We start from the raw sequence: 223,576 nt of genomic DNA, 5'->3' as shown, positions 1-223,576 counted from the left end.
TAGGACGCTCCGGTCACCTGCGCAGCGCTGGCCCTGCAGCAGTCACTCCCTGCTCCCCCCCCGCCCTCGCTGTGGCCGGAGCCACGGCCAGGACCGCAACGCACAGCCAGCACCGCTCAAATCAGCTGCCCCATTTCCAGGCACCCCAAAGAAACATCCATTTCCCACCCGGGAGCCCCACCTCGGCTGCTCGCGAGGCCTCGTAGCTGCTTCCCCCACCACCCACCCGTCGCACGTGAGCCTTAGTCAGCGCCAGCAGCCGCCCCCCACTCCCCGGGGCGAGGGCTTCACCCCCACACATCCCACCCTGCCTCGATAACAGGCAGATAACGAGAGGCCTCCCCTGCTCGCCTTGGCTCAGCCCCGCTCAGCAGTGAAACTCCTCTTGGCCTTGCAAGAAGCAGGGGTGGGCCAGGAGCGCAGCCCCCATCCCTGCCCCACGCAGCATCCCACGGGGCGGCCGGAGCACACACACCCCGGGCACAGGTGCCTGCCCGCCCGCTGCGGCAGCACGCCAAGGGCAGGGGACACGCGGGCGGCGGCAGCAGCCGGGGGGAAACACCGCTTAGGGCTTTGCAGGGGCCGCAGGAGCCAGGGACACGTCCCCATTCACCGTGGGGCTGGCCCAGCCCAGGGCACCCCGCAAAGCACCCGTCTGCTCAGGTTCACGGGGACGTGTTGACGAACAGATTCAGTTTTCTGCGGGCAGCGCCCATCAGAGATGCCTGTTTTAGGGATGATGTCACTGCGGGGCCAGGAGATCCCCTGCCACCCCATCCTCCCTCGCCTACCAGGCAAACAGGTTTCCCGAAATCCCAGCCCTCTCCTGCAGAAGCGCATTCCTCTGACTCAGGGGATGGGGAGCAGGCAGGAGGGCTCCCCAGCAGACAGGGTGGCCCCGCTCTGTGCCGCTGCAGGGGTGGCCGTACGCCCCACACCACCCCGAATGCCCCAGAGCCCCGAGCTGTGGCCAAGCCACCACCTTCCCTCGGCCCCCAGCCCCACCGCCCGCCGGCTGCTCGCCCGGCTCAGCCAGGGCAGAGGCTTCCCTGAAACTCCCGGCAGCCTCACCCACCGGCTGACTCCCTGCTGGGGAATGCTGCGGGGCCGAGCCGCGGCTCCAGGAGCTCTGCAGCCCCGGGGGGATGGCGGGGGACAGGAGTGCACGTGGCACGGGAGCGTGTCCCAGTGAACACACAAACACAGGGGACACCCCGAGACAGGGAAGGGGAACAGCCCCGCTCACACGCCTGTGTGACCGAGCCTCCGAGGGGGCTGCGGCAGCCCCACGGCCCCTTATTTCCATGGCACACAAGGGACGCGGCAGAACGGGGCCGGGGCCACTCCATGACCTGCCCCGAGGGTGCTGGCGGGCGGCTTCCAAAGCCCCTTTGCCTGGTGGGACCATGGCCCTGTGGGTCCTGGCGGGGTGGGCAGGGGGCCCAGCACAGCATCGTCCGGAGCAGATGAGCATCCCAGGGCTCCAGGACAGCCTGGCACCCGGCCCGGCCATGCCCACGCTCCTTCTCCCCACCACGGAGCCAGCCTGGAGCAGGGGGCACGGTGAGGAAGGGGCAACCGTGGGTGTACAGGGCCTGCGGCTGTGCTCCGCCGGTGCTCCCAGTGCGGGCAGCGATGCAGAGGGCTCCTGGCTGCCGTGCCAGCCCGAGTCGATGGGCTTATACAACAAGCAGAGCATTGATCGATCGCTTCGCTGCAGGCAGAGCCCTGCTGCGTCGGGGTTCCTGGGTCCAGCCCCCCCGTTCCTGCGGTGCTGGGAACAGCCACCCTCCCTGCGCCGATGGAAAATCCGATGAGCTCATGATGAGCATGGCGCCCAGCCCCAGCAGCTGCACGCTCCAGAGCTCCCCGTGCTCCTCAGGCCCTCGGCGTGGGGTGCAACACTGCCATGGCTCCCTCGGGCTGGCCTGGGGAGGGGGCTGCACCCAGCGGGCTGGGGCCCGGCCACGGCTCTAGCCCCTGCAGCGTGCCCAGCACCTTGCCCTGACGCTGCCTGTGGGGAGCCAACGGGGTGCTGAGCACCCCAAAATCAAAGGACAATTACAGCCGTGGCTTGGCCACTGCCCTGCCAGCGCGAGCCAACGCCGTGGGAGGCTGGGTGCAAACAGGGATCAGGACGGCAAACAAACCCTGCCGGCATCTCCGGGCAAAGTACCGCGCGGGACACCCCATCCCACCGGCTCCCACACTGCTCCCCACCCCTCTGCCCCACACCTCCCTGCTCCGGCCCCAGGACTTTGCCCCCGCTCCAGGCTGCTCCCACCCTGCTGCTCCACACGGGGCAGTTTCGGGGCGCACGCAGGGCAGTGGTACTGTGGCCACGAGGGCTGATCTGAACCCCTGCCCCCAAAACGCTCCAGCTGACCCCCGCTAGCCATGGGGCAGTGACCCAGCAGGAACCTGGGGGTGAAGGTCCGTCCCTGCATCCCGCCCCAGAGCGGACGGGTGCGGTACCAGCCCGTCGCCAGCAGTGTGCCAGGGCAGCCACCAGCCCCTGAGCATCTTGCCACGGGGCCGGCATCGCGGCCGGCCGCAAAGCCCCGCTGCTGCAGGACAACCCCCAGTGGGTGCAGGTGACAAATGGGCCAGCAATGGGCTGAGCCCTGCCCTGCCCTGCCGCAGCCCTCGCCCGCTCTGTAATTATCCCAGGCCGCATCTGTAATTAGTGCCCTGATGTCATGGTGTCAGGCCTGGGCAGCCCCACGCGCTCCCCGCCAGCCCCACCTTGGCCTCCGGCCCTGGGGCTGAGGGAGATCCTGGCCCTCCAACGCCGTCCCGAGGAGCTTCTGCCTGGCTCTGGCTACCCGCGCTCCCCACCAGCATCGCTGCTGGACCCCCGTCCCATCCCTGCCCCGCAGCACCCGAGCTGCTGTAGGGCTGGATCCGGCCCTCTGGCCAGTGCAGGGCTTGGCTGCTCCCACTGCTGCATCTCTGCCCCCCTCCCCGACGCTGCCAGCATCCTGCCCGCTCCTCGCCGTGCTGGCCCTGTTGGCTGGCTGCACGGCTGCCACCCTCCTGGGGACAGATCCTGCCTGGGCAGGAGAGGGGCCAGCCCCTGCCCTCCCGAGCCCCCCGGGCTGGGGGTGAAGGCAGTGCTGCCGGTCCCCCGCACCCTCGGCACAGGGAATGCGCTGGAGCAGCCTTGGCAGCTATAAATAGAGCGGGAGGCGCAGGCGTGCGCCGGCTGGGGTACACGTGGGTCTGGGCGGCCGCTGGCCCTCGGCCGGCATGGGGCACGGGCAGAGTGTGGGGCTGCAGCGGCACCCCAGGGTGGGACAGGGACAGGGAGGAGGGCGAAAGCCCCGGGCAGGGCCACTGCCGTCCTGCTGCGGGGACGCACCCAGCCCTGTGCTGGGGGAACGGGAGGGGAGGCCCCACACAGCCGCCGCGGAGCAGCACCCAGTACTTTATTGCAAGCCAGACAACCGCACTCCCCGCGGCACACAGGATGCTGCGCACCCCTTCCCTCCACCAGCACCCCGGGCTGCCCGGCCCCGTGGCCGCCCCCACCTCTAGCACCCGCGCAGGGGCCGGGCTGCGCCGGTGACGGTGAACCGTGCGCTCAGCACCTCTGAGGGTGCCCGTGTCTGCTGGCCTGGCTGCTGCCCACCAGCAAAGAGGGTGAAGGTGCCGGGCTCGAGGCGCCAGTCCTGTGCCCAGACGGCGCGCTGCTCGGCCGCCACCTGGAAGATCAGCTTGGTCTCCCGGCCAGCCGGCACGGCCACACGGTGGAAAGCGACCAGCTGCCAGCGGGGCACCGGCACGGACGACTGCTCCCACCGCAGGTACAGCTGCACCACCTGCGTGGAGGGACGGGAGTCGGTGCTGACGGGACCCCCCAGCTGTCCCCCTGGCAGAGGGGACCCCGGCGACATCTGTACCCCCTACGGCCACATCAGTGCGGAGCGGCCGTGCTCACCTCCTCACCATCCCGCTGCCCCGTGTTCTCCAGCACCACGGACACGGAGAGGTTGGCACAGATGGGCAGCGCTGGGGGGCTCAGCACCAGGTCCCGGTACTGGAAGGTGGTGTAGGACAGCCCGTAGCCGAAGGGGTAGAGTGGGGCCTCCTGCCCGTAGTACCGGTACGTCCGCCCCTCCATGGTGTAGTTCTCCATCGGTGGCACCTGTGGGACACAGGGCCGGTGGAGCGGGGCAGGGCTGGGTGGGCATGGTCAAGCATCAGCCCCGCGTCCCACGGCTCCCTGGCCACCGAGGCAGGGGAGGGCTATGGGTGCCGCCGGCTGCCCCGGCCTTACCTGGTGCATGCCCGCAGGCCACGTGGCCGGCAGCCTGCCGGCCGGGTTGGCCCCCGCCTCGCCCAGCAGGACCCTGGCGATGGCGAGGCCAGCGGCCTGGGCAGGGAAGAAGCACGCCAGGATGGCCCCCACGCCCTCGTGCGCCTGCGCCCAGCTCACGTCCAGGGGCCCCGCGTTGAACAGCAGCAGGATGACGGGGCGCCCGGCGGCTGCAGGGAGACGGCTGTCACCAAGAGCCCCGTACCAGCGCTGCTCAAGATGGCTCCGGGCTGCCCCGTGGATGGGGAACGCCTCAGGGGGGCTGTGGTTCCCCTCCCTGCGCCTCCACCCGCTCTGGGCTGGCCCCGACCCCCGGGACACCAGCCAGCCCCCAGGTGCCGGCACTCTGCCCCAGCCGGGAGCCGAGCCCCGCAGAGCCCCTACCTGCCTGCACGACGTCCTGCAGCAGCTCCAGCTGGTGGCCTGGCAGGGACAGGTCCCTCCGGTCCTTTGCCTCTGTCTCCACATCTGTCCCTGCGTGGGGACAGCCAAAGGACAGCCCCTTACAGCCCGCCTGGAGCACCGCGGACAGATGGGGCAGAGGGGCACCGACCGCCTCGGGGGGCCTATGGGGACCTGTTCCTTTCCCGGAGCCACCCCGGTTCTGGGGCGCTCCCCCTGCCCACGCAGTGCCCACCCAGCACCCTCCCCGCGCCCACCTACCTGTCCCCAGGCAGACCACCACCACGTCGGCTGCCGCTGCCGCACCCACCACCTCTGCCCGCGAGTACTGATGGCACTGCGGCTCACGGCAGCCTGCCGCAAAGCTGACGTTGGCCGGCAGTGTCTCCAGCCCCCTCCTGCACCAGGGAAGAGGAGAGGGCACAGGGGCTGCTGTGCCCCAGGGTCGGGGCACCTTGGGGATGCCTCCCCTCGCCCCAGACCCCAGCGAAGGGTCGAGCGGCTCCAGCAGCAGACCCGGGCAGTGCCCAGGACCAGGGGATGGACGGCAGCACCGTGCTGTCTCACCGGGGAGTGTAGATGTACCGCGGCTCCGGAACTGGCGCGTAGTCCCCAAACAGCACCCGGGGGTTGTCAGCGAAGGGACCCACCACCTGTGGAGGGCAGAGGGGTGAGGGTGGGCACCGGCAGCCCCGTGCCACGCAGCCTGCAGCTCTCCAAAGGAGGGGACACCTGCGTGCCCAGGGTACAGAGCCAGCAGCCCCTGGGTCACCGTATCCCCGCCTCCGAGCGCGGTGCTCACCGCGAGGCGCTTGCCGGGCAGGTCCCGGGCCCGGAGGGGCAGCGTCCCCCGTGCATTCTTCAGCAGCACAAAGCTCTTGACAGCAGCTTCCAGCGAGAGGTTGCGGTGCTCGGGGCTCTGCACGGCGCTCAGGTCCAGGGTGCTGTAGGGGTTCATGGCCGGGGGGTCGAACTCCCCCAGCCGCATCCGCGTGTAGAAGAGGGGCCGGACCCGGTCGCGCAGCATCTGCGAAGACCCCGACACCAAAACCTCGGTTGTGCTTGGCGGGGGCAGCCCTGGCTCCCTGCCCGTGTCCCCGGCTCACCTGCAGCGTGATGTTGCCCATGGCCAGAGCCTGCGGGATGTGCATGAAGACGTTGTTCCTCATGCCGTAGGAGAGCTCCAGGTTGCAGCCGGCGTTCATTGAGGCTGCCGTGCCGGAGAGAAGGGAAACCGCCCGTCACGGCTGCGTGATGCCTGGGGACCCCGCGCCCGTCCCGCAAGCTCACCGACCGCCGTCTCCAGGAAGGTGCGCGTGTAGTGGTGCCCCAGCATGATGAGTTCCAGGGCCCCCTCGTCGCTCACCACGTAGCCCTCGAACCCCCACTCGCCGCGCAGGATGTCCGTCAGCAGCTTCTTGTTGGCGCAGGCGGGAACGCCGTTGATCCTGTCGGAGAGGGGATGGGGCAGCCCGGCCGGCCGGGCACCGGCCACCCCGCAGGCAGCCGAGCCCAGGCAGCCCCCGCCGCGCTCAGTACCTGTTGTAGCTGCACATGAAGCTGTAGGAGCCGGCGCGCACGCAGGCCTGGAACTGGGGCAGGAAGGTGGTGCGCCAGTCCCGCTCCAGCACCTGCAAGTGCAGCGGCAGAGAGGGGTCAGCGCCCGGGGGGCCGCCCGCCGTCCCACGGCCCCGCCGCGCTCACCTTGGCATCGAAGCTGAGCCTGGAGACGGGGATGTTCTCGGGGCCCCCGTGCACGCTGAAGTGCTTGCAGCCGGCGCTGGCCTTGATGTAACGGGGGTGCTGGCCCTGCAGCCCCTGCACGAAGCTGCGGGCCAGCTCCCCGCTCAGGAACGGGTCCTCCCCGTAGGTCTCCTGGCCGAGGCGCGGGCGGGTCACCGCCGGGACGCCCGGCCCCGCACCCCCGCAGCCAGGGCCCCACGGAGCCGCTGCCACCCTCCGGCCGGTCGGCCACGGTCCTGCGTGGCCTGATCCCGGCCTGGGGTGACCCTCCCCAATGCTGGCACCTGGTTCCTGCCCCACAGCGGGTGCCTCATGATGTTCAGGACGGGGCTGAAGCAGCTGAGCCCCGTGTGGTCACCGTAGCGGCCGGCGGCGGCAAAGTCGTTGTGCTTGGCTCTCACCTCGGTGGCGGTGGCGTTGGCCACCCGGTAGATGAGCTCGGGGCTGCGGGGCGAGCACGGGGGTGTCGGGGGTGTGCGGGCGAGGCAGGGGGACCCGTCTCCTGGGGCCACGTCCCGCATCCCCGGGTGCATCCCCGAGCGCTCGGTCCCGCGGGGACCCCTCCCCGGTGCCGGTACCGGTACCTGAAGGCGGCGGCGAGCCCCAGCGCCTGGGGGAAAGCCGTGGCCCAGCCGGGCGCCTCCGCGTCGCCCCGCAGACACTCCGTGTTCCAGTTGTAGGGCGCGATGCCCAGCCGCGGGACGGGGGGCGCGGGGCCGTTCCCCATCGCCCCCCCCCTCGCCACCTGCGGGCCAGCGGCGCTGAGCGGGGGGGTCCCGGGGCCGCCCCCGCCGCCGCCCGCCGCCCCCTCACCTGCAGCACCAGCTCGGCGGGGCTCAGCCGGCCCAGCAGGTCGTCGAGGCGGCGGTGCCAGGGCAGCGCCGGGTCCTGGAAGGGGAAGAGGGGCCGTGCCCCCCCCGGCCCGGCGCCCAGCGCCGCGCACAGCAGCACGGCGGCGGCCCGGAGCCCCGCCAGCCCCGCCACGGCCGCTCCCGGGGCCGCCGCGTTCCGCCGGGCGGGCGGAGGGGTGGCTCGGCGCGGCATGGCACGGCTCGGTTCCCGGGCTCGGCCCGTCCCGTCCCGGTGCTCCGAGGCCACGGGCGATGGGCGCGGCGGGGCGGGGTGCGCTGCAGCCCGGCCCTGCGCCCGCCGGACGGGGCGGAACGGGGCGGGACGGGGACGGGAACGGGGTCGGGGAGGGTCCCGGGGCGCTGCCAGGCCCCGGCCACGCTCCCCGCTGCCCCGGGAAGGCATCAGAAAGCGGCGGCGCCGGAGGAGCGCCAGCCGCCTTCCCCCCGAACGAGCAACCAGACCCCGTGCATCGGGGTCTGTATTTGGGGGGCGGCAAGTCCCGGCCGGCGGCACCGGGGCACCGTGCAACGTGCAGCCAGGCCCTGGCTCCCGTTCCCTGGCTCCGCCGCCGTGGCAGGTCGCGGCGTTTCGGTTCCCACCGGCCCCGAGCAACGTGCAGCCAGGCCCTGGCTCCCGTTCCCTGGCTCCGCCGCCGTGGCAGGTCGCGGCGTTTCGGTTCCCACCGGCCCTGAGCACCTCCCGGCGCGGGCCCGTCTGCGAGCGGGAATCGGCAGAGGCACCCGGCACAGCCAGACCGGTTCCCGGGGACACCCCGGCTGCAGCGGGGCTGCCCACGGCTCCGGTGCTGCCGGCAGTGGAGCTGGCAGGGCCCGGCCCCGGCTCGGGGCTGGGGGGCAGAAGTTGTCCCACCGCTGCTCCTGCCCCGGACCTGGGACCCGGGGCAACGAGGAGAAGGGCCTTCGTTAGCACGCTGTGCTTTAACGAGAGCCACGGAGCGCGATGCCAGCGCAGGTCCCCTGCGTGCCCGCCAGTGCCCGGCCAGCTCAGCACGGCGGGACATTGCCCAGGGACCCGTGCGGTGACCGGGGACATGGTACCTCCGGTGGGCACCTGCGCACGGGAGCAGCCGCGGTGGCCGTGGTTGCACTCTCGGTGCCCGGGGGCCGAGGCTGCTGGCCCTCCCGGCCGTGCTGCCCAAGTCCCACACGTGCAGCCTGGGGACACAGCGCGGGGCTGGGTGGTGGCTCCGGCGTGAACACGCTGGTGGGGCTGCAGCCGGACCCGGCACGTGTCCCGAGGCCCGGCCAGGCGACTCCCCAGCCGGCGAGGGCCGGTGCTGTGTGACCCGGGCAGCCCCCGGGCACACGGCGATGTTTGCTCTGCGGCTTTCTCACACGGCTGCTCCCACAAGACAAACGGCACCGTGACGGCCAGGGTTTGGCTTGGCACCAGGCAGCCCGGGCCCGCGGAGACCTGTGTCTCCACAGGGGTGAGTTTGGTGGCCACCTGGCTTAGGGGGCTCGTGCCCACTCCAGCCTCGTGGCCGTGGGGTTGTGCAGTGTGTGCTGCGGGGTCTCCGCTGCCCCCACCTTTGCGCTCCCCTGGATGTAGCTCCCCAGCTGGGAGATGCACGGGGGGTGAGAGGAGAGCACGAAACGGCCATTTGCCCGCCGGTGCTGGGATGGGACTGGGAGCAGGAGGGGATCCGGCGTTCGCAGGCTGCTCCCCCACGCTTTAGGGCTGGGAGATGGGGGAGCACAGACACCTCAGCACCTCGCTGGCACCGTGTCCCGCTCCTGCCAGGGATGGAGGTGACGCTGGCAGTTCCCCAGCCTGGATCGACCACGCCAAGAGCTGGTATCAGGGCTAGGGGCTCGCAGCCCGCCGGCAGCCGAGCGAGCCCAGGCTGCGCCGTCCTGGGGACGTAGCCATGTAAGGCAATGCCAGCAGGTCGGCCGCAGCCGGTGAGAGCCCGGCTGGCCCCCGCGCTCCCAGCACTGCTGCTCGGCGGTGACAGCGAGCGATCACCCAGTTGCTGGATTCCTGAGCAGCCGGCGGGGGGGTCCTGCTAACGGCTCCCTCTGCGCCCGGAGCACATCCTCCCACCCGGCACGCAGCCCCCATCGCACCGCCCCGGCTGGAGCCGCCCTTGAGCACGGGTCAGCAACCAGCACTCGCTCAGCAACGTGTCTAGAACAGAGACATACCCGGATAAATAAATAACTGCCAGGCAGCGTCCATCCCGGAGCAGAGGCCGGTGCTCGGGTGGCCGCACTGGCTGGGGAGGGTCAGGGGGGGCTCAGTTGCTCCGGTAAATATTTACTGCAGTTGCAGAGAGCCCCAGGCCGGGCTGATTTCTGTGACGCCCCTGTCCTCTGCCATATTTCCCCATGGCCGCGTTTCTCAGGCGTGTCAGACGTGGAAACCCTGCACCGAGCAGCTCCCACTCCCACACCGAGCTGCAGCCCGAGGCTCTGAGCCGGCCCTGCCCTGCCAGCCCAGGGCTCGCTCCGTTCACCCCGGGGGACGCCGGCTGCCCTTGCCCCAGGAACCAGCTTCTGCCAAGACACCGGGGCCGGCGGCTGAGCAGGGAGCGGGGCAGCGCGGGAGCAAAGCGAAAGCAGGACCCGCCGGCCCGGGCGGGGAACCTTTCCCCTGGGCAGGCCCTTGCTTTGCCAACGGCCCTTTCCGTGAGGAGTTATTCATCCAGCGAAAACCCTCATTGCCATCACCGGGGCCGGGCCTCTGCAGCAGCCACCGGGCACCCGCGGGCCTTGCTGGAGGCCGGGCAGGGCCCGGCTGCCGTCCCGCCTTCACCTGGGACCGGTCGCAGAGAGCAGCACCGCAGCTCACCGCCCCCCGGCCGGGCAGGGGTCACCCGCTCCCGGCAAGCACCGAGGGCCGGGGGGGCTCGGGGGCAAGGCTCACAGCGGCCCCGGGGCGGGCGGGCCCGGCCCGGCCCCGTTGGCGGCGGAGAGACCGGGCCCGGCGGGCGGAGGCGCCCCCTGCCGGCGCGGGCCCGGCCCTCGCCCCGCCCACCCCACCGCCTGCCGGGAGCGGCGGTCACATGACCCTCCCGGCACGCCGGGATTTGTAGGCGCCTCGCCGTCACGTGCAGCAGGGCACGCCGGGAAGGGTAGCCCCGCCCTCGCCTGCCGTGACGGCGCGCGTGCGCACAGGGAGGCCGCGTTGCACTCTGGGGCGCGTAGTTCAGCGGCGCGGCCGTGACGGGGCCGGCAGCGCGGCGCGGACTGCGAGTCCCGTCGTGCCCCGCGGCGCGGTGCGGTGCGGTGTGGGAGGCGGCCGGGCCGGGCCGGGCCGGGCCGGGGACGCAGCGGGCCGGGCAGGATGTCGCGCCAGGCCGGCCGCGGCACCGAGAGCAAGAAAATGGTAACGGCGGGGCCGCGGCGCCTGAGGGGCCGGGCGGACCCCGGCGGGGCCCCTGCGCCGCCCGCCCGCGGGGGCAGGCCTGGCGGGCCCGGGGCAGGTCGGCCGCGGGGCGCCCCGCTGCCGGCGGCGATCGCAGGGTGCGGGCCCGGGGCGGGGGTGCCGGAGGAGGCGGAGGTCCAGCCCGGCGCGGCCCGGCCCGGCTATCGGGTCGAGGCCCGCGGCAGTGCCCGGCTCTGCCCGCCCGCCGCTGGGCCGCGCTGCCCGCCTCGGTTCGCGGGGTGGGCTCGGCGGGACCTGCCCCTCCGCCGGCACCGCCCGCCCCTCTCCGGGCCGTCACCGGCGGGCGGGCGGGCGGCTGCAGCGCGGGCACCGGTTGCCCCCTTCCTCCGCCTTTCCCGCCCGCCCCCGGAGGCCCGAGGCGCTCGTCAGCGGTGCGGAGCGGAGGGCGCTGCGCGACCCGCCGGCGGGAGCCGAGGAGCCCCCCGCAGCCCTAGAAGGGGCTCGGCCTAAAGCGTCCCGTACCCGCAGCCGTTCCTAACGGGAGCTCCCGTCACCTGCACGGCCGGGCAGGGAGTGCCCGGTGCTGCGGGGCCGGACAGCCGACTGCCGTGTGTGGGGATCAGAGATCAGGCAGGAGCGGGACACTTCTGTTTCTGGAAGCGTTACAGTCAAAGCGCAAACGCTTTTCTTGCGTCTCTCTCTTTTTCTCCTCTCTAACCCGATTCCGTGTTATCAGTCCAGCTGAACTGGGAAATGAGAGATGCAGAGCAAAACTACAGAGCTGAGGTCTGATTCTGGGTCAAGACGGATCGAATTAGTTCAATTCTGATGCAATGTCGGTATTTGAAAGCAAGTAATAAAACCAAAAATCTGTTTTTTCTCCCTCTTTGGCCATGTTGACGGGCAGGTTCAGGCTCAGCGGAGGACGGGCAGCTGCCCGCTCCTGCCTGCTCTGCACCCCATGAGGAATTATCTTCTAGGGATTCAACTCCTTAAATACAATGATTTTTATTTAAGGAATTGGTGTTACTTCATTAGGATTCTGACATTTTTGTAGCCACAGAACGGTTATATGGTGTTGAGGCTATACACGAGCCTGCAATACGAAAAAATATAAATAGTGGAAGAAGTATTAGGGACTTTAATTCCATTAGATGGACTGAAAATGAAGAGTTCATCTACAAATATGAATTTAGAAGTTTGCCTTGTTATAACGCTTTAAAGTTACCCGAATAGCAGCGTTGCAGGTGAGAACTATGACCAGCACGGGGCTTGCACACTTTGGGGCTGGTAACAGTAGGTGACAGCTTCATGGCTTTACACGGTAAATGACGACATCTTGGACTGGTAACACCCGGATTTCCTCCATCCATTCACCCCCTACTCTCTCCAGCTGCCAAGTGCTGTCTTTACTAAAATTACTGAAATCCTTAATAATAGCGTAACCTTTTTTGCATGTTTGTTAAATTCTCTGCCAAATGTCTGACTCTGCCCGTTGAGCTAAAGGAGACTTCCACCTTGTCGGTCGCTCTTGACTGATGTGAACCTGCGCAACCTTTATCCTTCCAAGGTGAAAGCAGAATTGTAAGTAAAAAAAAAAAAGCAAAGAATATGTCAATTCTTTAGATCTAAAATTGGGCAAAAGTACCAAGGAGCCCGACTGGTTCTTTTCACGTGCTTAAAGCCTTTTGGTAGCTAATTGCTGTTGACCTCGTGAATTACCATGACAAGGTGGAATTCCCTCTGTCTTCTAACAAACCCAGTTTCTATTTGTTGAATGTTGGCGTTTGGGAGTGATTCCTCCCTGTGTTTGTCTTGGCTTTGTGTAAACTTGTTCAGAATGAGGTGCGTTCAGTGTTGTCACTTAACTCTGATGTTGTCTCTTTTCCCTTCCTTTCTGCCTGCCTGCTGCTTTCATTCTGTAGTATTGGTATTTGCCATTCATTTCACCTTCTGCATCTATGCATCTCATGGTAGGTGATAGGCTTTTAATCCAAGATTAGACTCTGTAATGTTTCTGAATGCTAAAACTGAAAGCAGAAATAAATTGTGATGGTTTATTTGTTCCTGAAAACACTTCCTGCAGGTTCTGTGAAAAGCTAAAGCCTATTGTAGCTTTTTGTTTTGCAGCCTTTAATGACTGTGTTAATCACCGGTGCGGCTTAATGGCTCCCAAGAAAATGCACTTTGACATAGTTGCTTCAGGTTGAGGATGGTGATGGTGGTGGCTGGGAGAGGAGACCTCTTCCCTTGGTGTTTAATGCAGGTCTGGCAACCGGGCAAAGAAAGCCCAAGTAACTTTGATCCTAGCCAGGCACAGAAAGCGGATGTGCACAGCGCAGATCTGCTGAGCTGACCTGAAACTGTCCTTGCTGTTCCTCTTCTGGGTCTGAGGAGCTGATTTTAATGTGTGAAGCAAATTACCTGCCTAGGTAACTTTCTAGGGACCAGATGAGTCTTGTTTTTTCTTGGTAGCAGAATGTAATAAATCTGTGACTGGACGAGCATTTTTTGTCCTGTTGAAAGGACCAGAAACGGAGCCTAACGACTGTTGCCCATTTGCAGCGTGTTTATGAAACACGGGTAACAGAGGGCACTTTGAGCCAGTTTGCACCTCTGGGTCAGCGGTTGAAATAAATTCAGGCCCCTGGCAACTGCACGTTTAGCCATCCAGGAGGTGGTCGGTAGCGCACCAAAGGACCTGGAGGTGTCATTCCAGTTCTCTGGGGATGTGCTTGTTGAAGCAGAGAGATGCTAACTGGCAGCTGAGAGAGTTGCTAAGAATGGCTGCAGAGTGTGAGCAGCCTCCCGGCTTGCCTCTTCAGGTCGGATTCAGGACACGTTAATGAGAAATGCTGTGTGTGTGGAGAGAGGGAGAGAAAGAAAGTGCTCAGTCGTTCCTAGTCAAAGAGGATTTCTCTTTCCAAGGAGACTGAAGTTGCTTTGCCAGAATATGACCTGGGATCTCTCCTTATTAACCAGCAAATTCCTTTGAGACAGCAGGTTTCTGTTCCCCCTCTCCGGGCCAGCAGAAGCAGCACTGGACACAGATGCAGCAGTGCTCAGTCAGTTTTCTCTTTGGCTTGTGTTAAATCCCTTTTGCCTCTGTCTAGAACTCGGAGCTCTTCACGCTGACGTACGGCGCTCTGGTCACCCAGCTGTGCAAGGACTACGAGAATGACGAGGACGTCAACAAGCAGCTTGACAAAATGTAAGTGGATCTGCTGCAGCGGAGCCTTGTAGGAGCTTGGCTTCACAGTAGGCACGTCTTTGCGTGCTGCTCTGTGACTAAAAGCCTGGCAGAGGGAATTTTATTTAATACTGATATTTCTCAGATTTAATTTTTTTTCCTCCACTGTCTTCTTTTATAAACGTTGGCTGTCTTTCTAAAGCTACGCTCTTCCCACTCGGTAGCTGTTGCTCTTTGGTACATTCACAGGGGTTACAACATAGGTGTTCGGCTAATAGAAGACTTTCTGGCCCGGTCCAATGTCGGAAGATGCCATGATTTCCGTGAAACTGCAGATGTTATTGCAAAGGTAATCGTCAAAGCACAGCTTTGTCAGGTTTTGCATGTGAGGATAGAGTGTTCGCTACTCACAGGACTGTTCTGAGAGTTTGACTGAGATTTTGGGGAGGAAAAAGAGAGAATTAGACCCCTGACTACTGCTGACTGGTGGGAATTGGGGGAAAGGCTTGGTGTTTTCAAAACCCTTTAGTAATTTTACAAAGATCAAAGCTGTGCTGTTGCTTCATGGGCGCGTTCTTGTTCGTACTCTGTTTGACATAACAGATAGCATTTAAAATGTACCTGGGCATCACTCCGAGCATCACCAACTGGAGTCCTGGAGGCGATGAGTTCTCCCTGATCTTGGAAAATAACCCCTTGGTGGACTTTGTTGAGCTCCCTGACAACCACTCGTCTCTCATCTATTCCAACTTGTTGTGTGGAGTGCTGCGAGGTGCCCTGGAAATGGTGAGCCAACGTCTCTCTTCCAGTGAGATAGATATATGAATAACCAAGGTATCAGCAGATGATACTTTAATGTCTAGCCTGTGTTCGTGACTTCTGTGTTTGCTTTGGACTTGCAATTCGTTCCCAGGAGAAGAGCAGAGCTACAGGAGCGCTCGGCTGCTGTTGCGTATGGCAGCTGTGAGCCCAGAGGTGCTGAGCAAGCCCCTGCATCTCGTGACCCAAGTACAAGCACTAGTATCTCCTTGAATTTTTATGAAGCTTCAAAATCCTCACTTTGTAACTGCTGTGAGCCCTAGCTGGGAATTGGCTGGAACAAGAGAACAGCTGTGTCTCAAACTTAGGAGTCTATTTAGGCTTGATTACCTTGCTTAGCTGAAATTTTTGAGCAACACACATGGAGCAGCAGGACGCGTAGCCCTGAGTGATAGGGTTAATTGGGCTCTGATCTCCGCAGGGAGTCCCGGTTACGCTGTAGGAGGTGCTTTGGCCGAGGTAAGGTGCCCGCTGTCCGATGTGTAGGCCACAATGTACAAGGAGGGCGTGATCTTGAAACATAATGAGTGCTTCCGTCGAGGTCTGCATCGCATGTCATGCCCTCGGAGTCCTTAAGCTGGTGCTTCACGATCAGACGGTTCCTAGAGAAGCTGCTATTATAAGGGAGATCACAGCTCGTCTTTCTCCTCTTCCATCACCTAGGTGCAGATGGCTGTAGATGTAAAATTTGTCCAGGACACACTGAAGGGTGACAGCGTCACAGAAATAAGAATGAAGTTCATCAGGCGGATTGAAGACAATCTTCCGGCTGGTGAAGAGTGAATCGCAGCCCAGTCTCCCTTTGGGACTGGAGGGGACCAGCTGGTTTTGGCCGTTAGCTTTCGTCACAGATCTGTAGGGATATAGCGCTTTCATCACAGATCTGTAGGGATCTAGTGCCCCTGTACATTCAGACTGACTCACTGACTGTTTAAGATGTTGTTATATTCTTCTACTGTTACTTCCATCTTCTGTAGAAGACGATTGTCTAGTTGCTGTTTATTTCACAGGTTCATTCTGAAGCTTTTTCATAAGGTGATGTCTTTTTCGTATTCCCCTGGGGACTCTTTCTACGCGCGGTTTCTAATTGTGACATTTGGTTGTGCGAGAACTACTGCTCAAACTCTGGAAGAGCTCCAGTCTGTTCAAATCTGAATCCATGTTTTATTCCCAGAGTTGCAGACCAAGCTATGAGAGCCCACTGATTTACTGTTAAATGCTGCCCTTAAACAGAGGGGTTTAAAATTCATTCGGAGATAAGCGCATAGTATTTCTGTACACCAAACTGGCTTCCTGCGTTTGATTCTGAAGTTACTAGTAAAATGCGAGCTTGATACCAAGGGGTGATTTGGGAGAGCCGTTTGAGTGCTGGCACCGGCTCGGGGAGGCTCCTTTTCTCGGAGAGCAGTGGCATCATGCAGCGCCGGCAGATCCAGGAGGTCCGTGTGGCCTGGGCCTTTCTGCGGTTTCTCTTCCCCAGCAGTCTCCTGACTCCCCTCTTGGAAGGGGAGGGCGATTAAATTGCAGTGGAGCAGCAGTAAATATTTTAAATGGAGAAAAGGGAAGAGCGGGTAAAATGCCGCCGGTGTTCTACAGCGTGTACAGCCCAGGGGCCGCGTGGCAAGTCCACGGAACGAAAAACAAAACTCAGACTAACGACTGGGAGGTGTTAAATGCATTTCAGCAAGTAGAGTCTGTTCTGTTGGGGCGTATAAACGCTGTGCAGCGTGGAGGTGGTGCTGGGGTATATTCTCGCAGATGTTTAGGCTACAACAGAATTTCCCGTCTTACATAAATTGGCAAGCTTCGGCAGTCTGTAGCACCTGCTGGTCTGTAAAATAAATACACAAAGTAGTGTTATATCTCAAAAAGCAAGATACTGGAAAATCAACTTCCTCTGCCATCCCGTTCAGCCAGCAAATGCAGTCAGACGTTCAGTTCTCAAATCACTTTACATAGCATGAAGGCACAGACCCACAGAGATAAGTAGGAGCTTAAAGTCGATAGCTTACTCACTTCCACAGGAGCTGGCGGCTCAAATACCTTTGTAGGTTTATGCCTGAGTGTAAGGTGAGAGAGAGAAAGCTGCCGCTTGTGCTGCCGTTCATTTAGGTTCTCCGGATGAACGTTGGGTCGTCTGGACTGCGGACGGCTCACCCCGTCCCTTTTTTTGCCCCAATGAGTCCCTTTGGCGGGAGGGTTTGGCTGCCCCGTGTGACGTGTGTCCTGTGAAGGGGCAGTGAGTCGCTGTAAAAGCAGTCGGAGAACGACACGGAGGAACAGTGGCGGCTGGTGGGTTTTGGAGGCAGCGGTGCCACACGGTTGTGTTGCAGAGATGAAAAAGATCCGTCGTTTCTCATCGTTGACGATTATAAATCATTTTAAGGCTGCATTTTAAAAGCAAGCGCATTAAAAGAATCCCGGTGTCAACTCCTTGGTTTCCTCTTGCTTTTTCTTTGGTGACGTGGGTGCTGGTGTGGAGCAGCGGCTGAGCCGGGCTGGCAGGGTGACGGCAGCGCCGCACCAAGAATGTCTGGCTGCTGGCGCGCGTGAAAGCTGCTGCCTGAAGGAAACCTGCCCAGTATTCAGCGCACGGAGGAGTTGTGGCTGGGGGTGGGACTCGGGGGCTGATGGGCAGCGCTGGGAACCCAGACAGTCAATGTTTGCTTGTTTGAGGACTGGCCTTTTTCTGCCCCGGGAACACCCGTGTGGGTCCATTAGCAGGGACTGGCTACCGCCAGGCCACGGCAGCCTGCTGCAGAGCCGAGACGTGCTATTTGTGGTCATTCACAGTGGCAAAAAAACCACCTCAGGAGGCGTCTGTGCCCCCCCTGTGCCACCTCGGCGCCGGGGCTGCTCCATGGCTGCCGTCGGCCACATGGTGCTGCAGCCGGGAGTGGGCAGGCGAGGAATGACAACTGCCGGCTCTCCAGGAGCAGGAACTCGTGCCTCCCTTGCTTGTATAGATGGTGTAAACGCTCCCCGGGAGCCTGCGGTATGAGGGAGCTGCCCCGCAGCGTGCCGGTGGGCATCCCCCCTGCTCTGGGAGGGCACCCTGCAGCCTCGCTCGGCCCCGGGCACTGAGCACCCCCAGGGCTGCGCCCCGGCCACTGCCAGCCCCGAGGACGGGGAAGCAGCAGCTTTTGCAATAAAGTGGCTTTTTCTCTTTGGCTGGAGCTGGCGAGCATCATGTGTCGCCTGCCCAGCCGGCAGCAAGAGCCAAGCCTCGCCAGCCAGAACGGCCCCACGCAGCCCTGACATGCACCCAGCTCCTGAGACAGCCTCCGGGCAGCGGCTGCGCCCGGGGACTGTGTCCCGGAGGGTCTGGGGAGAGGGAGGCCCCGTGTCGTTGCTGACGATGCAGCTGAAAGGGGGTTATTTTGCAACGGTGAGCTCGCACCGGGTCCTTTTCCCTCCTTTGGCAAGCAAGGGAGTGTGCTCGCCCCCGCGGGGAGTGGGTCCTGGGCTCCCGCTGCCAGCCCCCCGGGAATTACGGAGTTGTGCAGTAATTTGCTGGGGCGACTGGGTCAAAACCAGCCCAGACCCTCTGGAAGAACAAAAAGCAAAAATTGCATTAAGTAAATTAAAACTGTCTACTACCGAGTAGCTCATTGTAGACAAGGGAGAATATGCAAAAAGCTCTGTTTGAAACCTACTAAATACTACCATGTGCTGTTTATAGGAAACAAATGGGGAAAGGCATGCTGCATCAATAAAACGCTGAACATGGTTGGAGTTGGACTAAAGCCTTTCCACGGCTCTAGGTTATTGAATACCCTTCACTTTCATGTAGTGCCAGGCCTGACCCCTGGACACATACCGCGAAGGGGAAAGTTGACTTGTGGGAATAATAGACATTCCTGGTGAACGATTTAACCTGGCAGGAAAAGAGGCGACTTTCAGCCTTTCATATCTCTGCGTGGTATTAGAGATGACAATAGCAACAAGTCGAGGGGGGGACGCGGGACACGGGGTGGGAGCACTGCCGGAGAGCAATGCTGCAGGACCCCGGCAGATGGCGGTGCATGGGGAGAGCCCCCCCCCGCGCGGTGCCTGGCCCCTGCCAGCCCACGCTGGGCTCTCGGCCAGCCTGACCACCCCGGACACCCCGTGATGGCAGCAGACGGACTCCGCATCGCCCAGACCCTGGGTGCCAGCCCCAGTGCCGCATCCCAGCCCCATCCCGAGCCTGGGCTCCCGGAGCAATGGGTTGCAGGAGCTTTAGTTGCGGTGGTGCCCGTGGAGGGTGGAAGGAGCTTTTCCAGCCCTTGCCCTCCTCCAGCATCGTTTCCTCCCGCGGGCAAGCAGGACTTTGGCTGGTGCCCTGACGGTGCACACTGGCGGGAGCTGAAGTCCCACGTGTGACTTACCAGGGTCTAGCCTGAGGGTGTAAACCAGTTCACCTCCCCAGTGTGACGACGACCTGGCTGCCACTCCCAGCTTGCCCGGGGTTTGTCGCCTGCTTTGCTGCAGGCTGCCGGCAAGGGCTGTTTGCTGCCGCCCTGCGCTGACCGCATGGCACGGGGCAGCAGAGCTGGCGGCGAGCCCAGCCACAATCCACACCGCCCCGTGCCGACAGCACCCCTCATCCCACTCTCACGCCGGCCTGGAGCCGGGTGGTCCCTTCTCCCCTTGCTGGTGGGAAGCAGAGCTCCCAGCCCCGCCGCTGCCACCTAAACCAGGGGCGGGCAGCAGCCCTGGGCACCGTCCCTTTGCAGACCCCACGGCCCGGCACCCACTGATGGGGCAGGGATGGTGCCGGGAGAGGAGCCTGGATGGGACGGGGGAATCTCTCTGGGAGGGAAGCGTTTCCGGACTGGTGTCCTCATTGCCAGGGCAGCTCCCACAGCTTTCAGCCAGATGTGCTTGGCCGGGGTGCCGGGTGCTCGCTGGGACTGTGCGAAGGATGTTTCACCCACGAGGGTTTGTGTACCGGGGACGGCAGTTCCTCGACAGGGCTGGCACGGTGCTGGCGGCCCCGAGCAGCCAAGGTGCGGGCAGTGCCGGTGGGGACGGGCTGGCACCATCCGCTCACAGCTCAACAAATGGCCCCCTCGAGCCCCCCACGCGTGGGATGCTCAGTCCCAGCCCCTCAGGGTGCTCCAGCCCCGCGTCCCCGAGCGCCCGCTGCAGCCGTGCATTGAAAAACTGTTGGCCGCTGGCAGCACCAGGGCCAGGTGAGAGGATGCTCGGGGTGGGGGTCCCAGCCAGGCACGGATCCGTCCCCACCCCAGGACTCCCAGCTCTGGCCAGCCTGGCCGAGCGTCTGCCTGCGCTTGGCACCACATGGGTACCAAATGAATGGGTTCTCTGCCTGATAACAGTCTGGCAAGTTTGGGTACGTGGATGCTTTTATAAACCTTCCCAGGCCCCTGGGCCAGCTGCAAAGTGCATTCAGCTGACCCGGGAAGCCTGGGCAGCTTGCAGAATCCTTCCCCAAGGCACAGCCATGCTGCAAAACCACTGCCCTGGCCCAAATGTGGTTTCCAAAGCTGGGAATGCCTGCTGGCAGTAGCACTGGGTCAGGGCAGCCCTTTGGTGATGCTCCTTGGCACCCACCCTCATGCAGCATCCCTTGCCGGGGCCGAGGAAGAGGAGGAGGTATCTGCAGTTCCCCTCCTCAGGCCAGGGGACACAAGAGCTGCCGCAGCAGCACTGCTCGGAGCTCTGCCACATTTTGGTGGTGTTCGTTATTTCGGGTGAAGGGAAGGAGGCTTTTATTGTTTTGTGTTTCCTAAGCGGGACAGGCACCCTCCTCCCACGCTCTGCCCAGCTGTGGAGCTGGTCCAGCCCTTTGAAAGTCAACACTGCAGCGAAGGCGTCTGTTAAAGTGCTGGGCAAACGGAAAGGCAATGAGAAACGTCCCCGCTCCCAGGCACAGACTGGCACCGGCAGCACGTGCAGGGATGAGGGGTGCCTGGGGCAGGGACCCTGCATGGGACCCGATTCGTCTCGGTGTCCCCCCTTCCCCCTGCACCCGGTCGGGTCCGTGCTCCCGAGTCACCGCGCGGTGCTTTGTCTCTGTACACGGCTGTTTAGGCAGCGGCACCTCGTGCCAAGCTGTAATGGGAAGGGACAGCCCCGGGCAACGGCGCGACAGTCGCAGGAGAACAGATTGACATCAGCCGAGCCGCGCCGCCGTTCCCAGCCCTGTGCCGCGACCCAGCGAGGATGCTGGTGCTCTCCCGGCCATGAGATGGTCCAGCCGCCCCACCACGCCTCCCATCAGGCAGCCGGCCAAAGACCGTCCTTTCTGCCATTCTCCCTGCGGTTTCGCTGCTCGCGGTTTCTTGTTCCGCTCCACACAACTAAGCCCCAATAATTAAAACCACAGCCGCTATTGTCCTGCCGGCAGCAGCACCGTTCCCCTTCGGAAGCTGTCCTCCGCTGCCCGGCAGTGCAGGACGCGGCACGGGGACACGGTGCCCTGTGGGACCGGGCTCTGTCCGAAAAAGGCGCAGGAGTGCCCGCAGGATGGGGTACGGCCCATGCAGCCGTTTTGCACAACAAACGCTGAAGCCGTAAGCTCGCTGCCATCCCAGAAACGAAGACCCTGGGGAGAGCAGGGGAGCACCAGTCCAGCCTGTCTGACTTTCTACAAAAGATGCAAAATTTCCAAGGGCTGATTACCAAATGCAGCCAGAACTCTGAGAGTCCAGCTCGGGTGGATTTGCCCGGAGGTGGCTTGGGAAGCTGCTGGTCTTCAGCAGCCTTGGCCCGTGACAAGACCTTCAGCTGCGGGCCAGGAAGAGACAGGCATTTTGATGAGAAATGTTTGTTTTCTTTTAAAATAGTTTTAATTGTGGCTTCCAAGGAAGGGAGCTGCTGAAATGGTCTGTGTTTCCCTGAGCCGCAGCAAGCGGGGTTTTTGAAGGGCATCTAACCCATCCCAGGGCAGGAGCTGCTCTCAGCCCATCCCTGCTGCGCCTGGGCTGACTCAGGCTTATGAACCCGGTGATGGAGCTTTCCTCCTCACCCCAGGCAACCCAGCCCCTGCTCAGCTGCCCCCGAGAGCTGCTACTTTCTCGATTAAATCTTTCCTCCAGCAGGTCAAACCTGCAGCGTCCTGTCCTGCAGCAGCGCCCGGGGAGAGTGGCTCGGTTGCTGGTTCCTCCTTTCCCGGTTGTCATTAGCCCGTCTGTTCATCCAGCAACCAGCCGGCCCTGGCAGAGGAGCTGTGAGCCCGGGCCCTGCCAGCATGTGCCGGGGTGCCGGCCGGCCCCGGGAGCCACCTCCTGGTCCTGCACATCTGGGCAGCAGCTGGGGCTGGGCACGTGCAGTGGCACGGTTCTCGGGGGACGCACTTGGGGTGTCCCCTTGGCTGCCGCTAAGGACGGGCTGCGAGGGGCAGCCCTGGGGACCCCCCTTCCCTCCTGTCTCCCCAGCCCTCCGGTACAGGTACTGCCCGGCACGGCCACCACCTCCCCTTGCAGGGTTTGCTGAAGCCCCCAGCGCCCGGGCAGCCCTAGCTCCGAGCTGTGGGATGCTAAAGGTTGCTCAGCTGCTGGCACGGGCTCAGCACATCCACGTGCTCAGCTTCTGAGTCCCGCTGCCTACGGGTGACCTTCCCCGAGCCCTGCGGAGCCCGGCACCGCTGGGTTTGGGGGGTTGTATTTAAAGCACTTGGCACCAGCCCCCACCACACCAGCCCTGCCACCATCGGCACTGCAGCGGCACAGGCGGCACCAACCGGGTGCCACGCCGCAGCCCATCCCCACCGTGGCGAGCCGCTCGCCATGAGCAGGACCAAATGGGATGCCTGGATGGCAGGGAACGGGCTGCAGCTGAGGTTTCCAAGCGGTTAAGTTAATAGAGAGAGGAGCAAAATGATTTGAAAATTTAAAACCAATCCCCTCCCCAAACGAAGTAAAGCCCCAGACTTTCATCTCAGCCCCAGGATCCTGTTGGCTTCTCCCTGCCCATCACACGCGGGCAGCCGAGACGTGGGAGCTCACTCGGGGAAAGCGCTTGCCAGAACAATGTCTCTTTTTCCAGAAAAAAAAATATTGATTTTGTTTCAATTAGTGCTAGCACTGACATCCAAGAGCTCGGAGAGAAGTCGCCGGGCACAGGGCTGGCTCTGCCCCAGGCTGCGGCTCCACATCCCCGTCCCAATGCCGGGCACAGAGCTCCCCACAGCCACCCCATGCCCCGGCTGGAGCCAGTGTCTTGCCCCAGGGCTGGTGCTGGCACCGCAGCCTCTTGCCCAAGCTCCCCAGCCGTTATTGCTCCCCCAGGTCCCGCAGCGGTGAGCCATTGCTGGGAAGGCGCTTGAGCAAGATGCTACCGAGGAGCCGGAGGGGTGTCCCTCACAGAGGGGAGAAACCCAGCGGCTTCCTCGAGCACGGAGCACCAAAACGACCCGGCAGGACCTCTGCCTGCCCGGTGCGGAGGAGCCTGGAGGGAGCAAAGAGGCGATGGGGGCTGCTCTGGGCTCCTGCATCCCCGAGCTCCTGCATCCCCTTACCCCAGGCTCCAGCATCCCCCTACCCAGCACTCCTGCATCCCCCGAGCTCCTGCATCCCCTTACCCCAGGCTCCAGCATCCCCCTGCCCTGCCCTCCTGCATCCTCCAGGCTCCAGCGTCCCAGCCGGGCAGGGCACAGGGAGCCATGTCGTGGGTGCTGGCTGGCCAGGAGCCGGGGATCAAAGCATTAACCGGGACAGCCGGCCAGGGAGCGGAGCCCAAGGAATGAGGAAGCCGAGGAGCGGGTACCCGTAGTGGAAACTGCTTGGCACGGGCTGTGGAAAATGGAGGCCTAGAGAAATGTGACAGCAGGCTGGACTGGCTGGGAGTACCACACAGGCGTATTTAAGCCTTCAAGCCTGCCATTGTTCTCCCCTAATTATTCCCACTCCCTGAGTATTACACCCCATAATTCAGGAAAGCTGAGTAATGGAAGAAACAACAGCAATTTTAATCTCTCAGTACCGGTGGTCTCTACCAAAAAAATGCTTTCAAAAGCTCTGTGGTTGCGACTTCCTCAGTTTGGTGGGCAGCGGAGGGGAGGGAGAGCACGGCCACCGGCCCACGGGTGCTCGGCCGAGACTGGAAGCAAGGAGGGGAGCGGGGACAGGACCAGAACCTTCCTCCGAGTGATGGGAGAGGAGCAGGAGGAACACGCCGGGTGCCGGGAGCATCCCTGCCAGGTACCGTGTGAGCCCCGCGCTGGCAGCCGGGCTGGCTTTGGGGTGATGCCGGCTGGGGGCAGCCCCTCGCCCCCCTGCACCGGGGGACCCCGGTCGGCACAGCGGCTGCTGGGGAGGACCAGAGCTGGGCAAGGCACCCGCCTCGCACCACCGGCACTTTATCTTCTGCTCTCGGCTAAACCACAGAGAAGAGAACTGGGCGTCAGTTTTTGGTCAAAACATGTTTTCCTTAATGGGAACTGGCTTTCAGAAAAGGAAATTCTGATCTCCCTAGAAATGCTCTTGCTTTTCGAGAAAAGCCACTGTGGGTTTGTTCCTTGAGGAGCAAGCTTTGGGTAAACACGCTCCCGATCCTGCGAGGAACGAGACCAGGACTTAGAACTGGCAGCACCCGGGTGCTCTGGAGGAGCCCATGCAGGCAGGAGGGACCCCCAGCCCTGCCCTTGCCCCTCTGCCCGCTCCAGCACCCCCCACCAGATCCAGGCACCTCCACCTTCCCACCAGCCCTGCTCCCACCATGGCTCTGAGCACGAGTAAGGGGAGCGGTGGGTTAAAACGAGCCTCCTGGCTAATTTAGCATCACTTGCCCATCAGTTCTCGGGGAGCGGGGAAGGGAGGACGGGCAGCAGCGCCTGCAATGGGGCCAGAACACGTGCACCGAGCGCAGCTCTCCCGTGCCGCACCACACTGCCCTGGGTGGGAAGTGAAGCACCATGTGCAGGGACCGGGCATCCCTCAGGAGCATCCTGCTGCCGGGGCATCCGCCAGCCTCCCGGGCACATGCTGCTGGGGGGCAGCCATCGCCTCCATCCATCCCTCCCTCCTCAGCTCCGAGCCGCAGTAAAATCACCAAAACAAGCGCAGGTCTGCCCTGCCCCAGCTTTCTGCAGACACAGCAGCTAACCTGTAATAAATTACACCGACCATTTTCCCCTCCCGTTTGAAGTTTCAGCAATAGGAACGCGCAGGCCAAGTAAATAGCGAACTAGCTCACCCAGCCAGGCAGCGAGTTGCCGTACCGAGGAGCCCATCGCAGCCCACGGCAGGGATTGCGCCGGGAGCCGAGGGGACGGAGCCAGTGGTTTTGAGACATGGTTTAGCATCACTTCTCAGCAGCGGATCTACAGTTTTGGCTACACAATGCTCAGCTCCCTGTTATGTTTAGCAAAGCTTTGCTGGAGGTCACATCCTTGCCCCAGGTACAAGCTGGGGTGATGGCTCTGCTGCAGCATCCCTTGGAGCCACATGACAAGCCACCAGCCCTGGGGGACAGGTCACCCTGCAGCCACCCGTTAGGGTTAACCCTAATGACACACAGCTCAACCTGCCGCATCCTCGAGCGCTGCCCCTTGGCGTGTCCCAAAGGCCCCCAAGGTCCCCGAGCATCGCAGGCGAGGTGGGACGGGGTGGCCCGAAGGTGGCCGTGCTGGCAGGGCGCGCTGCCTCTGTGTGGTCTGCAGCCATCTGGATGTACTTACAGCAATACTGCAGCAATTGCGAAAAGATCAAAAATCTTCAGGCCAACCTTGATTCCCATTGCATTTTTTGCATTTTTGAGGACTCGAGTCTAAAACCTGACAGCGGGGAGGGGTGTTGCCTGCGCAGCCTGGGAGCGCTCAGCCCAGCACTGCCAGACTCTGAGAGTGATGGCCGGGCTGCCCCGGCATTGCTGCAAGACCCCACGGGATCCCGGGGAACAACTCCGAGGAAATGCTCTGTTGGGCCCTTTGTCTGTCTGTACCCAACACACGGAGCCGGCTCCGTTTCTGCTGGGGAGGGTCAAGATCCTTGAGACCCTGCTGCACCCCTGGGGCTCCCACTCGCAGCGACAGGAGGGGGCATTTCAAGTCTCCCCATCCTTGGGGCCAGGGAAGACATCAAGAAGCAATCAACACCCACGCCTGCCCCCAGCAATGCCCCTGCTCCCGGCCAGCCGCACCTCCCCTCCCGGGGCTTCTCATCCCCTCTGAAGCTCAGCTCGGGGAAATATGTCCCAGCGCCCGCGCCGCCCTGCCCGGCCCGGAGGAGGTCCTCCCGGCGTGGAGGTGAAGCGATGCCGATTTACCGGCCACATGCCACCTCCATCTGCCCTGGCAAGTGCCGAGGTTTGGACATCTGGGCTTTGGGTGCCCTGCGGCACGGCTGGATCCTGCCTGGGCTGGGGCTGGCTCCAGCCCCGCTCCCGCAGCCAGCCCCAGTGCTGTGAGCCACTTGTTCACCCCTCACTGTGTCCCGAGTGGTTCTGACTCGCCCTCGCCCGAAGTTTCCAGCTGCTCCAGTCCCCCCCAGCCTCTCTCAGCAATGGGAGGACGAAGCGAACGCACCCAAGAGCCGCCGTCAGCACCCACCTGTGTCCATGGGGTACATCCAGCCCCGGCGCCGAGGGCTGCCACAGCTGCGTCCCTGTATTTCCACTGGGAAGAGGAAAGGACACATGTCAGGGTGCTGGTCTCCAAAGGACATTACATCTGTATCAGCAGAAAGTCATTACCAACCCACACTAATTAAGCAAGGCTCAGGCAGGCGCATCCCGCACCCAGCCGGCATGGGTGCACTGCTTGGGGCGGCCTACGGCCAAACGAGCCGGCAGGCTCTCAGCTTTGTTATTGTAAGAGCAGATCAAGGAAAAGACCCTTCTCCACACCACGGTTCCCCCACCCAGCCCAAAGTGCCTACAAGAAAAGTCTCCATGTTGATTTTGGGCTGGGATAAAAGTCAAGCTAGTCAGCTGCCCCACTCAAGGCTGGCACTCGGGAAGGTCACCACAGGGCACCCAGGTTTGTGAACTGGGTGGTGGGTGCTGCATGGCCGGGACTGGGGTATCCGGGGGCAGGCAGCACTGGGCTTTACCCCCGCTTGGGCACAGCTCCCTGCAAGGAGGGTCCTTGGCTCCTGCCCTGAGCCGTGCTTCAGAGGGACCGGCTGGACCCCCGCACCCAGGACCCCGGTTAGTCCCTCTCAGCAGCCTGGTGCCCAGCTGTGGTCTCCACCTGAACGCTTCCCGGGACAGCGCCTGTCCCAGCTCCATCCTGGCTGCTCCCCGGGCGGCTGTGCCTCACCGGCCAGCACGCTGCTCCCCACGCCGGTGCTGCCAGGCTGTGCTCCGGCCACCTCCCCACCCACCAGCAGAGGAGCAGAGCCAAGCCGGGGCTGCAGCAGGGCAGGCAGCCACATGCATTGCTCCCGCTGATGCACAAGTTGTGGCCTTGTACCCCTGCAGGGAGATGGGCCCCTGAGGGTTTTCCAGCAGGCTGGCTCCCTGGCCATCGGCAGAGCCAGCCACTGCCGCAGCAGCCACCCAGCCCAGGAAAGCCCGGGAGCTGCTCCTGCCCAGGCCACCAGCACTGAGCTGGGCTAGAAGGCAGCATCACGAAAGCCCTGTGTAGCAAGAGGCAAAGAAGCTCCCACCAGCCCAAGGAGAGACCCCAGCAGCAATGCCCCCCACCTTACCCAGAGGGAGCAGCCCCAACCCAGCAGCTCCAGCCCCACAGCAGCTCTGGGCTGGGCTTTTGGCCCCTTATACAGGGCATGTGCGGGCAGCCCCCACCCGGGGGGGCCGTCAGCCCCAGGTGTGCCCGTCCCGCTGCCTGCCTGGGGCTGGCCCTGCCTGCACCCTGCCCTGCTCGGGCAGCGCTGCACTGCCGGAGCCTTCCTGCCTCACACAGCACGGGGCCCCGCTGCCCACCCCGCACCGATACCAGTCTTCGTGCACTGGACACAGGAGAGGGAGATTTTATCCCTGGGCATGGAAAGGGTTAAACCGCCTCCTCTTCCTCCCCAGTGGGGTGCCCAGGGCTTCACCCCTGGGATTGCATTCCCAGTCTGACCCAGTAGTGGTGTGCGTTCCCAGTCTGACCTCCCAGCAGCAGCCAGTCCTGCACCGTGACACTGGGGCACTGGGGCACCGGGGCACTGCAGCACCATGGCACCGGGCTGTGGGTCTGGCTGCTCTCACACCGGGCAAGCCAGACAAGCTCTGGGCAACCGGAGCAGCCGGCTCGGTCAGAGCAGCACCGTGCCGACCTGTGCTGAGCCACACGGGACCCCTCGGCACGCCAGGCACGGCAAAGGTGCCAGCCCCAGCACCCGGACACGCTGCCACTGCCCTCCACACATATGCATGGCGCCGGCAGGCTCGCCTGCACAAAAGCTGCTCAGAGAGGTGGCAGCCCCAGTAATTAATCACCAGCTCGGTCCTCATGGCTGGGGTGGCGAGAGGGCAAGGGGGAGGCGGGCTCCCGCTCCTCTGCCAGCCCCTGCCCGTGCTGACTGAATGGTTCAGTCATTAACGGGACTGGGGCTCGTTTGGCTTTTCCCTTGCGCTGCCTGGAAAGGGGCCACTTACTGTTTTACAACTAAAATAACAAATTATTTCATAGAGAGCTGGAGCTGCCAGGAGCTCTCGGGCCGGCCGCGGTGCGGCGCCGGGGCAGGCGGCACAGCCTCCCGCACCCCCTCCCCGGCGCTGGCACAAGCCGTGGCCCGGGGCCGCCCAAGCTGTGCCCACGTGGAGCACACGGTTCCCACCGGCACGGGCAAAGGGGGCACAAGTGATGGAGAAGGAGGAAGGGGAGCACCAGGGGCAAGGGCTGACACGTCCCCATGGTTGCCTGTCCCTATCGATGCTCACCCCCGCCATGGGGACCCCATCCCCTGGTGATGCCCAGGGAACCCCAGCCCCACAGCCGGCTCTCCGGGGGGGTGGGCTCCGTGCACTGCTGGGGGCTGCAGCAGCCCTGTCCCCCGGCACACCGGGCTGGCATCCGCACCCTGCAACCCTGCCCTGTGGCTCTGGGCACCCGGCGATGCCGCCTCCCCGAGCACTCGGCTTCCTCTGGGAATGGGAGGCTGTGCTGTGCCCCGGCTTCCTCTCCCGGGGAACATGATGGGAACCAGCCCGGGTCCCCGCTCCCCTGCCCTGCCCTCCGGAGCTGCTCACGCACCGTCTGGCCTCGCAGCCGGCTCTCCGGGTGCCACAGGACACGGCCCCGCTCTGCCGCCCATTGAGCAGGGCCCCCGCGCCACCTCCCCAAGGCAACCTGCTGACAGCCCCAACAATAGCGCGGCTGATAAAAATCATAAAGCAACAAGTGCACTTCCCCGGGCCATGCCCCGCCGTGGCTGCCCGGCCCTGAGTGCCCAGCCTGGTGCTGTGGGGTGGATGGGGGCCGGGGGGAGCCAAGCCGGGGGGTGGCAGGAGCCTGGAGCCCACCAGGACCTGGGCTTTGTGGCTCTTCTCCGCCAGCCGGACCTCCTCGGAGAATGACCCCCATAAAACGAAGCAGCAGCTGTTTGGTGGATAATAAAACATTATTTTTTTTTTCTCTTTTACAGCTAGTTTACTGCATAAACGTTTCAGCAGCACAGCAGAGCACCGTGAGCAGCAAACCTCCTCTCGTGCTGCTGCTCACTCCAGGTGGGTCGCTGGACCCCCGGGGCAGCTCCTGGACAGGCTGCAGGACCCTGCTGTCATCCCATGGGACGGGTCCCCAGCACCCGTGGGAGCAGTGTGCAGACGGCAGCACCCACCCCTGTCCCTGGTGCAGGAATGGCACAGGGAGGAGGGATGCAAACCGGGAGGGTGACAGCAGCCGGGTGAGTCTGCTCCCAACGTCTCCTCTCCTGAGCCACCCGCCTCCAGGGACGGCTGGGTGCTGCGGGGTCACCCCCACCCCGGGATGGAGCAGCCCCTGGGACCCAGGGACTGTGTTCACCCGCCGGCTCTGGAGGCAGATTTACTAGCTCGTAGCCAGGGGTGTTTATGGTGGGCTGGAATGCGCGCCCCCAGCACGTGATGAATTTACAACGTGCCAACAAGTGGATTTATTCCTACCCCACTGTCAGTGAATTAATCACAGCAGCCACGGAAAGGCTGGAGGCGCAGGGCGGGGAGAGGTGCCCGGAGAGGAAGGCGGTGGGGGGCACGTGGGGCACATCAGGCACGGGGCATCGTGGGGATGGTGCCTGGCTCTGGTTGCGCCAGCCCCGTCGCCTTGAGCTGCGGCAAGCTCTGGGGCTGCCGCGTCCCCTCCAGCGCTCCCGCCGAGCTGCTGTCTCCGGGAGCTGGTTTGGGTCAGGTGAAGCTGGGGAAGCCAGGAGAGGAGCACGTTTTCCAGCTGATTTCACACTCGCAAACGTTGCCGTTCCCCGGGGAGCTGCGTTTTGCTGCCTCCCCACCTGCCCCGACGGGACACGGAGCCCGATGGGTGAGGGCATCCATTGGTAGGGCTGCTCTCGCCGCAGCTCCCGGCTGCCCTCGGGGGACCGTGGCCACGGGCAAGGAGGGCAGTGCTGCAACGCCTCCTCCAGAAGGCAGCTGAGAATTAACGTGTTCAGGAAAAATACAGCCCGGGGGGTCATTCACTGGGAATCTCCCCGGTTCGCTGCCCCAGCACCGCTGGCAGGGCCATGCACGCCACTGCAGGGGCCGCAGGCAGGTTTCCCTGTCACCATCAGCTGCCGTCACGGTGGGCAAGGGATGAGAGCACTGAGTGCAACCAGTGCAGGAGCAGACGCTGCCGCTGTTCGCGTGAACACCATGTCCCTGGGCCCGTGCTGAGCTATTTCAAGCAAGACCCTGCAGCAGTATTTGTGCATCTGTTTTGCATTTGCTGTGTTTAATGGCGATGTAGGTCACTTCACCCCTCACTCCCATCCCGACGCCTCGGCAAGCAAGGTGCTGCCCCGTGCCGGCTGCCTGCGCGGGTCGGGGCACGGCCGAGCCCTCGGGGATGCCCCGCTGCTGGCGCTGGGGCCACGACCCTCCTCTCACTGCAACCCTCGCAGCAGCACGGGGCCAGAGACGTCACTTGCTCCTGCTCCTGCTCCTGCTCTTGCTCCAACTCCTGCTCCCACTCGCCAACAGTGCCCAGCAGCCCTCCTCCTTCTCCTCTTCCTCCTCCTCCCCCCATAAACCGCAGCAGCATTCCCCCCACCGCTCTGTTCAAGGCTTGGCCACGTCTGCTCCACTGGCTCTGGGCAAGCACTTGCCCGGGAAGGGCCGGCAGCCTCTGGGGCTGCCGTGGGGAGAGGTTTAACCTTCAGCTCCTCTGCGGCTTTCAATTCAACGTGCCATTTCCAAACAGAGGTCCCGGGGCCGCCAGCTCCCACCTGGGCTGGCTCTCTGCAGAAAAGGGAGCCGTGGAAACGTTAGGTGAGTGCAGTTTTTCCATGCATATGTATATAGGCGCGGAGTCAGCTGCCAAAGTAAATACAACCCTTCCCTTTCCAAAAATGTCCTCCAGGAATTGTAAAGGATCCTGGAGCAAGAATTCCGTCTCAGATCCTTTATGCTTTCTATTGGGGGAAGTGTATAAACCCGCTTCTTTTTAGCTCTAGCAAAGTCAACGTGCTGAGAGTGTTTTTTTTATGACATGCACCAAAGGCGCTGGGAGCCGGAGCCGTGGCCGTGTGTACCCCGGGCAGGGCTTACGCAGAAAAACAATCCCAGTAAAGAGCTTTATAGCCACTGAGGAATGTGGAACCTCCACCAGCCCGGCCGAAGCTTGCAAAGCTAATTGCTTTGGGATTTACTCTTTGGGGGGTCGAGTCTCCATGGTTGCTGCCTCAGAGGGTCCCAGCTGCCCTTGCGGTTCATTAGGATGCTGAACGGGGAACTAGAGATGCTTTTAGGAGGCTGCAGCGGTTGTGGGGTAAGGGAAGGAGCCATGCGGTTCCCAGCTGCAGCCCTGCCTTCTCCCGTTACAGCCGGGGACCCTTCCTGCCCCGGTGGGGTCCTCGCTTGGAGCCGGCAGTGGCAGTGGTGGCCATGGCGTCCCCATGGCTGCTGTGGCTGCAGAGCCAGGCGCTGTCCCCGAGCCTGGTGGGACCGTCCCCTGCAAGGTGACCCACTGGGACCCATCCCCAGCCCGGGCAGAACCTCTGGGGCAGAAACGCAGGGGGATGCTTTCGGAGGCTGATGCATCCTCGTGTCTCCCAGGGCAAAGGCTGTGGTGGCCGATTGCTGCCGCTGCTTGAAGCGGCACCTCCCGACACGCCGGCAGAGTGGCCGCTCCGGGGTGCTGCGCCCGCGGCCGCCGCAGCCGCTCCCCCAGGCCCCGGCTGGCCGGCGTGTTTTCTTTACTGATCTTTTCTTGCTCATTTAAGTGACTTTGGAAAATGGGATTTTGGCTCTTAAATCGTTCAGGGGCTTTTGAAAATTTGACTCTAAATACTTTCCGAAGTGCATTTGTATGAAGTAATTCTCTCCAACCTCCCACAGTGGTAGTCAGATTGCATTTAATCCATCACTGAATGTTCCCGAAGGCTGGGATCTGGCACCACGCTCCACACGGAGCCGCAGCTCGCCCCGCGCTGTGCCGGCACCGCCGCTCGCTGCCCGGCCTCCTCCCACCCCAGGCACCTCTCACCTGCTTGTCACCGCCTGCAAAGCTGGGGCGATGCACCCTGGCCCCCCAGCCCTGCCCTCGGCACAGCCCGGCACAGCCCGGCACAGCCCTGCCAGCAAGCTGAGCCAGCATGGCAGTGCACCCCGGCACGCGTGGCCGGCGGCACGATGGGGCTCTGCTCAGCAGAAGCGCTGCTGACCCCCGGCCGCCAGCCCAGCGCTGGCCCCCTCCCACCCCCACGGCAGATTTTCCTGCCGAGCACCAAGGGCTGGTTTTCAGAGCACAATTATCCATCTTGCGGAAACATGGAAACGATATTCCAATGCATGGGGCTGATTCGATTACGTCCGTGACCCACCGAAATTAAGTTAAGGCATTTTTCAGCCCTAGATTGAATTATTTCTCCTCCCTCTCTTTCATTCCTCCTGTACGGAGCAGCAGGATGGCTGGGACGGGGCTTTTGAGGGGGAGCAAACCTGGGACCCCACGAGCAGCCCCTGGGTGCAGCAGCGCCCGTGCGCCCAGGCCTCGGTGCTGCTGCGGTGCCGGGGCCCTCGCCGGCTCGCTCACAGCCGCTGGCAGAGCGAGCTCGATGCTGCTCTTTGAGGCGGCATCTCTTGCCCCCCTGGGAGGCTGGGGCCACCACGGAGCCCTGGCAGGGCAGGCGGGCGCGGAGCTGCCAGAGGTTAGAGGCAGCAGAGCCGCTAAATCCCGCGCTAAGCCCGGCTTCCCTCTTCCGCCAGGGAGGAGAGCCTTCAGCAGCGGCTCGGCACAGCCGGCACCTGGCCCTGCACTGCTGCGCCTGTGTCCCAGGACGAGCCGTGTCCGGGGACGAGCCGTGTCCGGGGCGGCAGTGCCGCTGGCAGCCGCGGCTGCGTGCACCCTCGCAGGCGTGATCATCCCCGGTGCCCCACGTGCACCGTTTGGGATGGCATCGCGGGGACACCACCGAGCACGAAGCGAGTGCCCCTGGTGCTCTGGCACAGCCGGGGCAGAGGGAAGGAGCCGGTGCGTGGCCAGGCGCAGCAGGATAGCCAGGGCGGTGTGGCCAGGGTGGTACGGCTGAACCCCAGGCTCCGTCCCGGCGAAGGGGCAGGCATGGGGGCCGTGGAGGAGCGAGCCGGCGTGGGGGCGATGACAGGCGGGAGAGGCCGGCACAGAGCGAGGCTGCAGCCGATGGTTCGCTCTGTGGGACAGAGGAATGTCTGTGCCGGCTAATGAGTCTGCGTGCAGAGGAAATGCTTTGCCAGTGAGAGCTCCTGTTAAACAAGGCCGGTCCGTTTCTGTGGGAGCTGCCGTGCCAGCGGAGGCCCCTCCGTGCTCCGCCTTGCACCCGGGCTCCCCAGCACCGGGGGCTGCAGGTGGGACGAGGGCGAGGGCAGGAGATCCGGCACTGCCGGCGCATGGCAGCCGCAGGGCCAAGACGGCGGCAGAACAGTTTCTGCCAGCAGCCATCTCGCTGAGGCTGTGGTCCCCGAGCGGCAGGTGATGGTGCACCGCGGTTCAGCCGGGCTCAGCCGTGGCCAGGAGCAGCCTCGGGGCTGCTCTAAGCTGCTCACCGTGGCCTGCGGTAGGGACCAGCTCTGGGTGGACCCCCAGCCCTGCCTGCTCGGGGCACGGAGGGGACCCCTGCCCCTGCCTCAGCCCCAGCCCCATCCGCCTGCACGGGGCAAAGCACATCAGCATTCCTGGGAGCAGGGTCCGGCCCTGCAGCGGCCGCTCGCAGAGGGAAGGCATTGAGGGGGGATTAGCCGTCTGATGCCCCCCCTTGCTCAGGCGCTTAATACAGAAAACAAACACCCTTGTGCGCCCCGGCGGCCTCGATCCAGACGGGCTTTCTCCGTGCCCGTTGCCTGAGCAACCCTAATCTGCCTCCCGGGGCACACCGGGGCCCTGCACCCCCCGGGCCCGTGCACCCCAGCAGCTGCGGCAATGCCGGCGTTGTCCCGGCTGTGCCTGGCACGCGGCTGCCAGCGGGACGCCACAACTTCTCCGCCTCAGGAACGGGCAGCACACCGTGGCTGGGAAAGGCTGGAGGTGGGGGCTGCGGGCACCCCGCTCCCCCGGGATTGGGGCACCTCTGTCCCGGTGCGTGATCTGAAACTGTGCCGAACCAAGAGGCAGCAGGACCTGGCTGCACCCGCACCACGTTTCCCTACTTTTCCGCTCAGGGCAGCAGGATTTTTGGGGCGGTGAAGTCCCCCTGCCATAGCAAAGGCAGGGAGCACCTCCTGCTCGCGCTGGCCCTGTGCCTGCAAAGGGAACGGGCAGTGGGCTTGGGGGAGCGTGGGAGCAAGCTGCTCCAGCCCTGGGCTGCCAGATGGGCCAAGAAGGGGAAAGAGTGTTGAACCCCAATCTGCCCCGTCCCAGGGCAGCGTTGGAGGCAGGCAGCACCCACTTCTGGGTGCTTTGCAGACGAAGGGGGCTCTTTTCCCACCGCTGTGGCTGGTACTGCTGGCATCAGCATCCCCAGGACACTGGGCATCCCTGCCCCAGGCGAGGGCAGAGCGGGTCCAGGGGTGTGTGCCATGCCCATGGGACCCATGCCCACCTCGTGGGCTGGTGAGGAAGGGGCCGAGTGCCCTCTGCTCCCACCCCGCCGGCCTGCCGGGGGCCGGGGGGCCGCACTTCTATTGATTTATTTTGCGCGCAGTCTCCCTCCTGCCGCGGAGGAGCGGAGAAGCGCTGCCGGGCTGCGACCTCCGGGAGCGGGGAGGAAGAAAAAAAAAGGGGGGGGGGGGGGGGGGGGGGGGGGGGGGGGGGGGGGGAAGAGGGAAAAGGAAGAAATCGCAGCAGCCAGCCCGGCCCAGCCCAGCCCAGCCTAGCCCAGCCCAGCCCAACCCAGCCCGGCCCAGCCCGGCCCCGCGCTGCCCGCCCGCGCTCGCCGGCAGCGCTGCCCGCTCCGCTCCGCATCTCCCCGCATCTCCCGGCTCCGCTCCGCTCCGCACCGCCCCGCAGGGCTCCGCTCCGCTCCGCTCCGCCCCGCCCCGCACCGGCCCGCTCCGCCCCGCGGCGGGGGTGCCCGTCCCGTCCCGTCCCGACCCGTCCCGTCCCGACCCGTCTCGCCCGCCGCCCGCCGGCGCCAGCCCATGCCCGCCTGAGCCGCGCTCCGCCGAGGTAAGGGCTCCGCTGCTCCCCGGTTCCCCGCTCGCTGCTCCCCGGTTCCCCGCTCGCTGCTCCCCGCGCTCACCTGGGCGTCCCCCGCGGGTCGCGCCGGGCTCGGACGGGAGAAAACCCCTTGAGTTTCTCGGTCACGAGTCCCTGTAGTTCTGATTACTTTTCCCCATGCAGGGAGGAACAGGGCAAGGACGCTTCCAAACGCCTCTTTCCAGGCGAGGTCCACGCCTGCATGCTTTTCTTTATTTCTTTTTCCCTTTTGTCATCCCTTCTTTTTCCCCTGACCCACTTCAATCGCGTGCCTTTTCCAGTGAATCGAACCCAGAGGCTTTGCCGTGTTCGGGAACCGGACAGACCGAGCCGTATCCTAACGTTCAGGCCTTTCTTTCTGCTGTTACGAAATATGTTTGTGAGAACAAAAGTATTTTGGGGAAAGTGCCGTGACCTTTGGGATCGCCGCTGCTGGCACGTCGGTGCGGCTCGATGCCCTGGCCCCGCCGGGAGGTTGTCCCCTCCCGCGGCTGCAAACGTCTGCACCCAACGGTTCCCGGGTACCGGCAGGATCAGGGCAGGTCACCGCGGCTCCTTCCACCAACACCTTGGGAAGTACAAGGTGCTTATTTTATTTGTTTTTTTAAGAGCGTTGCTGTTAATTGGCTCCTGATCTACCAGGTTCCCCGGCTTTGAACATTCCCAGTAAGCCAGGAAAGATCCCCCCTGTACGGTAGCCCCAGGCGAGGCAATAACCTGCCGGAGATATTTTCTCATCTATGGGCAGCTTTGCTATAAGGAACATGTTTAATAAATCATAAGGCCGGTGAATTCCTGGGATTTTTATTGCTTCTGTAAAAATGCAGTTTTGATCCGTCTGTGAGGGACACTGGGAAACAAAGCCGCTCCTTTCAGAGCTGGATCCTATGAATTTAGGACGCTGAGCTGGCGGCGGGGCTGGTGGCTGCGAGCCCCCCCGGGCAGCGGCAGCGCCGTGGTGGGCGGTGGGAGACGGGGGCTGCCGGGGCAGGCCCCAGCCGCGCTCCGGTTTTCTGCCTCTGCCTCTGCTCTTTGAGGGACCGAACATAAACCGGGTGCCCGGAGCCCCGTCTTGGCTTCCCTCGTGCCGCCGGGGCCGCGGACGCGACCGCGTGCGCAGAGCTGAGGCAGCGATGCCAGGGGAAACATCACAGCTGGAAACCCAGCGAGGCTGCGCCAGGCTTCTTCGCATTACATTTTTCCTCCTCGCCCTATTGCCCGAGGGGAAAAGAAGCAACAAAACCCAAGCTGCTAAAAAATGGGAGAGATTCTCGCAAGAAGAATCGCCCGGTTTCCATCAGCCAGGCTGACCCGATCCCCCCGACAGCGGGGCAGCAGATTGCCCCGGCGTGTTTTTGGCAGAGGAATGGAAATAAAGCAATTTTCTTTATCTGCTTGTTCCAATCTGAAAACTGGGGTTTAGGGGTGGGAGCTGAGCTGAAACATGAAAGGCACATGGAAACGTGAACCCGGGAGCTGTCAGGAGCTCATCGGGATTTTGGAAAACACGAGTGCCATGGCCAGGGAAGCTGGTTACAGGTTGAAGTGGGTGGCGGAGGGTGGCTGGCTCTGCCCCAGCTGCCCTGGCTCGAACCGAAAGCCCAGTCTGCCCTTGGCCGCCGAGCTGCCCTGCAGAAGCAGCGGTTTGGTGATCGGGATTTGTCCCCGTCTCCTGCCATGCCTTTGTTTTAGGCTGCGCGGAGCCCGACTGCAATAGCAGAGGCAGGGAGGGAGCTTTTCTTTGTACAGGGAAGCATTTAAATTCTTTACAGTGATTCATATATTCCATTCATATGAAACACAGTCCTGCGGAGTGTGAATGGGGACTGCTGGGGGATTTTTTTAAGGCAATAAGCCCTAGAAGTGTCAAAAGTTATTCACACCTTGGTGAAATCAAGGATATTTCTGTCCGTGGCTCTTGGCAGGGGCTCAGCACAACTCGCCTTGTGTCGGGTTTTCGGTTTCCCACTTGGATACGGTGCGGGGGGAGCGCGGGGGCAGCCCTCTCGCTCCCCCTGCCCAGCGCTGTAAGCGTTTCTCGGTGCTTTCTCAGCCCCCGGGAGGGGCCCGGCACAGGCTGTGCCCGGGGCTCGCGGGGCAGCCCCCCATGCTCGGCCCCACGGGGATTCGGACCCCTGTGGGTGACGTGCCCAGAAAGCCCCCGGGGGCTGGAAAGCAGCGGCATCTCAGTGAGCCCGGGGCTGGGTGAGACGCTGCCCCTCGCCTTTCACCACTCGTGGGGCGGTCGCCAAGGCTGTGACCAAAGCTACAGGCTGGCTGTCCCCTCTGCCCCATCTGCCCCCCATCACGGGGGACGTGAGCCAGCCCAGCGAAGGGACGGGCCGTACGAGTGTCCCAGCTTCGCAGGAGCTGCAGGAAGACTTCACACGCCCGGCGCAAGCGGGTCCCCCTCCATCGGCTGCTCCGTGGCGGCTGTGCCCATTTCAGCGCCGAGAAACCCCTTCCCCTCCTGGACCTTTTTGGGGGTGCTGCCCGGGACAGCCGGGCTGGGACCTCGGCAAGAGGCTCCAAGGGTCAAGCGCAGCCCTGGGGGCACTGACCTGCTCGGGGGGGGGGGGCTGCCAAGTCTCCGTTGGGGAGCATTAGTTTGGGGGGGAAATCAAGTGGAGTGGCTGGGGGCCGAGAGGTGCGGGGGCATCGCCCCGCTGCCAGGATGCGCCCCGGGTGCGGGGCCAGCACCCACGGGGGGCTCTCGCCTCCGCCAGCCGCTCCGGGATGCTTTGAGCCGCTGTAAATCCTCTCCGAAGGAACCGGGAAGACAGTTTTATGGCTGCTGGGGAGGAAGATTAGCAGGGTGTTGTTTTCAGAGCTGATCCATCACGGGACGCAGGCGCTGCGTGGTGCATCCGAGCGCTTGGCTGCTGGCGGGCGGCGCAGCCTTTCCTGTGAAGGTTGAGATAAAAACGCCTGGTTTTCATGTGCTGTCTGCTCTTGGGATCTGTGATGTGAGTGACAAAACCGCCTCCATGGGCCCCGGGCCCCACGCCCGTGCAGCAGCCGGGCTCCTCGCGAGCAGGGGGAACGGCAGATCGAGGGGATTTGGGCAACGGCACCTGCAAAAGGCATTAACCCCGGTGGAGAGGGCGTGTGGGGCTGGTCCCTTCCCGTCCTCACACACTCCCTCTGTCATTCTCTCCTATTTCAGCTTGTCCGCAGCCCGGGAAGGAGCAGAGTTTCCATTCCCCTGCGCTAAAGAAAATGTCTGTGACAATAAAACCTAATAGTTCAGGAAGGGGAGGGATAAAAAGACACTGAATTGCATTTGTCTTCCCCCAGTTTCTCCCTCCCAGCCCCTTCCCTGTGGGAGGGGGTGCAGGCTGTTGGCTCTGTTGGGCACGCACTGGGCTCTGAGCCTCCCCACTCCCCCGTGCGCTCAGTCACCGGCTAATTAGAGAGGCTAATTGACTGCCTTAACAAAGGTGGAGGGGGGCATTGACTCATGCCCACTCCCTCCTTCGCACTCAGGAGTTCCCTGTGCTGGACATTTTGGGGAGAGGGGCTGGGTGCTGCTGCAAACCTGGCTGTGTCCTGCAGCAATCCCGCAGGAGCGGAGCCCTCGGGGGCGGCAGGCGAAGCCAGGGGTGACGTCCCACGCCGCTGGCTCCGCTGGGCTCTCCCCTCCCGGTCAGGGCTCGGCCGCACGTTGCTTCCCCTGCGTGGCGACTTGGACGCCGGCACAGACATAATAAACCGCTTTTCCTTTTCCCCTTGTTGCCGGAGCCGTTCCTGAGCCACATCCCTGGCTGCCTGGCCTCTTCCCCAGGGCTGGCTGCTCTGGCTGCGTAACCCTGCGCGTCGGCTGCAAACTTCAAAGCGATGGGATCCAATCCGGCCGGGAAGGGCCCTCCTGGCTGGCTGGATGGCAGCGCACCGGGGAAACATCGGCGCAGGGGCCGGCGCGGTCGGCGGGATGGTCTGCTCTGCTCTGCGGAGCCCAGCTCACCCACGGGCATCGCTCCCAAGGAGCTGCAGGAGCCGGACCCTTCCCCAGGGCCACCTTCGGCCCCGTACCCCCGTGTCCTCGCAGGAGCATCCCACCAGGGACCCCGCAGCTCCTGCTGCCTGCTGCCTCCTTGCAGAGCTGCCGAGCTTGGCCGGGGTGCTGCAGGCGGGAGATGGGTGCTATCAAAAATGAGGTGGGAGAAAAAAGGAGCCGAAGGCGGCTACGTGAGGGTTTCTGCCGCACCCTCAGCCCGTTAGCTGCAGAGCGCTCCTATGGCCCCCGGCCCCGGTGTCAGCTGAGTTCATGGAGCAACGCTGCAGATCACAGGCAGAAACTGCAGCCAAAATCTGCAGAGCAGCCGGGTCTCGTCTCTGCGACCTTCCCTGGGGCCGAGCCCATCCCGCGGGCCCATCTGGAGATGTTTGTCCTCAGAGGCTCTTCCAGGCGCCTCTGTCCAGGACAGGGCTTGGCAAGGAGCAGCCAGGGAGGAAGACAGTGATCTCCACGTCCACCTGCTGTGGCTGCAGAGAGGCGGAGGCGAGGGCTTTCCCAGCTTGGATATTTTGCACCAAAAAAACTGAGTCCCCGTTTCTTGCATTGAAGTGCAGCACTCCCAGCACAAGCTCTGCCTTCCCCGGGCAGGATGCGGCCCCAGGAATTCCCCAAAACCAGCAGACTTCTGCAAACCTGTTGCCAACCCGAGCGGCCCAGCAATGCCAGACCCCTGGGATCTCGCAGCGCTGCCTGTGCCTGCCCTGCAGATCTCTCTGGCTGTCGCCGAGAGCCTCTTTATTGTTCTTGCGGAGGGTTTTGTTTCACTGCTGCCTTCCAAGTTCCCAGGGATCTAAATTCTAAAGCAGGGTCTTGTCAAGAGCCCCGTCCAGATGGATGAGATGATATTGCTGGTATCAGATGAGATCTATCCCCTGTCTTTATCCACAGACAATGCAGCAGTGGGAGCAAACAAGGATACAGCCTTTCTTCGGAGGCACATTAGCCAAATAAGAGCCTTCTCTTTGTCTTGTATCGAAACCCAAGACCCTGCGGCCAGACCCCCTCACGTAGCTGCCCCGATCCCCGCAGCCACGCGAGGATTTACCCCTTTCGCTGCAAAATCCCCTGTGCCCCAGTTGCAGGCAGGGCAGGGCAGATGGCTCCTGCCCCTTGCATTGCGAGGACGCTTCCTTCCCTGCCCCCAGGGCCGGGCAGGTCTCCGTGCTGCTGCAATGATGGAGCAGTGCTCGGGGCTCTTCTGCTCTCAGGCAAAGAGACATGAACCTGACGCCTGCAGAAGGTGGAAGTGGCTTTGGTTGTGCCCCATCTTTAAGGGAGAGCTGAGTCCGTTCAGCCAAGGATCGGGGCCGTCCGGAGCAGCCGAGTCTGCTCTATGCACAACGTTTGCAGTGATGCTTAAAGCCTGTGGCCAATTCACCTGCTTTCAGATTTCATTACAAGTCCTAAAATTCAGCCCAGGTTTGTTTTAAGAAGTTACTGGAGGCTGAGAGAGCCTGGGACTGATTTATGGCTTCCCATCAAAATCATGTGGTTTTACCACAAAACTTGGAAGCTCTGGCTGCATTTTTTCTTTGGAGATTTTGGCTTTGCTCCAGGCTCGGCTCCGAGGGGCAAGAGTGTGAATCCAGGGTGTGCATCAAGGCTGGAGCATTCGGGTGCTGCAAGTGAAATGGAGGAGATACGGATTGCTGCAAAGAGAATATTTAATGTCAGGACAACACAGCCATCTTTTTCAGGGAAGCACCGACACGGCGACGGAAGGCTTGGCACGGAGGGGAGCTGCAGCAGTTCCTGTGCTTTCAGTGTGGCTTTAATTTCAACACTTGCCGCTTATCACGCTTGCATCCTGCTCACTGTTCAGCGGCTCGATGTCAGCAGCCGAGAGCAACATCCCCCACCGCGCCTGCCTGCCCAGGGAGGCTGTGAAGTCCCGCTGCTCTCCTCGGAGCCCTGCTCCCGGACCCGCGGGGTGAGCTGCTGGTGCCCACCGGGCTTAAATATGTGGGCTTTTGCCAGAGAAGCATATTTTCAGCCTCAAACATGCATTGTCAATGACTGCAGAAAGGTATTGCTCAGCTGCTCCAGCGTCCTGTAAGCCAGCCAGCCAGCGCAGAGAAACAAGCCTACTTTTATTGCTATTTCTTCATATTTCCTGATATTGCCAGTCTGGCGCTCACAACCCACAGGCAGATCCCCGAAGGTCCCGGGTTTGGATTACAGCGGCGATACTTTTGTCTTTTCTTTGCCTTTCATTTCAGATGCTTTGGGCCCCGAAGGGGTCAGGCTGATAAACCCACCCGCTGCAGCCAGGCGGGCAGAGGCAGCAGCCCCCGGGGTGAGCAGCCCGGGCATCGAGAGCAGACCACAAACCAGGCCAGCGTGGGCGATGCGGGGCCGTGCCCGAGCACCTCGGGCGCAGCTGGGGCTGGGGCATGAGGGTCCCGGAGCCCAGCGACTGCTGCGTGCCCACGGACCTCTGAGGGTCAGGTTGGGGGAGTCTCAGCTGCCAGCTCGTGGACAATGCGTGAACAGATGAAAATAGTGCTTTGCGTTACGTAAATAAGAAGGTCAGGGCAGCTACGAGCTGCTCCGGCCACGAGCGAGTGCCGCGTCCTGCCGAGCATCCCCTGGTGTGGGGGCCGGCGGGACAGCAGAGAGTCGCTTTGGGGCTTGGGTGGCTTTGTGGTTTTAAGTTAGTGCCTTTTTAAAGTAAAGATGAAAGGGAGAGCCGGGCAGCGTCGCATCAGTTCCCCTGTCTGCTTCCAAAGGAAGCTGGTGGGGCCGCGCCGAGCACCAGCAGTTCCAATGCTCGCTTCCCAAACCTCTGCTCGCTCCTTCCCACCGCCGGCACAGAAATGTCTGCGCTGCAAACGGACCTTGTCCGTGCCAAACACTGTGCCGTGCTGCACCGTGCTGGCTAGGAAGCACCGGCTCATGTGGCACGGCCCCGGTGTGAGATGCTCGGGTGTCCGGCACCGCTCCTCCGGCCGGGGCGCGTTTGATGCTGCTTGGCATGTCCACCCATACTTTTTTCCATTACGTGTTCTCCTGTAGCTGTTTCTTAAAGACCACGTGTGATGTTATTGCCAAACATAAACTATGAGCTAGGACGAGACCCCAGAGCTCCTCCGAGCAGTTATAAGCAGAGCTATACAACGAGTTTGTAATTATTTTATACCAAGCTTGGTATTTTCCTCCCCCCAGGGGAAGGCCAATAGAGCGAACAAGAGCGGGCCCGTGCCAAGCCGTGCCCAGGCAGTGCTTTTATGAAATCTTGGGTTCATAAGAATTAATTTCATTTAAAACATTCTTTTCGTTTTTCATCAAGCACAGCAAATCCACGGTACTTAGGGCAGGAATGCAGCGAGAGCGCTGCCGGGCAGGCAGCGAATTACCTGCGGCAGAGGAGCCGTGACAGTGGGGTTGCCCGTGGTCCGGACCTGTGCTGGCCTTGGCTTGCTCCGGGCATCCGGCTGGGAAGAAGGGAGATGCTGGAGTGACCATCTTGGACAGAGCCGGGTACGGGACTCCAGCAGCCCCGTCCCATCCTGTGCTCCCAGGGGATGTGGGAGTTCAGGCGCGTTTATCCCCAACGGTCGGGCGAATGCCGGTGTGGCCGTTTCCCAGCCCAGTGCCTGTGTGCTGCGGGGCCATGGCATCCTGCACGGGTGGGACGGGGCGTCACAAATCGTCTGTTTGAGTCCCCTGGCTGGTGGCGGCTGGTCCAGGGATGAAACCTGGCCTGAAACCCAAGCAGGCTTGCTCAGGTGACGGGTTGCAAATAATTCAAGTGAGTTTTGGGGCTGGGGGTACCTGAGCAGTGCTGGGGGCTGGAGCAGTGCTCCCGGACGGGGGCTGGCAGCCGGCGCTCCTGCCTTGGACATGAAGGTGTGAAGACCAGGGCTGTGGGAGAAGCAAACCTCTGTCCGCCTCATTGCTGGGCTGCTGGAGGCATGGCAGGGGGCACCTTTCCAACAGCAAGACCCCTGTGGGGCCAGCTCCTGGGGGGCCCTTGGCATGGGATCGGGTTTGCTCCCTGGGGTCCAATCCCAATTGGAGGGACAGCCCAAAAATCTCATTATTCTGGAGCACAGACCCACTGGAAAGGGCTTTCACTCTCCTCCCTTCAGCCGTTTCCCCCTCTTGTAGCCTCCCAGCAGAGGACCCAGGCTGGCATCTCACATAACATGTCCTCTTAGGATGCAAATGGGCGCTCGTGACTTTGGGCGTGCTTCCCTGGTGACCTCGAGTGTCCGGCCATGAGCGCAGGCGTGGGACGTGCCCACGGGAGTTAGAAACCGGAGGCAGCCAATGGGTCTGGCTGGCTGGTCCCACCGCCGGGCTGGGATTGCTCCCTGCCGCACTCACCGGCACTTCCAGAGAGGATCGCTTGCTGTAAATCTCTGCCTCCCGCCTGGCTGGTGGGCTGCAGGCCTGCTGGGGAGCTGATAGGGATGAGCAAGAGGAGGATGAGAGGGTCTAGTAGGTGTCAAGCCTTACCTTTCATCCCGCTGCGGGGAAGTCCGTGGCTCGCTCTTCCCTGCTCCTGCTCAAGCCCTGCCGGAGCCGGGGCTGCCCTTTCCCTCTGCGTGTTTGCTGCTGACCTGGAGGGAACGGGAGATGGGGTTTGCAACAGCGCAGGGCGAGCTGACGGCCCCCCGGGCTGCGGCAGGGGGTCTGCACCGTGCCCACAGCCCTCCGGGCACCGTCCAGCTTTGGGCGGTGCATTTTTGCTGGCTAGAGGAAGCTCCTGAGAAGGAGAGGTCAGCGGCTCCCCGGCACTGCGCGGCACGGCACGGCACGGCACGGCCGAACAGCCAGGGTCAGCGGGGATGCCCCGGGTGCGCGGTGAGCTGGGCGATGGAGTTTGCCAGCTGCGGTATCAGGTTGAGCCGCATCGCTCCGCGGTTTGCTGGGGAGAACGTGAGAGCGCAGGGCTGGGCGCGCTGTTTATTTTGGTTAAATTGAGTTTTCTCTGGGAGATTGGGGGGCGCGGGGGGCCTCCAGACAAGGGGCTTTTGTGAGCCGGGCTGCAAGCTGATCCCCTTTTGTGGTTTTGCTTTTTTGGATGATACCATTTGTTATTCCAAGAACTACCCAGCAAATGGACCCCATTAGCCGAGTCCCCAAAGCGGCTGGAGCTGGTGCTCGCAGTGCCCTTGTCTGCGCCCACCTTGGGCCCGATGGGAGCCGCTGGGGCCGCGTTACCGCAGCGCCTTTGCCCCCGGATGGTGCCCAGGGGAGATGGGGGGCCGGGGGGCCGGGAGCCGCCATCCCTCCTTGCAGGCTGCGGGGCCACGGCTGTGCTGATGGGGCATCTTACAGGATTAGCCTGGGCTGGGAAAGCCAGTGCGACAGGCAGAAAGCGCCGGGTTTGTTGAATTCCCCGGCACACTCGTGTCTCCGGTGGCATGCTGACAATAGCCCAATTGTGGCCGCGCTGCCGGGGGCTGGAGCCAGTGCCAGGGGGGAGCCCATCCATGGAGCGCCCCTTTGCTCCCTCAGATGGGGCTGGACTCTCACCCTCACCTCCGGCCACCCAAGCTCAGCAGCTCGGCGGGAGCTGCGGGAGTTTGCATCCCTCTCTGCTCTTGGGCATGAGGGCTCTGGCCCCAGCCCCAGCCGGTATTTAAGGTACTTCTCCCTCCCAGCATCCCTGGGGTCCCACGGTGGCTGCAGTTCTGCAGTTACCCACGGCAGCTCTGCAGCACCCCGAGCAGGGCACGGGCACCTCTGTGCCACACACGTGGGTCCCTGGCACTGAGCAGCAGGACCTGCGCCGGGGGCAGCGCACGCGGTCCTGCCGGCAGCCCCTCACCTGCTCCGCGGCAGCCCTGGCACACGTGGGCCTGCCCAGGGTGGCTGCACAGACATAGCGGCAGCCTGCTGCTCTTGAAGCCCGGCCCCGGGGCCGCGGTGCCAAGGCATGGCCATCCCGCCGGGCAGCCCAGGGCTGGGCGGTTCAGCCGGAGCATCCTTGGCCCGCTCGGCGTTACCTCCTACCGTGCGGGGATGCTGCTGGCTCTGTTTGTCTTGGCTCTGTTGGGCTTTTTCCTGCATGCAAGCCGGCTGGAGCTGGGCAGGAGCCAGTGGGTTTATAAATAAAAGCATCGGACACCTCTCTGGGTGGTGCTGACAGCTCCCAAAATAGCCCTGCCGCCCCGCCAAGGCGCGCGTGGCCAGGATGTTCGCAGAGGCAGCCCCGGGGCTGGGTGTGGGAGCAGGGCTCCCCTCGCTCCCCAACTCCCATCCCGGCCACCCTTGCACAACAGCCCTTGCGTCTCCCTCCCCAGCGGGACGGGCACCCACCGCTCCTGCAGCACCGGGATGGGCTGCCCCGGCCAGCCGGGATGTGTCCCTGCTCCCGCCAGCCTCCCGATGGGACATGTCCCCCGGAGCTGGCTGTCCCCCAGCGAGGAGGGATGCCCCAGGAGCGGGCAACGGGCACCAGCCATGCCTGGGGATGGGTTTGCCACAGGGGATGGGTGCCTGTGGAACCCCCTCTGGCAGCGCAGGCATGTGGAAAAGGGGGGTCAGGGCCGGCGGGGACCCAATGTTGCGCTCCTGTGATGGGAGCAGAGCAGCCCTGGGGCACAGTGTGTGCCGGGCACCACACGGAGGGGACATCAGCTGCGGTGCAACGGCCCCTCGGCCAGCTCCGGTTGATGGAGAAGAGCTGGGAGGAGAGTGCCAGCTTTACGGCTTCACCTCCTGCGCCCGGCGCTGCCTGGCCACTCGCTGTATTTTTGCCGCAGCGCTGGCCCGGCTCGGGCAGGGATGGTCGGAGGCCGTGGGACACTGGCTTTGCGCGGCGTTTGTTTTCTGCTGGCGGAGGAAGCCCGGCTCGCCGGGGCCATGGTCCGGCCCTGGCAGAGCCCAGCGGGGACCGTGGGAGGGGGCAGCCAAAACATCCCAACAAAAGGAGCCCGGCCGTGGGCAGGAGACGGCGCCGGGAGCCAAGCGTGGGGGCAGGACCCGCTCCAGGGCTCCTTGTGCCGGCCGCCTCCGCTCGACGCTGCCTGCCCTGCCTGCAGTGTGCCGGGAGGGACGGAGGTGACCTTGCAGACCCCGGTGCCTCCCTTGGGGGCCGGCTGCAGCGTGCCAAGGGCCAGCGTGGACGGGGGGGGTTCCCAGCACCCAGCCACGGCCAGAGCCGTCCTCCCACCGGGCCCCCGCCAAATTCCACCCAGGGCCTGGCATTTCAATGTGCTGTGCCTTCAGAAAACAGCATTTTAATGCTCATGTAAATGAGGTGGAAAATGTCCGTGGGCTTGTGCAGGAAGGCTCCCGGGAGCCCGGCCGTGCCGTAGGCATGCTGGGGTCTGGCTGAGCCCTGGCCAGGCAGCTGGGGATGGGGTGGGATCCTCCGGAGCCCCGCATCTCTCCAGGACTTCCCTGCGGCTGCAGGCCAGCTCTGCTTGTCCCGATTATTTCCGTGGCAGCAGCGAGGCGGGTGCTGCCCGTCCCCGGGGTGGGTCCCGCCAGCCTCTGGGTGCGGAGATTTGGGGTGCAGCCTGACCTTCCCGCGGTGAGCGCGGCTGAGGGGCTGTCACCCCTCCCCGGGCAAGGATCGGGGGGCATTGCCCGCTGCCGTCCCTGTGCCACCCCCAGCCCGGCCAGCGCCTCCAAGAGCCTTTCCCTGCTGCGTTCCCGCACAATAGCTCCCGGGTTGAAGGCTGAAGGGTTTCTTGGGTTTCTTTTCTCTTTTTGTTTGTGTTTTTTTTTTTTTCTAATTGTCCTCTAGAAAAATGGGATGAATAGGTCGATTTAATTTTTTCCCCATGTTTCATTGCCACATGTGAAGGCTCATAAATGCTGGGCGAGCGTGGCAGCGCGGCGCCCGCAGCAGACGCCCAGCACTCGCCCAAGCCGGGGCTGCCACGCGCCCGCCATTTCCTAGAAGGTAGTAACGTGCCAGCGCCTGCCTCGGCTCGGGTCTGCTCCCCAGCACCGGGGGACAATTGGGATCGGCGTTGGGGTCCCTCAGGTGTGGGAACGGGTGCCAGTCCCCTCCCAAGGGCCACGGCAGCCTCCCAGCGCCTGTGCCCAAACAAGGGGGTGCCCCCGTGCAGAGGCGGGGGGTCCTCGCCGGGCTCAGCGCCGTGCCGCTGCCAGCCTGCATGGCCTTGGGCAGGATGAGCCCCTCTTCGGGTGGTGGGTCCCGAGCGGGGACGGAGGGAGGTTCCCGCATGACACAGCCCAGAGGAAAACTCTGCCTGGAAAAGAGAAGCTGAATGTTTTTCCAGCTTGAAGCCTAAACAAAAGGTTTTGTAATACGTGCGTCCCCTGGCCTCAGCTCAGCACCCGGCTCGGCCGGCCACAGTGGCCGGCACAGCCCTCCCTGTCCCCCCTGAGTCGGTCCCCAGCTTTGCACACCAGTGCTCCCAGGACGGGGAATGGCCCTGTGCCATCACCGCTGCAGGCTCCATCCCGTCCTCCGGCAAAACGTGCCCCCGGGTGACTGCAGGGACACGGGGACGCGGGGATGGCCCTGAGCGCTGCCGGCTGCATGTCTGTCTGAGGGCTGGCGTCTCTAACAGAAATAAATAAGTTCCACTAAGAAAATATTCTATATATTCTGCGCTGATTTCCACTGGTGCTTGAACTCCAGGTCCCCAATTTTGCTTGGCAAAGGGTCAACGGTAACAGAGACGCCCAAGGCAGATGCTCTGCGCCTCGCAGGGAGGCAGGGCTGGCCCTGGTGCTCCCGAGCCCTGGAGCCTGCAAAGGTCACCGGCTCCTCGGTGCCTTTCCCAGCCGCCTCGCTCCCGGCACTATCCCGGCTGCTCCTACCGCTCCTTTCTCCGGCCTGGGTCCAGAAGCGGTTTTTCCCCTGGGATGGTCTGGGGCACATGAAATCCATCCCATTTTCCTCTGGGCTGCCCTGGTGCGGTCCGGGTCTGGCTGCTCCGCAGGGTGCCGTGTGCCCCTGGGCAGGGCAGCTCTGCCGGATGGTGCTGCGTCAGGAGAAGCAGGAGCAGTGGGAGATGAGCATGGTTTGTGGGCGCAGGGGTCCAGCCAGGCACAGGCGAGGGGGATCTGGAATCCTTTAAAGCAAATTAAATGAGATACTCGATTGCACTGGAAACTAGGAGCCTGGTAATAAGATTATGGCTTCGGGTAGCGGCCCATTGGCATTCCTTGAGGTTGAAAGCTCTTTGTTTATGACAAATGGAGATGGTGCACGTGGGAACGGTGAGCGGCTCCCCGTGTCCCCCAGGACACAGCACCCGGCTGGCCGAGACCCAGGAACCCCGGGGCGGGAGGGGAGCGGAGCTGCCCCATGGGACTCGCTGCCGCCTCTACCACGGGGCTCGGGGGGAACAGGGGTTTTGGCGTAATCCCCAGGAAAGCGGGGCCGCTGGAATTCCCTGTGAGGCTTTCGGCTCCGAGACAAAGGAAATGTGGAAACTAAAAAAAAAACCAAAAAATTTCAAATTGAAAAATCAAAGCAGCTGATTCAGCGATGTTGAAACATCTTGTGACAGCGGCAGACGAATTTTTTCCAAACAAAATTCTGGGAAAAAATCAGTCTGATTGTACACAACCCGCGTCCGTCCCGATGGAAAGGCACGTGCTGGGGGACGGCGCGGGGGCTGCCCACAGCCGGAGTGGCTCCGGGATGGGTACACGGAGCCTCGCGGTGCTGCAGAGCCCCGGGAGCGCAGCCTTGCCGAGGCTCTGCACCCACCGCGGCGCTGGCCCCGCCAAAACAGTCGTTACAGAGCTCAGAGGAAAATCTGAAATCCAAGCCGGCAGCGCGGGGCCAGCGCCGGCCGGGCAGCGGGACCGTGGTTTATGGTAGCGTCTTGTCAGAGTTTCCACTGAACACCTCAGGCTTGCTGGGATCTCGCATCAGCTCACATAAATTAAATTAAATTATATAACATAAACTAAAATACTGCCTGAAAAGCGTGCGCTCCATCCCCTCGCCGGGGTGTGAATACGTGTAAGCAGCTCCGCCGCTGCTGCCGTGCCAGAAAAGCTCCTTTATGGTGCATGGCCCCAGGGGCAGCAGGGGATGGGGATGGAGATGGGGACCAGGATGGGGATGGAGATGGGATGGGGATGGGATCGGGGATGAGGACAGGGATGGGGTGCTCGGGGCAGCGGGATGGGGAGGGTTCAGGCTGCAGCAGCGGGGGACTGAAGGTCCTGCCGGGAGCCCCCGCCGTCCGGAGAGAAGCCGCTGCTCATTTTCTTTACTGGGCTAATTGAGAGCGCAGCACAGTTGTGTGCTTTAACCCCCTGACAGCCCCGAGTCAAGGCTGAGCTTGTCAGTCACCCTCCCAGGCACGGCGAGGGCAGGGCAGGCGAGGGGCCCCGCCAGCCGGAGGGCTGCAGCCCCCGCTCCTCCTCCCTGCCGCACCACGGCCGCCGTGCCACGACCGCCACACCACGCCGCCTCGCAGCTCGCCCGGCTCCGCCGCTGCCCGCCCCGACGCCGCACCCATGCCCAGCAGGTACCAGTCCCTGCTGGGACGCTCTGCCCTGGGCGCTGCGCTGGGGAGACCCTGGGACGGGACGCGGGCAGGGGTGGGGGATGGCACGGAGGTGAGGGACCACCTGGGGGGATCTGCTGAGCACATGCGGGGTGGAGGGTCACCGTGCCCGCGCCGCCCGGAGGGGTGCCGGTGGGAAGAACCGGGGACTGGGACCCCCGTGCCACCCCGCTGTGCCTGGGGAGCAGCATCTCGCCCCGCGAGCCCCTGCGGTGCTGGCGGGAAGCAGCCGGTGCCGGGCCGCGTGCCGCCGAGGCGAGGGCAGCTTTCGGAGCAGGCAGGGCCGCGGCACCGCCCCGGCAGGTAACCCTATCCCCCCGCGCCCCCGCGCCGCCCGCCGGGGAGGGACGCAGCCGAGGCTCCTGCTCCTGAAATTTATTTTAATGTAAACCTAGCTCTAAGGCAGCTTTTTCTCATTTTTAAACTATTTCATATCAATCCTTGGCCTGACATTTGTTTTCTTTGAGTGCGGTGGGGAGCGTGGTCGGCATTGCTGAGGATATCTCCTCAGGAATCTTGGCAGAGGCGGCTCCCTATCTTTGAAGAAACGGCAAATGCAAAACAGAAGGCAGATATTAGAGAAGCATAAACAAGATTTTCCCCCTGCTAACCCCAGAAGCAGCGCAGCGGCCGGCTCAGTGACATGGTGGCAGAGGGACCCTGTGCCCGGACCCACCGGCGGCACAGCACCTGCCCGTGTTGACCCCCAGGGCAGGCAGAGCGTGGGCCCCCGGCACCACGCCGGGGCAGGTCGCCATCGCCGGCGGCCACACCGTTGTGCAGAGGCACATGGCCAACCCGGTCCCCAAGGGCTGTGACCGACCCGCCGGGATGGGGAGCGGTGGCAGCCGAGGAGCAGTCGCAGCGGGAGGGTTTGCAGTGGGTGGGGGGGAGGCTGGGGCCGCTGGGGGTGCCCCCACCGGCGTCTTACCCTGTTGGGGCTGGGAGCCGGGCTCTGGGGTCACCCCCCAAATGCTGAAACCCCACGGAAATGCTGCTCCGAGGGTGAAGCTGGTTTCACCGGCGTGTTACCGCAGAGGGGTTTTGCGGAGGACGTGCATGGCGAGGATGTGCGGGAGCGCGGGCAGCTGCCAGAGCGTGGGCTGCCCGGCCAGGCAGGCTGCAGGCAGCAGCGCGGGCACCAGCCAGGCGCACGCAGGTTCACCTGAGGGTGTTGCTAAAAAGCTGGAAGAGGAGAGGAAACGGAGATCAAAGGACCCAGAAAAACCAGGGAGACAGGATTTCAACCCCTGACATGAAAATAAAATGACTGTTAGGATAAACACTGCAAGGCAGCTTCCCATCCCAGGCAGCCAGCCTCGCTGGCGGGGGCGGAGGCCGGGGTTATGTTCCTTGGCGTTTCACACACGAGAAGAAGTTTTCGCAGCAGCTCACAAATTTGCCATCATATCTGGGCAGCTGGGAGAGCGGCGGAGGGTGGCACTGGTGAGGAGTGGCGGTGCTCAGCCCGGGAAAACAACGGTGTGGGGGACGCCGCGGTGGTAACGCTGTGCCGGGGAACGAGCTGCCGACGAGTGGCACCAGCTCTCCTGGGGACACTGGGAGCTGGCGTGGGAGCTGCTGTCCCCGTGTGCTCCCACTGCTCCGGAGCCTGTTTCCACCGTGGTGCAATGGACGGAGCGAGTCTGTCCTGCGGGAGGGCAGGCGCTGCCATTGAGGCTCCTTGTTGCAACCGGAGCCGCCGTGGGGATTGTTGCAGGTGGCGAGAGGAGAGCCGGGTGTCGGGGCTGATGAACGGAGGGGCTGGGACGGTGGCGTTGGGCTCTGGGGCAGGAGAAGCTCCTGGACACGGTCACATGGACAGGTCCTGCAGAGCAGCCACTCGCTGCTTAAAAACTAATCCACTGAGGAATGAACATCCGTGGGTTCAGACCTGGCCTCTCCCCCTGTTCGCTCTCAGCAGCTCAGGCATTTCTGCCTCCCCTCCATCCCCTGCCCCAAATTTCGCCCCAGTGATGGATCATTAGGTGCCGAGGAAGTAGCTGAAAACGCTGCTGTGCTTGCCGCGGGGGCCTCGGGGAGAAGGGAAGAGATGCCCAGCTTAGGGCAAGGTCCTCTCAAGTGAGCTTTGAAGCCACCGCAGGGCTCCTGGCCTCGCCAGCAGCTCCCCACGGCAGCGGCTCCCCATGGCAGCAGCTCCCCTAGTCCTGTTCTGGGCTCCCACTGCTCCTCGACCGCCCGCATCCCCCTTCACAGGGGTTCCCTTCCCACGGGGTGCGTGGGCAGGGGCTGGAGCAGCCGCAGCGTCACTGCATTCCCTCGGGCGCAGAAGCCGCATCCCCCCGCGATGCTCGTGCAGGTGCAGTGGGCTCCAGCAGCACCAGGCTGCTCTGTGCCGCGCCATCGCCCCAGCTCTCGGCGGGGAGAGCGTGGATGGGGACATGGGAGGTCTCTGGGGCATCCCTGCCCCGCACGTCCTGGCCTGTGGCACAGGCAGCAGCCCCCTGAGCGAGCTGCCCTGGCCACTGAGCACCCCTGCCCCAGACAGCTCTGGCCTGGACCACAGCTCATTATAATTAAGCCAGTGACCCCAGTATGAGGCTGGAAGTTTAAATGTCTGTGGTTGATGGCCACTTGCCTGCAAATTCTCTGAGATGGGAATTGCTCTCTGCGGGTCCCTCCAGGCTTAGCAGATTTCTTTGCAAAATACCCGTTGCATTAGAAAACGCTGTTTCTGTGCAGGAGCTGCGAGGGCAAAGCGGCGTCTGACCCAGGGACCCCGGGTAAACACCGTCTGCTTCCCACCAGAGCTTATGTGTCCCTGGAGCAGGGCTGCTTTGGCTGACCGAGCCGGTACGCGTCCCTCGGGGAGCGATGCTCTGAAGCCCATGCAGCTCGCTGGGACTCGCAGCCCGTGTCCCTCCTCAGGGTCTCTGGGCAGATGCTCCACATCCCGCACCAGGATCCGGGTGCGAGAGGCTGTGCTCGGGTCGTGGCATGAGCTGGGGCTAACGCAGCAATTCGGACCTCGTGCAGCCTGGCCCTTGCCGCTGCGCCTGCACAGACCCTGCACAGACCCCGGGAGAGGGGCTCCAGACCCTGCCCAGCGGCTGCCGGGGCGGCAAAGGGGACGGGACCCTCCGGCACCACCGTCCTCGCTGTATGCCCCAGCTCCGGCACTTGGCTCTCGCTCTGCTCTGTCTTTTGGCTATCAGGGACAGCATCGCTGCTGCCCCCGGGCAGGCCACCATCCTACCGGGAGGAGGAGGAGGAGGAGGAGGAGAGGGGAAGAAGAAGGGAAGAAAAAAATGAATCCCCACAAAAATGTCTTCATAACAGGAAACGTCTCATAAAATACCTGTGGTTTGGCATGTGTGATCCGACTGGTCAAACTATGCACCTGGCAGGCAACCCTGCTATTAATGCTGCGCACAGTCTGGTATTTCGGTGGAGCTGAGGCTGGCGGGGGGAGGAGGACAGGACCGGGGAGCTTGGGGCGCAGAAACCCTCCGTCGGGGCCGGGGCGAGGGAGGGAACACGTCCCTTGGGTCTCACTCGCCTCCATGTGCACCCGCAGGGACATCCCAGCCGTATTTCGGTGAGGGGACCATGGCACCCCGGGGATGCGGTGAGCTGGGCTGAGCCCCGGGCAGAAACCCGGCGTTTCTGCGGCTTTGAGCCAGGGTTTTCCACCCAGACCCCGGTCCAAGCCAGTACAGACCCGGAGGTCTCTGTCCAGGTCTCCAAACTCCGTGGTGCCCACCATTCCCCAGGGATGGCTTCATCCCCATGCGCATCCTCGGCTCCGGCTGCGGCCGAGCGTGTCGGCAGCGATCAGCCGGGGCTCTCCCGGGCTCAGCAGTGGAGTTTTGACAGCTGGAGGTGAGGGATTAAGCCCTGAGCTGTGACCTGCGGCAGGCTCACGCCTTGCTGCGCTGCCGGCACACACACACGGAGGGTCATTAATCCGCCTTAGCTGATCCCTGACCCGGCGGCTGCGGGATCAAGTGGCAGCACCGACCCTGTTGTCAGCACCGCCACCGGACCCCGGGCTCCTCGGCTCTGGGCAGCGTGCACCGCACGGGCCCCCGCCGTGGCCCAAGTACCGGCCTGACACCGATGCGGGGCATCGCACGGCCGGTGCAGTGGGTCCGGGTGCGGGTCCCGCACGCTCCCCGCTCTCTGCACATCGCAGATGGCTCAAGCGCGTCAGGAGGCGAGTCAAGACAGGGAGAAACACCCAGGTCGGCTTTGCAGCAAGCTCTTTAGCAGCTGCCTGCAAACCAGCTGTTTTATGACCGGCGGAGCGAGCAGAGCCTGGCGTTCCACGGCCTCGTGTTGTGTGCCCATCCCCGGGCTCCTCCCGCCGCAGCAGCCGCCCCCGCCGCAGCCCCCCCCAGCACCAGCTCCTCTCCTGTGCCCCATCACGGCCGTGGGTGCCCTGAGCTTCGCACGTGCCAGCTGGCCCGCGGCTACCGAGAGCAGCTCGGCCTGTGGCCTTTTCTTCAGCCCTCAACCCCCGCCCGCCTCCGCAGTAGTTGCTAACGCGGCAGGAGTTAATTAGCACGGAGCCCCCAGCCTCGGCGTTAATTTGGCTGGACCGGAGCAATACAGATGGACGCAGCCACCACCCGCAGCAAGCCGGGCTGAAGGCACCGCGGGGCTGTGCCACAGGGCGACGCACCATGCTGTGCCATGCCGTGCCGTGCCGTGCCGTGCCGTGCCGTGCCCAGCCTGCTCCGCGCAGGGGCCAGGCGCGGGCGCTGCAGGGGTGGCAGGAGGCTGCCTGCAGATGGGGTGGGGTGTTTTTCTTTCGTCAAGGAAAATGTTTTCTTGTTCCCTTGGCTGACGGGCGGGCGAGGCTCCGGGTCCGTGCGGCGCGTACAGCAGCTTTTGGATCGGATCAGGTGTCATGCATTTAAGGACCAGCTCGTGCCAAGACTCTCCCCGCGCGCTCCGGCGCTGCTCGGCCGAGCTGCTGCCTGATGCCTTTGGCTTTCGCAGCCCGGCCTACGGAAACAACGTGCTCGCTCTCTGCTTCAATAGCTCACTTTTCGTTTTTGACTCGTTTTATTATTATTTTTAAAGCATGTGTAGCGCAAACCAAATCATCTACCTCCCGCTGGAGTCAGTCCAGCTCCGTGTTGGGCTTGGAAAACCTCCCTGCTTTATTTTTTATTGTAAATGACCGGAGGATGGAGCGGCTCGATGGGACACGGCGGCGTCCAAGCCCCACGCTGCTCCAGCCCACCCACACGCGCCAGCTGCTTTCTCGGTGCTTTCTCTTTGCAGTGTCCTCCCGAGCCGGGCGAGCGCGCGAGGTGCTCACCGCTGCTCGCCGCAGGCCGGGGCGAGCTTCTGCTGCGGTTTGCAGAGGTGGTGCCCGTGCCCAGTGCTCCCAGCGTGCGACATGGGGACGGGGACAGGGCCACACCAGTGAGCCTGGGCGTGCGGTTGAAGCGCATCGAAGGCCCCGTCCTGGCTCATCCCTGCGCCCCAGCAAACCTCCGTGGGGGCTGGCGTGGCCCCGGCTTTGATGCGGGGATGGAGCTGGGGTGAGGGCCAGCGAGCGGCACGCCGCGCCCCACACTGATCGCGCTTTTACTGCCGGGTTTAAACAAGTTCTCCATTTTACTGACCTTCAACCGCAATCGCAGATCCCCCGTGGATCACATATATTGACTTAAAAAATAATTAGCCTTGAAGGGAGCAGGCGCGGTGCCTGCCTGCCAGGCCCATAATTAGTATTTAAATAACAGGGGCTATAAATCAGCTGCAGCTCAGCGAACAAGCCCCCGGTTGTGTGCGCAGGGGAAGCGTGCGGCTGCGTTGCTTGCAGGAAAGTCGCCCAGTCTGCGGGCAGGGCCGTGCCCGGGAGCGTTGACATGGATGCTGTAGGGAGAGGGGGACGGTGCGGGGCGGAGGCAGCCCCTTTCCGCTGGGAACGGCCAGGAGCTGCGTGCTGGGAGCACGCCGGGAGCGCGCCGGGAGCTTGCCAGGCCGACCAGCACAAGCCACAGACTGTTTCTGGAGCGACAGGGGCGGCACGGGCTCCGGCTGCCCGAGCCCCCTCGCTCCTGCGAGAACAAGGTGACATTTCTTGTCTCCTTTCTCATGCTTTAAGTGTGAGATTTTTTTTCCTTTTCCCGGAGCTTTCATTGCGTGCCAGGGGTTTTTAACACGTCTGCTCACCGACTGCCAGGGGAGCAGACACTTGCACAGTTAGCGCGGCGGCGGCGCGCTCTGAAGCCGTGCCAGGGGTCTCCGTGCCGCGCCGCCGCACCGGCTGCAGCCGGGTCGGGCCCCCGCTCCCCCTGGAGCCAAGCAGCGCGGTGCTGCCGAGCCCCGTCCCTGCTCCAGCGCCTCGGGGGAACTGCACCGCGTCGCCGGACCCCTCGAGCGCTCCCCCTGTATGAACTCTCCTGGCCCAGCGGCTCCGGCTGGGCTTGGCTTTTCTGCAAGGAGCGGTTGTGTTTGAACTCCGTACCGTGCCGAAGGACGGCAGCCCGGCTGGCCATGGTGCCCAGCCCGGTGTTGCACTGCCGTGGCCGGGAGCCGACCGCGGTGCCCAGGCAGCGGAGCGGGGTGAGCCCCGTCCTGCAGCACCGGGGCCAGGAGGGGCTGCGCTTGGGAGCCCCCAAAGCGTCTCCCCTGCTCCAGGCAGGAAAAAAGTGACTCCTCGTGGGATTTCTGCTGGCCGTACCAGAGCGGCTCCCGGCTCCCGGCCCCACAGGACAACAGGCAGGCGACACCCGGCCGTAGCCGTCATGGGCGCAGCGGCCCCGGCCGCACCATGATCCAGCCGACGTTTGCAACCTGCCCTGGGAGATGAGAATGTTGCACGGCTGCTCGTTGTGATTAATTATCATTTCATAACGCAGGAGATTTCAGGCATGAAAGAGCCTCTTCACAGACACGTTGTGCACACTTTATCCATCATATGAGACTCCAGATGTTTCCATTTTATTCTTATTAAATCACCGCCTAGAGAGCCTGGGTAGCGTGAGGCCTCCTGCCCCGGTGCTGGGCACTGCCACGGGGGATGGCAAAGCACCAGAGACCCCTTTTCCTTGAGGGACAGAGACGTGTGCCTGGGGGTCTCAGGCCAGACTCCCCCCCGTTGCCCCTGCAGCCCCGTGGGAGAGCTGGGGCAGGTGGAACGCCCGTCCGGACCAAGGGAGAACATGCAGGAGCTAAGCCCGTGTCTGGAGACGCCAGGTTACAGACGGCCACCTCGGCGTGGAGCAGGGGCACTTGATTTCACATCCAGCGCGCAGCGAAACCGCAGCCGGAGCCAAAGCAGCCGGATCACCTCATCCTCCCTCTCCCTTCCCTCTGGCTCCAGTTTCCCCCCAGTCCTGTGTCTCTCCAAGGGCCGGGGTCTTGCAGAAGGACAGGGGGACATCTGCAAACGCTCCGCAGCACCCAGCAGCGAGGGGCTGAGCCACCCCAGGGTGCTGCTCCCGTGGCGTGGGCTCGTTGGAGCCGTGAGCCGCATCCTGTGCAAACACCCCAGTCAAGGGGAGGAGCAGGGGTGAATAAAGCCCAGGTGGGAGAAAAGAGCTGGGAAGGGAGGGAGTTAGAGATGGAGGCACAGGGGTCATACCAGGTAAGGAAAACAAATAAATAGCTGATTCAGGGGTTTGTTCTCCTCTTTTATTTAGCAGAAACTGTATTTTTACAGCTGCAATCCCTTAAAATGGGATTCTTTTTCCCTTAAACAAATCCTTGCAGAATAATGCTTCATAAAAATAAGCGTTCCTCTTCTCGACCCTGAAGACAGAAAAACAATAACGCCGGCAAGGCCGTCTCCGCGCCGCCAAGGAGGCTGATGGTGGCTGTCACGCGTGTCCCTGGCTGTGCTCACCCGAGCCACAGCATGGCTGGAGCCTGGCCGTGGCCTCCCCTCCGGGTGCCGCGGTGGGTATGGCACAGCACCGGTACCGCGGGCTCCGGCAGGATGGGCAGAGCAGAGCTCCTCTCCCAGCATCCGCCGTGGGCACCTGCATCCTCACAGGGTCTGGGCTCCATCGTGCCACCAGCGGCAGAGCCGTCCCCGTCCCCTCCAGCCCCCAGCACAGCACAGGGAGCACAGGGGGCCTGGCTCCGTGGGCAGTTACTGGGCAGGAGAGCAGCGGTCAAGGCCGCCTCGTCACTGGAGACCCCCGGCAACCTGCCGAGCACTTGTAGCATCAGGAGCAATCCCACGCCAGGGCTCCCTCCTCCCTTTACTTAATTTGCTTTAATTTGGGTTTTTTTGGGGGGTTGTTTTTTCTCCAGGCTGCAGCTTTTTTTTCACTGCTGCTTCAGCAAAAGCGATTCAGGAAATTCCGATCAAATCCCGGCACGCAGCAGCCCTGCCCCTGCTCCCCGGCGGGAGAGGCAGAGAGCTTAATTCTCATTAATAACCACCACGGGTCAATTATTGCGAGCAGGAGGAAAACCAGCAAAGCTCTTTGGCATCACGTGTTATTTAAGCTTCCGAAAATAAATGTTCTTTGCAAATCAATCTGTTTGCAGTTCCGCGTGTGGAGCTGGCACAGAAAAAGTTGCTAGAGGAAAGGTATATTTATAGAGGGTATTTATTTTAAATAAACAGGCACTTAAGGCAGAGGCTGCTGCTCCCAAGTGCCACAGCCCTCCCCTGGGCTTTCCCGGCCGAGGGCTCCCGTCCCTTGCTCTCCGAGCGAGCTCCCATTGCTGCCCGCAAAGTGCCGCAGTTGAGCCACAAATGCAGCGAGTCTCGGGCTCCAACGTCGTGGTTTTGGTCCAGCACCCACCGAGAGATGCAGCACCCATTTGGGAGAAGCAGCACCCACCCAGCCACTCCTGGGGCAGGCAGGGCTTGGCCATGGCAGCCCGAGCCACCTGCAGGAACCACGGCCAGAGCGCACACAGCTTTTGTTAGAGGAGAACCTGCTCGCTTGAGAGATGCAACAGCAACCCTCAGCTCAGCAGGCTTTGGGTTTCATCCTGCCTTTTTTTCCCTTCTTCTTATATATGTTAAAAATATATAAGGGAAGCCTGACACAGGCATAACCCCAGACAAACAGGTACTGGGGCAGCCCCTGAAAGGCTCTGCTGGGTGCCCGTGGTTAGTCACTGCTCATAAACTGGGTATTGATTGTGCGTCTCCCAGCCGGCACGTGTCGGGAAGGGTAACGCGTTCAGGGCACCTGTGCTCCAGAAAAAAGCAAATTCGAGGGAGTCCTGCTGCTGCTGGGATCCTTCCCGGGTTCCCAGCTGATCCTCGCGGGACAGAGGGCGCAGACGGGGGCGGTGGGTGCCCGCTCTCACTGTCACTTTGTCCACAGGAGCAGTGGGGAGCAGGATGCTGCCGGACGCCGTGGCGCTGCTGGTGGTGGTGGTGATGGTGGTCGGCCTTCGCTCGGCGGCGGGAGGAGGCGCAGCGGGCTACGCCCAAGTGAAGTACATGCAGCCCATGGTGAAGGGACCCCTGGGACCCCCCTTCCGCGAAGGCAAAGGGCAGTACCTGGGTAAGGGACGCGCTCTGCGGGGGCGGTGGAGGAGATGGGGCCGCGGCTGCCTGGGACACCTGGGACACCCGCTGCCTGGGCACGGTGGGAAGGGGCCGTAGCATCCCGCAGCCATCAGGCACTTGTCATCCCCTCGTCCTCGGGGTCGGTGCCCCCAGGGAGCAGCCTGGCATGGCCAAGGGTTGTGCTGTCCAAAGCATCTTTGGCCAAGCACGGAGGGGCCGTTTAGGTCTCCTTAACCGAGTGCAGAAGGACAAGGACGGGCAGAGAGAGAGGCTCAGCAGACAAGTAGAGCCCTTTGCTTGGGCTGGGTGGGCACCCTCGGGTCCCTCAGTCTGGGAGCCGGTGCACAAAGGGGACCCACGAGCCTTTTGCTCCCATCCTCCTGCACGTTTGCTGGTAGCTTTGAGGCACAGCCCAGGCGCAGGAGCCCCGGCACTCGCCGTCTCTCCCTCTCCCTGCTGTTAAACCCGAGCCATCCCAGCAAGGCTTTTTGCACATTTCCACCTATTCCGTTTTCCCTGTCTGCGTTTTACACCAGCTGGGAAAGGAAAGAGGGCCAAGGCCAGAGCCGAGACTCAGCCCAGCGAGGGCTGAGCTGGAGAGAGACATTTCCTCCGTTGGAAAGCAGTGACCAGAAACTCCGCATGTGTTAAATCACTCCCCACCGAGCGACATGTGCCGCACGCAGGGGCAGAGGCGCTGAGGTCCCTGCTCCGCACAGCCAGGCCTCCTGCGCTGCATCCAGCCCAGCCCCAGCCTTTCGTAACCGCCTGCCCCAAGCTCCCCTGCCTGCACGCCATCCCCTGCCTGCACGCCATCCCCTGCCCTCGCTGCAGTCCCGTGTGCCTGCCCAGGGCTCCTTTTATGCCCAGCCCGGCCACAGGAGCTGCAGGTTAGGCGGCACAGGAGGGTCCATCAGTGCCCCACACCGGGGGGGTTACTAGTGTGTGTTAATTGCAGACCCCCTGGGGAACTGCTCAGGAACTCGGGATCTTCACAAACAGCAAGTGTTGAGTGTGACTGAGTTTCTCTGGCACTTCTTGGCTCGTCAGGGCGTCCCTCTGCCAAGCGAGCCCCCAGCACCTCCCCAAGGTGCACGCGATCCTCGCTGCACCCAGGGCAGCAGCAGGACGGTATCTCCAGCTCAAGAGAGGGATGGAGGGAGAGGAGGGTCTGAGCCCTTCCCTTGATACCAAACACAGTGGTCCCCAACGCTCTTCCCAGAGCCAGCCACTGCTGGCAGCACTGCGGGATGGGGCAGTGCTGGGGCTCGGGTGCCCAGACCCACCGGGTCGGTGCTTGGCCCTCGGGATGAGGGAAAAGCCGCCGGAGCCCTCCCCGTGGGTTCGTGCAGACCCAGACCCTCCGGGGAGCTGAAGTCTTGGCTCTGGGAGGAGAAACTGGAGAAGGCTCGGCTGCTAGTGACTGATTTACTGCTGGGCTGAATGGCTTATCAGGAGTTCAGCTCAGCACATATGTCAGAAAACACACAGCAAAACCTGGAGCCGAAGCATGCTACGAGCCCCCCCACCTCCCTGCCCCCTTCCCAGCTGTTGTAAAGCTGCTCCCTGAATCCCAGCCAGAGACAAAACCTTCCAGCATAGTGCAGGAACGCTTCAGCTGCTGGTGGGACTGGATTCAAATATCTCCCTGCTGTTTTTCCTTCTTTTTTCCCCTTCTTCCTATGCATCGGAGCGGCTTGCACTGCCTCTGAGCAGCACTGCCTGCTAACCGTGGCGGAGGAGTGAGTGTGCCGGGCTGCTTGCAAGGTGCAGTTTGGGGTGCGAGCTTTGCCAGGTTAGACCGGGCACGGGTTAGAGGAGACACTGAGGCAGGGCAGAGCATGGGAGGCCCCTGGACATTACGCTCCTAAAACCCCTGGGAAAGGGAGGACCCACAGGGGGATGCAGGCAGGGGGATGCAGGCAGGGGGATGCAGGCAGGGGGATGCAGGCAGGGGGGCAGCTGCAGCCTGAGCCACCCGCTGCGGGGCCACAGAGAGGCAGCTGGGGAAGCTGGTGCCTCCTGGATCCCACCGAGCTCCCATCTCTGCTTAACCTCTAATTTGGCAAGGAAAATCCCTGCTGGCCTTCTGCCCTGCTCGGGGAGCTCAGCTGACTCGCCGCGACGGCGCAGGGCCGTGCCGTGCCCCTGCGGGTTACCCCCGAGCCAGCGGGGAGCTGTGCGGGGCGCCCCCCGGGCTGCCCCAGCCTGGCCCCGGGGCTGGGACCCCCGCCTGGGGGGCCAGGCCAAGCCCCGGGGCTGCGGGGGCTCCCGCCGGCCTGCGGGTGCCATCTAGTGAGAGACAGGGCTGGTTTCCTCAGGGTGCCAGACACCTTTTCTGACCCAAAAATAGACTCCCCTGGAGCACGGAGGCAGCGCTGGGCAGATGTTGCTAAATGGTAAAATGCTAAAAGCATTTAAGCAGATATTTGCACAGTTGGGTTTTATTTTGGCTTGGTTAAAACCATGTCGGTGCGGCGTGCAGCCACGTAAAACCACCGCTGGGTGCCGGCCGGGGCTCAGGGAGCCCAGCATTTCCCCATGCACGTGGGGAGCCAAGCCAGCGGCACCCCAGCTCGGGGCAGCGATAAGGCACAGGCGATGCCCGGGGTGGGCATTTATGCCAGGCGAGCGGTGGAGTTCCCCTCCAGCGACAGTACAGAGGGTTCACCCCGGGGCAGCAGCCTCAGCTGCAGAGGTAAAGGAGCGCTTTTCACCTCCCCAAGCTTGGGCAAGGCCCAGCCTCTGCCTTCAGGGCTGCGCTGCCCAGGAGGTGGGAGCAGGCGGGTGCCGGGCAGCGCCTGGGCTGCTGCTGCCCGGTGTCCCCAGGGCAGGTGGCCCACAGGTCCTGCTGCTTTTAAAGAGACTCAGTCCTGTGATCCCTGCGGGGCTGCTGCTTGCTGCATGTGGGCAAGAGGCTTCCTGGTCCCTTAGCTCCTGCTAACGGAGAAACTTTGTTTGCCGCTTCCATGCTGCTTTGTGCAGTCTGCTGCCATCTCACTGCCATCCCCTCGCACGGCAGCTCCATGTCAGGGCTGCGGCTGGGTCCTGCGTGGAGCTTCCCCACGCGGCTCAGGGCACCCGCTGCCAGGGAAGATGGGATGAGAGATGCAGAACACCGATCCCATGCAATGTCCCTGCAAGCCTGTGAAACTCGCTCTCACGGGACAGGGCTTGGCAGCAGCGCTGGAACGAGCTCAGCCGGCTCTGCCATGGAGCAGCCAACCTCTCCTTCCTGCAGTGTCATCCGGCCGCGCTGGCCAGACCCGCTGCTGACTGCTCGTGACTGGGAACCACTTCCCATCTTGCTGGATTATTCCTTTGCCGGCCAGTTCGCACTGCCGGGTCCCTCCTCCAGGCACGTGGGGGTCCTTACCGGGATGAACGCAGCTCCAGAGGGGCTGTAGGATCCACCTGGACATGTCCATGCTCCTCAGGAGGTGAAAAGCTCTGTGGTGCCCAGGCGAGAGCTTGCAGGGGCCATGCCTGCTCCTTCCCCTTCCCGCTGCCCCAGCTGGCTCTTTGCATTAGCATTCATGGCAGCTTTGTTCATGCTTCGAGGGGAACACATAACCCCATGCTGCTGCTGTGAAATGCAGAGCTCCGAGACATGCGTCTGTGGTAAGACATGGTCTTTTGAAATTGGATACCACTGGGGCTGCAATGTCCCAGTTTCTCTCCACTAACGTCCCTGGTTTGGTTTTCCCGTCTGCTTTTTGGCCGCCTGCAAGTTGGCAGCTCTCGCCTGGCGTTTCTCTTCGCTGCCTTGTGTGAGAGTGTGTGTGCTTTTTCCTTCCTTCGTGGGCTCAGCTGTAGATCCTTGTTCTGGTTCCATGCAAAATGACCTAGAAAACTAATTCTTTTCCAACCATTGCAAGAAGAAAAAAAAAAAAAAAAGGGGGGTGGGGGTAGGGGGGAGAAAACACATTGAAATAATTTTCTGGAGAAAAATTTTTCCAGAATTCAGACCCCAGAAATCTGCTTTAGTGCAACACTTCACATCTCCCTTGCCTTCTTTCCCACACCATTTTCTGGGGTGAGGAGCAGGAGGTTTGCAGAAATCCAGTGGCAATGTCATGACAGACAAGTATTTCCCTAATCAAGACAGCCAAGTGACCTCTATTACAGCCTAGGATGTGGGCCAGGCTTTGATATCTAGATAAGCTCTGAAAATATTTCCATTACCAAAAGAAAAACAAGCAGGCACCAGGCTTGGAAATGGCCAGAGCTAACTGCTGTGCTTAGGAAAGGTAAAGCCACCTCCGATCACCGGGAACGGTGCCCACTGCTGCCACAGTTATTCTTTTCACGTCTCAAATCTCCCCGTATCTTTTCCCGTTGACTGAGACAATCTCTGTGTTGGCGGATCCTGGCGCTATGGGTGTCCGTGCTCCCAAGGCCCGGCTCAGCTCGCTGAATGCCCAGGCTGGGGGCCGGGCTGACAGACCTCGGGGACGCCCCTGCCTCCTCCTGTGTGCCATGCCGGGGCACACAGCCTCGTGTTCTGCTCGCATCCCAGACGGGATCCATTCCCATCCCGGGAACTTGTCCGTACAGATCTGTTCCCAACTGGAATGATCTACCTTGGGCAGATTTGGTTAAAATTTGCCCAAGATGTCAAGGCCCTTTCCTCTGCCCTTCGCATTTCTCATCATAGTCGCACGTACGTGCGACTGCCAAGTACTTCCTTCATTTCAAGCTTCCCAAAACAGAGTTTGTCAGATTTATTCTTTCTCACCCATTCCCGATGTCACATGGGAAGCGACACCCTGCCTGGGCCAGCTTCAAGGAGTTATTTATGCTCACGTCTATGCTTTAAGTACTGAGCTGCGGTGGGCATGTAATCTGGCTCTCCTCGGCTTTGTAGTCTCTCAGCCCATTAGTTTCTTTCTTATATCCGTTTGCAAAAGACCTCTATAAATTCTTTAAATGTCAAGTGGTTACGGCCTATTCCCAGCTGGGCTGACTCATTTGGACGTAACTGAGGTTGCGTTTCCCTTGCAGCTATTGGCTTTTCCTCCATCCTCAGCGCTTTTTTTCTTTTTGGTGAGTTTTTATCTGCCTTGCTGGACACGGGAACTGAGCCAGCGAACACCACAGGCATGTCTTAACCCATACACGCATCACCTCTCTCAAGTACATGTCCAAGATTTTTCTTTTTAATCCAAAAGGATTAAAGGTCTACCGAGGCCCTGGACTCGAGGGATGGGGTGGAGGGATTATCCTCAGTCTTGGCTTGCTCTGTCGCCATCCTCTCGGCTGAGCCCAGGCAGGAGCGACTGAATCCCACGGTGCTTTCGAGGCCGCTGGGAAGTGAGGCAGCAGGAGGTTTGAATCCAGCTCCTAAAAAAACCCCACAGTAGGTCATCACAAAACAACACTGCCAGAACCGACGGCAATTGCTGGTCTTGTTGACACCCTCTGTGGAGAGATGGATGGGGAGTAAGGCTTGGATTAGTACCCTGGGCTCCGGCCAAGGTCTTGCCTCAAGACAGTCCTGCTGATGTGGTGGCCCAGGAAGCCACTGTGGCCATGTTTAAATAAAACCGTTTCTAGAGAAGGGCACTCTTGCAAGTACAGACCCACGCAGCACTGAAGCCCCTGGCTTTAACGCCCTGAGGGCATCACGCACCAGGCACACTCCTCCATCCACCGCCAGCCCCAGTAAAGCTCCGTGTCTCCTCTCTCCACAGACATGCCGCCGCTGCTGCCGATGGACCTCAAAGGGGAGCCAGGACCGCCAGGGAAGCCCGGCCCGCGTGGACCCCCCGGCCCCCCCGGCTACCCAGGAAAGCCGGGCACGGGGAAGCCGGGAATGCATGGCCAGCCTGGGCCTGCTGGGCCCCCCGGCTTCTCGGGCATTGGGAAACCCGGCATCCCAGGACTCCCCGGAAAGGCAGGTATGAAAGGGATGCCTGGAGCCAAGGGCGAGCCCGGCATGCGAGGAGAACAAGGGCCAAGAGGACTGCCCGGCCCCCCGGGGCTGCCAGGGCCAGCCGGCATCTCAGTTAACGGGAAGCCGGGCCCTCAGGGTGGCCCTGGCCTGCCCGGGTTTCGGGGCGAGCCTGGCCCAAAAGGAGAGCCGGGTCCCCGCGGAGAGCGAGGGATGAAGGGTGAAAATGGTGTGGGAAAGCCAGGGTTACCGGGGCCCCGGGGGAACGGGGGCCCTCCTGGCCCCGCGGGGCCCCCAGGGCCCATCGGCATTGGAAAACCCGGCCTCGACGGCCTGCCGGGCGCGCCGGGGGAGAAGGGTGACATGGGCCCTCCGGGCGGGCCTGGTGTCAACGGGGAGCCTGGCCCCATGGGGCCCCGGGGCCCCCCCGGCATCGACGGGATCGGTGTTCCAGGCGCCGCAGGGGTCCCGGGGATACAGGGCCCCATGGGACCAAAGGGAGAGCCCGGGATCCGCGGCCTCCCTGGTTTGCCGGGCCCAACGGGCTACGGGAAGCCGGGCTTGCCTGGCCTAAAAGGAGACCGTGGGCAGCCTGGGGTGCCAGGAGCCATCGGCGATAAGGGGGAACCCGGCGTTGATGGCGAACCGGGCGAGCCAGGCCCTGCTGGCATCATTGGGCCACCGGGCCCGCCAGGGTCCATGGGCCTGCCGGGCAAGCACGGGCTGCCCGGCTCCAAAGGGGACGTGGGGCCAAGCGGGCCCCCGGGAATGCCAGGGATGCGTGGCGACCAGGGCCTGAATGGCTTCGCAGGGAAGCCAGGGGTGCCAGGAGAAAGAGGTCTGCCCGGGTCACTGGGACCCCCCGGCCCAACGGGCCCCAAAGGAGAACCAGGGTTCATTGGCCTCCCGGGGGTGCCAGGATTAACGGGCAGCCCCGGGCCGAAAGGGGATGGCGGGATCCCAGGGCAGCCGGGGCTGAGGGGCCCCTCTGGCATCCCGGGCTTGCAAGGACCCGCAGGTCCCATGGGGCCTCAGGGGTTACCGGGGCTGAAAGGAGAGCCCGGGCTCCCTGGGGTTCCCGGTGAGGGGAAGACTGGTGAGCCTGGCATGGCCGGACCCATCGGCCCCCCGGGAATGCCGGGAACGCCGGGGCTGAACGGGCCACCGGGCCCGCCAGGGCCACCTGGGCCACCGGGAGCGCCGGGGGTGTTCGACGAGACGGGCATCGCAGGGCTGCACCTGCCGGACGGAGGCGTGGAGGGGGCCGTGCTGGGGAACGGCAAGCCGGGGAAGCCGCAGTATGGCCGAGGAGAGCTCTCTGCCCGGATCGCGCCAGCCTTCACCGCCATCCTCACCTCCCCCTTCCCAGCGTCGGGCATGCCGGTCAAGTTTGACCGGACTTTGTATAACGGGCACAATGGCTACAACCCGGTCACCGGGATATTCACCTGCCCTGTATCCGGCATCTACTACTTTGCCTACCACGTGCACGTCAAAGGGACTAACGTTTGGGTGGCGCTTTATAAGAACAACGTGCCCGCCACCTACACCTACGACGAGTACAAAAAGGGCTACCTGGACCAGGCCTCGGGCAGTGCCGTGCTTGAACTCAAGGAGAACGACCAAGTCTGGGTACAAATGCCCTCAGACCAGGCCAACGGGTTGTACTCCACGGAATACATCCACTCCTCCTTCTCCGGGTTCCTGCTTTGCCCCACATAACGGCTGTTGGGCACGTTTCCTTTTCACCCACTTTAGCCATAAACTGTCTTTTTTTTTTTTTTATAAAAAAGTTTTTTAAAATTAATACAAAAAAGAAAAATCACTGGGAAGAACGCGCAAGCCGTTGTCGTGGGACCTTGCTTCACGCTGTTTGATCCATGAGTCAAGAGGGTAATCCGAAAGGAGACATCTATCTTTCTTTCTTTCTTTGGGGAGGGAGAAGGGAGGGAGGGGAGCGACTTCCTCAGCAAAGCGTATTTGGAATAAATTTTACCCTAGTGACTGTACATCAAACACAGGAATGCGCTTGGGAAGGCAAGGATCTGGCTCTGCAGTAAACTGCTCTGTGATCCAGAGAGGGTCGTCTGGAAGACCAGACCCTTCTGGTCTGCAATCAAGTGCCCTTGTTTCCCATTTTGAGTACTAGTTAAATAAATACAGCTGTTGTAATGGATGGTGTATTTGCTAACCAGCACAGGGGTCCTAGGCACTTAACACAAACCTGTACAGCAGCAGAGATCCATGATGGATTGAGAAATTTCCTTCCCAAACCATCAGACGCCCAAGTTTCAGTCTCACTGATGCCTATTTTTTCAGACTGTGCTTTGAGGCAGTCTCCCTGATTCACTCCGGATTCAGTGTGGCTGGATTTATAATCATAAAAAGTGGAACACTTCGCATAAGCACCTTCTTATAAGAAGTAAATATTATTTTTAACTCTCCCCCCCCAGCACCTTTAGGAGTAAAAACATCCAGGCATTGGTATCTGGGAGGATGACAGATGACCTATTCCAAAGCCGTTGAGGGAAGCTGGGACCCCTGTGATGAACAACGATCCTCTCTCTCGGGTTAATTCATCTACTGGCAAGTCCAAGGGATAGTTCTGTCCTGTCTGTTTCTTTGCAGCCCAAAGACTTGCTTGGCCTCGTGAGCATCTTATTCCTTGACAACACAAGGATGGCACTGCAAGCCCGGCTTACGGTGCTTCTAGCCTGGTTTGATAGAAGGTTTAGTTATGCTTTCTTGAAAGTGCCACTTACGGACAACTTGCTTTTACTGTCTCACTATTTCGGGATGTGTAAACTTTTGCATTGGTATCCCCCCTTTCTCTGGGGACCTTTTAATTAAGAAAAAATAGCGTTTGTTCTAACTTTCCATTCAGTCATTTTACAACGGTGCTATTATCTACTTAACAATGTTAATGACGAGTCTAGTGCAATATGTACCTGTAAAAGTGCACCATTCCAGGTGCCAATCTGTGACTTAGGTTAAAAAAAAAAAAGAAAAAAAAATCTCATTTGTCTGTTGTTACCACTTTGTCTCACTAATGCTTGAAATGTTACCGACCTGAATATGAGCTACAAGGTTCTGGGAAAGGTATGCACGGATACTGACCACTTGGCTGCTCTGTCCTTTGCTAAAGGGAGCAACTGAACCCTGTTGCTTTGCAGATTTTCTCATGGTAGAATAGTCATTGCCACTTGCACTTACAGTAAAGCGACTCTTCTCATCCCCAGCAAGTAGCACGCTGCTGAAGTTAATCCACACGCGTTACACTGCATGTCCCTCTGCAAAGGCACATCCCTGAGAAAACAGCAACGATTTGGTCACCAGCTGAGCAACTATTACCCTTAAATTCTCCTAAAGCCTGTTCTATGGCCAAAGAAAAGAAATGTAGCAAGAATGGGACTTGGGATTGTTCTCCAGATGGACTGTACAAGATACTTATATGACTTTTTCTGTTTCTATTTTGTTTGTTTTTCTCCTTAAGCCTGTCCTGTGTTTTAAAACTTCTTTTTAAAAACACACCTATCCCTGAAATTAAGAAACACAAAGAGGACATTGACAGTTGGAAGGCCAGCAGTTCAGGTCCTGCCCCGCTGGGGCCGGGGCTGGCCTATCCCCCTCCCCGGGATTTTACTCCACATAAAGCCACAAGTTTCATGTAAAGACGAAACCTCCTCAAGCCGAAAGGCCTGCCCCAGTGTCCGATCCCACTGGACGTTTTTAACTCCTGAAGGCAGGGGGCTGTCAGGACCATTCGGGTTTTGAGCGTAACAGGTTATTTCCCAGCAGGAACAGGAGCCATACAAAAGGAGTCCCTAAAATTAAAAGTGGAAGCTCAGATGTTTTCTTCAAGCCCAGGCTTGGGAGGGGAGGGTGCTAGGATGGGGCCTGTCTCTCCTTTATTGAAGCGTCTTTCCTGTGGAGAACAGCAACGAACTCGAGCTGGTGCCACGCAAGGCGCCGGCCAGCACGGGGTCTGGCTCCTTCCACCGCGCGGCACCACCGGCGGCGCGTGCACACTACCTGCAGCAGGGCCAGGAGCTCCTCGCGCCCCGGCCACACACCGGGGCGGAAGCTTCATCCTGTTACTCAGCAAAGCGACTTATTTATACTGTGTTCTAACCTACATTCCATCTCTTTTTGTTCTGTTTGGTTTTATTCGAAACTCCTTGTTCTAGCTGGCAAAAAGCAATGACAAAAACACTCGCTGTAACCACGCCGAGACATTAACTCGTTCAGTGCTGTAGATGCTGTTTTGCAATTTCACTTTCCCTTCACGTGCAGAGCATAAACCATAATCAACCTTCCGCAGCTATATAACCTGTTACACTTACACAGTAATTGAAAGGCAAAGATATTACACGCACATAGAGTTAGGCTAGAAAAAACGATGCACAGGATGAGGGAGGCTGTTCACTAAACCGGACACTGTCAGGAAGAATTTTTTTTCTGGAGTACTGAGTACGTGATATTCGCCAGCAGAAAGGATTATTTTCTGTCGTGTGTGTGAGCGCATGGGATTTTGGTTTCAATCACAAAAATAAAAAAGGTTGGGTTGGATGAAGTATGTCTATTTTTAATTATGAAAACTGCATTACAATGTGCATTTTTATATACAAATTCTTACTATTTTTTTTTAAATTTGCCTCTAGTATCTTAATTTCTAACCTAGTATATAGAGGTTTTTAGTTTTGTAAATACTTATTACATGCACTGTCATAGTAAAAGTTGGTTTAAAATGCACTCTTTTTGTGATCAGAAACTGGCCTTCTCTTCAGAACTAAAACTACAGTACTTGATTGTATTGACAAAACATCAATAAAACTTATTGTATAAAAGGTGGGCTCAGCTGTGCCTTTGTCCTGTGATTAATGGGCTTGCTCAGCCTTGCTAGTAAGACCGTTCATACAGACCTCTTGCACTGCATTTCCTTCTCAAGTCCAGCTCACGTCTTCCCAGCAGTCCAGATGATTTGCTTGCTAATTAATATTCTTATGTGAGAAGGTATTGCATGTTTCTTGTGATTAAGGAAAAGATTCCCGTCTCCAGAAGTTCATTTTTAAAAAAGGATGAAATCCAGAACCTTCCAGACTTGCAATTATTAATTTGAGGAATTTAAGCCAAAGTGTTGGGGATTCCCTTTCCCTTCTGTGTTTTTTCCATGACACCTTTTTTTGCTACGTTACACAACCTCGTCTACAGCCAACCTCCGCATCCCGAGAGGCAAAAGCCGTCAGTTCAGCAGCACACAGAAGAAATGGTGAATCACCTGTAAGCAATCACTTTCAGAGACTAAAAGTAAAAAGAATAAAGAGAGGAAAGTACGTTTTCCCACCTGATCTCTCATCTGGAAGAGGAGACGTTACTTGTTACAGGTGAAACACTTCCAGAGAAGCCTGGCTGCCACGCGGGCAGACTCCTTCAAAAGCCGACTATGAAGAACAAGCGATTCTCCTGCTGCAAGTCGCGGGGGCACCCAGCACGCTCCCTGGTCTCTGCAGGATCATCGCACGCTGGACTCCAGCAGCTGAACTCCTTCCGCGGGCTGCTCCTCGCCGCAAACGCCGCCTGCAACGGAAAAGGGCCCCTCCAGCGAACCTCCCTGCAACGCGCGTGACCGATGCTTCCAACTCGCCCTGCTGTTAACAAGAACCACTACTCCGGGACTCTTACAAACTTCAGCTACCCCTTACTGCTCACAGGCAAGAGCGGCCACCTGAAAGGAGTTTTTACAGCAGATTTCCAGTGCTAAAACTCACCCCAAATGAAGCACGAGTCTTGGCTACATGCAAGATGTCTCTATCCAGCACCAAACAACTTCCATTCTGCTTTCTACAGAAAGATTTCAAGAAGCCGTAACAAAGTAGTTTCAGCTTGAGTCTTAAAGTGTAAGTACGGGGTGGGGAGAAATAGCCCAGAGGTTTTCATACGACTCCTCTTGCAATTAGTATGGAAGCACAACTTCATGACTTGAATGAAAAGACGGAAGCAGTGGCTAATTAACAAAGATAACTAAGTGATTTTATTTCTTTCCAAGGAAGTCAGAGCTAAATGTTTTAGTACACATTTAAATTCTGGCCTAAAATGAGCTATATTTTTTAAACAGGAGCTCTTCTGCTCTTCATGAGTTCCAAACGTATAGAATTATAAAGCTGCTTTAAAAGGAAAATATCTTCTTTTAAATAATTCTGTGAATATGTTCACACCTCTGGCAGAATAATGTGAAAAACCTGACATTTTACATCTCAGGTCTGCATCACAATACATAAATATACAGTAGACCAAAATTCCACATGTTCTCAGGACAAGAATTCATTTATACGAGGAAAACCCATTAAAGCATCACACAGAAGACTGGCACTGGAAGGAAGCAGACTACACGAAAAACTGGAACGACCCAGCGCAGCCAGATTTTCCACATGTGCATGCAGCCTGACACAGACAACCACCACGTGCCGATACCAACAGGGAGCGAGCTCCGCTTGAGCGGAACGGTCACTTCCCGGTGTCACAAGGAATACTAGAGAAATGATGGAGAATCACATTGTCACATTCAAATTTATAAACATTTCCATACGATGACTGCTTGCCTCTTTCTTTTTGTTTTCAATTATTAAAAAGCTTTCAACCCTTTTTAGACATGCCATAGCCAAGCTGTTACTCCCCTTTTGACCAGCTCCACTGGGCAAAGGTTTTAAATGTGAAACTCTGGAACAACACAGCTTTGCTAGAATGTTCTTGGCCACCAGTACCAGCTTCAAATGCACAAACTCTTTTAAACTTTGATAAATTCTCCCCCAATTAACCTACCTTTCCCTTTATTTTCAGATGATTCTTACCAAGTACAGAGTTTTAAAACTGTGAGAACTCACTCCTGCTTCCCGCTGAAGTCATTTTTGTCACCGACTGCAGCAGAACCAGGAATTCAATCCTTGCGTAACACTAGGTTTCACAACTATCTGCACCCACAGATTTAAACAGCAATCTCACTTGGTGCTCTGGACATACACAGGACAGCACTAAAACCGCAGGATGCTCGGATTAGGAACAAAGGAGTAGCTAGAGTAGCTGCAGCAATGTGAAAGCCAGCTATGTAAGGGAACACAAAATGCAACAGATCAGGACGGTGCCAGCTGGATCGCAGAGCAAAGGACACCAAAGGAGCAGTAATCAGTTACGCCCTCTTCCAGCAGTAACGATGAGCCAACTGGGATTCTGTCTGCATGCACCAAGGGCATTTCTTAAAATGCCACTAGCAATGCAAAGAAATCCCTTCTCCAATCCCTGGCAGTTTTCATTCTGCCTTTAAGGATGCAAACCTCCCTGGGAGGTCGACCCTGCCGCAGCCTCGCTCCACAACGCAGGTGGTGACCCGTGCCACCACGCAGGACGTTCTCCAGGCTCTCCAGGGATGCGCCTCGCTGATGACTCCCATCTACATCCCTTAGCTGGTCAGCTGAGTGTGAACTGGTGTGGAGCCCATCAAAGCCACTGCAGGACAGGCCACTAACAACTGAAACAAAGGCCACGGCAGACAGGAGTAGAGGAAAACAGCAAGAAAATCAGTGGATTTGGACGCCCACCTAGTAACTGTAATGACAAAATGGCATAATGGTGGACAAAGCAAGAAGCAGAAATCTTATGAAAAACTAGATGCCCCTGTACGCTTCAGAGGAGATGCACCCGCTGTCCAAGGCGCCACATGCAGCCACTTCCCAGCTGAACCGTAACTGAAGGGTATGTCCTCTCTCTTCCAAACCAGCTCGTGCTTCCAGCTCTCAACTCACAGCAGCAGGCGTCCTTCTAGGTGGAAGCTCACCAGCATCTGCAGATGGCGCGGATCCACCACCAGATTTCTGACCAGAAAAGCCGAGGTGACCACCCGCTTCGCCTTCAGAAAACACACTCCCCTTGGGGCTCAGAGCCGCTGGCAGTAGAGTTCATACAAGCTATTTGCCAGCTTCTGTGTCTCTTGAAAAGCTTCACAGCTCTGCTCCCAACTTGGGGATATCTGTTCCTCCCCATAGTAAGCCCCTGCAATGGCTCCTGCCATGGTAGCAATGGTGTCTGTGTCTCCACCCAGAGAGATACAGTAGATGATGGTCCTCTGCAGGTTGCTGTAGTGATCGGGAATATCTGGGTCAGCTTCCATACAGCGCAAGAAGGAGTAAATTGCAGTAGGGACAGACCGCAAAGCAGCAATGCCATTGCCTGTTAACAAAACCAATCATCTTCAGTGCTGCAGAACGCTTGTGTCTGCCTTCCCGTAGCAGCACCTTTCCCTTCTAACTGCAGCTTCCTATTGCCAGTCACTGTCAATAGCAGTATCACTGATTTTATCACGACAAGATGCAAAAGTTTGCATCTCAGAAATCTCCCCGTAGTTCCCCAGTACTACTCACATCCTGCTCACCATCAGCTCCCAGCTACACTAGTACAGTTTGGCAATACACATCTACCCGTTCCCATCCAACGTGAAGATCTGATAGCCATTAAGACAAGAGATCTTAGAATATTAAGAAACGTTATGCATGGTAAGTTTTTCTCAGCAAGACATTTTTTTCCCACCAATACAGAGAGGGAGTCACTGGGTCAAGACTCAGAGAATTACTGACTGGTGAGCACGGGCAGCCTTTCCTGTGCCTGACAGGCAATCTGGGGGAGGACACATCAGCCAGGCTTGCTGAGTTAGTCCTGCTTCCAGCTCTTTGCTAATACTTGTGGTAAGAAAGGTACTTACCTAATTCAAACAATACATCTGCTTTGGGAACACTGCTGAGCTCCAAAAATTCCTTTATTTTCTTTAGGCGCCTTGAAAACGGTAAATCCTCAAATCCCAGCCTGGAAACAAAGAGTACAATGAAGAAGAGAGAATGCAAAGAGGCAGAATAAACTGCACACAGCAGAGTTAGTGCTCCTCACAGCCACTTACGCTCGGGCGTCAGTAAGAGACTTATCATCTGCCTCTACATCTTCCATGTGGCTAATGAGCTGCTCCAGGAAGGTCTCCTTGCTGAGTTCTCCCTGCAGGGCGAGATGCACGGCCAGGGCCTGCAGGATGGCCCCGTTGTAGCCCAGGGAGTTGGCATGGGTTAACTCGGCACTCAGCTTCGCAAACTGCGAATGAAAACACATCGTTAGCAAACCTACCCGAGAGATCACGGTGGGACTCGCCTGACAGCAGGGACTCCCGGAGCCGAGGTGCCCAAAGGAGCCAAGAACGGTACCTTCTTAACATCCTGGACATCAGAATACACCAGCGGGATGCCTGCCACCCTCATGGCACCGCCATTGCCATAGGAGCCTTTCCCGTTGAACTGGGCTCTTGCTGGTTCAAACACATCATTGCACTTGGGGCTCAGGAGCTTCTTGAAGACATTGACAACAGCCATCCCATAGCCCCTGTTGGGTTCCTTCTTGTACTCCTCAGCAAACCTGGCGTGGGCAAGAGAGCAGCAGTTACACAGGTGAGAAAAAACACACGAGATATTTGGTCTGTTACTGAAGTTTGTAAAGAGGTTGTATAAAGCCACTTGATAAAGTGCATTAATAACACGTGGGTAATTCAGGGTAATTCAGTGACAGTCAGGGTTCAAGGGATTCAGTCCTGTAGGGAAAGAATCTGATTCCCAAAAATTGGTGTGAAAGGAGGAAAGAGCGTACAAACATCACCTTTCACAACCCACTTGTTTCCCTCTCAACTTTGCCTTGAAATAGAAGCAAACTGGAAACATTTCTGTGGGTCACAACCACAAAGAAAGTCTTTTGTTCAAGCTCAATGGAAGAGTTTTCTAAACAAATAAATGTTCTCCCTTAAGTGGAACCAAATGCTACCAGGGTTGTGGATTCAAAAGGGAAATAAATCATAAACAAACTGAAGCTGACCTCACTAATATTCACTAACTAAATTAAGGGAAGTACAAACATAAATAGCAACACATAAACATGAAAGGAAATGCTTCTGAAATTTCTTAGCATTATCTTCCACAAAGGTGAATATACACACACGGCTGCAATACAGCATGTCCCATCCTGCTTCATTTTAAAGCAGACTCTGAACTCACGCTAAAGCTAACGGTGCTGCATGTTCCGGGACAGTGCAAAGCACACAATAAGTTACAGGATTAGCCATCGCTTCTCTAATTCTTTTTCCTCTACAAATTAACAATGACTTTGCCATAGCCCCTCTCCCCTTTCACAGAAAATTACAGTGATTGCTTAATCTTAAGAAAGTTTTGCCTTCACTAGTAAATGTCAACACCCTGGCCTCTGAAGCTGGCTGCAGTCCTTACCTCTTGGCCATATCAACTTCATCAAACTCTCGCTTGGCTAGCAGGGACTGCACCACCGACCTGCTCATGGCCGTGTCGTCCGTGTACGAAAGCGTTTCTAAAACAGAAGGTCAAAACATAACGTGACCGTCCAGGGACAAACTCTCCTCCTGTCCTTCTCCACTGTCACCACCTCCCTACTCTCCAAAGCCTAATTATCTGTATAGCTGGAGTTAAAACACTACCAGAAGTTCCCCAGCACTTTCAGCTTGTCACTAGCCACGGTCACCAGAGTAAGACGACACAGAGCAAGAGAGACGCATCCACAGCAAGAATGAGACAGACTGCATTTCAAGATTAATAAGAGCCAAGAGAAAGCGTTTGCTATCCAGAGGCACATACGGACAAGCGAGAGACAAGTCTCTTTCTCAAGAAGTTTACAGCGTACGCTGACAAGCAGAGAAGAGAAAGCACAGTTGCAGTTCTGGACAAGGCTGCAACAGCATCAACTGCCTTTAAGATCCTACTGGAAGGGTTTACAGGGCTTGCTGCACAGCACAGAACCCCAACGCGAATCCATCATCACTTGCTAAGAGTTAAATACCCGTTCTTGTGCTTCTCCTACTCTACTCCTTATCTATTTTTCGTACACCCATTCCTTGCTGACACCCCTGCACTGCAACACCCCGGTTCCCACCCCGGCTTCACTCGAGCGTGAGCAGCGCAGGCTGAGCACAGCAAACCACAGGTCCCTCCACACCAGCCATGTGCGTAAGGAACCGGGAACTGCCCCGGCAGAGCCAGCAGCTGAGCACCGCTTCAGCAAGGTCATCCTCACCCGGGGGGCAGGGGAGGGGGGGCCCCAAACCCCACAGCACAGGGGCACACGCCACAACAGGGCTGGGGACAGCCGTGGGAGGTGTCCCCCGCTGAGCCGAGCCCGATCCGGTGGGTACCGGGAAGGGGATGTGCTCGGGGCCCGACTCCCGTCCCGCTCCCGGGGTTTTCGCCCACCTCTGCGGGCGCTGCCGGTCGGCTCCCCCGCGTCAGGGTGCCCGGGCGCCGGTTCCAGGCCTCGAAGGAAGCGTAGCAGGTCGGATAGCTTCACGACGCTCCTGCCTTCGAAAACGGCACCCAAACAGTCACCCAACAACGCACCGGCCAAACAGCCCCGGAACCGGGCGGGTCCCGGTCGAGGCCGCGCCGCCATCCGCCCCGTGCCTGAGCCCGAACCCGCCGCCGCCATCTTCTCCCGAGCCGCCGCCGCCGCCGCTCTCCTCCGGGCCGCCAGGGGCGGTGTCCGCGGCAGCGGCGCTGCCGCGGACACCGCCCCCTGGCGGCCCGGAGGAGAGCGGCGGTGGCGCAGGCAGCAAAAAAAAAGCTGCTTAAAGGAAGGGAAAGTGTTGATTATTATTATTCCCCCAATTCCTCATTATCAGCATTTAGTCCGAAAGCCAAAAGTCAAATCCAGGCTGCTTTCCACCGGGGCGGATACTAAGCATCATCTCCCACCCTCGGGGAAGAAGAGCGGGTCAAGTTCTGGTCGTGTTGCACGTAGAATAATCCGGCTCGCGAGGACGCCGTCTCCCAAGGAGAGCGTGCGGTACTCGGCACGGAATAAAAACAATAAACTCACAGCAGAATGCAAACGCTGCAATTCAATTTGAACAAGTTCAGTCGCCACGAGAGCCAGAACAGACTCCCAGCTCTCGCTGCGGTAGCTGCGTTAGCTCCGCAGGGCAAGCAGGCAAGGGGAAATCCCAACCCAAACTTGACTTTAATGATTAAAGCGAGGAGATTTGAGTCAGTACGCCCAACAGAGCAGATCTGGCCTGCCGCCACCATTACGCAGTCCCTTTTCAGAGCGCCGCCTTGCACTTTAAAGGGCTTAAAACACTCAAAGAGCCCAGATGGATTCAATCGCCGCGAAACGCTTCCAACACCATCGGATGACAACTGCTCTTAGGGACAGACTCTTTATTGTTTATAACGCTCCTTGGAGTGCAAGAGGCTATAAACATCATAGAAGGGGACAGACAGTTATATAACAGACTCGGAGGGAGGAGAATTCCATTATCCTAACACGACACAGATGTCCGCTTTCCTTGCTACAGAACTGAGTCACCGGTAGCTTTCCGCTCGGTGCGGCTCGTTGCACAACGCTGCCCGGGCGCCCTAAGCCAACTCCAGCTGCCCGTTCTTCAGCGGAGAGAGCGCACGGTTCGTGGTCCGGTTGAAAGTGTCGACCTCTGGCACAAATTTCTCGGCAGGGACCATGAGCTTTCTCCGGCTGTCCATGCACTTGTTGTCCAGCACCAGGGAACCGGCTTTGTAGCCAATATCTGTCTGAATGCGGTGAAGTTGCCTGTAAAGAGCGTCCAAGGCACCCCTGGGAACAAGCAGAAGTGAGAGGAGTTGGGTTCAAGCACTGCATTCACTTCCCGAGTTGGACAGGAAACACCCAGCATCCCACTTTCTGGCAGCAGAAATATCTGTGCAGCATTTGCCTTTGTACGAAGAACAAATGCATCGGGTATTTCTTGGTGCACAGCAGCAGCATTGTTTGGATCTGTGAATAGCAAGCCCACATGCTGCTCCTGGAGTGCAGCGCAGAGACGTGCACCCCCAGCGCCCACGCCAGCCCAGAGCAGCACTTCTATTTCTTCCTTTACTTTTCACCCATTTCCCCCCCCTTTTAGAACTGTCTGTGCCTGGGCTGAAGTCAGAATCAAGCAGGGACCATGGGAACCCCATTCACCCTCCCGCCACAGACCTCTCGTGCCTCGCCTGCACCCTGCTGCCCAGTCCAGCTCCCCCCAAGCCCAAAGACTATTTCCACTCCTGATCTGAACAGACACGAGCTCCAAAACGCAGCTTCTGGAGGTGTGCCAGGTCCGGGGCTGCACATAGCCACGTCCCTCACGTGGGCAACGCTGGGCCACTGCTCCACCCCAGAGCGCAGGAGACTTACTGGGACTCCGCTAGCTTCTGTCCGAGCGCACGGATCGTTCCCTCCAGCTGGCGGACCTCATCTGTCAGCCCGTACTGGGCCTGCAAGGTGGGGAGGGAGAAGGGGACAGCAGTTAAAAGTGGTGTTTTACAAAGGCCACGGTTCTCTCGTTCCCCTTCTAGCCCAGCTGTGACATTTATTCCCTTGCTTTGCTAGGTGACTGTAGGATCCATCGCTCAGCCCCTCTCTAGTTTTCTCCAAAATGCATCCACATTTTTCAGACCCACGCAAGCCCCCATCCCGGCCAGTCCCACCCACCCAGTCCCTCCCAGCAGGGAGTGTGCCAGGCGAGGCTGGTACCTGATCCCGACAGAGCTCCACATCGGGCCGATACGTGCGGGTCTCCAGGCGGGTGTGCGCCACTTTCAGATCTTGCGTTTTCCGCCGCAGATCTTCCTCCAAGCCTCGGATGTCCTCCTCCATCTCAGCAATCTCCTCCAAGGTCTAAGGATAAAGACAGGTATCATGAGGGACAGCCAGGGATACAGCCTGGAAAACATCCCCCATGCATCCTGGGCTTTTACTGTGCTGGGAACGGATTTTAAACAAGGGCTGGTGGGCTTCAAGTACTGAACCCCTCTGCTCATAGATCGGGCTTTTCGCACGGAGCAGGCATAGTGCTGCTGGTGTTTTATGGCCACAGTGGTTGAGACCAGGGGTGAAATAAAAAGGCCAAAACTCGGCACCGCTGCTGAGAAACGCCAGAGCAGCAACTGCAATAGCAGAAGGAGGTAGGATGTTGCAGGGATCATACATGTGCCACTTAACAGCTCTCATGTGGAAACGATGCTCAGGCCAAGTAGCTTTCCACAGAACAAGCAGTCTTTTGCATTCAATTCCCACCCCAGGTTGTGGTCAATAACGAAAGAAGCAACATTTACATTCTGCTCCTGCCATTTCAGTTCATCATAGGCTCTTTCCAGGTCTCTAATCCTCTTGCGCAAAGCAAACTCTGTAGCTACACGCTGAGCCTCCAGCTCGTTGTTTGTCTGAAGAGAGAACAGGCTCCAGTCACACACATCTAGAAGGTGTCTCCCTCCCAGCCGTTGCCTGTGAGGCTGGGACAAGCCTACAGGCAAAACCAGCCGGGTTCTGGCAGCTGCGATGGACAGGTACGTGTCTGCCAGGTTGCTGAGGCTGCTGCAAGCTCCGCAGCATAATCAAGCTCCTCTTTTAAACTAGGAGGGCAGCTGCTCTCAGAGAGGCCCGTGGGCCAATGCTGTCTTTTCCAAGGCTCCCTTCCCCTGGCCACAGCACGTGCCAGCCCGTTCTCCCACACTGGATCCAGAACTTCTGCACCACCGATTCACAGCCAAGGGACTAATTTACCTGTGCAATGGCAAGCACTGTTGCTTCTCGGAGCGCAGTCGAAGCTTTCATTTCTGCCTCAGCATGCTCCTTGTTGCATTGGCTAGTCTGTTCCCACTCATCAAGCGCAGTTGATCTGTGAACACATCAGCAGTTATGAAAATAAGCTGAGTGTTTGCAAGGCAGTTCAAAAGGAACCACCTGCTGCAGGCCAAGGCGGCTCTGTGCAGTACAAAATGATTCAGGAATTCTGGAGGTCACATCCTGTCTGATCTCCTCACTGCACCAGCTGGAGATTGCTACCCCATGGCTCCTGCACCGAGCCCAACATCTGCTCAAACCGGGGACACAGCCAAACCATGCTATGAAATACCAAGCAAGTGAAAATGTGCAGCAACTGCCTCCATAAGCTGTGCCAAAGGCCGATACCACGCTACTAACTGAGTGTCACCTATAGCCAAGCACGAGGGAGGCAGGGCAGCTAACTTCTCTGTTTTTGTGGTGACAATTTAGATAACTCCCAAAAGTCTGTGGCTTCACAATTCAAGAGCCACAACAAATCCCAGAAGCCAGCTCCTGTTCTGAGCTCTCTCCAAAACTGCACCCATCAAGCCAGGATATAGCATGGAAAGAAAAAGCATCCCAGGGCTCTTGCAAGCACCAGCATGGATTTGGCCACACAAGGGCAGGCTCTTTCCTTACCCGTCCGGGACCCGTGTTGGGTTGACCTTGAAGGAGATGTTGGGAGAGTTTACGTTGAGGGATAAGCACACACGATCTATTTCCAATGCTTCCATCTTGCGCCGGTGGTCACAGCTCAGCTGCTGGCGAGCTTCCTGTAAGAGGCTGCAGAAAGCAGGGTTGGAGTCAGCAGCGAGCACGCAGAGGGGAGAGGCAGCTCACAACTTCCAAAGCTTTCATCATCACCTCAGTCATCTTTTTAAAATGAGTGATGAGCTCCTTGCCCTCCCAGTGAGCTGGGCCCAACGTGGTAGAGCAGCACACCTGCTTGGCTGCCTGCCTGGCTCCCCCATGCTCTGCTCTGGCATCGCACTGGTGAACTGAGCTGCCCGCCCTCCTGCCGCGGGGCAGTGACCCACGAGGGATTAGGGCCTGGGAGCTTTAACACCTCCCGGTCACTGATTCATGAACCAAGGCAGGTGGCACAAGATATCTGTCCGGGCCAAAATTTTCCAAGGATGCTTATGAAGTCTCCCTTGCCATGCTCTCCCCTACAAACCCCCAAACCCCATAGACCTTGACAATAATCATCAGCGTGGCATTAGAGGCACATTAAACTGCCGGGGCCAAGCAAGGAGGGCAGAGTCCGGTCAAAAGCTGTGTCATTCGCCTCACCAGAGCTGTTCGAAGGCTTCGTTCACTCTCTGCTGCAGTTCTCTCTTGGCTTTGTCTATCACCTTCACCTCCTTGTGCAGCTCCTCCTCCACAGGGTCCCTCACCACATCGATGGCGCGACGGCTCTCGCGGAGCGTCAGACACTCAATGGAAACATCCAAAGGCAAGTTCTTTGCCTGGAGGGCACGTTCTGCTGCTTCCTTCACCTGGAAGAAGCAGCCAGCTGGGTGTCTCTCCTTCAGGGATGGGAGGAAGGAAGGAAGGGGAACCCACCGATACCCTTGTTAAGAGGGCCTCGCACTGCCTGTCTTTGCAGTTCTGAAACCTTTTAGCAAGTTTGGAATGAAAATTGCGAGCGCCAAACACATTAGTCCTCTACATCTGCTATTTGCATTGGGAATCACACCTTGCTGGGGGCTAACAACTCCAGGAGCAGCAGCCTCTGGGTTTAGAACTAAAAGAACCAGAGAGATGTCCCACTGCTATTCTCTATTTAAAATCAAACATTTTAAAATGATAGTGTTAACATATTTCTCATTATCCTTCAGAGCTTAAAAAAAAAAAAAAAACCAACCCAAAACCAAAAACCAACGAAAAACACCCAGAAACCCAAACATGAGCATGCAATGCACAGCTCCATGAAATGGCTTGGCTCAGCCAAGAACATAGTGGTTTGCTTTCCAGGAAGTCATTTCATCAGGTATGGATCTCAGTATACCTGTGATAAGCCCCCCTTGAACTCCATATGGGCTTGCCCGTTGCAGAAGACAAGCCTCAATTATTTAACATCCCACGTTGAGTGTAAGTTGATTTCCAGCCATCTGTCTTCCCAACATACTTTGGCTAAGGCATCGATTTCTGCATCTATGTCTGCAAGGCATTTGTCCAGGGTCTCTTTCCATCTGTTCACGCTGCTGATATGTTCAGCCAGGCGGGTTTGGTTGTCGTGCTCATCCCATTTCGTCTGGAATTAGAGGAGAAACGCCATTACTTTTTTATATTGCAATTGTGAATCTTGCTGAAGTCTTTCCCTGTTGTCAGGACTGACTGACCCCTGACAGGAGTACAACACGTTGCCATTTGGTCTAATAGTGATTTACACAAAGGGAGAGCACAGAAAACAACTCAAGTTGCAATCACACCCAGGGATTTCATGACAGTACACATGCATCATTGCACATGGGTTTACAGGAAGTAAATGTACATATTTAGCAGGTTCTGTAGAGGTAAAGCCTTCTCCTATTCCCTCATCCACACACCCAGATCCAGACACTCTCCCGTACTCCCCAGCCCGCCATTCTGACAAACCTGGGAGCAGCCAAGCTGCCAAAAGGCCCACCTGGTTGTTGGTTTCGTTGCGGAGAGCTCGGGCTTCCTGCCGGACTTGGTGGGAAGCAGAACGCTGGCGTTCAGCGTCAGCTGAGATGAGATGGGAGTTGGTGTGCCAGTCCGGCAAGGTGAACCGCTGTCCTGGCTTTACACTCAGCGTGGCCATCTCGCTAAACAGGTGATTAAAAGGGAGCGGAAGTTTTTCGTGTTTATTCATGGAAAGACACCAGAAATGGAGATGCATCCACAAACTGGAAAGCTCTTCAAGAGAAAGGCAGCAGCAAGCTCTAACCTGGCATCTCGCCTAATGCAGACACACAGGTCTGCCCAGCCGGGGAAGGGCAGGCGACAGGAGCCACCCTCCGCCCCTGGGCCAGGAGGAAAGCCCTGTCCACCTGTCTCTCCCTGGAGAACCGTGCTGTCTGCAGAGCAACAAGGAGCCGCTCACAGCACCATCTCCCACATGGCATGTATTGAGCTTGGACAAAATGTCTGATTACATTACTGATTCTCCTTTTGTTACAGCTGCATAGGCTCAGCCCAGGGTTGCAGTCCCAGGGGACTTGAAGGCTTTGCAGGAACAGTATAGTTTGCAGCCATCTTCCTTGCTACCCAGCACATCCCTGCAAAACCGGCAGGAATTGCAGAGACCGCTCAACAGGATCAGAGCAGCTCCTGAGGAGACTGCAGGTCCCAAAAAACCCACAGTCAGGTAGAGTTCTGGGGCACACAGACCTCCTGGCTCTGGTATACCCTACATCTGTCCCCCAGTCCCCTCGGGCACCGGTAGTGCGGACAGAGCTCCTTGAGCACAGCCACCTGCACCAAAGGCTGCTGGGGAGGAGAAGCCAGGGAACTCCTAAAGGGAAGGACGCCCTGCAGGCAGGACTTGGGGCTGCAGAACCAGAGAGAAGGCACAAAGGGCTGCAGGGCACAGGGGCCCGACCCCCCAGGTGGAAGGGGGGGAACAGGGAAGGGGCTCAGCCCCCAGCTAGGAGGGTCCCTCACCCTGGCTGGGCGCAGGCAGCCCCAGCTCCTCCGTGCCACGGCCCTGCTGCTCCCTCGGGGCCCATCCTGAGCCCAGACCCGCTCCCAACTCCCTCGGGGCCGGCCCTGCTCCCGGTCCCAGGTCCCGGTCCCGTCCCCGCCAGGCCCCGCTCCCCTCACCACCTCAGGGCCGCTCCCGCCGCCGGGCCGGTTGCCAGGCACGCGCGGACCCGTTGCTAGGCGGCGGCGCGCGGCAGCGGCAGGGGGGGGCGGGGGCTCCTCCGGCGGCGCGCGGCCCCGGGGTACGGGTGGGTGCAGGGCCCGCGGGGCCGCAGCAGAGCTTGTCTCTTTTTATTGCAGTTATTAGCGAAAGTTACCCTGCAAACCGAAGCAAAGCAACACCAAAACCAGTTGTTGTTATTATTATGAAAAAAAATCCCAACAAAATAACCAATAAACGCAAGCGGAGAGGCGGGGAGCAGGTCGGGGGGCCCCAGACAGAGCACCACAACCCCCTCCTAACCCCGACACGGACACGGTGTCACCCGGCCTAACCCGCAGAGACCATCGCGTTCCCACGACAGCTCTAGTTTTGCAGACAGCAGGAGGATTTAAAACTGCCGATCTGAGCACTTCAAGAAGTTCTTCCCTGGTTTTTAAAAAAATTAAATGGCATTAAACCAAATCAAACAGAAAAGGCTGAAAGTAAAATCGTTTCCAGCAGAGGTGTGGCAGCCATGCCTGGTACCTCCCTCCAGATCTCACCCAGCTCCTGACACCACAGCTCAGATCAACCCCTCCATCTCCATTCACTCCTGTGGACACGGCTTTGGGAAGAAGTTAAAATGATGCAAGTCTAAAAAAAAATAATTAAAGTATCACATACGCATTTCAAAAAAATTTATTTTTCAAATGAATACAGTTCGTTTACAATACACCCAGCTTGATGGTATCTAAAGCCAGTAGAGATCCGGTGACTGTTGTGTGTACTATACACAGTCGTACAGAGGTTACAGATGCCTACGAGAGGGAAGGAACAGTGAAAGAAGTTGACATTTTACTGTGCTGGAAAGAAAGCAACTCTTGCAACAGGTAGAAAATTTTGGCAAGAACAATTTGTCTGGAAAGGGAGAACGGGCAGAGGACACCGCTTCTGCTTAGCGAGTACATCTCAAAACACACCGACACATGGTTTCCCTCCCACCCCACATGGTTGCAGCCCACATCCGCAATACAAATAGGCACACATGGTCAAGATGGTTAAGTAAAAATAAAGGCTTTTACCAGTTTGTTTGCCATCCATCTACAATCTATTTGTGCAATGTCTCAAGTCACAGCTCTACTTTATTCTTGAAACAATTCCCTTTTGCTTTGAAAACCCCCAGTACCTTCACGGTGGGAACACATTCAAGCTCCTGCTTAAGCAATGGTAACACCAAAACGAGAGGGGAGCAGTTACCAGCATATGAGAAAGAGCAAGACGTACACATAGAAGGGAATCTCAATCCACCGGACTGGTTTATTAGAATTTTATTCTGAAAAGGAATCCCAAACAGCACAATATTTTTTTTTCAATTTAAACATATGGTATTAAATACGCAAAATTTATATGCATGACATTGCTTCCAGCAGTCTCCTAAACAAATACAGCTTGATCACTAGCAATGTTTATGGCACACACTATGCCACCTGAGCCACCTTCTCCTGAAGATACTTTAATACCCATATTGGCTCATAATCGAATGCTACCAACTACCGTGAAAGCTATAAAGTAATACCTGCCGATAGACAATGTTCTTATCTATGATCAGACACCTCCAACCTAGTTTTTCCCCACAACAAGCAACAACACTATTTATCCACCAATAGGCTACCTGGGGAAGCTTAACGGCTTACACCAAGGGAAGAAACAGGAATATAACAGACAGGAGGATCTGTACCCTGTGAGCCCAAAGTGCGTCACCTAACCTGTGAAACGCAGGATCTGTACACCAGTGTCGCTGGTCATGGCAGTCGGGGCTGGGCAACGAGCCTGTAAAAATCAATATTTCAGACCAAAAACTCGTTCTGCCAACTCTATTGCTGTGCTGAGGCTAGCTTTTCAAAACTGCCTGCAAAACAGACACAAAATGCAACTTTCTAGAAGCAGGTTTTTCTACAGGAAAACAACATTAAGTTGTCCCAAGGCTAGATTCAACACTGAAAACTGCAGAAATGAGAACATTTCGCTGAAGAATAGAAATCAAGTCCAAAGAAAACTAAAAACTATAGCCATAAGAGGAAAGTGATGTACAAAACCAAGTACCCAAAAGAAGCCATTCTTCACTGCAAAGTTGCCAGAAGTCAGAAGACAAACTTCATCTCTAGCAGTCTCCCTCTCACCGAGTTTTTTGGCGTTCAATCTTCCCCACCAGTTAAAGAGCACTACTCAAGTTTCCACTTTGCTGGCACACTATCAGGTTCAAATACTTCAAGAGGTTCTTTAAATTTAGCATTGCTCCAGTGGGTATTACTTTGCTATTACGTCTGAGTGAACACTACCCGGCAAGACATGGATTTTCTATCAAAGAAACTGGTTTTGAATATATTTAAGAGATTTGCAAGTGTAAGCATAATGAAAGTTTATTAGTAACTATTTTAATAGCTAATTTTTGCACACCTGTACTTAAATGGGTTGTGGACCTATGATTTATGGGCTAGCAGAGCCCTAAACTCAACACGTAATCATATTTTTCTGTGTTGCTAGATAGTATTACAGTAGGTATTAATTTTCCAACTGCCAAACGTGTTTGAAAGATCTATATAATTCTCAGCAATGAAAAAAAAAAACTTTCATTTAAATAAACTTGCCCTCTGACAGTCTGTTTTGCAACAAATGGATTACCTTAAAAGAAAGCAACAGGTAAACATCATGGGACCAATCCCAATGGCCTTCCTTGGGCAGAGCTGCGATGAGATATAAGTAAAGAGCACAGGCTCATGTCAGAGACAGACTCCAAACAGAACTGCATTAATCGAAGATGCAAACTTGCAAGAAGGTGCACAGGTTTGTATCAGGAAGTTAGCACTTCCACAACATGGTTCATCCTCAGAACACCTAATAGCTAGCTCTCGTAAGGCGATGTGAATCATCATAAACATTTTCTAGATAGAGCGAAAAATGAGGCAGAATTGTTTACCCAAGGTCAGAGAGGGAACCCATTTCAGAGCCAGCATTGATACCAGAGTTCCTGGCTGGATAATTCATCAATATCTCAAAACGGCATGAAATAACCTGTTTGAAAAGCTCTTCCATTTCGGTCTGAAAATCCACTTTTTTAGCAGCTTTAAGCCCAAACTAGCATCTAAGGACACAGGTGCCTACTTCTGCGCAGCAGACAGTCTACAACGGCTTTCCCTCTGCTAGTACCTCGATATCAGAGGATGGGGGATCTTTCCTCCCCTCGTACCACTTTGCTAACTCTTTCCATACCCAAGAAACCATACGATTTTGTACACAGACATCAGTACCCTCAGCTGCTGGCAAACTGGTTCTTGAAGAATCATCTGTGATGTTTAATCCTCACCTCCATGTTCCCACTTAATCAGACCTCTGCACTGCTCCCCAACATTCACTGGACAACATTCTTCATGTCCTTACAGCCACCAAACGGGGGTAGGGGGGAAGAAGCAATGGAGTGTACGGAAAGCTGCAGGAGCACAGTAAAGAGTGAAGACATTACTGGACAGGCAACATTCAAATAAAGGCAGAATTAATGATTCTCATTAGATAGAGAAACATATCAAGGTTAAATTTTATTTAAAAAGTTGCAAGTCTACCAGGAAGTATGTTTACTTGATGACATTACTCTCCAGAAACCACTTGTTTTAAAAGCTTCTCCTCTCTGGGTAGTTCTAATTCACAAATAATTCAGGGCTCACTGATTAAGTAATTCAACGCAAAGCCAACTCCATTCTGACCAAGGACTTCAAGCTTTAAAAACAGTTCAAGAAAAATACTAACCATACTACCAATGCAAACGCAAGTTTTTCCAGCTCTGTTCTTGATCAGAAAAAGGCACATACTTGCTCTCAATGAGTTCAAGTCCGACACAAACAGTTCAGGACACCTAAGCTAAAGTTTGACGTTCCCATCCATTTCCCTGAAGGGCTCGAGTTGACCACAGCTTACCTGACATCCACCCAACTCCTACCCAGTCCTTTATTTCTACAGGCAGTTGCTTTCATCACCACCGCACTACCACCACCCCTCACATCCAGAGCTGATTCACCTTCCACACAGCTACAGCGTCCTCAACACGGCTAATTCTATACAGGCAGCGGAGGGAGAGCGATCCTGCGTAAGGGAACAGGGAGGTAGGTGAGAGCTGAGGAAGAGCAGAGCAACTGTAGTGCTACAGCAAAATTAACTCTACAACTGCCTGCTGCTGTTTTTCTCGGTAGCCAGGCACGCTTCAGTGTGAACTGCGTGAAAATTGCAACCAGAAATCTATCAGAGCATCTGTGTTTTATGGAGGGGTCAGGTATTGCTCACAAACCCCCTCGGCTCCGTTGTTTCAAATAGCACCGATCTACTGGAACTTGTATCTGTTTCGACCAAGTAAGGTAGCTTCAAGGATAAGATACAAAACACAGACAGTTTGATGTAACTATATAGCTGTTACAGGCACTGCCACCTGCTTCTCAGCACGGTCCTTATAGGAGGTGAACAGGCACTCAAAAAAAAAAAAACCAGGAAAATACTTTTCCCCTCATGTATTAGTTTTTGAAGTAGTCACGTGGGGTCTTTTTGGGTAAACTGTGGATGCAAAGATACAGGTTCACAAGGCTCTAGCAGCATGAGATTTTTTTCAGTATATTCAGCTTTTTCAATATGAAGACAAGTTTCCTCCTTGCGTTTTTTTAGAGCTTTCTACCATTGGTGTAACAGCACAGTCACCACTACCACTTCTCCTCTTCATAAAACATATAGCTGAGCCAGTTCAGTTTTAGGATTAATCCCAGCACGATTTACTATGAGTAACATCAATTACAGCAAATCCTCAGTCTCAAACTTTGCCAGGAAGGACGATGAATTAAAACTATCCATGTGCACTAGGTTGTTGGGGTTTTTTTTAAATTTGAAGTATTTTAATAGTGTCTACATCTTCAGCAGTTTATTAGCTTGTATTTACATTGGATACTTTAAAACATCACGCACCCTCCAATGAATGCAACAGAAACATCCAGAGCATTTCTACTGTAATTAAACCCATGTGTGCTACAGTTCATCATCACCAAGGCAAGACTTCTAGGAAGAGATCTGTGCCCAACAGAAACCAGCATCGGCAGACCCAAGTCCACTTCATTTCTTTTGATAGAAAGAAGAGGCAGCAACTTCCTTCTAAATCTCAACAGCTTCAGTATTAGCTAAATGTAGACAGAAAATAAACTGGTTGATAGGCAAGGGAAGAGATGGAGAGTATTGCTGCAAACAAGCTGACGGTGCAAGGTTTTTGGCCCTTTTTAGTCTAAAAGATAAAAACGCCTACTACTAAAAGGGATAGAAGACACAGTTTTGGCTCAGAATTTAGACTGAAAAAATGCTTTCTAAATCCTAGCCTAACAACATTAAGAAATTGGGAATATAAAATAATTTAACATCATTGCAAGCTTAAATACCAACAAAGTGGCATTGGGCACTGTAATAAGACAAGAAAGTTGGTAACAAACTACAAGAAACATGAGTTCATTTCTCTAAGTTGAATCAGAAGAAATCTACACAGCAAAAAGATACTCGATTCATAGTCTTTGTGGGTAGCATAAGCGGGACTGCTATATTGCGCATTAATCTGACAGCGTCCCTTTCAATAAAGAGGTGCGGGCAACTCCAAACAAGGGTCACTGCCCCACTCTGGGACTGCGTACCCTAAATATTTCATTGATCGCGTCCAAATTAATAGATGTCAAAAAGCTCTGCCTGCTCCTAGGAAAAGTCCGGACACGAACATATTCCTGCAAAGATACCACTTGCAATTAAAGTGGGAGTTTTGCGCTTAAGCTCCCGATATTCAAAAATATCCTGACTGACATCAAGTTGTTCTACATCTTAAATGCCCAAGACTGTATGAACAGTAATAAAATGAACACAAAGTAATTTTAGTTTTAAACTTAAAGAAACAAGGTACCAATTAAAGTAGTCTGTCTATCGAGCTGTTTTATTCAGTCTCCTCTCAAACATGACTAGTTAAGCTGACTCTGGAGAAGAAAAACAAAACATTCAGAAACTTCTCCCACCTAAAAATAAGTGTTAAAAGCAACATACGGACCAGACACACAGACCTATGAGCTGCACACAGATTACCAATAAATATACAGAAACACCACAATAAAGGACAAGGTTCATCATAAAAGAAAAGAGTCCGATAACCGCTATTAAGACCATTACAAAAATGAAAGTTAAGTGTGTATTTTTTGCAGGCATGTGCAAGCACATTACAGTGTAATCAAAGCAGAACTTTGCTATTATTATTACTTTATGCAGCATTACAAGGTTACTGAGGTGCAGTGTTTAATAGTCTAGTCTACAGCTTTTCCTGACCAGAGGAATGCTCACCAAACTCACTATGGACCCACACCCTCTTCAACCGTCTGAGCGGGGCAGCATCACCCACCCCACCAAGCTGTTCCCATCCAGAGTATCAAAACACCCAGCTAGGAATTAGAAGTCCCATTGATACATGCACATCACTCCTTTAAACACACAAGCCACGTGAGGTCTGCTCACAGCAGGACTGACCATCTCACAAGTCTTCAGACAGCTTTCAGTTTGTCTACTTCATCTTTGGGAGCTTGCTACATCTAAGAGACGACATCCTTCAATAGCTATGGATTCCCTTTCAGCACTAATTACATCGCCCCAAGAGTCCCATGCTGTTGCTTCTCCTACACCCCCACCCCCCCCACCCCCTCAATGTGAAGAGGTAAATTGCATTGACTAAATCAAACCCGATTCTAGCCTACCAGCTGAATTTGGTGATCGTTCCTCAACACCTCTCCCTCCAAATGAAAACACCTTCCTGGTTATTCTTGGTCCTGACTCAGAGAAGCTGATGCTTGAAAGTACCTGAAAGATACCATCAAACACTTGGCATTTTCAATAATTTATCTTAAATTTTCAGCCATGTACAACTGGAAAATAAAAATCTACAGCACCATCTTCTAAAAAGGCACTTTCTGAGGACTGTCTTGCTTAAAAAAAATAAAAATCACTCCAAGTTTTAAACAGTGGAACTGATCTGTTTTAAAAGGACCCTATGTTAACTACCCGTGTTAGGTGAGGGGGTACCTCAGACAAGATTTGAAAAGGCCGGGGCACGTGGGATGGAAAGTGGATGGAGTCTCTCCATCACCACCCTTGTTTCTGTAAAACTGATGCTTCGGTATTTTCCTTCGCAAGCCTCTCCCTTGCAATTCCTTCTCCTCCATACGCACCTTCGCCTACGCAGGGACAGCAATTTGGTTTTGTTTTAGTGTTATAGAGATCATGATTCTTGAGACTCTGCTAAGGAGGTAAAATGTAGGATCCTGTATCTATCTCGTTCATACCTCAACTACTGAAAGTACAAAATCTTCTACTAGCAGAAAGCATCAATTAGCTCAAGCTCTAACCACTATCTTTTCACGTTTACAAAAAACGATGAGTGAACTGGCTAAGTGAAGTTCTATTTAAACATGTGGTGAAACAACCCAGTATCAATCTAAAGTACCATCTTTGGGTAGAAAAGACAGACAGGAATCTTTCCCTTTGACAGCCCTATGGATTTTTTCACTAGATCCAATCAACCTGCCAGTAGCAGCCACGGAACTCCACAGCACTGAAAGGGACAGAGAATCTGCCTGGCGTGACCAGAGACTAAGATGGCCATTTAGAAATAACGATCTCTGAAAACTGAATTTATAGTTTCAACGTACACAATCTGAGCTTTTGATTCCTTGGTTATAAAAGTGCTTCGAGTAAGGTTCTAAACCCTCAGTTCACAAAACGGGGAAAATATCAAAAGAGGACAAGATATGAAGAAAGTGTAAAAAAAAAAAAGGCCTCAAGCTTTTTTAAGTGTAGGCTGAGCTTCGAATTTCACCAGAGTGGACTTCAAGACTAGTAGAAAACTAGTATTCGTAGCTGGAATTTGTACAGAAGATGACTATCTGGTATCTTATGTTGAGCATTTTATAGGACAAAAATTTGTACATGAAGAAGTGAAAATAGTTTAGGACCAATAGCATCTTGAAATAATCTGACTGACAACTTCCAGAAACCCATTTTACTCCTGAAAACCATTTCTGTGGCCAAACTAACTTCCAAAAGGATGCCAGAATGAACTCTATAAAAATAACTTTTGGACGCGTTTAACCAGATTACACATTAAACAGTAATACAGCGATCCTGAGTAAAATGGCCACAGCTGAAGTGCCCTACAAAGAAAAAAAAGCTACTTACAGTGGAGTCAGTCATTCTGTTAGCAGATGTCGCAAGCTGAACGCCTCAACTACAAAACGCTCTACTTCTCTCCAAATCTGGATCTACCAGTCGCCAGATCGCAGGTTTCGGCAAGGCTTTCTGCTAGGTTACGAGCTGCATTGCCGCCAGCCCCGGGGAGCGGTTCCTGCTGTTGGCACAGTACCAGCGCTGCAGCTGCAGGTCTGTGGGGCCGATACCCTAAGGCTGCTCCTGCCCCAGCCCAGCGCCGGGGCCCTTGTGCGTGCTCCCACCACGGAAGCGATTAGTGGCACTTGTACTTAACAAGTGAGGTCTCGGTGCAGTCAAACTGGTACAGTGTCTTCGGAGACAGGAACCGTTTTTCTAGATAGGCATAAAACCGAGGCCAGTACGTCTGCAAAGTAAGTAGAACTGTCAGCCTTTGCCCACGTCCCTCTTTGGACTATATACAGACAGCTCCCAGCAAGAGAGGGGGATCTGGTATGCCACTCAAGATTTCCCCAAACAGCACATAAAATTTGAGATTTTTTTTTTTTTTCTTTTTAAAGGAGAGCAGGTACAAAAATAAAAGAAATCCATATACTCTGAAAATATACTGGAAACTGCCACCACAGATGAGGTACCATTTATCCCGACCCCCCACCCCCAAACTGCAAACATCAAAATATATATGTTTTTAAACAAAGGAAGAATATCTGGCTATTTAATCTCAGTTAAAATGACAGCACCCTTTGTTACACTTGATATTTCACACCATTAATTCTCTTTTGAAAAAAAACAAGATATCTAACTAACCTTGATTCCTTGCTTATCTCCTCATTCCTTAGTGCAGTAATTGTCCATCTCCATTTAAATAAATATAGCAGCTACAGCATCATAAATGTGTGGCCCTCACAACGCCAGGAACTTGATATCGTAATACAAATAAGTATCGGCACTTTACGTAGATATTTGCGAAACCAAGAAGAGAGATTAAAACATCCAAATACTCTTCACATGAAAACCAGGTAAAATGCTAGCTCAACAAGTAATTTAAGTCACTTTCCCAATGAAGTTTCTTTAATTTTTTTTTTTTTTTTTTTTTGGTGAAAGTAGCAAGCAAAAAAGCTTCTCCAATCATAGTCACTGAGCGTGGGCAGGATGAGAAGCGTACAGTGTCTTTGAAAGGAGCGTTAAAAGACTTTTTAAAAAGAAGGAATTTTCATCTAAACGCCAGAAATCCACAAGAAGTCTTTGTAAAATAGTTTGTTTTTTTTTTTTTTAAAAATTCTCTATTTTAAAACAATTTTCAGTAAAAAGCCGAACCTGAACCTTTTATAAACAGAACTACTAGCTAGAGTGCTTCTAAGAGAAAACTGTCAGGTCACAGACTAAGAAAAACATTTGAGAGACTTATTCGGAAACCCATCTTGCTCAAATTACTTAGTTACACCAACCTCCCTGCAGCAGGTTTATCTGAAGGCGCTGAAAGGTAAGTGCATTAAGAAGTCAAAGAGCGTGGCTGGCCCAGCCCCGGGTCTGCGGGTGCAGCTGACGAAGGCGTGCGGCTCCCAGGACCCCAGAGACTCTCAGACACGTCAGGGTCCGCCGAGTCGCCCTTGATCACCCTCCCACCCCCTCTCCGGGGACCCCCAAGCCACTAGCCAACTGCCCACCGTCACAACTATTTCCAGTGCAATTTTAACTTTGCAAAGTTAGTCTTTTTACATTATCTTCCTTGGTATTGGGAGATAAAGTATGTATATACACTAACTGTTGAGTAAAGCTCTTTGAGACAGTGTTGTGAACAGCACTACATACATTTCAATACAATATACAAATGCACAAAATACAGTACTTTGTTTTCTGGCAGAGAAAATGGGGGAGATTCGTGCCTGTTGAAGCAAAACGGGCTCAGATTTTAGGCTCAAAATACAGTATCTTGTCAAACAGCGGATTTCATGAGAATGACAGGAGATAAGCTTACTTATACCAACCCACTGGTTTTCATGTGGAGAGCAGGTGGAGTTCAGAAGGGCTGGGATAACAGCAATGCCCATACAAACGATCTGCAGTATATATACTATGAACCAGTGCAAATAAAAACAGTCAAAAATGCAGTTCACGAGTTTACAAAGTGCAAAACTCCCCAGTCCCCTCACTGAATAAATGCTCATCTCTGACATCTTAAATATTGTCTTACCTTTAAAGTGGAATGAAAGAGTCCCATTAATTTGTTTCACATTTCAGTGATTTAACATGTTAGAACTATCCCAGCCCTCTTTATTTGCAAAGTGAAATGAAGTTACCAATAACTTAATTTTAAAAGGAAAGTCATTATCAAAGAGGAAAAAAGCCTAAAAACTTTTATTAATTCCAGACATTTTACTGATGTCAGATAGATTTAACTAAGCATGTAAAAACTTAGATCTTAATAAAAAACCCTTTCCATTAATTCAAATATCCTCCACATTTCAAAGCCAAAAATACGGCCAATTCCTTTGTTAAATCAAAACACTGCAGTGACAAGTAAAGCTTGCAGAATTCTAGAAGCATTTTTGCTATTTTTTTGATTTAAAAAAGGAAAATTCAAGATTCCTTCTGACTATAAAACTTTCCTTTCAAAATTAAGGCTTTTGCTTTGTCCTTTTAAAATCATGGAGGTGTCCATTCTTCCACAGTTAGTGGTACAAACACTGCTTTAGTACAGCTCAATGGACACAGTTTTTCTTTAGAACGCTTATTGCACTAAAAGATAGCAAAACAAGTTGTCAGTTTTTAAAAAATAAACATGGTTACATTTCTAAAAAATAAAAGTTGATGTTGACCATATGTTCTGTAATAATTAAATTAAAGCATTATTATTACTCTAATAAATATAAAAGAAACAAAAGGAAGCTAAACTTCAAAAACACATACATATGAAATCACATTAAGGTGTGAGAGGCAGCAAGTAAACTAGCATTTTTCTTTTTTCCAAAAAGACCTTAGCTCTAAAGTTTCAGTTCTGGTGTTTACTATATGTAATCCCATAAAACGTGAGACATCTGATCTCATGTGAAGCTTCAACATATTTGACTTGCCAGATAGAAAATAATTGAAACTTTTGGACTAGGTAAAACAGCAGCTTTAGTAAATTCACCAGGGAGCAAGAAGAGTTTGGATCACTACTGCCTGCACATAATACCACTAGCTTCTTCGCGTTTTAAAAGGGAACTATTGGAGCTGAGAACTCCAAAGCTGTGAAGAAAGACACAAAGGCAGCAGTTGGCTAAATTATGATCAAATTATTGGATTAGTGTGCAAAACATCTTCCCTCCCCTCAATTTTTTCTAGCTAGTGCTGTACATTCAAATGTACTTGGATATGTTCACATTCGAATGCTTGATGGCAATATTGAGAGAAAGATTCCTCAATGCAGTGGGGTCAAAAACTTAATCTTTTTTTTTTTTGCACACTTCCCTCTCCCAAACAATCACTGTGATTGTTCCTGTAAAGGTGGTTTGCTTTTTTTTTTTTAAATTACACCATCGATTTTTTTATTATTTTTTTTTTTGCAAAGATAGTTGTGCTGCCGAGCAACTTGAGGTAAAGGCATAAGAGGGTTAAACTACAAGAAATTAAAAAAAAAATATGATGGCGGTGCTTCTGCGCCAAAAAAGCAGTTGGCTGGTTTCGTATTGCATAATAGTGCTGTGTTCCTCGATGAAGTAAACAATCTTCCTTGTGTCAATTTAAGGGTTAGCCTCTCGCCCCTGCACAGTGTCAACTTCAGCATGATCGGAGGCACACCCCATAAACCAACCCCACTGGAAACATACATTGTATGTGGCTTAATTTTTCAGTTCTTCCTTTCAGTGAGTATGCTCCCATTTTATTGACTTAAGCGAAGTACATCGTGCGTAAGGTGTCTTGGTGAATTTGTACAGCCTTCGCGAGGGCCTGCGGATCTCTCCCATTGCTTTGTCCTGAAACATGGCTTCCTTCAGCACTGCAAGAACAGGAGAAAAAGACAAGCAGGGCTGTAAATCATATTAATTCAGATCAAAAAGCCACCTTCACATCTCTTCAACATTTAGGAGAGCAACGTGGCAATAGTAATAGAACTGGATACTGAGAAAAACCCACTTGTCTATTCACCCAGCGACCCCAAGGCTTTTGACAAATCCCCTCTACCTTAGCTGCTCAGTTTGTTCATCTAAAAATAAGCCTGTTACAAATATATTGATTACTTGAAGGTTATAAAATACTTCTGACGTACAAAGCAGATTTAGATAAGTGGAAGGCACTTAACATTTGCTTCATTCATGACTACTTTAATTCTAAAGCAAAAAACTAAATGCGTGGCTTGATTCCCTCAGACCATGTCAAAGTAATAAGAGAATACTTCATTAAACTAAACTTAGTTCTTTTAATCGAATGAGTGTTATTCAGTAGAATCCACCAACCCACTCTTGTCTGATACTGAGCAGCAGCTGTCAGGAATTACTATCTTAAGGTTAGTCCCAGAGGTAACAAATATTAACTGCAAAATGAGCAGTAATTATCTATAGTCAGATGGCTTTATGCCTGACAATGGAGCAAAGACCAACAGGGACAAAAACTTAACCACACATTTTCATTTACCTGTCATGTTCTTTGTCCACAAGATGGTATCGTGCTCTGAATGCTACCAGATGAGCATAATACGCTGGTGCAGGTATAGAAACCGATCGTGTACAGCGCACGTATGTGTGGCAGAGCTGGTAAGTCAGCAGCTGAAGTTCATCTGCAGTAAAACAGTTATCATCCCACAAAACATGATAGTGTGAGGGACGGCTGGTACCCTAAGAAGAAGGGAACATCAATTCACTTAGCTGGCTTTTCCATACAGTCAAGTCAGATTAAGTTCACAAAGGGCCAGACTATCTAGTCTGAACTCCTATGTAACAGCAGCCAAAGAAAATTCAGTCTTATGTCAGCCCTAAACGTGTTTACAGATCAATAAGAAGTCTAACATTTACATGATTATGTTACTCTAATTATTCTTGCTTGGAAAAAAACCCACATGCCTTCTAGATAACCCTCAACTATCAAAACCTGCTCCCAACATGACTAAACCATGATTACACCACCTCTTAACTACCTTCAATTAAAAACTGTTTCTCACCAAGACACATTTCCCAGAAAATAACTGCTGCTTTTAATTCCTTCCAATTCCTTAGCACCCTAACTTAAAGTATGAACACTAGAAACGGCTCCAGTATTTCAGAAGTTACCTATAGAGTTCTACACAAAAACATACACTTCCTTACTTCCACACAATGTCATCTTTCCTACAGGTTCAAGAGTTGCATTGCTCTTTGGCATTATGCTGAATCAGATTTTTACATGTCACTCATGTCAAGGGTCCCCCCAGATACACGCTTTCACCATCAGTACTTTAACGTTTCCTTATAGATCATTAACAAGTACTGAATACTGTGTACAGTTCTTAAAAGTACTCTTAGAAGTAGAACTCTTAGAAGTTCTCTATTAAATGGTTGACTTGCACTTACTTTGAAGGACACTCTTTTGGAGTGAACACTCCTCTTCCCTCCTGCTTCCCCCCACAAAAGGTGTGATGCACTAAAGTTAAATCTTAGTGTAACTGAATTAGGTCAATAGCTGTGTTTTAGCCAGGCTAGAAGTCTCTCTTTTTAAAAAATAAAAAAATTATAATGTATCAATTTAGTTGAGACTTCTTTGTGGCTTGCTATATTAAAAACAATGAGCTGCAACTACATCTGGCATTTCTGCTGCAACTTGTATCGATACTGTTTTTTTTCCAAGGGATCAAAAACTAGCTTGCCCAGACCTAGCATAAAGATAGACATGTAAGTAGAGAAAAGCAGCAGCAGTTTTGAACTCCTGAATAAAAACATTGCAATGATTCAAAACTGGAAAAGAAAACATGCCCACCCAACCTAAACAAAACTTGTGACAATGTGGTTAGACTCACATGATAAAAATTTAAAGAGTTAATTTTCTTCCATTTGTAAGCAATATCCTGATACAATTTTTGTCATTAAGTTGACTCTCCACTGTATTGCTTGCAATACCACCACATTGTTGGATTTGATTTCCACAGCCTGTAATTCACTAGTCTGCATTTAGTCAGCAAATAATCAAACACTGCCTTCAGTCTTTCAAACTGTTTACATTTGAAAACTTGATTCAATGTTAATTTCATTATGGCCCTAAATCATAAAAGTAGCAAGTTTTATTATCAGAAATAACAAAGGTACAAAATAAAGTGATCTCTTTAAAATAAACTTTAAAAAGCATCACTTACCATCAATGCAAGTTTTATAGGGTGTAGCAGAGACCACCTCGTAAGCAAAGAATACTTTTAGTCCCACAATATGTGGTATCTCAGATAAAACTGAGCTAAATGACATTTCCCTACTAAATAACTGTTTGTAAACACAAGTGTCACAAAAGGGAGAAAACCAACATGTTCTAAATTCACATTTACTTACAAAGAAACAAATGGTACCTGTATTCCAGCATGGCTACAGAGGTAAAAATCAAACTCATATGGATGTGTAATGTCCGTATCCACGGTTGTTCCAGCTGGAATATTGCCACTTCGTCCAACCTAGAGAAAAGGTTTTGTTAAAAAGTGCAGCTAACAACTGTTTATACATCTCAATTGTAATTAAAAATACAAGTTTCTATTCAACACATGCAAGGTTTCAGCAAATGAAGTGCCTCAGTACTGTCTGAAATGCGTCAATACAGCAGCCTAGGATGTTTGACAAGGACACTGTATGGCTCTCTACCATCTCAACACAGAATATTGCACCTACAGCGCTTTAGAACTTTCAATCTCAGAAAGACAGAAGAGCTGCACATACATTTCTATTTAGAATTGTCAGCTTGAGTTTGGATCGACTCACTCAGAAGAACAGAAAAAAGTTAAGGGTTCCATCATTTTATATTTTCTTCTACTACAACTGCTGTAGACTTGGTCCTAGTTAGTTACATGAATATTAGCTGTAGTTCACTGACAAAGACTGGTATCAATGTGCAACATGATAAAGCCTGATGGGGATTTTTTTTTTTTTTAAACATACTTAAGGTCAATGATTTTTCAATTTGGGGCCACATTTTGTGCTTATCAATTCAACATCTTCCCTGAATGCAAAGACAATCAGATTGATAGAGAAGCCCATGCTAATATTTTCTCCAGGAGCATAAGTGCTTGACATCAAGCTTTTCACATAAGGCTACTATGAGAGAGGGCAATGATTACCCTTTCTGTTCTGTCAGCACAGAACAATCGTGTATGATGTCGCTTCTGCACCACAATATAGGTTATTCCAGGCTGGTAATCTTTCTCCAAACTGATGCAGGCTTCTCTAATGGCTAGCAGTTCATAATACAAAACCTACAAGCACAAGAACAGAATAGTTTAGGTTTTCCTTCCATTGTATTCTACACACAACATCTAATAAACGGTTTGTAGTTAACACGAAGTGCAACTTTGCCACACAAGTAGTAATCTTAGGAAGTACTTAGAAATATATTGTTTCCCAAGTTCCAAGACCTCTCCTTACCAGACAGGAAAGAAGTTGCAACTTTTCTTACCCAACACACTTAAGAAATTCTCTCCTTAAAAGTCTCAATTATTCTGTGGTATCTTGGTGTAAATGTAAGCAACTCCAACGGTACAGCTATTCAAATATGAGAACTGGAGTTGTTATGTAGTAACACAGTCCCTTCAAGAAACCCACAAATGAACCAACCTGTCGAAACTGTCCTTCAGAGACCCCGTCCCTATAGAAGATGATACGCGTGGGCTTGAACCGTGTTGACTTGTAGAACTGGATGAGAAGCTCTCTCACCATGGAGGCTAGATCTTGGATGATTTCCTGCCGGGGTCGCTGAACTCTCACCGTGGCACAGTACCGGCTTGGATGAGCATCCATACTACCTACAACCTTCAGGGGAAGATTACACAGGTAAAGGCTTCAAGATCAAATCTATACCCCAAAAACTTAAAATAGCAAAAAAGCCAAGAAGAACAATTTTCAAGTAAAAGATGCTTACGTTAGAACCACCACCACAGTAACATTTTTCACTGGAACTTGTAGTAGATACAGGTTTAACACCTTTTGAAAAGAGGTATAAAACTTGCCCTCCAAGCACCCCGAATGCATCTGCAGAATTGGAGTCCCCCCTCTGTTGACAGCACACTAATGCATATTCTTATAATCCAGACACAGACTTTTTCTCTTTGAAGTTTTCTCACCTTTTACACAGAGAAACACTTCAGTTTGCCTTAGTTACTTTAAACAAGGACGCAGTTTCCGTAACTGCAATCAATGCCAAGTAAAATACCAAGGGGACAAAATAGGAAGAGAGTGACCAAGCACCCAACCACCACCTTGATCTCCTGGACTGTACCAACACAAAAGGTAAGAAGTATCAAAAACATTCCTGCCAAACCAGACCTTCAGTTACATTTTTCTCCTTTAAAAATACAAAAATTATCTCACATCACAAAGCTACATTATTTCCTTCAGAATATTTTTGCGGAAATACATTATTTAACATGACTGCCATTTTACCTTGATTTAAAAATTAAAGTGTTAAGAAAACAGTCTGAAGTATCAAGCAGTGTTTTTCTTTTAAAGACATGACTTTTAATAACATTGGAAATGTGTACAAAGAACTGGCATAAGCCCTGAAAGATATTTGACATAGACATAGTCCATGAGTTGCATTTACTATTCTAACATTTACCTAAGATGAAAAAACAATGCTAATTTAATAAAACTTACAGCAGCTATGGAAGGCTTCTTTCCATCTCCAGCAGGAGGGTGAGTGACATCGGCTCCCAAAAAGATCACTGGCTGCTGGAACACAGAAGGTCTTCAAAAAGAAAAAAGTGCTAAGTCACACTTGTAGATGAACAGTTGGCGCAAGATTATTGCTCAATATGGGGGTTTGTTTCTATTTCAGCTAAGCTGCACAGAGAAGCCTTCTTATCAGGTGCTCTGGCCAAACCTAAACAATGAAATCTTTGTGCACAAGACGTGAACTTCGAAACTACCACAGCAGTCATTCCAAAATACACTGCCATTTAACTGTGGCATGATTCTAGTGGAGAAAAGCCACAGAGCTACACCTGAACGGTACAGACAGCTTCCTACAGAAACTATCATTCTACAGGATGATTACACCAGTGCTTGGAGGTCAGCTAAGCACCACTTTGGTACTGCATCAGCCATGCAACAAACGGCTGGGTGCAGTAGCACTCACATTATTCTGGCTTACAGGATTTAAGCAGCAGGATGGTCTCCCAGTGCCTTTAAAATATTCTTCCACACACCATTGTTTCACATTTAAACTCTCATTCCAAGCTCTCAGGAAGTCTCAGGCAAGAATTCTTAAGACTTGCACTCCAAAAGTTTTTCTGGCTTGCTACTTTGCATTATGCATATTTCCACTCCAAGAACAGATATGCTCTAGTAAAGGTTAGAGTCAGTCTGAATTTCTAGTCTTCAGGACCAAAATACTTGTGCTTCTCCAGAATGATACAGAAACGAGAAAGATGGGAGCACACGTGGGTTGGACTTCTCAAACCTTCTCACTGAAGGCATCAAAGCAGTTGGAGCACACATTCAAACAGAGCACAGAGAATAGCCAAAGAACAAGTGAGCTGAATTACTCAGCCTATTATAGTGAGAGAAGATGCCTCCAGTATTCTTCTACCCTTATTAACAGCACATTGATATGTCCAACAGTTACATTCTGTGATGTGTTGTATGCTCTTAAACCTGCAAAACCTTCTGATTATGTTAATATTTCAGCATCTCTAGACCTCCAGTTTCTCTTCAAAGTTTTCATACTGATCAAACATTTGAAAAGAACCTTGGCTTAAGACCTAACTCACAGGCTAACAACCACTCAGAGCCCATGCTAGAAGAAATTTACTTCTACCTCAAATATCACATACCATTACCAGAAGAATATTTCAACTTAAAACTTGGCCATGTTTAAATTTTGGGTGCTGAGTAGCAAACATAACCACATCTGTTAAAGCAAAACCCAAATCAGTCTCCACAAAGAGCCTTACCGTTGATGAGGTACAAGGATGTTGTTGATTCCTCCTAGTTTAACATTAATCTTCAGGCACAGATTTGATAGGGTCTGTGGAGATGTTTTAATGACATTCTTGACTTGAACACACTGTGTGGCCATTCCCAACAGCGTATCTCCCACGCGTTTCACCTCCGCTAAGAAGCAAACATTAGGATACAACTTGAGTCCATTTGAAATTATTGCTATATTTTGATCTTAGCTTAAGTCACAATAATTTAAATGTACATACTCTGCAAAATAACTTCCAACTTATCTGCATGCTCAGACCTGCTTCCAATTCATTTTACCTTCAGACACAAAACATTGGTTTCTAATGTCTAAAGAACGGTCCTGAAGAATTTTCTAACATATGCTGGGCAGCAAATTTCTCAGAACGATACTTGACCGAACAGGTAAAGACAGAGGTATTCCCTTACCATACACCGGCGTTTTCCCTGGCAGGATGACAATGATGAGCTGAAGCCCTGAATAGGTGTTCTTGAGGTGTCGAAACATGGGCTCCACACTGTCTGCACCCTGGGCGTATTTACAGAAACAGGGCTGGCCTTGGATCGGCATCCCTGCATCTTTGGAGATCTTGCGCAGCTGGTCTGTGAAACCCCTAAAGATGAGAAGCTTTTTGAATTTTCGCAGTAGCAATACCACACAACAACCAAAGCAGAAGGGCACAGAACTGTGTTACTCAAATGAAGACGATTCCAAATAGCTTTTAAAGCAGCCTTTTAAAAATGTTCATTATGTGGAGGCTGTACAGCTCTGAAACGCCATAGGCCAGAATGGGGAAAAAAAGACGTTTAGACACCTTTAGTACTTCATTCAAGATGCTAGAAGGAACTACATATGAAGCAGCAATGTCACAGGACCAAAACCCCACAGTGTACCCAGGTACAGTGTTTTAAGTGTAGCTTCCAGCAAGGAAGCAAAACAGCTTGGATTCTCTCCCTAACATCTTAGATGATTAAAAGCAGGTAAAATGCTCATTAGAAGTCCTATATTCACATTTTCACTAAGATGGCTTCATTAAGAGAACAGTCATAAGCCTGAACCATGACATGCCTTACTTCAGTATTTCTTCTCTGCATTGTCTCTGTGTTGCAAAGCAAGCTATAGCCCACATTTTGATCTCAACACCAGTATGAAACTGCTTCCCTCGCATGTCCCACACTCCATGGCTTGGGGTTGCCACTGTTCGATTCTGTGGAAACAAAAGCAACAGATATTAAAGTGACTGAAAAAGAAAAAGCCTATGCTATTTTCAGTTTCAGGATAACAAAAAAAGTTTACCATTCAAACTGTGATCCCTGTATTGCACAATGCAACTGAACTGACTAAAATAGTCAGTGTGCATGGGAAATCACTCCTCAAACACTTTAGAAACAAAAGAAAAAGCAAAAACTTCACCCGTCCTCCATACTGCAACATTGGAGCTGGGAGCACGCGTCCTGTCACATGGGCCATCTCATCCCGGACTTTGAACTGGAACTCTTGAACAAATGGATCTGCATCATAATTTGCACTTCTCACCTAGAAGAAGAGTTTTTCCACATTACAGAAGTATCTAATTATAATTCATATAACAAACAAAAGACTAACAGGAATGCTGCAGAAGTGTTCTACAACAATTCCCCTTGTCACTGAAAAAGGCTCAGATTTAACTGCTCAACACTATCAACCTATCCCCAGTGAAAACAATTAATACATGAGATACATTGCATGAGATTTTTTTTGTTCTCTTAGTTACTCAAGTGCTCATTTGTAGTATGCTCATTGAAAAGCATTTTGTTTACTCACAGGATAGATCAAAAAGCATTCTCCTTCAGAAACAAGCAAACCCAAGATTAAACAAATTAATTCATTTTACTACTGCACATTCATATCTTCTGTATTTTCCAGAACAGCCTTATTTTAATTGAAAAATTTTGGCTAATTTGTCAGCTCAAAAAACAGACTGTTTCAAATAAGAGCTATCTGTTTATAAGAGTATTCAACTAAAAATATTCAAGTTGTATAATACTTCAAGTCAGAAAAAACACTCATGTTTAGAGTGTCTGGATTCAGCACCAAGAAAATATATTGGAGTTATCAGCTGAAAACACTTAGTGTGTACTAAAGAAAGCAATCAAATATCTCAAGTACAAGACTGAGGTTCAGGAGACCTAGAATCATTCTTCTACCCCGTTATAGATTCCTTGTATGATTCTGGACAAATCAAGTTGCTCCAGTTTGTTTTCAGTGCCTATTAAAATTAAGTAGAGAGATGCTACCATCTTCAAACTACTAACAGAAAAAAAAAGGGAAATTGTCAAGACCCAAGTCTTCAGAGTCCAGCTCATGATTTTAAAATTATTTAGCACCGCTAGAAATATAAGCATCCTATAATAACCAAAGAAAGCATGGTGTTCAAATATCAACAGGAATCAAGGAAAAGAAAAGTACCTAGAACAAAATCTCACTTTCATGAGTTTGGGTACTAAAACCCAAGTCCATTTCACAAATTTGTCTAAAAACCCTGAGGGCCCAATACAGTAAAACACTGAACTACCAGTCCTGAGTAGTTCCAATACCTACTTGGAAGTAATTGTAAAGATTATAACACAACAGCCTTTACTGCTGGACTCATGCTATTGTTGCAAGCTATTTTAAATAAATCCCATTTTAAAAAGTAGTTAAAATCTATTAAGTTAAGGGCTAGAAGGAAGGAATGAAAAGAATAGCTTGGTCATATAAGAAGTTTTTGCATTCATGTAATCTAGTCCAGTGTCATTTAGCGAGTAGTATCACACCAAACTGAAATTAAAGAACTAACCAATCTGCTTATTTCCTCTTGCCTATCTGGAGCAGATCTCGCTGTGGCCTTTATCATAGTCGATGTCTGATTGTCCGTTAGCTTCTTGATACACCGCTGGCCAGCTACAATGTTACATACCTGAAAGGAAAATCAGAAGCGTCAATACACAATAGGAGCACTTAGAAACAGATCCCAACATACTGTACGTACACAATACTATGCTGTCACTACAAAACACACCCCCAATGTGTTTGAGCAACTGCATACTTTCTCATCATTCTAAACTTTAAAGCACTTTTTAAAATGTAGATAGTTTTTAGTGAAATAAAAGAATAACGAACATGTAAATACGTAAACATGCTTGTACTGCAAAGTGCACTACTTCTTAACGTTTTGCAAAATGATACAGTCTACCAATAACAAGCTGATTTATCAGAGTAAGTTCATTACTTCTAAAGGCAGGTAGGTGTGTTTCTGTTCTTGTCCCACTTGTAGGCAAGGAAGATGAGGGTATTTCAGCTGGAGGTTGTATTTCTCTCTGAAATACTGTGCTACTGTTCTCTCCACAGTCTGGCCATTTTCTAACTGTAAAGGAAAGCTGAAAAGACATAGATTTTAATAAAATGTACAGAAACCTTAGTTGGCAAGTATCAGCATTCCCAAAACTAATAAAATATTAGGTCCTGTTACACCTTCAGTGTTAAGCTATCATACGTTTTATTCTCTGACAAAAAGCATCTTACGTTTGATGACTTGCAGGCCTTCTTGTTACATTACAAACACGGTATTTCCTTCTCATCGTTCCACAGTGAGTCACTTCTACCTTTAGACCTGCACAAAAGTACCAAAAACCCTGATGTTGCAACTACACAAAAATTTGCACAGGAGACACAAGTTGTCTTACAATAGAACATGTTCTAATCCAACAGCTTTGGTGGTCAGCATCGAACAGCACAACATAAATTATTATTCTCTAAACATTTTGCTTTCATTATAATTTGATTTCTGACTAATCAGGTATTATCCTCAAAAACAAATCATAATGTATAATATTTAATGTTCTATGTCATCTGAATTTCTTGTAGCACTTTCATTTAACAGGCACGTGACTAATCTCAGACAGACGGCTGTTTTCACCATATTCTTTTGTTCTCAATGCTGTATACCTCTTAAAACTAGCAGTTCCAATATAATTGAAATTAAAAGGGCAAGACTAGATTTCTACCTTATTGTTCATTTTTCCCCCTAGCTTTGCGTCCACATTCAGCCTGTAATTTTCTGTAATTTCACTGACCAGGTTTAACTTTAGATTTTGAGCAGCTGAAGATCTCGTCTAAAAGCACCCAGCCTACACACCAGAGGCGCACCAGACTTGACTCTCTATCCACAATAATAATGACAGCAACAATGGCAGCTTCAAGAGGCTTTCAGTGGCTATTTCTGCTAACTGTGCTTGCGCTGTCTGTACTGTACGTAGAGAGTAGACTCAACATCTGCTGGAAGTACTGAGCTTATCGCACAAGTGCTGCACAGCATCGACACGCTGTTATGTCTTTCCCCAGTCCCACGGAAGAGAAGGCAGTTGAAAACAGAGCCTTGTTACCCAAAAGATTCAACCTACAGTCTACTAGTAAAGGGTTTTGAGAAAGCAGTTGGGTGACTTGTCCTGTTGAGACTCGTGTGGATTGTGGACCACAGACTGAATACTCCACATGAAATCAGGTCCCTAAGTACCAGATAGCAGATACCGTGTTTAGTTTACTCGGGACACAGACATCCCAAAGAAGTATCAACTGTAGTTCATTGATTCCTGACAACAGTAATTGCAACATTAACGTCAGTATTACTTAGAGGATGGCATAATCAAAAATAAACTACCACTGCCCTGATACAGCATTAAGAGAAGATAAAAAAAACCCCCAAACCAGGAAGCACTGTGGCCAAGTAGAAAAGGGTTGTGAATACACAGATATCCGGAACCCATTCACTGCTTTGTCATTAGTCTGCTGTGACACTACAGAAGGCACTACCCTCCCACAGAGCTGCTCACAGACTGCCAATTCTTTAACGCAGGGTTTGTTTCACTATATGTGATCACAACATCTTGGCTGGAGTTCCCAGATACTATAGTAGTAAAAATAAATATTGACAGCAAAGGTAACCTTTCAATATTGTCTGACTACGGTAAGAAAGTGCCTGAGGCATCCAAGATCGAGCAGAGACAGCTTCTCATTCTCCAGTTACCTGTCTTCCAGAATGAAAACAGACAGGTAGATGTAAAAAGGAGGCATGTTAGGACTACTACAAAATGATTCCTTTAAGGTTTTTTTTCACTAATGACTATTCTGTGAACACATCAGTTTATGACTATAGTTCAGATTTATTTTTTTGCTGTCCAGTATTTCAATATAGTCTAATCTTGCATCAAGTAACACAAGCGTTGAAGAGCAGAGCTCTGAAGGGCCGAGCTCTTTCAAGGCTCCCCTCTCTGCAAATTACACTGGAATGAAAGGATATGGGAAAACACAAAGCAAAGTAGCATATATGGAGTGAAACTACTCAAACCAGCAGCTTACGCAATTCCTTTGCATCCTGGTTTTGGCTGGGATAGAGTTAATTTTCTTCTTAGTAGCTGGTACAGTGCGGTGTTTTGGATTTAGTGTGAGAATAATGTTGATAACACACTGATGTTTTAGTTGTTGCTAAGTAGCGCTTATCCTAAGTTAAGGATTTTTCAGTTTCCCGTGCTCTGCCAGCAAGCAGGTGTGCAAGAAGCTGGGAGGGAGCATGGCCAGGGCAGCTGACCCCAACTAGCCAAAGGGGTATTCCATACCATGGAACATCATGCCCAGTATATAAACTGGGGGGAGCTGGCTGGGAGGGGCAGATTGCTGCTGGGGCATCAGTCAGCGGGTGGTGAGCAACTGCATTGTGCATCACCGTTTTTTTTTCTTGGGTTTTATTTCTTTGGTTTTTTCTCTTTTTTTTTTAATAGTCCTTTTCATTATTATATTTTTATTATTATTACTATTAGTATTATATTTTATTTTACTGTAGTTATTAAACTGTTATCTCAGCCCATGAGTTTTACTTTTTTTTGATTCTCCTCTCCATCCGACTGGGAGCAGGGACGACTGAGCGAGCGGCTGCGTGGTGCTTAGCTGCTGGCTGGGGTTAAATCACGACACTTTGGAATGGAATTTGGCCTTCAGCTGCAAGTTAGCAAGTGGTACTTGTTTTTCCATAAGGCAATCAGTTATTAGAAGTCACTGCAACAGCATACTTTCAAAGAATCAATGACGGTAGCTTTGAAATCAATTTTCACTTTGCCTCAGCATTTAAACAGCGGGAGACGTACAGCACAATACCACTATGGCCTCAGTGACCCTTGCTTATAAAAGGTTAGCCATCCAGCAAGGCAACAGCCACTTACCTCTATCCAGGCAATAAACAACAATTTTTCTTTCCCTCTTTAAGCTACTGGGAACATACCTCATTTTTCATCTTTAATTTCTGTAGAGCTGCATTGTTTCATTCAGGACTAGAACTACAAACAGTGCATACTGCAATTCTCTTGGCAGTCCCAGGGCCCTTCTGATGCGTGCTAAACCAGGATGTTACCAGTTAAAACAAGTCCCTTAGAATTAACTTGGTTGCGTTACCTGGGACAGAACAGATACATTTCTACTCACCCTTTATCTCTTTGGTGAATTTTACCCGATGAGAATCAGTCAGAGGTCTTGGTTGTTCATCAATATTATGAATGTCAAGAACTTCACACATAAACTGAATTACAGGTTGTGCTTTGTAGAAGGCAGTGGCAGAAACTAAAAAGAGCAAAATATTAAGTGAAAAAACCCCAAGTCAGAATGCTGTGAAGCAGTACATAAATGAATGTTTTTTAAAATTCCACGTAACCCTCAGATGTTGTGCAGCACACATTTTTAAAAACAGATTAGCAAGCCTTGCAACAACTAAGTGTACAAAAGCCAGCATAGAGCCCAGAGTGACACATCAGTCTCCAGCACAGTCATCCTGCAACTACTTTGCATTTCCGTGTTTTGAAAGGGTTTTTCCCCAGCTAACATTTATTTCTAGAGAGCTGTAATGTCCCCGAGAGACATTCTCTTTTGACTCTGTATGGAGCTACAAGCAGAGACAGTATTAATATATCTCTACTGAAGACCTTCTAATATGAAAAGCTAAGATTATTCAATATGCAATATAATTTTGTCAATGATACAATCTGCTCAATTACTGAAACAGTATTTGGTAGAAACATGAGCACTATTTTGACTATACACAAATTATGTTAGCATAGTGGTGCGTGCAACCCTTAATCTACCAAAATCTCTTACCCTCCCTGCCTACTAATGACACAATCACATTAAGTGACAATATACTGTTTTTAAAAAGGACAGTTGACTCATTCCATGGAAGGAAGACCATAATCAATCTGCTTGACAAAGTTAAAAGCAACTGAAACCACACCTTTTAGTAAGAAAGGTGAAGTGGCACTAGATATAGCTCAAACACAAGCAAACTACTCCATATGTTTAAAACTTCAAATAGCAACAACAGAAAAGAAATACTTGACAAGCATTTTATTAGTTTTCCAGATCTCATGTACCAAGCCCACCACATCTCTGTGCTAATACAACGAAACATTCTTCAGACATGTGTCACTTTAGCAGGCTGCCAACTTCACATGACGCACTCCGGCCAACACCTCCGGATGTCGGTTACTGAATGAACACAAATAGCTTACACCCCCAGCGACTGGCAGCGTGCAGTTTGTCTCCCACAGCAACACAAGCGACAGAGAGAAACAGATTTTGCAGAGAACCTCTAACAAGTTAAACAACTAGAACAAAAATCAAGCGATGGGATTTGAACGTAATCTTCACAGCCTCAAACCCCAACATAAAGCGATTGCCCCGCAAATCGTAGCTTACAAAGTTCTTAAGTTTCTCATTCACAGAAAGGACTGAAAAATTTCTACTGCAAGAGTTACTACTACACTTTCTAATGCTGGTAAGAAAAACTTGCTTCACAGAAAGTAATAGCGCAGTACATCATAAATTGGTGTAAATTAATACTCTTGTCCTACCTGAATTGTAGTTATCTCTCTACCTAGCATGTAGATACTAGTATTGGTTATTTCTCAGACTGGTAAGATTTTTACATTTCATTTCTCAAACAATAGCTACAAATTGGCTGCTATTTGAAAAGTAATTTTACAAGAACAAACCCATCTGAAGTCACATCAGTATCATCCACAATTTAGGTAAACCAGAACACATGGACTTGCAAATTTTCATCATGAAAGCTCAGTATCATCTGCAACATTTTATTATGCTCCAAGACAGACGCTAAGCACAACTTGACTTAGTGTGCTTAACCTAGCGCAAAAAAGACAGACTATTTACCTTGGGTTTATAAAGCAGACAGACAGTGAGAACAGAATATGAATTAGAGAAAGCTTTAGGCAGCACCTGCATCTCAAATACTGACATTTTTCAATAGGGGTTTAACAACTAAATAGAGTCAGAGTGCTTACAGCACCAAGGAGTCTGACACATGCACCAGTTGATCTCAGATGCATTCATCTGGGGCTTAATAAAGCGGTGCAAAGCAGATCTGATTTTGCATAAGAAAGCCCATCTCAATTAGCCCTATTCACAAAAGTGTTTGTGATACATTTTACAGAGTTTTCTTGGAAGTATTGAACAACACCTACTGTGGACAGCTGCACAGAGACACATCTTAAGCAATTCGCCTGTATTACTGTGGATGTACCAATACAGAAAATGAAGCAGGAAAACAAGCTATGCCAGGCTTTTCCTTCCCATATAGGATTTTTTTTGTAAATATGGCAGGTAAATTTCTGCCAAAACACTGACATGATGACAAATCCAGAAAAAAGACTTGGAGATCTAGGTAGCCTTTGCCATACAGGTCTGGTCTGAACTGGCTGAACAGGAAGCCAATGTATGCATACATACACTTCATTATTACAATCTCACTCTACTATTATCATTACAACTTCTGCAGTAGGCCAACTTCACAATTAATGTTGTGTTTCATAAGGATATTACAAGAGACAACTACTAAATCTTCAAATGGAGCAATGAGACGCAAGTATTTTTCAGGTGAAAACCCCTTGTCTGTAAAGCAATTGAAGTTTGAAAGTTTTCTTATTCTGATATAAATTCTAGCAAAATACCCCAAGCTACTTTAACTCTTTATTATTTACAATATGAATTAAGAAATCAGCGTAGAAGATGGCTTCTGGTTACTAAATCCCTCTGCACAGATGGCACCAAAAGTTATCACCACACAGAAACGTGGTACCACAAACTCAAGCAAAATGACCGAATGGCAAAGTCATTTTTATTCTTAGAGGCATATTCATTATTATCTTTATTCTTAACCCTGAATCCCAACTTACCATCAATATTGAGCATCATCTTCCACATGGCAGGCCGAACAGACTGATGGAATCCAAACCAGACCTCCCTACCCCCACCCAAGGGGTGATCATAGCCTTCTGGAGCTGAGAAAAATGAGCGGCCCACAGGGGTATACCTAGTGAAAAAGATGACCACACTTTTACGCTCTTGCTTTCCAAACAAAAAAAAATCTATAAAAAAAAAATTATAACACACAGCATTTTTTTTGGAGTTTTGTGCACCAGGAATCTGTGCCTAGAACCAAGTTTAAACAATACACTCTGAATGCTTCTGTTCCCATTGCAGTGTTTTTAAATTTAGACAAAACATTTACTAGTTTTAGCAACACACAATCACTTCTAGTTTTTACAACAAATCAAGAACTAACTTACCCCTTCTGATCTTCCACTTCAAGAAAGTATAATCTCCATCACAGCAGATTCTGTACAACAGCATTGTATATACTGCACTGACCCTCAAATATCATTTTGCATGTTTTACTAGGGAACATTTGAATACAATGTACACTGAGAGAAGTAATAACTATGGTGCAAAGAACTAGAGAAACTAATGTTTCTCTCTCAGGTAGAAAACAGCTGCTCATGAACCTCCATGCCTCCTCACATTTCTAATGGACAGGCATCAGTAGAGAGGTTAACATCTTTCATGTTTCCTTAGGATCCAGGGTAGCTGAGGAACACTGGCTTCCCTAAAACCACAAGTACAAGTCATTTTTTTTTTTAAGAGTCAGTTATACCCAACGAAAAACACCAGTGCAAAGCCATCCTACTGCCTAAAGCCAGCAATCAAATTTAAAAAATAACTTTCATTGACCAAATAAAGCAAAATTAATCTGGCCTTCTCTAATGTTTCAGGGTTCTGAGATAAAGAATTACAGACTTTGCTAGGACAGGTATCTAGTCTCAACTGTCTATTTAAAACATGAGAAGCATGCACCATTGATGGGTATATCAATGAATTAAAAAGACTCATGCTTTTAGACAGTCACTGCCATCAAGTGCACAATACTTGGCTCAATTTGAGCAGAAAACATAAAAGCAGTGCTACAGCATACTGTAATCTCTCAGTATTTCAATTAAGGCCTATTATAAGTGTCTCCTGTTTCTTGATCTTCTCAAACAAATACATCACCTGCTCTGGAGTTTAAATGTCTACAGAAATGCACACTTCTACATAATTAGCTTCAGTCTCCCCAGTTCAGCTACCCAACTGGGCTGCACAAGGGGAATGATCATTTTTTCTTTTCACCTGTGAAGAAACAGGGGTGAAGGTCTCCCAGTGGGGATACTTCAGGTAAAGACAGACTGCAGGAAGACAGTGAACCTACTTCATGGAGGGTAGGTGTCGTAGCACCACATCGACAGCATGAACAGGGTTAGTGCTGATAGGTTTGTCTAGTTCCAGAGGCTCAGGCAAGGTTCTTCCTGTCAAAACTTCATGCAGCAAGTGCCAGCTCACCCGAGAAACAAACTTTATTGACACTTTGAAGGGACGATCTTTTCCACCTTCTCCTGGTAATGTCACATCCAAATCCACCTGGGTGGGGGAGGCAGGAGAAAAAAATAAAAAAAAGCAGCTGTTTAATCTCCAGTCTGGTAGCCTTGAGTTTCCACTCCTTCCCATAACTGGGCCAGAGACTCAAAACCTCAGATATTTAGGACACAGCACATTTGATAAAAGTACATTATCAAATGCACAAAATAAAGAGAACTGGGTCTTCACCAAGCAGAAGAGGATCACGTAACTTTTTGTCATGTTGAATCAGAAAACTCTTCATTCCAGAGAAACTGTGGTTTGATTTTTTAACAGTACTTCATCGTAAGACTTGTATTACAGTCTGTAAAACCGAGCATGTAATAGATTTTGCTGTAGAAAGAGGCTACTAAATTCTAGGGGAGGTTCTGGATGCAACTATCACATGCACATTTACATACATTGGAATTTGCAGAAAATACAGTAGAAGGACTCCATTTCAATACTGATAGTAAGATACTTTCAGTTTTTCTGAACTCAGCAATATTAGAAGTTGGGCTTGTTTCTTTTTCTTTCCTATGAAGCTGTTACAAGTATCATTTATTTCCAGTTATCTTACCCCAGTAGTGGCCACAGGGAGCGGATTGGCTGTATAGAGGCTTCTTTTCCCATCATAAACCGGTCTACGGTCCCCAAATATTGTCACTTTAAAATGCTGCACCATTGAGTCCACCACCTCCCTAGAAAAGTTGATATTTGCATTGAAGATGTTTTCAAAGAAGTATCAGACTGGAACCAGCTCCCACACACCCTGTGTTTTGCTGAAGTAGTTTCAACAAACATATTACTCAAGTGAATTAGAGAACACCCACTGGTATTCCAAAAAGGTGCTTCACATACTTCAACTAAAATAGAGAAATACTGAAGAATAAAATCATAACCAATGCAAACGCTCAAATACTGGACAATATTGTTACTGAAATAATTTCAGAAAGTCCTAGAAACGACTGAGGCCTTTGTATAACCTTTATTATAGAAAACAAGGACACACTTACCTTGGAAGAAACTCACAAGCTAGTATTATGAAAAACTAGTACAAACTCACAACTGAAAGCTATGCCAGTTCACAGCAGCAGTAGTTAATTGTACTGTCTACCTAGCAATGGTCATCTGCTCTTCAATTAACAAGGGTTTTGAATTCTGCCTACATGGCATATAAAAATGAGGTACCCTAACAAAAAAGTCTCAGCTTTAAATCCTTAATAATCTGAGTTTTTACAACAAAATCAAGTAAAAGCCTGATCAAATTTGCACACAATTATACATTCTCCTAACTTTCTTTATTATAACTTGATGGCAATAAAGAAAATAGTAACCTGATACAAGCACTGAAATTACACTTGGAAAAAACCACCACAAAATTTTAATCTTACAGAAAAAAGGCTTTTTGGTACAAGTAATAGATGTATCAGATCCAAAGAGACTTTTGCAATACCTCTAACAAACACGCCCTCAGGATTTGAATTCTTTGGGGAATCTTTGTGTTTCAGTGGTACAACATCTGTATCTTACTTGGTACAACGTAACTCCCTTATGCTACAGAAATTAAACACTTTTCTTGAGCATATGCAAAGTAGCATTCTTGCAAAGCAGAAGCTTACTAGTATACTACTGCCTGTCCAGCAAATGTTAGCCTGAAGTACTTCAGAAGATGATAAATACCGACTTCCTCTTCAAGCAAAATTAGTAGCAGTACTTTCACCTCTCAGCTGGGACTTGGGGAAAGGGAAGAGAAATTCTCCATTTCACAGTTCTTTGTGTTACTAAACTCTCAGAATCCAAATTCTTTCACTGGCTAAAAGCACGTCAATGCACTTAAGCAATTTCAAAATATCTACTTAGTACTCAGCTGTGCTCCTGCACAAGTCCATCTTATCTGAAAACCCCATTCTGCACTGGTACACTGCTCCCTTGTAACACTATGCACAGGGCTACGCGTGCAAAAGAAACTATTTCCATAAGTGCCAGCTTGTCGTCACATAATCTGTGACAAAAGCAGAGGGATAAGAGTTAGCGATGAAGAGTAGGGGCAGGGGGGGAGAAAGCAAGAGGCTCTGTAAAACAAAACTCCCACAGTAGAGTTCTCAGCTGTAGCTCTGCTATTCATGTCACACGTACGGCACGCTTCAAAGCAAGGCGTTATTTACCTTCTGCTTTCCAGTTTACAACACAGCGGAAACAGTGGTAAAGAACATCTCTAAAAAGGAAAGTGAAAAGGAAACAGAAGACACTCTAGATTTTAAAGCCTCCCTACAGCTAAAAGCTAATAAAGGTGCAGGTGGATTTTAAAAAAACAGCAACTATTCAGGAACTAAACCCCCTATTTATTCCAAATACAAGCATGCAGACAGGATGTTAGTCAGAAACTATTTCAGAATAGCTGAGACTAGGTAAATCCACTGACTTCTTAGAAATAACTGTCACAGCATGCAAGAGAAAGGGAAAAATACATGTCTAAGGAAAATTCTTCAAAGTAGGTATTTCAGTATACTGATTTCAATTTAGACTAATGAAAGCCATTCTTCTCTGCGTAATCCACAGCACACTATCCAAAGTAATTTATTCAGCAGATACTATATTCTTTTATTGGGCTCATTTATACAAGCTCTTGCAGTTTTTAACTAACATCTGCCACATTTTTACACACATGAAAGTTGGTATAGTAGTATTTTTAAATAACCAATTTCACAGCTCCCTACTTTGAAAAAAAACATATGCATGTAAGATTTACCCTCAGTTTTCAGATTTTACACTACAGCTTATATTAGGATTCATAATTTACATACTGTATTTGCTGTCAAATTTGAAAACAAATTTAGTCTTTCATTTGAAAACGTTTGACTATTAAAGCAACTCGTTAGGTTTGCTGCCTGTGTTCAAATAGTCTTCTCAGTTTACCTTGACAAAAACCAGATGACTGCTTCTACCAGTCAGTAACACAAATAAGGAAAAGCAAGACAGCGTCTTTACTGGTAGAATGGAAAGTTGATGAGCTTCTAGACAAAGTTACACGTGCATCTGAACTACAGCTATACTACGACTAAATTTATGAATGAGAAACCTCAAAAAGCACTTAAAATTAACTCCAGGCTATAAAAAGCACTTCTGGGACACAACCAACCCTCACACAACCTAACAAAAGTCAAAAGCAATGGTTAGATATTCAATCTGAGACTCACAGAAGTTATAAAAAGTTGTATCAGCTGCAAACATGTTCATCAGGAAATCATTATTATTTAGGTAAGCAAAAATATCGATCATTTCACACAGAGTTACTTTACAAACTCAAACCAAATGTTTTTGCCTCTCTCCACATGAACTGAAAACTTCAGAAGACACAGCATTTATCTAAAGCATAACCAACTAAAACAAGCTGTGACAAACATCAATTTTGGTTTTGGAAGCAAGCTTGAAATTACCCTACAAACAGGACCACGGCAGGGATTTTTTTTCTTTTAAAATTTAAATAAAATTTAGTTGCTATTTTAAAACAACTTATTCCAAATGCACTATTTTCAAACATCTGTAGTTTCTCCCACTGTTATGGAAACAACTAACTACACAGAATCACAGACTGCAAGTGTTGGAGCAACCAGAGTTCTTACAGCTTTGTCTCCCTTTGTCTATTTTAATCAAGCATTGCCATACAACAGACAAAAAAAAGTGGTTTTAGTCAACAGATTTTAAGTGAAACAACGTTTATCTTCATTACAAGATCACATCAGAAAAGAATCAGACACACAAAGCGGTAAGTCAGTTTAGAGCAGTTTATATTCTCCTTGTATCCCTATGAGCATGGCTTCATAAGCATTCTTCATTTAACAACACGGTAGTAAGTTAACCTTTTGTAACAGTAAGATTATATTAAATATTAATTCATACAGAACTATTATATCCCAATTTTAGCAATTTATTAGTTTCCTTTTAATTAATACTTAGCATAGGTATTTATATAGCCTTTATAACTGCAGTATGCAACTATCAGGCGAAAAAATCACCAGCCAGAATCAGGCCCTAGCAATATGTTATTGTTAAAATGTAAAGAGGAAAAAATTGCTTTTCAGCTACTTTAACTGTTGAAGCAGATTTCACAAGAGACTAACAAGTAACTCCTCCTAAGAGTTATTCAATGCAGAGAAGAAATACAGGAAATAAGAAATGTTGTAACCTTTAAAAAGCAAAAATTATTATAGCTCTAATGAAACTACTCTTTCTGAGAAGGCTTCTCTGGCTCCCAAAATTTATGAGGTTTAGGACACAATACACAAAGACCATATATAAAAAGCTGTACTAGCAATCTGTTAAGGCTGAAGAATCCAGCACTCAATACGTACAGTTTGTTGGATCACTAAATGAACAGGGATACAGAATATGAAAATATTCTCTCCATTTAACCAGCAATCTAGAAATAAAGTAGCCTAGCAAGGGATTTAACTGGCCCTAATACATAGCAGACGTGAAAATAAGATGAGATACAATGTGCTATACAAAATGCTGTAAGAACAGCGAAAGGACACAGGTGGAGCTCAAACCAAGTCTGACCATTTCAAATATACTAAGCTGATTGCATGAAATATCCATTAACAAGAGGAAAACTAGTTTGTTTGCAGTGCTTTCATACCACTACTCCTAATGGAAGCTTTCCAGCTGAAGGCTGTCTCCTCCTGTACCTACAGTGATGGCTTTTAGTCACTAGCTTCTGACCACAGTACCCAAGTGAATTAAATTGGGGAACCCTTCAGATTAACCAATGCTGCAATGTATCTCAATATGAACTGAGGATAAAAACAACCATAGGAGCAGATTCCTGCTAACTCAAATGGTTCAACAGCCAGTATTGCAACCAAAACAGGTAACTGCCTACAGCTATACCATATTTATGCTGCCCTGAAGAATGGGGATTGCTGCCAAACAGCTCACAAAGTACTGTGACCACTAATGGCTGGCCCACTTCATAGCATCTGGTCACAACCAAACCGAAGAGAACCTGGAAAAGGCTCTGTACTCATCTCACAGATGTTTGTAAGAACTTGCACACAGGTCTCCATAGCATAATGCTCAGATTTTAAGCTACATAGAGACTATATTTACTTCAGTAGGTCCTCTGTTGCTTAAAAATTTCAGTATCAGTATAATTTACAAGATAAATTTCACCTTCTTACCTGTTCACCCTCCGAGGACACTTATCTGGTTTGATATCCACCTCATAGAGGTAGACATCAATCTTTGGGATTTCAACTTGGAAGCAGTTGGCCAGCAGTTTAATGGGTTTGCCCATGGTGCCATAGCCAGGACGTCTGGGCACCATGAGTAGGGGCTGTGCCCCGACGGGTCCTGCGAAAGAAAAAGTATCACAGATTAGCAGATAAGCACAGCAGACAAGCTGTGTTGCAAAGGTACTACTTGCCTACATTTCAGCAGTTTACAAATACATAGGGCTCCTTGCATTTGCAGGTACACATACTCATCTACCATTAAGACTTACTAATGTACTCCCCTTTTTCAGTCTTAGGCAATTCCCTGAACCAAGTCACAGGATGACCAGGCAGGCACCAGAGCCAGCACACTGGAAGATGGGAAAACTGGCTGTATCAAACAGCACACATAAAACAGCGTGTTAACCTATTAAGTTCCAAACAAACACTTGTTTTCTTACTGATGAGTTTCAGCTTCTGTGATTAGCATGAATAACATCAGGAGATTTCCAAAACAAAAAAGCGTGCTTTTCCTTGTAACACTTTACTATTGTGGAAAGCTTGTCTGCCAGACAAACTTCAAAAACAGAAAAAGTTTTACAAGTCTTTTCTGAACACCCTAGAAATAACAAGGTTGCCGCAGAACACAAAATATGGAAGCAGTTCTGGACTGATGTTGTTTGCAATAAACTCTTAATTTCATTGCCATTATTAGCTTAGTCTTGGAAGACAGATTATTCTTGAACTTTGCTGGCTGAAAATGGATAAGTAGTAAAACCGTTACCTCCTGTCTAACTGCACCGATAAAGCCGACTGGCCAGAAGAGGAAAGACTCAGATTAAGACACAGGATTGTAAAACTCTTGATTACTTATACATTAGAGAAGAATACCCATAGTTGCTCAGAGAAACCATCAAAATCTGCAATAAGAGATGGGTATTTTGAAAGTCAGCTAAAAACACCTGTCTAGTAATATATGTTACATTCTCATCTGGTTATCTATTTAATTTACTTTGCATCATTTAGATGAGAATCCTCAGCTCAAGATCTGGGTTACTCACACCTTACAAAACCAAACACAGTAGTAAACATAGTTCACTTTCAAGAATTTCTACTGGTATTTCCAGTTAAAAATATCTCTTTCCAGTCAAGAAACAACAACAAAACCAAAATGCTTTGTAGCCCGAGTTTTAAAAAATTACTCATCATACAAATGTCATGATTTACAGAGCATTCGATTAAGTTAGTTAAAAGTTCTCCCCTCTACTCCTACTCAGTGACGCAGATAGCAATTCCAGCCCACTCATTTTCATAGAAGAGTTAAAATGTCAAGTGCTGGTAAAAATGTCTTTATTTGCCTTTTGATTAATCTCCAGCATTCCTGGGAAAAAAAAAAAAATGCATTATCTTGAAGGAAACCGTGTACTGAGAATAGGTGAACATCAAAGCTAAGTTCCACTGTAACATTTGCCTGGCTCTATCCAGAAACCTAGCAAAAAATTCTGAGTGGGCTTGGCTTCGAGCCATAAGATAAAACAAAAACATAAAACAAAAAGCATCATTTAAAACACCCTCACAGACTATGCTTATGCAAAACTTGTTCCAAGCATCTGTTCTCTTCAACTTTTTCTTCATTTTAATACTGTCACATGAGTAAAAGCAGCTCTACAATTTACTCCAGATATATTTTCAGAATATAAGCATATGCAAGAAGTTACTACTAAACATTTGAGTGACATGAGTGACTCAATTGCTTATTTTAACATTATGAAGACATACATGCCATAGTTTATATTTAGTTCATATCTGTAGGAAATGCTAACAAAACTGCTGAAATAAAGATAACATTAAAAAGGTTGCTATAGCCTGGTCTGCCCTGTCTCCCCCCTACTCCATTTGTTAAAATCATCTAAAATGTAAAAACAGTTGCTAAAATCTGTAAGCACAGAAGAAACAGTCAGTGTGAAGACAATCTTCATGAAGGTTAGGTGAAGAAGTTGAAGTGTATGGAACAGGGAAATACAGCATGCCTGAAATCTTTGTCACCATCTCCTCTGAAAGTTGCACTAATTTGAACTTTTTAACTGAGCACTCAGCTGCTGGAGAGTGCTGCAGAAGAGACAAACCCCTTCAGGGAATGCTATCCCGTTGTTTACCCCTTTGCTTAGATTAACAGAATCCTAGTGATCAACTGCACAGGGGCAAAAACCTGAAACAGAGAAATGATATTCAGTTACTAATATGAGGCAGGGTGCACTTCAAAATCCTGGGTCATAAAAGAAATGCTCTACCCAAAGCCAAGTATGTGAGCAGGCCTCCAACCTCTGCTCCTTGGAAAACAGTGGTGAACAAAACAAGAAAATACCAGTTGTTAGACAAAGGCTTTCTTTAGCCTCACTTATTCAGCTGTACCACACACGGCTCCTCAGGAAACAGCTCACCCTGGCAGAAGTTAGAACCCAGATTTTGGCAAACAGGAATTAAGTGACCAATAAATGAATAAGAAGTGCAGGTCTACACACTATTCAGGAATAATTTTTAAAAAAATCAGCTGATTTTGCCATCATTTTGTGTGATACGCATGCTCCCTTGGACAAGTTAACTTAAAAACAGGAGTATGTTGTAATTCAATTCGGCTATCACTGTCCAAATACACTAGCACCCACTCAGAATATCCTGCTTTCAAAACACACTAAATTGCCAGATTGCATGTTGTGAAAGTCTGTGTCACTGGCTTCAAACCTGTGACTCAAAACCCAATAAAACATAAATAACAAACGACGCTCTCTGAGGACAGCTACTGCTCCCGTATCGTATCAATGACTCACTCAACCTCATGCCTAAGTCCTGTGTCAAGCTCATGGAAATAAACAGACGAACCAAAAATACTGAAAGTAGTATTATTCTAAATAGCACAGAATGACTATGATTGGCAGACAGATTCCTTCATGTTATTTAACCATTGCAAAAACAAAGTCGTTAAAGTTTCAAAAATCTTTGCAAAAGCATTCCTGCAGCATGGCCTGGCTCCGCAGCAGATGGAGGAACATCCAGTCTCTCGGTGCCTCCAGCAGAGGAGCAGCTCTGCACTGTTTGGTTGCCCACAAGTTTTAGAGGAGAAACTTCTTTGTGTTCAAGAAACTATTACTACTCTCTCATTAGAGCATCAGATATCTACACATGCCTAGTATGTTCTTAAAAATCCAAGAAAAAAAACCATAAACCCAGTCTGTTTAGCATGCCAGAATAGTACTCAATTCATAAAACCAGTTAAGTCAAGTCCCCAACATTGACAGTCAACTGATTTATAACACAGAACAATGAATACACAGATAGGAACTAAAACTGATGCTTCAGACAGATTCTTGGAAGGCTTTTATACAGCAAGGGAGTATGTTTCAAGAAGATACAAGCTCCACCACCAAATAACTTGAACCTTCTGAATGTACGGTTACTCATGAGAAAGCATACAGGAAAAACCTGCAGATAAAATATTTAACTAAGCATTTAATTCAGTAATAACACAAGGTAGAAAAAAATAATCTCTTCAGGACCTAAAGGTATATGAATTTCTAAATTATGGTTCATAGCATTTGCTGAAGTCATTATTTATGAACATCCTTCAGCAACGTCAGAAGACTTTTTTCTCACAAGTCAATGCTCAATAAACAAGTAGGAGCAAAAGCCATTACAATATTTTGCAAAACAGACAAATACTAAACCAGGAAAGTTCCATCTGCTCCATTTACCAACAGTGCCCAACGGCGTGCTCTGCACGGCAGCGCACAAAGACCATGGTTTGCTCCCTACCACCACTGCCACGTTTGGAAGTGGGTATCTCGAATCCCTGTTGCATTTCACAGTGGACTTAGACCAGTATTTCCCATGGGCATATACGGGATGTTACTGTTTCAGCCCAACGTGCACAGGAACGCAAGGTGGTTATCTGTGCCTGCCGCACCAGGCTGGGTAACACGTCAAATAACCTACGTCCCATAACCATGTAGCTTGCTGATGAGAGATGGAAGACAGTTTGAAGAGCTTTGCTAATATTTAATCTAGTATTTCAACAAAATCCAAAAAGAGATGAAAAAAGGAATTGTCACTTTTAGAGGGCTTAATGAGGAAACTAATATTTCAAAACATTAAAAAAAATTGCTAAAATGGACTAAGTGTACTGTTTATGAAATACATTCTGAAGAAAAAGTTCATATCTATACTTCTTTTTCAAAGAGCTAAGGTTTGGAGTAACATTAAAATACATGGACAATGAAATTAATTTCAAGTGCGATTATGTGGCACCTCCACCAACAGAACCGTTTACTCCAACAGAACTTGAAAACAGTGGAAATTTGCAGTTGTCAGTATTCAGATCCACAATTTGAAAATTCCCGTTAAAGTCAGATCATATTCCAGACCAATATGGAAGTCCCTCTAGGTTCAAATGAGCTCTGAATCAGAATCTTCTCTTCTGTGGAATTATAGATGTTATAATAAAGATTAAACACAACAAAAATTGACTGTAATTTCTATGGCAATACAGCCAGCAGTATAGAACACATCTGGCGTGCATCCAAAACACAGGCTTCAATCTACCTAGCAACCAAACGAAGCCCTAATCGGAATAAAGCCTGAACAGAAAGAGCAGAAGCACAGAAACCTGCAAATACTTTCAACAAACCATTTCATGGAAAATTTAAGCTTTTGGCATGCAAGACAGTTTTACAGCATGAAGCAAAACACTGGTTTCTAGCAAGATGCTAATAGAAAATACAGATTTCCTTACATGATCTTTTCCTTACAGAGACATCAGTACCAAGCTTCCAGCAAAAAATTATCCTACTGTGGCTTCAGCATTATAAAACCAAAAAAATACTAACAGATGATTACTTAATAGTTTTATTTTTGTTTATAAAACAGTTCTAAATCTCTAATTGAATGGGAGACTGAACAGCCTTAAACACATGACAGAGGACTTAACAGGTAAAATGTTATTTAAACTCTGGCTCAGTAACACAAGGCAGATTTGTCTAACAGATCCTGTCCTCGGGCTGGAGTCTGCACACCGGAGAAAGCTCTCCATGGAGGGGGGAGAGGATGGAGGGCGAAAAAAAAAGATTCCCTTTCAGAGGGCCCCTGGCCTCTGCTTGGACTCAGAGGCCCAGTCTGTGGAGCTCAAAGAAAATCCTACCACTACCAAAAAATAAGTTAATTCTAGATTAAAAAAAATAGATAGGGAAGATTATATTTAAGTGTTGGTTTCAATAATGGAGCTCCTTACTTAGGCCAGAAATCATGAATTGCCTTATTTCTGTAGCTGCAGCCTCGCTGGGTGGCATTACATTATTTATGAGTAATGCAATCCACGTTTTCTAAACATTCCTGCTCGCAATTTAGGCTTTTTTTTTTTTTAAAAGGTTTCAGATAAGTCATGTTAAAACTCATCAAAAGCCATCATTTTGATGCTATGCTCAGTGATAGCCAACTGCACAAGTAAATACTAGCATGCTAACTTGTTCTATCCTAACGAAGTTACAGAAAATACAGTGAAGTGTTTTGGAAGCATAAGATAATAAATGCCTCCGAACCATTAAAAAATTCTAATCATAAAGAACTTTAAGCTCAAAAAAGCAGCTTATACGCACGCTGTAAAGTTAATACCTAACTACTCTAGGAGAAGAGAACATGACAACCCACAGAAACACAGCAATACTTTTCCCTTTAAGGTATTTCCACAGACCAAAATCAGGAAGGTAAACTGACACAATCTTTATCTTGTAGATATACCACGTTTTGCCACCAAAAGAAACCTTTACCAACATGTACTTGCATTTATGCTAAAAAAACCCCCACTTCATAAGAAAATATGCAATTCTTAGCGCACTCATTTTTATTTTCCTGGTTTCATATCTACTGTTTTGAAAACTACATAATTCCTTCCCCATACTCACTAACTTTGAATTGCTGCTATGGAGAGTGAAATGTGCTGTCCATCTACCTGCTACTTAGCTTTCAAATTTAAGATGCAAGCAGTTCCCCTTTTTCCAGTTTACTGCCTGAAAAATATCTAAGAGCAGAACACCAAGATCTGAGACACATGGTCATATTACTGAATTTAGAACCACGCTACCAGAAAGCCCCTTGCAGAATAAAATGCAGTTTTTAACAGTTACTAAACAAAAGTTCTTTAAACATAATACTAAAATTTACTTCACATCCCAAGAAGTTCTGCACGTGAACAAAATTAAAAGAAGCAATAAATTCACAACAAATTTCATCGTTGGCAGAAAAATGCATTAGAGCACAAAGAAATGAGATCCTATGACTGAAGAACATTAAGAACAAAACTGACTTGTATCCAACTATAAACTTTTCTTTAATTAAGAGGTAAATGCTTTGCGTGACAGTTCGGTTATACAGTCTAGTCTAATGAGAGAGAAAAATTACTTCAGTTACCAAGATATCTCTGATCACTTGGCAAGTCACCCTGCTTGCTGCTACTTCTCACTCCAAATTCAATACAAGTCTTAGGACTTTCAGCTGAATTTTCACATTATCCAGTAAGATTGCAAAACATCAGCTGCAGGCTGACTCTCAGCTCTCCGCTGTAGGAATCGGCTGGAGTTAAGATACTGTGGGAGACTGTGGTTCGATTAGAGTATTGTTTAAACACATACCAGATGTGTCGAAAGGCATATAAGCCGTATATTTCCGTCATTTCTTTAAATTTCTACTGGAAATTAGCCCAAGAAATATCCCAACACCTTTATCACTAAGGAAGTAAAGCTATGAGGATGGAACAATTTGTAAAGTTCATATTACGAATCAAACAGCTTCCACTGCAACTCCAGGGGAAAACTTCCATTGTATCTCACATCACACGTGTTCTGGAATAGAATAACTTTTGAAGGCACTTATGATTCATTCCCCTTCCCTCCTCTACCCCACCCACAAAAATGTAACTTTTAATGGTCCTCCCAAATCACTACTCAACACAGAAAGAGAAAAGCAAATTCTCAGCATTTTATCTGCCCAAAGTTTGTATAGAAAAACAAACAGAAGAGTACAGATGTCTGTAGTGCTTCATTAAAAACATATCATACCAGAGTAAAAAAACCAATTTGACACTTTTAACACAAAAAGCTGTGAACTTTGAAGGAACAATTTATGAAATGTAAATGAAGATGTACACAGCACTCTGATTTGACTCAATTATTCCACAGACCATCCTCAGTTCCATGGTAGCACCGTTTTAATATACCTGCCTTTTGTAAGTTTACTTAACACTCTCCTGGTGGAAGTGTGATGCATGACACTGAATTCGATCTGTTACCGACAGCTGCTTTTACTTCACTTCAGCTTTTTACAGTGAGCATCTCATTGCTATTCCTCAGTTGACTTGATTTCACCATAACCCACACCCTGAATAGCCAGCTTCACCTCCTTCTCCTACTTTAAACTATGTTCAAATTATGTGGACTAGACAAGGCATACTTTCTAGATTCCATAGGCTAAGCCCATCACACAAATAGGAAGACACCTACAGCACTGCTTCACCTAAAATGTCCTGGCACACGCTTCCATACTTTACTCCAGGTATACTCACAACCCTGTCTTTGTTTCCCTACTCTGCTTGTTCCACCCCACATTTTCCCTTCACACACAGAAAAGGAAGCACATCGCAAAGTCCTTCTCCCTTTTAGGACAGAACTTTAACCCTTATTTGCTCCGCCAAGGATGGTTTGTGTCCTCCGGTACCGATACTGATGTCTGACGGCCAGAAGGTTCCCCGAAACACGGAACGTTAACATTGCACTTAACGCTTCCCTCATCGCACAGCAGACGTGGAAAGAAACATCCATCACGCTGACCACAGCGCTTCGCGGGCTGAGCCCGTTAGGAGCACTGTCTAATAGCATGCTTTGCCAGAACGTAACGTATTGTAGCCTAACAACAGGTAAACTCATACCAAAGAAAAACTGCTCTTGCAAATCTATTTCTTATCATGAGACAACCAGAATGGTACCAGGTTATAATTAAAGTTTATTTAACACACACAGTTTATGAGCATACCATCTGAATTCCACCAGATTGCTGAAATCCAGCATCTTCCTAAAATAGTTTCAGCTCCACCATATACCTCGTTAAGCAAGGACAATAGCTTAGGTGGCAAGTTTTTCCAGCCAAATCCATCATTAACTGAAATCTCCGCATAAGTTACAAAGGTATCTACACATGAAGAGATGAAAACGCATGTTTTGCATCGACACCTTCAGCCTCATATTTTCACTAGCTGTGGCACCTCCTGAAGCGACAGAAATGGAACTCCAAGTAGCTTTTGACGTGCCCTTTGCCATCCAGCTACTTCACGAACTGCCGACTAAATACTGCCCAAATCTGAACTCCCCTTCCACTTTTCTGTCAGACTTGAAGATAAATTCTTTCGATAAACTGAAGCAGAAGTTCCTTCTCCAACTCTCAAAATACATTCTAAACACAAAGTTTATAAATACTAAGCATATGTTTCCCATACAAAAGGATCAAACGACTGAAGACAAAAATGTAAAGACCGTGGGTTGGCTGCTGTGGAGCAGTACTCCCGAAGGCACGTGCAATTAGCCTTAAAATTCCAGGGTCCAGCGACTAGCTGCACAACGGCTAAATACCTCATCTTTGCCAGGCAGACGATGCTGAAACGAGCACCCATGGGTCAGTGTCTGCTCTGGAGGTAAAGCTTCAGCTCTGAAGGCGGTATCTCAAAGACATCAGCACGGTTACAAGATTATGCAAGCTGGCCTACAGCCGCTGCCTGGGAAACACCAGTTATGAAATACGAAAAATTAATTCTCTACTATTTTCGGCACAGGAAAACGGGCAGCAGAGCAGGACACGGTGCCCGGCTTCCCCCCGGTTACCGGCGCTATACCGCAGGGGCTTCCACGGCTCCCCCCGCGCGGCCGGCGGGGCAGAACTCCTCCCCGCCCGGTTCACCCACGAGGCGAACCCGCACCGCCCGGACCCACCGCTCCCGCACGCAGCTCGGCAAAGCTCCTGCCCTTCAGCACCCGCCGCTCCGCCGCCGGGGCGGAAACCGGGGGTGGGGGGGGGGCGCGAAACACGCGGTGAACCCCCGCTCCGGCCAAGCGGCGGCGACGGCGGGCGGGGGCGCGGGGCAGGGCCGCCTCCCGTCCCCCCCGACCCCGCTGCACGGCCCGCGGCCGAGCCCCGCCGGGCCGCCCCGCCGCCGCCCGCCCTCACCTGCGCTGCCGATTTCCATTCATGGAGCTGGGCGCAGCCGCTCGGGGCTGCGGGCTCCGCCGCTGAGCCGGGCCCGGCGGCCGGCTCGGGGCTACGCTGGGCTGCGCTGGGCGGCGGCCCGCCCCGCTCCCCGCAGGCCGCGGCCCGGCGCGTCGCCTCGGCCGCCCGGAGCTCCCGTCCCCTCAGGCGGCGGCGGCGCGCGGCGACCGGAGACCCCCGGGCGGAAGTTGCGTGGCCGCCCGCAGCCCCGGCTCGCGCTGCCGCTCTAGCCCCGCCGCGCGCGCGCGCGCGCGCGTGTCCCAACCGCCGGAAGTCCCGCCCCCGCGCCGCCGGGCCGCGCGCCCTTTTCCGGGGGCGGTGCTTCCGGGCGCCGGGCGCGCGCGGTGAAGGAGGCGGGGCCGGAAGTGGCCGGTGCCGCGCGGCGGAGGCGGGAGCCGGCGCAGTTGCTCGGCAACGGAGCGGGGGGCGGGAAAGGCGGCGGGAGCGGCCGGAGCCGCCTCAGGGCCGGGCCGGGCCCGGTGGCGGGTTGGGACGAAGCCGAGGAGCGGGGTGAGCCCGCCAGTCAGCGACGGCTCCCGCGGAGCCTGTCCCTGTGGGAGGAACGGCGGCTGGCTGTGCCCCAGCCCCGCAGCGGGACACCGGGCCCGCACCCGCCGTCCTCGTCAGCAGTGGGGCTGAACATGGGCGCCCTCAGGAGTCACACGTCAAAGCGCGGGGCTGGGTTCTTTCCCATTGCCTCAGAGACGAGGATTTTCAACTACAACTAGAACCCGTAACTGCGGTGTTCGCTCTTCCTTCCAGCCGACCAAACGTGCGCTGTGGCAGTTGTCGTGTATGACAGCTTTTAGGGCTTCCAGCCCAGTTCCAAATAAATTACGTTGCTGTTTTTTTAATCCTCACTAAATCTACCAGAAGAAAACCCACGCCTCGGCCTTAGTCACGCTCAAGAACGTAACACTCCGCGAGTGTTTCCCTGTTTGTAGGACGCAGCAACACGCTGGACGGGAGCTCTGGCAGCTGCTGGCACGTTCCACACGCGCTGCCAGGAACGCTGACTGAACACGCTGACTTCTTCCTCTGTGCTGAAAAATCTGGTAATACACGTATCGTGTATGGCTGCAGTGCTAAGATGACTGGCAGCACTGCAAGAACATGGGGACAGAGCTGCAGACTGGGCTGAGGGAAGGGCCTGGAGGGCGAAGCACAAAGCGAGGCAACTGTAGGCAAGGCTAAAATATTAAACGCTGCTGCAGATCATGAGGGTGCACGTGCGAATATGCAGCCTTCCTCCCGCAAGGCTTTAAAACAGCCTTCTCGGGGAGTGAGATGTAAAGACATCTGACAAGAGTACACTCAACTGACTGGAAAACCTGGTAAATGCACGTTATCCTTCGACATTCCCATAACAACCAAAGGATCGACATCAGGCTTGTGTTTATTTTTCCAATTTGCAGAGGAGCTATGAGACTCTAAGTAACTAGGGTTGATGAGAAGAATAAAGACTATGATTCACTACATCAGCATAAATTCAGAGCATATGCCTGCCCTTTTCTCAGTTTTTGGCAGTTTTTAACAATGTTTAGTACCACTTTGTTATAGATTTGATACACAAACTGCCAGCAAACAAGCAGAGGGTGAAACGAGCAAAGCAATTGTGCACGCGTGGGGAAGCGGTTCAGATGCACCAGGCTCAGTGCTGGGTCAGGCAGCGGCACCCTGATCTCTATTTCCTCTGCCCCCGGAAGATCATTTTTGGGGAAGAACAGTATGTTGAGACTTCTCCAAGCAGGTTTGAACCTGCTACTCGTTATGAAGAAATGATGTCACCTTTCCTGGTGGTGAGAGGGGCACTTCCCCAGATAAACAGCTGGGGAAGTACTGAAGAACTGGAACTTTGGGCCAGCAGAAGAAGAGTTTTGAGATTCATAATCCAGATTTCAGAATCACTATTAAGAATGACCATTTGCGAGACTGCCAGCTAAATTAGTCTTAAAAAATGTAAATTTAGTTATCAGGTAAGCTACACAGTGAGGATTCTAAAAGCATGCAAATTAAAAGTAAACGACTAGAATATGCCCTTAACTGAAATCCTGAGAGGGAAGGGGAAACCTGATCACCAAGATCAAGCAGATATGGGGAGGGAGACATCTCTGCAACACGCGCATACCTTGGAGGCATGCAAGCGCTTCTGGTTCTGCAGCTTAGGCCACTGTAATCAGAACCAAGGGCCAGGGCTCAAATGCCCAAATAACATTTGAAACCAAGGAGTCCGACCTGTTTTCCAGGACTTCGGACCCAGCTGCACCAGGCACAATTTTCTGTTATACCTCTCTCAGAGAAACAGTCCTCTTAAAATTGCAAAAGAAGATTTCTATTATGTAGTAGGACTCATTTTAAAAAAGGTGACAGAACCTTAAAAACAGCAGGAGGATGTGTGCAGAATCGGTACAGATGCTCAGTTCGGTACAATACATTCTGCATGCTACCGTTCAAGGAAATTAGCTAGCAAGTACGTGCATGCCATTAGCAAGCACTTCCTTAAAATTGCTTAGCATTATTCAAAAACCCAGCTACAGCTCAACTGCTAAATAATTCACCGTCTAAAGGTATGTCGATACATGTTTGCAAGGTAAAGCACAAGCAGATCCAAAGTATTCAGAGGATGGCAAACAGCCTCCAGTTTTGGACCCTAAGACACAACTGTAAGCTGTTGGCATTGGAGAGGGCTAGGATGTTTGCAAGGAATTCCAAAGCTGGGAAATGTAAAACATACATTTGTCCTTAAAGCACCTTGGAGCCAACGGCCTTTTATAGCCCCCAAAGCACACAACGTAGCTGGAGAAGCGGTATATTTTGACGTACGCTTCTGATATCTAATAACCCAAGGAGCTCAAATTAAGTCAGTTCTCAGACAGATGACATTTTAATAAAAAGTAGAATTGGCTGCCATATTCCAAGAAGTTTTAAGCATATACTTGTTCGCTGAAGTGTTTCTCTCATTAAATTGAAATCTGGAAAGTGAGGGGTTTGGGATCCGCCACAGTATCTGATGCAATTCAGCTACAGTCAGCATTTCACCGTTTGTCCCCAAGTCTTTCTCGAGTGAACGGCCAGGACTGTGCATGTACCTTCCCCACGCAATCTGACTCAGGAGTGTCACCCCAACATATTCACATTGCTTTTATTTAGGTCTTCTGCCAACAGTTACAGGGTAACAGACACTTGGGACTGCAAAGTCAAAGTTGCAAGCAAAAATCAGGACCAAGGCAAAAAAAAAAAAAAAAAAAAATCCACAAAGGCAATCAAATCAAATCAAATATAAATACAATGTTCTGGAGCTCTTTAATCATACCGTTTTCTTTAATAAAGAGGTGGTTATGATCTTACAGTATCTTCTTTTGGCCTAATCCAAGGATTTTGTTACTCTTTACCAGTCTTAATTCCACACATACAAAAAAAAAAAATTGATATTCAACCTTTAAAATATAAGCCATATTTTCTTAATAAAATAAGTTTTGTGCTGCTGCTTGTTTAGTAAGTACTGTACATCAATTGTTCACGTCTATTTAACAAATGGACCATACAGAGTTCAAGCTAAAGCAAAAAAAAAAAAAAACAAACAAAACCCCACAAGAAAAATAACAACCCAAACAGAGTGTCTTGTAAACACCCTATGTACAGTTCAACACTTGCTCGTATAAAGGAGGTACGAAAGGGGCTAGAAATTGAACACAAAAGCACTGGAGTCCTGTAAATTTTCTTTCACAACTATTGAAGTGCAAATCACTCAGGCAAGATATGAATTTCACTTGTTTATTGCTGTCCTGCTGTCTGGCTTCCCTTCCTGAAAGAATCACATTCTTTTCTTTCACACTGATTTTCCAAGAAGAAAACCTTCCGTGAGGCAACGTTGAATGCTTGGGCTTTTTGACACTAAGACATCAGGTCGTACGCTTCCGAATACCAGAACACCCCGACCGCCCCTGGAAGCTCTGGGGAGAGGGCTGCTCTGCCCTCCCGCCCCCGTTATGTTCAGGTAAGAGATAAGGGAAACGAACAGCATTCAACAACTGACAGGTAAATGAAAGTTACTCCTCTTCCCACAAAACTGCATGCACCTGGCGATGTTTCCAGTTGCAGAAGGAACACGTGCGCGTGGAGAAGGCAGAGACTCGGGAGCCATTCGGGATGTCCGTGTGGGGTTTGTGGCTAACTACAAATCCTGATATGTATCCGGGTTAACACCTATCCGCTATGGGTAGCAAAATGCACAGCACCTCAACATGCAGTTATTCGTTTGCATCTCGGACACGAAAAGGGTAGAAATGCTGAATGCTGGAGCCGCGTAGAAGGTACAGTGCATAGTCCATTATACAAAACATGCGGGTAACTCAAACCCCTTCTAAATTTCTTCAAAATGGAAAGAGGGTTTAGAGGGCACAGCAGCTACTGAGTTTGGCTTTTTTATTTATTCAAAACCATGAAAACCCAACGCAGAGGGTGAAATAAGGGCAGAACACGATCTGCAAGTCAACAGCTGAGAGTTTCAGAAGCTGTGAAGCTTTTGTGTAGTTAAAATTGCTGTTAAAAGTAGGTGCTACATCAGCAAGTCTTCATTCATAGTTTTCTATGAACAGCCACCTTACAAATGAGTGCAAATCTTAAAGGTCCATTTTACATTTCAAGTCTCAAGGTTAAAAAAAATTGTTACAGAGCAACAAGCTGTTTCTGTAAATGCCCACGCTATCTCTTTTCAAATGGTTAAAAATGGCACGTGCTATGCCACAGCTACTAAAAGACATTTCAGAATTCTAGACCCAACTAAAACACTAAAATAAAAACCAGAAACCAAAATACCTTTGCCCCTCGCTGCAGAACAGCAGCCAGGTGCTTTCCGTTGTAATGCTGGTGAACAAACTGATTTGCAGAGAGAACCTTGACCTTAGCCTCGATTTTATTCTTAACGAGGGGCTTTCTAACACAAGGTGAGCGGGTACAGCCCCTCTGAGATCATTTTGCTTTCAATGAACACAAGCCAGAGTTCTGAGGATGAGATGGAGAGGTGCTGAATTTGTGTCACTATGCAGGCACTTGTGTATAGGAATGTAGGCTTCTCATGTTGACGCTTAGTGTTGATGCATTTCCTACTCTCTAAAAGCCTTCCTAAGAGTTCACTACCCTACTGACCACGAATAGTTCCTGGTCTCCTCCCCGTCACCTTGCAGATATACAGCAGTGGAGGTTGACACAAGGTGCAAAGGAGAATATGAGCCAAATACTGTCGTCTTGAGGAAAAAAAGGACTGTGCTAAACGTAGGATCTTCACAAAACGTGACATCAGTGGGCTCAGCACTTAGTTTGCATAGCGTATTGATGTCTTCATTTTTCACAAACACGTTGCCCAAAAAGAAAACGGGTAGAGTGAATTCCCGGTGTTAGGACAGATCAGTGGGCCAACATGACCAATGTGGTTTTCGTGAAGGCAAGGCAAGTTTAAATGTCAGAAAGTACAAAACAAAAAGGTGTGCTTCTATCCACACGTACTGACAAGGGGCAGCGCTTGCGGTGGATCTGCCTTGGAAATGCGTTCACGTTTGGCAGTAAAATGATAACAGAGCTCTTCCCTTCAAGAGCTTGGTAGGAGTGCGCGCATCATTTTTTCTCTTGAAGGAAGCGCACACTTTCATATAAAAAAACCCAGATAATCTGCCCACATGAGATTGGTAATGAGTTGCTACTACTGCCCCGCTGTGCATAATGGTCATTCTGTGCAGCAAAATGAGTCTGAAAAGCAGTCACTATGTTACTGTTGGGAAAAAGGCTTTTTTCCTGTTACAAACACAAATCAGTAGGAGTTTCCCCCATGACAATGACAAGGATTTCATCATTCTGACTAAGGAACAAATCTGGTGTGCTTTCAGAATAAAAAACCCTGTGCATGAGATCAGTGATACCATGACACGAAGAGCAGCAAAACCTAGCAGCAGAGAGGGTGACAGTTTGGAGGTGCTGGAGTTGGGGTACGCGGTACTTCGGAAAGCAGCCGACCCGGGCAGACATGTGCCGAACGCACACGGGAGACGGGCGCTGAGGAGTACCCGGCGCTGCACGGACTGCAGTTGGTAACACTCATCGGACAGGAAACGTTAGAAATCTCTGACGTGAGCGCACAGCCTCAGGAAGTGCGGTGATGTAAACTCTGAGAATGTTAATGACTTGTGTATTTTGGCAACAGACTCGGTATTGTATAAAAATAATGTTTAGTAAAAAAATCCCGGTGTCCATCATAAAAATTCAGGAAAAAAAAAAAAAAAGAAAAAGTCAATAGCGATTTCTGTCCTCATGGGATGAAGATGCCCCCATTTGTCAGAAACAGTTTTAAATAACAAGCAGTACATTGGAAACAAAAATGGGTCAGCAGCCATTAAACGTGTCCTATATGAAAGTGCACATCTTTCAATGGAGTTTAACCACCATGAGGTCGTGATCTAACACAAACTGCAACTTAGGACCGTAGAAATTAACTCCTTCCGATGGAAATATGGACCACCATCAAGACAAGATTACTATTTTCCTTACAAGATTAAAAACATTGAAATTTTGCAGCATCATAGTAAGGCACTCACCCATGGAAAAGTCTGTGACTGTTGCTTCAAATGGCAGCAGCTAACTAGCTTTTAACACAAGGAAGACAGTTTTCAGTTCTGAGCTAAGTGCTAGGGTGCCTTACATTATATGGGGGGAATTGTTCGGGGGCGGGGAACTGTTAGTGTTAGAATTCTCCTATAAACTAGTTGTTTTTCCCCTTAACCCATTAAAGCATCTCATATTCTAAAATATTAGTTTTATAAATCTAGTCTTCTGTTTTAAGGCTCTAAAAATCCCCTCCCCCCAACCCCCACAAAAAATACCTACCAGCGCCTGGTGGGCAACGGAGGACCAAATCCGCCATTTCACAGTCAGGAGTCTATAGTATTGCATCTTAAAAATGAAAACCTGCTTCCGCCTCCTGGGAGTTTTATCCCTTCCTTGAATGCCTTCATGTGTTTGGTCAGGTCAAAATTTTGCAAAGCCAGAAAAATTAAAAAAATAATCATCAGTCTCTTCCAATCCTACAAAGGTGTTGGATCTTTCTGTCCCGTGGTGCTGGTCTCCTGCCTCGAATCGACGCTGCCTGCCCTGCAGTGATTTCTCATTGGAAAAAAAACAAGGTGTCCCAATGCTTCCTTTTTTGTATGGCTCCTACAAATCTGAAAGCTTTCTTGAGTGAGGTAACAAAAGTTAGGCTTTCAAGCAAAGTACATGGTACGTAAAGTGTCCTGATGAACCTGCACAGCCTTCGCCAAGGCCTGGGGGTCTCTGCCGTTGCTCTGTCCAGATATATGGCTGCCCTCGCCACTGAAAATCAAGGAAATCACTGCGTAATTATTTCATATTTCCCCCCCCAGGAACACTGAGAAACCCCCCTGGAGATCAGGGTCTGCGAGCGCTGGCAGCACAGGAAGGCATCTCACTGCAGCGTACGGGGATGCTGCACGTGCCGGTGACCGTGCCCGGCACTGCAGAGATTCCGGCACCTCGAGGTGGCTGGTAACGCTCAAACACCCCTGGGATGCTCCTCCGGGCCCGGGATGAGCTCAGGATGGGATTTAATCCTCCTTTACCCCCAGTTCCCCCTAGGCTGGGACCTAAGAGGATGCAGCTACGTGTGGGTCTCCCCCCCTCCAGAAAGGGTCTGCTGCAGCGCTGCTCTGACACGGGCACTTTCAAACACCAAGGCAGGGTGCTCGTGCCCCCGGCCCATCCCTGGGGTCTGCCCTCCCGGGGCTGCGGGCCGAGCCCCCTCACCTGTCGTGCTCCTTGTCCACGAGATGGTACCGCGCTCTGAACGCCACCAGTCGGGCGTAGTACGCCGGGGCCGGGATGGAGACCGAGCGGGTGCACCGCACGTAGGTATGGCACAGCTGGTACGTGAGGATCTGCAGCTCATCCGCGGTGAACCGGTTGTCATCCCAGAGCACGTAGTAATGGGATGGCCGGCTCGTACCCTGGGAAGGAGAGGGGGCAGCGTGAGAGGTGCTGCCTGCACCCAGACGCAGGCAGCTGCCTCGCATCCTCATCACCCCCTCCCCGATCAAAATGACGCGCGGCAGACAGCCTGGGCAGGAGGGATGCCCGTGCTTCCCTAATTTGAGAACCCCACACATGCACGGGCACCACGAGGCAGGAAAGCCCTTAGCACCGAGGTGCAAACCAGCATTAACGCCGCTGCCCCGTGCCCAGGCACTGCCGGTGCTTCTGCGCTGCTGCCCCCGGCTCCCGACGCCGCGCAGCCCACTGCATCGCGTATCGCGCCGGCTCCCCACCGAACCGGGCCAGCTCCCTGCTGTCCTTGCAGGGGGAGAGGAAGCCAAAAAGCCTCCCTTGTGGAAGCAGCTGTAGATTAAATGAGTACAATTTTTTCAGTACGGTTTCTGACTAATCTTGGCTGCCTGAAGAAAGGCAGCTGCAAAGCAAGCCGCCTGCTCCAGGGACGGCTGGCCCCAGCTCTCCCGGTCCACAGCCAGACAACAGGTCCCTGCTGACGACCAGGCGCCCCAGCGAGCCCGGCACGCTCAGACACCTGCTGACAAGCTGCTGAATTGGCCACTCTGAAGGAGGAAAATCTCGTAGGAGAGATCCTTGGCTCCAGGAGAGAAATTGAGTACGTGCCACATAACGCAGCAGCAGTGCCGTCCCGGCACCTGCTCGCCAAACCACCGCAACGGCAGCTTGGATCGAACTGCCCACGTCTCTGGCGCTGGAGGGAGGCTATGACAGGGCCAGGTCAGATGCACGAGAGCGCAATCTGCAACAACAGCCAAAGAAAACCAGCAGCATCACAGCAGCCAGCTCCGCAGCGCGGTACCTGAATGCCTGCATGACTGCACAGGTAGAAGTCGAACTCAAAGGGGTGGGTGATATTTGTATCCACTGTTGTTCCTGCTGGGATGTTCCCGCTCTTCCCAATCTACAGGGAATAGAAAGAGAGATCCAAGCACTGCAGAGTTTGGTTATTTCCAGCTGCCCAGAGCACCGTCTGTAACACAGCTGCCCTGCACCAGGGCCACGGCGCAGGGTCCCCATCTCAGCATCTCAGTTTGAGAGCACCATGCAGAGCTGCTCCCCACGTGCCCGTTAAGGGGGGACAGAAGCAGCTCATCCTGCTCTGCTCCCTGCCCGAACAGGCTTGCTGGCATTTTCTGCAAGCATCAACACCAGGCATGACATGGAGATAGAGCAAACAGCATCAGAAGGAAAGCAGGCAGAGTGAGGGCTGGGCACTGGCCCATCATACTGTAGAAATGAGGATTAAGTGAGCAAAACTCCAGGGATCTCTGCAGAGTGTGCGCTAGAGTCTCTGCCATGAGATACTCAGGCTTTTGCACCCTGATCAAAAACTGTCCTCAGTTCCCAAGATCAAATCTTGAGACTCAGGTAGAGCCAGAGTCTGGTTAGACTAGATCTAACCACTAAATTTAGATCAAATCTAGGAAAAACCACAGCAATCAATGTTACTGCACAGCACACACGAAAAAGCTGTGAGCAAGCAAAGGGTTATTTATCCTGTCATGTCAGCAGCTACAGCTATCACCAAAGCAACAGATGTTTTCAAGCTGACAGAGGCTATTTCAAGAGAGTCACCAGGATCATCAGCACCCAGTAACTCATAATAACAGCAAACAGCTGTCTGGGTTTCTAGAAGCAGCCTAATCCGCATGGATGCGGGAGTCAACGGAGCAGCACGTTTCATTCAAGAAAGAGCTCTCTGCCTGCTAGCGGTGAGCTTTCCCCTCAGCAAAGTCAGGGCTGGCTCTTCCTAAAGGCTTGGGGATGAATCAGCCGCCTCCAGCCCCGGCACCCCGCAGCGCTCACCCTCTCATTCTTGTCTGCGCAGAAGAGACGGGTGTGATGCCTTTTCTGGACGACGATGTAGGTGATGCCAGGCTGGTAATCCTTTTCCAGTTTGATGCAGGCGTCTCGGATTGCTAGGAGCTCATAGTGAAGGATCTGGAGAGACAAGGGCACGCAGAGTGAGGGGACACGCCGGCACCCAGCCGTCCCCGTGCACCATTAGGGAACCCCGCGGGAGCTGGTGCAGCTCCACTGGCCGACAGGGATCTGAGGGGTCCTCACCTGTGGGAGCTGCCCCTCGGGAACGCCGTCGCGGTAGAAGATGATCCTGGTGGGTTTGAACCGGGTGGATTTGTAGAACTGGATGAGGAGCTCCCTCACCATGTAGGACAAGTCCTCGATGATTTCCTGGCGAGGACGCTGCACGCGCACCGTGGCACAATACCGGCTGGGGTGGGCGTCCATGCTGCCCACAACCTGCAGCGACAGAGACAGGCCAGACCCATGTGTTACAACGGGAAGGACAGAGGGGATGTGGGACATTCCCGGCCTCTGCCTGCTTCCAACACCCACAGCTGGCAGTGGGCAGAGCACCCAAGCTCACAGATCAGGAGATGGGACAGCAAATACTGTACAGGCAACTAGCACCCACAAGGGACATCCCTGGCCGCAGCCACGTCCCAGTTTCACGCTCTGCCGTCCCCTTTGCAGTGTTTACGGGAATTTCCAGCGAGACAACTTGGCTGGTGCCACTGAGCGATGTGGCTGTGGGGGCTGTTGCTGCTCTGCCCCTGCTTTGCTCCTCCTGCCCAGCAGCAGAGGGGCGAGGGGGAAGAGGGGCTGCCCTTTCCACCTGCCTAAGCCCTTCTCCCTCCATCCCTCTCTCGAGAGGTTTTTGGCTTCCACAAAGGACTGTGTGACCCCAAACCCTGCTCTGCTGTTTTCGTCAGGGCAATGACACCCCCAGGGTACAAAACCCCACCGGCAGTTGCAATGTCGCTGCTGTAACAGCTGCTGCTGAGCTCTGTATCACAGCAACGCCACGGAGCTCTGCTATCGGCCGGTCCTTACCCCTCCGACTGTGGCACAACTGCCCTGCCTGCCCCGGGCTGCCTGGAGACCCTCTGCCCAAAAGGTGACTGAACCAGGTCAATGTTTGCACAGAGCATCTGCCAGCATCACGTCCCTACGCCCGCCCTCGCTCAGCCGCAGGCAGCGGAGCTGCCCCAGACGGCCGCTGTCTGCCCCGCCGGCGCTGCCGCCTCCCCAGGACACGGCGGGGTCGAGTCACCGCGCGGCAGCCATCGAGCAGGGAGTTTCCATCGCAGCTGGGCGCTCCGGAGGGGAGACCTCAAAGACGTCAGGGCACAGAGGCCCGAGAGCAGCTGGGCTCGGCCGTGACACAGGGCTGGGGGCGCAGCGTGAGTCACGGGTGTCAAAGCAGGTGCTGGCCCACGCTGGGAGACAAATGCCCGGCTGCTTCGCTGCACCACGGCCAGCGGGGACTTCGCTGTGCGGTCCACGTCCCCCCGAGCGGAGGGAAAGCACCGCAGACCCCACATCCTCAGCTGCGTCAAGCCTGCTGCCCCTGCCCTCAGCAACGGTTTCACTTTTGCTTCACAAATGGAGCTCTAGAGTCTGGGCTGCACCACCGGAGCTGATGTGCGCAACAGAAATGTTTCCTTTGGCTTCAGCCACAGACCCCCTTCTATTGTCTAGTTAACAACGGACCAAGGACAAGACCAAGGCCATCTGAAGGCTCTAGCCTTCTCCTCCCCTGCAGCTTCAAAACAGCTTTCATAAAAATCAAGAAAAAAAACCCCACAGTGGTCCTGCACAAAAAAACACAGAAGATGTTTTCAGAGGGGAAGTGCCGCTGCCAGGAAACAGACTGTTCTGTCCCACCCACACCTACAGCAAACAGCCAAAAGCATTTCCCAACCCCTTCTAATTAAGAAAAAGACACTCCTCCAAAGACGCATTTGCATGCCAAGGAAAACCCGAGCTATGAGTCCTGGAAAGTTAAGAACTTAATAGCAAAATGCTGACGTGCTTAATTAGAACAGACGCTACGAGAACCTGACACTCTCCTTCGCTGCAACGAGCACAAGGCAACGTCTTACAGCCTGACGAAGGGCACAAGCTGCCACCCAGCCTCACTGGCACGCGAGCGGCACTTCACTCGATGGATGCTCATTATTCATTTGAGGTGAAGGCAAATCCTCCTCCCCAAAAGGCTCAGAAGAAGCCCAGTCACCCCACTTTCCCCCCATCTCCAAAACCCCAGCTCTCCCGCCTGGGGAAGGTCCCTCCCAGGGCTGCACTGAAGGACTGGGATCCCCAGGGATGACTCCGGCGAGCACAGTGGCCGCACCGAGCTCCCTGCACATCCCGTCTGACGGCACTCGCGGGGTCCGGCACATCACGAGCCCCATCTGCTGGCAGCTGCCAGCTCTCCCAGTGGCTCCCCAAAACCGCAGCTCCTCTGCAGAGAGGCAGGAGGGGATCGGCGACCCGCCACCCCAGGACTGGGATCAAAACACCCGACAGGGCATGGGGCCACCCTCAGAAGTGTCACCATGGGGACACTAGTGGCACAGCCCCTTTATGGACACACGAGTCCGGTTCCAGCTCCTGCATCCCTGCAGGGCTCTCAGGCACCAAGCCTGGCCCCGGACAGGGAACTTACAGCCGTTATGGAAGGTTTCTTCCCATCTCCTGCCGGCGGGTGAGTGACATCGGCCCCGAGGAAGATCACCGGCTGCTGAAAGACGGCAGAGCTGGTGGGAAAGAAGAGAAAGCAGCAGTCAGCTTTTCGGGGCCATCTCAGGGTGATGCACAGCCCAATGGAGGCAAGGAGATCACACAGAAGACATCTCCTGACCTCCGGGCTCTGGCCTGGGCACATCAACAGCTCATTACAAGGCGAGACAGGCTGCAAACCCCCATTTCAAACAGTTACTTTACGCAGCTGCCCACAGACCCCCTCTTCCCCAGGTAAAGCCAGGCAGGCAGCACCACCAGGGACTTGGGGAACAAGCCCCAAAAACGCGCAAGGCAGCAGCTGTACGAACCGCTGGTGAGGCACAAGGATGTTGTTGATCCCGCCAAGCTTGACGTTGATCTTGAGGCAGAGGTTGGAAAGGGTCTGCGGGGAGGTTTTCACCACGTTCTTGACCTGGACGCACTGCGTGGCCATTCCCAGGAGGGTGTCCCCAACGCGCTTCACCTCGGCTGCGGGCAGAGGAAGCAGGTGAACAGACAGGCAATCAGCAACGCACCGCTTCCAGCAGCATCCTCAGGAACGGGGAGAGAAAGCACCGCGGGAGGAGCAGAGCCAGCCCTGCTGAGCCAGAGCAAAGCCCCTCTCCTCTCCCAGCTCGCCCCTGCCCCAGACGCACCGTACACCGGCGTTTTCCCTGGCAGGATGACAATGATGAGCTGAAGCCCTGAATAGGTGTTCTTGAGGTGTCGAAACATGGGCTCCACGCTGTCTGCACCCTGGGCGTATTTACAGAAACAGGGCTGGCCTTGGATCGGCATCCCTGCATCTTTGGAGATCTTGCGCAGCTGGTCCGTAAAGTTCCTGTGCCCAGGAGGAGAAGCAGTCAGCCCCAAGCCCTTCTGCACGGCAGCTCTGCCGCGCACCCCGGCCACCGAGCAAGGTGCAGGGACCCGCAGCTGGAGTGCTGCGGCACAGGACAGAGATGGGGACATCGCATCACTGCGCCTTGCTGTTTTAGAGCATCCAGCAAGCGCACGGCGCGGGAAATGCAAGACCCACACGTGTTAGAGCTGAACCGTCCCCTCTTGGTGCCCTCTTACCCAGGTACTGACTCCTCCTGCAGTGATGGAGCTGTGAGCCGTTCTCTGTTACAAAGCTGGAGAAGGGGGGAGCAGACCCGCTTGATTTCCAGGTGATTTGCAAAGCTGATGCAAGCCTTCACTTACCAAACCGGACAAAGTGCTCAGCCACACTCTGGAGTTTTGGATTGCCAAGGATAAATTTGATGAAGGGAGAGCCAGAGGGAGTGCGGGGCTCCCAGCTCTGCTCCAAAGGGGTCACGAGGAGTGCGGTGTCACTCCCACCTCCACCCAGTTACTGCAGACATAGAGACTTTGAGCTGCTCCAAACCATCCCAAACATTAACCGTGCCAAACACTCAGAAGAGGCACACAAAATGCTCACCACGATGCACCCACTCTCAGTCAGGAGAAACCTGAGTCCCCAGCAGAATCCAAAACCGAGGTGACCATTTCCCTAAATCAAATAAACTGTCCCTGCTCTGTGCCACTTTGCTATCGAAGCAGAGAATGTCTAAGCTACCAAAGCTTTTCAGAAAGCCTAAGACTTCTCTGTAATAAAAACCCGTGGTGAGTTAGGATGCTTCCTACATGAATTATATTGTTTCAGAAAGGGTATTGGGGAAGCTTTTAATTAAATATCCCTCACAACCCCATCTCTCTGAGGAGATTCAGCTGAGAAGAGTTCAAGACAGCTTTAGGGCTGGCAGTATCAGATCACGATACTGCAGCTACCTGATGCAAAGAGCAGATCGAGGAGAGCCTGACTGTCAGCTCACATGTGCCGGAGGGCCGATGTGCTCACTCCAACCTGGCAGGCTTTGTGATGGCTCAGGGACTGTTTGCAGCCAGGATAAACAGTCAGGCACTCTGGATAAACTAACAGAAACAAGACTGAACACCCAGTCCGAACCTGCATCAAATTTGTACCACGAGCAATTCAGATCCAGTGTTAACGATGAAGGACAGGCAGCCCCAGGCTGGGAGCAGCAGGGTGGCCGCACCACGAGCCACGGCTCCCCCACGTCATCCCACCCACGCGGGCTGCCCCTTTCCTTACTTCAGCACCTCCTCTCGACACTGCTTCTGCGGGGCAAAGCAAGCAATCGCCCAGACTTTGATCTCAATGCCGTTGTAGAACTGCTTCCCTCGCATGTCCCACACGCCTTGGTTGGGAGTTGCAATGGCCCGGTTCTGCAAGGCAAACAGACGGTCAGAGCGCTGCCGCATCCTGCCCGGCCCCACGCCGGCAGCCCCGGGGGAGCACCCGCACGTGCCGTGGTTGTGCTCCCCATCGCAAAGCCGCACGCCCTTGCCGGAGCCAACTCCCTGCACTGCCAGCGTCTGCCGCGGCGCTCGGCGATGGGCGATTCACAGTCTCAGCTCCTCAACAGTGATGGAAAATTCACCCGAGCTGCCTTACCCTGAGCATCTCTCTCCGTTCAGCTAACTTTTTTGTCACCAAATGACTCTTGGCTACAACTTTCAGAACAGTTACATTGCAAAAAAGCCAAAAAACCCAAACCCAAGGCACTCTGATAAAAAATTCCAGCTCTAACCTACAAATGTGAAGGTAGCACAAGTTTTGTTCAGAAACAGCATTTTCTGGTGTGAAAGCATCTCTCTGCACAACGCAGCTCAACACCCGGGCAGTGCAGCCCTGCTTACCCTGCCTCCGTACTGCAGGATGGGCGCCGGCAGGACCCTCCCCGTCACCTCCGTCATGTCATCCTTCACCTTGATCCCAAACTCCTGAATGTAGGGATCCAGGTTGTAGCTGGCGTTCTTCATCTGCAGAGGGAAGGAAGGGCCATGGGAGGGAGGGAGACCAACTGCTGCATCCCACGCAGCTTCAGCTGGCCAGGAAACACGGGCACCTAAGGTCATGTTCTCCACAGAGCTGCAGTCCTCTCCATAAGAGGAAGGCAAGCGGTTTAACACAAAGGGCCAAACCCTGTCCTCCAAACTGACCCACAGGGGACCTGATTTTTGAACGCACTGACCAATGCAACCAAGAGCAGAGCCTGCTCCTGAGATTTAAGGCTTCAGTGGGAAGGTTCAGACTGGCAAGAGACTCTTATCAAGAGTCCCAGAAGGAATATCAAATGTCCCCGTCTTCGAAAGCCCAGAGACATTGGTTTGGGTAACAACAGCATCACTAACCAGCTCTGGCCCGGCTGCTGGCAGAGCTGGGTTCCCCTGGCTTGCCCCAGGCTGACCTGCAGACAGAGTTCCTGTACCACAGCCCCACAACGCACAGTCTCCACGTACACCCAGAGCCGGGGTCATTTCTCTAATTTATTTTCCTATTTTTAGTCCCAGCTCCCTTTGGGTCAGGTTCCATCAGCACGAGGACCTGAATTTGCTGCACACAAGTTTCCACGGTCGCTTTTAGCTGGGCTCCTCTATGCAAGTGTCCATTACACACATGCAGGCATCTCTGACCAGGGATTCAGTGAGAAGAGGGGGATAAAACCAAGCCATTAACCGCCACCAGCATCTTCTGAGCAGGTCGCAGCTCTCCAGTGCAGAGCAGCTGAGGAGCAGGACCCCAACAAGGTTCATCACGGACATGACACCGTAACCTGCCATCAGAGCGGCAGCCCTGACACCATCCCTCCCGTCCCTCCCAGGGACTCGTGCCACGTACCAGGCGGCTAATTTCCTCTTGCCTGTCTGGGGCAGACCTGGCTGTTGCTTTTATCATGGTTGACGTTTGATTGTCTGTGAGCTTCTTGATGCACCGCTGGCCTGCCACAATGTTGCACACCTGCACGGCAGGGGAGAGACAGCAGCCATGCATTAGGGACAGGCGAGACATGGGGGACCACGGCTGAGCTGTCCCGTGGGCCCCGCAGCCAGCCCCAAACCAGAGGTGCCGAGCCTGCAGCTGCAGGAAAACGGCATTTTTACAGCATGGTCTCCTCCCTCACTTACTAGAAGCGGCTCTTGCCAGGTCAACATTGAGGCAACTAGTGCCCACGACACATTAGCTGCAGAATATTGTCATGCATCTGCCAGCAAAGGCCACTTGCCTTTGCTTTGCACGGTGCCCAAAAGCCGGGGCGCCCAGCGGTGCGGAGCCAACACTCACCTCCAAGGGCAGGTACGTGTGCTTCTGCTCCTGGCCAACCTGGAGACAGGGTAGGTGGGGATATTTCAGCTGCAGGTTGTATTTCTGCTTAAAGTACTGAGCCACTGTGCACTCCACTGTCTGACCGCTCTCCAGCTGCAGGGGAAACCTGGCAGAGGCAGGACACGAAGGATGCACCTACTCAAAACAGAGACTCCCAGACCTCAAGCACTACTTACTCTGGCTGGGAAGAGAGGGAACTGGCAGGCTCCCACTCCGAGGTACCATAAAACAAAATAAAAAGCACAACAGTGGTATTTTCAGAAATCGAGTCAGGAATACTCTGACCCCAGTGTGGGACTGAGGTCCCTAAATAAAGCTCTCCCTCACTAATCCAGCTAATCAGGGCAAATGTTTATTGCAGGACATGCCACGCATGCCACTGTCAGGTACATAAATACAGCACACTGGCACTCAGGAGGACTTCTGTGCTTGGTGCCCTCCCTGGGAGCCCAGCTGAGCTCCAGGGAAAGGTTAGCTGGCCTCCCTCGGTTGGGGGCAGTGGCTCCGGGGTGGGCAGAGTGCGGGGGGCAGGAGGGGTACATCTCCCTTCAAAACCACAGGAAAAAAAAAAAGTCAAACTTCCTGGCGGCAGGGCTGAGGAGTGCCACGCCATCCATAGCTGGAGCACGTGATACCCAGCCTCACCCAGCACCAGCTGTTCCCAGCTCCATAAAGAGCTCCGGGAAAATGAAGAATTGACCCGATATTCTTTATGGAGCCAAAATTAGACAGGCGAGCCAGCCCAAACACCCTGGCGAGGCGTCACATTCCTCCTACGCTCGCCAAGCCCCAGGGCTGGGACCCAAGGATGCTGGAGCACGGGGGAAGCGGGGTGCATGCGGTGACAGGCGCATGAACCCCAATGAGATACAGCCGGAGATGGGGCTGTGCGATGAGGAAACGTGGCTGTGGCGAGGGAGGTGCCCCCGCTTCGGTGGGGGCTCTGAAGCCTGACAGCGCCAGCCTGAGCGGGCACCGCTGGTTTGGTATCGGGCAAGAACCAGGAGGAGAGATTTTATGCCAGCACTTGGGTTTGTACAGCACGAGCCAAAATTTCTTGTTGTGGGTTTTTTTGGTTTTTTTTTTTTTTTTTTTAATTTCTGGAAACATTGCAGAAACCTGGGGGGCAGACAGCCTGAAAAACATCCCCCCCTCCCCTCCAGCGAGCACCCAGCAGAGAGCACAAGCACAGCCCGTCCTGCCCCAGCACTGTCCCTGCTGCCGCCCGCACGGGGAGGTCTGGAGGGGTCCGCCTGCTCTCCCCCCAGCCTCTGCCTCAAACCCCGTTTTGCTTCCAAGCCTCCCCGGGGGCAATTCCCAGGGCAAACCCCAGTGATGAGCCCTGGAAACACCCGTGGACTGTGGCACCCAACAGCTTGGTGCTGAGGGCAACACCTCCGCGGTACTGCAGTCCCCGTTCACGGGGGGCTGCGGGGAGCAAGGCAGCCCCCCGACACGGAGGGGTGCCCAGGCCCAGCCTGCTCTCAGGCACACGCAAATAATTTCAAAGCAGGGAATCACTTTATCCCCTGACAAAGCTTCTGCTTTGGCAGTGTCTATTTTAAGAAAGAAGAAAACCAAACTCGGAGGTAAAAACTAGGACAATTCCTGGCATGTTAGCTCCCGCCCGCCGCAGCGCGCCGCCTGCCAGACAAAGCATCCTCTGCACTCCCACCCTCCCCTGCATCCCGCTCGCCTTCGCCGCGCATGACACGGAGCTGTGCGAGCCGCTGTGCCCAAAACGGCTGCAGAGCCCCAAAACACATCTCCTTTTGCCATCACAGGCTGGAGCTTCCCATCCAGCTCTCCCTAACGACACCAGCAGCTGCTAAAAAGGAGAACAGCTCAGATTTTTCCAAGGGCATCTTCCCACCCGCCTTACGTCTGGTGGCTGGCTGGCCGCCTGGTAACGTTACACACGCGGTATTTCCTCTTCATCTGCCCGCAGTGGGTAACCTCGACTTTCAGACCTGATGCGAGACAGGGAGACACAGCAGAGTCACTGGTAAAGGCGGGAGCGATTCCCCTTTGCCCAACTTCCCCGGGACACTGCCAACACCTTCCTTAAATAATTAACTGTTTGCAGAGCAGGTATGCTTGCAGACGCCCTATGAAGTGCACGAGGGAGGCAATGGTGCCCCAGGAGACATTTTAAACGTGCAACCCCTGTACCCCCCACCTCGCTGCAAGGGCTGGGTGGGAGACAAGCCACGGCCGGTGGCTGGGGTGGCACCCGGCTGGGGATGGGTCCCCAGTGCTCCCCAGGAGCTCTACCTTTGATCTCCTTGGTGAAACGCACTCTCTGCGAGTCCGTCAGGGGCTTCGGCTGCTCGTCGATGTTCCGGATGTCCAGCACCTCGCACATGAACTCGATTACAGGCTGCGCTTTGTAGAAGGCGGTGGCAGACACTGCGGGACAGATACCATGATGCGTCTCTGCTCTCTCCCAGCAGACGGACCTGGCCCAAGAGCCGGCCGGATCCAGCCTCCCCACACACGCCCAGCCCCACTGCTGCAGTTCCCCAGCATGAAAAATACGTCACCATCAATGTTGAGCATCATCTTCCACATGGCAGGCCTGACCGACTGGTGGAAACCGAACCAGACCTCCCTGCCGCCTCCCAGGGGGTGGTAGTAGCCTTCGGGGGGGGAGAAGAAGGAGCGGCCGACGGGAGTGTACCTACAAACCAGGGCAAACCACGTCAAACGGCACACGCCAGCCCCACCGGCAGCGACCGTGAAGAACCCCCAGCCCCACAGAGCCGCCGCTCGCCCCGCCGGCTCCATCACCCTGTTTATTTCTACTGCAGGAGCATCCACAGCGATCGCACCGAGCGGCACGGCAGGCACGGCCGCCTCCTCCCAAAGACCATCAAGGCCAGTCCCAGCCACAACAGCCTGCCAAGGACAGCCGGTCCCCTCCCCGGCACGCTCGGTGCTCGCGGCACGGCCCCTGCCGCCCCTGGCACCCATCCGCCGGGAGCAGGTACCTCATGGAAGCCAGGTGCCTCATGGCCACATCCAGCGCCTGGACGGACTCCAGGGGGACGGGGATCTGCCCGCTGACCAGGGCCTCGTGCAGCATGCGCCAGCTCACGATGGCCATCCATTTGATGGAGACCTTAAATATCCTGTCCTTGCCTTCCCCTGGGATCGTCACCTCAAAGTCAACCTGGGTGCAGAAGGGAGGGAAGCGATGATGGCATCCCCGCAGGCACGAGGGGAGGAGGTCGTTTTCAGCTGGTCCTTCCCAGGCAGCAGGCAGGTTGCGCTGCCTGCACGGGGCTCGCCGCCCCCTCTTACCCGCTCGTTTCCAATGGGTAAGGCCGTGACAGTGTAGATGTTCTTCTTCCCATCGTAGACTGGCTTTCGGTCGCCGAAGATCTGCGGTTTGAAGTGCTGTACCATGTACTCCACGACTTCCCTACACAGGCAAGCAGGGCAAGAAAGAGGGACAGGGGGAGAGAAAGGTAAGGTTTGTTTTGCCGGTTTCTTTACAGCCCGATACCTTCTGCGACCTGCCCGGTCCCCAGCCTCCCTACCCGGGGCACTTCTGAGCCGCGGGGCACCAGAGAGCAGGGCCAAGTCCCCTGCGCCGGGCAGGAGGGTCCCCGGACGAGCAGCCACGTGCCTCGCCCCGCAGCTCGGTACATTGGCTTCGGCAGAACGAGTTTACACGGCATGCAGGAACATGCACACGCCGGAGCTGGCCGCAAACCCGCCGCGTGTGCCGGGAGGGCGAGAGGGAGCGACTCGCTGCCCGCAGCCGCCGAAAGCACGTGCAGCATCTGCTCACCAGCCTTCGGGGCGCAGAGCTACCCAGGCTGCCGGGGCAGGAGGGGACGGGCAGCGAATAGGACATCAAAAAGAAAAACAAAGAAAAGAAAAGTACGCGATGGCCCGAGGTCTGGGCTCGCTATTTTTAAATACAGGATTGTTGCCAAAATAGCACAGCTGCTTTGAAGAAGCGGGGGACTGTGCTGAGGTTCAGGACCTCCGAGGCTGTCAGGGGCAGGAATGAACACTGCTGCACAAACACGGGCGCTGAGCAGCACTGCGACCCCTGCCACCGTGTCACTCTGATGGTTTCCACTGGTGAAGACAGAGACGGGCACTTATGGAGCCTCCGCAAGGAAACTGGAAGCGGGGGAACGAGTGCCAAAACCTCTAATACTTGCCTTACCTGTTGACTCTGCGTGGACATTTGTCGGGTTTGATATCCACTTCATAATGATACACATCAATCTTGGGAATGTCCACTTCAAAGTAGTTGGCCAAGAGCTTGATGGGCTTCCCAACCGTTCCTATCCCGGGCCGACGCGGCGCTTGAAAGACCTGCTGCAATGGTGGCAGGTATGCGCCTGCAGCTGCGGGGAGAGGGAACGGGTCAGGAGGGCTGGGAGAAACCCCGTGCCCAGACAGACAGACAGACAACGCAGAGTCACAGAGCTCTCCGTCACCACATCCCAAACCAGGAGGTCTCCCACTACTCACGCTCCTGGCAGGAGGTGGCAGTGGCAGAGTTTGGACCAGCACAGCTGGAAGCAACTTCCCTGGGCACCATCTGGCAAGCGCCGGCGCCAGCCGAGCCGTCACAGGGCAGTGCCAAGCCCTCCGCTCCGCTGTGCCGCCACCAGCTGCGCAGATGTCAAACCATCCACCGGCAGATAAATCATCTCTGCTTTGCCTCGGGGAAAGGAACTCATCCAGGGCCACGCGTGGCAGCAGCACAGACCTTCGGAGGACGAGGGACTCCCACCGCCCATCCCGACCACGGGCGCACCCGTGTCCTGGCGTACACCGCAACACCCGTAACTCTATTCCCTAACCAGATGCGGGGACAGAAGGCCACATTTGATTCTCCTGACACCGAAGGACAGGTTGGCTGTACCTAACGTCCACATTAAGAGAGCTTTGAAAGCACCCGCTACGCCGCCGCAAAGCTGCACTTCAATTTCTGTTTCGCGCAAGAAATGTCGCAATATGCAAACAACCAGAACAGCGGCAAGAAGCTCTCCAGCCCTGGTTTTAAAAAGCAAGTAGAACCTCGTATCTGCGCCAAGAGCTCGTCACCGGTCTGCAGCAGCAGCAGCAACCTTCGCCTGAAGCGTGGGAGACATCGGCACACTGAATTAGTGAAGATGCACTTATACCAAGGCCAGCCCTCGCAGGGCTGTGGTGTGTTTTTATTGCCTATCCCTTCCCCGGCTCCTGTGGGAGGAAACCCTCCGGGAGTGGCTCTCTGTGCATCCCCAGCATCCCGTCCCGCAGGATGGCGTTTGCCGACCAACAAGCGCAGAGAGGGCCAAGCATCGCCTGCCCCGCGGCACGGCAGCGACGGCAGCATCAAAGCTGAGCCACGCTGGGCTCCGGCACGCAGAGCGCTTTGTTGTAAGGGCAGCTCCAAAAATAGCCCAGGTCTGACAGCTCCCCAGCGCCGAGTAGGAGGCGGCACCGGACTTGCTGGGTCACGGGGTGAGGAGAAATGGGACGCCGTTGCGAACCCCAAAGAAGAAAGCGCCCATCTAATGCTGCCAAGGGGCTTTGCCACGAACAGTGCCGTTTCGCCCAGTTCCATCTGCCGGCTGTGGCTGGTGGATGCACTCTACCCCCGCCTCCATGCATCTTCCTCCAAATACGTCGCTCTTCAGCTCATGGAATACCCAGGGTCGGTTTTAGCAGGCAAGGGGTTTGCAGGCACCCTCTGCCCCCACGCCAGGGCTGGGGTGGTCCTGCCGTGGGGAGCTCAGCCAGGACGCCCCGGCAGCCTTTGTCCCGCGGCCAGGCCAGCCCCTGCCCCGCTGATTTACAAGCCAGCGCCAGCACAATGGGGAGGCTCTGCCTGGCAGGAGGAGGCAAGGGACCACGTCTGCTGTGGGGAGAGAAATACAGCCCCGCCGAGACACCCAGGACTTCTGCCGGAGGCGAAGCGAGGGGCCGAGGAGCTGGCAGTGGCCCCATCGCCTCTCTCCGCACCGGCTTGCGTGGCGCAGGCTATGGCATCTGCCACCTCCGATAGGAAAGCAGCACTGGCCGCACCGGCACGGAGCTGCAGGTCTGGCCCTCTCCAAGCGGATGCAACGGCCCAGAGACTCTGGCAGCAGGGACCTGCGGACACGTGCGTTTTCCCCTCCATCCTCCAGCAAATTCCGACACGCTGCCAGAGGGAGGATGCCACAAGAAACAGGAAACACGTTATTGCATCTGCACTACGCGATTATTTAACTGCTAGATTTTACAGGGTAACAGCTCGCTTTGGTTTTATACCGGTTATTAACGATGGCATTTCGAACTCGAGGTCACAGGATAACTCAAGTCCCAGTACCTGAACTTTCCTTTTATCTTTAACCCCTCCCCAACGTAATTCTCAACTGCTGTTCCGCAAAAAAAAAAAAAAAAAGCCACATCGATGAGGAAAGCTAGCTCCAGGGAAGTTGCTGATAAAAAACCAGAGAAAATCAAAAACAGTTTGATGAAAACCTCCTACGGATTATGGGAGGTAGCGAAAAAAATCAATCCCAAATCCCCACTTCAAGCAGCGTGGGCCCCAAACCCATAAAGAGGGAAGCACCAGTTTTTCCACAAAGCCCATTATACAGCCTTACTAACGAAGTTCTGGAGATGCAGGGATGGGTACCAGTGCACGGCCACAGGACTGAACTGTGTTTCTAAACTGACAGCACCCTTGGACTCAAAGGTTAGCTTCAAATATTGCCAAAGAAGCATTCAACACCGCTGCTCTCCGAGGTGAAATCTGCTCCTCCTGTCCCTTTCCCACTTTGCCCGTCTCCACCCTTCCCAGTTTGCATCTTCTATCTGTTTCTCAAACCCCGTGAGGTCTCAGCCAGCTGGGCCGGGTGCGGGGAGTGCAGCGTATGGGATATTCGGAGCGCTCCATCTGGGTGGCCAACTGTCCAAGTCAGCCCCCAAACAGCGTCCTGGCTCCAATTTCGGCTCCTGAACACATGGTGCTCTTCGCACCCCTTGCTCCCATCCACTGCCTTTTTAAATCCGAATTTCAATTCCAGGCTAAAAATATCAGAAGCAGAAAAACAGAAGAGCAGCAAACTAAGCTTCAAATTTGCTATTTACTTTTGCACCCCATCTCTGTGAGACTTGTCCTGCCAATGGAAGGCCACCGCATTGCAGGACACCAAGGGGACAGGACGACCCTTGCGAGCGTCCAGGGCCTGAACTGCAGCATTAACTTCTGCAAAGCCAGTCCCACTCCCTGCTCTGCTCTTGCTTCTGCCCTGCGGCAGGAGCCCAGGAGCTCCAAAATCCGCCGGGAGCCCCGAGCCTGAGGCTAACCTGGCCCCGGCGCCTCCTCGGACAAGGCAGCACGGGACTCAGAGCAGTCGGACGAGCAAGATGGGGATCTCCGAGGCCGACGCGGGGCTCGGAACCCCGCAGGCACTCGCAGCTGCTCCGGGACAGGGCGGCCGCCAGCACCCCGAGACAAAAGGCTGTGCCGCGCTCCAGGGGCAGCTCGTTTTCAGAAACTGATTTTCAGATGAGCTACTCGCGGTGTAATTCATGTCTCCACATGACAAACATTTCTTGGCAATCGCCAGCTCCCTGGCTGCAAGCTGCTGCATTTTTAAATCATGGTTTGCAATGAAAGAGGTATTTGCCAGCACTGCTGGAGCCTCCGGTCCCTGCTCTGCCTTTGGAGCGAGAAACCACGCAGCCCACTTGCAAGACTTGCCGGAGGACAGCAGCTCTCCGCTGCCTTCCCTGCAACCACATCAAGGCCAGCACCCGCGGTTTCTCCTCTTCTGGACCTTCTCACCCCCGAGACGATCCCAGCAGCCATGCGTGAGCAGGACAGCACCTCGACATGCCTGTGGCATCCCTGCGGCATCCCTGCGGATGCAGGGGACGCAGGGCAGCAGCCACAGCTCGGCAGCTGCCCGGCGGCACTTCGGTGCCGGAGAGGAGCTGAAGCAGGTTTGGGGCCGGCAGGAGCCGCGCTGCAGAGGGGCGACCGAACGGTCCCGCACCCATCCCACAACCCCGGCGCTGCACCGGTCAGCCCGAAAATAACGCTTTGCCGTACAAACCCTCTCGCCGGAGGATCACCAGATGCTTTACGAATGTAAAGCCTCGCAATTAGGATCATGAATCACGGATGAAGGAGTCAGCCTCCAGCAACGCAAAAGTTGGCTCAGGAGTTTGATGCGAGCCACAAGGTATTGCAAACGCAAGATAATATAAATGGGCAGCCGGGCTGGAGGGAGCAGCACCGCGATGGCAGGGAGATGCTCTGCAAAGACCAGGGCAGGACACAAGACCAGCGTCGAGGATGGGAAAGTTCACCCCTGGGCTGACTCAAGAGGGTTTTATTTTGGCGACCGCAGACACACGGTCCTCGAACACAACGAGCCGGAGCAGCCGCCCCGGCAGCCCAGCCCCAGGCTCGCCGCAGGGGTCGCGCTGCCCGCCTGGAGCTCACCCAGCAAAGGGGGGAATGATAATGACTTTTCCTTTCTAAATTACTTTGAGATCCAAAGATTTTTAAAAAGCCGTTATCTCCCAGTGCCTGCGCACAGCCTGGCGCGGCGGTGCCTACCCGGGACATGGCTATTTATAAGAGCGGTGACATGGGGGCAGCCAGCACAGGGAGAGGGACCAGGGGTGTTGCTCAGCGCCTGACGGGAGCTGCGGCATCCGGCACCTCCGGTGTGCGAGACGGGCTCTCGCCTGGCCTCGGCTGCTTCGGCCCAGGCAGGAGAGACCCCAAAGCCCTTTGGTGAACACGCAGGCTGGACTCAGCCCTTCCTGTGCCACTTCCCTGCCCCAGGGCACTCAGGGTTGTATTGGGTTTGCGTGGCAAGGTTTTGGTAGCGGGGGGGCTACAGGGGTGGGTTCTGTAAGAAGATGCCAGAAGCTTCCCCTGTGTCCGACAGAGCCAATGCCAGCCGGCTCCAAGATGGACCCGCCGCTGGCCAAGGCCGAGCCCATCAGCGACGGTGGTAGCACCTTTGGGATAACGTATTTAAGAAGAGGGAAAAGAAAACTGCGCAACGGCAACTTCAGCCAGAGAGAGGATATGTGAGAGAAACAATTCTGCAGACACCAAGGTCAGTGAAGAAGGAGGGGAAGGAGGTGCTCCAGGCGCCGGAGCCATGCTGAGGCACAGTGAGGCAGGCTGTCCCCTGGCAGCCCATGGAGGTCCACGGTGGAGCAGATATCCACCTGCAGCCCGTGGAGGACCCCACGCCAGAGCAGGGGGATGCCCAAAGGAGGCTGCGACCCCGTGGGAAGCCCGCGCTGGAGCAGGCTCCTGGCAGGACCTGTGGCCCCGTGGAGAGAGGAGCCCAGGCTGGAGCAGGTTTGCTGGCAGGGCTTGTGACCCTGCGGGGGACCCAGGCTGGAGCAGTTTGTTCCTGAAGGACTGCGCCCCGTGGAAGGGACCCACGCTGGAGCAGTTCGTGAAGAACTGGAGCCCGTGGGAAGGACTCATGTTGGAGAAGTTCGTGGAGGACTGTCTCCCGTGGGAGGGACCCCACGCTGGAGCAGGGGAAGAGTGTGAGGAGTCCTCCCCCTGAGGAGGAAGGAGCGGCAGAGACATGTGATGAACTGACCGCAACCCCCATTCCCCATCCCCCTGTGCCGCTGGGGAGGACGAGGTAGAGAAAATTGGAAGTAAAGTTAAGCCCAGCAAGAAGGGAGGGGTGGGGGGACAGTGTTTTTGACATATAGTTCTATGTCTCATTATCCTACTCTGATTTGACTGGTAATAGATTTTTTTTTCCCCCAATTCAAGTCTGTTTTGCCCATGACAGTAATTGCTGAGTGATCTCCCTGTCCTTATCTCGCCCCACGAGCCTTTCGTTACGTTTTCTCTCCCCTGTCCAGCTGAGGAGGGCAGCGATAGAGCAGCTTTGTGGGGCACCCGGCATCCAGCCAGGGTCAACCCCACACAGGGTCCCCCCACGATGTGCCTTGGTGCAAATCCTCCCGAAAGCCGCCCTCCGCCTGGCTCGGAGGACGTTGTGCCAGGGAACCCCGGGCAGCGCGACGTGGCATCCCCGGGCACCTCGTGCCCGCAGCCCCCGGCTGCAGCTCGGAGCAGCAGAAAAGGGGCCAGCGGCGAAACGTGTGCCGGTTCCCGTTTGGTAGAAGAAGCCTCGTTAAAAAGCGACCCAAACCGCCCGGAGACGGGGGGCTTCTGCATACCTCGACTCTCCATGGCGAAGCTGCGCAGGCTCCCACTTTGTCATGTAAATGCGGGCGCCCGGGGGCCGGGGGCTGGAGGGCGAGTGTTGTTCCTGCAGCACAATGCGGCCAGTGAGCGGGATGAAATCCGCCTGCCATTATAAATTCAGCGGTCCGGGAGAAATCACAGACTTTCGCACACAAAAGCCGTGCCCCGGGGACACGCCGGCGGCGGGGAGCATCGCCGCCGCCACCGCCGCCCCTTTGCCGGGTGCGCGCGAAGCACCGGCGGGCAGAGACGATGGCGAGGGCAGTGCCGCCAAGGTGAAAGTCCGTTTGGGGTAACTAGCGCTGGAACACGCTTTGTTTCTATTATTTATTGTAACAGCTGGGGAACACGACCCGCTGCCCAACAGCTGCCTGCGCCCCGGCAAAGCCGCCGGTGGGACGGCATGAAATTACCATGTCATTTAAATCCTCTCCAGCGCCGCATTCAGCCGAGGGGCCGCGGGAACGGGGCCGAGACAAAAGGGAGTTTTATTGCGGCGGCGGCGGCAGGGTCCGCGACGGCCCCCTCCCCGCGCACCCAGCCCCGCCAAAACACAGCCGGGAACTGGAGAGGAACTGGCAACGCGGCACGCCAAACGCCGCCGGACACGCGGCGTGGTCCATCCTCGCCCTGAGCCATCTCCCACCCTAAACCAGCACCCAGAAACCCCCCAGGGAAGTGAAACCCCCTCATCGGGAGGCAAAGCAAGCGGCAGCAATGGCAGGAAAGGCAACTGCTGGTGGGGTGAGCAATTGGCCTTCCCGATCTCCAGGCTCAACATCTTCAAAACCGCCAGCTCTAAGCCGTGACCGACGCCGTCCCACAAAGCCCAGACTTCAAAAAGCACCAGCTCATCTCTGCCAACCCAGGCATCGCACCCGCCGCCTGCTCCTTCCTGAGTCGCCGCGAGCACAGCTGGGTTCAGGCGGCCGCAGGCGCCTTTCGGTTCGACACTAAACCGAGTTTAAGTAGATCACACCCACACGGGGCAGGGGGCTCCGGCTGCGGCTGTCGACGCGCAGCATTAAACCCATCCCGTGCACCAGAGCCCACCTTCTGCGGGAAAGCCTGAGCCGCCCAAGTGCTGCTCCTGCCCCGCGTTGTGGCGGCTGCGTCCAAGAAATGCGCCAGAACGGGCTCTGATCTGTTTTACTACGGTATTTACTTCTGAAAGCAGTTTAGTTCTTTGTATCCTCGACATCAAGTACCAACCGCTGCAAAGGGCGTTGTTGTGCCGTGTCAAACCTCAGCTTTCCGCTTCGAAATCACGGGCGATGAACTCGAAAGCGTCAAGTTAAAAATCTGCCCCGCCACCGAGGCCGGTGCCCCCGCATCCCGGCACGTGCAGTCCCGCAGTCCGGGCTGGGCCAGAGAGCGAACCGGCGGATGCTGCGACAGAGTGTAACAAACAGCAGCAGGAGCATCGCCACCTCCATCGCACCCGTTCACAGGGACTGCAAACCAGCTGCTCTGGCTCCAGGGAGAGCGGCGCGGTGATGCCAGCAGCACAGACATGGCTCAACCCGCCGTGGCATGAGCCGACTCATGAGTGTCTTGCTGAGCCAGCCCTGGCTGCCCAGCGGCTCCACGTCCCCCTTTTCAGTCCCTCTGACGGGGTGGGAGAAGCACCCGGCACCACGAGTGCCGCCACCTCTGCCGAACACACCGGGCGGCTCATCCGGACTGCGTGACCCCGCACCGCGAGCCCGGTGTCCCCGCTAACGGCGCCTGGACCGGGCAAAGCCTGACACCCCTCCAGCCTGCCCCGCAGGGTCTCACGCCGCTCCCGCAGACTTTCCAGGCAGCAGCCAGGGACGCGCAGAGCTGGGAGCGGCAGACAAAGGCAGCCCCCAGCGCCCGAGGGGACAGGACAAAGGCGACGCCGGCTCCTCTCCGTGTCCCTCCGCGTGCCCGCGCCGGGTGCGCCGCGCCACGGGCAGCCCCACGGAGCCGCCGTCCGGGGGCTCCCGGTGAGGAGGTTAAAACCCGCACAGAGCTTCGCCGCAGACCACCCTGCCGAAAGAGCAGCGCTCTTCTGCCTGATTTGGCTTCCTTTTAGCATCTGCCATCTTAATAACTTGTCCCTGTTTTGTTCTTCCCTGGGTTTAGGGAGAGGCTGCAGAAAGTGTTTAGAGATAAATCACACGCGCTGTGTCTCCAGGCAAGGTGCTTCTCCCGGCTTTGTTTCTTCGTATAATCCCGTCCCAGAAACAGGCACGTGCGATTGCATGTTTCCTGAAGATAAAGAGATCCAACAGACGGAACAGCTTTGGGGTTTTTGCAGGGTTTAGCACAGGAAGACAACGGTTAAGATTAACAGCGTTTAGGAAGTTTGTGAGGGACAAAGAAAACTAAAAGTTGGGGGGAAACCGACTTCAGTTTTTAAAACTAGCACACGCGTGCCTCCCCGAGCAGTGCCTGCGGGTCAGAAGATGTCCCAGGTTCCCCCGCCGCCTTTCTAGGCATCTTCACGTTGGGCACATCCAGGCACACGCCGGGTTTCGGCTTTATTACCCTGAGAGGTCGCAGCCCGGCATCATCAGAGCTCGTACGCGAGGCTCAGCCCCGTACCTGGGGTCGGTCGGCAAGCAAAGGGATGCTAAGGCAGGGCGAGATCCGCGGTGGCTCCTGTGACACGGGGTAAACGTCTCCCCTGCACGCAGGGCGAGAGCAGATGTCCCCCAGCCAGATTTGGGGAGGAAAGGGGAAACTCCCAAGAGCGCAGCATCAGAGCCCCGCTCCCAGCGCAGCCCCCACCACCCCGGGGAACCCCACGCCGTCAGCGGGACCGAAACCCAAAACCGTCCCCCCTGAGCGTGGCCCCATCCCATCCCACAGATTATTTAAAGCACCTTAACAGAATTAGTTAAGGCTGGCGGTAGGAGGGTGCGGGCGTGCCGGCAGCGTTATCTGCGTCGCCCCAGGCGGCAGCGCCGCTATCGCCCCGAGGCGCCGGCAAAGCCCGCGACGCCCCCGCGCAGCCGCCAAATCACGGCTTCCAGAGGCCAATAAATCAGCCCCAAACACAAAGCGCCGGCAGCCAGAAGGTAACGCAGACACGAAGAGATCTCCGTGCCACGCGTAAAATTAAATACCGTAAGGAAGGACCGAAGTTTGATTGTAAACGTGCAGCAGTTTCATATCAAAATCTCACCACGCCACCGCATTACAGCGGGCAGCAAACTTGCCAGCACGAGGGCTGCGAAAGGGCAGCGGTCCCCGGTCCCCATCGCTCCCTCCCCTCCTCCTGCCTTTATTTTAGGCACCAAAATCCTTCTGCGACTTAGAGCAGCACAAGTTCGCGATGCTCACGCTGGGCACGGGAGCGAGCGGCTGCCGACGCCACGGCCGGGCAGGCGAGTTTTGGGGAACGGCTCTCCAAACCCCCGCGGAGCAGCCCGGCGCGAAGGGGCCGGGCCCGAAAGCACCGTCAGCTGCTCCCATCTCCAGCCGGGCGTGTGGAAGTAGGGGTGGGGGGACATGGGGGTACGGGGTGACTCTGGAGCTCAGCCCCCGCGGCCCCTTGCCAGCAGCCGGCCATGCACAGCCCCGGCTCCGCGCATGCCCCGGCGCGGGGAGAGGAGCCGCTTCGTGCTGTCACGGCGCGCAGCATCGCCGGCCCCGCGCCAGCTCCCAGCCTGTGCCCCGCTCCCCAAAACACCGCACCGGGGGGGACGGGGAGCTGGGGGGACGACGACAGGGAGCTGCTGCTGCTCCTCTGTGCAAAGCAGGCCGCTTGTGCAGGGCTCGTGCCGTGCTTTGGGGGGACCCCGCGCTCGTAGCCCTGCTGCCGGACACGTCCTCCTGACCCTGTACCCCAACCCTGCGGGTGCTCTGCCCCGCACGGGCTCCTCCGTCGCCCCCTCTCCTGCCTTCTCGTTGCTGCTCCTCCCCGGGGCACCCCGGGGGGACAAGCCCGCCGGCTCCTCGCTGCGCCCACCCCGAAGCGGGGCAGCCCTGCAGCCCCCCCGACGCCCCCAGCCCCCCCGGCCGGGCTGCAGACCCAGACAGGAGCGTTCCCCGCACCGCCCCATTGCACAGGCACCCCCCCCGGTCTGCCCCTCACCCACCACTGCCCAGAGCCCCCCCGCGCACCCCGATACCCTTCCGCAGGGCCCCCCCTGCTTCCCATGGCACGGCCCCCCGTTGCACATCCCTCACCCCCGACTGCGGGCTCCCCCACTGCACCCCCCCCCCTGCAGTCCCCGTGCCCCCGCCGCACGCCCCTCCATTGCACGGCCCCCGCCCTGCACCCCCCGTGCCCCCCACCTCACCCCCACCGCGCAGCTCCCCGTTACAGACCCCCCTCGGCCCCCACAGCGGGGGACCCCCCCCACCCCCGTTGCACACTCGCCCCCCACTACAACCTCCCTCCCGGGGCACAGCCCCCACCCCGCGCTCCTCGCCCCCCGTTGCTCCCCCATCGCACGCTCTTCGCCCGCCGTCGCGCAGCCCCCGTTGCACGCTCCTCGCCCCCCGGTGCGCAGCGCCCCGGGCGCCCCCCCCCCCTCCTCAGCCCCACAGAGCCGCCGCTACCTGCTCCCGAGGGTCCCGCTTCCATCCCATCCACGCGGGCGCCGCTCCGAGACCGGGGGCCGCGGGCAGGGGCCGGGGCCGGGCAGGGCCGGGCAGGGCCGGGGCCGGTGCTGCACCGCCGCCCGCCGCAGCCGCCTCTCGCCGCGCCCCAGCGCGCAGGCGCCGCCGCCGCCGCCCGGCCCCGCGCCCAACAAAGGCGGCGCCCGACGGCCCCGCCGCCATCTTGGGCCCTTGCGAGGCGGCGCCGACGTCTCGGGGCTGCTCCCGGCGGGCGAGGGGCACCGGGGGTCGGGGGGGGGGGGGCACCGGGGACGGACGGACGGACGGACGGACGGACGGACACACACACACACCGGGGGGGGAGCCGGAGCCGGTGCCTCGGTGCTGCCCGGGAGCACCGCAAGCAGCGAGCGCCCGCGCTGAGGCCTGCCCCCAGCTCCACTGCCAGAGACTTTTTTTCCGTTTTATTTTCCTTTTTTCGCCTCCTTTGGCGCTGCCAGGCCGAGGAGGAGGTGGGGGGGGGAATCGGTTTTCGTATTGGCAGCTTTTTTGTCGTTCCCGGGGTGCTGTGGGCCTCGCTGGGCAGGAGCCCCCCCGTGGCCCCGCTCCACCTGAACCCAGCGAAACCGGGCAGAAGCGTCCCGGTTCTCACCACGTTAGACGTACCAGCAAGCGCTCACGAGTGAAAACACTGGCCCCACGGCACGGCTTTGATAAGAAGGTCAGAAACCCCGGGAGTGTTGTTTGAAGGCAACGCTAAACGAGATGAGGTTTGTCATCCCGGTCCGGATGAATGGAAGAAAGCCGCAGAAATGCAAAGTATTGAAGCGTTTTTGCTTCTTACTGCACAGTCCGCACACAGGAGCGAGCCCGAGGGGCTCCCGCTCTCCCAAGGGACGGCACCGGAGCAGGAGTCGGTGGGCAGCTGTGGTTTTTGAGGCACGTTTGAGGCTGGAAGCGGGCAGGGCTGCAGGCGGCCGAGCACAGGACGGGGAGGTCGAGGCACACGCTCGCTCACAGGGTTTGTGCAGCTCCAGCCCCAGGTTCCCGGGGTTTGATCCGAGTGATCTTTACAGCATTTTCGGAAGAGACCAGGCTAAAGTCATCCTTTGCTTTCGAGCTCCTCAGGCTTGCCTGAGGCTGAGCGATCTCCGTGCCCAAACCCACAGGATCTCCACTGCAAAAAACCAAAAAATGAAAGCCCAGGAGCAGGGGTTTGCTGAAGGCACAGGTTATTTTAAGCAATCCTGTGTCCCGAGTTCATTTCCAGCTGTCATGTTTTGGCCTCCTCCAAAAGCTTTTTCTGTCCTTACCCTCGTATTTTTAGCGAAGTACAGTTGTCTGGAAACAACAAACCCTCACCTGAAATAGAGATGATGAATAAGCAAACAGCTCTTTCATTTATTAATTTGCAACTCTCTAATATAGAATCACTTCTCCAGGCAGATACAGAGTCTCCATTGACACCATATTTTCTCTAGACATTGCTATATAATTTCCGAGAACATTAAAAAAATACGCCCGTTCTGAACATCTCCCCCTGCGGCTGGCACAGGCTCGGAAAACTAAAAGCCCTCCTTTTAGTATCGCTAGAGATGTTATCCACGTATATTTCTATCGCTTTCCAAGCCCTAGCACATCAGAAATAAATATGTTGTGGCAATGACTTCCACAGGTTACACATTGTGTACAAGTTTTAATTAGAAGTTAAATAATTTAAGACATTCGTTTACAGGCAACAGTACCGGTTGCTCACTCTGTACATTGCATTTATTAGACATCAACAAGGAAAAACAGAACATTTGGCACAAGAATGCCAATTTTTTTATTATTATTATTATTTTTGGACACATGAACACAAAATATCCCTGCAGGCTAAAAAAAAAAAAAATAAAATACATTGCAAGTTGTACACGACCAGCATCTTATCGCAACATGGGGCTGCTAACCCACCCATAACAGTTTAGAAAGAGTACCTCGTATTGCTATAGACATACATCCAGTCCAAATTTAATAAAATACAATTTTAAACATTACAAGTCTAACAATATAGAAACAAAAATTACATCGTAAGTCAAAATGAACAAATGCAAACATTTTACGTTGACGTTTCAGCCTCTAGACATAGAAATATGAAAATGCCAATAGCAAGGTATAAGAAAATCTGTAAGTGATATTACAAGATCTTTCCTCCAATGCACAAGGAAGAAACCTTGCAGTTGAAACAGTATTGATACAATGCCCTCCAAACCCTGCCTTCTTAAAATGAAAGCAGAGTTACTCCCTTGCTATTGAGCAAGAAAAATCCTACAGCACATCCACAAAGGTAGTTTGGGGGGTTAGGCGGTGTTAAACACCGGATCTGAACAAAGGCGCCCTGCCCCATCCGAAGAGCAAAGCTGCTGACGGAGGTTAAGTAACTCCGGCGCTTGTGTCTGGAACCAGAGCCGTACCGCGTGAAGCACGTCTGCCTGCACATCACCACCTCCGACGCCCTTTGGATGCGGCTACAGGCACTACGCTAAGCTGTGGTACTTACAACAAGAATAAATAAGCCAGGCTGTTCAAATGTCTGAGACAGGCTAACTAGTGATTGCCAGAGCTTGTTCAGAATTCAGCTGTTCACAAAGCAAGCAGAATTGGTTTGAAAATGGGATTTCTGCCCCCCCCCCCTTTTTTTTTTTAAAATGTCAACCACCCCCTTCCCCAACTCTTTAAACTTTGCTACATTTAAAATCTTTCACACCACATAGCTAAACAGTGGCCAACAGGCTTTATTTATAAAAAGAAAAAAAAACCAAAACCACCCTAAGAACTACATCTACAGAATGCACATCTTCCCATTGATTGACACATGCATAACGATTCAGTCAGGCCCAAGGGGTTAATCCAGATCGTCAAGCCCGACTTCCAGACTTGGACTCAGACCTGTGTAGGACAGCATTGCCGAAACTTCGATCTTACCGTTACCGCCACGCAACGGTCCTGAACTCCAGTGCTCTTCCCCCAAAGCGGCAGCACTGCGCCCTTAGCGGTGTTTTAACACAAGATTGAGTTAAGGTTCTGGCCCGGCGGCCCAGGGCTAGCCGAGGTCTAACAATCCCCGCGGTCTGAGGTTAAATATTCAGTCCAGTCACAGGCAAACAAAGGAGAGGCTCTCGCTTCACTCAATCTGAACTAGGCGTGCTTGGCACTGGACAACTAACTGGTGATAAAATTAAGTATTTCTTATGCACCCTTGATTAAACCAGTCACATTCTTGCCTAGTGCACAAACTCAAAATAGCGATCTTTGATCGCTATAACCTAAAAAGGGTGCTCAGTATCTTTTCAAGGTGCCAAAGTTCTCCATGCGTGTTGGGTCAGTCAGAGTTCATTCTAAAAAGGGGTTTTTTCTATTCTCCCTGAACGAGTACTGAGAAAAGCAGCCATCTAGCTGAAGCAGCGGTCAGTCTCCCACCCACATGTCCTGATTTTATTACACAAGTGAGGTATTCTTTAAAAAAAAATTAAAAAAACTAAAAAGAATTTTTTTTTTTTCAATCTAAACCTGTACACAGTACGTGCCAGCAGCAGAGCTCGCTTCAGTCCCGTTTACAACAGAAATGAAAAAAGTTTAAACTTAATTTAATGAGACGGACTACTTGAAAGAAGGTTATAAAACTGTTTGAAGACTAAGTTCAGTGTACGCTGGTACAACTGAAAAAAACCCCAGCATTTAGAAATGTAAACTTTAATTTATTTACAAGCTTAAAGACTGAAGGAAACAGCATTTCATATTGCTGAAATTTTGAGGGGGCTGGTTCCTAAGCTTTGGAACAGCAGACAACTTAGCAGCAAACCCCACACGAGTATCAGAGACCACAGTGCAATCGTTGGACTTCTCAAACTTCCGTTATCAAAGTAGTGGTGTTGGCTCTACTCAGTTTAGGAATAAGCTTTTAATCTGCGCTAACTCAGGTTAACACTCAGAGGAACCTAGCCTTAACGTACTGTGTTCGTGCATTCCAAGAGTATTCGGTGAAACCAAGCCCCTGTTCTTTATTACACGTTGCAGCTGAAAAAAGCCAAGCAGATTAAAAACCCCTAATTTCTAGGCTGGGACAGAATCAGTATATGAGACTTACATTGGTTAAACATGCTGTTGAATGCAGTTGTGTGTGCAACCTAGATTCCCAGGGGAAAAAAGTTTAAAATGCTGGTACAAGTCCTTAGGTTGCCTGTCACACAATACATTTAGACTGTACAGATTGGCAAGCCTTTCCTACACATAACACCCAGTTTCCAAGCTTATAAAAAATGCTGTAGACAGGACACCAACAGTGAATATAAAACAGTTAAAAATAATTCTTAAAAAAAGCATGGAAGTGCGTCTTTTCTAATTAGTTTCAGAAACTGCCAAATTGTGTGTTCAGAAAACGACACGAGAATGTTGGTTAAACTCATGCACAATCCTCAGCTAGAAAATTACACTGTTGGGGGGCTTAAAAAACAAATATTTATTGCCAAAGTTAAACCTTCTATGAGAAAAAAGTTTTAAAATCACTTAGATTTATCAAACCACACAGCAGCATAAAGTGGGCACTTTTGTAAAAGTTTGCAAAATACCTAAAAGCTAATTTTTTTTTTTGTTGTTTTTATCATTTTTAGAGGGGGAAATGATGGTTCAGTACTTGTTACGATACCATGGCAGTATTATTTGTAACCATTATAATTAAAATCTACTGACAGGCATCACTATCTGGTTATATTACACATTCACAGAACAAGAACCACCTATTTGAACTCGCAGTATAGTGCAATTGCTTTGCAGCCGAAGTCTGCAGAGATTAAAAAGATAATTAGTAAAACTGACAAAAAACTGCAATACCTGTGAAAGTTATGTTTGTTAAAAGGCATTTACAGTAGTGAAGTCTAAAATCTCCGTTAAAAAAATCTATGGCCCCACACAATAGAACAATTACATTTAACTGGAGTAAAACATTTTGCCATAATATGCATACTCACTAAGCAGTGCATGAAGACAGGGGATCAGTCGTCATGATAAACTAATGGGATGAGAAGATAACTTAAAAACGATAGCTAGCAAAATATTCAATAGAAACCTTTCGTGCCAAGTCCTTTAAAAATTTCAGGATGATCGGCCTTTTGCGCTTTGAGGTAAAAATTCAGTCCAATGCATCAGAAAAGACAGTCTATGAATTTCTATTACATAAAACAATGAAACAAATGGCTCAATTGTGTTGGTGCATCAGACATTGCTGTGAAGTACAGATTCAGTGCGACTGTTCAGAGCTGCTGGTAGTGGGCAGTCTGAAATAAACTGGGCCCTAGCTATAGCAGTAGGCATTCAAAACATTTCAGGACTGCATGGGTTGTTGGTTTTGCCTCATCTTCCCAGATGCTCTCAAGCAAAATACATCGTATGCTGAGTATCATGGTGGATCTGCACTGCCTTTGCCAGAGCCTGAGGATCGCGGCCATTGCTCTGTCCTGACACGTGGCTGCCTTCAGCACTGTAAAAACGCAGACACACACAGAGAACCATGAACAACTGGGCCGAGCAGTATATAATTCGGGTCCTTTATCTGGCTACCAAGACGACGAGGCACAGCGCCTTACCTGTCATGATCCTTGTCCACAAGATGGTACCTGGCCCTAAACGCTACCAGCCTGGCATAGTATGCAGGAGCGGGAATGGAGACGGATCGCGTACACCGGACATACGTGTGACACAGCTGATACGTCAGCAGCTGCAGTTCGTCTGCGGTAAAACAGTTGTCGTCCCACAAGACCTGGTAGTGGGAGGGCCGGCTGGTTCCCTGTGGAGAAGAGAGGAGCAGTCAGCTGGAGAGCAGCAACAAGAAGAGAGGTCGTACCTGAAGGCTGTACCTTCTGTCAGTGCACGGAAGAGTACGTGCCAAACGGGCACTGAACTGATGCGACTGTAAGTCTGCCAGGCTATAAACAGAAGCAACATTACTCACTCATCGGGACAACTACAAGGATTTAGTCCCGTAGCCTGAGCACAGCAGAGCTGAAACGTTACCTGAATTCCTGCATGGCTACAGAGGTAAAAGTCAAATTCAGAAGGATGTGTGATCGTGCTGTCCACAGTAGTGCCTGCTGGTACGTTGCCGCTCTTACCCACCTATTGAGGAAAGTTTATTATTAGCCCATGTTTTTTTTTGGAAGTGACCCAAAAATGCCTCTTAAGGTAGGCTCTACTTAGAGCTGTTTGAGCATTTACTGCTCAAAAAGGTGGAAAAATATTAAGGTCATTTACGCAGGAGGAATGAAAATGTTCTCTGTGAGTTCATTTTTAGAAACTTCACCAAATCCAGGTGTGTGTCATCAGAGAAAAACAAAATCCTTGCCAGTACCATTAAAATTGCAGAGTGGGATAAAGCCTACACAAGTAATTCAGGATCTGAAAATGCAGGTTTTCTGAAATAAATTTATTTCATACTCCTGTTTGCACTCACACCCCAGAAATCGGTATTTTTTTAAGCAAACCTGAGATCAAGAACTTTCCTAAAGAAGTTTCCTTAGTTGGCTTGTGGATTTGTGCCATAGGCAAATCTTACAGATGCATCTAGAGACCGAACAGGCAACAAATGGAACAACTAGTTCAGTTTATAGTCAGGAATCCCAGACTACAAAAACCCAGGCTACAGCTCCAGGTACACGAATAGAGGGATATAGAGTACACCTACTCCAAAAGGGGCTGGGAACAAGCTGTTCCATCTGACCGCTTGATCTAGAGCAATAAAAAAGGGGAGGAACTGGTTATTTTGGTAGAGAAAGCCTGTTACTGCACAGAACTGCTACTGCTTGTACAGATTAATTCAGTTTTAGTGGGCAAGATGGATACCACCCCACTGAACCAAACAATCTTACTTCCCTGTTGCCATCACCTCCTTCTTATGTAGTCAACATTACTTGCCCTTTCAGTTTTGTCAGCACAGAATAGTCTGGTGTGATGCCTTTTCTGCACAACAATGTAGGTTATTCCTGGTCTATAATCTTCTTCCAGACTAATACAGGCCTTCCGGATGGCTATCAGTTCTGGCCAAGCTACCTAGAAGTAGAAGATTTAACTATTAGGTGCTGAATTCAGTACATGTAATATTAATTTCATTTTTTCTGTGTACAAATGCCACTTCATAAGGAACGGGATCAGACAGGATAACTGTACATTGTGCTTGCCCAGGAAAACTCAATGAAACTGTTAGTTGTCCCTGTAACAAATGCAATCCACATAAATTTATGTCTTTTCAAGGGCCATTCCCTTTTCACAAGCAACAAGAAATCATTAGACAATACCTGCTTCATCTGTCCTTCTGATACTCCCCCTCTGTAGTAAATGATCCTTGTGGGCTTGAAACGAGTGGATTTGTAAAACTGGATCAATAGTTCTCGCACCATATTAGTCAGGTCCTGTATCACCTCCTGACTGTACAGCAGCTCCTGGGAGGTCTCCTGGCGGGAGGTCTGCACGCGCACCGTAGCACAGTAACGGCTAGGATGGCCATCCATGCTGCCTACCACAGCAGCTATGGAAGGCTTCTTTCCATCCCCGGCAGGAGGGTGAGTGACATCTGCTCCCAAAAAGATCACTGGCTGCTGGAACACCGATGGCCTGTTTAATATGATTAAGGTTTATTCAATAAGAAATAATAACAATAATAATACAAAGAAGGGGAGTGAGGTGAGGAAGGAAAAAGAATTACAGCCGAGGAAGGTATATCCAAACCATTCAACAGAACTAAAACCCTGTCAGAATCTTTAAGGACGAAGTTCTCTGCCTCAAGCTCTTACAGTCCAGAGAGAACAGAAAGTGAAAAGGAAAGGACCGAAGGCAGACAAAGTCACAAGCATTTATCACGAGTCACTCCTCCTCACTCCTTTTCTTTCAATTTGGAAGGAAATACAGTATGCTTAAGGAGGTGGCAAGAGGGAAAAGGTAGACTGAGTGAACCCAAAGGCAGGGAAAAAGCCTTTGCCAGCTTGTTTGCACACACACTGCTGGATGGCTCTAACACTAGAGATGATCCTTGGCACAGGGCTTACTAGGCAGACTCTGAATGCAGAAGCATCCTTCTCTGTCCACTTCAGGCTGCGGGTATTTCTAAAGCACGTAATATTTTGAAAGGTATCATTTTAGTGAACAAAACAAAACGACACCGTTTTGCGTGACAATCCAGACTTCAAGGAGAGCTTTAGATTTAATCTCACCTTTGATGAGGTACAAGCACATTGTTGATTCCTCCAAGCTTTGCATTTATCTTCAGACACAGGTTGGACAGCGTTTGTGGTGAGGTTTTTACCACATTCTTTACCTGAACACACTGAGTGGCCATTCCTAGAAGAGTGTCACCAACCCGCTTTACTTCAGCTGTGATAGAAAAATAAATTAGTGGTTCCATTTACCTGAACAGTCAGTAGTTCCATCTGCTTTCTCGTATTTTTTTTCAGATGTTATCGTAATTCAGATCCTTAGAAGTTCACTGACAAAGGTTCAGTGATTACCTTTGGTAATATACAAGTACTCCAATCGGGCCTGACAAACCCATCTCCAAAACCCCCTTTTAAACGGAACATATTGCCTGCTCGGTCTCCTTCCTACCGCTAAGTGCATAATAAGATGCCCACTTGCTGCACAACTGATTAACACTTTACAGCCTCTTCTCCATACCGTACACGGGCGTCTTTCCAGGCAGAATCACCACAATCAGCTGCAGACCAACATAAGTCAGTTTTAAGTGTTTAAACATGGGCTCCACGCTGTCTGCACCCTGGGCGTATTTGCAGAAACAAGGCTGGCCTTGGATTGGCATCCCTGCATCCTTCGAGATCTTGCGCAGCTGGTCTGTGAAACTCCTGTAAATGAAATATAAATGGATTTGTCCTGGCCTTTTCACTACGTTTCACTTCGCTATTAATTTTATCAACAAGATCTAAGCTATTTCCGCTATTTCACAGCACTTCCAATTTGACACTACAGTAATTATTTTTTAGCGATTCTATCGCTATAAGGAACTCACTAATATGATTCTAATCCTGTTTGAGGAAGTTTCGTAAGCCTCTATTTCTGTAATTTAGGAGTCTTGCAGAAACAAATATACATTTGAGTTGAACATTCTGAGGCAGGTTCCCAAACTAATACTGATGCTCTGGTAGATTTTTACTCATCCACCAAACCTATCTGAGCATTATTGCAACCACGATTTTTGCCAAATATTTCAGTGGTTCACACAACCTCTATCTTTGGGATTCTGCAGAGTAATTTGAATGACAGGAAAAAAACGTGGCATATGTTGCCTGGGAGGCAGTAAAGGTTAAGAAAAAAACTAGTTCAGGTTTTAGAATGAAAGACCATCATCAGTTATTTGTAAAAACAACGGAATACAAGTGGAATGCAGCCTCCAGAGCAGGAAACACAGCCTCAGTGGTAAGGGAATTAATGCTTTTCCTAGCTGGCCAATTAGGTTATGAACTTTGTCATAGTCTCCTCCCAAGTTGTAAATATTTAAGACCCTGCATAACTGTTGTTTCCTCTTTTTACTATTAGATGCGTTACAATCAACTTATACTGCATATCACCTTTCAGAAATAGGAGGAAAATAAACCTTGAAATAGGCATCCTAAACAAACAGGAGAATACTTACTTTAGTAAGTCTTCTCTGCATTGTTTTTGAGGAGCAAAACAGGCAACAGCCCAAACTTTAATCTCAATGCCAGCATAGAACTGTTTCCCTCTCATGTCCCACACACCTTGGTTTGGTGTGGCCACAGTCTTGTTCTAGGTAAAAACCAAAGGCAAATTGAAAATAAAATGCTGCTTTGTTTTGACTATAGCCGAACGGTGCTCATACAAAGGAAGCCTTATGAGAAGATACACAAAACACTTAATGAATATTAACCTTATTAAATAACCACCTCAGGACAAGGTATTTTACAAGGCACGGAAAACTCACCCTGCCTCCATATTGCAGCATTGGTGCTGGCAAAACTCTGCCTGTCAACTCCGTCATTTCATTATGGACAACAATACCAAACTCCTTCAGGTATGGATCAGGGCCACCAACCATACTGTTACTTTTCACCTGGTGACAAGAAAAGTATTTGTGTAACTACACCTAATGCTTCAGGTGGCTCTGTCCTCTTTGCCATGAATAGGCTTTCTACTGAAAAGGATTTGTTTTAAAGAAGTCAGATTTTTTAACTTCTGCAGTTCTTGGTCATTCTGCTTTTCATTACATATGCTACAATGCTTCTGGAAGAGCCATAAGAAGTGACAAACGCAGACTGTTTAGCTGGAAAAAGCACTTACTAGTCTGCTGATTTCTTCCTGTCGGTCCGGTGCAGATCTTGCAGTTGCTTTTATCATAGTCGACGTCTGATTGTCCGTTAGCTTCTTTATACATCTCTGGCCTGCCACTATGTTACACACCTACACAGGAACAGGGAGGGGTGGCGTGATACCGTTTAACAGAGGATATACCGCAGTGCAAGAGAAAGTGAGATTCTTACCTCAAGCGGTAAGTATGTGTGTTTCTGTTCCTGTCCTACTTGGAGACAGGGAAGGTGAGGATATTTTAGCTGCAGACTGTACTTCTGCTTAAAATACTGAGCTACTGTACACTCCATAGCCTGCCCATTTTCCAGCTGCAGAGGAAACCTATAAAGGACATTTGTTCTGGTTAGACTTTTCAAGATTTTTTTTTTTTTAAAAAGGAAAAAATGGTATGGAAAATCTATTCCAGACTAGAAATGCTGGAAACATACATTTTCCTTAGCTACTGGATCTCTTCTTTATGAAAAGATTTTATAGACTATATACCGAATTTTTCATAGCTATTTTAAAAATTACAGCCTTTCATAACTATATTTAAAAGCCAAGATACAGCTTCAGTTTTCCTGTGTTGAAGGAAATAAAGCAGTGGTCTAAACCCACACTATTCCTCTACTCCACTAAGACTAAACATTCTGGTAAAGCCACACAGCTGCTTCACCTCCAGAATCAACTATTCTTACATAAACAATATACTTAGTATATCTAATAGGCTCAAGATTTCACAAATTGTCAGAAAGCGCTTGTATACGTACGTCTGATGACTGGCTGGTCGCCGAGTAACATTGCAAACTCGGTATTTTCTCTTCATCTGGCCACAATGGGTAACCTCTACTTTCAGACCTGAAAACCAAACGCAAAAGTCATCTAAATAAATTCAGGCATAGGAGTCACCTTTGAGAAAGATGAAGGCAAAAAGGAATAGGCCAGCTTCCCAAGTGCCTTGCACATTGTCATTACAACGTAATACAAGCAGGTTTCCAGTATTTTGTTGCAGCAGCTTTAGAACAAGCCTTTACCTCTGATTTCTTTGGTAAACTTGACACGCTGGGAGTCCGTGAGAGGCTTGGTTTGTTCATTGATGTTCTGAATGTCCAAGACCTCGCACATGAACTCAATGATAGGCTGGGCACGATAGAAAGCAGTTGCTGACACTAAGATAAAAGAAGAGGACATTTAATTTAGAAGCAGAAAGAACTCTGTTACGTTAGTGAGACAGAATTTCCTACTTACCATCAATGTTGAGCATCATGTTCCACATGGCAGGCCTGACCGACTGGTGGAAACCAAACCAGACCTCCCTGCCACCACCCAGAGGGTGGTAATAACCTTCAGGGGGGGAGAAAAAGGAGCGACCCACAGGAGTGTACCTGAAAAAAAATAAGAAAATTAACACTTTCATCATTCTTTTCTGGCACACCTTTTAACGTTCATGCCTACAGTGTTTAAAACACATTTCTACAGTACGTTAGAACTGTTAGAGCTAACTTATGGCAAGCATACAAAGCCTTTACTGACAGTGCAGTTGGAAAGGCTATAGCAAATTCCCATTAGAAACATGACCAGCAGATACAAGTCCTGAGTTCAGATCAGATTTCCCTATTCTAGTGCAAATTTGTAAGGCAGGCGTTGAATTACACAACTGCATCCCTCATCCCTTCTCCCGTAGGAACGTGTAATAGCAGTAGAATAGCAGCAAGTAATAACTAATGCAAACGTTAAGACAGATACAAGATTAAGCCAGGCAGGAAGGCACCAAAAGTACCCACCTCATGGAGGGAAGGTGCCGTGTGATTACGTCAAGCGCCTGTACAGAATCTTCAGGAACTTCATTCAAGTGCCCTGCCAGAGCTTCCAGCAGCAACTGAAGGCTGACGACTGACACCCACTGAATGGACACTTTAAATGTCTGGTCCTTCCCCTCTCCTGGAAGTGTCACCTCCATATCCACCTGACACAGTCAGAGCAGAATGAAGCACAAGCTTTTGTTATGGATTGCGGACTATCACAACACTAAGCAACGTTACGTTTTTCTCCTAGGTATCTTCTGAATCTATATTTTTGATGATTAGTTTGTGTAATTCTCTTAAAATATTACAATCGGTTTCCTCAGGATTTTGAAAGCTTGTAATTTATTCATGTGTGAAACTGCACTGAGGTATCTTTAAGTGTAAATTTTAAGCAGTAATTAGTGTGGTGAGCACTGTGACTCATTTTTTTTTTTAAGTCAGCCAATTAATAGCAAGATGTCTTTGTGAACCAAATGGGAAGGCAAGAAAACCTTTTGGTCAAAAAGAAGACTCACTGGGAAACTAAATCTCAGAGTTCTAGCACAGTACTCGAGATTATTCTCACACACCGTGAGCCCAAAGGGTAAATGTGAACTCATCCTACGTATTCCTCATGGCACTGTACCAGCAATAACCAGATCTCCGGGGAGAAGAGTAGATGGGGGTTAAGTTTTGTATCAGGACTGGTTAATATAGATTGCAATCTGTTAGAGCCAGGGTTCTGGCGAGCACGGCCCAGAACACGAAGGGCCAGTGCAGCTGATCTAGTTGTTCTTATGGAACAGGAGGACGTGTATCAACAGTGCAGCCAAACGAAACCAGCGTATTTGTCATCTACAACTACTTTATCATTTAGCAACAGAACAAGGGTTAGAACAGAGAAAAGGGAAGTTTCTATCAGGGTGAAAAAAAAAGTCTACTTGCAACTGAAAGAGCACAACATATTAGCTCACACTATCACGGACAAATTCTCCAACTGCAGAGCTGGGACTCAGAAACTTCAGTAAAACACCAGTAAGTTCCTAGAGATCCCTGACTGGCACTGCCTGTCACTACCAAGACTATACTACTATGTGCGACAGCATTTTGGGTTTACGTCAATAAAGGAACACTTTTCAAATGACACTGTAACAGTTTTCCCACAGAAACTAAAAACTGTTTACAGTAACACTTACTCTGTCCCGGCCAATAGGTAATGGGTGTGCAGTATACATGTTCCGTTTCCCATCGTATCCAGGCTGCCGATCACCAAATATTTGCATCTTGAAGTGTCTCACCATAGTATCCACCACCTCTCTACAGAGGGATTTATCGAGTTAGGTTGAAGAACAGAAAATCCAGCAATGGGCTGATACCATTTAAAATTCCTTTTCCACATTTTCTTAAATGAGTAAGGTACGAGAAACAACAATGCACCGGAGTATACCCAAGTCAACACCAGGAGTTTTAAAAGTCACCTCCAGTTTAAGACCCCCAAGTTTCAGCATACAGGTGTCTATACGCAAGGCAGGTATCCGTACTGTCAGCAGAGATACGGTCAAAACAGGCAGTGGAATCTGGGGAGCTGTTCAAACACAGGAGCAAATACAACCATCTACCTTGGGATTAGTGGGGTGCTCTGGGGCTCAATTCTACTGACAAAGCATCCACGTGTGGACCCTAAAACGTTGGCGTCAATCTGCAAGCTGAATTCCCTCCCCTCAGCTGCTAACACATGTTTGTATAACAGACCGTGGAACAATTATCAGGGACATTCACTTGTAGACCGTAAAATAAAAACAGCTGTAGTTCAACGCTTAGTACATTTCCTAGAACCTTCCAGATTACAGGCCAATTGCAAAACATCTTAATAAAAATAAGAAGATTATATTATAGTTCACTGAAAAGCAACTGCTAACCATAGTACAAACATAAACTGGCCTTTAGCAGATGAAGAATTTCTCGGATGTACAGTTTTCTTAAATTGAGGCATATACACTTTTTAATTTTTTTTATTAAACAACTCATACCTGTTCACTCTTCGGGGGCGTTTTTCTGGTTTGATATCTACATCATAGTGATAAACATCAATCTTAGGGATCTGAACCTGAAAATGATTGGCTAGGAGGCGGATGGGTTTCCCAACAGTTCCCAGGCCTGGGCGACGGGGTGGCTGGAAAAGGCTTGCCGGGGGCCCTAGGGAAGTCAAATAAATATGTATGAGATGTAATTGATCATTCAGCGCAGTATCCTTTCAGGTGTACTTTAGCTGACACTCTGACAGGGCAGAAAGAAATCTTAAGTAGCTTTCTGAGGTTGCAAATGGAGGTGTTCCAAGTGGCTCAGCCTTCCAGCTGCTCGGAACTTCCAGGTAAAAAACCGTGTTCCCTAAAGCATATATAGGTTAGTGCCATAATTCATTCTCAAAATTTTAGTGACATTTATTCACAACTGTGGTTATGAACTTCACAGAGTCCTGAGATGGAATGCAACCATTTACATATTATGTATTTTTATGTAATATAAAGATAAATATATTCCTACCATCATTTCTAGAACTAGCCAGTAGCCACACAAGCCACATTTTTTCATTGTTTTCACTATAGGCTTAAAGTTCAGACGTTAACGATTGTCACTCTTGGCATACTTAGGACATACATCCCCAATTTTTATTTGAAAATTGGTGTTATCTGGAAATGGGTAAGGGATATTTTTATTTTAAACTAAATTAAAAACATATTTCCATACTGGATCTAAGCTAAAACAGTTTTGTCGTTTCCTTTACATCATGAACACGTCACTTTTGTTAATAGTGAAATACTTTTCCCCTAGTGCACAATTTCAGCCAATTTAAAATTCCACGGCGAAGAAAGGAGTGAAGAAAGATTTAGGCTTTCTTCTAAAAAGAAGAGTAAGGGAGAAAGCATAAAGACAGGTATAGACTCCTAACAGATGTGGAGAAGATAATTTATTTGGACAAAAGTAAGAGCTTCAGGAACAGTTCTAAGGAAGAAATTATTAGAGGCTTGAAAAAGTACTCACACACAAGCTAGTCACTAGTTAAGTCTTTAGTTAACTACCTCAAAGTGTTAAGATCTGAGATACCGTGTTAACAAGATTAAACAGACTTTTTAAAAAATCTATCACAGCCTCAGTTGACGTTGCACATAAAGCAAATTGAATTAGTATATTTTGATGGGTTTTGTCTGTATCTGCCAGTGCTTAGTGTGATCAAAGTTTCTTCCCTCTGTTGTAGAGTAGCAAAGGAGAGGGGGGAAAAAGTGTTACAATACAAGAAGGAAATAATAAACCACTCATAAAACTTAGGGCAAATTTAGTATCATAAGACTATGTCAACCTGCCCGTATCCATTTAAGTCAAAGGCTCACAGTTTATACCAGGAGGGAAGAGAGGTAGATAAGCTGTGGGAGGATGAAACTCACATTCCAATGGCTACTACATTACCAATTAAAATTACCGAACTGAGGACACTAACCCCAGAGTATTTTTAAGCAGAAGTAACACTTAGAGCATGTAAGCAGCTGTAGCCCACTCGACACGTCAGCGCCCCAAAGCTGCAGTAGCAGGGTGGCTGCCGGGGCCACAGACATCCCACACGACACATCACCGGCTCTGCACCCGCTTGACTAATTGCGATCCCTCCAGGAGCTCGCAACGCCGTAGTTAAACCGGTTGTGGGGTACAGTTAGTACTTTAAAAAACTACAGCTGTCTTGACAAGCATGAATCATCAAGGGCAATCAAAGTTTACTGCGCTTATTTGGATACTAGAGAGATGATCCATTAATCCCGTGCTAATTAGTCTGAAGTAAGTGCAGGCACTGACCTCCTGCAAGAGATTAAATGACAACTATATTTACCCATTTTCCTCCCTCGGTATTGACAAGTTCTGTAAACAGGCATGGCAATGCTGACCTCAGTCGGTTTTGATCAAAGGAGATAAAACTTGCATCTCCTCCTTTCTAAAGTTATTTCTCAAAGGATTCCAGAGAATAAGCTAAAAACTGTTTTCCCATTTGAAGCCAGGCTGCCCTGCAGTTCACACTTATTTTATCAGGATTTTTACCTGATCAGCCTGACTAGTGTTATATGCACTGTTAAGTCTTTTAATTTCTTCTACTTTGTGTCGATTATGTACTAAGCACCCTCAATCAAGTTACTTCAGGCAGGAAGCAGTTTTACAAATCTAAAAGAGGATCTACTTCTACAGTGGGAAGTCAGAGAGGACACGCTACATCATATATCCATACAGCAGACGCTCCAAGTCAGCCCTCCACTAACTTAAAATCTGGATTCTTCTGGAATTGCACCTTTTTGTCAATAAACATTTCCTGCTGCATCAAAATTAACACTGCTTCGATTATACCTATAGTTTGAAGGGGAACTTGATGGATAAGATGCACAGACCACTTAGGTCAAGAAATACATGTTGCAGACATTTGATAGAAGAATAATCATGGAATAAAACACAAGTAGGAAAATGTCACATGCAAAATACCACCAATATTTAACCAAAGTTTGTTAAAAAAAAATAAAAACCAATGTCCGTATTTTCAGAAGGTACCCCCTTAAACTCTTAACAATGGCTCAATGTCAAAAATAAAACTTATTATTGTACAGCTTGCAGGACTCACGTGCAGGGAGCACGTTACCGTGTACACCTAGAGACCTACGTGTGTTTCCCTATCTCCTTGCTATCGCTATTCCACTCACAAGCCAGAGCCCAGCCAGAGCCAAGCCTGGCCGCACTCGAGGCCACGTCCTATTTACTCTCGGGAGGGGAAGTCACCCGATAGCCCAGGCAGAAAACTTCCACCGCAGTTAGCAACCTGTTCAGCAGGAGCTGCAAGGGCACATGCAAACCTCCTCGGAAAGTTTAGCGACCTGCTGCAGTTCCTCTCCAAAGGAAAGCGCCCGGCGGCTGACAAGACGCCTCCGAGCCCGCTCGCGTGTCAGCCCGCCGCCGGAGGCCTGCTCTGGGGTCACCAGCGGCCCCGGGGCCCGCCGGGCCCGGCCTGCGGCACAGACCGGACCACCCGCCCCAGGCCGCGGCGGCTGCCGGCCCGGCCCGGCCCGGCCGCGAACGCCCGAGGATGGCGGGGGCAGCCCCCGCCGGGGCCGGCCGGGCCCGCGGCCTCCTTCCCCCCGGGCTGACACGGCCCGCCGGGCCCCGGAGCCGGGTCAGCGCGGCGCCGGGGCCCGCGCCTTACAGGGCCGGCGCTTGACCGCGACCCGCCAGGCCGCCGCCGGCCGAGCCCCCGCGCCGCGGGCCGCCCCCCTCCGCGCCCCCGCGGCTCTCACCGGGTCCCAGCGCTTCCATGGCGGCGGCGGCGGCCTCGCTGCGGTCCCCCCCGGCCCCGCCGCCCGCCCCGGGCCCCGCCGCCGGCCCCGCCGCCGCGTAGCGCTTGATCTCGGGAATATTGGCTCCGGGGTGGGGGCCCGGCGTGGGAACGGGGGCGGCGGCGGGGCGCGAGGAGGAGGGGGGGGCGCGGCGGGGAGCGGTCCCCGCGTTTCGCTTCCCCGAGCGGCGGCGCAAACAATCCCCCCGCTGCGCCGCCGCCGCCGAGCCCGAGCGCGCCCCCGCCGCCGCCAGCACGCGCCGCCTCCCTCCGCGCGCGCCCCCCGCCGCCCGGGCGAGGAGGAGGAGGAGGAGGAGGAGGACGACGACGACGAGGAGGAAGAGGCCCCTCCACGCTGCCCGGCGCCGCCGGCTCGCGCACGCGCGCCGCCCCCTGCCGGCGGGGGCGCGCACGCCGCCCGCACCCTTTCAACGCCGGCGCGGCCCCGCGGCGGCAACAGGTGACGGCGGCGGCTTCCCGCGCGCGGCCCGGCCCCGCCCCTCGCCTCACGAAGCCGCCTCAGGGGGCGGCGGGAGGCGCTGCCCCGGTTCCCGTGTCCCGGGGAGCTGCCCTCCCGGTTTCTTCCCCCCCTCACAATCCGACATCCGTGTGCAGGTTTAATAATTAACCGAACAGCGACCGAAAACTCGGACAGCAGCTCCGCGGGCGCCTTTCACCGCGGGGCCGGCCCGCAGCAACGCCGCTCCGGCTTCCACCGGTCCTCGGCTGCACACCGAAACAGGGAACTTGCCCAACTTAATTAATTACACCCTGAATAACTTCCCGTACCAGCTAAACAGCCCTAATGCGATTTAAAACACCTGAAAAAACAGGATTTGTCAAAGTCAGGTGAACCACTGGACACTGAACACCTCAGGGCTGTAACCAGGACCAGCGCGTCCCCAGAGACGTTCTGTGGGCACAAGATGGCCCGGTCAGCACAGCAGACTGGCTTGCGAGGGCCAACGATCGATGACCGCCCAGCAGCTGGCACGGAGATCAATTGCAATCATGGGACATCACCCAGGAGCTGCCCAGAAAGCACCGGCGGCAGGGAACCGGCTGGTGCCCCACCGGTTGCGGCATTTGGCTCCCGGGGCGCGCCTCGCCATGGCCCCTGCACCCACTTCGGTCGCTCCCCCTCTTGTTGGAGAGGGTCCCCTAGGCCGGGTTTCAACCGGCACCGGCAAGGGAGTGGGCTCACAGACAATAAATTTGTCTTCTTTTAAAAAGCCAACGTTTCAGGCCAAGTGCCCTTAAATAAGGGGGTTTCCGAGTTTTTGCCTTTTTAAGCAGCTTACGCTATTTTAGTGAGCTGCTCCCTCACACACCTCTCGGGTTCTGTTCAGCCAGCAATTCTCAGCTGACTCACAAGAAGGTCAGAAGTCAAAACATTTTATAAATAATAAATGCCGAGTCCATTTTATTTGCCTTTTTTAACCTGCGGGGTTGGTATTTTCCAAGTTGAAACATCAAAAACCTATTTTAAAATGAAACGAAATCTGAGATTCTCATATAATTGCCTGACAGCAGTTGATGAATACTTATTAAGGGAAACACCAGTTTTACAAGACCAGTAACAAAACCCCATGATGTCTGGCAACATTTCCATGCTATTATTCAGCATATCTATGTATAAAACACATATGTAGGGCTATGCAAATAGTACTTTAAAAAAAACAAAGATACCATCTCTACCTCAAGAAATCTGCAATACAAAGGCTTGGTCCTGTAAGATGCCGAGTATGGCAACTCAAGCCTATACTTAATGCATTATAAATTTAAAAAAGTCAGCAAAGCAATTAACTTGATAAATATTACGTACACATTGAGGCATCCTGACTGCCAAAGCGGTCTGAACCTTATTTCTCTGTGTTAACCCACCCTTATATTGAAAACAGCTCCATGTTTCCACTGGTAAGACCTAATTTGGTTAGGACAGGCAATAGTTACGATAGGCTTAGTTCTGAAGATTTGTTTCTAAATGTCTCACCTGCTAGCAGTTGTGCAAGGAGTATGTTATTTAGTAAAAAATACTCATAAACTAGCTTTTAGAAAATGAATGTTTTAATATGGTACTTTATCCAGCACTAAAAAAAAGTTTGAATTTTGTTTAGAATCTCCTTAATGGCAAACGTTTACCAAGAGTTACCTATTCTGTGAGACTGCCTTTGTGTGCCAGGTATGAGTAACAGAACTTGGGATCAGAAATAACCTAATATGGCAGGTAGCTAATCTTTTTGCCACCTTTTTCTTGCCAGCTGACTCTCAAAACTATTCCTGACATAGCAATGAGATTACAGCCCTGAGTAAGTAGAATAAACTGTTTGCTAGTTGTTGTTTTTTTTTTTTACTGGCAGACTACCTAGAAAGGTCCCCAAATTCCAGGAATTTCTAGTGTAGTGCCACCGCCCTTTTTGTGTTCTCAGTTACCAGTTAGAGAACAGCATCAGGAAGCAAAGGTCTGCACAGTTACTGCTTCTTCAGCAAAGAACGCTGTTTTCTGCAGAAAAAGGACAGATGGTCTTAAATACTAGCTGAATATGTTTTGTTTACATTTGCACAACAGTCTAAAAACTCCAAGGTTTTATTTATTCACGAAAGTGAATACCTTTTTTAAAAGCAGGTAATTTCATTTGTTACTAAAATTGAGGATTGTTTTTCCTCTTCTTTCTCTGACTCTATCTAGTATGTTAGAGACAGGATCTTAATTATATGGACTAATGGTGTTTTTGTAGAGCCAGCATCTGTCCCCCCATTACTAAATAGTAATTACTAAATTACTGTAGCTCCTGTAGCAGCTACAGGAAACCAGAATTGTATTGTGATGTTGGCAGTGGGTTTCATGGGCATTTGCTTTTCTCACTTCCTCCATTCTCAGACTTGTTGGCTATATGGGAACTATCGTTGTAGATTAGTCCATCTGCTCCTTATCCCCCACAAAACCGTGACTAGTACCAAACACTCCAGAACACATACTTTTTTTCTGGGCTTGCCTTCAGTGACAGCAGATTACTGCTGTTTGACTTGGAAGAAAAAACACTACTGTAGCAGTATGTTCCACAAAGCAAACATAACGATGAAAAAGTGCCAAACATCCATAACTCCAGTTCAGAACAATATCCCTGACACTCACCCCAGCTCGCTGCTCTCCCTCCAGCCGTCAGCGGTAGGAAGTGGGTTGCAAACACCCCTAGAAATTCCAAGTTATTGGGGGGGGGGGAAGAAGAGGTGACGCACATCTCACAACCACTTAAACCAGATCAAACAGTTCTGTGTTTTTCCATGACTTCCTACGGTTCTGGAGAAGCCTCTTGAGCATCAGGGTTGAGCTCTGACCTGCCATCCTTTCCCCTCTTTGGCAATCTTGGGGCCCTACGTACTGCAGGCTTGGTGGTGTTGCGTGGTGGCAGCACTTCATATGGAGCAGACGTAGAGAAACAAGTTGAGGTGTGAGACTTATCTCTACTCAGACTCATCTGTACTCACCGGTCTTGATCGCAAGGGGAAGGCTTTCGCACTCCCACTAGCAAATGCCTGCAAGATGCCCGGGAGCAGGTCTGTGGCCTCCACAGGTGATGCAGCACCAGACACTGGTGTTAGCTCGCACTGGCGCTGGAGGCAGGGCCAGGCTGCCCTCACAACTGAGGCCCCTTCTGGGACACAGCCCGGCCTGAGCTCTGAGGGGCCAGCGTACCTCAGGCAGCCGGGCCGAGCCCGCAGACCCCTGAGGCACCCATGCAGCCTAGCGCCGCACCGGGAGGGCTGTGCACACCTGCTCACGCCCACCAGGCCCCCGGGGCCCGGGCACACGGCCGCAGACGGGCCTACCGCCCCAGGCCACCCACAACCGGCCCCACAAGGCCGCCAAGCGCGGCCCGCCCGCAGCGGGTAAATCACCTCACCCTGACCGCGGGGAGGGCGCTGCTACAGGGAGGCCTTATAAGGCGTGCGGGTGGCCTCGGAGCGCGAGCAATGATTGGGCCAGGCGGAGAGGGCGGGGCTACGCGGAAACAATCTCCCAATAAAGAGGCGAGGGGCGGGGCTTCCGGGGCAGCCCTAGGCAGCCGTTGGCTGTCTCCGGGGTTGGGCGGGACTGGGGCAGCGCGCGAAGACTCGAAGCGGTTTCCTACGCGGTTGTGCGGCGGGAGCGCTGAGGCGTTGTCGGGCTGAGGCCATGGCGGCAGCGACGGCGGCCCCCGCTGAGGTGAGTCCTGCTGCTCCGCTCCGCGCAACCGGCTGGCTGCCGCTGGCGGCGGTGGCAGCTCGCGGCCTGCCTGCGGCCTTGGGGCTCCTCTGGCTGTGGCGCGGCGGAGGGCCGGGAGGGGTAGCGAGGGGCAGCGAGCGAGGCGGCGGCGGTGGTAGCGGCGGCAGCGGTGCCGCCTCGGCCACCCTTGAGCCCGGGCGGCACCGCGCCGTCACTAGGCTCGCTCCTATCTTCGCAGACTACACTTCCCAGCATACCCGGCGGCTCACCCTTCCGCCTTGCCGCCCGCGGTGCGTGCTGGGAAGGCTGCGCTCGGCCTATCCCCGTGGGCGCGGTGCATGCTGGGGGGAAGGGGTGTGTGGGAACCGGCCGTGGGCGCGGTGCATGCCGGGAAGGCGGTGCCTGGCCCGGGCGGGCGCGGTGCATGCTGGGAGGGGGGATGCCCTAACCGGGGCCGTACCTCGGGGCGGGTGTCCGTACCCCTTCCCCGTCCCGTTCCCCCCCCCCCCCCCCCCCCCCCCCCCCCCGCACCGGCCGATCCCCCGCCCGCCGCGGGCCGCCTCTGCAGCTCTGGGCAGGGTTGTGACCGTGCTGGCCTGCTGCCCCTGCAGCGCTGCCGCGGCGCCAGGCCTGCGGAGGCCCGGGGTGGTGTCAGCCGTGAGGGGGGGGGGGGGGTTCCTGGGACACAGGAGGGGCCCTTCCGTTACAGCGTGCCTGCCCACCGGGCTTGGGCACCTTGTCGTGGAGGAGCCTTTCTGAAGAATCCCCGCAGGTGTCTTCTGGTCCCTGTTTTATTAATTTAGGTGAAATACAGATGTGGGATAATAAAGTTTTCATTCTAATGGTTTTGAATAATAATCTGTGGAGATCAGCCAGTAGGTTGATTCTCTTTTTTTTTTTTTCTGTGTACAAGTCCGCCTTTAAATACTAATAAAAGTTGACGTAATCTCCCTTCATGTAAATACCAATTAATTCTTAAAAAAATTATAATGTATGTATATATAATTGTGTGTAAGGGGTTAGCCAAGGTTTTGGAATGAAGTTAGACACAAAGAATCATTACTACATAAACCACACCATAGTAAGGAAAATTTTATTTTGCTTTGTAGTTTCCGTTAGAAGATTTGAATTCAGACTTGCAGAAAGCCCCTGATAGTGACTCTGACAGCGGACAGGGCAGCTGTGAAACAGCCTCTCCAGGTCACTTCAGCAAGGGGATAGCGTCTCTTGATGACAGAGGTCTGTAATATTTCCATGAATTGTGCCTGGTGGTCGTTGCCTTCAACGGTGCATTTTCCGTTTTTTAAATACCTTTTTAGGAAGTTGTCACTGCTTCACCTGTAGGAATCCAAACTGCCTGGTTTGTTGCTCAGAATGTGGGCGGACATCTGTAAATCTCTGAAAAGCATTTTTTGAGGTACAGAAAAGGAAATAGTAAATGGGATGTGAGTGTCTTAATTGCTTATTTCCTTTCTTTTTATGATTTGCTTAATCTATGTACTTATTTAGTTACTTACTGTGGGTTTTATTACTGTTTCAAGGCAAGTCACCATCAGTGAAGGATTTTCAGCTTTGCTTTTTTTTTAAAGGTTAAAACCCTGTAACACCAATTTGGGTCAGTTATGTACTGCACTACAGGGAGAAGTGGATTTTGAAAATTTGAATTCAGGCTGATTTGCTATAGATGTTGACATCTGTGAAATTTAACAGATATGTAACTTGATGTTTAACTGATTGTTTGTTAATTAACTTGTGGAATTTTCCTCTCTGTGGCATGCATCATTTCTTTTAATATATTTTGTCAGATTCAGAGGAAGAGATTTTTGTACGTAAAAAAGCAAAAAGCAAGAAGGTGCTTCAGGACAGTGAGAGTGAAGATGGAGAGGATGGTGGCTTTTTTGTGCAGAACGATAGTCTGGGTGGAGACAAGGAAAATGGAGAGGAAGAAGAGAACGTTACTGCCCAGAGGAACAAGAAATCTCATCGCATTCGCCAAGGTCTGCTAGATAGCGATGACAGTGACACTGGTGACCGATTGCAGATTGAAAACCTTGAAACAAGCAGAAAGTCTGGCTTGCCTGAGAATGAGTTGGAAGAGGAGAGACCCCTAAAATCTGGGAAAAAGTACAGAAAACATAAACAACATAAACATGATTTTGAAGAAGAGGCGCCAAAAAAAGCTATAGGAAAATCGAGAAGAAGAAAGGAGAAGGAGAGAAGAATTGAGTCCATTAAACAGCTGAAAAAAGAAAAGAAGCCTAGAGCAGAGGTATATATTTTGGCAGAAAATCTCAGATGTTTTCTCAACTAATTTAAAATTGTCACTGCATTTGGTTATTGTGTTTCAATGCTTCAGCATTGCTAGTGTCCACATTCCAACAGCAGGTGTGGTATCCACAGGGATCCACGGAACACCATGCATGTCTTCCAGTTTCATCTGCAAAGAAAGTACAAACCCTAACGCTTGACAATTTAACGTCAGTGCATGTTAAGCCAGGCAGAAGTTCTTTGGGTTCGTTGCGGGGTTTGTTACGTGCACAAACTGCTTGGATTGGTGTTTCAGCTTTTCTCTCCATTGCTGTGCTAGTTTCTGGAGGAAGCTTTCAAATTGGAATTCTGGTCTAAATAAGTGGCTGCTTGGGAGGTTGCGTATTGTTGCTATTTATAAATGCATATTTCAAGTGTTAATTTATTGTCTCTGAGCCATTTTGGTCTTCAGTAATTATTGAAATTCCCTACTTATCATAGAAGTAGGGAACACTGCTCCACGAATTACCTTATCAACTTTGCAGTGCTATAAAGTGAGTATGACTGGCTTACAGGACACACAAGATGCTAGATTAAAGACGACACCTACTTCTTCTAACTTCTTTCATCAAGACCTTTTGCCAGTAATCTTAAATTAATGTCAAAGAACTGAAGGGGACCTTCTGAAATGAATTACACAAATACTTTATTCTTATGGCAAGCAGGTAGATGGTGGTGAGAGGTATCCTTTTAATGACAGTGGATGTCTTCTTGATGACAAAGAACTTTTTGATAATGGCTTAGAAGAGGAAAACGATTCCGCCCCAGAGGACGAAGAGTCGATAGAATCAATACGAGCAGCAGTGAAAAACAAAATAAAAAAATATAAGGTAACATTTGATAGTGATACAAGGTTATTGGTTATTGATGGGAAGTATTGTACCTGAGCACGTATTAGAACTCTTTTTGACAATGGTGCGCTTCTACTGCTGTGACAGAGGAGAGAATAGCCCTCTGCTTTTTTGTTCTTGAACATGGAGGGATGTTGTCCTGCAAAGTTATAAAGATAATGCTATAGTAGGAGCTTTGGAAATCTACCATAAGTATTATGTGGGATTTGTGTTGGTTTATGAGAATACTTGCTGGTTTTGCTGACCAATGATGATTCTGTACAATTATTTTTTACTTGTTTGCCCTTGGTAGTGCTATCAAATAAATGAATCTCTTTTTTATGCCCTGTAGAACAAAGAACGGTTTTCTGGGGGTGAAGGCTACAAACATGTATTTGATGATGAGAACGAGGAACCTGTATTAAAAGAACCAAAGAGGAAGGTGAAGTAGTATTCTTTTTAAAGCTCTCCATTGTTTGCTGTAGTGACTCAAATGTTTTTTGTACGCACACTGTCCCGTGTTTTTGTTGATTTGTTGTTTTTAATCTTTTTTTTAACTGGCTGCTTTATTCTGACTCCTTTGTGTTTGAAAGGGAAAAATAAGCTATTTAGAAAGTACAGATAGAGTCCCATATTTTGTTTTCTGACTTCAGAAGCCTTTCTTTTCTTTCCTTAAGGAGCGGAAAGCAGCAAGGTTAAGTAAAGAAGCCATTAAACAACTACATAGTGAGACCCAACGACTTATTAGAGGTAAAACTTCAATTCTTTGTATGTAGAGGGGTGTAAAGTATTAAGAAATTCAGGGGAGGAATTGAAAGCATTTACCTGAAAGGTAAGAGCCTTCTTTCACCTAGCAAGAGTTATTTAGGGTTGAAGGGTGCAAGACCATTTTTGTTCAAGGACCTGTTAAAAGATATCTTTGTAACTAATGGAAAAAAAAAATCATTATGCAAACACTTCAGCCTGTAAACTTGTTGTGTAAAGTTAGTGGAGTATTTAGAGAGTTTTCATAGGCACGTAATAAAATTTAAACTGGTCCTGCCATTCTGATGTTAACATTGCAGTTCATTTCCTAATGAATCCATGGACATGTTGCAAATTTGGTCTTCAAGACTGTTGCTGTTGGAACGCTTTCCCAAACAGCAGTGTTTGCTGTATTCAAGTTTAAACTGTGCTGTTTGTGCCTAGTCAGATGTCTTTGCTGCAAAATACTTGTGTCAAGCTTCTTTGAATTTCAGAGATATCAAATAAATGCCTCGGATGACGTTTTAAATTTTCTTTCACCTCCTTTCTCTGGTAGAATCGTCTGTGTCTCTCCCATATCATGTGCCTGAGACCAAAAGCATTCATGACTTCTTCAAGCGTAGACCTCGACTAGTATGTCAAGGAAATGCCATGGCATTGCTGAAGTAAGGACTTAAACCTTCCTCATATTTTTTCATAAATTTTGAGGATATCCTACCTTTGCCTTTGAGGATGACCAGACTCTTGCATGCTATAGGCATTGTATGACATACACACCTGCTCTGTGTACAGTCACAGCTTTTTTCTGGTTTAATTTTAGCTGTTGCTTTGACTGGAAAGTTTTATTAAGAAACTTTCTTAGGCTCCTTTAATTCCGTGAACACCTGGAAATTAGGAGTATGTCGCTGTTAACATAAGGCAATGCTGCACTGTTGACAGTCGTACTATTGAAGTAATCAGGGCCTAGTAGTAACTTCAGATGAAGTAACTTGCTCATGCAAAGTTACTTTAATGTGGTTTAGACTAGACCCCAACATTTTACTTGGACTATATCTTCTTTTGAGTAATGTGTAGTAAAATACTTAAGCTACTGTAGTCACAAAATCTCTCAAGAATTTTATACTGTGATAATGTAACTAACTAGTACAAACTCTTTACACTCCTCTGTGCTTCCTTATCTCCTCAAAATGAAGTTTTCCAGACTTCTGTCCTTCACCTCTTCTTGCACATTAATGACAATAATTAGAAAATGATTTCTTTCTCTGAGTTTGTTCTCGACCTCTTCTCCCCTTTCACAATAGCCATAGGTGATATATTTCTTTCTGCCGTCGTTAGGTCCACTAAATACCAGCTACCCCTAAATGAAGAATCTGCAGACACTAAGAACTTGAGCACGGATTGCAAAGATGGGCGAATAGAAGGTGATCAATCAGCAGCTAATGAACCAGAAACAAGCCTTGGCAGAGATGTTGATACTACTGTGAACAAGCCTCTTGCTGATGCAGGGAAGAACTCGACAGAAAACTGTGCTGAAAAGCCCAAGCAGGACAGTGATGATTCTCATCCAGTTAGGACTGTAACAACTGATAATAATACAGAAGAACAACAGCACACTAACTTCCTAAGCACTGATTGTAGTGAACAAAAAGAGAATGAAATTCCTCTAGCAGTTGGAGGAGATGCCCTTGAGCAAAGAGGCGAAACAGCACCAGACTTACAAAGTGAAAAAAGCAATCAACAAGTGGGGCCTGGATTGGTGGCACAACCTGAAAAAGGGAGAAAGTCCAAGCTGGATAAACTTCGTGAACTGGGAATAGACCTGTCCATCAAGCCAAGAATCTGCTCTGGCAATGAATCCTTTATAAACCTTGATGAATCTGACTCAAATAAAGGTATCACTTTTATTGTTGTAATCCTGTCATAGCTGTCCAAGTAAGCAGAGTTAATCTGACTTTAACTGGAAGATCTCTGAGAAGTGTTCAGGTGATAGAACAGTCAGGCACATTCACTTACTAGTACAGATTCTTTGATGTTGGTATCCCTTTTCTTTCAGCTGGTGTTTAAAAGGGAAATTCTGAGTCCTTAATATTTGGAAGCTTGAAGGAATGCTCGGTGATAAATCATTCATCATTAAATAGTTATTTCCATTTTGCTACAGTGAATTATGTTGGTACTTAAAGCACATGGGGGCACTTTTTCAAATCGATTCAAAACGAGGCATGCAGTAATTATCTGGAAACAGAACTGGCCTGTGTTCCAGAGTGTTTACCACTGATCTTGTTAAAAGGCAAGGCTGGATAACAAGCAAAAATTTACTTTTGTAGCAAGAATGTTTTGAATGTCTTTTAGGTACTGGAATTTGAAGATCTATTCATCAATATTAAATAGTTGACCTTGTTTCAGGGAAAGATTGCAAATGATGAGGCAATTTTATAATTCCATTAAATCTATTATGTATAAGAAGATATTAAGAGGATGTCTGGATTGAATGCTACTTCCATGTATGGAGGAAACTGCCCTCTGCCAAGAAACAGTGGTTTTGTCAGCCATCAGTTTGGTTTTAGATATATGTGTTAACAGAAATTTAAAATTGCCTGGTGGCTGGAAGGCTAGACTGGAAGTGAATTGAGGTCTTGTGGATAAATCATAGTCAATGGCAAAGTACTTTAATATTAGCTAATATCAATTAAGTACAAGTTACAGCAAAAATATTCTGTAATGGTTTATTGTTTTATTAGTCAAATAGAATGGTTTTGCAAACATTTTAATATTAAAGATTTAGAGGTTTTAACTAACTTCCTTTGAAAAAAAAAATTCTCAAGACCTACTGTTGATACAACTTTAACACTCAATGCTTTTAAATGCTATCAAATTAATTTAATTTGCGTTTTGAAATTTAATTAATATGTATTTAAAGAATTAGAAGCCCTGAAAGCACGTTTCTTGAAGCACACTCTTCGAACGTCAAAATCCAAAGTTGAACGGACCATAAACATGAACATCATTCGTAAGGAGACTACATCTGAAGGGAAGGAGGAACTGAAAGCAGACGTGGTACCAGCAGTGCTAGCTGCAGAGAGCCTGGATGAAACGGTCCACACAAAGCCAGGTTGGTTTGGGAGGACAACTGATGATGATTGAATTGGAAAACACTTTGTCTTTTTTTCTCTCTCATTCCCCCTTTCCCAATGCTGCCCTGTGAAATACAGATGAAGGGATCTTCATCTGTGAAAGTAGTATGTATGTTCCCTCTAATGGATAGCCCTGTTTTGAAAAAGAATCTTGATAGACCTCTTAAATAGCACTGGCCAGTGTAGAACAGCCTCAGTCAGATCTTTGTGACTGGTTCTCTGGATTTCTTCCCATCTGTACCAAAATTGTATATAAACATATATCTGCACCGTTGTTTTCCATCAGCCCTCTGAATGTAACTCTCAGACTTCTTGTGAACTATTACCATTTATTAGATCTCTCATGCTTCCTTATTTCTATACTGCAGTTTCTAATAGAACTGTATGTATTTGCAAACAAAAATGTGCATGGAATATGACTCTCCCATAGTATCCATTAAAATAAATAGATTATTTGGCTGGTTCTACGGGCACGCGTTCTTTTTAGCTGCTTTTAATTATTTCATGAGCTATAGCACATCTGGCCATGGCAATTGAGTGCTCTCGTTCCCAAAAGACACAGTGGAGAGACAGACCCTATTCTCATTCAGAGTGCTGCACCAGTGGCATTTATGGATAATGAGGGATCTTGATAATTCATGAGATTGTGTGGTCTCTCTAAATTGAGCTCATTGAAACTAACTGCTCTAGCTCTTATAGCTGGCAGATCAATTCATAAAAACATTTAAAAACAAGTAATTTTTTTAATTGCCTTTTTATGTGTGTAGTTACATTAGATTGGATGCTTGAAGGCAGTGAAGTTAAGGATTCGCTGTAGTACATCTAATGTATTCGTTTGTTCATTTCTGTACAGGTGAAAAGCTACAAGCGCTGAAGGCTAAGCTCCAGGAGGCCATGAAACTCCGCAGGACTGAGGAACGCCAAAAGCGGCAAGCATTGTTTAAACTGGATAATGAGGACATGTTGGAGGAAGAAGAGGAGGAGGAGGAGGAGGAAGAGATGACAGATGAGTCTGAGGAAGAGGAAGAAGGCAATCATGAGGTCTGTATGCACCATTTTTACATAACCTAGTCAGCTTCTCAATTCTGCTGCCTCTCCCCAATGAAATGAGACTTTTCTTGGCAATTTCCCTAATATTAATAGTGTACAATTCTTCCTAGAAGCTAAAAAATTGCTATAGTTAGCAAGTTCAGGGTTTGGATTGTCTAAGACTGAATTTATTAGTATTTTCTTTATTTGTCTAAACAGTATTAAAAACAAATATAAGTGTATAAAAGATTCTGGTGCTACTTTCTCTTTTTATATATCCTTGGTTCATTGCTGGCAGGGGACAAACTGAGGTCGCTTGCCCGATCTGGGGTAGGGTTTGCCGTGGCCTTTCCTTTTTAAAAAGGATCAGAATAGCTTGGCTGTTTCAAGCACCTCTGTGTCAGTTGTCTCAAAGTGGAATACGTGCATGCAGGAACTGTGAACGTCACTCAGCTTCATCCTCCGTATGTTAAAACGTTTTCTTGAAAAGTATGCAAGGAAGTTGACAGATCAAAGCAATAATCACCGTCTCTCTGCTCTGTTTGGGGATGTCTTTTAGAACGTGGAATTTCTGCTTGGCGAAGCAGAAGAAGATAATGAAGATATAGAAGAGAAACACACTGAAGATGGTGATAAAGAAACTGACAAAGAATCAATTGATGGAGAAAAGCTGGAGAAGTCTGTGCACTGTGATTCTGTTCCCAAAGCACCTTCAACAGAGTCTACATTGATGCTTTTTAAGGACAGCTCCTCAAAAATGGGGTAAATAAACCAAGCTTTAAAAATGGTGCCTGAGCAATTTTAAATTTGATCAATACATGTAGATGTTTTGATTTAAAGTACTTTTTATAAGTATTTTTTCTGTCTTGTTCCAGTAGTTATATGTGCATTCATATATCTTTTATTTAAAAAACTTAGTGACTGTAATTGTTGTTTAGTGGAATAATCTGTTTCTTAATCAAAGTGTACTAGATGTATTTTTGTGTGTTACCTTGGTTTTTGCAATTAGGTTTGACAGACAATAGCAATTCATCTTGTATATGTTGGCAAATACATTTTATGTAATGAATTGCAGATACTCTCTTCCTGATGAGAAACTTGAAATGGAGGAAGCTGCAGACAAAGGACCTACCAAGTTAGGTAAAGTAGAACTGTTGTTGTAGCTAGCATTTTTTTCACATGGCACATGTAGAAGTTTCTATTTGAGATCGGTATTCAATATTTTTGTTATTTCATCACCTGTATAGTTATACAGTATGATTATAAAAGTTTAGACTGCTGAAAAAAATGGGAGGGCTTGAAAAAGCTAGAGGAAAATAAAGTTCAAAATGATACTGGAAAAAATATAGAAACAGAAATCAATAAGATGAAATTCAGCAACAAAGTGTAATATGCATCCTGTATGAAGAAAGAAATCCAACATGAGCACAAAATAATGAATTTTTAGCAAGGTGTCAGTGTTGCAAAATAGTATCTTGGGGTTTTACTGGCTCACAAAAAAAAGAAGTGAAGCACTGTATTTAATTTTTTTTTTTTTTTTTTTTTTTTTTTTTTTAGAGGATGATGATTCATTTTCTCTACCAACACTAGCAAAAGAGAATAGCCACAACAGCAGCTTTGAGTTGATTGGCTCCATGATTCCATCGTATCAGCCCTGTAACAAACAGATGTCACGTGGAGGGAACTTTTTATCTGCAGCAGGAGGTTTCAGGTCACCTTCCCCAGGTTTTTTCAAAACAAGCTTTATCAGCTCTGCTTCCAAGGTAAGGTTCTCAGTCCTGTCGTATATCAACACAGTGGGTAGTGAGTAAATGTATTTTATCCTGACTGTCAGATCTGTCAAAAAAATAACACCAGAAGGCAGCATCTAGCCAAATGCTTTTATATGAGTAAGATTTCAGAAAAGCAAACTGTCCCTGGATTTTAAAATGTCTCCACATTGGAATGGATAAAAATGAAATTATAAAAACTTATATTCTAAAACATCAAAGAAAAGATGCTATAATCTGTTTTTTTTATATCTAAGATATGCACATCGTAAATATTTTTTTAAGCATACTTACATGGGCTACACAACATCTGATGTCAGTGAACTCCTATGATTTATCAGAGTACTGTGGACATACTTGACTCCTGCATGGTGTTAATCCTTTAAAATAGCTTAAATGTTTTATCCCATTCTTGCTTTTGAATTCTAGGCTTACAAAACAAATAACTTGTATATTTTTATATTCCTTTGACTAGAGCTCAGGAAAGACGTCTGAGCCCTCTCTTCCCATAGAAGATTCCCAGGACCTGTATAATGCCTCTCCTGAACCAAAGAGTTTATTTCCAGGGGCTGGGGAGTCACAGTTTCAATTTTCGCTGGAAGATGACACTCAGAGCCAGCTGCTTGATGCAGATGGGTAAGTAATAGCTGTAAAGGATGGCGTTTTGTGCCCTTAAACAGAAATAGGACATACAGACCAGCAAGATTTTTCTAACTACAGACCTTCTTTCAGGTTCTTGAATGTTGGACAACACAGGAATAAATACCAGTCCTCAAAGCATCGGCTGACTCTGGCTAGTATGGATGAGAATGCAATGGATGCCAATATGGATGAATTACTGGACTTGTGTTCTGGACAGTTTAGCAGTCAAGCTGAACACGTGCCAAATACCAGCGGCAACAAAAAGCAAAACATGGACGAATTGCTCAATCTTTGCTCAGGAAAATTCGTGTCTCAGAGTATGTCCTGAATTCTGTTTTCAGCTTTCCTGGTTACTTGATTTATAAGCTTTATGCTAAGGTACCCTTTAGTTCTGGGCACTAATGCAGAATGTGGAATTTCCGAGACTTCTGAGAGCTCCGACAATTTGTTGCCTCTGTGGGTGCATGCTAACTGTCATTTCTAGGATGCTCGCTGACATTTTAAGAGTAGAAATGTGTCTGTCTAATAAGTTGCCATCTTATTACTTTTTGTAGCAGGTTCTCCAACATGGGCATCTTCGGTGTCTTCCAAGGCAGAAAAAGACAGTGACATAGAAGATCCAATGGCAGAAGCTCTAGCGCTTTGTTCAGGTTCCTTTCCCACAGACAGGTTAGCATTGTTCTTCCTAAAATTTACAGAAGTTTATAGTGGTAGTTGTCTCGTTTCACTCTTAATGTGTTTTCTTGTTTGACATCAATTCAAAATGCTGTAAGCAAACACGTGGTTTGTTTTGGAGATGAAGGGGAGGAATATTGCAAATTGCTCAGCGATCACTCTCTAAATTGGCAGCATATACTGTTTGCCACAGCTACTGTGAAGGGAAATTCTTCTTTGTCTTTCACTAATAGTGAAAGATGTGTTTAAGAACTTCCATCAAACCGAGAAGATTGTTAAAATGTAGGACTTGTGGGTTCTGTTCTGGGCTGTTGCCAAACTACAGGAACCATAACCAAATGTAAGTTGGATACTTGCATTTTTTTCCATTGATTAAACTAGAAAGGTGTATGGCTGCCTGACAAAAGGATAATGAGGCTTAACAAATGGGAATGTTAGGGAGATCCAAGAGGAATTTTAGAGGGAAACAAACTCAGAAATTAATACTTGTCCCATGATTTCTGCAAGTGAAGACCTGAGGTCTTAGAACATCAGTGCTAATGGGAATTTGGGGCATTTAAAGCTAAATGCTGTTGAGAGACTGTAGCTCTTTGAGCACTCACAGGTAATTGCCTGAGACCAGCTGACGTGGTGGTTGAAATTTTGCCTTGGATTATTGCGAAGCCATCGTTGGAGGTGAAATGAAAAAGTGTATTTCTTTCATTTACTTTTCCCCTAGAGAAGAGGAAGATGAGGAGGAGCAAGAAGAACTTGGTGATTTTCAGCTTTTAACAGATGACAATGCCTTTGATAGTGAAGAGGTATGAACTGATGGAGCAAGGCAACTGCTACAGCATTCTGACTAAGAGAATTCAATTTATCTACTTAGTTTTTTAATATAACCATCGATGCAAAGTATCGTGACTTCCATAACAAGCTACTGACATGTTTTTAAGAGCAATGTTTGGATGATTTAAAATGTCCCCTTAATATTATGATATACTGGATAAAGCATCTTAGCATAGCAAATCCTCTGAAAAATCTCTGGTGTTTTAGTCTGTGTTTATTGATTGAAGAACAGAAGAAGCTGTCATTACAAAGCAATCCACTTTCAGAAATTCCTTAATTTCTGAAAACTTTCTCTTTGACAGGATGAAAAAAGTGGAGATAGTGATGCTGAAGAAGCAGAAATGAGCGATGAAGAAGAAGAACTGCTGAGACACAGACAGGGCTTGAAGAAAAAACTGTAAGTACATCTTTTTTGTATCCTAATTGCCAGACAGAATAGAATATTAATAGCACTAGAAATTTAGTCTATAATTATTCCCTCCACAGCATTAGTAGCTGATGTTTATATGGTGTTGGCTGCGGCTTTTTTTTTTCACTTTGGTGCTGTCATGTTGCATGAGTTTAACTATGTTGCTGCTGGGTTATAGAGGATTTCTGTTACATTTTTCATTATAGATGGAAATCAAAAGGCCACAATGAAAGCAATGCAACATTTTTTTTGACCAAAAAAAAGGGGTGCAAGAGTATTGCTGTCATTCCTTATGTCTTAAGATCTTTATTTGTTCTAGTAAGTAAAACATCTAGTTGGCAGTTATCATTGCCATCACATTTGGTAGGCAACTGGCAAGGAATCTGGTGGATGACAATAATTTGGGGTGTTGCACGTTGGCAGGCTGTGTATGTAAATGTGCAAGAACTCAAGTCTTAGTCCTTTCAAAAATTAAAGATGTATCATAATTTCTCATTTAGGATAAGTGTTAATTTTATGTCAAAAGATAAATCTTGCTTTCAGAAGATTTGTGTGATGATTATGGGTCTACCAAACTGAACTCTTCAATATTCTTTTATAGCAAACTGCAGGATTTCATGGAAGATGAGGCAGAGCTGTCAGGGAGTGATGTGGGAAGTGAGGATGAATATGATGGTGAAGACCTGAACGAATATGAAGAAGAGATTATTGATGAGGAACTCCCTAATGAAGTGGAATTAGAAAATCAAGTACAGAAATTACACATGTCAGTGACAGTATTAATATATACTTGTGTGTGTGAAGTCATGGCTCTTGGATGTAATCTGGACTAACCTCCTCCCTTTCTCCTGTGTTGACAGGAAGGCAATGCTTGATGATGACAAGCGTCAGTTACGCTTGTACCAGGAGAGATATCTCATTGATGGTGACCTGCATAGTGATGGTCCTGGCAGAATGAGGAGATTCAGATGGAAAAACATAGGTGCCTTTCTGATCCATAGTTAATAGATGGGAGTGAAAGATTGGAAAGAGTGGGTGTGTGTATGAAATACCACTCAGTAGTCCTTCAGAAGTAAATAAAGTCTTTCAGGAACAAATTGGGTTGGGGGGTTCTGGCTTTGGGGGTTTTTTGTTTTGGTTTGGGGTTGGTTTTTTACTAGTCTATATATTTTATGCCTCTTTTAAAATTGATAGCTAATTTTTTTTTTCTTTGTCTAGATTATGCTTCACAGATTGACTTGTTTCAGAGAGATTCAGATAATGATGATGAAAATGAACAGTTTGATGAGACAGAAGCGAAATGGAGGAAAGAGCGATTTGAACGAGAACAGTGGCTTCGTGAGCAGGTATTAGTTAGCTTCAAGAAAGGCACCTTGCTCAGTCTTTATACCATTGCTAGATGTGAAATTGTTAGTTCCTCAAGCTAAACTCTGGAAAAAATACTGTTCATAAATGTGTCTTTGTTTTTCATCGCAAATTCTGCTCTTTCTCTTCTACAAGTATTGTACAGAGAGAGAAGCTAATTCAGAAGGGATAGGCAAAATAACTATGTTCTGAAACAAGTCAGCTTCAAGTTGGAGTCAGTCTCTTATGCTGGGAGCATACCTTCAAGTTTCAGAAGTTTCAGTATTAGGTCAGATTTGTCAGCTGAATGTGATGCTACAGGTTTGCCGTTCATTAGTAGAACGAGGACGATAAAGTATCTAAGAAATTGCAATAAACTTACAGTAGAAAGTAAATAAAAATGAATATATTAATTTACATAATGAAAAGACTTGGTCTACTTAAAATACTGAATGAAATGTTCATTTTTAATATGAACTTCTTCAATTTTACAAAGTGTCTTCTCTCTGCTACAGAAGGAAAAAAATAAAGAGCAGGAGGAGGAGGAGGAAGGAATCGGTGAAGACAGCCAATTCATGAAACTAGCAAAAAAAGTAACTGCTAAGTCCCTACAGAAGAAAGGTAAGCTTACTTTTTATTGAAGTGACAATCAAATATGAGAAAAAGTTTAACTTCCACTCGTCACTTGTGGTCTCCAGTGAAACATGCCACGGATCAGAAAACTCCAGTGTCTAGTTTTCTTACACGAGTCTGAGCTGATGTCTTCCAGAACTTGAAAAGCTAAAGGTATAAAAACATTGAAAACATGCAGCTGCAAGGTTGATTATAACTGTGTGTGTTTACTTAATAAAATAGTATGTTACTTCCTGAAAAAAATGTTGTAGAGTGGAAATAAACTCCTCTACATCTTTGTTTAGTCTTTTGTTCTTCCTTTGCTTGCCTTTAAGTCGCAGAGAAGTGGACTGTAAGTGACATTCGGCCTAGCAGTTTCTCCAAATATCTGTGACTTAAGGAAAAACTATGTAATGTAGTGAAAGTAAATTTAAGTTTTCCTTGGTTGTGGCAAAAACATGACTCCAAGTGTGCAAAGCTGTTTCAAAACCAAATTTTCCCTTCTGACTGATAGAACTAATTGCCAGAGTCATCTATCAGTTGTATGGCTCATAGTATAATTTGATGCAGATTTCCCCCCCCCCCGCCCCCTACAGTATTTACTGTCTGTTGTCAATTCTAAGTTCTTCAGTTTGATATAAAATTATATTCTTTCAAATGAAGTTCAGAAACTGACATTTTCCCCTTTGTCTCCGCTAGCAAGCCCAGCGGTAGCGGTACAAGACACACCACTATTACCCAGGAACCCGTTTGAAACATTCCGACCTGCCAGTGACATCCAGGTTGGTAATGGTTCTGACAAATGGTATTTCCAGACTGCATCTGTAGAACACAGCAAAGGCAGCTGACCCTAGATTCTGGCCATTTCTGGCTTGTATGGTAGCGAGTAATGTTTTAGTAGGGAGTAGTCTTTCCTATTAAGAGTAACCTACTAAAAGCGCTGTCTTGTTCATGTGAGTGGTTTAATGCAGCATTTCTTTGTTCTTCAGATAAAAAATGGGTCTCTCTTGAACAGACCTAAAGCTGTCCTTCAGAAACTAGCAGCAATGTCGGATCTTAATCCAAACGCACCTCGGAACTCAAGGAATTTTGTCTTTCATACGCTTTCCCCAGACAAGAGTGAAGAGGCAAAGGAGAAATCAAAACTTCAGGTAAAGATTTTTGTGGAATGTGCTGCCAATTGTGTAGATTATTTAAATGTACAGGCACTAAGCACTGCCAAGTAGTTAAGAGCATTGCTGTTTTAAATATTCTCTATGATTTCCTAGTATATGCTCTCACACCAAATAATTCTCTGATCATTCAGAATTTAAACTTTTTGGAGGTTTTGTATATTCTAATGTATCCTACTCCCTGTAGGTGAAGAAAAGAGGTCCTACTGCAGTAATAACGTCTCTGGCCAAACGACCCAGGGTAGACAGCACAGAGGAAACAAGTCAAAGCCGAAGCATATTCCAGTTCTTGGAGAGCTGAATATTTCTGTTTAGGGCCAGAGGTTGTATCTCGTCTCTTTGCCAGTTGCGGTTTGTTTTGCAAATCTGCCAGCAATCATCAGGAAGGTAAACAAATTGCTGTACATTCTCGTGCTGCCACTTAATTCACAAGTTCCAGTAATTGCCAGGCAATGGTCTTGTTTATTCCCCTTTGTTTTTCATCAGTGCTCCGTGGCAAATGAGAGCACAAAATCCATGCTTGGTTTGGAATGAAATGCTAACTTGGTCTTTCCCAAGCATTAAGGAAACTTACACTACTGTATACTGTCCTCACAGAGTCTCACGTGTTTCAGTGGTATCAGTTCCATCTGAAAATACCGTTCGTGGGACAGGTGTGACGCAGAAATGCTGCAGTTAGCTTAAAGCACAGATGAAGGAGGTATTTCTGCAGTTTTGGGTAAGAAGAAAGCAGCGTTAGCTATGGCAGGACATATGTTGTTTACACTTGCAGTACGAAGGTAGCTATGGCTTCCTCGAATGTCTTATTTTCTCTAATGTTAAGCATTTATTAGCTTGACATTTTAAGAAGCTCTAATTTATATTTGAAATGTATACTTTTAAAAAAGGCCCCAGTCTTTTATGAGGCAGTATGATAGGGATTTCTTTCAAAGTTTTTATTACTGTTTATATTCTTACGCATGCATATGAATGTGTGTGTGTGGAGAGGGAAGAATGTGAAGAACAGATGTGGGAGAGGAAAAGGAGGTGTGTCGGGGTTTTTTATTTGCTTTTTTGTGGGGGGAGTTGTTGGTTTGTTTTGCCCAACTGAAGACTCTCTTAAATCATCCATTCCGTTGTTTTCATGCAAGCTGCACTTATCCAAGAGAAATCATCCATTTCTGAACAGTTAGTAATGCAAGGCTTCTCTAGAATGAGGGAATTGGATAATAAGGAACCATCATTCACAACTAGTCTAAAAAGTGTGAAAGAAACTTGAGACAGAATATACAGCACTTCTGACACTTCTGATTACATGCTGAATGTGTTAAAGCAGAGACCAGATAATGGTAAGACAGTGGCCTGCTCTGTAAAACTAAACATCTTTCTAGGACTCGGTGTCACATACTTAGGTTGCCGACTGTCGGAGAAGTGTCCTGAACTGTAAATTTTGTAACATCATCAGCATACGCCTGGTGTGCTACATGTAAAATATTTTACTGTATATTATGTTGATAAAGAATTATGGTACTAATTGGAGTGCAATTTTACAATAAAACATGTTTTTAATTTTGGAGGCAGTTGGAATTAATTTACAGGTTTTCACTCAGTTGTGTGTATGTGGGTTTTTTCCCAAGATGTTTGTCTATCTCCGTCTCTTCTTTTTTTTTATTGCTGCTTTTCTTTTGTAGCCACAACTAAGCCCTTCACTAGGAACAGCTGCAATAATATTGGAATACAACAAAAACAACCCCCCTATGTTTATTGGAGTGTAAATTCTCAAGTCCTCAAGTCTTCCACTTAGGTTTGCATAAAATTCTTGGCCCTAAGAATATGTTTCTTTTTACTGATTCAATAGTTTTGGTTTTGTTAGTTCCTAGACAAAACTTGCTTTATTGTTGGCTTGAGGCGTGCCTATTTCAGCTCATTCTAGCAATTCTAATAATTAGTATACCTGGATTTGGGATGGGAGGTTTAGGGAAGAGAATGAAGGAGGAAAGGTCATTTATCAGGTGTTTCTTGAAGAACAACATAACTGAAAGAAGATATCTGAATATCCAGTTAATTCTCTATCGTGGTGTTTGCACTGATTTGTGAGTTGTAGTAATTCAGCACAGATTTACTGGACAAAAACATTCAAAGCTGCAAAATTCAGCATCGTCTCTTAGTTTTGCTAATACTGCCTGCCACTAGAGAGCAGCAAGAGAATGCTCTTCCTCTAGCAAAAGGGGACGGAAGAACGATTAAAGCTTAAACTATACTCTGACTCAAGGGGAAATTCTTACAGTTTTCCATGCTCTATGGCATTGCAAAGCATTAAATTTATATAGAGCTATAATTGCTACATTTTTGCATTAGGAGGTAGTAGCTTGAAGAGCACCTTTAGAGGGTTGGCTTTGTCCTACTGGTCTTACTGGCCTTTCCTCAGCATGCACTAGCCACAACCATGGCATTTGTTTCGCTTTCCCTTTAGAATTTTCCCTTCAAGATATGTTTTGCTTGTTCCAGAGCCAAGAGTAGAAAAATATTGTTGGGCCTGAAGAGCTTATAAATTGAAGTACATAGGATGGGATGATTTCTGGCTGCTGCTGTTCAGAGTAAACGTTTCCCCCACAACAACCTTTCAGTAGTTCAGGGTTTGTGAAATGCTGCTGGCAAGCACTACATCGCACCCCGGAAATTCCGTGCAGGGGAGTGTTTTCCATGCCGTGTTGTGAGGCGGCAGTGGTGGGAAGCCAGGGCCGAGTCCTGTAGGAGCTGAAATCTCAATAGCAGGAGGGGTTGAACCACGTGCCGAGATGCTGCTGCTTATTGTGCCAGACTCCATCTTCCCACCAGGGACGAGAGCTGTGGGTTTGGGCCTGACCCTCGCCTGTGCTCCCACCCGTGCCGCCGACCTGCTCTCATCCATCTCATCCCTCCGGCCGGCTCTTCCAGGGCTGCCCCCCACCCCACCTCCCGTCTGGCACATTAACTCAGCTTTGGCTTCTCATTTTCAAGTATCGATTCAGCTCGCCCCTCCTGGCACTGAGAGGATGCCGCTGTGCTAACAGGGGAGAAAATCCCCCCCTGTTGCTGCTGGAAGTGCCAAGAGCGGTCTGGGGCTGGCCGGGCCGGCTGGGAAGGAGGGATCGACTAAGGGTCGAGGCAGAGAGGGGTGACGGGCTGGGAATGAGGATCCTGCGCGCAGCCCCGGGGCAGTGGTGCATCTCGGTCTGTGCAGAAACGGTCTCTGCGGGGCCGTCCTGGGCTGAAGGCAGAGAGCTCCTTCCACTTTGCTCGCTGCTTTTCCCTTCTAATCATACTCTGGGCTAACTCCTAGCAGTTACAGCTGAGCGTCGGGATGGGTGACGTTTGGTTTTGGCTTTGCATGAGATGCAAAAGTGGCTGTATCTTGGTAGGACACCAGGGTTTTCATCCGAGTTAGGCAGCTGTAATAACTACACGTCTCTGTGCCTCAGTTTCCCTTACCCGCACGAGGGACAGGAGGAATAAAGCCTTTCGGGTCTGAGCTCCTGGTCCTGGACTGCACCCTGGGAGCCTTGATGAGAGGAGTGCTGCTAAGTATGCAATATTACCTGCTGAGTCTGCAGAGAGAATGAGCTCTTAGGAACCTAAACGATAGCGAAGAAATTAAAAAAGAACTTATAAGCAGAGGAAGGAATGGCCTTCAGTCCGTGTTAAAGGTTAACATTGCAGACACGTTTATAATCATAGCTTTCACCACCGCACGGCTCCTCGGGGGCTCAAGGCAGCCACTGAATTATGTTTTCTTTTCCTATTTTTTTTTCCTTTTTGCCAAGAGACTGAAAGGGGGAGAGAAAAAAAACTATTTGTTTGTCTTGTCTAATTTAATTTATGTTATTTATCAAATAGACAGGTTATTTGGGAAACCAGATGGACCCAGGCTAAAATCATCTGTATTTCCAACATGTGAAAAATTATGTCGGAGTGGACACATGAAAAGAAGCGTGCTGTATGTTTTGTGTGCGCTTATCACGTGAGCTTCTGCACCTCATCTGTCCTGGACCTTTAATCAGTTGTCCCAGACCAAATATGAGGGTTAAGGGACAGAAAGACCCCCAGGCATCCACACAAGTGCGGACGGGGAGGGCGTCTTCTAGAGCAGCCATGTCACAATTATTTACCCTCTCTGGCTTTCAACCTGCTCGTTAGCTGGTGCATCCTTTCTCCAGGAGTGATGAATGGGCCGCATTTTTGGGCCCATGAAAACATCTTTAGCATGCGCTTGGTTTTGGAGCGGAGCAGGTGATGTTTTCAGTATCTGTTTCTTTTCCTTTGGGTTCTCCATTATTAGAAAAGGAAACACAGAAGACAGAGTAGCAGAAATAGGCAGGAATGGCTATAGTCTAACTGAAATGGAATAGATAATTCAAGGAATACAGAAATACAATGTAAGAATGTAGCAAAAGGAAACAAGAGCGCTCTATTACTAACAGGCGAGTGCTTTCCTCCCTAAGAAGGAAAAGATAACAGCAGAGAGGGGGAAAAAACCCCACCCTGCAGGACTGATGCTCAAAGGTGTTGCCTTGTGCGGGTAGGAGGGAGCCGGCGGTGGCAGAGCCGGCGGGGAGGACGGCTGGCCGGGCTCGGTGCAGGGTCCCCTCCTCGTCCCGTCCCCGTGGCCGTGGCTCCCGCCGCATTAACCTGCCAGGGCAGAGCTTGGGGCTGCCGCATCCATCTCGGCCAGCACTGGGCTCCGGATGAAGTTCCTCCTTGCGAGAGAGCGGCCCTGGCACACCTCTGGTGCCCGCGCTTAATTAATGATCTGAAATCAAATGGGAAGTTGAAACTTGGCAAAGATCTTCCCTCCCTGGGACGCGCCGGGCAGCTGCCAGGGGCCGTGCACCGGTGGGACGCCCCGATTGCTGCTTTATGACCAAGAGCTGAGCCTGAAGCAGCCCCCCCTCACCGGACCTCCCTGGGCCCTGGGGCAGGAGCCCGGCAGCTGGGAGCAGAGCCGTGGGGGCTCCTGGCTGTACAGAGTCCAGCCAAGCTCACGACATGGAAAATAGCTCTGTCTGAGACTTGCAGCGGGGCTGGGTTTATTAGGTGACCTGTAAAGCAAAAGTTTCATTCTATATTAACTATTAGTCATGAATATTAATTATAACATTGCTTGTGCTCTGTGTGGACAGATGTTCAGTCCTTGGGGGTTATTATTTTCTCTTGTATCATCCAGAAGCCCAATTTATGGCTAACTCCAGCTATGCTTCTCCAGGCAGCAGAGATCTAAACCAGCTGTAATTAAAGAAAATGACATAAAAGATTGCAGCGCAGGGGGGAGGGGTGAGAAGCAAATCTTACAGCTTTGCAAGAGATTAATTTTATTTTTAGCTAATATTTTTTTCTCTGCTCCTCAAGGCTGTTTTCATGCAACATACTCTGTGCTGCTTCCCTTACAGTGGCCCATTGATTTTCAATACTTGATGATGTTCGTGCACGCGGTGATGGAGGATCAGTATCCGAGAGGCGTGTTCCCTTTGGAGGGCGAGACGTGCACGTGTTCACGTGTGTCCTCGCACCCACCCGGCACCCCGAAAGCTGCCTGCAGCATCCGAGCCCTCACCTTTGCCATGGGGGATGCTGCACAGAGCCCGGGCCTCCCACGGCATCCCGGCACGGCCGGTTGTGGCCGCTGTGCCGTGCCATGCCGTGCCGTGCTCAGCCCTGAGGTCCTGGCTGGAGGGCGGCGCGGGCCAGCGTGGCAACATCTTTCTGCGCTGCCTAATTGCCAGCCGCCACGGTTCATGGAGACTCATTTCTGTGGAGGAAGAATAATTAACCACCAAGGCGCTAACGCCACCTCCCCGGCTGCTTGGGATACGCAGAGGTGGTACTTCCACATTCCTATTTTACACGAAGCCTGAAGGGGGGCTTTGAAAAACCCCAACCTTTTGCAATTAAACACCAGATTAGGGAAAAAAAAAAAAAAAGGCTTTTCCATCCTCCCTCCTGCTCCCCAGCCCAACGAGCCTGGATGGGGCGCATGGCCCGATCCTGCCCCATGCCTGGAAATGCAATGTGCTGGAAATGCATGCCTGGAGCTGCTGCTTCGGCTGGCTTTTTCCCGGTCGCAGCTCCAGGCTGGCATGGTGCCAGCGTGAAGACGGTGCCGCTGCTTGAGGCTTCTGCGGGGCGGCTCGCCGAGGCACCCCGAGCCCGCCGGCCGGCGGGCTCGGGGTGCCTCGGCGAACCGCCCCGCAGCAGCAGCCCAGTCAAGGACCCGCGTAGAGGTTTTGGCATCCAGGACCTTTCCCATCCCATCCCGGTTCGGTTGTGACCACAGCCGGCATCGTCTCCCACAGGACGCACATCCCGGCTCCGCCAGCCACGGCTGCAGACACTCCAACCAAAGGCAATGCAAAACCTTCTAGCCTACTGATGTAAAAGAAGATAATTAAAGCAACGGGCAATTATACCTGCCACGTGTTCCCTATTTTGCACGACGTGAGGGCGATGCTCTCGGTACAAAGCAAGGCATCCGGGGCGGGGGGGATGATCTCACAAGCAGAGCTGACCTTATTTTGGTAGCCTTCGCTCCACCTACGGATTTGCTGAGCATGTGTGATCTTCAGAGAGGGGATGACACGAGTCCCAAAGTATGATAACAGCCCCCGAGGTGTCGCTGCCGCTGCCCAGCTGCAAACAGCTCCCAGCCGGACCCGCCGCAATCGCCCCGTCCCATCCCCTTCTGCTGGAAAGGGAAAAGAAAAGGAAGGAAGAAAAGATTAGATGGGGTCAACGCAGTTGGCAAAGACCCTCGAACATCTGCAGGGGGCAAAAGCAGGGCTGGAGGAGCTGGATTTGATACTCGTCAGCCAGCACCGAGGCCCCAAACCCTATTGAAGTCTGGAGGGGTTGGGATTTGTCCGTGCACTGGCTGGGTCTCGTCCGTGGCTCTTGCTAAAAGCCTGTGAGTGACGCTGCTGGTGTCTCCAGCTTGAGTGGAAACTGGAGATGTCAAAACAAACCCCATCGCAGTCCTGGTGATGCCCCCGATCTGGCAAGACCTTGAGAAACCGTCAGGCATCAAAGAAGGGCACAGCAGGGATGCGCCGGGGTTGGCACAGCCGAGGCTGGTGCCCGCAGGCTGGCGGGTGAGCCGGGATGAGCCGGCCACCAGATCTGCTCCGTAAAGCAACAGCTTCATCCCAAGAGACTGCCTGGGGCCGCTAATGAGGGCGCGGGGCTGATAGGTGCCACTGCCCTGGGGTGCCAGTGTGAACCCCGGCGATGGGGGACAAGCAGGAGGGGACATCGCTCCCTGCTCTGCCCCAGTCCCCCTGTGCCCCGTGGCCCCCCGGGCTCCGGGGGTCGAGGCCGGCAGAGCCGGTGCTGCCGGGAGCCGCACACGCATCCTGCGAGGGGAAGAGCACGGCTCCCAACATCTGCTTGGCGTTTGTTTGTCTTTCATTCCCATTCTTACCCTGTTTCCCCCCTCCTCTTTCATCCTTCCGTCTGTATGGGCCTAAAAATAGGGCCGTAGCCTGACTTGATCTGCTCCTCGTCAGCCCTTCGTGACTTCAGTGAGATCCCGTTTGTGGCCCGGCGAGGAGGGGACGGGACCCGCTGGTATCCCTCTGGTGTCGCTTCCCTGCCGCAGAGCAACGATGCCAAGCAGCCGTGCCGGGGTCCCCGCGCCCCCTGATTTTTGCTCCATGGGAGCAAACAGACGGACACTGTTCCCTGCTCCGAGCCCTGGCCCTGCACACCCAGCCACTGCGGCGGGGACACCCGCATCCCGCCGGGAAGGAGTCCGGCTGGTGCCGGTGCCAGCCGCTCTCCCTCCACGCACCCGGCCATGTGCTGCCGCCTTTTCATCCCTCCCACCCCCCCACACCCCCCCGTTCCCACGCTGAGCCCCGGCTTTGTCCGGCCGCCTCTCCTCGTTTCAGGCCATTCATTTCAGAGCTGCTTTGAGTTTGCTCCCCCCGTCCCCCCACTCCATGAAGGCTTCTCTTGTTCAGCAGCGGGCGCAGCTGGAGGGGGGGCAGCCGAGCCCTGTGCCCCCACCGCATGACCGCCAGCCCGGCACCCGCCTGCCGCCGGCCTGGGGATGCTCGGTGGCCCCCCACCAGCCCAGGCTGCCTGTCCCAGCGGGACGAGGGTCCTGTCCCAGCTGCAGCATCCTTCGGTGGGGACAGCCATGGCAGCCTGGGCTCATTTAACCCGGGACACCAAATGCAGCCTTCCTTCCTCCGCACCAGTCCCAAAACGCTTCATCCTGGGCATGGGGGGGTCGCACGCTGAGCCCCGTGTTGGCCCCCGTATCCATGCCCGTGCGTGGCCCCGCTGCTGCACCCGGGGCAGGGGTGGGCACCGGCTGCCACCCGGCTTTACAGAGGTGCCCACGTGGCAGGGGAAGAGCAGAGGGGGGGTCCCCCTGGCTGGTGCACCCCCCCAAAGGTGCCCGGGCTGAGGGAGCGGAGCCACAGGGACCCCCTCACCGCCCGGCTGGGGCCGCAGCAGGACCTGGCTCTGCCATCTGGGCTGCTCCGGGGGTCCCCATGGGCTGCTCCGGGGGTCCCCGTGCCTCCCGCTCCCCAGGCGGGCTCGGCCCCTGAGCCTCTCCCGGGCACGGAGCAGGGCGAGCATCGCTTTGGCGCTTCCCCGTGTCCCCCCCGCCCCTTCCCCAAGTCGCTATGAATAAATCATTGTTTTATTAAAGAGAAGCAGCTGCTTTTTTTCTTCTTCTTTTTTTTTTTTGACACTCCATCCATACCCACGCGAGCCCTTTGGCACATGCTCCAACGCCAAAAGCCCCATTGAGGGCCCCTGAAGCATAGCAATTGATACACAGAGATCCCCAAATCCTATTCAGGGCCCGCTTTTCTGCACGAGCAGCCTCTAAACAGCTAATTCACTGCTCTTTTTGTCGCCGGGGTTAAGTGGTTAAGTGTGTGTGGATCCCATAAAAGGCCTTTACTCCATGAAAAGCTATATTTACATTGTAATCACCAAAGAACTGTTTAGGCAGTCAATAGCGGGAATAGAAAGGGGCAGCGATGGCGGGGGCTCGGCGGCGTGCCCCTCACCTCTCCCGCTGATCCCCCCGGAGCAGGACTTTTGTGGGATTACGTTCCCCCGCGCCAGCTGCCGGGGGGCCGCGGGAGCCGACGCTCTTTGTCTCGGCGCGGAGCCGGGGACAGCCCAGGCACCCGACCCGCCGCGCGTCCCAGCCGCGGCACCCAGCATCCCGCATCCCGGTGGCCCCGGCCCCCCGGCCCCAGCAGGGACAGCACCCCGGGGTCCCGCCAGTCCTGGGGCTGATCCTGCACGTCGGGGCCAGGGCCAGGAGCACGGGGCAGGAGCCCCTCTCCCACCACCGTCCCTCTCGCGTGAAGGGACTGAGCCCCCATTACCTCGTCTTTAACTAACCTCCCGTCGCTATCAGCCAGGGCCTCCCCGGTACCCCTGCCTGTGAAGTGCGAGCTAAAATTCTATCACTTTAACAAGATTAATTGAGCACAGCGAAGAATGGCAAAAGCTAAATTAATTCACCGAGAGCGAGGCGAGGGCTTCCCTTTCCACCAGGAGCAATTTCCACGTAATCAATTAGATGATGTTCCAACTGATATCCCCGTCGGGGAACGCGCCTGCTCTCCCCACGCGGGTGTGAATATTCATAACAGCTACACTTTAAGAGTAAATACAGTAGAAATCCCCCCATATTCTCCTGCAAGCCCCCGTGGGGTTTGCCCAGGAGGGACTAGCACTGGGGTGGCCAGTGGGAATGGGATGCTGCATCCTGCTGGGCACAGGGATGAGGATGAGGACGGGGATGGGGATGCTCCTGCTGCCGGCCACGTGCCAGTGGAGATCCCTGTTGGGAACAATCGCAAGCCACGCTGGTCCCATTGCAAACGGCGCGGGGCGAGGTGGCCGCAGCCCGTCGGACGCTGCCAGCAGCCCCCGGGTGCTGGAGCGGCGGTGCGGGGAGCTGCGGGGTACGCATGCGCCGGAGGCGGGTGCTCCCTTCCCCCCGCTGCGTTTGTCTTGTCTGCTCCTGAAAAACGGAAATTAGAATGTTTTTATAGTTATCAATTACACACTCCAACTTTTTCTGGTGCCTAGTGTGAGCTTTATGATAGAACGAGTTTAGAAGTGTTTTACTGCACCCTCCAGCCCTATGGAAATTGTAATTATGAGGCTGAACAGGCTGGTTAAGCAGAGGAGGCGATTTTCCCCAGTGGGCAACCCCCCCCGCCATGGATGGGGCTCTCGGCTCCAGGACAGCCTGAACGACGATTTTCCCCCAATACAAGCTGGCACACGGGTGCGTGGCACCCCGTCTGTCCCTGTGCCGTGCCCTGCGCTGGCAGCACCGCAGCTCTTTTCCAGCATCACCCCTTGCACAGGCGGCATGGCTGGAGCCTGCAACACCGGCCCCGGCCCGTGGCCCTGCATGGCCAAGCCGTTCGTATCATTGCAGGGTTTTGTTTTCCCTCTGATTTGGCTCCCGCCTGGATTTTTCAAAGGCTCCGGAGCAGCGAGCGCCCTTCCTCCCCCGGCCGGCGCACATTGTTCAAATTAGTGCCTAAATGAAAGGATATTGTTGGTTCCTGTTCGGAGATAATAACCTCGGTAGCGGAGGGAATTTCACCCATGCAGAGAGAATTTGCCGGCCTGTTCCCGCCAGGAGAGCCCCTCGCCGGGGTCCGTCTCGCCGGGACCCAAACAGGCTGATGGGAACAGACCCGCCAGGAAGCGGGGGTTTATGTTGGCATGCCGCTCTAATTGCTGAAAACTCTGCTTTCTGACCTCAAAAATGTGCCACCGCTCCCCATTTGACACGGGGGCACCTGCGGCACGGCAGAGCCTGGCCGTGGCCGGGATGAGCACTGAAAAGCAGCGGCTGCCGGCCGCCCGCTCACGCCATCCCTGCGGATAAGCGCTCCCGTTCCCAAATGGACTTTGGTTTTCCCTCTTGCTTTCCATCCCTCTGCCTTTTCTTAGGGCTTAGGGAAATTTAAACCCCTCACCCTGCCATGGAAAAGGAAGAAAGAGGAAGGAAAACGAACCCACCCCTGGAATTCCAGGGTTTCTGTTTTTATTAAAAAGCAGAGGATTTCAAGCAAAAGGAAAATGTCCTTTTCAGTTCAAAAGGCGCCTTCTGCCGCAAAGGCCTTTTCTGCCGGGGAGAACCCGGCCAGCACCAGCACACACCGAGCGATTCCCCGTGCTGTGCCGGGGCTGGCACCCTGCTGCCTGCTGCCTCGACGGGCCGTCACCATCGTCCCCAGCGATGGCATCCCCGGCAGGTGCCGGTGGGACCGTGCAGCTCACAGCGATATAGGGACGAGCGCGGCGGCAGCAGCACGCGGCCGGTGCCGGGTCAGGAGGGGACGGGGCGGTGGGAGAGCCCCCATGGGACCCCCAGCTCCTCGCAGCCTGTGCTGGCCAGATCAACACCCTGCGTGCAGACCCTGCGCGCCGCCGTCCCACCTGGCTGCAACGTGGACAGTCATTTAATGGTACGCTCCGAATTTTAATTTTTTCAGCCAGTTTTGCTCTGATTGAATTTTTAACAGATGTTTTGACTTGTTGTAGGTGAAGGGGAAGCCGAGGAAAAAAAAAAAAACCACCGAAAGTGTTTTTTGATTAGAGCTTGTTCAAAGTTCTCCAGTGGAGCAGTTTCCACATCAGAAAATTCTGACTATGTGCAATCAAACATTTAATTTCCACAAACGCAATATAAGATGATTCCTTCAGGTTAGAATCTGTTACAGTTATTAATCAAAGCAGGGCAGCTGAAATGAAACCTTTTATCGAATATTGTGACAAAGGGATAAATTAAAGCATTTATGGAATGTATCAGATTTGTGTCCAAGACTGAAATTTCAAAATCCTGAAGTTTTCTGCGTTATGAAGTCCAAATGTGGAGCCTTTCTGTTTCAGGACAAGTGTGCAGCAGTCAGGGGGGCGCAGGGAGCCGTGCTGCCGTGGCCGCTTCATCTGCAGGGAGGGAGGGGATGGTCCCATCGCTGCCGAGAGGTCTGTGCTGCAGGACACGGTGGTCGGGGACCAGCACAGGACGAGGACGGTGCTGCCCCGAGTGCTGGCACGGGCTGCTTGCAGCGTAGGTCCCGTTACACCCACCCTTCTGAATTAATTACACCAGCCCTTCCTAAGGGGAGCCTCACTGCAGGGGCTTCTTTTGCTTGAAATGTTTAGGTTTTGGTGAGGGCAACAGCACAGCCCTTCCCAAACACACGCTGAGCAGTAATCCGTAATCCGTGGGCATTGCTGCCTTTATTATATTATTTGCAAGCTGGGAGCCCCCTGCCCGGAGCACCCCCATGTCACGGGCTGTGAGCAGCCGATGGCCGGGTCTGGCTTGGGCAGGAGACAGCCCAGGGACGCGCGGTGCTTGGGCTCGAGCCAAGGATCTCATGCTCAGAGGCTGGCGAGTGCCCAGCCGCAGATATCAAATGATGGAAAGATTTCATTCAGCGCCGCTGCCCTGGCACAGCCGATGGACAGCGATCAAAGGAAAAAACATACGCTTAAATGTACACAGCGATTTTCATCCCCAAATCCTCACAGACAGACAAATCCATCCGCTGGTGAACTTCGCTTGCAGCCAGACTCGGAGAGCCCCTGGGCTGGGCTCGGGATGCGGCCCCGGGGCCAGAGCAGACGCGGGGACCCCGAGGCAGGGACCCGTCCCACGGCGCAGGGAGGTGACACCGAGGGGCAAAGCCACCCCGAGCCACCGGCCGAGGCAGCGAGCGCTGGTCCCTCCCCCTTCCTCTCCATTTCCCAAACAATTTCCTAATCAGACCTTTCTGTCTGGAGTTTATTAGTGATTCACAGGCCAAGAGGAAATGGCGATTTTTGGGTCCTGGTCTGATGGAAGAGGTGGAGCCGGCGTCAATATTCCCCTTTTGTAGCTCAGCAGTGGATAAATCCCAGAGGAAACGTCTGCGGGACGCCAGCTTCGCTCTCTTGGCAGAGCATATCTCCCAAACCAAGATAAACCCCTGTTTTGTGAGTTAGGAAAGCAAAGAGGAAGGAGGCTTCTCCCCCGACACGGGGGGTTTGGCGAGGGGCGTCCCTCCCACCCCTGGGTGATGGGGCTGCCTGTCCCAGGGGCAGAGCTGGGTCCCCATCACCGATGGCTTGTCCCTCCGGCGGGAGGTTCGCACCTCCGCTGGGCTCCCTGGCCCCGCGGCCCCTTCCTCCACCTCCTCCTCTTCCTCTCCCCTGTACCCCCCCAAGGGCTGATCCTCGGGGCTGGGAGCTGTTGAGGGGAGCTGGCTCTGACCTCCAGTCCCGTGGAAACGGTCTGGCCTCCGCGGCATTCCCGCTCCTCTGAAATCCAATCTGGCTGTGGATTCCTGGCATTTTTCACCAAATACAGTGCATCTGTCACTGCCTTTGAGTCTGATTGAAATATAATTTGTGTTACAGGTAGACGGCAGGCAGCGGGGACCAGCCCGGGGGCTGGGGCCGGGGCTGCAGGGCAGGGGAGCGGAGCTCACCTGGATCCAGCCCCCTCCTGCCCCCTTCCCCTGCCTTTGAGTGGTGTTTTCCCCAGAAAACCCCGTGGGAAACACAGACGATGGGATGCTGCATGTGAGGGCACCACAGGACAGGGATGGGGATGGAGATGGGGATGGGGATAGGCATGGAGATGGGGACAGGGATGAAGATGGAGCAGGGCCAGGGACGGGGCCCGGCTGGCAGCGATGCTCAGCTCCCGCTTCCCCCCTCGAGGCCGGTGGCTTTGCCGGCCCCTCCCCGGAGAGAAGCGCCAGCACTCGTACAGCTTGGGGTTCCTTTTCTTTCCCTCAGCCTACAAAAGTGACCAGGATCTATGAAAATAAGAGCGTTGTTTTTAAATTTTGTGAGGCCAAGAGGACAAACCCTTTATAGCATCCTCCTCCTTCTCCCTCCATCGGCAGGACCCGCCAGCGCTCCTGACATGTTTTCCAGCCCCAACCCTGCAGTCACGGGGCAGCGCGATGGTCCCAGTGGCTCCTGTTCCCACCAGCAACGTCGGACCCGAAGCCTCGGCTGTGCAAAGCCCCTTGCAGCCAGGGATGTGGCATGGCCACGCAGCCCGGAGCCATTGGTCCACGGCATCCCCCGTGGCCACGTCTTTGCCCGGCTGGCCCGACGCTCAGCCCTGGTTTCTGCTGGTTGTGGGGAGAGCTGCTCCCACCCGGCCACCGGCTCCCCCGGGACCCCCCCCACCGCCCCCCCTCGTATTTACCCGAATGTGTTTACAATTACACCGAATGCCGAGCTGCCGGTGGCTGCCGCAGCCGGGCCGAGTCAGCAGTGGGGCAGCGCGGGGTTGGAGGTCAGCACGCTGTTTACTTTAATTTCTCTGAGAGCTTTTTGGGAGATTTCCCTCCTCCGTTATTAAACTCAGATGAGCCGCTGGGGAGGTTAGGTCGCATGTGGTTCAGGGCACTTTTTTCTTTTGTAATTTTTTTTTTTTTTTTTTTTTGCAATGTTTCACCCTTAACTCTTTCAGGACGGGTTCCCCATCTCAGCACCGGGGTTCCGGGCTGAGCCCGCTGGTGGGACAGTGGCTCCTGGCTGACCTGTGTCCCGGTGGGCAGGGTGCTCTTGGCCACGAAGGCACCCGGCCGAGCCCACCCCAGCATCGCTGCGTGGCCGAGCACGGCCCCACCTCGGCCGTTGCCCATGCGAGGGGCCCTGCCCAGCTCCCGGCGTGCACAGCCAGGCCGTTGTCCCATGCAGGACAGGGCGGGAGATGGGAACCCATGGGAGCCCAGGGAGGGGAAGAACGTGGAAATCTCCCAAAAAAATTTTCATTTCCTTCTAGCGCTGCAGCCTCCAGCCCGCACGCCTCCCCCGACACGCAGCCTCCCCGTGCACCAGCGCTCGCTTGCTCTCCCAGCCCAAGCGCTGGTGTGCACACAGTGGGCGTGCAGCGGGCGTGCAGTGCACGTGTGTGGGCATGCAGCGGGTGCACGTGGGCGTGCAGTGCACGCGTGTGGGCATGCAGCGGGTGCACGTGGGCATGCATTGCACACACGCGCTGGGCAGAGGGGCTGCAGGCAGAACCTGGGGAGCAGCAACGCTGGCACTCGCCTGCTCCTGCAACCCGCAGCTCCCCGGCAAGGCCATAGGGTCCCTGCCCTCAGGGCAGGAGGAGGCAGCCCCTGCCTGACGCCAAAGGCCCCTTCCCCTCCCTCCACCGTCCCGGTCCCTGCTACGGCCATGCATGGGTCTGTTCCCCCGCGGGCGCTGCAGCCCCTAACCCATCCCGCACCGGGCAGCTTGGCACTCCCCGGTGCCTCCTTCCTGGCAGAGAGGTCGGGCAGCCGCTGTGTCCACGACACGGGGCCGACGTCACGCTGGCACGGGGCCGAGCACGAGGGCTTCTTCTGGGACCAATTTTGTTCAAAGCCCATGGCACGTTGCATCGGTTAGCAGGACGTACGGCAGATGAGAAGCAGACGGCAGCCTGCCCTGCGCACGGGGCGAGTGCGGGGAGCGGGGAGCGGGGAGCCAGGCGCTGGGTTTGAAGGACGATTTCCACCATGGCCAGTGCCGGGCTCCCGTCTCTGGTGTTTCCCCGTGGCAGTGCCGGGTCTCTGCTGATGCAAGATCCCAGCAGTTATGGAAGTCCCCTGGGTGCAAGGGGGTTCCCGCAGCCAGGACAGACCCTGAGCCCAGGGGAAGGGTGCTGCATCCAGGGTCCCAGGGACATGCTTTGGTGGAGAAATCTGGTGCCAGTGCCTTCTGGAGCAGCTCCAGGGGGTCACCCCAGCACCCTTCTCCCCTCTGAGCCCCGAGGTGCACTGTGTTTATCTCACCCAGGATGCCTAGCTCTGAAACCTCAGCGCATCAGGTCCTGAGCTCAGTCTTCTTAAATGATTTTTAATTTCCTGGAGGGAGAGCTTTTAATTTATTTCTGGAATGAAGTGGGGGAAGAGGAGGGGAAGACGACTCTGAAATCCATCACTAAGCCCCCTCCACCTCCAAACCTTCCCTTTCCCCCTGCCCCCGAAGGGATCAGCCCAGCCTCTCCGTGTCCCCACGTCCCCTCTCTCCTGTGCCCCGAGCTGGGGTTCCCCGCAGCCGTCCCTGCTGGCAGCGTCCTTGGGGCGAGGGGCAGCTGGGGCTGAGGGGACGGCTGGCTCGCAGGGAAACAGAGCTGTTCTCACTGCAAGCAGCAAATCCCTCTGGTCTCCATCAGACACACACAGATAATCCTGGGGCTGGGGGTGCTGGGCTGAACCTGAGCTGCACCAGTGCAAAACCAACCCTAGCGAGACAGACCCCCTGCAAACGCTGCTCCCGCCTCCCTCCGTGAACCCGGCACCGACCCGGCTCCCGCCATGGCCGGCATTTGGGGGAGAAACCCCCCAAACGCGGAGGAGGTCCCCACCAGCGCCAGCGGAGCCGGAGCCAACGCAGCAGGTTTGCAGCAGGCGCCGGCACGTCCTCACCCACCGGCCCCGCGGGAATTCCTGGGGTGGGGACAAGTAAAGCCGAGAGAGGAGCAAACCCAGCTCCCGCCCCGTGAGCCAAACTTCAGCTGAACTTGTAGTTTTCTTTTGCTTGTTGAAGTCTAAACCGGTGATGAAAAAGGCCTGTTTGAGATGCGTCTCCTCTCAGTAAACCGGAGGAGAAGGTCCCCGAACGGATGAAACCTTCCTCCTCGCTCTCAGTGACGAATATTTTGCTTTGCTTTGAGTTCAGGCCCCGAATGGGAGTGAAACACAAACCAGCACTAACAAGCAAACACTCAGCTCAAGGCAGAGCAGAGCAGAGCAGAGCTGAGCCCATTGTTTGCCCAAACTCTTTTTTCTTTCCTGCCCATTCACAGACGCGTCTGAGTCGGTTTCTGCTTTTCCTGTGTGACGGGAAGGTTTTGTTTCTTTAATCTCAGGCTTTCCTAGCGCCCCAGTTACAGCTCTCGGTCCTACCCCACCAATTTCTCCTCAATGGAGGTGTCGAAGCCTTTGGGGCTGGAGCAGCCCGGAGCAGGAGACGCTGCCTAGGGGCCTGTCAGGCACATGGGAAGTTAAAAGAACTTATTTATCACTTATTAGCATTATTCCGCTGCTCCAAACCCTTGCAATGTCATGGGGGAACATCTGCTCATGGCATTTCTCCGCCACGTCCCACCTCCAACAGTCCAGAGCTTCAGAGAGGATCTTTGTCCACCCTGAAAGCACTTTCATCCCCTCCTTCCTCCCCCTCGGGGCGGGTGGTTGGTGCCAAGCCCTCAGCTTTGGACCGGGTGGGCTTGGGCTGCGGAGCCCTTGGGATGACGGTGCTGTGCTCATGCCATGTCTGTCCCAGAGCTACCACGGGACACTGGTGAAGGCCACATCGGGTGGCCCCAGCAGGAGATGAGACTGTCCCCGCTGGGAGCAGCTCTGTGGGTAACAGGGGGTCTGTGGCACCCCGGCTGCCCCTGCCTCGGCTCCCAGCCCCAGGCCACCGGCCTCACCGCCGTGCGGTGTGTCTCCCCGGCCCGCCCCCCCAACACGCACCCCAGCCCCACAAAGCCTCTTTATCTCCCAAAACGCTCATGGTGCTTCATGTGACCCCCTGTGCTGGCCCGGCACCCGTGGGAGCCATCTGATGTTGCTGAGCCCTTTCCTTTCCCAGCGTGCGGACACCCCGGCTCTGGGCAAGGGGAATAAAGGCCCCATTGAGAGCGTGGGTCTCGCCATCCCTCTCATCCCCACGGGGATCTCCTGAGGCTCACGGGACCGACGGGACAGGGGCTGGGAAGGAGTCGGCGTGTCCGAAATCCTGCTGCCCTGCCCGTGGCGGGACGCACCCACACGCACCCAGCCCGGCGCACGGCCCGCTCCCACCCCACGCCGGGGCCGTGGGTGGCGGGGGGCTCCAGGCCATGACCCCCTGCCCCCTCAGAGCCTCTCCCACCCTTCTCCCTAGCCGGGCTGACACGGGTGGGAATCTTCCCCTTTCCTGCCCAGGCCGGGCAGACACGAGAGGAATTTCCCGTGGGATGCTATGGATGCATATAGAGGCACGGCACGTATAGAGCTATATATAGTCACACATGTAGGTGCGCACGCAGAGGCGGCAGGCAGCCCCGTCCTCCCCCCGCAGCCGCCGGCCGAGGCGCGGGGGCCGCGGGCGCCGTCGGAAGTGCGGCCGTGACGCCTCCCCACGCGGGGCCGCTTCCGCTCCCACCCGCGGCGGCGGCGGCGGCGGCGGCGCACGGAGCCGGGGGCGGCGGTGAGTGCTCGCTGCCGGGGCGGCGGGGGCCGGGCCGGGGGGGAGCGGGGCCGGGCTCGGGGGTCGCCGTGTGTCTGTGTGTCCGTCCCCCCCCCCCCGCCCCGGCGCCCCCCTTCTCGGTTTCCCGGCGCAGTGCGGCTGCGGCGGTGTGGCTGCGGGCAGGGGGAACCCACCTCCCCGGGGGGAACCCACCCCAGGCAGTATGGGGGGGGGCTCTGCAGGCGGAGGGATGCTCCTCGGCTCGCCTTTCCCCCGCGGCTGCGGGCACGCATCCTCCCACGGCACGTTCCCCCCTGCCCCACGCTTGCGCGGGGGGGGGGGGGGGGAGCAGTTTTATGGCCGTGTCACCCGGTCCTGGGCAGCGCAGATGGCTGCGTGCCGGTGGCAGTCAGCGGGGGGGGGGGCTGCGCAGTGCCGGGGTCCCAGGCCTTCGGGAGCCCCCAGCTACGCGCCGGCTCTCGCCCTCCTCTCGCTGGTGCCATCCTTGCCCTTGCAAACAGCACTTCCAGGTCTGAGCTCTCCTTCCCCTGCCCCGGGCATGGTGCATGCTGCAGGGCATCACCAGCCGCAGGGCACGGAGCCGAGGCGGTGGGACCAGGGCTGTACCGTGCCATGGAGCATCTTCACGGCTCGTCCCTGCTGCTGGCTGGGACCGCGTTACTGCTGCAGCCTGTGTCCCACGCCCCGAGGTGGGCACGCTGCACCCCAGACCTCTCCTGCCTCTGTGCTGCTTTCCGGGGGTGAAACCGGGACACTCGATGGGTTTTGCTTCATGTGATTCTTGTGAGCATGTCCTTGCTGGGAGACAGCTCGGAGATCGGCTCTCGCTGCCAATGACCCGGCGAGAAATGCTGGGTTAACCTTTCCTTTTCTGGTCCTGTCTGCTCCCGGTCCTGCAGAGAAGGAAGCAGCCTGGCGGGGTTACTGGTTTGGGCGCTAGCAGAGACCAGACCTGACCCACAGCCCAACCCAGGGGAGGTGGCAGAGTTTGTGCAGAGGAGCCCAGGCAGCCTCACCTGCTTAAATAAATTTTATTGCTGTTGGAAAAGCAGCTCCTTCCAAGCAAACCTCTACCAGCACTGAATTAACTGCATCTACCACTAGCACAAACGCTGCCGGAGCAGAGCATGCCGGCTGCGTGCCTGCGCCCTGCGATGCCCTCCGACAGTCACCAAAGGGAAGCCACGGAAGCGTGGTTTTGGGCTGGAACTCACAGGGAGGAGACATGGGTGGGGAATGCCTGCCCCGAGCTTCTGCATCGGGTGAGAAGTTGCCCCTGGATGATGTTGCCGGGGACACGCTGAGAGCAGTGGCCAAATGCCGGGAAAGGATGAGCCCATGACTTGGGTTCAGTAGCTTTAAAGGGAGGCAAATAAAGTAAGAGAATATTTTATCTCGCTGTAGCTGATCAGAGTTCTGGTTGTGCCAGCCCACGTACCCCGCAGACATGTTACGACTCTGCGTCTCTCTTGCAGGCAGGAGACCGGCGAGATGTTTGCCATCTGCCCGCCCGGCGCCCCGGTGAATGCCCCGTTCCGGCAGGGCGGGGGGGGCCCGGTGCTGGGCACGGCCATCCCGGGGGCCGGGCGCGGGCAGGACTCCAACTCCAACTTCGTGGGAGAGGTGTGTGACAGCAACGAGAACTGGAGCCGGCCAGCACCGGGGACCCCACCGGAGGAGAGCTCCAGCCAGAGCGAAAACACGACAAATCCATCTGATAATCTGCTGTTATTAATGCAGAGACAGATGGTCCAGGGCCGGCTTAGGGATGTCGCCCCGAGCCTGGGCGCCGTGCGGCCGCGTCTCCCCGAGCCGGGGGTGCGCAGCCCCCCCGAGGGAGCGGAGGTCGGCGAGGCGGGGGGCCAAAACGCTGCCGCCGAGGAGCCGGCTGGGGGATGCGGCAAGCCCCCAAGCTCCCCCACGGAGGACAACGGCTATGCCAGCAGCTCCCTCAGCATCGACAGCCCCGACAGCGCCTGCGGGAGCTCCTGGGACCCTCCCGCCGCTGCCCCCCTCCCCGGGAGCCCACCCCAGCTGGGGGCGGCCGAGCCCGAGCCGGGGACCCTCTTCCCGGCGCTGGCGGAGGCCGTGCAGCACCTTCAGGACAAGGAGCGCTTCAAGGAGCGGGAGAAGGAGAAGCACCACATCCAGCTGGTGATGTACCGGCGCCTGGCCCTGCTGCGCTGGATCCACGGCCTCCAGCAGAAAGTCGTGGACCAGCAGAACCGGCTGCAGGAGAGTTTCGACACCATCCTGGACAACCGCAAGGAGCTGATCCGCTGCATGCAGCACGGCCCGGCGTGCCACGCCGCCGTGGATGCCCCCAGCCCCTGAGGTGCCGCCGGCGCTGCCCCGTCCCAGCCCTCACCCTCCCGGCCGGCGTGGGGCTGGCTGGTGGCATCTCCATGCCGCACGCCGGTGCAGAGAGCTCGCCGGGCGCCTGGGTGCCCGCCCTGTCCTTCCCATCTCTCTCCAACGTAGCTGAGAGTCCCCGAAGCATTCATCTCAATTTTCCCTCTGCACGGGAATTCGTGTCCCTCTGCACCGTGTCCCGCCGGTCTGGGGACTGTGGGGTGTCGGGCTGGGTAGACCTCAGGACCTTGGGGTTTGCTGAGCCTGGGGTGACGAGGCTCATCTTTTAAATCTAATTTACAGTCCTTTGTATGAGCCCGGCTGAGCCGCGCGTGTGCCGGGACGGGCCCTGCGGTGAGCTCCCCATGCGGGAGCCGCCTGGCAGCAAGGGCCTCGGGGCAGCGAAGCTTTTAAATGTGCCTGGGCAAAGCACTTCAGGGCGTGCTCAGGCACAAGCACAAGCTCACTTCTCCCCCCGCATCGCACCCGCACCGGTGTGCCCGTGTGGAAACAACCCAGCCACCGTTAAACATTGCTCGTGCTTTCGGTGCGAGCGAGGTGTCCTGAGCTGTTCCGCGGGACTCGCCCCGGTGCACCGGCTAATGAAGCACGTCTAAAATCTTTGCAGATAAGATCTAAACTCATGCAGAGAGATGGAGAGAGAGAAAAACAAAAATCATTCTGAAAAGTGACCTCAGAATGCTTAAAAATAAATTTAAGTGTCAACTGATTAAAATCCAATATTTTTTTTTAGATTCAGTATTAGAGAAGAGTTAATTTAGATTTGTCCTTACAGCCAGTGTGTATATATGCACATCTGTCTGTCACGGGAGATGCTTTAACACGGTGCATGATCAGGAAGCTGCTTGCAAACTTGTGCTGTTGGTGTTTATATTAATTTATCATTTGAAAGCAAAAAGAATATTTTTTTCTAATCTACATTTTATCCAGTGAGGGCTGCATACAGAATACAAAGAACAGTCGTCTTAAATAGAGATTAAAAAGGAGATGCTGTGTGTGTTTGCTGTATTTTACTAAGTGTTAATATGACATGTATTCTATTTAAGTTGCTGATGTGGAAGGAGCAGCAGCGGGGCGGTTTCGCTGTAAGGCGAGGGCTCAGCCGGGAGGGGAGCTGTGCAAAGCCAGGCACTAATTTCGTTTCTCGTCTGCAAAAGGAGGGTGATGAGAGATTTGAGAGCTGCCGTGTCCTCCCAGCCAAACTTCTTCCTGCTGTCGGAGGAGCGGAGCTCAGAGGCGGCCATGACTTCTCCGGGACCCCGCTGTGGTGCCGGGGCACAGCGCCCAGCCGGTGGGATGGCACAGCCCGGCAGCCTGGGCAGATCCCGGCTTCCACCGACCGCTAGATGCTACTGCACTACAAATAAATAACCACGGCCGAGCCCACCAGTGACCTGTGGGGCCAGGGGCTGTGCCGAGCCTCCTCCCGTCCCGCACCGGGGCACAGCTGGGCTCTGCTCCCACCCAGGGCTGCTGCCGCCGCCGATCGGTAAAACACGGATTTCTGTAAAACTCTCCTTCTGAAAAGGACATTTTGGTGGCGTAGGGTATGCTCGGCTCAAAGCAACCTGTGCTGGCCTCTGCACCCGGCGCTGGGGGCCGGAGGAGTCCGGCAGCATCCCTGCAAGGCTCACACTGCTCTCGCTGCCTCGCTGCCCTCCTGCTCGCTCGTGTCCAGCGCCTGCTGCCTGTGTCATATCCCAGACGCGTGATCGTGGGCATGTTGCACACCTTAATAAAAGCCTTGGAGGTGAAAGAGCTGAGCCCCGCGTGGATTTGTTCCTTTATTTCCCTTCGCAAGCCTGCCGGGCGTGCGGTGGGTACACACTGGGAGCAGCCGCCCCGTGCTCGCTGCAGGGTGCCGGAGCGTGCGCTGGCGGGAGCGTGGGTGAGCGGCAGGTCGAGGGCACAGGTCTTGGCACCCTCCTCCCGTCCCTGCATCCCTGGGCACATGCCAGTGGGTGATGCGCTGTACCAACACCGGCAGTTAATTCATGCTCAATTTAAAAGCCTTTTTGCTTTTAAAAACTCCAGTGTGACACCGCTCCCGTCTCGCCCCGTGGCCGTGGGGCAGCGGGTGGCAGGGAACCGGCGCTGGGGTGCAGCACGGGTGCAGGATTTACCCTCCGCCCTGGGAGAGCCTGGCTTGAACTGGGGGGACCGGATTCCCCGGGCACCTGACCGCCCTGCCCTGCGGCCCCGGCTAATCGGGAGGGATGGGGAGGCAGCTCCGGGCAGATGGGGATGGCAGATAAAAACACCTGAGTATTGACCCAAAGGTGACTTTGCTTCAGGCCTCGCAGAGATTAACTAGAGATGAAAAACCGAGGCTGTAGCAGGCCTTTGAACCTTCCTTCACCTTTCCCCCCGCCCCTTCTTGCTTCTCCTTTACAGCCTCTGAATCTGTGGGAATTCAGGGATGCAATAACCCCTTTTACAGACACAGGGGCTGGGTTAGCAATTCATGAAGGGCAGAGCGGCAACATTTTTCTATCCTTATACATGCCCTGCAGCCGGAGCTACCAGGAGGTTTGTCCCCAGCCCTCGGCAAGTTCGTTAGGACGTGCGTGTGCTCGGCTTTAAGGCCCATTTTCCACCTCGGCTGCTGCCCGTGGAGCACACGCTCCGGCAGGTTTAGGGGAACATGAGACCTCCCAGCCCCGCAGAGAGACCGAGCGATTCGCTGTTTGTCTTGGTTGAATGCTTTACACAAATAATTATTTCCAAGGTAAATATTGTGAAAATCCAGATTATTTGCTCAAGAAATGAAAGAATAACTGCGGGAGCACATCAAAGTGGCGGATCTGCTCCGCAAGCAAGAGGTTTCCTCCTCGGTTATTGGGAGCCCCGATGCTTATGCCCTCAGAGCTGGTTTGAGATGGCCAGTGCTGATTTGCAAAATCAACTTCAGACAGAGTTTTTTCCACCCCCAGCTCCAATGCCCAAATGAGATTTGGGAATTAATTAAAAACCCGACCAACTGCAGGGGGAAAAACAATAAAGACACAAAAAGCTGCGAGGCTGAGCCCCGGCCAGCTTGGGGGGAGCCCGGACCCCGCGCTGCCCCCAGGCACTCGCACCCCGGGAGACTGTAACTCTGCAAACCCTGCGCCCAGCGCTCGGCTCCCTCTGTGGGTGCCGATCCGGCCCCGCGCAGGATGGGTGCAACGGGCAGGCGCCGGCTCGGGGCTGGGGACAGGGATGCGCCCAAGGACCACACCGAGGATGTCTCCATCCTCAGGGATTTCCAAGCCTCTGTAAATAAGGGGCTGGATTCTCAGCTTGTAGATGGATAACGCGGCTCTCGGGGGCTCGGAGGAGGAGGTGCTCCGGCTCCAACCCCCCCCAGGGCGGTGGGAAGACTGAGCATTGCCAGCGGGGTCCGGATCAGGCCGTTGTGCAGGGCTGGGCAGAAGCGGGGAGCCATGTCGGGGCTGGGGCTCGCACGTGATCCCTTCCCCGGCACGCGGGGGGAAAACGAGCTACGGACCCCGGGGCGTGTGAGCTTGAATTTCCATGCACAGCAGACAGGGCCCTTTGTTTTTAAGGTCTCCTCTGAAAGTTTATTGTTATTATTATATTAAATCCCTGTAACATTGGGCTGGTTTTACTGCACAAAGCAAGATTTGGCAAACGTTGCCTTTCTTTGAAAGTTAAAATAATAGCATTAAAAAAAAAATCAAGTATTTATGAAGCTTTGGAGGGAAATATTTTACCTTGTAATTTGAATCCATTCTAACTCTTTCCAGTATTTTGTGGGCTTAAAAAAAAGTCTTTAAAAATAAAATCGAATGATGTGATAACTGATGCCATGAAAGTACAAAAGAAAATTAATCATCTCAGGCCATTAACATCCAGGGATCCAGACTGGGACACACTTAAAGCATCCCGGGATCCCCTGTTTATTGTGTCTCGGAGACTTCCAGATGTCATGTGTTCGGTTTACAGCGGGAAAAGGGCTTTCCTTTGCTCTTGGCTGGCAGGGTGAGCCCAGCCAGGGCTGCTCCCCTCGCCCCAAATGCTGCACCCGGGCAGCACCCAGCACAGCGAGGGGCTCCGCACCCCCAGGCAGCCCCGGGGTCCCACCGCCACCATCCCTCCCCACCGGTCCCCGGTGCACGGAGGAGCGAGGCTTCCCGGAGAGATGATCTCAACCCTTATAGGATCCATATGTGCCACTGTGCTGGGAGCACCTGCCGCTGCCTGGGAGGTCCGGGAGGGTGGCAGGGAGCACAGGGGCTCTGTCCCCGCTGTGCCCCGGGCAGGGCTCAGCTGTGCCGCCTGCGGGCATCCGAGCCAGGCGGCTGAGAGCCATTTCCACACAGCCCCGTATCTGGCACGGAGCAGCACGAATCCTGCAGCCCCCTCCAGACAGCCAGGAAGCATGGATGGGGGAGGCAATGGGGGAAAGGGAGGCGGTCCAGGGCAGGGGTCTGAGGGGACCTGCCCTGCCCCTGCCTGGTGAGCATCATCCGTGGGATACCCAGACGGGTGGCCTGGAGAGAGCTCTGAGTGCGGGATGCCTGTGCTGCTCCCGCCTCTTAGCGGAGGGATGCTCCTTGCCCAGCCAGGCTTCGTTTTCCTGCAGCCCTGCGTAAGTGGCACCGAGCAGTGGGCACCCGAGAGCCAGAGGCAGGTCCTGGGGCCTCGTGTGCAGCCCCAAGCCTCGGTGCATCCCTCCTCTTCCAGCAGCATCCGCTGGGACAGACCCCTGCAGCGTCTGGGGACTGTCCCAGAGCGATGCTGAAGCCGTCCCACAGCCCTGCGCCAGCACTGCCCCAGAGCCATCGTCTTTCCTCCCTCGGCCAGGCGACGAGCTGGGTCCGGCACCAGGGCCGCATCCTGCACCGTGCTGGGTGAGGTGCTCCTGCACCCTGCGAGCCTCTGCGCAGCCGCTGGTCGGTGAGCTCTGCGAAAGCTAAATATAAACTCAACAGCACTCTGAGCTGTTCCGTGCCAGCCAAGCCAGAGCGCCGCTGACATTTCAGCTTATTGGGGCAGCAAGTACCGTGTTCGGGATTCAACCAAAACTGCTCAGCCCTTTCCCTACCCCAGGTGCTCCGGTGTGTGGCTGGACCAAGATTCACACGATTTTTCAGGCTATTCTCACTCCCTGATATTTTGTATTTAATTTCAAATGCATTACATCATTGGCGGTATAAATAGTCACCTCAGCCTCCTGCTTGAGACAGAACAAAGCAGCGCCGACGCTGAGAGCTCAGGATGGATGGGGACTGCAGGCAGGTTTGAGAAGTATCGGGGTCTTCCCCCCGCCTGCACTGCTAACGTGTCAGGACGCATCGCAAAACCCCGCTGCCCTTCCAGGGCATTTCTAAAAACTCAGGATGCATTAAAACCCGGGCATTGTCCCAGCTCGATCGCACAGGCTTGTGCACGTCACGCTGCAGCCGCGCACCCGCACACGTGCACCCGGCGCACCCACAGCCCCACGCACTGCCTGCCCGCCCGCAGCCGGAGCTGAACCGTGCCGGGACACGACCCTCCCCGGCCAGGCAGGCGGCTGCAGGCTCCGGCGCAGCCCCGGCTCGGCACGCGGGTCCTCCTCGCCCTGGCTTGGACATTTCTTTTTTCCAAAGCTGTTTCCCACTCGTCCTTTCCAGCAGCGGCGGGATGGGCAAGACCCCGAGTGCTCGGCTCTGCTACTGTATCTGATGAAAACGCGGTTTGAGCCTGCCTTCTTTAATGATTCCCTTTGAAATGTTGTTGCTTCCGCACATCCCCCTTCGGGGTAGAATATTAAGCAAGAGCAACTCGGCTGGAAATTCAGATTGTTTTCGTGTCTGTTTTCATTTACATTTTAATGATAGAGAAATCTTAGAAATCTGGCTATTTGCAGCACAACTCCTCAAAAGGAAAGGGAAAAAAATCACCTGCAACCATCTAACCCTTGCCCTCTGCAAACAGCACCAGGAGCTGGGGATTGCCAACAACTTTCTGCGTGAAAACGCTCTTTGCCCCCTTTTCCTGCCCAGGCAGCAGGGATTTCAGTGGGCAGCAATCGGCTCTCGGGCATCGCTGCCGTCGCAGGGGCTTTGCCCCGGTGCAGCACCGAGGCGCGGGCACGCCGGGTGCTTTGGGTGCTGGTGAAGGGGATGTGGTGCGAAGGGACGAGCAGCCGGCTGCTCTCTCTTCAGTATGGTTGGGTGCTGGAGCCAAGGGTGCTGGGTGCTGCTCCAGGAGCTCACCGCACCCACAGGAGGAGGGGGAAAGGGGTCCAAGCCATGCCCAAGTCTCATCGCCTGCCTTGGGCAGAGGTCAGGGGGATTTTCCCACAGGGATCCAGCCCGTGACAGCAGAGCCCCATCCCAGGAACCGGCTGCACTCAGCGCCTCGCCAGCAGCCCATGGCTCTTCGGATGAGGTGCGGGGATCCAGGCCTCCCCGAGAAAACAGCTGGGAGTAAAGATCACTAGAAGAGAAGCAATAAACTCTCGGTTATTCTTCTGCCATTGAGGCCAATCAAGCTGCAAAGAGTGCCTCAAGGCTAGTTGTACATCATTATTTCATAGCGCGTTCCCCGTATGATGTAGTGGCTGTCTTGCTGGGGGGAATGCCTTCCTGGTTTTAAGCATCAGCACTGAAATATCTAGAGCCCTGGAACTATCGGTTTGAATCCCAGAAGCCTCAATGCTGTACTTTATTCCTCCAAGGGGATAATAATCCCAGTGCCACGCAAGCTGCCTGTCTATGAGCATTTGATTGAGGGCTTAAAAACAAAGGTTCTGCTTGGACGGCCAAGAAAGACCTACCCAGCCCCAAACGGGGCTCACTGCAATGGTCTGCTGGCTCCTTTTGGCCGGGATGGGGGAGACGATGCCCCGGGGGCTGCTGCGCGTTAGGACGGGGCTGGGGGCTGCCGAGGACGGGCTCCAGCTCAGCTGTGACACACGTGGGGCCACAGCACTGCCGCTGCCACCCTCTGCAGACACGAACCCCTGGGGCTGCAGACCC

At 52.6% G+C, this 223,576-nt stretch overlaps 10 protein-coding genes across 14 annotated transcripts; 4 read left to right on the top strand and 6 right to left on the bottom strand.

Annotated features, from left to right (window-relative positions):
- Positions 1-3,414: 3,414 nt before the first annotated feature.
- Positions 3,415-7,717, bottom strand: LOC127024969 (uncharacterized). The gene is given in 16 exon segments (XM_050909716.1): positions 3,415-3,821; positions 3,941-4,147; positions 4,280-4,488; positions 4,703-4,792; positions 4,982-5,118; positions 5,288-5,373; positions 5,523-5,747; positions 5,827-5,930; positions 6,011-6,168; positions 6,260-6,351; positions 6,425-6,595; positions 6,748-6,907; positions 7,048-7,208; positions 7,277-7,533; positions 7,536-7,596; positions 7,598-7,717. Coding segments are annotated over 16 exon segments (2,526 nt in total). The 3' UTR covers positions 3,415-3,533.
- A 2,895-nt stretch (positions 7,718-10,612) lies between these two features.
- Positions 10,613-17,127, top strand: TRAPPC3 (trafficking protein particle complex subunit 3). 3 transcript variants are annotated; one of them, XM_050909955.1, is made up of 6 exons: positions 10,625-10,666; positions 12,592-12,639; positions 13,780-13,877; positions 14,106-14,205; positions 14,460-14,642; positions 15,339-17,127. In XM_050909955.1, the coding sequence occupies exons 1-6, from the start codon at positions 10,625-10,627 to the stop codon at positions 15,456-15,458; spliced, it is 591 nt and encodes a 196-aa protein (XP_050765912.1). In that variant the 3' UTR covers positions 15,459-17,127. The 3 variants fall into 3 exon arrangements, with proteins under 3 accessions (XP_050765913.1, XP_050765912.1, XP_050765914.1); XM_050909956.1 differs by lacking the exon at positions 12,592-12,639 and having other exon boundaries at positions 10,613-10,666; XM_050909957.1 differs by lacking the exons at positions 12,592-12,639; positions 13,780-13,877; positions 14,106-14,205.
- Positions 17,128-35,147: 18,020 nt separating this feature from the next.
- COL8A2 (collagen type VIII alpha 2 chain) lies at positions 35,148-67,086 on the top strand. Its single transcript, XM_050910029.1, has 3 exons — positions 35,148-35,289; positions 59,076-59,258; positions 64,957-67,086. The coding sequence occupies exons 2-3, from the start codon at positions 59,093-59,095 to the stop codon at positions 66,876-66,878; spliced, it is 2,088 nt and encodes a 695-aa protein (XP_050765986.1). The 5' UTR covers positions 35,148-35,289; positions 59,076-59,092; the 3' UTR covers positions 66,879-67,086.
- A 4,081-nt stretch (positions 67,087-71,167) lies between these two features.
- On the bottom strand, positions 71,168-76,682 carry ADPRS (ADP-ribosylserine hydrolase). The gene is made up of 6 exons (XM_050909849.1): positions 76,451-76,682; positions 75,458-75,554; positions 74,393-74,600; positions 74,098-74,282; positions 73,906-74,006; positions 71,168-73,376 (listed from the first exon to the last, which is right to left on the bottom strand). Exons 1-6 carry the CDS (start codon positions 76,680-76,682, stop codon positions 73,084-73,086), a joined length of 1,116 nt encoding a protein of 371 aa, XP_050765806.1. The 3' UTR covers positions 71,168-73,083.
- A 728-nt stretch (positions 76,683-77,410) lies between these two features.
- TEKT2 (tektin 2) lies at positions 77,411-82,605 on the bottom strand. Its single transcript, XM_050909970.1, has 9 exons — positions 82,450-82,605; positions 81,949-82,074; positions 81,111-81,316; positions 80,457-80,600; positions 79,776-79,890; positions 79,328-79,435; positions 78,747-78,890; positions 78,408-78,487; positions 77,411-77,825 (listed from the first exon to the last, which is right to left on the bottom strand). Exons 1-9 carry the CDS (start codon positions 82,603-82,605, stop codon positions 77,612-77,614), a joined length of 1,293 nt encoding a protein of 430 aa, XP_050765927.1. The 3' UTR covers positions 77,411-77,611.
- Positions 82,606-93,532: 10,927 nt separating this feature from the next.
- Positions 93,533-127,331, bottom strand: LOC127025012 (protein argonaute-3). The gene is made up of 19 exons (XM_050909786.1): positions 127,263-127,331; positions 117,972-118,143; positions 113,369-113,489; positions 112,604-112,812; positions 111,255-111,391; positions 108,496-108,630; positions 105,547-105,634; positions 105,254-105,401; positions 104,822-104,941; positions 103,417-103,539; positions 103,077-103,210; positions 102,432-102,616; positions 101,990-102,149; positions 100,692-100,782; positions 99,654-99,848; positions 99,161-99,295; positions 98,402-98,503; positions 96,511-96,710; positions 93,533-95,875 (listed from the first exon to the last, which is right to left on the bottom strand). The coding sequence occupies exons 1-19, from the start codon at positions 127,279-127,281 to the stop codon at positions 95,767-95,769; spliced, it is 2,583 nt and encodes an 860-aa protein (XP_050765743.1). The 5' UTR covers positions 127,282-127,331; the 3' UTR covers positions 93,533-95,766.
- A 3,085-nt stretch (positions 127,332-130,416) lies between these two features.
- Positions 130,417-158,879, bottom strand: LOC127025198 (protein argonaute-1). The gene is made up of 20 exons (XM_050910063.1): positions 158,843-158,879; positions 148,280-148,463; positions 147,400-147,520; positions 147,087-147,268; positions 146,640-146,776; positions 146,371-146,505; positions 145,979-146,066; positions 144,055-144,202; positions 143,611-143,730; positions 142,629-142,751; positions 142,021-142,154; positions 140,558-140,742; positions 140,231-140,390; positions 139,846-139,936; positions 137,439-137,633; positions 137,178-137,312; positions 136,171-136,272; positions 135,111-135,310; positions 134,178-134,660; positions 130,417-130,490 (listed from the first exon to the last, which is right to left on the bottom strand). The coding sequence occupies exons 1-19, from the start codon at positions 158,865-158,867 to the stop codon at positions 134,552-134,554; spliced, it is 2,574 nt and encodes an 857-aa protein (XP_050766020.1). The 5' UTR covers positions 158,868-158,879; the 3' UTR covers positions 130,417-130,490; positions 134,178-134,551.
- Positions 158,880-161,545: 2,666 nt separating this feature from the next.
- LOC127025197 (protein argonaute-4) lies at positions 161,546-176,334 on the bottom strand. The gene is made up of 18 exons (XM_050910062.1): positions 176,289-176,334; positions 172,998-173,163; positions 172,164-172,284; positions 170,968-171,149; positions 170,432-170,568; positions 170,218-170,352; positions 169,954-170,041; positions 169,378-169,525; positions 169,178-169,297; positions 168,822-168,950; positions 168,513-168,646; positions 167,540-167,724; positions 167,080-167,239; positions 166,168-166,483; positions 165,788-165,922; positions 164,891-164,992; positions 164,464-164,663; positions 161,546-164,357 (listed from the first exon to the last, which is right to left on the bottom strand). The coding sequence occupies exons 1-18, from the start codon at positions 176,305-176,307 to the stop codon at positions 164,249-164,251; spliced, it is 2,586 nt and encodes an 861-aa protein (XP_050766019.1). The 5' UTR covers positions 176,308-176,334; the 3' UTR covers positions 161,546-164,248.
- A 4,161-nt stretch (positions 176,335-180,495) lies between these two features.
- Positions 180,496-197,580, top strand: CLSPN (claspin). 3 transcript variants are annotated; one of them, XM_050910059.1, is made up of 25 exons: positions 180,496-180,533; positions 181,643-181,772; positions 182,339-182,802; positions 183,506-183,670; positions 184,023-184,112; positions 184,348-184,420; positions 184,971-185,079; positions 185,750-186,306; positions 187,332-187,523; positions 188,399-188,586; positions 189,134-189,336; positions 189,650-189,714; positions 190,132-190,337; positions 190,819-190,979; positions 191,076-191,302; positions 191,540-191,654; positions 192,379-192,460; positions 192,791-192,885; positions 193,499-193,663; positions 193,758-193,879; positions 194,116-194,243; positions 194,757-194,862; positions 195,553-195,635; positions 195,843-196,004; positions 196,213-197,580. In XM_050910059.1, exons 1-25 carry the CDS (start codon positions 180,504-180,506, stop codon positions 196,324-196,326), a joined length of 4,032 nt encoding a protein of 1,343 aa, XP_050766016.1. In that variant the 5' UTR covers positions 180,496-180,503; the 3' UTR covers positions 196,327-197,580. The 3 variants fall into 3 exon arrangements, with proteins under 3 accessions (XP_050766016.1, XP_050766015.1, XP_050766014.1); XM_050910058.1 differs by having other exon boundaries at positions 183,503-183,670; positions 191,543-191,654; XM_050910057.1 differs by having other exon boundaries at positions 183,503-183,670.
- Positions 197,581-215,723: 18,143 nt separating this feature from the next.
- Positions 215,724-217,121, top strand: C22H1orf216 (chromosome 22 C1orf216 homolog). Its single transcript, XM_050910066.1, has one exon. The coding sequence runs from the start codon at positions 215,724-215,726 to the stop codon at positions 216,564-216,566; it is 843 nt and encodes a 280-aa protein (XP_050766023.1). The 3' UTR covers positions 216,567-217,121.
- The last annotated feature ends 6,455 nt before the right edge of the window (positions 217,122-223,576 follow it).

The sequence above is a fragment of the Gymnogyps californianus genome, chromosome 22 (genome assembly GCF_018139145.2).
Source record: "Gymnogyps californianus isolate 813 chromosome 22, ASM1813914v2, whole genome shotgun sequence".
NCBI classification, from domain to species: Eukaryota; Metazoa; Chordata; class Aves; order Accipitriformes; family Cathartidae; genus Gymnogyps; species Gymnogyps californianus.
The sequence above is the reverse complement of the archived record's forward strand: the minus strand, read 5'-3'. Positions and strand labels throughout refer to the sequence as shown.

Coding starts and splice junctions, on each gene's coding strand:
- TRAPPC3 (XM_050909955.1), top strand. CDS start 10,625: ATGTCGCGCCAGGCCGGCCGCGGCACCGAGAGCAAGAAAATG. Junction 14,206..14,459: donor CTGCAGATGTTATTGCAAAG/GTAATCGTCAAA, acceptor TTGACATAACAG/ATAGCATTTAAAATGTACCT. Junction 14,643..15,338: donor TGCGAGGTGCCCTGGAAATG/GTGAGCCAACGT, acceptor TCCATCACCTAG/GTGCAGATGGCTGTAGATGT.
- COL8A2 (XM_050910029.1), top strand. CDS start 59,093: ATGCTGCCGGACGCCGTGGCGCTGCTGGTGGTGGTGGTGATGGTGGTC. Junction 59,259..64,956: donor AGGCAAAGGGCAGTACCTGG/GTAAGGGACGCG, acceptor CTCTCTCCACAG/ACATGCCGCCGCTGCTGCCG.
- ADPRS (XM_050909849.1), bottom strand. CDS start 76,682: ATGGCGGCGGCGGGTTCGGGCTCAGGCACGGGGCGGATGGCGGCGCGG. Junction 75,555..76,450: donor GACCGGCAGCGCCCGCAGAG/GTGGGCGAAAAC, acceptor CTTCTGTTTTAG/AAACGCTTTCGTACACGGAC. Junction 74,601..75,457: donor GAAGTTGATATGGCCAAGAG/GTAAGGACTGCA, acceptor TGCCCACGCCAG/GTTTGCTGAGGAGTACAAGA.
- TEKT2 (XM_050909970.1), bottom strand. CDS start 82,605: ATGGCCACGCTGAGTGTAAAGCCAGGACAGCGGTTCACCTTGCCGGAC. Junction 79,891..80,456: donor CCAACACGGGTCCCGGACGG/GTAAGGAAAGAG, acceptor ATGTGTTCACAG/ATCAACTGCGCTTGATGAGT. Junction 78,488..78,746: donor TGGAGCTCTGTCGGGATCAG/GTACCAGCCTCG, acceptor CCCACCTTGCAG/GCCCAGTACGGGCTGACAGA.
- LOC127025012 (XM_050909786.1), bottom strand. Junction 99,849..100,691: donor AGAAGCCTTCCATAGCTGCT/GTAAGTTTTATT, acceptor CTTCCCCTGAAG/GTTGTAGGTAGTATGGATGC. Junction 95,876..96,510: donor GTGGACAAAGAACATGACAG/GTAAATGAAAAT, acceptor CTGTTCTTGCAG/TGCTGAAGGAAGCCATGTTT.
- LOC127025198 (XM_050910063.1), bottom strand. CDS start 158,867: ATGGAAGCGGGACCCTCGGGAGCAG. Junction 148,464..158,842: donor AGCGGGACCCTCGGGAGCAG/GTAGCGGCGGCT, acceptor CTCTCCCCGCAG/CTGCAGGCGCATACCTGCCA. Junction 136,273..137,177: donor GCGCAGACAAGAATGAGAGG/GTGAGCGCTGCG, acceptor TATTCCCTGTAG/ATTGGGAAGAGCGGGAACAT.
- LOC127025197 (XM_050910062.1), bottom strand. Junction 170,042..170,217: donor GTTTACCAAAGAAATCAGAG/GTAAAGGCTTGT, acceptor TTTGGTTTTCAG/GTCTGAAAGTAGAGGTTACC. Junction 168,951..169,177: donor AGGAAGAAATCAGCAGACTA/GTAAGTGCTTTT, acceptor TCTTGTCACCAG/GTGAAAAGTAACAGTATGGT.
- CLSPN (XM_050910057.1), top strand. CDS start 180,504: ATGGCGGCAGCGACGGCGGCCCCCGCTGAG. Junction 182,803..183,502: donor AAAAGAAGCCTAGAGCAGAG/GTATATATTTTG, acceptor TCTTATGGCAAG/CAGGTAGATGGTGGTGAGAG. Junction 191,303..191,539: donor AGGAAAATTCGTGTCTCAGA/GTATGTCCTGAA, acceptor TACTTTTTGTAG/CAGGTTCTCCAACATGGGCA.
- C22H1orf216 (XM_050910066.1), top strand. CDS start 215,724: ATGTTTGCCATCTGCCCGCCCGGCGCCCCGGTGAATGCCCCGTTCCGG.